General features: G+C 49.7%; 9 protein-coding genes, 3 non-coding genes and 1 pseudogene across 27 annotated transcripts; 7 read left to right on the forward strand and 6 right to left on the reverse strand.

The window, feature by feature from the left end:
- Positions 1-15,621: 15,621 nt before the first annotated feature.
- On the reverse strand, positions 15,622-61,643 carry COL5A3 (collagen type V alpha 3 chain). 6 transcript variants are annotated; one of them, XM_053911492.1, is made up of 69 exons: positions 61,526-61,643; positions 57,433-57,594; positions 57,149-57,338; positions 56,920-57,076; positions 56,091-56,195; positions 55,662-55,814; positions 53,782-53,895; positions 53,534-53,680; positions 52,343-52,390; positions 52,228-52,269; positions 51,851-51,913; positions 51,292-51,366; positions 51,128-51,211; positions 50,867-50,923; positions 50,724-50,777; positions 50,486-50,539; positions 49,860-49,913; positions 49,725-49,778; positions 49,480-49,533; positions 49,078-49,122; positions 48,918-48,971; positions 48,696-48,740; positions 48,486-48,539; positions 48,305-48,349; positions 47,299-47,352; positions 47,152-47,196; positions 46,956-47,009; positions 45,204-45,248; positions 45,043-45,096; positions 44,790-44,897; positions 44,295-44,348; positions 31,512-31,565; positions 30,648-30,692; positions 30,375-30,428; positions 30,208-30,252; positions 29,828-29,881; positions 29,674-29,727; positions 29,527-29,580; positions 29,296-29,403; positions 29,034-29,123; positions 28,726-28,779; positions 27,886-27,993; positions 27,676-27,783; positions 27,539-27,592; positions 26,926-26,979; positions 26,172-26,279; positions 26,042-26,095; positions 25,804-25,857; positions 25,640-25,693; positions 25,481-25,534; positions 24,840-24,947; positions 24,147-24,200; positions 23,854-23,907; positions 23,519-23,572; positions 23,330-23,383; positions 23,029-23,136; positions 22,805-22,858; positions 22,292-22,345; positions 22,010-22,117; positions 21,702-21,755; positions 21,586-21,621; positions 21,090-21,143; positions 20,308-20,524; positions 20,113-20,225; positions 18,526-18,594; positions 16,674-16,913; positions 16,470-16,582; positions 16,089-16,280; positions 15,622-15,987 (listed from the first exon to the last, which is right to left on the reverse strand). In XM_053911492.1, the coding sequence occupies exons 1-69, from the start codon at positions 61,611-61,613 to the stop codon at positions 15,888-15,890; spliced, it is 5,508 nt and encodes a 1,835-aa protein (XP_053767467.1). In that variant the 5' UTR covers positions 61,614-61,643; the 3' UTR covers positions 15,622-15,887. The 6 variants fall into 6 exon arrangements, with proteins under 6 accessions (XP_053767467.1, XP_053767468.1, XP_024412828.2 ...); XM_053911493.1 differs by having other exon boundaries at positions 57,433-57,591; positions 61,526-61,613; XM_045192540.2 differs by lacking the exon at positions 15,622-15,987 and having other exon boundaries at positions 16,208-16,280; positions 16,424-16,582.
- RDH8 (retinol dehydrogenase 8) lies at positions 61,554-72,523 on the forward strand. Of its 4 annotated transcripts, XM_045192545.3 has the most exons (8): positions 61,554-61,635; positions 63,343-63,535; positions 65,900-66,061; positions 66,666-66,845; positions 67,836-67,929; positions 68,161-68,344; positions 70,631-70,707; positions 70,894-72,523. In XM_045192545.3, exons 2-7 carry the CDS (start codon positions 63,427-63,429, stop codon positions 70,673-70,675), a joined length of 774 nt encoding a protein of 257 aa, XP_045048480.2. In that variant the 5' UTR covers positions 61,554-61,635; positions 63,343-63,426; the 3' UTR covers positions 70,676-70,707; positions 70,894-72,523. The 4 variants fall into 4 exon arrangements, with proteins under 4 accessions (XP_045048480.2, XP_024412557.2, XP_053767469.1 ...); XM_024556789.3 differs by lacking the exons at positions 70,631-70,707; positions 70,894-72,523 and adding an exon at positions 68,434-68,928; XM_053911494.1 differs by lacking the exons at positions 65,900-66,061; positions 70,631-70,707; positions 70,894-72,523 and adding an exon at positions 68,434-68,928.
- Positions 72,524-76,891: 4,368 nt separating this feature from the next.
- Positions 76,892-103,461, forward strand: LOC112301356 (complement C3-like). Of its 3 annotated transcripts, XM_024556786.4 has the most exons (41): positions 76,892-77,021; positions 77,162-77,369; positions 77,844-78,018; positions 78,180-78,250; positions 78,345-78,433; positions 78,508-78,590; positions 78,822-78,909; positions 79,679-79,781; positions 79,887-80,007; positions 80,273-80,388; positions 81,035-81,175; positions 81,259-81,468; positions 81,675-81,884; positions 82,177-82,338; positions 82,599-82,728; positions 83,793-83,873; positions 85,185-85,382; positions 85,563-85,674; positions 85,938-86,026; positions 86,122-86,261; positions 86,648-86,854; positions 87,497-87,548; positions 87,721-87,807; positions 87,957-88,160; positions 89,376-89,451; positions 89,695-89,863; positions 93,845-93,940; positions 94,107-94,260; positions 95,096-95,274; positions 95,430-95,588; positions 96,716-96,775; positions 97,703-97,793; positions 99,105-99,150; positions 100,182-100,269; positions 100,554-100,640; positions 100,868-100,973; positions 101,410-101,499; positions 101,741-101,827; positions 101,913-102,002; positions 102,097-102,232; positions 102,866-103,461. In XM_024556786.4, the coding sequence occupies exons 1-41, from the start codon at positions 76,951-76,953 to the stop codon at positions 102,996-102,998; spliced, it is 4,995 nt and encodes a 1,664-aa protein (XP_024412554.2). In that variant the 5' UTR covers positions 76,892-76,950; the 3' UTR covers positions 102,999-103,461. The 3 variants fall into 3 exon arrangements, 2 of the variants coding, with proteins under 2 accessions (XP_024412554.2, XP_053767985.1); XM_053912010.2 differs by lacking the exon at positions 76,892-77,021 and having other exon boundaries at positions 77,236-77,369; positions 77,878-78,018; XR_008425216.1 differs by lacking the exons at positions 100,868-100,973; positions 101,410-101,499; positions 101,741-101,827; ... (1 more) ...; positions 102,097-102,232; positions 102,866-103,461 and having other exon boundaries at positions 99,105-99,200.
- Positions 103,462-108,469: 5,008 nt separating this feature from the next.
- On the forward strand, positions 108,470-109,021 carry LOC112301400 (translationally-controlled tumor protein-like; annotated as a pseudogene).
- Positions 109,022-114,497: 5,476 nt separating this feature from the next.
- Positions 114,498-118,957, forward strand: SHFL (shiftless antiviral inhibitor of ribosomal frameshifting). 2 transcript variants are annotated; one of them, XM_053911077.1, is made up of 8 exons: positions 114,498-114,890; positions 115,211-115,483; positions 115,666-115,715; positions 117,085-117,123; positions 117,257-117,406; positions 117,863-117,966; positions 118,063-118,217; positions 118,731-118,957. In XM_053911077.1, exons 1-8 carry the CDS (start codon positions 114,509-114,511, stop codon positions 118,955-118,957), a joined length of 1,380 nt encoding a protein of 459 aa, XP_053767052.1. In that variant the 5' UTR covers positions 114,498-114,508. The 2 variants fall into 2 exon arrangements, with proteins under 2 accessions (XP_053767052.1, XP_024412785.2); XM_024557017.3 differs by having other exon boundaries at positions 114,732-114,890; positions 115,360-115,483.
- A 126-nt stretch (positions 118,958-119,083) lies between these two features.
- On the reverse strand, positions 119,084-125,551 carry ANGPTL6 (angiopoietin like 6). Of its 4 annotated transcripts, XM_053911074.2 has the most exons (7): positions 125,260-125,301; positions 124,231-124,343; positions 121,803-122,385; positions 120,976-121,150; positions 120,245-120,432; positions 119,898-120,168; positions 119,246-119,436 (listed from the first exon to the last, which is right to left on the reverse strand). In XM_053911074.2, exons 3-7 carry the CDS (start codon positions 122,376-122,378, stop codon positions 119,246-119,248), a joined length of 1,401 nt encoding a protein of 466 aa, XP_053767049.1. In that variant the 5' UTR covers positions 122,379-122,385; positions 124,231-124,343; positions 125,260-125,301. The 4 variants fall into 4 exon arrangements, with proteins under 4 accessions (XP_053767051.1, XP_053767049.1, XP_053767050.1 ...); XM_053911076.1 differs by lacking the exons at positions 119,246-119,436; positions 125,260-125,301 and adding an exon at positions 119,084-119,222 and having other exon boundaries at positions 124,231-124,448; XM_053911075.2 differs by lacking the exon at positions 124,231-124,343 and having other exon boundaries at positions 125,260-125,551.
- Positions 125,552-126,566: 1,015 nt separating this feature from the next.
- P2RY11 (purinergic receptor P2Y11) lies at positions 126,567-133,419 on the forward strand. Of its 2 annotated transcripts, XM_024557032.3 has the most exons (14): positions 126,567-126,647; positions 126,735-126,905; positions 127,620-127,721; positions 127,918-127,968; positions 128,076-128,246; positions 128,806-128,882; positions 129,071-129,178; positions 129,283-129,406; positions 129,489-129,567; positions 129,687-129,816; positions 129,891-130,054; positions 130,137-130,195; positions 131,130-131,148; positions 132,132-133,419. In XM_024557032.3, exons 1-14 carry the CDS (start codon positions 126,630-126,632, stop codon positions 133,232-133,234), a joined length of 2,376 nt encoding a protein of 791 aa, XP_024412800.2. In that variant the 5' UTR covers positions 126,567-126,629; the 3' UTR covers positions 133,235-133,419. The 2 variants fall into 2 exon arrangements, with proteins under 2 accessions (XP_024412800.2, XP_045048443.1); XM_045192508.3 differs by lacking the exons at positions 126,567-126,647; positions 126,735-126,905; positions 127,620-127,721; ... (8 more) ...; positions 130,137-130,195; positions 131,130-131,148 and adding an exon at positions 130,549-130,859.
- LOC112301599 (small nucleolar RNA SNORD105) lies at positions 127,764-127,848 on the forward strand. Its single transcript, XR_002974501.1, has one exon. It is a non-coding gene; the product is annotated as a small nucleolar RNA SNORD105 (small nucleolar RNA).
- On the forward strand, positions 128,920-128,999 carry LOC112301601 (small nucleolar RNA U105B). Its single transcript, XR_002974503.1, has one exon. It is a non-coding gene; the product is annotated as a small nucleolar RNA U105B (small nucleolar RNA).
- Positions 133,420-133,498: 79 nt separating the features above from the next.
- Positions 133,499-137,828, reverse strand: EIF3G (eukaryotic translation initiation factor 3 subunit G). The gene is made up of 11 exons (XM_024557031.2): positions 137,719-137,828; positions 137,535-137,581; positions 136,928-137,011; positions 136,732-136,820; positions 136,532-136,591; positions 135,619-135,723; positions 135,350-135,539; positions 134,356-134,463; positions 134,091-134,227; positions 133,906-134,012; positions 133,499-133,627 (listed from the first exon to the last, which is right to left on the reverse strand). The coding sequence occupies exons 1-11, from the start codon at positions 137,736-137,738 to the stop codon at positions 133,612-133,614; spliced, it is 963 nt and encodes a 320-aa protein (XP_024412799.1). The 5' UTR covers positions 137,739-137,828; the 3' UTR covers positions 133,499-133,611.
- Positions 137,829-147,185: 9,357 nt separating this feature from the next.
- On the reverse strand, positions 147,186-188,071 carry DNMT1 (DNA methyltransferase 1). The gene is made up of 40 exons (XM_024557039.3): positions 187,919-188,071; positions 182,317-182,353; positions 181,675-181,782; positions 181,261-181,480; positions 180,562-180,637; positions 178,975-179,053; positions 176,144-176,178; positions 175,658-175,742; positions 174,171-174,202; positions 173,063-173,147; positions 168,962-168,996; positions 168,186-168,267; positions 166,622-166,656; positions 166,245-166,290; positions 166,072-166,152; positions 165,886-165,995; positions 163,147-163,265; positions 162,755-162,847; positions 162,145-162,296; positions 161,792-161,979; positions 161,522-161,705; positions 160,182-160,279; positions 159,820-159,967; positions 158,680-158,795; positions 158,267-158,471; positions 158,058-158,191; positions 156,467-156,640; positions 156,088-156,309; positions 154,923-155,115; positions 154,033-154,117; positions 153,774-153,902; positions 153,354-153,636; positions 152,888-153,029; positions 151,367-151,533; positions 150,828-151,005; positions 149,951-150,146; positions 149,441-149,604; positions 149,100-149,216; positions 148,005-148,095; positions 147,186-147,543 (listed from the first exon to the last, which is right to left on the reverse strand). The coding sequence occupies exons 1-40, from the start codon at positions 187,996-187,998 to the stop codon at positions 147,509-147,511; spliced, it is 4,839 nt and encodes a 1,612-aa protein (XP_024412807.1). The 5' UTR covers positions 187,999-188,071; the 3' UTR covers positions 147,186-147,508.
- LOC112301603 (small nucleolar RNA U13) lies at positions 170,226-170,329 on the reverse strand. The gene has a single exon (XR_002974504.2). It is a non-coding gene; the product is annotated as a small nucleolar RNA U13 (small nucleolar RNA).
- A 16,480-nt stretch (positions 188,072-204,551) lies between the features above and the next one.
- Positions 204,552-211,997, reverse strand: S1PR2 (sphingosine-1-phosphate receptor 2). Its single transcript, XM_053911811.1, has 2 exons — positions 211,672-211,997; positions 204,552-207,069 (listed from the first exon to the last, which is right to left on the reverse strand). Exon 2 carries the CDS (start codon positions 207,025-207,027, stop codon positions 205,969-205,971), a length of 1,059 nt encoding a protein of 352 aa, XP_053767786.1. The 5' UTR covers positions 207,028-207,069; positions 211,672-211,997; the 3' UTR covers positions 204,552-205,968.
- Positions 211,998-214,898: the final 2,901 nt, after the last annotated feature.

The following is a 214,898-nucleotide window of genomic DNA, read 5'->3' on the forward strand; positions in this document are numbered from 1 at the left end:
GGACACAAAACAGAAGCTGAGCCAGGAAAGGCATCTCATCCATCCCCCTACCTCCTCTTTCCAAACGGGAGCTGGTCCTTTGCTGACTCCTCAGGCCAAGCCTGCAGTAGGCACGTGGTAGGGGAGGCACGTTGTTTGGTGCGACCCTCAAGCTCTTGACCAAGAGTGGGCTGTGGTCAACACTGACATGGGGGAGGGCCCTGCCTGTCCCTTTCCTACAGAGTGGTGTCCTTGTTAGTGCTGCTTCAAGACTGTGAACAATGTCCTCCTTGGGGGTCCAGTCACTGAGACAGTCATTGCCATGGTCAAGCTATGGCTTGTGTTGTGTGATTGGCATTGGTCAGTATGCTCTTAGGCACATTCTCCACCTGCTTTCTCTGTATCCAGGAGACAGTCCCTGAAAACTGCATTTTCCTGCATTTTCCAGGTCCCCGTGACCCCCTCAAACTATATTTCCCAGGCTCCCTTGCATCTGGCTAGGTTCAGCCAATGGGAGACCAGTAGGAAGATTGGCAGGTGGGAAGAAGCCAGAGTGTATCTCCCTCTCTCCCCACTTTAGGTGTCTCTAGGAGCAGCTGTTGTATCTCCTCTGTGCTCTCCACCCCACTGACAGAATCCATCATTTGTTTGGCTCCTGTCAGGCGGCCGCAGGCCCTGGACTCTGGTGACCGCCTCCTCCCTTTGCTGCTTCAGCCCTGGGTAAGATGGTGATTTACTAATCTAGAGTCGATTCATCTTCTGCCATTTGCTCTTAAAGTTTAGCTCATACCTCTGTTTAAATCCACATATTAAGTTTTTGCTATTGAACTACCTGATGTGAGCTTTATTCTTCTGACCAGGCCCTGGCCAATACATTCAGTGTTGTGGTCATGCTCACAGCTGTGGTCAGTGGCAATCTCAGTGTCCTGGACATGCTGTGGTCGCTGCCCTGTTGGACTGTGATCGGTGCTTCCATCAGCATCTGGTTCTCCTGGGGTCAGCATTGTGGTCACTGTTGCCTCCACTGGTCATTCCTGGTTGTGCTGTGGTCGGTGTGGTGATCAGTTTCTTGGCTGTGCTCTGCTCAGTCACAATCACTGTCTTGATCAGGTCCTGACCGTGCTTTGGACAGTTGCCTGGCCATACTATGGTTAAAATTATGATCAGGTCACACTGTGGTCAGGGGAAGGGATGGGGGGGGGGAGAGAGAGAGAGAGGAACATTGATGTGAGAGAGAAATGTCAATCAGTTGCCTCTTGTATGTACACCGCATCCCGACCAGGGACCTAACCCACAGCCCAGGCATGTGCCCTGACCAGGAAGCAAGCCTGCCACCTTTTGATTTACAGGATGATGCTCCAACCAACTGAACCACACCAGCCAGGGCTGGTGATGTATTTTTTAAGTCAGTGGTGCCCGGATGGTGATTCCCCACCTTCCTGTGAAAAATAGAGGCAGAAGGTCCTAAGAGGGGCCAATTCAGAAGAGATGTTTAGGATGTAGCAAGTCATCCTATAGGCTTAAATTAGAGTCCCACCTGCCAGCCTTCCAGCAGTTTTTGTAAGCACCAAGTTCCCTGATTTGGGTCCTTGTTTCCTACAGCTAAACCCTGATTGATAGGTGTCTGGAATATTCATTCTCTTGACCTGTCTGGACAGAACCTCTTCATTCATGATGCCCTAATACCCCAGGTTATGCGCGATGACCCCATTTCTCTTCAGTGACGACCATCAAGCTCCCACTAAGAACTCAACACAAGGCTAGTCCTCTCCATGCATTATTTCCTTGAATTCTTACAATGACCCCATGAGGTAGGAATTATTATTCCGATTTAAGAACAGAAAGTTTGAACCTCAGAGAGGTTAGGTAACTTGACTAAGGTTACCCAGCTATAAACAGGAGACATGGGATTCAAACCCAGTCCCATCGAACTCAAAGCCAATGTGTTGATCTTTGTGGTATTATATTGGGTTATTTGTTATGCATTTTTCCTTCCCCATCACATCCATGTAGGCAACTGAGGGTCCTGCTGGGGACCCCTGGGAAAGAGAGTAGAATCCATGCCTCAGAGTTGTCCCACCTGAGGGTGAGAGAGGTGGGTGTTTATGGTCCAGGTCCTATGTGTTATTGGGGGAGGGCAGCTTCTGGGGACGTGAGCTCCTTGGCGTTTCTGGCCTGGCCGGTGTGTGAGCTGAGACAGCCCCGAGGCTGGAAGAACAGTGCACAGGAACATGTGAAGGCTGAAGGGATTCAGGAGGGGCGCCAACAGCATCTGCCTCGAGCCCATTTTTCAGATGGAAAAACTGAGGCATAGAAAACTTAAGATGCTTGATGAAGGCCACAGAGAGGGAACAGCAGAGCTAAGGCCATAATCTGGTTTGTGTCTGACTCCAGGTGCCTGGCTCTTTATGCTGTGGTTGCAGGGGAATACCTGGGCGAGAGCTTCTAGTGCTCACGAAGCATCAAGGAGGCCTGACCCTGCCCAGGTGAGTTGAGCATCACCTTCACCCCTCCACAGCCCTGATACCATTTATTCCAGTGCTCTCCAGGTCCAGGCCTTCCAATCCCCACTCCCCCCATCCACTGCCAAGTACTCACACAGAGTGGAGCACAACCCCCTTTCAATGCCCAGGAAAAGGCTCCTGAGGGAAGCCTGAATTTAACCTTCAACTTGGAGTTCCCCTTGTACTGTCCCCACCATTCAGCCCTGTTCTTTCCTTCTCTGGGTCATTTCTCGCTGTGGAACCGCAGCCACCCCTGAGACTTCCTTGCCTCCAGGCATCTCACACACATGCGTGCTGAATTACCCAGCTGTGGAGGCGGGAACTTGTCCTCCAGTTGCCCAGGCCAACTGGGAACTGACACTCAATCACACAACGTGGGCACATGTCATCCAGGGACACCATGCCTGGATACATGCCTGGATACATGGTCCAGGCACACCATCACACCCACCTAACACAAACACACACATAGCACACAGCCAGATACACACCCCAGGCACAGGGCATGCACAGAAACATATACCCACCCTCAAGTGGTGAAGAATATCAAAGGTGAACTGGCCACAGTTACTCAAGAACCAGCATTTGCAAATACAGTGACCCAACCACACACAGACCCTCCCTGACACAGAAAATACACAAACTCCACAATTCAGGCACACAGCTCACACACAGAGATCCCAAGTGCAAACATGTAGATCACACAGCAGACACCCATAAACCCACAATATAGTCACACAGACAACACACAATATAAGCACATAGTTCACACACAAGGAGAGCCAGAAAACAGACAGGTCGTTAACACAAGCACAGATGCATAGACAGTCACACAAAACAGGCAGGCAGTTCATAGGCAAACACACAGACCCACAACATAAGTACATAGTTTGAACAAAAACATCCACAGTTCAGACAGACTCACAAACACAAACATACTACAGGCAGACAGTTCGCACACAGAGATCCACAGAAATCCATGGCATGACACTGTCTGACCTGTGAACTCCAGGCCAGGGCAGCGTGGGAATGAGGCTGTGAGAAGAGGCGAGGTGGACAGGATGACTCAGGGGGCCTCTCTGGGGGAGGAGGAGGAGAGAAGGAGCAGGGCTGGGCAGGCATCCAGCACATGTGATTCCCATTACAGGCTTGGGAATTGAGGGATGATCTGGCGGGACAAGCAGACCGAGTATTGCCTTCCAGCCCTGCCAAGCCAGGAAGGAGCAAGTCCCCAGTCCAAGGTTACAGGGCCGGAACTTGGCTCAGAACTGCAGTAGCTCCTACCAGGAGTGGTCTACCCTGAGCCAGGCCTGAATAGGGCTCATTTCAACCCCTGCAACAGCCCTGGGAAGGGTTTTACAGGAAAGGAAAGTGAGGAGCTTAGAGAGGTTAAGTCATTTGCCTGAGGTCACACAGCTAGGAAGTGGTGGGCCAGGCTGGGCTGGGCTGCGATCCCATGTCTCTGTGGCCAGCCACAAGGTAGATGCAAGCGCTCCTCCATTCATCCACCAGTTGAGACCAGGTGCTCCCTCCAGGCCTGGCAGGCACTCAGTTTGTGGCTGTGAACAAGGCAGCCTCTGTCCTCAAGTCACAGAAAGTGAAGAATGCATGCACAGATGGACAGGGTTTTCTGAGTGTCACTGGGGGGCCCTGGTCTAGCCTGGGGGGTCAGGGTCAGGGAATGACACTGCAGCTGAAACCTGAGGGATGAGTAAGAGCTGGCAGGATATGGTGGACAGGGAGAAGAATGGACGCAAAGGCCCTGAGGCCATGAGGAGCAGGAGGCTGGGTCTCCTTCTGAGGTACGGTGACAAATGAGGCCAGAGCTGCCAGATGGATGGATTAGACTTTCTCTTGGGGCCCACAAGGGAGCCTCAGGAGAGCAGTGAGAGGAAAGGGACACGGCGAGGTTTGACACTCAGCATGAAGATCCTCCTTGGGACCGTGACCCAGAGTTTCCATTCGTACATATTACACACTCCAGAGATGGCCATCGTGTGCACGGCACACCTGCTGGGGAGCGTGAGCAGGAGCAAACTGGGAAACACCGAGAAGTTCAGGAGCAGGAGAACGAATAACTATGCTGAAGCAAGAATTTAAAAAGTAATTAAAGCCCTGGCCAAGTTGTTCTGTTGGTGAGAGCATCGTCCCATACACCAAAAGGTTGAGGTTTTGATTCCTGATCATGACACATACCTAGGCTGAGGGTTCGACCCCCAGTTGGGATGCATACAGTAGGTAGCTGATTGATGTTTCTCTCCCACATTGATGTTTCTCTCTCTCTCCCTCTCTCTCTCTCTAAAATCAATAAATGCACTCTTGGGTGAGGGCTAAAAAAAAAGACAGGACTAGCAATACTTGTGTCTACATGGGAAAGATACAAAAAAACCCAGTTGAGTAACAAAGCAAATTGCAAAAGAAAATGCTCAGCATTGTACCAGTTACAGTTTAAAAACTTGCCAAGTCATGTTGTGTTACCATCCATGGATACAGACCGCGTGTGCTGAAAACATGGAGAAATCGTCCAAGCGGAAGCTCCCAAGGGAAGGGAAAATAGGGAATTAGTGTTAATGGGGACAGTTTCAGTTGGGGAAGATGAAAAAGTTCTGGAGACAGATGCTGGGGATGGTCACACAATAATGTGACTGTACTTAATGGCTCTGAACTAGACAAAAATGGTTAAATGGTAAATTTTATCTTGTGTATATTTTACCACAATTTTAAAAAATTGTTACATTCTGTACACTCATCTATCTACCATCAGTGGGGAAAGGAGAGGGACACAATGGCAGAAATGTATGCAGGGGGCATCAACTGTGTGCACAATACTTTTATTTCTTAGGCTGAGTGGCGTGCACACAGTGGTCATTATAAAGTTCTTGCTATATTTGTTTTTTTTAATAATAGCAACACTTTGATAGCATTTACTACTTAGCTGACATTGTTCTAAGTGTTTGATCTAATTTAATTAATTTAACCCGCACACAACCTGTTGCTATAGGTGCTGTTATTCATCCCACTTCACAGCTTCGAAGACTGAGGCTCAGAGGGTTGAAGGTCACATCTGTCATAGTAGAGGGCTAAAACGTGGACCAAGTGGCTTAGCTCTGACCATTACACCACATTGCCTCCACACACATTTTCTATTTCATCCATCGATTTTGTCACACTAGGAATGTATCCAAGAAGAGCCCATGTCTTGGAAAGGTCATGGAAAAGGGGCATGAGGAATTTTCTGGGGTCCTAGAAACAGTCTACTTCTTGCTTAGGGTGTGTAGACAATTGTCAAAACCACCCAACAGAACACTTGAGATCAGTGCATTTTATCATATAGTATGTACCTCAGTGAAAACAAATTTGTAGAAAGAACATACCCAATCCAGCAATCCCACTTCTGGAGATTATATATATATAATCTCCAAAAGAATTGAAAGCAGGGTCATAGCAGCATTATTCACAGTAGCCAAAACCTGGAAGCAACCTTAGTGTCCTGGGTGACCGGATAAACAAATGGAGTAGATCTACAGAATGGAATGTTATTCAGTCTTAAAAGGGAGGGAAATTCTGACACATGCTACAAAATGGATGTCGCTTGAGGACATTATGCTAAGTGAAATAGGTCAATCACTAAAAGACAAATACTGTGTATATAATTCCACTTATAGGAGGTCCCTGGAGGAGCCAAAGTCACAGAAACAGGAAGTAGATGGTGGGTGCCTGGGGCTGAGGGAGGGGGAGGAGGGAGTTAGTGTTCAATGGGAACAGAGGTTCAATTTTTCAGGATAAAAAAGTTCTGGAGATCGGTTGCATAGCAATGTGGGTATACTTAATACCACTGAACTGAACACTGAAAAATGGTTAAGATGGCCCTGGCTGGTGTGGCTCAGTGGATTGAGTGCCAGCCTGCAAACCAAAGGTTCAGCAGTTTAATTCCCAGTCAGAGCACAGGCCTGGGTTGCAGGCCAGGTCCCCAGTAGAGGGCACACAAGAGGCAAGCACATATTGGTGTTTCTCTCCTTTTCTTTCTCTTTCCTTTCCCCCTCTCTAAAAATAAATAAATAATCTAAAAAAAATGGTAAGGATGGTAAATTTTATGTTACATGGTATTTTTTACCATAAAAATGTAATAAAATAAAGTAAGAAATAGACCAAGCATGTATGGGGGGTATGAAGGAGATGAGACCAGCTTCAAGGGAGAATCGGCTAGCCTCTCCAGGTCGCTCTATCTTGTTCTGCTCAGCTTCCCCCAGCTCCCCAGTACCTCCGCTCTTACCTCCCAGGTCCAGGCCCATCTTCTCAAAAGGAAGCTCTGGTGTATGGGACACTCAGGACGCAAGGCCACACATCCACCCTTGCAGGGACAGGGCCCTTGTGAACCTGTGTGGCACTTTCCTGGGCATGGCTGTGTGAGACAGCACAAGGCTCCCTCCCTCTCTCTGTGTGAGCAGCTGCTTGCAGGATGCCTTCCTGGAGGAGGCTCTTTGTCCTCCTCATTGCCTTATTGTTTTCCACAGTACGACCTGACAGATCACCTATGTATTTGTTACTGCCTGTCAGCCCCACTGGAGGGTCCATTCCACCAGGGCAGGGATTGTTGTTTTGTTCACTGCTGGATCCCCAGAGCCTGCAACAGCACCTGGCACATAGCAGGTGCTCAACCAATTTTCGTTGAATGAATGAACAAATGTGTGGAGATGGGGTGGGTATCTCGGAGATGTCCATAATGGAGTTTGCCTGGGTCTGTGTATGGAGCTTATGTGTCGGTGGCACATCTCGGGGCGGCGCTATGTGTGACAGTGGGGTTCTTCCTGCACATGTGGCTCCATTACTGCATGTGAGTTTGTGAACACAGTTGAGTGTGTGTATATGTGGGGGGTTGGTGTGCTTTGGGTGTGTGTCCAGGCACAAATGGGTGTGTGCAACTGTGTGTGAGGCCTGCTATTTGTGTCAACATGTATGATCTGGCTGAGGGTGCAGCGTTGTGTATAACATGAGTCTGGCCCTAGGATTTTGCTTGTGGGTCCTGGATGTGACCTGCAGCTATGGCAGGGGGAGGAGGGAAGCAAGTAACAAGATGAGGGGCTAATTCCGTGCATGTCACTGTGTATCTCTGAGGATGAGTGTGTATGTGAAATCCGCTACTCCACCCATCCCCCACAACCATTTCTGTATGAAGCCACAGATGCCCCCAAACTGGCTGCTTTGCCCAGCCCCCTGCTCAGAACAGTGGATGCAATTGCTCTGGAAGTACAAGCAGTGATTAATTATGGCCGCTGGATATGCAGATGAGCTGGGGGCTTTCCCAGCAGCCGCCTGGGTGCTGGCAATGCTGCTGAGTAAATACACAGAGCTGAGCCAGCTGAGCCTGGGAGACCCAGAAGTTCCTCCCTACACCTTTGTCAATTACCCTTTAATTTAGCAATGCTTAATTTCTAATTATTTAATGAGTTTTTAGCTAATTAAACCATTCTTATTACACTATTAATTATCCCTCCCCTCCAAAATACCTGCACTGGGGTGGGGTTGGAATTGCAAAGGCCGATGCCAGTCAACCCACATGCAAACCCTGGGCTGTATATTAAATGTTTTTTTTTTTAAAGGATGGGGAAAAAAATCCCTCAAAGGAGACGATGGGTTATTGTTTAGCAAAATTTCTAGCTCTAGACTCTGAGCAAGGTACTCCACCTCTTTGTCCCTCAGTTCCCTTATCTGCAACATGGGAATTGTAACAGAACCTTCTTTAAGGTTTTGATGAGGAACAAATAAATTCATCCAGGGAAAACATTTGATGAACAGTGTTTGGCATATGGATTATGTGGGCGTGAAGATACAGTCTGTGAGGAGGATTAAGTGAATGGTTCTTCATAAAAAGTTAAGATAAATTTGATCAGAGTATAGACAGCCTTAGAGAAAGGGGGTGAAGAGGTTAGGCAAGGAGAGATATCAGGGAGGGAGAGACGGGGGAGGGCAGCAGGAGGAAATCCAGACTTGGGGAGAGCACACGTCCAGTGACAAATTCACAGCAGTGGGCACTTTTGGGGATAAGGATATTCAATATTAAATTTTAACTTGTTGATTCTCCTGCAATGAGACCTCCTGGTTCACACACACACTCACATGCCGACCTTCAGTAAAAGTTAGATTTATTCACTGTATTAGTCAGGATAATTAATGTTAGCTGCTGTGATAAGCAACCCTTAAAAATCTCAAGGGTTTAAAACAACTTATTTCTTGGTCACATCTGATGGGGGTATCCTTTGTAGCATTCCTCCAAGCAATAACTCGGGGAACCAGGCCCTTTTCTAATTGCACATGTGACACCTCCATCTTACACATGCAATCTCCAAAGTCACCATGGAGTGGGGAGAAAGCTCATGGAGGACTACGTAGGAGGTTTTATGGCTACCCACGTCCCATGAGCCAAGACTCAGTCACATGGTCCCAATCTAACTGCAAGGGAAACTGGAAAATGTGTTCTCAGATTTGCCCAGAAGGAGGAAAATAACACAGCTTTGCTGTTACCATATGCATTGAGTTAAAGATGTTTGGGAGAGGAACTAAAAGGAAAGCAGGTCCAAGTCTACATTTGGGTCATTAGAAGAGAACATGGGGTGAAGAAATCAGCAAAAGCAACAAATCAGGAACAGAAATGACCAAGAGAAACACCATCCCCTCAGGAGCCCTCATTGGTATTTGAGGGTCTCTGGGCTCTTCACTGCGTGTGGCACACTTCCTCGACTCCACACGGTTCTTCCCGACATCCTTCACGTCTCTGCTCAAATGTCACCTCCTCAGTAAAGCCTCTCCTCACCACCCTATTTTAAATATCCTCCCACCCCATTGCCCTCTAGCCACATAACTTTTTTGATTTTCCTTCACAACAAGCACTACTACCTAAAGTGACATTTATATAGTATTTTTTAGAGTTTATTTTTTATTTTTTAATATATTTTATTGATTATGCTATTACAGTTGTCCCATTTCTCCCCACTTCACTTCATCCTGCCCACACCCTCCCTCCCACATTCCCCCCTATAGTTCATGTCCATGGGTCATACATATAAGTTCTTTGGCTTTTACATTTCCTATACTATTCTTACCGTCCCCCTGTCTATTTTCTACCTACCATTTATGCTACTTATTCTCTGTACCTTTCCCCCCTCTCTCCCCCTCCCACTCCCCTGTTGATAACACTCCATGTGATCTCCATTTCTGTGGTTCTATTCCTGTTCTAGTTGTTTGCTTAGTTTGCTTTTGTTTTTGTTTTAGGTGTGCTTATTAATAACTGTGAGTTTGCTGTCATTTTTACTGTTCATATTTTTTATCTTCTTTTTCTTAGAAAAATCCCTTTAACATTTCATATAATAAGGGCTTGTTGATGATGAACTCCTTTAACTTGACCTTATCTGAGAAGCACTTTATCTGCCCTTCCATTCTAAATAAAAGCTTTGCTGGATAGAGCAATCTTGGATGTAGGTCCTTGCCTTTCATGACTTGGAATACTTCTTGCCAGCCCCTTCTTGCCTATAAGGTCTCTTTTGAGAAATCAGCTGCTAGTCTTATGGGGACTCCTTTGTAGGTAACTGTGTCCTTTTCTCTTGCTGCTTTTAAGATTGTCTCCTTATCTTTAATCTTGGGTGCTGTAATTATGATGTGCCTTGGTGTGTTCCTCCTTGGGTCCAGCTTCTTTGGGACTCTCTGAGCCTCCTGGGCTTCCTGGAAGTCTATTTCCTTTGACAGATTGGGGAAGTTCTCCTTCATTATCTGTTCAAATAAGTTTTCAATTTCTTGTTCTTCCTCTTCTCCTTCTGGAACCCCTATAATTGAGATGTTGGAATGTTTAAAGTTGTCCTGGAGGTTCCTAAGCCTCTGCTCATTTTTTTGAATTCTCGTTTCTTCATTCTTTTCTGGTTGGATGTTTCTTTCTTCCTTCTGGTCCACAGTGTTGATTTGAGTTCTAGGTTCCTTCGCATCACTATTGGTTCCCTGTACATTTTCCTTTGTTTCTCTTAGCATAGCCTCCATTTTTTCATCTAATTTGCGACCAAATTCAACCAAGTCTGTGAGCTTCCTGATTGCCAGTGTTTTGAACTGAGCATCTGATAGGTTGGCTGGCTATCTCTTTCTCGCTTAGTTTTATTTTTTCTGGGGCTTTGATCTATTCTTTCATTTGGGCCATGTTTTTTGTCTTGGTGTGTCTGTTACATAAAGGGGCGGAGCCTTAGGTATTCACCAGGGCGGGATAATGCTGGTAGCTGCACTGTGACACTATTTTGGGGAGGGGCCCGAAAGGGAGCAATGGTGCTTGCTCTACTCTCTGCCAGTTTTCAGTCTCTCCCTCCGCCACCCACAAACAAATTGGGCCCTTCTGGTGCTGATTCCCAAGTGGGTGGGTTAGTGCATGTTCTAGAGCCCGGTGGGTCTCTCCAACAAACTCTCCCGTGAGGCTGGGAGTTTCTCCCCCTGCTGCCTCAACCACCACAGGTGGTTTCAATCAGTGGTTTGAGGCTTTATTTCCCCACCCTGGAACTCTGGGTTGCGTGGTCTGTCGCCCAGTCCACCAGCTGCTGCCTCGCAGGCCAGCTGCAGCTTTGCCCACCCTGCTCCACAATCCACCACCTCTCTGGGTCTGCCAGCCACCGCTTTGCAGTGAGTCCTCTCTGCCCGGCTGCCTGTCTCTGCCCCTCCTACCCATCTGGATGAATGTTTCTTCTTTATCTCCTTAGTTGTCGGACTTCCATACAGTTTGATTTTCTGTCAGTTCTGGTTGGTTTTTGTTTTTAAATTGTTGTTGTCCTTCTTTTGGTTATGCGAGGAGGCACAGTGTGTCTACCTACACCTCCATCTTGGCCAGCAGTCTCAACATTTACATAGTATTATCATCTCCCTCAGGAGTAAGATTCAGAGGGCAGACAGACCATCACTCTTCTATCTCCAGTATCTGGAACAGTGCCTGGCACCGAGTAAACACTCAATAGAATGAAACAAATGAATAAGTGAGTGAATGAGTGAACTCATCAATCCACCTCCAGACATCAACATGCTTCATGGTGCTAAGACTCTTAGTGACATTTACTGAATAAGGGAATCCAAGACAAATATTCAGGTGGCCTTAAGGAGCCTGGTGACAGGAGCAAGAGGGTAAGCTCTGCATTTAGGGGAAGCACTCACCCCAAACAACAACCTCTATGCACCCAACCCCACCTGATCCAACTCAACACATATGCCCTCCATCACTACTACCTCAACTCAACAACCTCCATCAACTGATGAATGGGTATATCTAGACAATGAAATATTCAACAATAAAATGAATAAAGGATACCATATGAAAACTCAGGGACTTCTGGCCAAGATGGAAGCATAGGTAGATACACTTTGCCTCCTCGCACAACCAAAAGAAGGACAACAACAATTTTAAAAACAAAAAATGACCAGAACTGCCAGAAAATTGAACTTTATGGAAGTCTGATTACCAAGGAGTTAAAGAAGAATCATTCATCCAGACTGGTAGGAGGGGTGGAGACGGGCAGCCAGGGTGGAGAGGACCTGGTAGCTGGCGGACCAGGTGGTCCCACATTTGCATGCAGATAAACCAGGAGAAACAAATGGGGAGCAAGACAGACCGCACAACTCAGGGTTCCAGCACAGGAGAAATAAAGCCTCAAAACTTCTTACTGTAAAAACCTGTGGTGGTTGTAGCAGTGGGAGAAATACCCAGCCTCATAAGAGAGTTCATTGGAGAGACCCACAGGGTCCTAGAATGTACACAAACCCTCCCACATGGAAATCAGCACCAGAAGGGTCCAATGTGCTTCTGGGTAGCAGGGGAAGTGACTGAAAGCCAGCCGAGAGCCAAGCAAGCAGCATTGTTCCCTTTCAGACCCCTCCCTCACATACAGCACCACAACAAAGCAACGTGGGTTGCCTGGCCCTAAAACTCTGCCCCTTCCTACAGTAACATGCATGCTGAGACAAAAAAAAATATGGCCCAAATGAAAAAACAGATCAAAGCTCCAAAAATAGACTAAGTGATGAAGACATAGGCAACCTATCAGATGCAGAGTTCAAAACACTGGTAATCAGGATGCTCACAGAAATGGTTGAGTATGGTTGCAAAATAGAGGAAGAAGTGAAGGCTATGCAAAGTGAAATAAAGGAAAATGTCCTGGGAACCAACAATGAATGGGAAGGAAACTGGGACTCAATGGTTTGGACCAGAAGGAAGAAATAAACATTCAACCAGAAAAGAATGAAGAATCAAGAATTCAAAAAATGAGCAGAGGTTTAGGAACCTCTAGGACAATTTTAAACGTTCCAACATCTGAATCATAGAGTTGCCAGAAGGAGAAGGGGAAGAGCAAGAAATTGAAAACTTATTTGAACAAATAATGAAGGAGAACTTCCCTAATCTGGCAAAGGAAAGAGATTTCCAGGAAGTCCAGGAAGCTGAGAGTCCCAAAGAAGTTGCACCCAAGGAAGCACACACCAAGGCACATCATAATTACATTACTCAAGATTAAAGATAAGGAGAGAATCTTAAAAGCAGCAAGAGAATAGGAGACAATTACCTACAAAGGAGTCCCCACTAGACTATCAGCTAATTTCTCAACAGAAAACTTGCAGACAAGAAGGGGCTGGAAAGAAGTATTCCAAGTCATGAAAGGCAAGGACCTACATCCAAGATTACTGTATCCAGCAAGCTATCATTTAGAGTGGGAGGGCATATAAAGTGCTTCTCAGCACTTATGGTCAAGTTAAAGGAGTTCATCATCAACAAGCCCTTATTATATGAAATGTTGAAGGAACTCATCTAAGAAAAAGAAGATGATCAATGATCAAAAATATGAACAGTAAAATGACAACAAACTCACAACTATTAACAACTGAACCTAAAAAAACAAAAATAGACTAAGCAAACAACTAGAACAGGAACAGAATCACAGAAATGGAGATCACATGGGGAGTTATCAGTGGGGAGGGTGAGGGAGAAGAAAGGGGGGAAAGGTACAGGGAATAAGAAGCATAAATGGTAGGTAGAAAATAGACAGGGGGAGGTTAAGAATAGTATGGGAAATGGAGAAGCCAAAGAACTTATACGTATGACCCATGGATATGAACTAAGGTGGGGAATGCTGGTGGAAGGGAGTGCAGGGTGGAGGAAAACAAAGGGGAGAAAAAAATGGGACAACTGTAATAGTATAATCAATAAAATATACTAAAAACAAAGAGCCCTGGCTGGTGTGGCTCAGTGGACTGAGTGCCAACCTGTGAACCAAAGGGTCATTGGTTCAGTTCCCAGTTGGGGCACATGCCTGGGTTGCAGGCCAGGTCCCCATTGCAGGGCACATGAGAGGCAACTACACAGTGCTATTTCTCTCCCTCTCTTTCTCCCTCCTTTCCCCTTCTCTAAAAACAAATTTAAAAATCTTTTAAAGTTTTTTTCTAAAAGAAAATAAAATTCAGATCTACTGGAAAGAATGAAGATCACCAAAACTGGTAAATATATGGAAAAATACTTTTTAAAAAAGGAATAAAGTATTGATGCATACTACAGAATGAACCTTGAAACTGTTATGCTAACTGAAAGAAGCCATACACAAAGGGCCATATATTGTAAGACTCCATTTATATGAAATGTCCAAAATAAGCAAATTCATAGAGACAGAAAGGTTAGTGGTTTTCCTACTGCTGAGAGGTTGAGGGGCATAGAGAGTGACTGCAAATGGATATGGGATTTCTTTTGATGTGATGAAAATGTTCTAAAATTTATTGTGGTGGTGATTGCACAAGTTGGCAAATGTACTAAAAACCATTTAATTGTATAATTCAAATGAGTGAATTATATGGTATTGAATTATACCTCAATAAATCTATTTTAAAAAATACCTCAACCTGCCCTGGCTGATATGGCTCAGTGGATTGAATTCTGGCCTGTGAACAGAGGGGTTGCCAGTTTGATTCCCAGTCTAGCGAACATGCCTGGGGTGCAGGTCAGGTCCCCAGTAGGGGATGTTTCTCTCCCTCTCTTCCTTTCTCCCTTTCCCTCACTAAAAATGAATAAATAAAATCTTTTTTTAAAAGAAAACACCTTTCTTTTATTTTTAACACTTTTAAAAAATTTTACTTATTTTTTTTTAGAGAGGGTAAGGGAGGGAGAGAAACATCAATGTGTGGTTGCCTCACACGTGCCCCCTATTGGGGACCTGGTCCACAGCCCAGGCATGTGCTCTGACTGGGAATCGAACCATGACCCTTTGGTTTGCAGCCCATGCTCAATCTACTGAGCTACACCAGCCAGGGTTAAAATCTTTTTAAAAAAAAAAAACAAAAAAAACCCTCAACATCGAACCCCCAGTTCAAGCCGCCTTAAACCCAACTCTCATCTTAACTGATCCCATCTTGACTTACCAAACTGACAATTCCCACCGCCTGTTCATAGCAACCACAGCTTACCTCTACCGAGTTCATCCTACATCACAAATCAACCCTAATTCAATTGAACCCAACATCTAATTCCAAACCCTTAACTCAATCCATTCATTGTCCAACCTCCAACTCAACAGATCCCATCATTAATTCACAACCCCAAACTCACTCCAAACCAACCTCCAATTCAACTCATCTTCAACCTGCAAGTATCTTCAATGAAATTCACCCAACCCCGAACTGCCAACCCCAAACTCACTTCAAGGCTCAACTCCTAATTCAATTCTCTTCATCTCCAACTCATCCCCTGACTTGCCACCCAGACCTTTGACATCTGGCCATTTCATCTCAAATCAAAACCACATCTATGGCATCTCTTGATGTATCCCTTCAGCTCAGCTATTGTCTCCAGTAGTAATCAAGATCAACATGGAGATCTGCTCTTCCTTTCTTCCTTCCTTCCTTCCTTCCTTCCTTCCCTCCTTCCTTCCTTCCCTCCTTCCTTCCTTCCTTTCTTCCCTCCTTCCCTCCTCTCTCAGAGATCTGCCTATTTTCAACCCATTACAAGTGGGTTCCCCCAGCCTGTTAAGTCAACTTCACCAAACAGCACACTTAATTACAATAGATGAAGACAATACCTCAGGTGAGACCTAAGCACCAGACCCTAAGAAAGATACAGTCAGCACAAGATGAAGGACACAGACCAGGACACAGTTCACTGGTTTATTCTCAGACTTGAGATGCCAATTATGCCCTGGAGTGGGGAGGGGGTCATGCTAGAATCTCTTTCGTCATGTCCCAGCCTTCTGTAAGGAGGAAGCAGATTAAATATACAACAGAGGGGATTTTCCCTTTTAATACAGACCCAGATATAAATAGGGCAGCACCATTAGGATCCTGATTTACCCCATATCTTGGCCCCCAAACCACCTGGCATGGTAAGGTGCATGAGGGGAGATATGAGGGGGCCAGTATTCAGAGCTGGGCTGAAGCAGCCAAAGGAACACACAGCTCAGTCCAGGGAAGTCCCAACTCCCTCTGCAGTCTGACTTCAGTTCCTTCACTCTGAACCCACCTGAAATAGGAATGAGTGAAGGGGTCTCAGCCTGGGATCAGGAGATGTCCAGTGCTTAACTATTGGGAAGGGTAGCACCAAAGGCTGTTGGGGGCACTGACTGAGGAAGGGAAGGCAGGCGTGGGGAGCAGTCATCAGCTGTGAATGAGTTCATTGCTTGGGCGACCATGGGTGGGCAGGTGCAGATTGAATGGGCATGGAGGGGAAAAAGAGGCAGACTACATTCGTTCCAGCAGGGGTGTGGTTCCAGCAGGGAGGACGGACTCTTGGGTCCATGGAGTCCCGCCAGTCCCCTGGGATGGAGAAGGAACACTGTTGGACCATGCTGAGCAGACTTTCCCCTGGCTCCTCAGTCACAGGAGATGATAAATAGGGTGGCTTCAAAGCCTCAGCACCAAATGTGCCCCATCTGGGGCTCCCTCATGGTCCCACCCACCCTCAAGACTTCTCAGCTGCTAAAGCAGACAGGGCCCAGTTCAAACCCAAACTTCTGGTTCGTCTGGCCAAAGTCGGTGGCCGCCATGTCCCACAGGGGCAGAAACCCCGCTCGGGAAGAGCTGAACTCCAAGAGGGTCTTCGCCTGTCCCTTCCGGAGCTGACCATGGAAGACACCGATGGGGAGTTAGGGGGAGGGCAGCTGAGGCCTCCCCTCCCTGCTCTGGTCAGCCCTTGCCCCTCCACCTTACCCGACAGCCATCGTAGGGGACAGTGATGGTGGCTGCTGCTGTCTGGTTGAAGGACAGTTCCTCTCCATTGGTCCCAAGGAAGCGAAGGGAGCGGCCATGGTCGCCAGCAGCTTCATCCAGCCAGGCAGCAGTGTTCTGGCAGGAGTAGGTAAAGCTCTGGTGGGCTGTGGCACTCAGCAACTTCAGGAAGGTCAACTGTACCACGTTCACCGGGGACCCATCAGCATCCACGTAGAAGAACTGGGGGTTGGACAGAGCGGGAGGTGAGGGGCCTCATCCAGCCATCCGTGGTTCTCTTGTGAGCCCTCAGGCACGTGTGGCTACCAAGCACTTAAAATGTGCCTGATGAGACTGACAAACTTTTTTGAAACTTTACTTGTTTAATTTTAATTTTTTATTTAATTATTTAATTCAAATTTTTTACTTACACTCTCACTTAACTTAATCTCCAGCCAGTTATCAGAAAACTTAGGTTTGGAACAAATTGAGTATGTGAACCTGCTTTTCCAACTGCAGGTTTTATGAAATCTAAGTATTTTCAATGAAATTAGCTTCTAGATTTAGTCCTGTAAATGTACCAGACTCTGAAAAACTTGTATGGAAAAAATGTAAAAAGTAACCTTTACATTGCTATGATGACATTTTGGACCTATCGGGTTAAATAAAGTATATTATTAACATAGTACTGGCTTGAGACGGTGTGCTCGGTAATGCATCCTCGGCTTTGTCCCCTTTCCTGTCTCATTTCCACATTCCCCGACTCATAGTTTCTGGACTCACCTCCTAGATAAACTACTTACATTTGAATCTTTGTCTCAGGGTCTCTGCAGGGAATCCAAACCAAGATACTCCCTTACATTATAGTATAGCTTTATTTGTTTCCTTAGTCTGTCTGTTTCCTTGGTTATATTCCCAGTAGAATATCAGCTTCGTGAAGTCAAGAACTGTGTTTAACTTGCTGCTATGTTTCCAGTGCTTAGCACATACGTATATGTTTCATAAATAAGCTCCAAATGGAACCCAAGATCCCCCGCTCCTTAAACTCGATCTTCTCATTTATGTATCTCAGAATCTCACCAGATGCCAGTTTCCCAAGCCAGGAACCTGGGCATCATGCCTGTCTCCTCCCTCCCCTCCATCTCATCAATTACTACGTCCTATTAACTTGCCCTCATTGATATTTTTCCAAGTCGTTCTTTCCTGTCTATCCCCACAGCACCAGCTCCAGCCTGGACAACCCCCTCACTCTCCTGGGTCAGCACATCCATCTCTCCCTGGTTTCCCAGCCTCCAGTCTCACCACCAGCAGCAGCAGCGGCAGCGGCAGCCCCAGAGGCATTTTTCTGGCATAGAGATTTGATCTGGGCCCCTCCCTCACTCAAACACTGGCCACAGCTCTCTATTGCCTTCGGGTCTTTCTGGAGAGCCTGGCCTAGCTTTCACCTACCTCCCCAGCCTCTTCTCTAACTACATTCCCCCTTTTACTCTCTAGAGCAGAGAGAGTGGCTTTTTCTTCTTTAAATTCACCATACCCTCTCTTGACTCTAAGCCTTTGCAACTGATGTTCCCTCTTTCTACAACACTTTTTTTGTCTTCTTGAACTTGCTAACCCAACTCACTCTTTCAGCCTCAGCTAAGCTGGGACTTCTACCAGGTCCTTCCAGCACTGCTTCTGGATTTCCACCATGCCTCCTGCTTCCCCCATCACACGCCTGACACAGCCCCACTCACCCTCTCTTCCCCAGTCAGCAGACTTGTCCTGTTCAGCTCACCCCTCAAAGCCCCTCTCCCAACCTTTCCAATGGTCCTCACAGCTTTTCATACCATCTGCCACTTCACCTTCAGCAACTCACCTTCTTCCCTCGACGGAATGTGCTATACCAGCTTCCCGGTTTTTCCCTGGACCAGGAAGCCAGTTTCACCTGCAGAGAGAGGGAGGGTCAGTAGCAGATGCCCACCAGGTCCTTTCTGCATTTACCTCCCATCAATGAAGGCTGCAGGTTGTAAACATCCGGGACACTCAGGCTGTCGTCTGGCCAGGGCCGTGTGCTTGACTGGTACACAGGCAGGCCCAAGGGGTGGGGCCCAGCCCTCTGAGGCAGCCCTCAACTGGTGACTGACAAAAGTTGGTGGATAAAATGCCCAGCTTCCTTTCTGCCCAGGTGGGACAACTTCTAGGTGCTTGCTCCACACTGTCTCCCAGAAGTCCTCAGGGGAACAGAGCCTTGGGTGCCCAATGGTGACATTTTAACAATACTAGCTGCCTCCCTCAATCCTTCTCACGTCCCCCTCTCCCCTCCTGGTGTCTCCTGGGATTACCTCCTAAATAAATAACTTGCCCAAAATCTGGGGAACACAAACATAGAACCTTCCTCACTTCCCTTCCCAGCTTCTCTTGCACAGGAGGAAGGTGAGCTGGTGAGGCACCAGGCCTCAGATGTCAGCAGCTGCTTAGAGATCAAGTTCTGCATCCAGCCCCCATGTATGAGGGGGTCTGAGTACTCACTAAACCAGGGCTCTGACAGTTAAAAATAATACTAGTGTATCAGAAGAATATTCTTATGCATTTCTCCAGGCCCGGTACTGGCCATGTATGTTGCCTACAGTCAAGACATTAGCACATAGTCAGTGTTTAGTCAGTGTTTCCTGGTACATACATTGGCACCGCAACTGCACAACCAGCCTAGAGGCAGACACATGCTTGAGCCCATTTCACAGATTAAAACACTGAGGTGACAGACCTGGATTCCAACCTAGCTGGTCCAGAGCTGGTGCTGCTCACCCACTGCCCTCCACTGCTAAGCCTGGGGCTTTGCGTGAGACTGTTAGTCTCAGGGCTTCCTGCTGGAGAACCCCAGGACTTCTGGGGGCCAGGTGACCTCACTTCTCAGCATGCAGCCTGGAGCTCAGTGAGCCCACCAGGCCTATAAGAGAGTAAGCAAATCAGGAGGTGGGTGTCTGGGGGGTTAAGGGCTGGGACTCCGGAGGCAGACTGCCAGTGGGTAATCTCATCACCTCTCTGTGCCTCAGTTTCCCTGTCTGGGGGATGACAGACCACATCTGGTGGTTAGGCCTCAGTAAGTTAATGCACCTAAGTTACTGGAACGGGCCTGGCACGTGTAGGCACTACTTAAAGGTTCGCCACCATTCATGATTTCTGTAGTAGTTCTTCTTGCCTGTCCTCCTCCAAGAAGGCAACCTCCATAAGCGCAGAGAATTTTTTTTTTATTCTTGGCTGTAACCCCAGCACTTGGCACACAGTAGATACTCAATAAATGTTGGTTGAAGGAAGGATGAGGTCCCGGACAAAGCCAGGGGCGTGTGTTGGGGTCAGGGAAGGCGGGAACAGCCTTTCCTGGGGCGGGCAGGGTGGGGGAGGCGATGGGATGGTGTCCAGAGCCCCGTTTCTCCTCCCACCAATGCCCCCCAGAGGCACTCACGGTCTCAAACTTTTTGTCCGGGTAGAGGCAGGTCTCTCCTCCTGCCGTGAAGTTGCAGAAAACCCTGAGCGCGTCTCGCGCGCAGCCCTGGTTGGGGTCAATCCAGTATTCCCCTGCCGCAGAGCCAGGCAGGGCGGGTGAGAGGGGCGGAACCCGACGGCTCCCCACCCCCCCGGGGGAGGGGCAGAACCTCACCATCTGGCAGGTGCGGGTGGTTGCGGTGTAGTTCTCCGCACACAAGACCCGGGCGCTCAGCGGTGCCGGCAGGGCGCCGCAGCTGGTCCAGCTCCATGCTCAGCGACATGAGAGAGGCCAGTACCTCCTCCAGGCCGCCCTCCGGGGCCTCCAGCACTCCCTGGCGGGGGACAGAGCGCCGGCGCCGGCGCAGCCCATGCAGCTCCGCAGGGGGACCCTGAGCAGAGAGACCAGGGTGGAAGAGACGGCGAGAGAGCCAGGCAGAAATGACAGAGATGTGGGAGGCAGAGAGAGAGGGGTGGAAAGATGAGAATGGGGAGGGAGAAGTACACACAGAAACAGAGACAGGGATAGGGACAGGGCGAGATGGAGACAGAGAGACACACAGGAAGGAGACAGACAGAAAGACCCAGGGACAGGGAGAGAGACGTACAAAGATGGTAAAAGAGAGTGAACCACAGGGTCAGACAAAGAAAGCAGAGAGAGAAAAAAAAGATAAAATAGTGGAACCAATGTTGGAGACAGAGACAGAGAAAGGCCAGGCGAGTCAGAAGAGGTGGAGAGAGAGACAGGGAGGGACAGACGAGGTGGAGAAGACACAGTGAGAGACGGCCGGTCAGCGCCCCAAGGATGTCCCCCACTATCCCCACCCCCCACAACCCAGGCCCCTCTTTGGCCTTCAAGGCCCCTGCATCCCCTGAACAGCTGGTGTGTGCCCCACCTGGTTCTGTGTGCTGGGGGACCCTGTGGGAGCACTTCAACCTTAGGCCTGGGGAACTTACCGGGGGACCTGGGGGACCTGGGGGGCCTGTGTCTCCACGGGGGCCGAGGGATCCCTGTAGGGAGAAGTCAGTTGGGGGTGGACTCTGTCTATGGAGACCCTTCCCTACCGACACATGCACGCACACGCAAACACACGGAGCGAGGGGGGGGGGATGTGATTTTCAGCACCAAGCATAAAACACACATCTTTCCATATTTTAACATCTCTGAAATCAGCATCTTAACATCTTTGGCAAGTCATAGTTTACTGGGAAGAACTGTTTTCTTTCACAGCAGTTTATAAAGTAATGGTGCATCTTACAACTGATGGCGTCTTAGGTTTGAGGAAATACAATGGTAGGTGTTGGGTAACCGTTTGCTGAATGTGTGACTACATGACTAAATAAGTGAATAAATGCAAAGGCATCCAGGGTTCAGTGTGATGCAGGGCGTGGAGGGGGGGTGGCAGGGTAGGGAGCTGAAATGTGGGAGCCCAAGAGAATAGGGAAGACTCACCGGCACCCCCTTTGAGCCCTTCTGTCCCAGAGGGCCCTGCAGGGTAGAGACAGAGAGAATGGAGCCCTGGCTGGCTCTCCATGGCGACCCCCACCTCACAGACCCTTCATACTCACCGCCACGCCTGGGGGCCCAGGGTGGCCTGAAGGACCAATAGGACCAGGGGGACCCTGGGGAAAGGACATCAGGGTTGTTATTGATGGGGTTCATCTCTATGGTCCAGAAAAGCCTCCAGTCCCCTCAAGACACAACCTCCAGCCTTCAAGCCCCCAGAGAGAGCCCCCCGTTTTCCCTAGACAAACCCTTTCCATTCCAGACCCGGGCTTCCCTAACCTCTACAGTGTGCAAACCAGCCCATCACTGCCTCCCCACCCACCCCTCCTTCAAACCCATGCTTCCCACATGGAGCGGGGCACACACTCACGGGCTCTCCCTTGGGGCCAGGAGGGCCCTGCACGCCTGGCAGCCCCTGATCCCCTTTCTCACCGGCCTCCCCAGGGGGGCCTATGAGGCCAATTAATCCGATGTGGCCCTGGAGGACAAAAGAGGCATGTGTGGGGGAAGAAAGGAGGTGCTGGGAGGCTTTCCTCCTAGAGCCTTGGGGCAGTGCATTTGGGAGTAAAGGAGACCCCAGTCTCCCAGCCCTCTGCCAGGGAGGAAAGGGAGGTCAGTGAGGGAGGGAAATAATGGAAGGAGGTCTCCTCACCTTTTCCCCCTTGAGGCCAGCCTCTCCCTTCAGCCCTGGGAGGCCAGAGGGCCCCTGGAAGCAGAGGGAGAGTCAGTCGGTGAGACTCAGACATAAAATCTCCAGGTCCACATGAGTGACCGGGAGGTGGTCAAATGGGAAATTTCCCAGGTTTCGAAGGGGAATTACCAAGGATACTATCATGGGGATGGTCAGGAGAGAGGGGGTGGCTGGAGAATGGCTAATACGAATACTCAGTGGTGAGGATCAGTGTGGTGGTCAGTGTAGACTATCAAGACTGGGGGTCAGGTTGGCCTGTCAAGAGGGCCACTGTGGTCAGTGCAGACCATCAACAAGGAGGGTCGGTGTGCCTGGCCAGTTCGGACCGCCAAGACGAGTGGTCAGAATAGATAACGTAGGCGGTCAGGAGAGACTTTCAGATAGTCAGTGAGAGGTCAGCCAGACCATCAGCACCAGGGTCACGCCACGTGGGGCTTTCAATGCCAGGGCCTCAGGGACAAGGAAGTCTCTTACCATGGGGCCAGGAGGACCCATCTGTCCAGGAGGTCCCAGGAGGCCTGGTTCACCCTGGGATGCAACAGAACATTGGGGGGCTGCACCCTGCCAGAACCCAGTGTGGCTGCCCTGCCCCCTACCAGGATCAGCCCCTCCCAAATGCAATGAGGAATTATAAAGTGTGAGCACACAGGGAGGGCCTGATCCCACCCCCACCCCACCCCTATTCCCGCCCCACTCACCACAGGGCCAGGGATCCCTCGAAGACCCTCAGGCCCGACACGCCCAGGAGGCCCTCGAGCCCCCACAGGACCTGTCCTCCCTATGGGCCCATCAGGACCTGGCTCCCCCTAAAGTGGAGAGGGGGAAGGGATGGGGCCGGGAGTCAGGGCACACCTGCCTCCTGACCCCCTAACCAAGAACTTTCAGGGAGGGGGAGAAAATTGGCACACCAGTGTGGTCACAGGGCCCCACCCCATTCTGACGACCCAGCTGTTGGCTGAGGGGTCAGGGCAGGGACCCCTCCTTGGACAAGGCACTCACCTTGGCACCTTTCTCCCCTTCTCTACCTTCTCGTCCCATGTGGCCAGGAGGACCCTGAGAAGGGGGAGACAGTTAAGGGGGCCCTTTGGGAATGAGTGGGAGGTTGTATGAGTGGGGGCCTGTGGGGGTGAGTGGGACAAGGTTGGAGCCAGGGCAGCCAGGACAGCCTGGAGGCAGGTCATCACTCACCCTCTTGCCAGGGGGCCCAGGGGGGCCAGGTTCCCCAGAAGCCCCAGGCGGGCCCTGTGGAGATTACAACAGCACCAGTGTAGAGTCAGCCAGCATTGGTTGACCATGACCGTGTCAGGAGGCCTCTGACCCAAAGACAGCCTCACCCAGACATCACCCCAGCACCAGCCATCACCTGCCCCTCCCTCAAGCTGCTCACATTCATAGTGAGGCCCCAGAGAGACACCCACAGAGGCCCTGGGTACCTCATTAACCCATGCCTCCGGCCCCCCAATTCACCCACTCATCAGCCCCCACCCCCTCCCAGCACCGCCATCCTCTGTTTCCTCACTCACCGGTCCTCCAACATCACCAGGGTCTCCTTTCTCCCCTGGAAAACCATCTAGACCCTGCAGCAGTAGGGGACAGAATTGGGAGGGAACATGGGGGCACATGAGAATTTGGGGGTGAGGCTGGGAGGATAATGAAGGTTATTTGTTCCAATGACCTTACCCAGGTGTATAGGGGTAGGGAGATTGGGACCCTAGGTCTGTGGGAGGTGGGGTGGGGGCGGTGCCTATGGGGGTAAGTGGAGTGGAGAATTAAAAAATATGATGGGCTTGGTGGGGGAGGGAGGGCTCACACCCACCGAAACTCCAGGGTCCCCAGGGGGTCCGGGATCTCCTGGGAGCCCTGTGGGGCCCTGGAACACAGAAGGATGAACAATCACATCTCGGAACTGTTGCACATTCATTCATTCAGTTAACAGATAGATGTTGCGCAGGCACAGTTCCGGTTCCTGGTTACATGATGAACAAAACACAAAATTCCCATCCTGGTAGAGAACATTCTAGTGTTCAGTGAGTGCAGATGCTGAGCTAAGAACCTTGCATGCATCACCTCACTGTCCTCCCAGCAGCCTCCCAGCTCTGGACTCACAGATAGGACTGACCCAGAGGGACACTGCAGTGGCGGGGTAGTCCCACAGACTGAAGCTCCTCACTGCCCTGCCACCCCAACCCGAGCCCCTCCACTATGGCAAGAGGGCCTCAATCTCTGCCCAATGGCAAACCCCACATCAGCACCAATCTCGACCTTGTCATTCCCAACATAGTTAGAACGATCCCATGTGGAAGCAAGGTTCACCCCCACAATGACGTATAACCACTGTATTTCCACGTTGATTCATGCATTCAATCAATCATTCTCTCATTCGGCCATGTTCGGGTTGCTCACGGAATCAGCACACTGGAGGACGGGACACTGGCTGGAAGTTGGGGAGCAGGTTTGAGTAGACACGAGTGCCTCCCCCATCTCTGACCCCACCTTCCCCAGGACTCACCACATTCCCTTTGGCTCCATCCTCCCCAGGGGGGCCCTTCTTGCCTGGGGGCCCTGCAGCCCCAGATGGGCCTGAGTCCCCCTTTTCACCAACTTCTCCCTTGGGCCCCTTTGCAGAAACAGAAGTCAGAAGTCAGAAGAGCCTGGACTCTCCAGGGGTCAAGGGTAGCATACCTGGATTTAGGAATCTGGGTGGTCTGGGACTTTCCTGGGGTCAGGGGTTAGAGTAGCCTAGACTGCCCAAGGGTAAGAAGTCAAAGGTATCTAGAACTTATAAGAGTCAGGGGTCAGGATGGTCCATTTGCCTAGAGGTCATGGGCAAGGTGGGTCGAGCCCATGTGCCACCCTTGAGTGAATTGGAAAAGGGGCCCCCTGTGGGCACCTGATTCCCAGCTCAGGGCTCATGTTGGATCTGAGCCCCATCTACCCACTCGGTTCCACACCCTTGTGCAGTGTGCAACCTGGAGAACTGCATGTAGCACTGACACTTTCTAAGGCTCTGTCATCAAAATGACCCAGGATGTCCATAGGTTCTGGGTCAGCAGATGACCTAGGACTACCCAGAGGTCAAGGTGGCCTGAGATGCCCAGAGGCAAGGGGTTCACTGAAATGGGTACGGGGGTTCAGGACACAGTCACTCACAAGGATGCCTGGGGCTCCTGTGGGTCCTGGGTCTCCAGCCTCCCCTGGCTCACCCTACAGGAGGCAAAGTGGGGTCAGGGGAAGTAGAGGTTCAATCCTGGCAGACAAGAAGAACAGCCACCCCCCAGCCACCCTGTGTGGTCTGCAGCACTCTCTCACCTTCTCGCCCACAGCTCCTGGCTGACCAACTCCTCCAGGTGGCCCTGGGGAGCCCTGAAGAGACAGCAAGGGGCAGAGGGGGGAATGTGGGATCCCAACCTCCCCTTCTTGGCAAATACATGTCCCTGCCTCTGAAGCCCTTCCCCCAGCCTCAGAATCCTCACCTCTGATCCACTAGGGCCAGGGGGACCCCGAGGACCTGGAGCTCCAGGGGGACCCTGTGGAATAGTCAGAATAACATCAAGTGACCTCATGCCCCCCCTCAAACACTTCCCTTGATGCTTATGACTCACATGATCCTTAAAATGACAATGTGCCCTGTGGTCCCCCCATGTCAATCTAATGGTCACCCTCACCCTGCCACTCCTCTCTCCCTTCCATCTTCTCCCCTGTTGTCCATACCATGGACCCCACGTCTCCAACCTCCCCTTTTTCTCCAGGAGGGCCTGGCAGTCCCTGTGGAACAAAGAGGCAAGATTAATGCAAAGGGTGAGGGGAGCCAGAGGCTGTACCCCCAAACTCAGACACCTACCTGAAGGCCAGGGGGGCCAATTACCCCCAAGAAGCCTCTCACTCCATCATCTCCTTTCTGCCCAAAGAGGCCTGGGGGTCCCCGGCGTCCCTGAGCCCCGTCTGCTCCCTGGGAGAAGGAGAGGGCCAGGCAAAATTAGGGTCCATGTCAATGGTTGGAAATAGGCTCCGGGTCAAAGTCAAGACTGAGGTTGATGGTTGGAGTCAAGGTTAGGATTAAGTTTATGGAGAGTCAGGGTTAGGTTTGGAGTTGGGGGGTTGGGTTAAGTGTCAGAGCTTGGTAATGAAGTCAAGGGTTGAGTCAAAGTTTTGAGATGGACATTGCGTCGTAAGTCAGGTTCAGATGAAAGTCAAGGTCATGAGCAGGGTTCAGATGGGGCTGAGATGGAATTTAGGGTTGGGCTTGAGGTTGGGGCCAAGGCCAGATTCACAGTTTGAACTCAGGTTTTGGGTCAGCACTGGAGGTGGGTCAGGGTTGGGGTCATGGTGGGAGTGGGCCAGGATCTGGCTAACACAGGAACTGAAGATTAGGACTGAACTGGGAGTGAGGTTAAGGTCATAAGCAGGGTTGAGATTAGGGGTAAAATGGGGTTCAGGGTAGGGGCTGAGGTTTAGATTGAGTCAGGGTTCACACTGGGTGTCAGCATGGAGGAGTAGATAGGGTTGGAATTGAGTCCGGGACTGAATTGAGGTGTAGGACACTGCCCCTTCCCACTGGGGATCTAGGGGATGGTCAAAAAGCCAGGAGCACCTACCGGGGAACCTGGGTGTCCCACAGGACCCCGTATCCCTGTTGGTCCAGGTGGGCCCTGGAGGAGCAAACAGAGTTGAAAAACCCCTCAAGTTCAAGATGGGGGGCTGGCACTAGAGATGTCAATCACTGTCCCCTACCCACTCCTCCCACCAGCAAGCCACAACTGCACGATGCCCCCCAACCTTGTCTTCCTAGTCACCAACTGACAGGATCAGACATGGACATCTGTCCTAAGCTTGGCCCAGCAGGAGTTTTCCCCAGAAGTCCCACCAGCACCCAGGGACCAATGCTGGGGCTGGGCCTAAAGTCCCACAGAGGGGCTGGAGATGCGATGCCTCAGAGTCATACAGTCACAGCAGAGAGAACAAGGTGCCACCAAGACAAGGGAGAGGAGAGAGTGACTGGCTCAGTGCCCTCCCTGGTCTCCTGGGGCCCCAGCAACTCTGTTGGCCCCTTCATTTCAGGTATTTGAGTGGTTTCTATCACTAGCAGGTGTCAAGATTGGGCCCAGGAAGGCAGGAAGCTCCATGACTTTTCCCCGTGACCGACCGCCCATCCTCCACATCCCTCTCCCCTCCCTGAGAGCCCACCCCCCAGTGGAGGCCCCCACTCACCGCATCCCCCTTATCACCTTTGCTCCCTTTGTGACCAGGGGTGCCCACCTCCCCCTGGAAAGGAAACAGGATGAGGGAGGACCCTGGCCCCCCTACCCGCACCCTTCCCCAGCCCCTTCCTCTTCATGAACACTCACCTTGTACCCTTCCTCCCCAGAAGGCCCTACAGCTCCAGGGGGCCCTGGAAGCCCCAGGGGCCCTGGGATCCCATCTTGGCCAGTGGGACCAGGGGGACCACGTTCACCCTGATGAGGAAGTAGAAGGAGGGATGTCAGGGACTAGGGCAGGAATGGGGTCTTGGTATGTGGAGGGCCTGGTGTGTGGAATAAGGTGGGCAGAGCACTTACCGGGGACCCCTTCTCTCCTGCAGGGCCAACAGGGCCTGGGCTTCCACTTTGGCCAGGAAGCCCAATGCCTCCTGCTGGGCCCAGAGGACCACGCTCCCCAGGGGAGCCCTGAAAACAGGGGTGAGGGGTCAGGAAAGAGAGCAATAGTTGTAATTCCCATTTCTACAGTTTTCAAGCTGCCAGGCATGGAGTTCATGTGATTACCAGCACATATCCAGCACAACCCTGCCTGCCCTCACTTCCTCCCACTTTCACTGTGGCTCACTCCTCTCCAGCCACATGGGTCTCCTTGCTGTTTCCTCCAATAAGCCAGGCAAGGTCCCACCTCAGGGCCTTTGCACGTGGTCCCTCTACCTGGAATGCGGCTCCTCCAGACATTCACACGACTCCTTCCATACCTCCTCAGGTCTCAACTCAAATGCCGCTTTCTCAGGAGGCCTTCGCTGACCAGCCTGTTTCACCTACTCTTCTGCCCCCCTCTCTCTGCACTGCTTGTTTTGGGACATTCATCACTGCTGATTTCTCATCTCCCCAACCAGAATGTGACCTCCAAGAGAAAGGAGGTTTTATATGTTTTTGTCTGTCACCCGGATAAGCCTGTGTCAGAGGGATCATCTCATCGAGTTCAGCAATAACCTGTGAGAGGGGCTATGATACAGATGAGGAAACTGAGGCCCACCAAGTGACATAACTGCCCAGTGAGTGAGTGACAGAACTGAATGTGACCCAGGCCTATTTGACTCCCAAAATAGTGGACTTAATAAAGACAATGCCCAGCCTCCCAGACCCCCCAAGATCCCTCCACCCTGCTCCCCACCCAGCAGAAGGGGTTGCACTCACATTGGCCCCGATGGGGCCCGGGGGGCCTCTGTCACCCTTCAAACCGGTAGGTCCCTGAAGGAGGAGACAATTCAGTCAAGAGTCTCCCACAGGTGGCCCAGGTGCTGTCTGCACTTTGGGGGGCTCACAGTTCCCACCTGCTTCTGGGCACTGAGGTTCAGGGGTCAGTCTCTTCCAGGTCATTCCTTTACTTCCATGGTTGTCCCCACCCAGGATGCTGCCACCATGTCCCTGCCCTGAGGCCCCCATTCCCTCCTCTGCTTCACAGCCCAGCCAGGAAGACACAAGAGGGCCCAAAGGATACTCACAGGGTCCCCTGGAGCTCCTTTGGGGCCAGGGAAGCCCCTAGGTCCAGGTGGTCCTTCCTTTCCAAGGGGTCCTGTTGGCCCCAGGTCCCCCTGCAGGAGTGCAGAGGAGGAAGGTCAGGCTCCAGGGAAGGGTTGTCTCCCCCAAATCTGTAAGTCTGGGCCCCTCCCCTATGGGGCTAATTCTGAGCCTTCAGGTGGCTTGGGGCCATTGAGGACCCCATGGGGCCACTCTGCCAAGACTCCCCACAGGACAGGGTCTTACCTTGGCCCCCTCGCTGCCCTCCAGTCCTGGAAGACCTTGTTCACCAGGAGGTCCAGGAGGGCCTGGGGGCCCCCGCTCACCTAGAGGTCCTGCTTCTCCTGTCTTTCCCTGGAGAGGAAGAAGACCCATCTTGAACAGAGGTGGTATGGGGGGGGGGGTCTGAGATCCACTCCCCCCCAAATATCCCCCAACTGGTACAAAACTGGGGGAGCTTATAGAGTTCACTCTGACCTGAGGACCCACAACACCAGCTGGACCAGGTGGGCCTGTTTGACCTTGGAAGCCCTGGAGAGAAAAATTAAAAGGAGATGTCACATGGGGTGAGGGGAGAGGAGAAATGGAGAACCTAATGGGGTAAAAGATCAAGGGGTCACTCACCAAGTCTCCTCTCTGTCCAGGGTGCCCAGGTCGCCCATCTTTCCCCTGGGGGCCCTGAGGGACAAGGTGGGAGAGAGTCAATGTACAAATAAGGAGCCTCTTCATTCCCCAGCTCCCCTCCCACCCACCGCCCAATCGGGGTGAGCTCACTTACAGGGGGACCCTTTGGCCCAGGGAATCCAGGGGGCCCCTGTAGCCCTGGGAGGCCCTGAAATGGAACCAGAAGTCATTACTCAACCCTCCTGCCTGGCCCCCCAAACCCCACATAATGACAAGAGCTTGCACATATTGATCACCTTCTGCATACTATGCACAGGGCCTCACATACAGAGGTCATTTCATTCATCACTGAGGCCCAGAGAAGTTAAGTGATTTGCCCAAGATCACACAGCAGATAAGTGGCTGAGGTAGGATTTTAACTCATGGCTCTGACTTCAGAGGTTGTGCTGTTTCCACTGTGTTATGTCTCCTTACTTCCTGGATTTGTCTCCTACCCAGAAACACACACACATACATACACATACACACACTCACCTTTTCTCCAGGGATCCCGGGGGCTCCATCCTGGCCTACATCACCCTAGGACAGAGTGAATGAGATTCAGGCTGCAGAACACACTCAACTGGGAGGAGCTGGTGGGGACTTGGTGAACCTGGGTAGAGGGCCTGCCTGGGGTGCTTGAGCACCCACCTACCCCATACCTTGGGGCCTGGTTGCCCTGTGGCACCTGGTTGTCCCCTCTCTCCACGGGAGCCCTGAATAGAAAAGAAATGAGGATTAGAAATGAGAGGGTGGAGGAGCCTAGGATATGAGATCAAATCCTCTGGGTCCCCTCCCTCTGAGACTCCCCCTCTTTTCCCACCAGGGACACAGTCATAACTCAAATCCTCTTCCTTGCTCACTCCCCAGCTCTCCTCTTGCAGCGCCCCCCAACCAAGACCCTGTGGGGTGGGAGAAGCTCTCTGTTTTCTTACTTGTGGTCCCCGCTCTCCCTCCAGACCAGGCTGCCCTGCCTTCCCCTGGAAAACAAATCAGATGAGAGGGAAGCAGAAGAGATTTATGTGCAAACACACAACACAAACACACAGAGGCTCCCCGTCACAGACCTAGAAAGATATCTGCCACATCTATTCACAAGCCTTTCACTCACACACACACACAACCACACAAAGATCACAGACATATCTGATTGCACCCGTAGGATCCACACATACAAGCATGTTCACCCATGTGGACACCTATTTATCATAGCTACACAGTAGACACACATGACTGCATGCCATCATGACATGCTCAGGCTGACACATGGAGCTCATCATGAAATATGTTCCTGGAACACACATATACTCAATGCACACATATCCGCTCAGGTGCATATACAGTGTCCATCCACACAGCAACAATGCACACAGAGCAAAGAACTGCGTGCATGCATACACAGTCACCCAGTATGCACAGAAATGCACACACATGTGTATCATATCCTTTCACACGTGTGTGCATGCCCCTCACACACATTTATGTCACAGTCACACAATGTACACACAGGCTCATGCTCTCTGTTCACTCAGTCGCAGGTCCACAGGCTGCAGCACCCAGACCCCATCTAATCCGCACTGAGAGGCACATGGGACATGCATGCTCACATGTACACATGTACACCTGTGCTGTAATGCCAGGTGGGGTCACCTCTGTGTGCCCTGCATTTCACATGGGAAGGAGCATGCACACAAGTGCTTCCAACATAGACAGTTACCCAGGGCCCATCCACCACCATGCATGGCCACAGGTGTTGACCCCAGGCATGCCCTTCCCTCCCCCTGCCCATCATGACTCACCCGCTTTCCTTTCTCTCCTAATGGTCCCAGGGAACCAGGAAGGCCAGTAGATCCCTGAGTAGAGAGAATCAGAGAGAAGAGATGGGGTGAGGAGTGTGGGTGGTGAGCAACACTGACCCCTCACCCTATTCAACCACCCACTTTTTTAGGCCATTTCAGGCCACTGACTCCAGAAGCTTCTTTGGTCCAACCAGCCCCAGCCTCCTCCAGAGCAGTCCTCTGCCCTCCTCTCCCCTTACTCTCCCTGCTTGCTCACTCCACTCCAGTCACACTGGCTTGCTCGGTGCCGCTCAGAGGACACCAATAGTCTCCTGCCCCAAGGCTTTCACACTGGCTGCTCCCTTTGCCTAAGATGCTCTTTTCTCAGGTCCCCACAGAGCTAGCTACTCCTCACCATTTACATATCATTCAGACATCAGCTTGGCTTTCTGCCACCTTCCTGACCACCACATCCTCTGAGTCACTCTCTGTCAATCACATCACCCCATTTTGTTTTCCCTTATTCACTTGCTTATTTATTCCACATCTGTTTTCCCCACTAGGACATAGGGCTCTGGTCTTATTCCTCACTGTCTGGCATGTAGTGGGTGCTTCCTCAATGTTCATTAACTAACCCACTCTAGTCCCTCCTGCTCTGCCCATCTTGGAGGCATCCTCCCTCCACCTAAAGGAAGGCATCACAGGCTCTGATATCCCCTCCACCCCTCACTGTGTTTTGAATCCCAGATCCACAATTCTGTGGCCCTGGAAAAATGGCTTAGTCCTTCTGAGAATCAGTCTCCTTGTTTGTAGCCAACAGTTATCTCCCTCATAAGGTTTTGGTGAGGCTTAAATAGAATAAAGTGTAGAAAGAGTTTTACACAGTGCACGGCACATAGTAAGTGCTCAAGAAATGTGAGCTGTCACTGTTATTTCTGATTATTACTATCTGCTGTGGACTGAATAGTTCTCATCAAAACTCATATGCTGAAGCTCTAATCCCCAGTACAAAACCCCAGTGTGATGGTGTTTGGGTTTTTTTTTTGTTTGTTGTTGTTGTTGTCCTCACCTGAGGATATGTTTATTGATTTGAGAGACAGGATGGGGGGAGAGAAAGGGGGGGGGAGATATCAATGTGAGAGAGAAACATCAATTTGTTGCCTCCCATACCTGCCCTGATGGGGAATGGAACCCACAACCTAAGTATGTGCCCTGACCAGGAATCGAACCCACAACATTTAACATACGCTCCAACCAACTGAGCCACCTGGTCAGGGCAGTGTGATGGTATTTGGAGGTGAATTCTTTGGAAGGTGGGTAATTATGTAGCAGGGTGCAGCCAGGGCACCCCCAAAGAGGGATTTGTAACAGGGTCCAGAACTTGGGGTGCCCAGGAAATATTAAAAATATATAGATGTCCTCACCCCCACAAGTCTGAACTGGGGGATGGGACACAGGGAGCAGGACCATTGAGAGTTATTTTGCATATCAACAGTTCTGCAAATAACAGCAAAAAAATGGTTATTTAACATATCTATAATGGCTAGTTAGTTTCATAGACATGTTAAGTAGCTGTGGCCATGCTTTTGAGCCAGGGAGATGGGAGTGACTTCAACCCAGGTTGTAACTGGGAGGAGCTCCCCTTAGTTGCAGCGCCTGTGTGAGAGCTTGCAGTTGGTTTGCTCCATGTCACAGGACCACACCTGCCTGGACTTACTATGGCAGCCTAGAAAAGCTGGAGTAATATGGGAATGCTGGTAGGTGTAGCCAATTGCAGGAGGAGTCAGAAATGGGGATGCAGAGGAAGATTCGAGCCAGAATTTAAACCCAGGCATGGCAGCCATGCGGCAAACCACAGAGGGTTTGGGGGCTCCCTTAACCATGGGGCTTAGGAAGCAGGAAAGTAAGATGTAGTAGCCATGCAGAGCTCTCTCTTAGCAGTTTGGAAGAGTGCAGGAGAGATATTGCAGAAAGGAAAGGGGTGAAAGGACTCTTGCTGGTGGGCCATGAGGAGGTGCCACATGGGTTTGGATTAAGAGCTAGCGATTGCAGCAACACAGCTGATGGTGCCGGGAACCACGGGAGGCCTGCCAGCCGAGCACAGGTTACTGGGAAGGACCAGGGGCTACCTGAGCCACAGACTTCTATTTTTTTTTCCCTGAGATACAGTTCCCCTAACTGGGCAAAGGGGGGAAGGAAGGACTGTGTATGTTTGTGGGTGGTTTAAGGGACTTTGGCACTTTAATGAAGACATTAAGTCATTACTCTAGATCTGTATAACTTTTGAATAAATGGTTCCTTTCCTTTTCTCTGGCACTGAGAGCCATAATTCCAATGCCTAAGGGTGGCAGGCAAGGCAAATCTAGTACAGAGGGACCCTAAGGGAGAAAGGGCTCCATTTGGTAACAGTATCTTGTCCCCCACCATGGGTCCCTTCTGTAACAGTTCGGTCATGTCAGTGGAGCCCTCATGAATGGGATTAGACTGGATCTCTCTCTCTCTCTCCCTTTCTCTCTCTCTCTCCAACTCTTCCCCACCCTCCCCCAAAATAAGTGTCATCTACAAATGAGGAAGTGCCCTCACCAGAACCCAACCATGCGGGCATTCTGATCCCAGACAGCCACCCTCCAGAACTATGCAAAATAAATTTCTGTTGTTTAAGCCACTCAGTCTAAGATATTTTTGTTATACAGCAGCCTGAGCTAACTAAGACACTGACCTCACCTTAACAGACACACCACACCTCCTGCAATGCATTGCTTGATGCCCAAGACACACTGACCAGCCTTGGCTTGGTGTCTTTGCTTTAACGTCCATGAAGTTCTCCCACAGACTGAGTTCTATTCTTAGCTATGGTGCCATGAGTTTATTACCAAACCTAATCATGCCGGTCGCCTTTGCTATTGGAGTCCTGGGACTTAATGAACATTTACAAAAACTGATGAGATGTAGAAAGGAAGAGAAAGATGTCTATCAAGCCTAAGTTAAGATCCAGGATGGTGGAGGAGTATGTGGAAGCTACACTAACCTCCCCCCAGGACTAGTCTGGAATTACAACTAAGTTGTAGAGAAATCACCCAGAATAACCAGCTGAGCAAGCACTAGCTGGAGAGAAGCCTTATAACCAAGGACAGACAGAAGAAACAACCTCACCACAACCAGACTGGTAGGGAGTGAGGAGGAGGCAGGAGAAGGCTGGCTGGGCTCTAACAGGCAGCAGCTGAAGTCCCAGAAGGATATTTCAGTGGCCAGGGGGTTCCCCTGAGAAGCGTGGGGTCTAAACGCCAAGCTGAACTTCCCAGCCTACAGCACCAGAGCCAGAAAGAACCCAGATAACATTTGGCTGTGAAAAGCAGCAGGGTCTTTGTCTGCCAGGGAGAAACAGGCTGGAGATGCAGAGAGCCTCTTAAAGGGGCAATGCACAAAATTTAATTTGTAGCCACATATGCTGGGCTCCGGCAGAGGGAAAGCAGATTGGACCACAGACATTTGAGGAGAGTCTGGGGCAGGTGGCTCTGGGGAGACAACTGAAGGAACAGCTACCAGGGTCCCTGTGCTGAGTCATCCCCCGTACTGCAGGGGCCATCTCTCTCGGGCAGAGCGCTGGCCTCCGAGTGGCGTCAGCCTTAGGAGAAGCAACACCTCCGCCTGCAGGAATTACTCTGCCCTGCCCTGTGGTGCTTAAGCCCAGATGCTGATCACAGCTTGATTAGATTAACAGCTGATCAGTTTAATGGCTGATTAGTTTAAGATCTAAGGTAGAAAATACAAAGCAGCAGCCAAAATGGGAAGACAAGGAAACAGACCACAAATGAAAGAACAGGAGAATTCTCCAGAATAGAATAAATGGAGGCAAGCAATTATCAGATAGTTTAGAGTAATGATTATAAGCATACTCAACAGCATGAAAAAAGACATAGAAAAATATTAAAAAGGACTAGTCAGAAATAAAGAATGCAATATCTGAGGTAAATAATACACTGGCAGGAATAAACAGTAGGTTAGATGAGGCAGTAGATAGAATCAGTGTTTTGGAAGACAAGGTAGGAAAAAACACCCAGGTAGAGCAACAAAAAGAAAATGGAATTTTTAAAAATGAGGAGAGCTTAAGAAACATTTTGGACAACATGAAATGTAACAACATCCACATCATGGGAATACCAGAGGGAGAAGAGAGTGAGCAAGGGATCAAGAACCTATTTGAAGAAATAATGTCAGAAAACTTCCCTAACCTGGTGAAGGAAAAAGTCACACAAGTCCAGGAAGCTCAGAGAGTCCCAAACAAGTTGGACCCACAGAGGCCTACACCCAGACACATCATAATTAAAAGGACAAGGCTTAAAGACAAGGAGAGAATCGTAAAAGCCACAAGAGAAAAGCAGGTAATTACTTACAAGGGAGCACCAATTAGACTGGCATCTGATTACTCAACAGAAACACTTCAGGCCAGAAGTGAGTGGTGTGAAATATTCAAGGTGATGAAAAGCAAGGATGTACAACCAAGGCTACTTTACCCAGAGAGGCTATCATTTAAAATTGAAGGAGAAATAAGGAGCTTGCCAGACAAGAAAAAGCTAAAGGAGTTTGTTAACACCAAACCAGTACTGCAACAAATGCTGAAGGGCTTGCTTTAAGAAGAAGAAGAAGAGAAAGAAAAAGAAAGAAAAAAAAAAAAAAAAACAGAGGAAAGCAGTCTAACAATAAAATGGCACTACACATGTATCTATCAATAAATGCCTTAAGTATAAAAGGCTTAAATGCTCCAAGCAAGACATAGGGTAGCTGAATGAATAAGAAAACAAGACCCATATATATGCTGCCTCCAAGAGCCCATCTCAGATCAGAAGATACACACAGACTAAAGTAAAGGGTTGGAAAAAGATATTTTATGCAAATGGAAAAAAAAAGAGTTGGGGTAGAAGTACTTATGTCTGACAAAATAGACTTTAAAATCAAAGCTATAGTAACAGACAAAAAAGGACACTACCCAATGATAAGAGAACAATCCAACAAGAGGATATAACATTTATGCATCCAACATAGGAGCACCTAAATATGTAAAGCAAATCATGATGGACATAAAAGGAGAGATCGACAGAAATACAACCATAATTGAGGATTTTAACACCCCATTGACTACAATGGATAGATCTTCCAGGCAGAAAATCAACACGGAAACAGAGGTCTTAAACAACACACTAGATCAAATGGATTTAATTGATATCTTCAGAGCATTTCACCCCAAAGCCGCAGAATATTCATACTTTTCAAGTGCACGTGGAATGTTTTCTAAGATAGAACTTGTGTTGGGACATAAAGCAAGTCTCAATAAATTTTTTTTCCAAGACATTTGTTTATTTTATTTATTTTTTAAATATATTTATTGATTATGCTACTACAGTTGTCCCATTCCCCCCACACAGACTCCACTCCATCCTGCCCACCCCCTCCCTCCCACATTCCCCCCCTATAGTTCACGTCCATGGGTCATACTTATAAGTTCTTTGGATTCTACATTTCCTACACTATTCTTACCCTCGCCCTGTCTATTTTCCACCTATCATCTATGCTACTTATTCTCTGTACCTTTCCCCGCCTCTCCCCCTCCCACTCCCCTATTGACACCCCTCCATGTGATCTCCATCTCTATGGTTCTGTTCCTGTTCTAGTTGTTTGCCTAGTTTGCTCTTGTTTTTGCTTTAGGTGTGGTCATTAATAACTGTGAGTTTGCTGTCATTTTTACTGTTCCTATTTTTGATCTTCTTTTTCTTAGGTAACTCCCTTTAACATTTCATATAATAAGGGCTTGGTGATGATGAACTCCTTTAACTTGACCTTATCTGAGAAGCACTTTATCTTCCCTTCCATTCTAAATGATAGCTTTGCTGGATACAGTAATCTTGGATGTAGGTCCTTGCGTTTAATCTTGGGTAATGTAATTATGATGTGCCTTGGTGTGTTCCTCCTTGAGTCCAGCTTCTTGGGGACTCTCTGAGCTTCCTGGACTTCCTGGAAGTCTATTTCCTTTGCCAGATCAGGGAAGTTCTCCTTCATTATCTGTTCAAATAAATTTTCAATTTTTTGTTCTTCCTCTTCTCCTTCTGGCACCCCTATAATTCAGATGTTGGAACGTTTCAAGATGACCTGGAGGTTCCTAAGCCTCTCCTCATTTTTCTGAGTTCTTGTTTCTTCATTCTTTTCTGGTTGGAAGTTTTTTTCTTCCTTCTGGTCCACACCGTTGATTTGAGTCCCAGTTTCCTTCGCATCACTATTGGTTCCCTGTATATTTTCCTTTGTTTCTCTTAGCATAGGCTTCATTTTTTCATCTGGTTTTCGAACAGATTCAACCAATTCTGTGAGTATCTTGATAACCAGTGTTTTGAACTGTGCATCCGATAGGTTGGCTATCTCTTCGTCGCTTAGCTGTATTTTTTCTGGAGCTTTGAAGTGTTCTGTCATTTGGGCCATTTTTTTTTTTTTTGTCTTGGCGCGTCTGTTACTTTAAGGGGCGGAGCCTTAGGTGTTCCCAGGGGCAGGGTAATGCTGGTTGCTGCGCTGTACGTGGGGCAGGGGCTGAGAGGGAGCAATGGCACCCGCTTCACTCTCCTCCGGATTTCAATCTTTCACTCTGATACCCACAATCAAACTGGGCCCCTCTGGTGCTGGTTTCCGAGTGGGTGGGCCTGTGCACACTCTAGGCCCCTGTGGGTCTCTCCAACGACCTCTCCCGTGAGACTGGGAGTCTCTCCTGCTGCCGCCCCAACCCCCACGGGTGTTTTCAATCAGAAGTTTGAGGCTTTATTTCCCCGAGCTGGAGCCCTGGGTTGCGCGGTCTGCTGCGGTCCCCGCCATTCGTCTGGCTTATCTGTGAGCAAATGTGGGGCTGCAGGATGCTACCCACCGCTCTGCCTGCCCCGCTCTCCGCCACTCTGAGTCGGGCCCTCTCGGTTTATCTGCGCGAATGTGGGGCCACAGGGTCTGCTAGTGCTCGGACTGCCTGCGCCATTCATCCCACACTCCACCAGTCTCGGTCCTGCCACACACTCCACCAGTCTCGATCCTGCCACAGCCACGTGAGTCCTCTCCACCCCGGTGCCCGTCTCCGCCCCTCCTACCGGTCTGGATGAATGTTTATTTTTTATTTCCTTGGTGTCGGACCCCCTTGCCGTTCAATTCTCTGTCAGTTCTGGTTGTGCGAGGAGGCACAGTGTGTCTACCTACACTGCCATCTTAGTTCTCTCCAAGTCTCAATAAATTTAAGAAGATTGAAATCATATCAAGCATCTTCTCTGACCACAATGCTATGAAACTAGAAATCAATCACAAGAAGACCACTGAAAAACATGTGAAGACATGGCAGCTAAATAACATGTTATTACACAATGAATGGGTCAACAATTAGATCAAGGAAAAATCAAAAGGTGCCTTGAAACAAGTGAAAATGAGGACACAATGAAACAAAATCTCTGGGGCACAGGGAAAGCAGTCCAAAGAGGGAAATTCATAGCATTACAGGCCTATCTCACACACAAAAAAGCTCAAATAAACAACCTAACTTCACATTTAAAGGAACTTGAAAAAGAACAACAAAGCCCAAAGTGAGCAGAAGGAAGGAAATACAGATCAGAACAGAAATAAGTGAAATAGAGTCTTAAAAAATGATACAAAAGATCAATGAATCCAAGAGCTGGTTCTTTGAAAACATAAATAAAAATTGACATGCTTTTAACCAGACTCGTCAAGAAAAAAGAGAGAGGACACAAATAAATAAAATCAGAAATGAAAGAGGAGAAATAACTGACACCAAAGAAATACAAAGGATTGTATGAAAATATTATGAACAATTATATGCCAACAAACTAGACAACCTGGATGAAATGGATAAATTCCTAGAAACATACAATCTCCCAAAAATAAATCAGAGAATCTGAAGAAACAGATTACACCTAATGAAATTGAAGTAGTAATCAAAAAACTCCAAAAAAATGCTCTGGCCTGTGTGGCTCAGTGGATTGAGCACCAGACTGCCAGCCAAAGAGTCATCTAATAGATTCCCAGTCAGGGCACATGCCTGGGTTGCAGGCCAGATCTCCAGAAGGGGGCACTCAAGTGGCAACCACACACTGATGTTTCTCTCTCTTTCTCCCTCCCTTTCCCTCTCTAAAAATAAATAAATAAAATCTTTAAAAAAAAAAAAACCCTCCCAACCAACAAAAGTCCTGGGCCAGATGGCTTTTTACCAGGAGAATTTTACCAAACATTCCGAGAAGAACTAACATCTCTCCTCAAACTATTTCATAAAATTCAAGAAGAGGGAAGGCTTCCAAACTCATTTTACGAGGCCAGCATTATCCTAATTCCAAAACCAGAAAAAGACACTACAAAGAAAGAAAATTATAGGCCAATATCCCTGATGAACATAGATGCTAAAATCCTCAACAAAATATTAGCAAACCAAATACAGCAATACATCAAAAAGATCATACACCATGATCAAGTGGGATTTGTTCCAGGAATGTAAGGTTGATCCAACATTCATAAATCAATAAATGTGATTCACCACATAAACAAAATAAAAGACAAAAACCATATGATCATATTAATAGATGCAGACAAAGCTTTTGACAAAATCCAACACCTATTTATGATCTCTCAGTAAAGTGGGAATAGAGGGAACATACCAAATATAATAAAGGCCATATATGACAAACCCACTGCCAGCACCGTACTCAATGGGCAAAAACTACAAGTGTTCTCCTTAAGATCGGGAACAAGACAGGGATGTGCACTTTCACCGCTCTTATTCAGCATAGTACTGGAAGCCCTAGCCACGGCAATCAAACAAGAAGAAGAAATAAAATGCATCCAATTTGGAAAGAAAGAAGTAAAACTGTCTTTATTTGCAGATGGCATGATGCTGTACATAGAGAACCCCAAAGATTCCACCAAGACTCTACTAGAACTGATAAATGAATTCAGCAAAGTAGCAAGATACAAAATTAATATCCAGAAATCAGTTGCATTTTTATATGCCAACAATGAACTAACAGAAAAGGAAATTAAGAAAACAATCCCATTCACAATTGCTTCAAAAAGAATAAAATACCTAGGAATAAACATAACCAAGGATATAAAATACTTGGAAAATTATAAGACATTGAAGAAAGAAATTGAAGAAGATACAAATCAGTGGAAGCACATACTATGTTCATGGATAGGAAGAATTAACATCATTAAAATGTTCATACTACCCAAAGCAATCTATAGATTCAATGAAATTCCTATCAAGATTCCAATGATATCTTCCACAAAACTAGAATAAATATTTCAAAAATTTATATGGAACCACAAAAAGCCCCACATAGCAACAGTGGTCCTGAGAAAGAAGAACGAAGTTGGAGAACTTCCTAATATCAAACAATACTACCAGGCCATAGTAATCAAAACATCCTGGTACTGGCATAAAAACAGACACATAGGTCAATGGAACAGAATAGAGAGCCCAGAAATAAACCCATACCTTTATAGTCAATTAATACTTGACAAATTAAGCAAGCACATACAATGGGCTAAAGACAGTTTATTCAATAAATGGTGTTGTGAAAATTGGACAGATATGTAAATAAAAATGAAACTAGACCACCTTCTTACATCACACACAAGAATAAATTCAAAATAGATCAAAGACTTAAATGTTAGACCCAACACCATAAAATTCCTAAAGGAAAACATAGACAACAAAATCTCAGATATTGCTCACAGAAATTTTTTATCACATATATCTCCCCAGGTAAGGGAAACAAAAGAAAAGATAAACAAATAGGACTACGTTGAACTAAAAAGTTTTTGCACAGCAAAGGAAAACATCAACAAAATAAAAAGACAACCTACATAATGGGAGAACATATTCACTGATACATTTGATAAGGAGTTAATATCCAAAATTTATAAAGTACTTACAAAACTCAACACCAAAAATCAAATAAACCCATTAAAAAATGGGCAAAGCCCAAATGAAAGAACAGATCAAAACTCCAGAAAAAATACAACAAAGCAACGAAGAGATAGCCAGCCTATCAGATGTACAGTTCAAAACACTGGCAATCAGGAAGCTCACAGACTTGGTTGAATTTGGTCACAAATTAGATGAAAAAATGAAGGCTATGCTAAGAGAAACAAAGGAAAATGTACAGGGAACCAATAGTGATGCGAAGGAACCTAGAACTCAAATCAACACTGTGGACCAGAAGGAAGAAAGAAACATCCAACCAGAAAAGAATGAAGCAACAAGAATTCAAAAAAATGAGCAGAGGCTTAGGAACCTCCAGGACAACTTTAAACATTCCAACATCTCAATTATAGGGGTACCAGAAGGAGAAGAGGAAGAACAAAAAATTGAAAACTTATTTGAACAGATAATGAAGGAGAACTTCCCCAATCTGTCAAAGGAAATACACTTCCAGGAAGTCCAGGAAGCTCAGAGAGTCCCCAAGAAGCTGGACCCAAGGAGGAACACACCGAGGCACATCATAATTACATTACCCAAGATTAAAGATAAGAAGAGAATCTTAAAAGCAGCAAGAGAAAAGGACAGAGTTACCTACAAAGGAGTTCCCAAAGACTGTCAGCTGATTTCTCAAAAGAGACCTTACAGGCAAGAAGGGGCTGGCAAGAAGTATTCCAAGTCATGAAAGGCAAGGACCTACATCCAAGATGACTATCCAGCAAAGCTTTTATTTAGAATGGAAGGGCAGATAAAGTGCTTCTCAGATAAGGTCAAGTTAAAGGAGTTCATCATCAACAAGCCCTTATTATATGAAATGTTAAAGGGATTTATCTAAGAAAAAGAAGATAAAAAATATGAACAGTAAAATGACAGCAAACTCACAGTTATTAACAAGACACCTAAAACAAAAACAAAAGCAAACTAAGCAAACAACTAGAACAGGAACAGAACCACAGAAGTGGAGATCACATGGAGGGTTATCAACAAGGGAGTGGGAGGGGGAGAGAGGGGGGAAAGGTACAGAGAATAAGTAGCATAAATGGTAGGTAGAAAATAGACAGGGGGAGGGTAAGAATAGTATAGGAAATGTAGAATCCAAAGAACTTATATGTATGACCCATGGACATGAACTATAGGGGGGAATGTGGGAGGGAGGGGTGTGCAGGATGGAGTGGAGTGAAGGGGGGGAGTGGGACAACTGTAATAGCATAATCAATAAAATATTTTTTAATGGGTTAAGTACCTGAATATACATTTCTCCAAAGAGGACATACAGAGGTCAATAAACATGAAAATATGCTCAACATCACTAATCATCAGAGAAATGCAAATTAAAACCACCATGAGATACCATCTCACATCTGTCAGAATGGCTATCATCAATAAATCAACAAATAAAAAGTGCTGGCAAGGATGTGGAGAAAGGGAAACCCTTTTGCACTGTTGATGGGAATGCAGACTGGTGCAGCCACTGTGGAAAGCAGTGTGGAGATATCTCAAAAAATTAAAAATGGATCTGCCTTTTGACCCAGTGATCCCACTTCTGGGAATATATCCAAAGGAACACAAAACACTAGTTTGAAAGAACATACGCACCCCTATGTCCATTGAGGCATTATTTACAATCACTAAGATATGGAAGCAGCCCAAGTGTCCATCAGTGGATGAGTGGACAAAACAACTATGGAACATTTACACGATGGAATTCTACTCAGCTGTAAGAAAGACAAAAATTTTACCCTTTGTGACAGTATGAATGGACCTGGAGAACATTATGCAAAGTGAAATAAACCAGTCAGAGAAAGACAGATATCATATGACAGATTTCACTCATATGTGAAATTTAGTAACAAACTGAACTAACAAGCAAAACAGAGGCAGACTCATAGATGGAAAGCAGATGACAGCTAGTTGGGGGAGGAGGTTTGGGGGTGGAGGGATTGAGCAAAAAGGAAAAAGGACTCACGGACATGGACAACAGTGTGGTGATTGCTGGGGAGTGGGGGGTATAAGGGGACTAAATGGTAATGGAAAAAATACAATAAAGATTAATTTTTTAAAAAGCCTAAGTTAAATGGAAAGTATTGAATATAAAAGGACGGCACAAAAAAAAATTGCTGTCAAATTAGACATGGGCAAGACAACTGTGCCAGACTGAGAGGGCAAAACCATGGATCTCCGGGAGGATTCTACACTAAGATATCTCCCCAAATGCCTTTCAGCTTCTGCTCCAATTTACGTAAACAAAAACTATAAATCATTAGTGATGCATGTGGGTGTAGCTTTGGCAGGAAGACATGTCTAATCAGTAGCCTCATCCATCAAAACACTGGCAAGCCACACACATTTTTATATAAGTACATAAGTTATAACTAATTCAAGATATGTAAGATAGGTATTTTTATGATTCTTCTCCTCACTGGCTATGTTTGAACCAATTTAAATCACATAAAATAAGAAGAATCCTACAATTTTATTGTCATAAAAATCATCATTATTATAATCAAATGGATGAAACAGATACTACTGGTATCTCCATTGTGCAACTGAAAAAATGGGCTCAAGAGACTTGCCCAGGGTGACTTAGCAAGTAGGGGGTGACTCGCCCAGGATCACATAGTGGCTAGTGGGTGGGTGTTTGAGCCCACATCTGTCTGTTGCCAAAGCCCGTATCTTGTGCTGTTTATCAGTGACCCATGGGGTGAATAGCTCACCCCCCAGACCACAGCCCAGATCTCCAGAGGTTAATCAGTCTCTGAGCCCTGCCCTTGCTCACCTTCATCCCCCTAGCTTCTTACCTTAGGGCCTGGACGTCCTGGGTAACCTGGGAGACCTGGCACCCCAAGTTTACCCTGCAGAGAGATTATGGAACAAAGGTCAGCAATTGCAACCTGGATGTCAGAGGGGAAAGGGCAAGGCCACTGGAGCGTGGAGGAAGGAGCAGCAGGGTGAGATTCAGGCAAACGTGGCTTCAGGTCCTGGCTCCTGCCTGGTAGGGGCCTGTCCTCAGGCAGCTCATTCAACCATTCCCAAAATCTCAGTTTCCTTGTCTGTAAAATGGGGATTAAAATACCCATTGCACATGGTTGTAATGGAAATAAAAGTCAGATAATGTGCATGGAATTGCTCCGTAATGCTGAGCTGAGGAATTAAAGGAAATCACTAGGAGGGTCGCAGTCTCCTGAGGTTGGAGAAAGAAAGGCAAAGGGCAGAAGGCAAAAGGCCAAAGATACTGTAACCACAGGATGAGAAGCTGGAGAGTAGACTGGAGGGGGTGATTAAGGTCTACTCACCTTCTCCCCAGCTGATCCTGGGGGCCCCTCCTCACCAGGTAGCCCCTCCTGCCCTTTAAGCCCTTCAGGGCCATCCTCTCCCCGGGGACCTGGGGGTCCAGGGGGTCCCTGGAATAGAAAAGAGAGGCCCTGATGTCAGTCCCTTTTTCACTATTGCTCCCTTCAGCCTTCTGTCTTAACCCCAACTCACCCCTGCCCTGTCTTCCCCAAGTCCCCCAAACCCACAAGACCCATTAGCTGGAGATCATCTTACCCAATCGCCTTTAAGCCCCCCATCACCCTTGAAGCCTGGGAAGCCATCCTCTCCCTGGATGGGAGAGAGTACAGAGGTCAGAGGTCAGGGTTTCAGGGAAGGGACGCAGGCAGAGCACCATTATTATGGCTCCCCTACCAAGGAATCCTCTCCCTTCTCACCTTCTCGCCTTTCTCCCCCTGAAGGCCCCGGTTGCCAGAGGTACCCTGAAAAATTAAAAAAAAGCTCTCAAGTCCTTCCCCTGTTTAAGAAGGGCCCCAAACTCAGTCCCCTGCCACAAAACAGCCAGGACAGTCCCAAGAGGATGTTGGACTGGAGTGGAGTGGGGACAGCCTCAGAGGGAATGATCTTCCCCAAAGCCCACTAGCATGGTGTGCAAGAAGCTGCCTCTCTCCCGCCCCTTCCCCCTGGCAGCTTTCCAAGGTCATCTGTGTGGGGATGTGCAGGGAAGGCCAAATTTCCAAGTTCCAAATTCCCGTCTCATGGGGACACTGTGTCCACATTTCCTTCTGGCAGGGGAAGGAGGATGAACATTCCAGGCCCCAGCCTCACTCTAAAGCAAAGGAATGTTCCCCATTTTACTGGCTACAGTGTGACTCTGTGCCTGGCAACAAGACAAGTCTGTGCTTGGCTACAGTGAGTTGCTCAGTGCAAGCCCAGATGCTGCTCACACCAGACTCTGGGCTTGGGCCCCAAGGAAAGCTGCACTTGGCTACAGTGTAACTGAGCTCAGAGACTAAAATGAATTACACTAGGATACTGTCTAACTATGTGTTTTGACAATAGCATGACTGTCTCCAGCCACAGGGAGACACAATGTAACTGAGCACAGTGACTACAAAGAAACTGGATAGTCTCCTATGTGTTTTGGCAATAGCATGACCTCCAGGCACAGGGTAATTCACTTGACCACAATGTAACTGAGCTTGGTTGGCAACAACTGTTTTCTGGCCTTGGCTACAATGTAACTGGACTCAGGGATAACAACTGTTTCAACTATATATAACTATGCCTGGCTATAATGTAACTATATACAACTATGCCTTTAGCCACCCACTGTACTCTGGCCTGCCATAATACAGCCTCCTCCCTGGTTACAGTGTAACTAAGCTTCTGTACAATGCAAAAAATGTGAAGAGTGAAACTTGGCCACCACCAAACCTTTTTCTTAGACCACAAGTAACAGTACCTGTACTTGGCTACAATGTAACTAGACTTAGCTACCAAATAGATGTGAATTCTGTTGCCCCTGCCCTTGGTCAACAGTGCACTTCTATTTAGCCACAGTGTGGCCCTCAGCTTGTCCCCACACTGTTGTGCTTGTAGATTGCGTGACTATGGGCTTGAGCTTTTTTTTTTTAGTATTTTATGTATTTATGTATTTATTTATTTAATTTTTTAGAGAGGGGGAAAGGAAGGAGAAAGAGAGGGAGAGAAACATAAATGTGTGGTTGCCTCTCACGTGGCCCCCACTGGGGTCCTGGCCCACAACCCAGGCATGTGCTCTGCCTGGAAATCAAACTGGTAACCCTTTGGTTCACAGCCCATGCTCAATCCACTGAGCTACACCAGCCAAAGCTGGGCTTGAGCTTTAAAACAACCTTCTGCTCCACTACAGTGTGCTGACCTGGGCTTGGATGTGACATAGGTGCTACAGTGAACAGGGCTTGGCTTCAAATGGACCCAGCTGTTCTCAACTACAAGGTGATGACTACACCATAAGTCTGTCCTTTGGCTGTTCAGCTCCAAGGTAACACACATACTTTGTGTCGCCGCTCAGACCCAAACCCCACTGCCAGTACACTGGCAGACTGATCCCTCTCATCGCGCATGCATATGTTTCTAAAGGAGCAGCCTCCCTGAAACCAATGCTAATGAGTCACCCCTACTTGCAGGCCCCAAGTATCACCTACCTTCACACCCCGAGGTCCAGGATATCCCCGAGGGCCTGCCGACCCTGGTGAACCCTAAGATGAAGACAAGATTAGTGCCATCCTATCTTCTCCCCTCCTATTCTCCATGCCCTCATCTCTCTCCTCATTAGCCCCTGACCCTTGGTGCTGCCTGCCACCTCTTGTCCCCAATGCAGCCTCTCTCCTGCTCACTTACCTGAGCTCCTTTCTCTCCTGTGGGGCCCTCATGGCCTGGATGACCCTGGGGGAAAAATAGTCTAAATTGTCAGAGACCTACAGTTACCACCCCAATTCCCAAGCTTCCCCTTTCTTCTTCCTCCCTCTTTCAGCATCCAGGTCTTACTGGAGGGCCATCAGATCCTGTGAGGCCTGGAATTCCTGGGTGTCCAGGGAGACCCTGAAAGATAATGAACAGCAGGAAGAAACAGAGGGTCTCAGAGCCTGGCATCCCACCAGGAACAGCCCTACTCAGACATGCAGCTGCATCGAGGTTCCAGAACAAGCAGATCCCCGGGGTCAGGAAACCTCACCCCAGCTCTGTCCAGACTTGCTCTGTGACCCTGGCTAAGCCCCCTCCCCTCCCGGAGCCTCAGAAATCCTCTGCCTCTGTGCGGGTGGAGACAAGGGGTAGAAAAATGGTGTGAGAGACGTGTTGAAGTTGGGACTCCCTAAGCACACCCCTTTCTTTAGAAGTGCCTCCCACCCACAGCTTCATCTGAAGAGGGATAGGCCTCAGCAAACATGAGGTGGCCCCCTATATCCTGCCAACAGTTAACAGGTCACACTCCCTATGTCCTGCAAACAGAGGCAGGTAACTTGGCCCAGCTAAGCCAATCAGATTCTCTCCTGCAATTTATCTGATAGAAACTAGGATCAGCTGAATTGGGGTAAAGAAACCATAAGGTCACGAGGAACTGTGGGCTGAAATGGTAACAAAGCAGCTCAAGGTCATGTGGAAAGGAAAGCTGGGTAAGCACACACTAAATATGAATAGAAAGAAGCCTGACTGCCAGGGGAGATGGGAACAGGCACAGAGGGGAAAAGCTGAACCGTAGGACCCCAGAGAGAAGGGCTTTCCTGGCCCAGGAGTCCTGGTAATATTTTCTGTGACTAGCTTGTGAGGGCCCTCCCGTATCCTGACAATATCCCCTTATGTGATCTGGCTTTGGTGGCTTTCAATTTCTCCCAACCTACCCTTACCCAACAAGGACACTTTGTTTGGGGAATGTTGCAATTTATCATTATCCAGAGCTAACCAAAGGGGCCCTGATGGGAAGATTTTCCTGCAGACAGAATTGAAACAAGACATCTTTGGGGGGACAGGGTGCACAGATAGAGCTGCAACTCACCTTCTCCCCAGGAATGCCAATGGGTCCCTGGGGGCCAGGGATTCCCTGGGGACATAAAAAAGGGGGGTCAAAGGAAGGCATGAGAAAGGGGTGGTGAGTGCTGCAGTTGGGGAAGCTGGGGGTGGTCTATGACCTCGGCTGACCATCACCATCCCATGTTATTGAGAAATATAGCTCAAACCTGGGACCCAGGATTTCCCTGCTGTCCTGGGGGGCCTGGTTCTCCTGGAGGACCCTGTGGAGAAAGTGGGGGCTTCATGAAGCTGGGAGGGATCATGGTGTTGAGGTGTCAGTGAAGCTGACATGGGGCAGGTCATAGAAGGAGACAAGGATGTGGATGGTCATGGGGTCGGAGTGTCAGAGAGCATCAGGGTCAGGGTAGAACACGTACCACATTCCCTTTGGCACCTGGAGCACCATCAATGCCAACTGCACCCTGAGGGAGGAGAAACTGTGAGACCAGGCGGACACACGCACAGGAGCCTGCGTCTGAGATGCTGTGAGGTGCAGGTGGAAAGGTGGGCGCACAGAAAAGCAACTAGGCAGCAGCAGTGGACATGCACAGGAAGGTGAGAAGACAGGCAGGGATGTGGAGAGACAGCGACATTCTCACCGGGCTTCCCAGGGGGCCAGGGGAGCCTCTAGGGCCAATCAGTCCTCGGGGACCCTGCAAGGAAATAGGGACGTTATTCCCTCCTCACTGCTCTGAGGCTCCATGAGTCCTGACTTCCCGTCCCCTGCACCGGGCAAGGAAGGAACCCCCTGACACTCACCGGCTCCCCCGCCTGTCCAGTGGGCCCTGGAGGTCCCTCTGCTCCCTGGGAGAAAACGTCATCAGTTGGGGAGGGGGGAGGTAGGACCCTTGAAGAACCCCCTTTCCTCACTTGGGCAGCCAGGGGATGCCAGGGTCAGGGCACACATCAGGGTCCAGCTGACTGAGCCTGTGTGATTCGATTCAAACCCCGACCCCAAACCCAGACCACCTATCCTGAGTCTCACCCCTAACCCCAGCACTAGCCCTCAGCTCTCCGTCTGCCTCTCTGAGCTTCACTGGGGCCTCCTGGCCTCCAGTGCAGACCCTCGCCCCTCATCTTGTCCCCTGAGTACTCTACTCCTCTCTGACTCTCACTCTGGCTTCCAGCCCAAACCGTCTCCTAACTTACTTCTAAACTTACCTTCTCACCATCTTCTCCTGGAGGACCAGGCTGCCCCATATGGCCAAAGCCACCCTGGGATGGGGAGCAGAAGGGAGGTCAGTGTGGAAAGGTGAGGATGGAGACGGGAAGGGAGATGGGACCTGAAGAGTGAGGACTCAGACACAGGAAAGGAGGCTCTGATGCCAGGGGCGGGGATGGCAGGGGTGGGGCTCATGAATATTGGGAGGGGGCTCTGGCAGGAGGGAGGGGTCTCACACACTCACCCTTTGACCCTTCTCACCAGGCAGCCCTGGAAGGCCATCGAAGCCCCTATCACCCTGCACAAAGGGACAGCAGTTGAGCTTTAAATCCTTGACCCTGGCATTTCCTCAAGTTTCAGTCCTGGCCCCATCACCTACCTTAGGTCCTGTGTCTCCTGGGAGGCCCCGAGCCCCATCCGCTCCAGAGCGTCCCTGTGGGGGAGGGGACATCATCAAGGCAGCTACTGCCATTTATTGAGCCCCTTCCTCATGCAGAGTCCTGTGCTGGGAGCTTCCGTTTGTATTATTAGTTTAACCTCCCAAATATACCTCAAACCCCTCCATCACTCTTCATAACCATTGCCTCTTCTCTAGTCCAAGTCACCATCCTCACAAAAGTTAAGAACCCTCATCTTCTATCTCCATTAACTGTCCCACTGTGCGTTTCTCATGGCACATGAACCTCTCTGGAATCACCTAGTTCCTTTCCCCCGAGGTGCCAGGCTTGTCCTCTTGCACATGCTGTTCCTCCTAGTGGAATGCCCTTCCTCTCCCCTTTACCTGGCTCTGCCTCAGATCTCAGCTCAAGCCTCATTTCCTCAGGCAAGTCTTCCCTGACTCTGTGACCTGGCCAGGTTCTTTGGTCCCACATTCAGTGGAGCCACCCTGGGTCCTCTACCCTTATCCCACCAATGGCACCGACAGACCCTGAGAGCAGATAGCTGAGGCTCATATTGGGTGTTGAGCAATGGATAAGAGATGACCCAAGGGCCTAGGACACTCACCATCTTGCCCTGTCGGCCAGGGGGCCCAACGGGTCCCTGAAGGCCTCGGGGACCCTAGAAGAGAATGGCAAGAGGAATACGAAGGAGGAAGGACTTATTCTAAATCATTACATGCAAGGGCAGTAATTACAAGGGTATCCCCAGCCCCTCTGTCATCTTCCCCAACTTGCATTTCACCCTTTGGCCCTTGGGGAAGACCCTTGCCCAGAAATCCTGTCCCCACCCCCACTGATCTCACCTGCGGTCCCATTTCTCCCATCTCTCCTTTCAGACCTGGATACCCAGGGAGACCCTTGGGAGAAGAGATGGGGTAGTGTGATTAGAGTAGGTTTCCCCTCTCCATCGATGTGTCTCCCTCCTCCACGCAGCCTCTTTACTCACCACGGGGCCTGGGCGCCCAGTGAGCCCTACTGGGCCAGGGGGGCCTTTCATAGAGAGCTGGAAAGACAGAGGGCAGCAGAGCCTCAGATCTCCCACAAGACTCCAACACCCCCACCCGCCAGAGGGATCCTCAGGAGACAAATATCTACCCATCTCCTGACTAGCCCTTCATTACCCCCCGTCTCTGCCATTTTGTCAATGTCCTCCCATTACCACCCCCCCCCCCCCCCCGCATCGGTCCCCTAGTGGTCCTCCACACACCTGAGCCTGTTGCAGTATTGCCTGAGCCTGTGCCTGCTGGAAGGAGACTGGGGGTCCTTTGAAGGAGCCGCTTGCATACTGGAACTAGCAGGCAACTGGTAGTGAGGGAGGCCCCAAGCAGAGGCTCCACCCCCCAAGGCTGTGCCACCCTATCTCCTCCTTACCGGCATCATGATCACCGTGCCCGGCAGGCCCCGGACCCCGTCGATGCCAGGGATGCCTGGGAGGCCAGCAGGACCCTGAGGGAGGGCAACACACAGAGAGGCAGAGAGGGAGGGGGGGTGGAGGTGAGAGGTAGAGAGGGAGGAGGAGAAGTGGAGAGGGGGAGGCAGGGAGAAAGGGAAAGAGAGTAGGCGAGACAGAGAGATGGAGGGAGGCAGTCAGAAAAAGTGGCGGAGGCAGAGCACAGAGAGAGAGACAGAAAGACAAACAGAAGAGAGATGTAGAAACAGAGACACAGGGAGAAAAACAGATGAAAGATACTCAGAGACAGAGACAGACACAGGGAGAAATGCAGGAGACAGGCCCCCAGAGACAGAAGAGGAGCCAGAGCCGGCGTGACGGCTCCCAGATGGGGAGAGAGAGGAGCAGGAGGGTCAGCCCCAGCCCAGGCTGCTGTCCCCAGGCCTAGCCTCTCAGCCCCATGTTCAGACATCCAGGCTCCCAGCCTCAGCCCCACAGCCTGATTCCCCAAGGTGGATATACCCTAGGGGATCCTCTTACCGGTGGACCAGGGTCCCCAAGGAATCCTGGGGGTCCAGGAGGGCCTGAGGGGCCGACCACCCCCTGTTGAGGGCAGAGGAACAGAGGTCATGAGAAGTGCAATGTGTGAACCAGGCTGACTTCTGACCCACCGCTGACCCTGACCCCATGCTGACCTCCCCACCCCACCACTGAGCCATTCCTGGCCCCCTAACACTATACTAACTCCCATCCATCGCCTTTACACTCCAGTCTCTACTTTGACATCCTTTGAGTTTCAAATGTCCAATAGTCTTCAAATGGCTTGGCAACATTGCATCCCAAATCCTCACCCCAGGGGCTCAAAGACCCCAACTGGAAGAGAAAGACAGGAAGAGGGGAATGTAGCCATGACTCACCCGGGGTCCTGGGGCTCCTGGAGGTCCCTCAAACTGCTGTCCCTGCAGGAGAAATGAGTGTGACCCCCATTGTAGCTCAGATGCCACCACTTTCTCCCAGCCCCAGGCCCCTCACCTCTTCAATCACTGCAGGTTCTCCTTTCGCTCCCTTCTCTCCAGCGCCCTGGGGCAGGGGGTGGAGAGAAAAGAGATGTGAGCCCTGGAACTCAGCCAAAGGATTCCCAGCTAACCAACCTCACACTCATCACACACACTTGTGTGCATGTGTGCAAAACCAATGTGTTTTGAGCAGCTCAGCTTCCAGCTGCTAGCTAGCCATGCTGTGTCAAGGTGAAGGGCACACACCCTAGAGCCTGTTGTGAGGTCCTAATCCTGGAGCTGTCTCTCACTAGCTGAGAGATGGTCAGCAGCTTATTCAACTTCTATGGCATCCCCTGCAAAGTCTGTAGGTGAATAATGACTGTATGTATCCCATGAAAATATGAATAAGATAAAACAATGTTTGGCACATTACAGGCACTCAGGATATGTTAATAAGAATTTTTCACCTCCACCCTGTCCAACACCAAGGCTAGGACCTGGGTCCCCTTCTCTGTCTGTGTTATTTTCCTAGGCAATTTCATCTAATTTTTGGCTTAAAATAGCATCTTTGTTAATCAGTCCCAAGTCTTTATCTCCAGCCTAGAGCATGTCTCTTGAATTCCAGAATCTTCTAACCAACCACCCACTTAACATCTCCATTTGGATGCCAAACAAGCATTGCCAATTTATCACATGTGAAGTGAGATCCTTGGCACCTGCTCCTCCCTCAGGCTTCCCCATCTCAGTCAACGGTCCCATCAGGAATCTACCCAGTCATCCTTACATCTTTCTCCACCTCCAGCAGCAAGACCGAAATGGAGCACAGCGCAAATCTGTCCACTTGTTTCTATCCCCACCTCCACTGCCCTCCTCCAGGCCACCGCCCTCTGCAGCTGAGACTACCGGTTTCCCTGCTGCCCCTCTGGCTCCCCCTATGGTCCATAGGCTGTTCGGCAGCCAAAAGGAGCTTTCCAAGCTCAGACTCTGATCTCGCTCCATCTCCAGTGGCTTCCCCTCATGCTTATACTAAATGTTGAATGAATCACCCCACCCAGGGAGCCGTCTATTAGCACAGTGCCTGTCACAGCGCAGTGTCTGTCGATAAATATTTGTCAACTGGGTTGGGGTGGTGGGAAGCCATTCTAGGAAAGATAAAAAGGAGGCAAGAGAGAGAACGTGACCATGTGTGGCTCCCCCTGTGCCTAACCCACCCACCCAGACTCACAGGAAAGATCTGGAACTGAGCTCGTGATGACTGTTCTGCTGCCCGGAAGTCAGGGCCCGCCGTGGGGCCACCTCCTTCTTCATCTTCTCTGGCTAACTCAGTCTCCAGGGTCCCCAGTTCAGTTCCATTGTCAGGGTCCAGGCCTTCCTGAGGGCATGAGGACAGACCAAGGTTTGCTCCTGACCTCATCATCTGTCGCCACCACTGCCCAGGGACCTTCCCTTCCAGCCCTTTAAGTCCCCACTGACCTCTAGGGTGGTGGTGTTGCGGACATTAGTCACAGTAGTGGTGACAACGAGGGGTGTGGGAGTTGGAGGCAGAGTTGGAGCTGCTGTCTCCATCTTGGGGGTGTCAGTGGAGGTCTGGAGAAGGGACAGACAGTATCAGGTTTAAGGTCAGACCAGTCAAGACGAAAAGGAGGCAAAGGAGAAGATAGGCCCTGCCCCACCCATCCTTAGCACTCAGTCTAGGGAAGGGGACATTGGAAGATTCCCAGAAACCAAGAGGAGTGTGGGGTAGGGGGCTGGCCACTGGAGGCAACGGAGTGCGGGCTGGACCAGGACAGCCAGCAGGGGGAGCCTTCATGTGTGGAGGAGAAGTAGGTCTGAGCCAGGTCTGGGAAGCATGGAAGACAGAGCTGGGATGGCTCCAGAGTCCAAAGGTCAGGTTCAAGGTACAGCACTCAGGGCCAGACTCTCAGAAACCTATCCCACATGTCCTCTCCAAATCAAGCTCCACAGTCAGCCAGCCAGGTCACAATAAGTGAGAGAGTGGCAGCTCCTCCTGGCCTGGACAGCAGCAGAGGAACTGGGTCAGGTCAAGGGCAGGTAGGAGGCAGTGGGGGCCTAGGTAAGGGGCTGGGGCTGAGGAAGGGGCTGAGGAGGGGCAGGCTACTCATGGTGTCCCTGCTCTGGGCCTGAGTAATAACCTCTTTCTCTGCACTAATACTGAGAGCAGATGTAGTACAACCAGTGACCCTACCCTAAACAAGGACCACAGCCAATGGCCTTCACCAAGGAACACCAAGGATCCCTGCCTGGTGACCCACCAGCTAATGACCCCCATCAATGACCCCTGACTGGTGGTCCCCATCCAGACACCTAAGCAGTGATCCCCAACAATAAGCTACATCATTGCCCCCCCCACAGTTATTCCTATAACCAGTGACCCATCAGTGTACCCTTCAGTTAGTGACCCACCAACAGCGGCAGCCAGTCACTCTTCCACTCAGTGAGCTCTTCAGTCAACAACCCCAAGCAGTGTCACCCCCACAACAAGCACTAACCGGTGACCCCCCAATTAATAAGCCCCACCAGCGATCCCTAATCAATTATTCCCCAGCCAGCGGTTCTCCAACAATGAACACCCATAAGGGAGCCTGGCCAGTGCTTCCCAAACAGTGACCCCCAACATCAAATAGCAAGACCACTCACCGATGACCCATCCATGAGTCCCCAAAGAAAAACCCACTGGGGACTCCCAAACCAATTACCTCATCCATGACCCCGTGAAAGTCACTCCTCCAACTAGTGCCTTCCAGCCAGTAATCCCTCGTGGACAACCTCCTCAAGTAATGACCCCCAGCAATGGCCCCACACCCACTACCCCTAAACTAGTGACCCCCATAATACCATCAGTGACCTCCAATGGGGACACCCCCCAACATCGACCTCAAGTAATACCTCTCTCCCTATAGCGACCCTCACAATCAGCGATCTCTATCAGAGAGGTCAGATAGTGCCCCCCATTTCAATTAATGACCCCCCAATAAATAACCCTCAATGGCCCCAACCAGTCAACCCCAAGCAATAGCACACTAACCAAGAAACCCATCATTCACCCCAGCTGCCCTCGCACAGCACCCTCATCACGAGCCCTTTAACAATAAGGTCCTCATCTGGGTGTGCCCCTCCAACGAGCCCCCCAGAACTTGGGGGCAGAGGCGGAAGAGCTCTTAAGACTAGACTTCCTGCCCATCCCCCAGTCATCAGGCAGCTAAAAGAAATCAGAAGTCAAGGGTTGGACACTAGGAGCAGAGTCCTTCAACGAAGTGCCAGTCGTCAGTGAGAATCAGAGACCAGAAGTCGGGCAGTCAAAGATCAAAGGTGAGAGGACACAGGTCCCTTACCTGGTTCTCCAGGGAATCAAGAGATGGAGCCAGGGTCAAGGTCTCCTTGTTCTTCTTCTTCCTGCCCTTCCCCTTACGACCACGGCCTTTTTTCTTCCCCTTTCCTTTCCTCTTCCGTTGAGGGGGAGGGGTTTCTGGCTCACTCTGGGGGACCTGGGAAGAGGCACTCAGTCAGGTCCAGAGGCCCTCTGTGGAGTCTTCATCACTCAGGTCACCTGGGACTACATTGGCATGTGGCCCATTGATCCTATGTTTTGAAGCCAAAGCTCACTCAGCCTTATGACATTGGGTCAAGGTCACTCATTCCTAGGATCTGTGTGAGGACAGGAGTCACTCAGGCCCAAGGATGGAGCTCAGAATTCACTCATTCCTGAGACGTGGAGCCAGCGGTGACTCAGCCTGTGACCTCAGGACATGCCTCTCACTCACCCCGGTGGCTGTGGGGTCCAGGTAATCACAGCCAGGAAGGTACTGCTCACAGGCCTGGAAGGCAGCCTGAGGATCTGGGCTTATCAGCAGCTCCTGAATGTCCCCCTAGAGAGAGGGTGGAAGACGGCAAAGGGAGCCACAGACTGACTCTGACCCCCATTCCAAGCACCAAGGCCTGGTGCTTCTTCACCTAGAGAGTCCTAAATATAAGGAAGAGGTGGCCCCACCACAGCCCCGTGGCGGAGGGTGGGGGGGTCTGCCCCTTAAAACTGAGAGGAGAAAGATTCTATCAGGGTCGCAGCAAATCACAACCGCAAACCACGCCCCCCAACATCTATGCCATCAGAGGCTCTTAGACACATGGTGACACCTACTACGTGCCAGGTCGTCTTCAAAGTACTGAGGAGAAGGGGGACAACAGATGGATGAGGCCACTGGCCTCCTGGAGGTGACACAGTCATCAGCTGCAGCCACCACACCAAACCAGACCTGTTCCACAGCCAGCACCACCGTGCCATGCCTGCCAGCTCCCAGCATCATAACCCCTTGCACACAGTCACACACCACCACCACGAGCGCAGTCCTGCACCACAACCTTATCCTCTCGCCGCAAGCCACGTACGTGCCATTGCACAGGATCTTTTTGTGGCTCTGGAGTCTCACGGTCCCACACCACACAGATGCACCATGATTCCTGGGGCCCCTCCTCCCAGCTCCCTGGCAGTAAGCAGGACACCCCTCTTCTCCAATCTCTTTTCCAGAGGCCAGGCCGTGTATAAAACTTCCACCTGCCCTCTGCCTTAGCTTTCCTGATCACTGAACCCCCTACCTCGAAATTCTCCTCCCCGAGATCCTGGGTCCCCAGCACAATGAGTCCACCTGTGCTGATGAATCGAGGCCCCTGACCCAACACAGGGGGCTGAGGTTCACAGTCAGCCACCAGGGTCACCATACTGCCATCCACACTGATTGCCACACGGTGCCATCTACAGGAAGAAGTCTCAATGAGGGGTGTTTCTCACCCACGACTCTTAGGACCCTCACCCTCCCTTACTCACCTGCCATCCATGAGGTTGACCTGCTGGGGGAGGGGTCTAAAGGTCCCACCTAGGAGGCCCAGAGCTGGCCCCAGCACCAGGCCCAACTGCTGGGCACCACCCTCATCATAAATGGATAGAAGGACAGACTGGTTGGCTGGTTGGGCCCGAAGAGTGATCAGCACAGAGAAGTTCTCAGGAAAGTGTCCATCTGATAAGGGGGTCAGAGAGAAAGGGGCAACTCAGGTGACCTGGGACTGACCCATGCTCCCAGGATGCCCGCAGCCCTTCCCACACTGACCTACCTGGAAAGAGTTCCCACGTGGGGGCGCCTAGTGTGCTGGTCTTGCCCACTCTGAATGCCCGGTCACCCTCTGGAGCCCTCTGGGGGCAGAAGCCAGGCACCTCAGGGACCCCAGCCTGGCCCCCCCGCACGCCCAGCACCTTCAGCACATCCACAGGGTCTGCTACAGAAAGAAGCCGGGGTGCAAGGCAGTTAAGACAAGCTCAGGACTCCATGTGAGTGGCTCAGGTTTGGAGACTCAGCTCCCCCAACACACACACTGTTTGTGGGTCAGGGAGAGGGAGCAGGTCGGGACCCTCACCCCCCTCACCACCCCACAGCTGTTCCGGCCTCATTAGCCTGTTGACTCCTGTTTTGTTGTGTTTTTTCCCCTTGGTTTTGGTGAGAGAAAAATACACTGACCTAGTTCTGGGATGAATAAAAGCTTCCTGGCCTGAGCCCCAGAGCCAGACCATCCCCCTCTCCGCACTCCCCCACACCAACTCCCTGGGGCTGCTTCTCAGGCCTGAAGCCCCCTGCCAGGGGGAACACACTTAGAGAGGACCCCCCTCTCCTTGTGTACCTTCCCCCATCTCCTCCCTCTGACCTCTTCCTTTGACCACCGTGCCCTGAACTGTTCCTTCTGACCACCCCCTCTCCTGACTGCTTCCTTCTGACTTCCACTCTGGCCACCGTCACCCATGATCTCCTCCCTGTGACTACTGCCACTTATATCTCCCCCTCTGACCACTCTTTCTTGAGCCATCCCCCTGACCTCCTCTGCCTGCCCCAGTCTCCCCCATCTGACCTGTGACATCCCCATTTTATCTCCCTCTTTGGTTTCTCTATGACCACCTCTCTCTGATAACCTCCTGATCTCTGACCTACTCCCTCTCATCCCAGCAAAGGAAGGGATTGGTCTGGCCCAACCAGATCCTAATCCAAGCAGTCCTACCAGCCCCACCCCGCACAGCCCAGGCTGGCCAGCACTAAGTGGAACCACATGGCTTGGGCAGGGGTGGGTGGGGACTACCCCTGGTCCCAAAGCCCCTGCCTGATCTCCCCTCTTCTCCACCACCCTCCCCCCAGCAGACGTCCCACTGACCCCCTGACCCAGCCTCTTGGCAGGCGCTATATTCTACTGATCTACCCATGACTTCACCCTGGGGGCGGCTCTGCTGACCTCACTATTGGAAGTAGGGGTAGGGGGCCAGACTTGGGGGAGGTAGGGGCTTGGATGAGGAGCCCCATCCCAGCTCCTGCTGGGTCAGACTCTTCATTCCCCAGACTCTGTACGGCCCGTTTCAGCTTCAGCTCCCTCTTGCCCCCAGCCTCCTTCTGCTTTTTCTTTTCTTTCTTCCTTCTTTTCCCTGCCCCACCCTCTCTCTGCCCCACTTTCTGTCTCGGTCTTTCCAGGTCTCTCTCCACGTCCAGCTCTGAATCAGTCTCCCTCTCCCTCTTCCTCTCCCCCTTCTCCCTCTCTCTTGGTCTCTCTGTCTCTTGATATTTTATTTGTTCTCCAGTCTGCCTCTCTGAATGTCTCCATCTCAGTGCCTTTCTCTCTGTCTCTCTGTGAACTGCTCTCTCTATTCCTCCCTCTCTCTCTGCCCCCCCCCAACCCTGCCACCATCACCAACCCTATCTCTAATTGCCTGCTCTGTGGCTGGGCTGTCATTAAGAGGTATTTGGGTTACAGACCCTTGGGGCTAAGATCTGGGCTCCCAGGCTCTGCTGACCGCAAGGGTCACTCCCTCATGGAATGACCAGCCCAGCTGGCCCCCTCCAGGCTGGGACCCAGGGGAGGGCGCAGATCCATGACCCCACCCAGTGTGGCTCTCCCAGGCTCTCCCCTCATCCAGGCCTCAGTCTCTTCAGTGGGAAAAGTCTCCTATTGACCAAAAGCCCTCCCAGCTGTGGCAGCATAGCTCCGTTGGTTACAGCATTGTCCCAAGGTTGCAGGCTCAATTCTCAGTCAGGGCACACACAAGGACCAACCAATGAAGGCATAAATAAGTGGAAAAAGTCTCTCTCTCTCTCTCTCTCTCTCTCTCTCTCTCTCTCTCTCTCATCAATACATTTTTTAAAAAGTCCTTCCCATTATCTAACCCAAATGTCTTTTGCTTCAATCTTGCAGCCCTTCTTAAATGACCTTTCAAAAACTGACTTCCCTTTCTTTTTGTGGCTGGCTTCATGACAAGGAGACACACAAGAGGCATTGAGTCTTGCCTGCAGAGTCAGGAGCTGGGGGTTTGTCAAGGACCCAGCCCACCCTTCCCCCACAGACTCTCCCCTGTGGAGGTCAGGCCCCTGGAGACACTGGGTGAGGCCTAGGCTGTGGAGGGAGGCAGGCAGAGACCAGGCTGCAACCTGGCTGGGGCACCCCCAGAAGTGTAGGAGAGCACAGGTGTGAGTGTGTGTGCAAGCGTGTGCTGTGCTACTGCGCATGCGCATGAGACTGTGCATGTGTGTGACTCCAGATGAACCAGAGAATGTCTAGGAGTGTGACCTGTGGTGTGCCAACGTCTGTATTTGGCCAATAATGTACGGACTGGGTTCAGTTCTTTGACCTGTGCCATGTGTCCGTGTGAGCCAGGTGCTGTCACACGGTGCGATCACACAGGTGAGTTTGGGACTGTAATAGCTGAGACTGGAGCTGGGGCAAGGCGCTAATATGTGAACGCGTGGCCAAGTCAGCGAGTGGGGGGCTGGTTGGGAGTGTTGACGGTGCTGTATGAATGCCAGTGGAAGCATATGTGAGACTTTGAAAGCGTGGGAGGGTGACAGAAGCTGTGACCGTGTGGCGGGTGGCTGATGGGGCTGCCTGGGCGTGGGCACCGGTGTTTAACATTCCCGGTGTCCCAAGGGCTTGTATTCTGATTAATTGCCTGAGACTGAACGACTGTGTGGACGTGCGAGCGTGGGAATGGGGCATAGGCCAATCTGGGATTACCCACGTGAGCAGGCACCTCCCCGGACTTCAGAGAAAGTGAGAAAGTGATGTGTGTGCGTTGGGGGAGCTGAGCTTACCTGAAGGAGGGGTTTCCAAGAGGGCTTGGCCTGGGATCTCACAGACTAGGGAAGCCCTCTCGACCACCACTTGAGGGACCATGATCTTCCCAAACCCAAACCCCGGGTGCCCAGCACCCGGAACCCTGCGGGGCGGGCGCGGCATCCAGCCAGATGCGCGCAGCTGGGCGTGCGTCAGCGCTGACTCACCCGTCCGGCGGCCCCCGGGACCCTTGGGGGGGCTCCTGAGAAATTCCTCGGGAAAAACACCCCAGGCTCGCTCAGCTGGGGTGGGAAGCAATTTCTACTCTTGCCCCCGCCAGCCCTCCGCCCCGCCCCACCCCGCCCCCCGCCCCGCCCTGCCTCGCCCCTCACCGCGGCCCTCCCGAGGCCCTGTCCATGGTGCTGATCCCAGTTCTGGGGCGCATGGCGAGGGGGGAGGGGGGAGGAGGTTGGGGAGAGGAGATGGTCGCAAGACTATTGGGAGAAGAGGAGGAAGAGAGAGAGCAGAGTAAAGCCATTTGGGGAGACTCAAAGGTGAGCGTGAGTCTCCGACTAGCCCTCTCCCACACCGCGCCACTCACCGTCTTGTCCTCACTGGCAATTATTCACGTCCCCAAGTCACCCCGCCCCCCTCATAGGGTCGCCCAGAAACGCACTGTCATAAGGCGTAACACACACGCTTCTTCTCAAAATCCGCCCCCCCCACACACACAGAGACACACAGACACACACACAGACACACTTGCACTTCTACATCTGAAAACCACACACTCGTTCGGGGGTCAGCCTGTCACCCGTATCCGTGCAACCATGGCCAATTCTTACACTCAGGCACACACACGATTTTACTCCAAATGTCCAGACACACGTCACCGCACGCGCGCGCACACCTACAGCTGCACTCATCCCCTGCGCCCAGCAGTAGGACGCGGTCACGCTTCCCCGCCCCACCCCCGCTGTCACACCCACAACTCGCAGGAGCCAGACGCTCGCACCCGGCAGCACACGCAGCGCGGACTCTACCCCCGCTTTCCTGACTCCACCCTGCCTTTGGGGGCCTCACTGGATCCTGCACTCCGAGTCCTTTGTCCTCCCTCCCGGCTCACCGGCCTGTGTCCGGGGCAGAAGCTGCAGCAAGGCCAGGAGCAAGCAGAGGCCGGCCCGCGGCTGGCCTAGTCCCCGGCGGCTCCCCATCCCGGCGGCGCCAACAAGCAAGGTAGGGGACCACCGACCAGGGCGGCGGCGGGGAGTGGCGACTCCACGGGTTAGGCGCACGCACTCGCGGCCAGCTCCACTCGGGATCGACAGAAGACTGCTGGAGACCCCGCCCTGGCCTCGCCCTGCGCTCCAGCGCCGGGCCAGGCGGGCCTCTCGGGAAGGGGGCTGGCTGACAGCTGGTGGGGGGAGTTTGGGAAAGTTTGTGCTGAGCGCTGATTGGCCAGCTCGGGTGGAGCCCTGGGCCGGCGATGGGCCCTTCTTGCCCTACCCGATGCTGGAGGAGGGGGGTCACTCTCACCCAGCCTTAGAATTTGGGGTCTCAGTCTTACCACAAGCCCTTCTCTCCTAACAAGTTTCCTCAAAGGAGATCTTAGCCTCATTCAAACCGCAGCCTCCACCCGGGCCCCAGTATCAGGGGTACAGCTTCGTTCCAAACTCTTTCCGTGCCACCCAGGGCCCCTCAGTGGGACCGCAGCCTCCCACCCAGCCCCTGACGACCCGCCTTACCCCAATCGCTGAGCCCCACGGAAGAGGTACTGCCGCACCCCAGCACCTTCCCTTCTGGTCCCTAAATAAGGCTCTTCTTCCTACCTCAGACCTCACCCCAGATTCCGAAATGAAGTTCCCAGACTTGCCCCAAACCTTCATCTATCCACCCCAGTTCCGGAGCTGGACATCCGGCCCCAGCCCCAACCCTCAGCACAGACTCCCAAACACAGGTCTTGACTTCCCCCAAACTCTTAATCTTCAAATAAAAGGTCCCAACTCCATCCCTAGCCCTCTTCTCCCCAACTCAGTTCCCCAAACGGATCCTCTAGCCCCAATCCCAAATCCTCACGTGTGCCCCATTAGATGGGGGAGGTTCTAGGTTCTACCCCAAAGCAGGGCACTGCCACAAGGAGGAGCAGCTCCCTGCCACTTCTGGAAGGAGGCAGGGACCCCCTCATCCTACTGGGACCCCCCAGTGTGAAGAGGCCCCAGGGACTCAGGTGGAATCACTTGTGCAATAGAACAGGAGCAGACATGTGGGATCTGAGAAAGCTGCCACAGGGAGGAGCCCAAAGGGTGCATCCTGGGCCCCAACCCACCCCCTCACCACCCAGAAGGAGAAGCCAGCAGTGCCTCCCTCCCAGCCTCTGGCTCCTCAGACAAAGAGTCTCTGTGTCCCTGGGGAGGAGGGGGTGGGGCCCCATCTGGCCTGAGGTGGAGATGGGGGCTCCCATTGTGGAGGGAGCAGAGGGAATCTCCCCAAGCTGTTCCTCCTCCCTCCCCAGGGACATCTGAGGCTGAGACCTCTCCAGCTAAAAGATTCTCATAAAGTTTCTTCCCTGCTCTGCCTTTCTGGGAAGTTCCTGCTACATCTAACACTGTCTTCTGACATTTCTGTGCACATTTAAAGGGACCTTTCTGGGACCACACTCTCGGTTACTTTCTCTCTCTCTCCTCCAGTCAAAGATTCTTTGCCCAGAATAGAGACAGCTATCGAATGCCCCTGCTAATTCCCTGGGCTCCTTGAAACTATCCCCAGCCCCAAATAATTAACAGCCATAATAAAAATCCCCCAGTTATAAGTGTAGCAGTGAGAAGAAATTTTTGACAGATAAAAGAAAGGGGGTGTATTGGGGTTAAGGAATTCCCCCCATCCTAGCTACCTGTCCTGGGTCAGTTCAGAATCAGGGGCTCAAGGGGGCCTTTCACCCTGCAGGGGATCCGTTTTGAGGATGTTCAGGATGACAGGTGGCCGGAGTCAGGTGCTGGCCAGAGAGGTCACGCGTCCAGGGAGGGATGAATGAACATGGCCGATCCGCCCCGGACTGTGCTGATCTCAGGCTGCTCATCGGGAATTGGCCTGCAGCTCGCGGTGCAGCTAGCTCATGACCCCAGGCAACGCTACCAGGGTAAGGGGCCCAGGGCAGGACTGAGAGGGGCGGGCTGGGCATGGCTTCCAGGACCCTCAGCCACCTTGGCACTGTTTCTACCAGCGCTTCCCTTCCAGGTGTATTTGTGGACTTGGGGAGGACCCAGGACAAGTAGGGGCCCCTTCCCACCTCTCCTCGTGCGTGAATCATCCCCTCAGCCATTGAGTATTTCCTGAGCACCTACTGGGTGCTAGGCACTGTTCTATGTGCCGGAAATACATCCGTGAACAAAACAGACCAAATCTCTGCCTTGATTAGAGGTGTAGTGGGGGAGGGGAGGGAAGACAGACAATAAACAGATTTCAAATGTTTACATGTCTAGTGCTAACAAGTGCTAAGAAGCAAAATAAAGCAAGGGCAACATGGAGGGACAGTGATAGTTTTAGAAGGGCTGGTGAAGGAGGTTTCACTCAGGTATTCCCCAGGATTCCCCTCCTCCACACCTCCCCAGATTACTGCTGCAAGATAAGCCTCTTAAGTGAATCTGACCTTGGGGTTCTGGGGGTCCTATAGGCCTAGGGGCTTGGCCTTCTGCAATTCTGGAGTCAGTTGCCCCAGTCTTCACCCTACCCATGGAGACCTCTGACCCAGAGCAGGTTGGAGTCAAAGTGGGCAAAGGGCGGTTGCTTAAGAGGAGGCCACGGCGGGGGTTGGGGGGAGGAGGGCATTGTCCCAGTTGGCAGAGCTGCTTCTCCCGGCCCTACACCCTGAGTCTCAGACACATGCACAGCGTTGAATGGGACAGCCTGAGTGCCAGCATGCAGGAAAGGCACTGTGCTCTGTGTCTCTGTGGCAGACAGATGAGTGTGTGAAACCGCAAAACGGTGATGTTCACGGAGTGCTTACCATGTCCCAGGCTAAGTGCTTTGCATCTAGTTAGACACTTAATCCCCACATCACCCTTATGAGGAGGCTGCTCTCATTTGCCCATCTTAGAAGTGAGGAAATTTGGGGAGAAATTGCCAAAAGTTCTTGCTCAATGTCGCCCAGCTAGAAAATGGCAGAGCCTGGATTCAAACCCAGGCGGCCCAGCCCCTGGGCCCACATGTGTCACTATATTGTGTGTGGATGCATGTGGCCCCATTCATCTGTGCAGTACCCATGAATCACACAGGCCCACAGGCCATAAGCAAATGACCCCTAGGAGCACACGTGTGTAATTGTGGTGCATGTATGAGGGGGTACAAACATATATACAGGCGTGTGATCTCAGTATCTGATAAGCCCAGGTTCAAATCTCAGTTCTGTCATTAGCTAGGGTTAGGACACACCAGGACTGTCACACCGTTGGGCCTTAGCTGTTCATCTGTGTGATGGGGATAACTTTTTCTATCTGTCTGGTTACCATTGCTAAACAAATCGCCCTCAAAATCTGTGCTGTAAAACACTAGACTCATTTACCTCCCAGTTTGCAAAGGCCATGAATTCAGAAGGGTTCAGCTGGGTGGTTCTGACTCAGGGTCAAAGGCTAGAATTAGAACAGAGGAGGCTGGACCACGTCAGGGTTTGGACAAGCATCTCTCTCCCTTTCAGTAATCTCAGGGCATCTCCACGAGGTCTCCCTATCTGGGCTAGCTTGAGTTTCCCCCCAACACAGTGGCCTCAGGACAGCGGGGCTGCTACAGGGTGGCTGAAGTCATCGAGCGAGTGTTCCAGCAGCAAGCCAGAAAAAGCAGCACCTTTTCTGGTGTAATCACAGAAGCCACATATCACTTTCACCATATTTCATTATGGTGCACAGCAAGCCACAAGATTCAAAGAGGGAGAAAGAGATTTCATGTTTTGATGGGGGGGCAGCAAGGTTCTAGAAGAGCATGTGCAATGAAAAATCTCTGGAAAATAAGACAGTGACCTAGCCACAGAGTTCTTATAACAGTGTTTACAGTTTCTGGCACATAGTAGATGTTCAATAAGTTGGAACTTATGTTGATGATGTCGGTGTGTCTGTTCATACTTGCATGTGCACATAGCACGTAAGTCGACCCTAGGTGTACATGCATTTCTTTTCTCAAGACAATCTGTTTTGTGTTTATTCATTGTCTGACCTACTAGACTGTGAATTCCAGGAAGGCATGGACTTTTTCTTACTTTATGCAGTAGCTTCAGCACCTGGAATAGGGCATGGTGCGTGGTAGCTGCTCAGCAAACATGTGGGGTGGGTGGATGGATAAACATGTAAGGATGTATACACAAGTGTGCATTTGTGAGTGTGTGGTGAGTGTAGGTGTGTAAAGCTGTGGGTCTCCATCCTTCTGTGGTGGCACATGCAAGATCACAGAGATGTGCAAGTCCATATATGGGGGAAGGGAGCCAGGGCCTGCCCCAACTGCTTTCTGTCCCCAGTGGTGGCCACCATGAGAGATCTGGGGAAGAAGGGGACACTGGAGGCAGCTGCCGGGGAGGCTCTGGGTCAGACCCTCACTGTGGCTCAGCTGGACGTGTGCAGCGACGAGTCAGTAGCCCAGTGTCTCAGCTGCATCCGGGGAGGAGAAGTGGACGTGCTGGGTGAGAAGTCCCTGGGGTCACTCGCTCCACCCTGGCCTGAGCACAGATCCCCACCCCAGCAAGGCCCTCCAGTGTGTGGGCGCCAGCATCCTCTCACCCTGAACAGAAGGGGTAGACTAATTGGCCAAGAGTCCAAGGCGCCAATCAGTTTATTGGGGATACAAGAAATAAACTGAAACCTGGGGTTAGGGGGATTTTGTGGAAAACTTCTCACATATGGAGAAAATCATATGCGGTTGGGAAAATTACTTTGATGAGTCATTTGGGGAAGGGAGCATGATGAAGAAAAAACTCATGGTTCCTTAACAACCTTCTAAGGAGGGTGGTTGTTGCTGTTTTGCTGCAGTTTGGGGTCAGAGCTGAATTGCTCATGCATTAAAGGAGAGGTTGTTCCCAGTAGCCCTACCCCCCACCCAGGCCAAGGGTCCCCTGTAACAAATGTTGAATTATTTGTAAAGATCATCAAGGCTCCACACTGGTCCACCCAAGATACCCTTGAGATGACCCTGGATTTTGAGTGAGTGGGTGGAGTGATTCAGGGAGTGTCCCTGGAGGAATGACACTAGAGGGGACTTCGAAGTAACCCTCAGCACCTCCCCCTTAGTGAATAATGCTGGTGTGGGCCTGGTGGGGCCCCTGGAGGGGCTCAGCCTCGCTACCATGAAGAAGGTCTTTGACACCAACTTTTTCGGAGCTGTTCGTCTGGTCAAAGCTGTGCTTCCTGGCATGAAGAGAAGACGACAGGGCCACATTGTGGTGGTCAGCAGTGTCATGGGGCTGCAGGGTAAGCTCTGGACACCCACCCTGGGAATCCTCACAGTGTCTGACCCTCTCCAGCTAGATGGCAGCTAGGTTTTAGTTCGCGTTCCAAATGAGCCTGTGTTGAGAAGGATTCTGAAGCTCGGAAGGAAAAGTCCTGGGATAGACTAATTCTGCCTGCCACGGTGCAGGAGCAGGCAGCTGGGGACAGATGCTGCCAATGGCCATCCACAACCCAGCATCAACCCCACTTCTGAACACCCCCAAAACTCTCTCCCAACTATCCCCCAAAATAAAATTAGAAAAAAAAACATCAGAACTCCTTCTCCGCAGACTCTTCCTTGACAAACACTCACCACCAGGCCCCAGAGATGTCTAGATTTGGAATTCTGAAGTTCCTTAGCAAAGGGAGCAGTGATTGACTAGTGATGTCTGCCATGGGCCTACTGTGGAAGCCACCTACTTGCCATCCACACTCTTGGGTCTCTCCTCCTTGAACCCCTCAAGGCTCCCTTGCTCCCCCGGACATTCCCTCAGATCTGGCCCCCTCCCCCCGCTGCCCCCTAAGGAACCCACCCGATTTATTATCCTGCCACAGAGAAGGTGAATTTACTTTGCTCATCCCTCTGGCCCCTCACCCAACCACATTCACTGCTCAACAGGACTGATAAGGACCAGCTGAACAGGACTTCTCCTTAGGGGCCCTGGGGACCCCTAGACCCAAGTGGTCCCCAGAAGTTTAGTGGATGAAAGGAAGTAGGGGAGTTTCCTGGGCTGAGGGCAGATAGAGCACTGCGGGGAAGAAGGGGTCACCTGGCACCCCAAGACAACCTCATCCTAACCCCCTATGCTCCCATCACATAATACCATGCACTCAGCACGCTGGCCCCAGATAGCTCCTCATTCCAGTCCTCAAACCCCCTTTGTTCTGTCTCCAAAAGACCACCTCTCCCTCTGGACCCACAAACACATCACCCAGACCCCCAAAGGGTCCACCTTCCTCCAATTCTCTCAGGTGTCGTGTTCAATGACGTCTATGCAGCCTCCAAGTTTGCCCTGGAAGGGTTCTTCGAGAGTCTGGCTGTCCAGCTGCTCCAGTTCAACATCTTGTGAGGCGGGCAGTGGGCAGGGGTGGGGGAATGGAGACAGGGAGTGGGCAGTGGAGGTGGTGATGGGACAGACAAGGAAATGTGGGTAACGGGGGAGATGGGGGGAACAGGGAGAAGTGAAATAATGATGGGACAAATGGGGGGTTGAAAAGGAAAGAGGGATAGTAATGAGCAAAATGGGGCGTGAGTGTGCTGGGGCACCAGACCCTGTACCCCTGTCCCTGTTCCCAGCGTCTCCCTGGTGGAACCCGGCCCAGTGGCCACCGACTTTGAAGGGAAGCTCCTGGAGCAGGTGTCTGCAGCTGAGATTCCAGGCGCTGACCCTGACACCCTGCACTACTTTCAGGATCTCTACCTCCCAGCTTCCAGGGAGCTCTTTCGCTCTATAGGGCAGAGCCCACAGGACGTGGCCCAGGTGAGTGGGGGCCCAGAGCCCCAAGACATGGCTTAGGTATGTAGCAGGCTCCTCCCCACAGAACTCAGTCTCAGGGCTCCACCCCACAGGTTATTGTCAAGGTCGTCAGCTCGGCCAGCCCACCCTTACGCAGGCAGACCAACGCCCGCTACTGTCCCCTGACTGCGCTCAAAGCCGCGGACCCCTCGGGCAGCCTGTACGTGCGAAGCGCCCACAGCCTGCTCTTTCGCTGGCCACGCCTCCTCAGCCTGGGCCTCCGCTGCCTGGCTTGCGGCTGCCTCTGCACTCGGGTTTGGCCCCAGTGAACCTCACCCACCCATTCCCACTGCCGAACAGCCAGACCTCTTCAGTCCACACCCAGACCAGAGGTCACACAGACCATTCGTTCATTCATTCATTCATTCATTCATTCAGCAAATGCTGCCTGACCCGCTCTGTACCTGGGCGTTGCTCAGCCTCCAGGCACAGGCCCCTCAGTGGTCAGCACGGGGGCAGAGAGGAGGAAGGGGCATTGCCATGGACATTGAAAGGCGAGACAGACGGTCCCTTGGACCTGGGAATACAGGAATGATCCAAACACCTCCATCCACCCCCCCACACACACATGCATAGAGCTGGGCTGACTGGTGGTCTCCAGACCTCTCCGGTCACACACGCTCTGTCGCAACACGTGTGTGTGCACACACCAGCAACATGCACCCATTTTTCATAAAATGTAGATTTGTAACCACTAACAGTAGCTACATCAAATACTTCATAAAGCTCAATTTCTTATGTCTAAATAAAAAAATTAAAAAGCAATAGGGTCCACCTCACACCCATTAGAATGGCTACTATCAACAACAACAAAAACAGAAAATAACAAGTGTTGGCAAGGATATAGAGAAATCGGAACCTTGTGCATTGTCGGTGAGAATGTAAAACAGTGTCACATCTATGAAAAACATGATGGCAGTTCCTGGAAAAGTGACACGGACTTGCGATATGATACAGCAATTCATTTCAGGGTATCATCCAAAAGAGTTAAAACCAGAATCTCCAAGAGATACTTGCACATCCATGTTCATAGCAGCACGTTCAAAACAGCCACTCAAGTGTCCATCAGTGCGTGAACGGATGAACAAAACGTGGCCCATCCGGACAGGAAAGTATTATTCAAACTTAAAAAGAAAGGAAGTTCTCACACATGCTACACCATGGATGAACCTTGAGGACATTGTGCTCAGTGAAATAAGCCCATCACAAAAAGGCAAATACTGTGTGATTCCATTTATATGAGTGTCCCTAGAGGAGGAAAATTCATAGAGATATAAAGTAGAATGGTGGGGGCCAGGGGCTGGAGGGAGGGCTATGAGGAGAGAGTGTTTAATGGGAAAGAAGTTCAACTTTGCAAGAATTCTGAAGATAAATGGTGATGACAGTTACATGACAATGGGAATGTACTCAACACTAATGAATTGGACATTTAAAAGTGTTAAGATGGTGCCCTAGTTGGTGCGGCTCAGTGGATTGAGTGCCGGCCTGCAAACCAAAGGGTCGGTGGTTCAACTCCCAGTCAGGGCACATGCCTGGGTTTTGGGCCAGGTCTCCAGTGGAAGGCACGAGAGAAGCAACCACACATTGATGTTGCTCTCCCTCTCTTTCTGCCTCCCTTCCCCTCCCTCTAAAAATAAATAAATAAATATCTTTTTAAAAAATGTTAAGATGGTAAACTTTGTGTTATGTATATTTTTACCACAACTAAAGTCATTTAAAAATTGCCCTGGCTGGTGTGGCTCAGTGGTTGAGTGCCAGCCTGTGAATCAAAGGGTCTCAGGTTCAATTCCCAGTCAGGGCACATGCCTGGAATGTGGGCCAGGTCTCTAATGGGGGATGCATGAGAGGCAACCGCACACTAATTTTTCTCTCTCTCTCTTTCTCCCTCCCTTCCCCTCTGTCTATAAATAAATGAAATCTTTAAAAAATAATAAATAACAGGGGTCCCACCTGAGCCCTTAACACATTGTCCCCAAGTTTCTTGGCCCTCCTCTGGAGAATTCAGAAGCAAATAGACTCTGGGTGTAACTGCTGGCTCCGCCTTCTCACTGGGTGAGGCTGGGCAGGTGACTCCCCCGGTCTCATTTTCCATGAAGCAGAGTTAGCGATGACAGTGCTGAAACAACAGGAAAAGTCCCCTGCGCTGCTACACTCCATCTGGGGTTTTTGTTCTGGTTCAGGCTCAACTACCACCTTGGAATGTCAGTCCTCAGGCAAAGTTTTTTTTTGTTTTTCATGTTCACTTTGCAGCCTTATAAGATGGAGACACTCAGAACCTCCCCAGCTCATAAATGAAGAAGCCAAGGTTGTCGGGACAGAGACAAGGGGTAGGAATCAAGTCTAAGGCTGTCCAACTCGGTTTTTGCTGGTCTTCGGGGGTCTCCAGTGACCTAGTAAAATGAAAACTGAGTCTGGGGCCCTTGAAGAGATTTGTTTGAGACATAATTGGGGCTACTTAGTATGTTTTGTCAAATTAATCCTCCCCTCCCTTTCCCTTTATTGGATTTCTGCAGTGAAATTGGGACACCTTCAAAAGAACATATGAACGTAGATGATAGTCGCCGTCGTGACAGCCACATGAAGTTGTGAACACGCCAACCCCCAGTGAACCGTGCACTTTAAAATGGCAAATTGCATGGCTCGTGAACAACAGCTCAATTTAGAAATTAAGTTAATGTTTTAAAAGAACATATGAAGCACACATATGCAGGTCTTTGCGTTCCCCCAGGAGACCCACCCAAGGGTCACATGAACCACGTTCCTCCACCTTTGGCTTCCAGTTGTGTTGGGTTCTGCCAACGGGAGGCATCGGTGGGAGATCAGCTGTGGCAGGAGAAAGGCCCAAGTATTTACCCCCCTGAGATGCTGCCCTGCAGCCCTACTTTGTCCCTTTTCATTTTCCAAAACTGATGATTTCATGAGCCCCCAGTGTCCACCCGATAAATGCTTTCACAGCTTAAATCACCCCGAGTCAGTGTCTGACGCATTTAAGGAAGAACCACCCCTGATACACATGGTAATTATGAAAGTAAATGCAGTGGGGGACCTGTTGTTAAATCTAGCTGGATGCTATTGCTGTGTTCTTGTTTACCACGGAGACCAACAGAGATTGGCAGAAGTTCAAAGGGTATTCAGGACACTCAAACACTTGCCTCTTCATTTCAACCCTCACACCCCACACCCCTGGCTTCCTCATCTCAACAAAGACAAGTCCGTTCCTCTACAGGGGTGTCCAACCTGCAGCCGCAGGCCACATGCGGCTCCGGATGGCTATGAATGCAACTCTACACAAAATCATAAATTTACTTAAAACATGATGAGACTTTTTTGTGTGTGATTACATGTCTCAGTGTATTTAATGTGTCGCCCAAAACAACTCTTCTTCTTCCAGTGGGGCACAGAGATGCCAAAAGATTGGACACCCCTGCTAGAGGCTCAGGCCAAAAATCTTGGAGTCATCTCTAGGGCCTCTCCGTCACACCTCACAGTCAACACATCAGGAGATCTTGTTCACTTGACCCGCAAAATATATTCAGAACCAACCACTTCACCACGCCTCCTTGGCCTCCGCACTGGTCCAGAGACCGTCATTTCTCACTTAGAGAATTGCACCAGTCCCCATCCCCTCCTCCCTCCTGCATTTGTCCCCCACAATCCAGTCTCCACGTAACAGCCCAGAGGATCCTTAAAAAGCATCGTTTGAGTGCATAAAATGTTCACAATTTTTTTAAAATAATTAAAAGATAATTTAAAAACAATTCTATTCTCAACTGCCCAATTCCTGATCCCCCACCCCCACCTGTTATAGCTTGCTGGAGTTACCCATCCAGATTTTCTTTCTCATTGTGCAAGAAAAAAACTGATGAATGGATAAACTGGGGTATATGCACACAGCAAAGGAATGTCATTCATCCTTAAAAAGAAAGGACATTCTGACCCCTGCTACAACACGGATGAACTTGAGGACGTCACTCTCGGTGAGAGAAGCCGGACACGGGGAAAAACACTGTGATCCCACTCACAGGAGGCCCTTGGAGGAGTCAGATCCACAGAGACAGGAAGTAGATGGTGGAGCCAGGGGCTGGGGGAGGGGAGGGGAGTCAGTGTTCAATGGGGACAGAGGTTCAGTTGGGAAGGTGAGAAAGTTCTGGGGACACGGACGGTGGTGGTGGCTACACAACAGTGTGAATGGACTTAATGCTGCCGAACTGTATGTTCAGAAACGGTTAAAATGAGAGATTTTATGTAGTGTATAGTTTATCACAATTTTTTAAATAAATATTTTAATGGAAAACCTAAATACATACTTTTTTACTTTTTCACAAAAAGCGGCACGCCATGCATACCAGTGTGAACTTCAGTCCTTTCCCTGAGTACTACGTCTCGGGAGTTTTTCACATCAGTCCTGGCAGTCACCTGCAGTCTTCTGCAAAGCTGCAACATATTCCGTCGTGTAGATAACGATAATTCGTGCAACTGGTCCTGTCCTCATGAATTTTGGCTTTCAAAGGACATGCCCAAAATGGTTCTACTGAAACAGAAAGATAATGTTACTTCCCTTTTCAAAACTCTCCGATGGCTTCCCCTCTGACTGAGATTCAAATCACCAACTGTCAGGTCCCCTACATGGTCTCGTCCCTGAACATCTGTCTCAAGTCATCTGCCACTCTCTCCCCTTCACCCTCTTCACTCCAGGAACAGCGACCTCCGTGCTGTTCCTTACACACCCCATGCACACTCAGCGCCTTCGCACTTGCTGTGCCCCCGGCCGAGCATGCTTTCCCCAGATAGCCACATGGCTCCCTGCTTCACCTCCTCTAGTGCTCACATGTCGCCATCCCAGAGAGGTCCTCCCTGATCACCACAAGATAGTACCTTGTCACTCTGTCCTCTTAAACTGCTTTATTTCTCGTCACTGACATACACCACAGTTGTACACTACAATCTGCTTCTTGTCCATCTCCACCCACTAGAATGTCAGCTTCAGAGGGAGGAGATTGTTGTCTGCCTGCTCAGCGCGTCCCCAGCCCCTACAACAGTAGGTGGCTCATGACAGCCACCCCAACATCTGATAAGTGAATGAATGGGTGCGTAAATTAATGCATTAAAATGAGACTCTCCTTGACCTAATAAGAAGGATTTAAGGATCTCTTTCTGCTCCTCACACCACCATGCTCCATCTTCCTCCCAGGTCTTTGCACAGGCTTCTCTCCCCAACAAACAAAACTGTGTCTTCTCTCCTACCCCTAACTCTTCACGGGATTACTCTTATGCCACTAAGACTTCCAGGTCTCAGCATAAATATGACTTCCTTCCACTTCCCTCAGGAAGCCTTCCTTGACTCCCCAGGCGAGTTGGGTTTGGTTTGGAGGCTCCTCTGCGCCTTCACTCCTGCTTATTATCCCTTTGATCAGGCGGTGAGCCCTGGTGGGCAGATATCACTGTAATTCCACGTTTAGGCCAGTTCCTGAAGCCTTTGGGAAAACAAGTGGGGTGATCAGAAGCCCTCGGGAATCCAGAAATGACCAGAGGAGCCTGAGCTGGGACTGGAAGTGACTAAGCTGGGCACCTCCAAGCTAAGAGGCTCTTTACCCCTCCTACCTGAGCCAGAAAGGGCATTCTCTGAGCCTCAGTTTCCTCGTCTGTAAAATAGAGGCGTTGCTGGAGAGAAAGTCCCTACTAGGTGCCAGAACTTAGTAACTGTTTCAAAAGTGACGGCCTTTCGAGTTATTCCTTGCCTCCTGAGTCCAGCCCCGCCTTTCCCGGGAAGCCTGGGCTGGAAGCCCTGGAGGAGGAGGAGAAAGAGGAGGAGGAGAGAACAGAGGCCATGCAGCCCTGCAAGGCCGTTCCTCCCGCCCAGCCTTGGCCTCGGCCTTCTCGCTACCAACCCGGGGTTACAGGCTCAGGAAAGCTGGCGGAATCTGAGTGGCAGTACCATCTGCTCTGGGCGTGCGGCCAAGGTCCCGGCCCTGCGCCAGGCATTCAGGCGGGAGGAGGCCTAGCAGCTACTCCGCTGGCGTTCTGAGGCTGGCTGGCGCCCTCTCGTGGCCAAGCGAGAGAGTGGCTTTGACCAGTAGCGGCCAGAGTAGACTGGGTGGAGCTCGCAGCTACTGTTCCCCACCTCTTACCCTCCTCCTGCTCCCTCTAAGCCCGGGTTCAGGAGCTCAGCTCCATCGCTTAACTGTTGTGTAACCCTGGGAAAGTGACTTAACCCCCCTGTGCCTCAGTTTTCCAGCTGCAAAATTTGTATCAGGACACTTCACCTTCTAGTGCCTGGATTTTTTCATCAGCAAAATGGGTCCGTGGGCTATTAAATTGCTGAGAGGATTAAAAGAGACCGTCCTGGTGGGCGTGGCTACAGTAAAAGTCCACAGCAAACGGGTTTGGGTCCTGTTTACTGCTGTGTTCCCAGCGCCTACAACATAGGTTCCCAATGTACAATAACTGAACAAATGCTTATGATTCTTCTTTGGGGGTTACCTGGGGTTGGGGTGGGGTACCAGGGACAGATGCGTGAGATGTGAGTTCCTGCTATCACACATCCACCCAGTTCCCATTTTTGCCATCCATTCGTTCATTGGATGGCAAGGGCACATCCCCAAAAGATGGCCCCCACCACCGTTTGCTTTCAACGTGTTTCCTGTCTCCTTTGCTATTCATCAGCACCCGAGGGCAGTTCTTCCCTTCCTGGGGCTACCCCAAGCCAAACGGAAACTCAAGGGAGTCACGGGCCTGAGCATGCTCCACAAACGGCTCAGAGGTGCCTACCTGGCAAAGATCTCCACTCAGAAGACAGGATGCCAGCACTGCCAGAGGGAGCCCAGCCTGGGGACGAAAGTGGGAGGGACTGAGGATAGAGCCTCTGCACCTCTTGCCTTTGGGCAGCACCCTGTCCTGGACACCTGGGAGCTCCCGGGACAGAGGAGGGGCATGTGAACACCTGGTGTGGGACAAAGAAGTGCAGGGGAGAGCTCACTCCAGCCAAGGGAGAGCTGAACAGAACAGGTAGACATTCCCTGAGAGCCTGGGACAGCAGCCGAACACACCAAATGAACACCAAAATTCTAGAATCTTCTAAACTAGGTGTCACCTGCAGTCCAGGCCTTAATTTGATTATGTTGATTCTTTGCTTCATAAGAGATTGTTTATCATAGACTAAAATGTATTATCCATCTTCCCAGTTCATCTGCATGCCACAGGACAAGAAGCTCACCCTCCTGGGGCCCCAGTACCTTATCTTTATAGTGGCTGCTAAATTCTTACTTCAGCGTGGCTCAACAAGTGGTCACAGAGCATGTAAAACAGCATCTGGCATGTGGTAGGTGCTCAATAAACACCTGAGGAATAAACGACTAGATGCTACCTGCCCCCTTTGTTTCTAGCACACCTGGGTTTCCAGTGCTCTGCAAAGAGTATGGAAAGTCAGTACGTGCTGAACCTAATTCACAGAAGGCTGAGGTTTAAGAGAAAATGTACCTGGGAACATGAGTAATTTTTGTTGCTGTGCTCTCCACACAGGTAGAGATATTGTATCTATTGTGGTCACTGCTGCATCCCCAGCATGGGGATAGGGCTGGGCTCCTAGTAAAGACTAAATGAATCTTTGTTGGGTAGGGGTATATCATCATTGTTTGGGGAGACCTGGGGCCTTCCAATAGGCAAGACTCCCCAAGCTAGTGGTATCGACCTCACAGAAGAAAGAAAAAACAGACCAACTTGTCTGCAACCTCGCCTGCTTCTAAGAAGCAGAAACCACGGAGTGGGTTCAACAACTTAATGAGCACATTAAACAGCCAGAGAGAATTATTTCAGAACAGAGAAAGCTTTCTTCCAGGAATGCCTCCAGCATGATGTGTTTTCGTCCCTGGTTTAATATGTATAATTTGCCTTTGGAAAAGGAGCCCAGAGAGCTTGGCATGATGTAGGGACAATGAACAATGGCCACAGTTGACCAAGCATAATCATCTCCTGCAAGGAAGGAGAAAACCACGCAGCATGTGCTGGGTGCAGGAAGATCAAGAGCAAAGGGGCCTGACCCAAACATTTCTCAGGTCCTGATGCAGCGGGGCCTGGGGCCAGACGGCCCCATGGCTGCTTGGGCTCTGGTTGGGAAATGCATGCCTTGTGCCAACGCTGCTTCCAGAGCTCTCGCCAGTTTCACCAGCGCAGAGGGGGAGGCTCTTGTTTCCTCCTGCTCCTTCGGGCCAATCCCCACCAAGCCCCCAGTCCAGTGCCCTGGTCCACAAGACTCAGGCTCCTTGATGTGCAAGGGGAGAGCTTCAGCATAGGACCCCATGGTTCATGGAAAGGACACCACGCCCCTACAGCTCTGGCCTCCAGGTGGGGAGCTGGAACAATTCTCAATGCAACTAGCCCCAGTCCCCCAGGACAGGCCTGGCTGACAAGGGAGGAGCAGCCCTCTCCACTCCCATTGGGTTCATGGGGACTCCCTCCCCATGCCTGTTTAGATATTAACTCAGCCAGGACAGGCCAAAGCAAACACGCCAGAGCTGGGGTGGACAAAAGAACAGCAACTGTGACCAGTGGCCCCACACCTCCCTCCAGCTGCCATGGACGTGCCCTGGTCCCTGGGCTTGATTCTGCTCCTCTTGGGGGTCCCCCTCACCCACGCTGAGCCACTGTGAGTGTGGGGGGCTAAGGGAAGCTGCTGAGTGCCTGCACACCTGTCGTCGTCATGACGCCCTGAGTAGGACCCTGTCTGTCTCTGCTGTTGCCTCCCCCACTGGAGTCCCCTGCACCCCTGTGTTTGTCTACTGGCAGGTATGTCCTGGTGACCCCCCGAGTCCTGCGGGTCAGCAGCCCAGAGAACATCCACGTGCAGGCTCACTCGGACTCCAGCCAGCAGCTCAGCGAGACTCTTCAGGTGACCCTCACTGTGTGGGACTTCCCCATGAAGAAGACGATGGTGGCTAAGAGCCAGCTCACGCTCTCGCTGGAAAATCACTTCATGAATCAGACATCCGTGATGGTAGGTGACAGGCCAGGAGGGGTGGCCACCAAGGGAGGCAGGCTCTGGGCCAGCAGCAAGAGCAGAGAGGGGAAGACTCTAGAGGAACTTCCTACAGGAGACACCAGGGAACACATGCAGGACTTGGATATGCCTAGTGCTCCTGCAGTGTTCTGTCCATTTAGAAATCCAAAATCTCCTCAGTCTGGGCTTCAAGAAGGGCCGTGATTAGCCCAAAGGCTACCTCTGTGCTGATTAACAAAAGGCGCCCTCTGCTGGTGGCTTGGAAAGCTGAGCATGGACTGCACTGCATCTCCACTTGGCTGAAGGTCCTTGTGCAGGAGCCAACTGCACAGCCACACAGGGCAACCTAGCTCCCAAAGGCAGAGACAGAGGGCCCCCATTCCATTGCTTCTCCCAAGATCCACCCCAGGGCTTTGCTCCAAGGAATGGAAACCCCAGGAGGGTCTGAGCGGGGGCGGGATCTCTCCCCAGATTCCTGAGAGCCTGGTGTACCCCCCACGTCCAGGGCAGCAGTATGTCATCATCCAGGTAGCCTGGACCCCCACCTCCACATCTTCGTTCATGGAGAAGCTGGTGCTGGTGGCTCCCCATGCTGGCTACATCTTCATCCAGACAGACAAGACCATCTACACCCCTGAGCACTTCGGTACAGCCTCTGGGCATTTGGCCTGGGGCAGGCGTTGACTCACCCCGAGCCTCCCCCAGTACCCAACATACTCCACCTGCCAAGATCTCCCCGCTGCCCTGGACCATGGAGACCACCCCCTCTCCAAACTCCATCCAATTCAGTCCCATCTTCTCCCCCAGTTCAGTACCGGGTATTCACTCTGAACCACGGGATGGATCCTGTGACCAGGACATTCACTCTGGACATCAAGGTGGCCTCTCCTGTTAGCAGGGTGGGTCTCGGACACTGGGTTTGTGTCACATGCTGCAGGCCTGCGGGCATAACCCACCTACCTGTCCCTGCAGAACCCAGAAGGGATCACTGTGACCAGCCAGGACCTGATAGCCAAGGAAGGTTTCTTCTCAAGCTCTTTCCACCTTCCAGAGCTCATCAGGTGCCCTGCTGGGAGTTCTGGGATAGAGGGAGGGAGGGTCTCCTCAGCCTCCATCTCTAACTTTCTGGCCTCAGTTTTGGGACCTGGAGCATCGAAGCCAGTTACCACAGTGCGGCCAAACATAAGTTCAAGGCAGCCTTTGAGGTGAAGGAATATGGTGAGCACAGTGTGACGAGGAAGGTGAGGTGGGACACGCCAGAAACAGGGCTGGAGATGCAAAGAAGGTCTTGTGGCACACCTACTGCATGCAGGGCCTGAGCTGGCTGCTAGTGAACAGGACCATGTGTTCCCATTCTTGGGGGTTGCTAGAGTCAGCAGGGAAGGAGCAGGATGGGCGGGGGGAGGACAGTGACCTTTGGGGGGTATCCACTGCCTTTCCTCCACCCAGTGCTCCCATCTTTTGAAGTCCGGCTGATCCCAAAAAAGAACTTTTTCTACATCAATGATGAAGCTCTGAATGTGGAAATCAAGGCCTGGTAAGTCCCCACGCCCTTAGTCTGGCCACAGGGCCAAAGACACCAAGAAACTGAAGGGTAGAGAGAAGCAGGCCACTTCTATAGCACGTAGGGTATAAAGAAGGCACCCTTTGACACCCAGGAGATAGCCTTGGTCACCACGTCTGCCCCCGTGAGGCTGTGCAGTCCATCCCTTCAGGCTTCCGGGGTTGTCCAGGCCACCTGGTCTACCTAATGGCCTGTGCCACCCCTTCCTGGTCTCGACCATCTCTGAAGGCCCACAAGGTTGCACTGGCACCTCGGGCACGTGTGAGGTTGGCCAGATCATCTCTGCAGCACTAGGAAATTGCAAATGCCACACTCTCTGCCTTATGGGATTTACAGACCACCTCCACAGGCCATGCTGTCCACCTAAGGTTGAAAGGGCCGTGCCTGGCACTTCTTAACATGATACAGACCATTCCTGAAGCTGTGCCGTGCTGCACAGACACCTCATGGGCTGGCCAGGCTGCCACGTGGCTCCACATGGCTGTCCAAGCCAACGTTACCATCTCCTGAGGCTGTACAAGCCACATCTACAACCCCGCAAGGCTTTATGTGATGTATTTGCCACCTTCCAGGATTTTGTGGGTCACCAGTGAAACTGCCTAAGTTTCCAGGGGCCACCTCTGCCCCTCCCCAAGTCCCATGGCCATCGTTGCAGCCCTGTGAGATCACATGGGCCATCTCTGCAGCCACATGAGGCTGGGTGGGTGCTTCAGAGCTAGCGGGACGGCTGTCTCTCCCCCAGGTATGTATTCAACAAGCCGGTGGACGGGCATGCCCTGGCCATCTTCGGAGTGAAGCAGGATTCCCGCTGGATCTCCATTCAAAGCTCCCTGAAGAAGGTGGAGGTGACTAAGCTTGGACCCCTCCCGACCACACTACCTCCCTTCCCCCAACCCTCCATTACCTCCCCAGGAAACCACCTTCTCTTCTCTCTCCTGCCCTGAGAGCAGATCTCTAAAGGTCAAGGCCATGTCTCCCTCCAGAGGGACGTGCTGATGTCTGCGTTCCAAGGTCCAGAAGAGAACTTCATAGGGGCCTCAATCTTTGTCAACGTCACCGTGTTCTCCTCAGGTGCCACCCTCACCCAGGCCCGCAGCTGAGGTCAGGACACTGTGTTCTTTCCCAGCCCAGGCATTCTGCCTGTGTGACCTCGGGCCACCTCCTGCCTCAGTCCTCATCAGAGAAATGGGAAAGCACCAGAAGGGCTGGCAGGAGCTGAAATTGCATTACTGTCTTTCCCTGTCATCACCAAGATGGGCCTCCCACACCAGCAGCCCTGCCACTGCCCCCAGATTGAACCTCCCCTGCAGACCTCATGGTCCCTCTGTCTCCACAGGGGGTGAGATGGTCCAGGCTGAGTCCTCGGGGATGAAGATCGTCCGGACCCCATACAACATCAATTTCATCAAGACACCTCAGTATTTCAAGCCGGGGATGCCCTTCCACTTTAGGGTCAGGGTCAGGGTCCACTCCACCCAAGGACTCAGGGGCCCCACCCTCAAACAGCCCTCCCCAAGGAAATAAAAACCCCACTGGACTCATCTGCCCCCTACAACTCATCTTTCTGAGAACTGAGTCCATGCTGCTCCCCAGATCAATCCCAAGGTTTTAAGTCATAACCCAGGTTTACAGCGATGGCTCCAGAATTTCTCTGTGGGGGTTTAGGAGTCACAGTCAGGCTGGAACGTGGTGCTCAGAGGTTTAACTTGAGGCTACATTTGCACAGCAACCATGCTGTTTTATACTTTCATTTGGGGTGGCTTTGCAATGTCTGATGAGTACTGCTTTAGTACCAACCCTACTCAGCATTTTCCCCGAGCCCTCCATGTCTCCTCCTACCTTCTCCACCCCGGTTCCCCACCCACCCTCCCCATGGGCCCACCAACACCCAGGGCCACGGCCTATGGCTGTGCACTGCAACTGTGCAGGGGGCGCCATCCCTAAAGACTCTGACATGAACGGGGTCTCTGCTGGTGTCCAGTGCACACCTTGCTCGGCCGCCCAGGGCGGTCCTATCCGGGTTGCATTCCCCGTGCCCACTTCTCAAGCCAGGCCACCCGCAGGCCTGTCCTTTATCTCACCCCACATTCCACCCCAGGTCCTTGTCTCAAACCCGGACGGGTCCCCAGCCTCCAAAGTCTCCGTTCGCTACCAAGACCAAAAACTGTGCACCTCAGACAGTGGGGTGGCCACTCTGATCATCAACACGGATGCAAATATGAAGGAGCTCCCTATTTCGGTACCAGCCCAATGGGGCAGAAGTGCTGGTGGGGTTGTGTAAACTGAACGGGTCGAGAGTCAGTGGCTCATCGACCTCCCCAGGTGAAAACGGATGAAGATCTTCGGCCAGAGGATCAGGCAGAAGCGAGGATGACGGCTTGGCCTTACTCAACTCAGGATGGGTCGGGGAACTTCTTGCACATTGACGTGAAGATGTTCGGTGCCGAAGTCGGCAACAACATCCAGCTGAGCCTCAACACCAGGCATCAGAACCCCGCAGCCAAGGAGCAGATCACTCACTTCACCATCCTGGTGAGGGACGAGGAACAGGACTTGAGTCAAGGAATTTTTTCCCTGGAACAGTCTTGGCTAGCTGAGTTGGAGGAACTGTGAAAAATGGTGTGAAGGTGGAAATCACCTGGGGTGGGCTCAGGCCAAGGAACGGAAGTAAGAGGGCTGAGGACCTCTCTTGTGGCCTGGCCTTACCCTTCTCATCCTTGGCTTCCCTGGTTTCCAAGGTCCTGAGTAAGGGTCGGATCGTGGCTGCCAAACAGCAGTTACAACATCAGGGGAGTGTCTTCACGTCAGCCACTATCGATGTGACTTCAGAGATGCTGCCCTCCTTCCGCATCCTGGCCTTTTATTTACTGCCCAGAGGAACAGGCCAGGACCCTGAACTGGTGGCCGATTCCATATGGATTGATGTGAATGACAGGTGCATGGGGACGGTGAGTGAAACTCCTTGAAGTTGTACATATCCAACTTCATATCCAAGGGCATATCCAAGTTCAAGGGCTCCCAGCCTGGGGGCAGGCAAGTGTAAGAGGCAGAAATGTGGCTTTAAAAGCTCCACCTAGGACGTGGCGATGAGGCAAGTAAATGTGCAGAGTTGGGAATGGCCTGATGGAGTTCCCTAATGCGCCCTCAGAGCCATGGAGGGTGTGACCGAAAGTGGACTTGGAGGAGCCCCTTGGAAGTCTATGAGCCCCTTTTCTGACATATCTTTTTTTCCTGGCTCAGCTGAAGGTTGGCTTAAATAACGAAGAATACTTCGATTATTTGGAGCCCAACAACCAGGTGGAAATAAAGGTGACAGGTGATGCAGAGGCCACAGTGGGGCTGGTGGCCGTGGACAAGGCTGTCTATGTCATGAACAGCAAACACAATCTCACACAGAAGAAGGTGAGAACATGCGGATTTGGGGTCAAAAAGTTGCCTGGATATTCCAGCTGGAGCTTCATCTTCTTCAGCTGTAACATGGGCAGCACTGATGGTCGCCAGGACGCAAGGAGCTAGCGCACAGCGTAGAGATGGGCAGGTGGTAAGGGCTCGATGGGCGATAGTCTGAGAATCACCATTTGAGCCAGCAGTGACAGTGCACTACTGTGCCTTCCCTGAGGAGTCCCACAGGCACCAAGCCCAGGTTCCTCTCTTGCCGCCAGGTCTGGGATGTGGTGGAGGAGCACGACATTGGCTGCACAGCGGGCAGCGGGAAAGACAGACTTGCTGTGTTCAAGGATGCTGGATTGGACCTGAAGATAAGCTCAGGGATGGACACCCTAGCAAGCACCGGTACAGGCAGGGGCGGGAAGGGGACAGCGGGGGAGGCATGGAGGCAGTGCTTTCTAGTGGTTAAGAGCATGAGGTTTGGCATCAAACAGATGGACTGAAACGCAGGGTCTTAATGCTCACCACGGGTCAGTGGCACTTCCTCTCGGAGTCTCAGTCTCTCTGCACACAAAATGGGGGTAATAATAAAAGTAATTCACTCTGTGTTAGTGAAGATACAGGTTTGGCCACATGTGTCAAAATAAAATTAGCAGTAGCTTAAGTAAGAAGTTTATGGGCCTGACTGGGCAGCTCAGTGGGTTAGAGTGTTGTCCCAATGCACCAATGTTGCGGGTTTGATCCCCAGTTGGGACACATACAGGCATCAACCAGTGAATGCATAAGTAAGTGGAATAACACGTCTCTCTCTCTGCCCCCATTCCTCTGTCTAAATCAATTTAAAAATTTAAAATAAGATAGTTTATTTCTCACTCAGTAAGAATCCAGAGGCCATTCTGGGACTCAGGGTCCCTCTAGCTTACTCTTCTGTGTATACACCTCATCAGGACCTCATTCCAGGAGGCAGGAGGAAGGGAAAGGGAAGGAGAAGCCGGGAAATGGGAAATACGTCTCTTACATCTTATTGGCCAGAACGCAGTCACATGGTTCCACCTTGGTGCAAGAGAAGCTGGGAAATGGATTCATCATTCTGAGTAATATGTAAAGATGGAAGTTTACTTGCCACAGATGAGGGGAGGAGAATGGATACTGAGGACAACTAGGAGTGTGTAACAGTTTCTATTTACCACAAGTTAGCCCTGTGCTCAGTACTTCTAAATGCACGATCCCTTTGATAGAACTGTGACTGTGCTCATTTTACATAGCTGGGGAAAGTACCGCCCAGAGAGGTTATAACTTGTTAAAGACCACATAGCTTTTAAGTGGTGAGGCTTGACTATGGGATACCCATGGAATAAAATGAGATGATACACACAAAGCACTGGGCATATGGCGGCACTCAGTAAATATCATCAGGGCTGTTGGTAATGATCTTGACAGTTGTCTTCATTCTTCCCTCTAACCCCTAGACTGGCAGTGCCCACAGAGCCCCTCTCCCAGTCGCCGCCGCCGCCACTCCCTGAAGAGCCTGGAGACCAAGAGGAATGCAGGTGGGAGCTAAAGCTCAATGTGCTTCTTTGTATTCATCAGCACCTAAGATAGAAAACTGAAACCATTCTAGGTACTGGAAGCAGGGAGGAAGGGACTTAATCCTAGGAGTTTTGTGCTTTCCAAATTATTTGATGGGCTATAGGAGTGGAAGTTTGAAGGCTGCTTGTAGGGACTCAGGATCACCCCACTGCTATTCTTGCAAGGTGTGAAATCTCAGGAAATGTCTGCCAGTATTTCTCCTGAGGCTGGTGGGTAAGCAGTGGAACATGGAATTTTTCCCATGAAAAACACACAAACTGAGGCCCACTCATTAGCTCCCACTGTTGTGGGGCACACGGTCTCGGTTTCAATTCCACCTCCAAATCTTACACAAGAGCATCTCAGGTGCAGAATCCAATCCCATCCAGAGCTCCTGCAGCAAGAGAGTCTGGGAAATGTAGTTTTTAGATGTCAGGCCTCTGTGGTATAGGAGGAAATGTAGACAAAAGGAGAAAAGGTCTCTGAGTGCCAAAGGATAGTATCTAGCTCTGAGCCTGGAGTTCAAGGAAGACGGGAGGCCCCACTGGTTGGTGTTAGAAGCATGCATTCTATGGATACTAGACGTGTCCATCTCTTTGAGCTAAGGAGTTGGTGGATCTAAATAAAGGGGAAATAAGTAAAATCTAATAAAAATTTAGGTAAAACCCTAACTCTAATTTCAATATCTTCTGGAGAAAAGTTTATAATATGAACTGCTGTTTTATTTGTGGTAGTGATCAGTTATATCATTTAACTATAGACATTCTAATCATGTTATATGGTGGACAATAAGATTTTATATTGCTGTAATTTTATCTTTAAGTGCATTCCTTTAGTTTGCTAATTTAGAAGCATCCAATTTGACATCATGCTTTAAAGCAAGCTTTATGTTTTTAAAAATACATAATGAGATTTGGGAGTCACAGTGGCATCTTTTATAACTAAACATGGCGTTACCAGTCCCTGTCAAAAAGAAAAAGGACAAGGAGGAGGAGGGAGGGGCAGGGGAGGGGAAGCAACAGCAGCTCAGATTCTAGTCCCAGCTCTGCTGCTTGTGAGCTGTGTGACCCTAGACCAGTGACTCAACCTCCCTGTCACTCAGCTTCTTGATCAGAACTCACCATGTGGGTTCAGTGAAGTGTTGGGAGGAAGATACAGACAATGTGTTTGGACCAGCATCTGCCAGGGTTATGGCCAAACAGAGGCCAAGTGTACATGGCGTCAAGGTGGCTGGCTCCCAGCTCCCTCAGATCCTGCTCCCTCCCTCCTCAGCCTCTAACTCTGGCCCACAGTGAGCAAGTTCAACACGGAGCTGGAGCAGAAGTGCTGTGAGGCTGGGCTCCGGGAGAACCCGGTGGGGCTGTCCTGTGAGGAGAGGACCCGGCATGTGCGCCATGGGCCAGCCTGTGTCACTGCTTTCCTGAGCTGCTGTCATCTGTCTGAGACCCTGACTCGGGAGGCCCGGGAGCGTCAGCTGGTGCTGGGGACAAGTGAGTGGGGCCTGGCAGGAGGCATGGGGGTGGGGGCCTCCATCAAAAGGCATGGAGTGCCATGGAACAGGTCGAGGAGAGATTTGGGCCATGGGAAAATGGGGTGCCCTTCTGAGGAGCCTGCTGGGCCAACCAAGGGAGAAATGCAAAGGAATCCCAACCTGTGTCTGCTCCTTGCAGCGGATGAAGATGAGGACTTTGAAGACATCTTCCAGGAGGACCTGCCTGTCCGGACCTTGTTCCCTGAAAGCTGGCTCTGGAGGACATTTACTCTGCCAAAGAGTGCAGTGGGGTAGGGTCCCCACCCCCGTGCCGACATCTTGCCCCTGGCCCTTGCATGAATCAGTCAGTGGACGACCACTGAGCACAGTCCTACGATAGGAGCCTCCCTGGATGGAAACACAGATCCCAGTGGCTCCCCCAAAATGATGACCCTCTGCTGGTGATGCCTCTCACGGGCTGATCCGCTAACCCCTCCGAGTGGTCGTAACTGCTGGATGGAGGCTCTGTCCCGAAGCACCAGCTCAGTGATGCCCCCTGCCCTGCCCCTTCCAGGAGCACCTCCCACCACAACATCCGTGTGAATGTGCCAGACTCCATGACCACGTGGCAGTTTGTGGCCATCAGCATCAAGGCTGGAAAAGGTGAGCCCCACAAGCCCCATGCTGAGAGAACGGGAAAACGTCCAGCCCAGGACAGTGGGCTTCTGCTAAACTTCAACGAGATCTCCTGGTTCTAGGTCTCTGTGTCTCCAAACCCTTTGAGCTGACAGTTAGGAAGTCATTCTTTGTGGATCTTAAGCTGCCCTTCTCCGTGATCAGGAATGAGCAAGTCCAGATCCAAGCTGTGCTGTATAATCTCATGACCCGCCAGGTCAAGGTGAACCCTCCAGCTCTCCCCCTCGGGCCAAAACATCTGTCACTGGGTCATGGGGTGTGTCAGTATTTGAAAGAGCCAACCAAGTGGTGGCCTTTTAAAAAACTTCTAAGGTATTTTCTTATGTAAACCTCACAGCAACCCCAGCAGGTGGGTGCCATTGTTGTTCTTCAGAGACGGGGAGACAGAGGCACAGAGTGGTCAGGGGCTTCCTGAGATCACACAGCAGCAGCAGAGGGGCTTGAACCCAGGCAGGGTCTTTGCCATCGACCACTGTGCTGGGCTGTCACCTACTCAGGATTCTCAGGGCGGGGGCAGGAGGGGACTGTGACTCTAGGCTCCTGGGCCATTCATGCATCAGGACCCCCCAATGGCCCACCCTGCCCCAGGTCCGCGTGGAGTTCCCCCACAAGGAGCCACTGTGCAGCGCATCCAAGCCCGGAGCCCCGTACCGCCAGGTGGTCGTAGTGCCAGCCACCTCCTCCGAGATGGTGTCTTTTGTGCTTCTCCCACTCGAGATAGGCAAAGTGGACGTGGAGGTCAAGGTCATGGGCAATGGGGTCCAGGATCACATAAGGAAGACACTCCTGGTCAAGGTAATGGACGCCCCCACACCTTGCTTCTAGTGCAGACAGCAGACCTTCCCTATGTGATCATGAGGGGCAGGTGGGCCCAGGATCAACCAGCAGGCCTCCCAGGTGGAAGTGAGGTGAGAGGCTAGATTTGGAAGTTCAGTCACAGAGCCCCCACTTCACAACTTTGGACTCAAATCCTGTCTCTGTTGTGTGATCCTGGGCAACTCACTTAACTTCTCTGAGCCCCCATTTTCTCACTTACAGAATGCGGGTAATCATCATGCCCACGAATAATCACAGAGCTGAGAAAATTACACACAATCCATGTGTGACCCATCAGTAGTACTTGGTTTTCTTAACAAAACACAGTTAGCCCCTACAGTATAGTATTTTAAGAATATTAACTCATTGAACCCTCAAAATAACCCTAGGATGTAGGAACTATTATTCTCGCCCTTGTATGGATGAGAAAACTGAGGGACAGACAGGTTAAGTAATTTGCACAAGATCACACAGCTAGGAAGCAGAAGAGCTGGGATTTGAACTTAGGTACCAGGGCTCCAATGTCTGTGCTCTCATTAGCTAAGCAATGCTTCCTTTTATTGTCATTGTGATTATCATTATCACTGTTGTTTTAACTTGTTTCCTCATTGCCTCCCACAGGCAGGGGGGAATATAGAAAAAATATCCTACAGCATCGTCCTGAATCCCCAAGGTTTGTGGGGTCTGCAGGGGCATGTGGGATCCTGGGGACACGCCAGGGCAGAGGGAAGGGTTAAAATGAGGGTCTCAGGCCAGGTGGGCAGTCCAAGCTCCTCCTGGGCTCTGTGCCTTCTGACCTCCCCAGCCCCAGAATCCGCTTGTCACAGAAGGTTGTGTCGGCTCAGGTCAGACCCAGATGGAGCTGGTGCCACGACAAGACCTTCTGGACAAGATGCCCAATACAGAAGCAGAAGTGTTTGTCAGCGTCCAAGGTGCTTAGGGCACAGCTGGCGCCTGGGGGCAGGGGGAGGAGGAAGCGGGTCCTCCAGGGCACAGCAGCAGGGGGGGCTGGGAGTGTCCTTGTGATCAGAAAGCCACGGTGGCTCAGGCCATTCCCAGGGTGACCCTGCCCACCTGACAGGTGACATCCTTGGTGAGACAATCCTGGGCAGCCTGACTTCCAAAGAAACACACGAGCTGCTGAGTCTCCCGACTGGCTGCCCCGAGCAGACGCTGAGCCGCTTGACACCTGCAATCATCCTGACCCGCTACTTAGATGCTACGGGCCAGTGGGGCAAGGTTGGGGTGGAGCACAGGGACCAAGTGATGAAGAACATTGTCAGCGGTGAGCACTGTGCCATCCTGTGACCTGCATGAGGGTGTCCGGGTCTCTCTGGGAGGGTGACTGAGGTACCTCTGGGTTTGGGGGAGGCCCCATTACCCTCCCAGACAATGACACCCAACTCTGGCTCCTCTCCCAGAGGACAAGCTGATACCAATCCACAGGTGACCCCCAAACAGTGACCCCAAATAGTCAGCCCAGTTCAAAAGGGTCAGCTCTTGAACTCTGACCCTCTCCCAGATGACAGCATGACACAAAGTCTCCCAGGTGACCCCCAACAATGGCCCTCAGGTTATTTCTTCACCCAGACCCCCTTCCCAGGTTATAATCTGACAATATACACACTGGTTTACCCCCAAGCAACAACCCTGAAGGTTCTGTTACAGGCACACCCTGCCCCAGGTTGCACCCGTCAGTGCCAAGTCCTGGGTCAACCCTCGGGAACCCCCAAGCAGAAAGCTCCAGAATAATCCCAGGCACTGGCTTCCCCCCACCCAGTTACACCTGAATGCTGACACCTCCCCAGGTGACATCCAAAACCCCAGGTAACAACCGGAGGTGAATGACCCTAGTTACACCCAGAGCCCTCAAGTTGATTTGGACATTGACTCCCCTCTCCCTGGTTGCTCTCAGACACCAACTCTCCATTCAGATGCTCTCAACAGTAATCCCAGGGACACCCAGACACCATCACCCCTGATGTTACACTCAGGGAACCCTCCAGGAACCTTCAGATAACACCCAAAGAACAACGCTGAGAATACACCTGATAGGTGTCCCCACCAGACTACACCAGGACCACTCTTCAAGGCAACACAGACATGCTGACACCCCTAATTTCCAGCCCAAAAAGATCCCCGAGAAAATGCCCAGCTAGTGGCCCCCCAGGGGACACCCTTTCCTGGGTTTCACCTTCCGAGATCCCTCTGAGCAGCAAGTCCCAGTCTCACCCTTCCCCAGATGGGTGGTTTCCCAGGTGTCTCCTGGATGCAACTGCATGCTGCTCTCGTGGTCATGGCTGGCTGTGACCTTCGCTTACACCCGGGCCCCACAGCTCCCAGTTTATACAGTTTATAAGTCCCCTCCTCCAGGTTGTACATAAATGGAATGCACCCCCAAGTCATCCCCACACCCTGCCCCTCCAGACTATGCCTGATAACTTCCCAGCACACCCCAACACCCAATCTCCCTGCAAGACCTCACCTTGTGCTTCCCCAGGATATACCCGGATGCTGACCCACCGGAGCCCAGACGGTACCTACCACATCCACAAGGGAAAGCCAGGAAGCACCTGGTAAGAACACGGGGCCAGCCTGGGGCTTGATGACCCCAGGAGCATCCACGCTGTGGGGTCTGGGGACAGGCAGCCTGTGGGGCAGACAGCCTGCGGGCCAGCAGCATTCCACACAAGTGAGGGGTCAGTCAGTCTGAAGCAGTGTGGTCCCTGGGGTAGGCCTGCATAATGCAGATGCCCCTGTCTTAGAACCCCCTCACTGCCGTTCCCAGTAATCACTTTCCCCCTCGCCCTCCCCAACAGGCTCACTAGCTATGTGTTCCGCGTTTACGTGCTGGCCTACTCCATCACAACCACCAGTGTGATCGACCTGCAGTCTCTCTGTGGTATTGCCAAGTGGGTCATCAGCCAGAGGCAGGCAGAGGATGGCCACTTCTTGGAGGAGGGCCCGGTGATCATGGCATCCATGCAGGTGCCCACGCCCCCACCCCCTCCTGAGTTGTTCAAACAAAACCCAGGGCTCTGCAGCACTGATAGGGAATTTCAGGCCCCTGGCCTGTTCTCAGGTAGAATGAGAAAAGGAAACAGCCGAGGCCCAGCAGCCAGCCTTGTCTCCCCTTGCTCCCTTGAACTCTTTTACAATGTGAAGGAGGCTGGGTACATCTAGGACCCCATCTCTCCCTTACCCTCAACTCAAGCAGTCATCCATCCGGCCCCCTTCTCACTGGGCCCAAGTCTTCCCTGTCCCCCAGCCAACACACCCATCTCTCCCAAGTGCTCCTCCACACGAGTCTTGAGAAACAGCTTCCAAACAGACTGGGAGTCCTCTCCAGCTCAACACCTTCTGTGGCTCAAGCTGCCTACAACACTGTCTCTCTACAATAGTCCTCTCTTCTGCATCTCTTCCCAAGCCTTACCCCTCACTACTGGCTCATGGGTCCCTCCTATTCACTTCCGTGTCTTTGCTCATGCTGCCCTCTCTGCATGGAATACCCACACCTCATCCTTTTTTTTCTTTGTCTAGCCAAACTGTTATCATATTAGATTTAGCTCGAACATTGCCTCCTCCAGGATGTCCCCCCTGAATACCAGGTTTGTGCCTGTCTCTATCATTGCACCTATCACATCATTCATTCATTTATTCATCCAACAATTCAACAAATATTTATCCAACAACTGCTGTGTGCCAGGTCTTGTGATAAGCAGAGGGGAAGACAGGGCTTAAAAAAAAACGAAAAAGAAAAAAAGACATTTGGACCTTTATAGCCCCTGCCTCGAAGAACTCACAAGCTCGGGGCAGGGAGAGGAAGGCAGAAGTTCACCAAACAATTATAGCTATTGATTGTTTAAGTCACAGTTGGCTGTGTTCCATGGGAGATAAATACCTGGAGAGAGTATTTAATAGGGTCCATGCTTGGACCTGGAGGTGGCAGGGGAAGCCTGCAAAAGGAAGTGGCAATACACAGACTAAAGCTCTGTGACACCTCGGCCTCCAAGTCCTCCAGAAGCTCTACCAGGAGCCAGGCCTGTTTACAAGGGTGGCCACAGGAGCTGCGTGGCCTGGTGGCCACACCACACTAGCCCCCTAAAAGAGGATGGACCACTGGACCTTTCTCCTGTGTGTCCCTCAGTGAGTGTCCACCCCAAAGTGTCTGTCAGTTTTCTGGGCACTAAGGTTTTCTGCTGTCAACGGACCCAACTCCTAATACCAATGAATAAACATTTGTATATAGTTACACAGGAAAAAAAGAAGTAACAATAAAGAGGAAGCTTGAAGAAGGAATAAGAGTAGGTGAGGGGAAGAATTGGGAGGGAGCTGCAAGCAAAGAGAACAGCATGTGCAAAGGGCCTGTGGCTCTGGCATGTGGCTCTGGCATGTTTGAGGAGAGAGAAAAGAGACCATTGCCACCAGAGCCTGAGAGGGGGAACAGATGTCATGTCCTAGGGCCTACAGACCCTTGGGGGCCTCAGTGAAGATTTAAAACAGTCTAGTCAGGGTTTTCTTTTTCTATGCTGTGAGTCCTTCCAGGGAGGGAAGCAGATCTAGTTCATTGTAGTTGGCAAATGTTTTCTGAATAAAACTCTGGATGAATGAGTGAATCCAGCAAAGTCAGATTGCACCCCCAAAGGAAGGGAGGACTTAAAGAGTCGGGAGGACTGTGTGAGTGAGAACCTGACATGGTACAGGCAGGTGATGCAGAAAGGACTTACAAACACAGGTTTCACATGCTCGCAGGTCGGAGCTTCTTTCCTCCAATGAACATTTATCAGGCACCTACAATGTGCCAGGCACTCCTTTAAGTGCTGGTGACCCTGGGCCATCCTCATGGGGCAGGCAGGTTAGTGAGGGACAGACAGGCAATAAGCATAATGTAGACAAAAATGACACTGGCATGTTAAAGGTGACATCGGGCAAAATGCAGGAAAAGGAGGATCAAGGTTGTGGAGGGACTCCACCCGCAGGCACCCGCTCACCCCCCACCCCGGCTGCCACGGATGAGAATAAATCTACCAAGACCTGATCTGCTTAGGGAGGAAAGGTGGCCGATCTCTCAAAGGAGAAGGGCCAAGACCCTTTTCCTTTATTGGGTTCACTTTGCACAGGAATACAGGTAAAGCTCATCAATCGTTGTCAGGCAGTAAGGATCAAACAATAGATAACAAAGAACTCTGAGGGCTTATTCTGAGTCAGGGTCAATTAGCTAAAGGGCTATAAGACTTTGGGAAACAAACTCATTTCAGGCTTGAACCCTTATCATTTAAATTGAGGGTATTAGCAAAGCAGGTTTCACAGGATTTTTGCATTCTTTCTTAGGCCTGATCTCCGGGGAATCCACCCTTTCCAGCACAGGACTGCACCACCCTCTGTCATTGTTTCAGGCTTAAGTCAGGCAGGTGACGTAAGGCAGCCAAGAGATTAGGAGACTTCTTGCAGACAGAATGAGGACTCAGGCTATGTCAAAGCTGAGGGGCAAGGGTCCGTCACCCCCTTTTTCTATGGCCCCCCAAGTCCTTCCCTGTGGGCTTCTTTGTGACCATACCTATCTTAGGTCATCGCTCCCTTGAGGAATCTTACCTGTCATTGGCTAACTGGTCAGGCTCAGGGCCAAGCAGGGTAAAGTAAAGTGGGCAGGGGCAGCGCTCCTGCCAGGGAGATAAGCTTTGTCTCCTTAATGGCTTATGGTCCCAAGGTCTCTGACTCAGCCTTAGCCATGGGGGTTTACAGCTTCTGAAACCAGGCAGGGCGGTTCCCAACACAAGGTGATGTGGGTATAATTTTGGAAGGCTTCATGAGGAGGTGATATTTGTACAAAGACCTGGGGAGGTGAGGGAACAAGTCATGTGACTAACTAGGGAAAGAGGTTTCCAAGCACAGGGAAGAGCATGTGCAAAGTCCCCGAGACTGGGCTGTGCCCAATTTGTTGGAGGAACAGTGAGGAGGTCACTGTGGCTGGAACAGAGTCAGGAGGGCACAGAGGTGAGGACAGGAAGATGCTGGGACAGATTGCACAGGGCCTGGAGGCTGCAGGAAGGACTTGAATTTTTCCTGAGTGAGGTGGAAGCCATGGAGGGTTCTGAGCGGAGGAGGAACATAGCTGGATTCAAGAGTCCCCAGGTTTTGTTGGCTTCTGTGGGAAGAAGAGACTGTGGGGGTATATCAGTGTCCTAGGGTTGATGTAACAAAGTGCCACAAACTAGGTGTCTTAAAACAACAGAAATTTGTTTATTCTCACAGTTCTGGAGACTAGAAGTCCAAAATCAAGGTGTGGAGGCAGAGCTATGTGCCTTCTGAAGTCTTAGGGAAGAATCTTTCCTTGCCTCTTCTAGCTTGGTGGCTCCTGGAAATCCTTGGCATTCCTTGACTTGTGGCTACATCATTCCCATCTCTGTCTCCATCTTCAAATGTGCTTCCTTCTGTATGTCTTTGTATGGCCTTCTTATAAGAACACTAGTCATTAGGTTCAGTATGACCTCTTAACTTAACTAATTACATCTGCAAAGACTCTATTTCCAAATAAGGTTATATTCTAAGGTGTTGGGTAGACATGAATTTGGGGGGGAGCAGGAGACATCATTCAACCCAGCACTGGGGTTGAGGATGGAAGTCAAGAAACTAAAGAGGAGTTTGAACCCTAAGCCAGTCATTTACTAGCAATGGGGAAACTCTGCATCACTGACCCTCAGTTTTCTTATCAGTAAAATGGAGCTGCTTCAAGAATGCTCTGAGATAGCACAGCAAGCTTGGCACAGCACTCTCTATGGCTGTTCACTCTTATTAGTAAGGCAGATCCCACACAGTCAAATCTCTCTCTCTCTCTGTCTCTCTCTCCTGCTTTCAGCATCATCCAGCCCAGAGTTGAGCACCTGCGAGCTTTGCAAGGTCAGGCAGGAAAGGTTGGGGAAGGTGTCTGCAAGATGCTAAGGGGTCATGAGCGTGGTTCTGCATCCACAGGGTGGCTACCAAGGCTCCGAGGCCGACGTATCCCTCACAGCTCTTGTTTTGATTGCACTGGATGAAGGAAAGGAGTTGTGCCACCATGAGATACCGGTAAGACCCAAAAAGGAGGGCAATATCTGCAGGGCGCCATATCCCCTGCACCCAGAGGTCTCCCCCACCCTCATATCCCTCTCAGTCCACCCCCTTCTTCTAACTCCCAGACCCCTTTCCTCTCGATCATCTAGCCCCCTCTAGCCTCCTCTCTCTCGCCCTCCAGGATTTGATGGCCAGCATGGAGAGAGCACGTGGCTTTCTGGAGAGACGCCTCCCCAACATTCAGAAAACCTTTGCCGTAGCCATAGCCTCCTATGCTCTGGCTCTCACCAACAGCTCCCAAGCCAATGACCGCCTGGACAGCTTTGCCAGCCACAGTGAGTGTGGGGCCGCCTCTTCAGCAGCTATGTGTTAACTGCAGTCATGGGGGTGGTGGGAGGGAGATCCAGCAATGTATGACTCATTGTTTAGTGTTTACTGAGCACCTATGGCGTGCCCACCCTTGAGCTCAGGCCCTGAGAAACCAAGGTGAACAAGACTGATATGGTCGCCACCCTCAAAGTCCCCCCCACCCCCGTCCCTGGGGGAATCAGGCAGAAGACAAACAAATCAATGGAGAACTACAAACTGAGATGTGTTGAGAAGAAAAATGCAAAGTGGATGGGAGAGATGACAGTGGGAAAGGAGTGTGGACTGAGGGGCCTAGGACAGCCTCTGTGAAAAGGGGACCCCCTCGGCTGGAATGAAAGATGAGAAGGCCCACCTCTGTGAAAGGCCAAGGACATGTCAAATTGAGGGAATGGCACATGCAAAAGCCCTGAGGTGGGAAAGTGCTTGGTGTGGTCGAGGATGGAGAGGTCATTAAATGTGGGGCATTGAAAGGGATCTGCCTCTTATGGCCTGCTCTGCCTCACCCCAAGGGCCCTATTCCCTCCCTTCCACTCCCCAAGTCAAGAGGAATGGAGTTAGGAGAACTCCCTCTCTGTGGGACTAGAAGGACCTGGAGAAGCTTCTTGGAAACCCAGTTTCCCCGTTTTTAAATAGTTAGAGTCTGTCTCAGAGTGGTTCTGAAAATAAAAATGTTCATATGCTTCCTCAAAGAGTTTCGCATAAAGTAAAGATGTGAAAAACCGGGCCAGACGACAAAAGGAGAGGACAGATTTAGGTAGGTGGGCTCAGATCTGGGAGACAAGGTGGGCATGCATCTTCTAGGTAAAAACTACTGGCCAGTAAAGGACAAAGACAGGGTCAGGACTTCCCTGTATACCATTGAGGCCACGGCCTATGCGCTGATGCAGAAGCTGGAGCTGGGTTTGCATAATGAGACGCAAGCCATCGCCAAGTGGCTGCTGGAGAAGCGGGAGCTGGGAGGAGGCTTCAAGTCCACCCAGGTGCTCGAGGCCTCGGAAGGGTGGAGTTTCGGGGGAGGGGGCGGTAGCCCTGATGCAGTCCGGGACAGCTGGCGCTGTCCGTGGTGCTGACCCGTCGCCCAGGGTCCCGGGGGCGCTGTCCCTGGTGCTGATCCGAACCCCGTCCCAACACCCAGACCACAGTGGTGGCCATCGAGGCCCTCACCCGCTTTTGCGAAGCTGTCCCCTTCGAAGGTGTCCAGGATCTCCACGTCCACATCAGCGCTCCCAGGAGATCCTTGAGTGTGAAGTGGGTTATCAATCAAAACAACGCTTACCAGCAGCGGTCAGCAAAGGTAAGGCACTCAGGGGCAGACGGGAAGTCCACACAGAGGTGATACTGGGATGGGGCCAAGAATCACGTCCCTGCCAACCTCTTCCCTGAGATTATCTCACACCACTAGCTATGCTGTCTATGCATTAATTCATTTGTTCTACAAACATGTTCTGAGCGCCTACTGTGTGTCAAGCATTCTCCTGAGCATGGGGGTACATTATGAAATATCTGTGGTCCCTGCTCTCATGGAACTTAAGTCTAGAAAGACAGTCAGATAATCAACATATTCTACTTTAAGCTTATAAAAACAGGAAAAATAAATGAACGTTTGAAGGTGAAAACAACCTGGGTGTGGGGAGTAAGGTCATCTCCACGACCTTACTCCATGAAGGGGATGCTATTTAGCCTCACTCATTTGATGTATCTTTATTGAGCACTTACTGTGTACCAGGCATTGTTCTAGGTGCTAGGAATATGACCATGAAAAAGACAACAGAATCCCTGTCGAATTTTATATTTTGGTGAAGAAAACAGACAATAAGGAGATGTGAATAAGTAGAATATGTAGTGGGTTAAATGGTGGCAAGAGCTATTGGGGGGGATTAAGCAGTAAAGGGGATGGGGACATCAAGGAGTGAAATTTTAAATAGGATGGGCTGGAATGGTCTCACCAATAAGTGGCATTTGGGCAAAGACCTTAAGGAAAGAAAGGAGTGACCCTTGTGGATATCTAGGCAGAGGAAAGAGTGGGCACAAAGAGCATGAGGCAGGAGTTTTCCAAGAATAGCAGTGAGGTTTAATTAGAAGTGATGTGATTGAATGTGAATTTGTAAAATTTTGCTCTGGCTCCTGAGGGAAGAACATATGAGGGAAACAAGAGTAGATGCAGAGGTGCCAGGGAGAAGCATTGTGCAGGGGGCTTTCTCCCACGGGGAACTCTGGAGACACTGCCAAGTGTCAGATTGGAGAGGTACACATCAGGACACAGCCTGGGTTGGCAGTTGTAGTGGTTTGTGATGGAGTAGACACCACAAATCCTCTATCAGGCAGGAAAAGTAAAATTATCTTTCCTCCCCACCCACCACTGCAATGAGCCATGTTTTGCTGTTTCCTTTGCCCTCAAATCCTCTTCTCCCTTCCTTTCAGTTCTCTGCTCAAGACGACTTAGAGATCAAAGCCAGCGGCAGAGGGAGAGGAACCATCTCGGTAGGTCAGGTGTCCCATCCCTGAGATCATTAGCTGGAGCCCAGGGTCCCCTTAGTTGGTCCCATAGTTGCTAGAGACAAGTTTAGACTCCAAGACAATATTGAAATCAGGAAAAAAATAAAATCTACTATTTAGGGCACTACTATTTGCTATGAGCCAAACTAAAGACACTGCAACTCCCACCCCCACCCCAGGGGAAGTTGGTAAAAAAATATGGACTCCATGGAACAGGTGGGGAAATAGAGCCTGAGAAAGTTTTCACTGTGGCAAGAGTCAAAGAAGGTAGAGGTCAAAGGTCACTGGACCTCTCTGCCCTTCCCATGCTGAGTGCCTGGAGGGGTGTCTCCTTCCTTATCCCCCCAAGGGAAGAGTCTCCCTCCAGGGTGCTTCCCAATCCTCAGAGGCTAACTCCACCCTTCCTCCACTATCTGAGCCAGCAACTCCATTGCCCTGGGCCCCATGCCCTGAGCCAATGAGAACAGCCCTCTTGTGCACCAATTTTAGGGCAGCCTGTCCTCAGGTTTCCAGCAATGGAGTTATGGTTGAATTCTGGTCATTGTGTGACTTTGGGCATGTCACACTTTTCCTTGAGCCTCAGTTAAATTTAAATTCATTAAAATTAAACATGACTTAAAATTCACTCCCTCAGTCACACCAGCCACATTTCACAGGCTCAATAGCCATATGTGGCAAATGGCTCCCACACAGACAGGACACACCGAGACCATTGCCATCACTGCAGAAGACTCTAGTACACAGAGCTGGTCTAGGCTTCATGGAGTTTTCTGGTCACTGCACTCAGTAACTGAGGGGGCAGACTTGGCTGTGAATTCCCCACAGGGGCAGCGACCTGGGCAGGCAAGGACTGGCCCGAGAAGGAAAGGGAATGGGTGTGAATGGGCTCTGACACCTTCCCTGCCCTGGCAGATTCTGACCATGTACTACAGATTCCCAGAGACCGGGGAGGCCACCTGCAACCTGTATCACCTGAATGCTACTCTTCGAAGTGCCCTGAAAGGTAAGCCTGGACCCAAGGATGCCCAACCCTTCGTTTTTGTTTTTTATTTTAGCTATGTTTCAATAAATACATTTATTGCTTTATTCAGACATTCAATAAATATTTATTGAGCATTTGCTATAGGCCATGCCCTGTCTCCTGGCCCTGGGAACATAGGCATAAACAAGAAAAATATCTCCTCTTCTCCTGAAGCCCCATTCTCATAGGGAGAGACAAACAATGATACAACCATAAAAATATATTATTTCTCTACTGTTATATATTTATAACATAAATGACATTGTAAAAATAAGTATATGGTATAATAGCAGTTGATGATAAGTACCATACAAAATAAAGCAGGAAAAAAATGATATAGCCTTGGAGGTGATCCAGAAGAAGCTCTCTACGGAGGTGGCATTTGAGCTGAGACAGGAAAGAACTCTGAGGGTGAACCGTGGAGGATCAAAGGGAAAAATATTCCAAACAGGCAGAGCAGCAAGTGCAAAGGCACCTGAGGCAATAATGAGCTCACCTGGTTTGAGGAACAGCAAGGAGGTCAGTGTGGCTACAGAGAAGCAACGGGTAGAGTTTTAGGAGAAAAAGGTGGAGAGGTGACAGAGGCAGATGGTCCAGGTACTTGTTGGCCACAGTACCACTTGTGTTACTGTACCACTTGCTGGCACTTCAGTTTGGGGTCAGAGTGTAGTGGGAGCCATAGAGACTTCTGAGCAGAGGAGGGATGTGACCTAGCATGGGTTTGGGGAGGCTCTCTCTGGTGGCTGTGGGGGACACAGACTGTAGAGGGCAAGAGTGGGAACTAGGAGACGAAGGGGGAGGAGGCTGCACTAGTTCAACAGGACACGATGGGGAGGATGTGGCTCTGGTTAGAAATGGTGCGATTCTAGAGTTCCCAGTCTGGGGGACCAAGAAGGAGGATGCTCCTTCTTGGGGGGACTCTGTCAGTGGGAGCTCACTGTAGGCGTAGGAGGAAAAAGTCTCCCCAGGACCAGGACTTTCAGGGACCAAAAGTGACCAAGGCTTTGGTTTGGGCCCCATTTCTTGACATATAATAATAATAATAATAATACACGGTTATAAATCACTGATCAGATGCTGTGTTAAATGCTTTATTTGTACTAACTCACTTAATCCTTACAACACCCTGGTGGGTTGGGAATATTATGATCCCATTTATAGAATCGGAAACCAAAGCACAGAGAGGTTAAGCAACTTGCCCTAAGTCACAAAGCAGAGTCAGAATTTGAACCCAGAAAGCTAGCTCCAAAGGCTGTTTTGCTCAACCTCTAAACTTCTGCCTTTTCTCTGCAGAAAATAAAAAGGGGGGAGAGACTTTCCAACTCCGGATGGAAGCAAGGTCAGGGCACCATGATCTTGGACTAGGCGGGAGGAAGGCCTCACTTCCTGGTATCCAGACTCCTGTGTACTGAGTGGAGGGTGGGAACCATCTAAGCCTGCCCCTCCATGCTTTCCCCTTCATCTTACCTCCCATCCTGCCCTCCCCTGCCCACCCCCATTCTGTCCCTCCCCTGCCCTTCCATGCTTGTCTACCATCCTGCCCCAATCCTGCTGCGTCCTGGGATGACTGCCTCCACCACGGTGAACATGCCCCAGACACCCAGAGCTGGCTCCCAGCCCCACGGCTCTTCCTCATCCTCATCCTTCATTGTTTCTAGACACCCCAGCCCAACCCAGTCCTGCTCTCTCCCAAATGCCCTCTCCCAGGTCTGCCCCAAATGAAAAGCATGTACAGAGGGCCTACTGAGTGTCGGGCTCTCTTCTAAGAGCTGGAGGCACAGATGTGAACAAGGCAGCCGCTCCCTGCCTGGTGGAGTTCACAGCATATCAGGGGAGACAGACAATAACAAAATAATCACCCAGAATCAATGTAAAGTGACAACTATGACTGAATGTGGCAAAAAAAAAAAAAAAAAAAAGGTCCAAGAAGCTACAGGAGGGCAAATTAAAGAATGCTCTAGTCTTGGAACAGGACAAGGCTTACCACAGGGAGTGACTCACCAGCTGAGATCCCAAAGATCAAAGGATGTTTCAGGGCAAAGAGGGAGAAATGAGGATTCCAGGCTGAGAAAACAGCATGTGCAAAAGTCCAGTGGCAAGAGAGAGACTGACACTTAAGAGCAATCAAATGAAGGCTGGAGTGGAAGAAGGTGAAGTGAAAGGGCGAGACAAGGCGTTTGGTAAAAGTTGCTAAACAAGGATATGGCATATCAGATTCCTGTTTGTTCAAGCTGTCTGCTTTGCGGGGCAGAGGAGTGATGGGGATTCCCAGGAGGAGGCCGGTGCACTGGTCCAGGCGAGATATGATGGCAGTGGGAGCATGGGAGAGGGGGAGGCAGGAGGAAGAGACTGGAGCTCTGAAATTCCCAGGTTCCAGGGCGATCGAGAGGCCACAATGACCATCATGGAGGTTTCGCTGCTCACTGGTTTCTACCCCAACCATGACGACCTCAAACAGGTAATGTAGGTCCCACTTCCCACTGCTGAGCCCTGGCCACACCCCACACTCCCAGTGCTGACACGGGGCAGAATCTATCCCTTGTCAGTGCCCCACGGTCACTTCTGGTGTCTCTCTGCCTAAACCCAGCTAGTCCTTGCCCTGATTGTGCCTCGGCTTCCCCAGCACTGGGGTTGATTGGGCAAAGACAGGGAGTTCTGAGTATTACTTCACACTGACTCAAGTTCCTAGGGCTGCGGGCCTTGGGGGCCTCTGCTAACCTGCAGTCTCCCCCTGTGCCCCAGCTCACAAGTGACGTGGAGATGTACGCTTTCCAGTACGAGACCAATACGAGATCCAGCGACAGCAGCGTGGTCCTCTACCTGGAGAAGGTGAGGAGGGCCGGTGTCCACCAGAGGCTTGTGGGCAGCCCAGTGGGAAGAGAGCCTATGGTCAGCAAGGTCCTTCTGGGTGGTGTTGCCAGAGGTCATGCCCCATCTGAGGTCAGCGCCTTGGTCGTCAAGGCCGCACGTGTGATCAGTGCTTATGACCAAGGCCCCATGGTCAGTTTCCCATGGCCAGTGGCCCTGGTCAGCTCAAACAGGACTCCCTCCCCCAGCTCTCCCACAGTGAAAACACGGTGCTGGGCTTCCGGGTCCACAAGATGCTGCAGGCGGAGTTCCTGCAGGCCGCCCAAGTCACCATCTATGACTACTATGAGCCTTGTGAGCTGGGGTTTCTGGGGTGGAAGCATGTCCCGCAATGAGGAGAGGACTGCGAAGGGCAAGGCCAAAGGGGAGGGTAGAGGAGCCGGGCAAGGAAGGTGAAATAGGCCATGACTGAGAAGAGCCTGGGCATGGGGGTGGGGGAAGGAGGGTGCTGAAAGGACCCTGAAAGCATATAGTGACAGTGAGTGTGGCCTTCCTAGATGGTCAAAGGGGTAGGGGGTTAGAAAGGATTGGGTATGGCCTGCTGGGCATGGGCTAGGCAAGAAGGGGAGGGATTTTCAAGGGGGAGGGACCTAGTGAGGGAGGGCTGGGCCAGGCCAGGTGGGGCGGGTTCTGTGGGGTGGCGCTTCGGGCAGACGAAAATTTGGGAGTGGGCCTGGCGGGCACTTGGCCCACAGGACCGCCAGCCCAAGGCACTCTCCTGCTCTCGCAGCTCGGAGGTGCAGCTCCTTCTACAACCTGCCCACAGAGCGATCTCACCTGCGGAAGATCTGCCACAAAGACGCCTGCAGATGTGCCGAAGGTGAGGCCATGGAGACGTGAGGGCCAGGGCTGCCAGGCTAGGGGTCCAAGGAGTCTTTTGTCACCTCCTGAGTGCTGGCTGGGCTGAGTGTAGACAGAGGGAGACCCAGCGAGATAGGAATATAGAGACAGACAGAAGTTGGAGAAAGGCCAGACCCAGGGACCTGGGACCGGATGGGGGTCTGAGGGAAGGAAGCCCCTTCCCCAGTGCAGCCAGAGCAGCTGGCACCCTCACCCTCCAGAACTGTGCCCAACCCTGAGGAAAAACAGCAACCGACTAAGGCAGGAAGAGCTCCAGGAGGCGGCTTGTGAGGCAGGCGTGGACTTTGGTGAGTTTCGGGTATGGCAGGAGGCAGGAGGAGGCCCACCTGCCGGCCAGCCACCAACACAAGCCCCTCTGTCCCCCTTCCCCAGTGTACAAGGCCAGGCTGGCGAACGTGGAGGCCTCTGCCTCCAACCCCTACGTCTACTACAACATGCAACTCCAAGCCATCATCAAGAGTGGTAAGTCCCAGGCGGTGTGGGTCCCTACTCTGGGGGCCCATTGTGGGGGAGGGCCAGGCCTGGGCATGTCCCCTCACCCGGTCTCCTCCTCCAGGCACGGACGCTGTCATGCCAAACACCATGAAGAAATTTGTCATCCACGCCACCTGCATTGATTCTCTGGACCTGCAAGAACAAGAGTCATACCTCATCATGGGCCAGGCATCAGACCTGTGGAGAGTCAAGTTGGAGTGCGTGGGGCCCCCTGCTGCCCTGGGCACTTGGGCCTGGGCCCCCTTCCTACCACAGCCCAGTCCCGGGTGTCAAGATCGATACGGCAGCTGGCAGCAGGAGACTTGGGTTTTGCAGCCGCACTGAATGGCGGCGCAGGCTGTGCGCTGCACAGCTCCGGGAAGCACCGCGCTCGCAGAGGCGTTGTAGATGTATATGTAGATTTGGTTTTCCAACAGAGGGTAGTAGAGTCAGAAGAAGGGGAGCCTTTTTTAATCCCCAGATAAATGGACTAATGCAGGGGTGTTCAACCTTTTGGTGTCTCTGGGCCACACTGGAAGAAGAGTTGTCTTGGGCCACACATTAAATACACAAACACTAACAAAAACAAAAACACCTCATAATGTTTTAAGTAAATTTATGATGTTGTGTTGGGACACATTCTAAGCCATCCTGGGCCACATGCGGCCTGCAGGCTGCGGGTTGGACACCCCTGGCCTAGAGGCTTGGGGATCCAAGATGGTTCTGTGGAGTAGACACCACAGACTGAGGATCTGAGAGGCTGCCAACCAGGGCAGACGGGAAGGCAGGGAAGTCTCCATGCCTCTGGGGGCACCAGGCTCTCCTCACCCTCCTTCCTTCCCTCGCCACAGTTATACCTACGTCCTGGGCAAGGAGACATTCCTCATGCATTGGCCAGTGCAAGGAGACACGGAAAAGAAGGAATTACTGGACCAGCTGGAGGGATTTTCAGAATACGTGAGCACCCATGGCTGCGAGTCTTGAGACCCTGAGGCATCTGTGGCTGTCAGGGTTGTCTCCAAGCAGGCCCAGGCCACTGGGCTTAACCTCAGATGAAGAGTGTGGAATACCATACCCAAGCTCCAGACATCTGTTCCTGTTCCGACGTTCAGCGGGGCCCTGCACAGCCTGCCCTGGAACTGCCTGCACCTGCCCCCTCCTTCTCTCCTACTCCATTCCAATCACACTGGCCTTCTTTGTGTCTTTTCAATGCCCAAGTCAACTCCTACCTCAGGACCTTTGCACTCACAGTTCCCTCTACCAGGTACCTCCGTCCTCCAGATATCTGCATAACAAACCCTTCCCTTATTTGGAGGAGGTGTTTAAATGTCACCTCCTCAAAGATACTTGATTTAATCATATATCTAAAATAGACCCCCTCCCATCACTCTTTCTTTCCTTATTCTGTTTTATTTCCTCAATAACACTTATAAAGATATTGTATATGATATCTATTAGTTTGGTTGTTAAATGAGTGTTTCCCCTGCCCAACAATGTCAGCTCCTGAAGACCGGGGCTGTATCTGTCTTGCTCATGGCAATATTCCCAGTTCCTACTGCAAGGGAGCAGGTATACAGTAGATGCTTCAGAAATTATTGTGAATGAATAAATTGATGAATGAGTTTAGTGTCCACCCTGTACCTGATGGAAGCTTGACAGGCTACCCCAAGCAATTGAGGAGCCAAGACAGGGGCAGGAGAAGATGAATGAGTTTCATCAGTGTGGGCAGGGGTGGGAGTGGGGGATCCTGACAAGCCAAGGGAGCAGCCCATGCGGGCCCAGGGACACACACCCCAGGAGTGCTGGAGGGACTGCAAGACATCCAGGGTGGTTTGAACTTGGAGTATGAAAGAGGGAGAGGGTGAGAGGGAGGAAGAGAAAGATGGGACTGGGGAGGCTGCGAGGAAGGCTGACTTCATAAAGGGCTCTGAATAACAAGCCAAAGGGCTTGGTTATTATCAAGGGCAGTGGGGAGCCGTGGAAAGCTTTTGAGCAGCAGAGGAATTGATCATTCCTGTGGTAGAAGGCGCAGCTGGCTGATGGGTGGAAACTGAGATGATGGCCAAAAACCTGAGGAGGAAGCTGGAGCTGTGGAGCTCACCTCTCTGAGTTTTGGTTTCCTTGTCTTTAACATTACTTCCTTCAGACAGTTGTTAGTGCCTAGCACATACTAAGTGCTCAATAAACATTCACTAGCCTTAGTATCAGTGAGGCAGATAAAAGTCCATGGGGAGGGAGTAGAATTGCTACAATACACACAACAGTCAGAAGGAAATCAGGTCACAACAACCTCTGCTGAAAAACCTCCTAGGCTCCCATTGCTCTCACACTCCAGCCTTCAAGGCCCTGTACTGTGGCCCTGTCACTTCCCTGACCCCTTGTCCCTCTACTCTGCCTCACTCCACTCCAGCCACAGTGGCCTCCATGGTCCCCGGAAACTCCAAGCTGTTTTTTGCCTCTGGGCCTTTGCTCAAGCTGTTCCCTCTGCCCACTTCCCAACACTGTTTTTGCCTATCCTTCGAATCTCTGCTCAAAGAGGCCTCCTTTATCTAGCCACCCTGGCTAGATGAAATTGGACCCTTCCCCCAAAGTTATCTCTCCCTGTAGCCTCCTTGTTCCCTTCAGAGTAAACATCACAGTGCATAATGTAGGTTCTTTACCTGCACCTTTGCTGTCCTTCTCCCCTGGGCCAGGAGCCCCAGGAGAGCAGGGAAGCTGTCTGTCTTAGTGACGCAGCTCCTTTGGGTCCTGGTGCACAGTACATGCTCATTTTGCTGAATGAATGATTGAATAAATAAGAGTAAAAGAGAGGTTGAGAGAGAAGGAAGGGAGAAGGGGGAAAAAGGAGGGAGAGATAAAAAGAAAGAGAGGAATGGAGGGAAAAAGAAGAGAAGGATGGAGGAAGGAAGGAAGAGAAGGGGGGAAGGGAGGGAGGCTCATGACCTGTTTTTGTACAGCCCTCAAGCCAAGAATGTTTTTCACATTTTTCAAGGGTTAAAAAGGAGGAGGAGGAGAATGTGCAACAAAAACTGTTCGCAACCTGAAAATGTACAATATTTCTTATCTGGGCTTCACGGCGGGGGGGGGGGGGGGGGCGGGGGGGGGCGAGTGCCTACCTCTGAGTTACTGCATTAGTTATCTATTGCTATCCAACAAATTGCCCTAAAACTTAGAGGTTTAAAGCAATAAATACTTATTATCATTCAGTTTCTGCAAGTTAGGAATCCCCAGGGAGCAGCTTAGCTGCATAATTTGGGCTCAGGGAATCTCTCATGAGGTGACAATCAAGATGTCAGCTGAGGCTGCTGTCATCTGAAGTCCTGGCGGGCTGAAGGAGCCACCTCCGCAGTAGCTCACGTACATGGCTGGCAGGTCGGTTGTGGTTGTTAAGGGGAGGACTCAGTGCCTTGCCACGTGCACCTCTCCACAGGGCAGCTCGGATTTCATCACGATGTGGCAGCTGGCTTTCCCCAGAGCAAGTGTTCCAAGAGGAAGAGCAAGGAGGAAACCAGGATGTCTTGTTATGACCTAGCTTCATACAGCACACAACGTCATCTCCAAAATACCCTATTGGTCAAAGGAGCCAGCACTATGCAGAGTAGGCAAGGACTACGCTGGGCATGACTACCAGCAGGTGGGATCATCGGGGCAATCTTGGAGGCTGCCAACCACAGATAGTAAGTGACAGAGCTCGGGGTCTGAACCCAAGCAATCTGGCTGCAGAGTCTATGCACTCACTACCATGTACATATGTCCCTCCATGGCAAAAGGTGGGGACACTTTTATTTTTTTTTAAATGTGACAACTCAATTGTTTTTTTTTAAGATTTTACTTATTTCTTTTTAGAGAAAGGGGAGGGGAGGGGAGGGAGAAAGAGAGGGAGAGAAACATCAATGTGTGGTTGACTCTCATATGGCCACCATTGGGGGGACCTGGCCTGCAACCCAGGCATGTGCCCTCAGTGGGAATTGAACCAGTGACCCTTTGGTTCGCAGCCCATGCTCAATCCACTGAGCTACACCAGCCAGGGCGGGGACACTTTTTAAATAGGTCTTATTGTTATATTAGTTTTAGATTTACAGAAAAACTGGGAAAATAGTACAAAGAACTCTTATATACTCTTGCAAATTTCCCTTATTATTTTTTCCTTTTAAAATTGTTTTATTTTTCAGTTTAAGTTGGCATACAATGTTATATTAGTTTCAGATGTACACCCCAGTGATTAGACATTATGTAACTTACTAAGTGATCACCCCAATAAATCCAATGCCCGTGTGACACCATGTATAGTTATTAGAATATTACTATGATCCCTATGCTGCACTTTACATCCCCGTGACTATCTTGTAACGCCAATTGCTACTTCTTAATCCTTTCATCTTTTTCACCTACCCCCCAACCCTTACCCATCTGGCAACCATCAAAATGTTCTCTGTATCTGAGTCTGTTTCTGTTCTGTTTGTTTAATTTTTTAGATTCAATTGTTGATAGATATGGATTTATTGCCATTTCATTGTTCATGTTTTTAATCTTTTTCTTCTTCTTCTTAAAGAAGACCCTTTAACATTTCCTGTAATAGTGGTCTGGTGGGGATGAACTCCTTTAACTTTTTCTCACTTGGAAATCTCTTTGCCTATCCTTCGATTCTAAATAATAGCTTTGCTCAGTACAGTAATCTTAATGTTAGGTCTTACTTTTCCACATTTTGAATATTTCTTGCCAATCCCTCCTGGCCTGCAAAGTTTCTATTGATAAATCAGCTGAAAGTCTTATGGGAGCTTCCTTATTGGTAGCTAACTTCTTTTCTCTTGCTGCTTTCAAGATTCTCTCTTTGGCCCTGACCAGTGTGGCTCAGTTGGTTGGATGTAGTCCCGCAAAGTTAAAGGTCGCTCGTTCAATTCCAGGTCGGGGCACGTGCCTGGGTTGCAGGTTCAGTCCTGGTCAGGGTGCACAAGAGAGGCAACCGATCTCTGTGGTTGTGGTTCCCCTACTATTAACACCTCCCATTATTATAATACATTTGTTTTACTTAATAAACCAATACTGATACATTATTATTTCCTGAAGTCCACAGTTATCACCTAATGTCTTTTTCCAAGACTTTACCCAGGGTACCATATCACATTTAGTTGTCATGTCTCCTTAGGCTCCCTGTGGCCGGGACAATTTATTAGACTTCTCCTTGTTTTGATGCCCCTGAGAGTTTTGAGAAGTACTGTTCAGGAATATTGTAGGATGTCCCTTTGCTGGAATGTATCTGACGTTTTCTTATGATTAGACATGTGGGGTCACAGGTTTGGGGAAGGAATGTCACAGAAATAAAGTGCCCCTCCCATCATATTACATCAAAGGCATTTATGATCGACATTATGACGACTGGTGTTGTCATACATAACCAGCTGACTGAGGTGGTGTTTGCCGGGTTTCTCTGCTCTGAGACTACTGTCCCCACGCCCTTTTCCATACTGTGCTCCCTGGAAGGAAGTTGATCTGTGCAGTCCGTTCTAAAGGATGGAGTATCTACATGAATCATTTAAAACTCTTCTGCAGGGGAGGTTCGTCTCTTCCCCCTCATTTATTATTTTATTCAATTCTTTATTTACATCAGTAAGGACTCATGGATATTTACTCGGCTTATAATCCAGATTCTACTTGATTCTGTTGCTGAAATCATTCCCATGTGGGCACTGGGAGCTCTTTCAGTTGGCTCCTAGTGGGTAAATGTAAACTTTCATGTGTATTACTAACTTAGATCTTAATAGGATTGGCAGTTTATACTTCCACTCTGCCATAGATTAAGGACTTTATTTTTTAATGACATGACATTCGTTTTGTTTCTTTTATAAGTTCAGGTTAAACATTGCAATAATCTGATGCAGAAAATTCAGCTTCTCAAGTCAAAGGAAAGGGGGGGTCAGAGAAAAATGTAATAAATATTAACTTACTTAAGAAAAGAAGATGCCCTGGCTGGTGTGACTCAGTGGACTGAGTGCCAGCCTATAAACTAAACGGTCACTGGTTCAATTCCCAGCCAGGGCACATGCCTGGGTTGTGGGCCAGGTTCCCAGTAGGGGGCGCTTGAGAGGCAACCACACATTAATGTTTCTCTCCTTCTCTTTCTCCCTCCTTTCCCTTCTCTAAAAATAAATAAATACGATCTTAAAAAAAGAAAAAAAGAAATTACCCAATCTCAACAACAGAATGTGGGACTAAAAGGTCTAACATTCCTGTCATCAGAGTCCCAGAAAGACAGGAGAAAAGAGCGTAACACAGAAAAAATATTTCAAAAAATAATGGCTGAAAACCCCACAAATACAACACAAGCAACACAAACCTATAGATTCAAGAAGTTCGGCAAACCCCACGCAGAATAAAGTCAAAGAAATCCATGCCTGGACCCATCATAATCAAAAGCTTTCCTGCTGGATCCCCCTGACAGCAGCTTGGGCTGCACCATGCTCCCTCCAAGCTGTGGACTTCTGCCAAGCCAGTGCCACTGTTGTCTCCTTCCAGCCACCATCAGGATCATCTACCAGGACCTCATCAGCCACAATATGTCCTCCATCTATAAGATCCGGGAGATCGAAGATGGACTGTGCCTGGAGATGGAACAGAGGGTAACACTGATGACTCACTCATTGGTGGAAATGCCTCCACGCTCAGGGCAAAGGTACCAAATGTACAGTAATCACTTATATTGAGATTGTCGTGAACCATCAATGGCAAGAAAATGGCTTCACAAAGGAAGCCTGTAGGAAGTACATCAAAGATGACATGAAATCAATCACAGGGAAACTTGAAGAACTGAAACCAGAAAGAGTAAAGCCTTTTATGACAGGGGCTGCAGAACAAATCCAGCACATCCTCGCTACTTTCAAAAGTACCTGTTCTTTATTGGTGAAAACATAAATCCAGATGGCACGGTTGTTCTGCTGGGCTACCATGAGGATGGAGTGGCCCCATGTAAGATTTTCCTTAAGGATGGTTTAGAAGTAGAAAAACATTAAGAACTTTGACAGTTTGGATCTGTGACCTGTCATCATAACTGGCTGCCGCTTTTCATCCACACACCATCACTAGGACAAATGAGACTGATGGTATCTTAAGCCCTTCATTTATTTTGACCTTGATTTATTTGGAGTGGAGGCATTGTTTTTAAGAAAAACATGTTGTGGAGGTTGTCCAAAAATAAAATGCATTTCAACACAACTGCTGAAAACTAAAGACAAAGAAAAACTGCTGAAATCAGCCAAGGAGGGACCAGCCATTGCACACAAAGAATGATCTCGAGGACAGCAGAGTTCTCATCAGGAAACACGCAGGGTGGAAGGCAGTGGAACAATATTTTTCAGGTTCTGAAAGAAAAGAACTGTCAACCTAAAATTCTATATGCAGTGAAAATATCCTTCAGGAATGAAGGTTAAATAAGGACATTCTCAAAGAATAACCAAGAAAATTTGTTGCTAGCAAACCTGCTCTAAAAAAAATGATTAAAGGAAGTTCTTCAAATGGAAGGAAAATAATACCAGAAAGAAAGTTAAAACTTCAGGAACAAAGACCAAGAGAAATGATAAATTTCTGGTTAAATATAATAGACTCTCTCTCTCTCCCCCTTAAGTTCTTTAAAATATTTGATGGCTGAAACCCAAAATTAAAACAATGACTGATGTTCAATGTATGTGGATGTTGCCCATGTGACAACCCCAACATAAAGGGGGGGGGACTAAATAGTGGCTTCGCATTCCATCCAAAGTGGTAAAATATAAATGTTAATTCTAAGTAGACCAGGAAAACTGCAGTATGTATATTGTGATCCCTAGAGCTACCATTAAAGAGAGAGATCGTAGCCCTAGCCAGTGTGGCGTAGTAGATTGGGTGCCAGCCTGCAAACTGAAAGGTTGCTGGTTTGATTCCCCGTCGAGGCACATGCCTGGGTTGCCAGCCAAGTCCCTGGTTGGGGGTGTGTGAGAGGCAACCAATCTAGGTTTCTCTTGCACATCAATGTTTCCCCCTCTCTTTCTCCCTCCCATCCACTCTCTCTAAAATAAATAAAGAAAATCTTTAAAAAAAAATTTCAGCTTGAAGGAATATTGCCATCAGCTGGCCTGAGTTCGAGTTCTGGCTATGCCACTTACCAGCTGGGTGTCCTGCATGGTTTGCTTAAGTGCTCTGAAATTTGGGTTCTTCATTTGCGAAAGAGACAGTGGCACCTAAGAAGAATACTTAAGAATGACTTGATAGGCTGGAGCCCAGAGGACACCCCACAGAGTGCCTGGCACCCAGCAAGGCCTGGACACACTAAGAGTACTTTTGCTACTATGATTTCTCCACTCACCAGGTCCATCTGAGCCCCAGACAAGTTACTCAACTTCTGCACGTAATGCCTTCCTGGAAATGTGTTCAAAGCTAATTTCGCAAAACGCAAACAACAGATTTCTGTGTTGTAAAGGATTTCTATTTACTGAGGACTACACAAATTATGAAATCCCAAATTCCTTCTTACCAGTTAAGTGTCATTGCCAAAGATGTATTTCCAGGGTTTCACACATGTTGTTTAAAAAAAAAAATTGGAGTGCCCTGACCAGGTGGCTCAGCTGATTACACACCAGAAGGTCACGGGTTTGATTCCTGGTCAGGGCACATGCCTGGGTTGTGGATTCAATCCCTGGTCAGGGCACATATGGGAGGCAACCGATTGACATTTTTCTCTCATATGCATCTTCTCTCTCTCTTCCCCTTCCTCTCTCTCTCTCCCGTCCTCTCTCTCTCAAATCGATTTTAAAAGATTGAATTTATCTTACTGTGTATATTTTAGTTCTAATTACAAAAGTGATGAAAGTTCGTTGCCAAAACTAACTCAGTTGCTGGAGAAATGTGCAATGTGAAAAGTAAAGGTGCCACGGAGGCCCACGTACAGAAAGGCCCACAGACGGTTTTGTGTGGCCAGGGAGGGACAGTGCCCCCAGCGTCGGCAAGGTCCCAGATGCCCCAGCATCAGAATACAGGAAATGAAAGAAATGGTTAATTCAGCATGCTTAATACTTTAGTAGGCCTTGCCAAGTTGCCCTCTCCAAAGGTTCTAACAAGGGACGCCCTCTCCAACAGTGTCAAGATTTCCCTACTTCCAATTCTGGGCATTCCCAAATGTCTTCATTTGGTTAAACTGAGGGGAAGTCTGACTAGATTGCAAAAAGCATACACATGCTTCAACTGTGTCCACCTCCTCTATAATTAAACATATGGTCACCAGCTTAAACCTCAAAGGGCCCAGCTGAGGGTCAAGATTTGCGGCTTTTGGCCCAAGCTTCACTTGCCTCCACTATCCCCTCTTCTCACCAGCCACATTGACTTTCCACTTCCTGCAATGGACCAAGCCCTTTCCCACCTCAGGACCTTTGCACACGCTGCTCCCTCTGCCCTGAACCTCTTCACTTAGATAACTCCTATTCACCCCATGAGCAGATTCTTGCAATCAGAAAAACAAAACAACCAAAAAAAACCCTGTTCTCCCATTTATAACACTACTGCCCACTTCATAGGGTTGCTATGAGGATCAAGTGAGATATATATTTTAAAACACATAGCACAGTGTTTCAGAAAGTGTTAGGATTCAGCTCAAGAGGCACCTTCCCAATGAAGTCCTCCCCGACCACCCTAACCAGGTCAGGTTCCCATGTGTTATCCTTTCTCATGGTTCTCTCCATTGCAGGAGGGGGGCGGGGGGATGGGTGAGGGGAGGAAGTGAAATATACCATAAATATAATTAAACAATTACCTGCAATATCATCTGCTTCATGTTTCTCTTTCTATTAAGGCTATGACTCTGGAAGGGCAGAGATGCTGCCCAGCACCACACCTGTGCCATAGGAAACACCTGATACATACATATCTGTCAAATTAATGAATGGATTAAATGAGCTCCAATTTGACTCAGTCATTGTTTTCAGCACATCCATTTTCTCCCTTTCCACACCTTTTTATAAAGACAAAGGATAAAATGCAGTAATGCTCACACCAGTGCACAGCCAGCCACATCTAGCCCTCCCCCTACAAAAAAATAAAATAAAATAAAATAAAACAAAACAAAAAAAAACAAAAAAAAAACTTCAAACAGAGCTGTTGGTGGGTAGGCAGCGCCCCCATGTGATCGCTGAGAATGTTTGCTTTTCTGTTAATGTACAATGCTAACATTCAATACTCTAGTTAGATATTCTGTTTGTCCTTCCAGATCAACTCTCCCTCTTCTCCCCTAACTCTGTGCCCTGAGAGGCTGACGACATGGCCGGCTCCCTGCTCTCCTTGCCTTCTGGTGCAGCCACTGAGAGGCTCCAGCAGAAGATGGGAGTGTGGGAGGAGAGAGGGCAGGGTCTTTATTCTCCTGTGCTTGGTCTTAGGCTGGATCCAGTGACTCAGTTTGAAAGTTCAGAAGGAGGCAGAAGTGATACAATGTGACTTCCCAGGCTAGGTCATGAAAAGATACAACTTCCACCCCCTTCCCTTCTCTTGAATCACTTGCTCTGGAGAAGCCTGCTGCCAAGATGGGAGTATACTCAGGCATTTCAAGGAGGGAGAAATTGAGGCATTCCACCAACCAGCGCCCACCTGCCAGCCATGTGAGTGAGCCACCCAGGAAGCAGATCACCCAGCCCCAATCAGACCCTCAGGTGACTGCAGCCCCCACAGACATCTTGACAGCAACCCTGTGAGACCCTGAGCCGGAAAAGCCCAGCAAAGCCGCTCCTGGATTCCTGACCCACAAAAACTATCTGAAACAATAAGTTTGGAGACAATTTGTTATGCAGCGATAGAGAACTTCTACAACTGCTAACAGCAGTCCCATGCTCCCACCTTGGGCCCTTTGTACTTGCTGTTGGCTCTGTCTGGGATTCTCTTCACCCACCTCCTTCAGGTCTACCCTTGGAGGTTACTGCCCATCGCCCCCTCTGACGCCCTTATTTCCATCTCCCTACCTCAGTTCATGTTTCTTCCAGCACTTCTTTCCAGTGTGTGTTTGTGTGTTTGTGTGTGTATATATAAAATTTCTTGTCTGTCTCCCCTACTAGAATGCCAGCTCTCCGGGGGCAGGGTCCTAGTTTTGTTCGATGCTCTATCCACAGTACCTGGAAGAGTGCCTGGCGCAGAGTAAGCACTCACTATGGCGGCCACTATTAGGAGAATCTAGCAGTCCTGACTCTTGTCATAGTTGGATCAGTCTCCCACTTGTTTCCTGCCCAGTTGGTGCCCACCCTGGCCAGGGGGTGGGACATAGCTGTGACCCCCCCTTCCACTGGGTAAGGAGTAATTGGCAACTATTAGGGGAAAGCCCCTGCACATCTCCCCACTTCCCTCAAGACAAAATCCCAGGTCCGCTTGGAGCCTCCAGACCCCCATCCCTGCCTGAAAGTTCACCGTTCAGCCACAGAGAGCCATGAACTGTTTGCATTCACTGATGGAGTCATCTCCACACACACACAGACAAAGCTTTGGGAGTCAAGTAGAAAACATTAGAACACCTATTTTTTAAATCTCCATTTTTTGTTTGCTAAAGAATATATTTATGTAATAAATATATTATTATAAAATAATCTGCAGAATCTATTGGTATAACTGTATTTGTATGTCGTTTATAAAGGAATATCCATCTGGGGGTAGAGCTTCAACATTTTTACTGATAGGGGTGCACAATTGGGAAAAAAATTGAGTCATTTGTTCTAATGTAATTTTGCCCCCCTGAGGACATCTGGCAACGTCCGGAAACGTTTCCGGTTGTCAACCACTGGGGGAGGGGCGCCACTGGCATCTAGAGGGGGTACAGCAAGGATGTTGCTCAGCGTCCTACAGCGCACAGCACAAAGAACTCTCCAACCCAAAATGTCGGCAGTGAGGAGGTTGAGAAGGCCTGGCCCGAAGCACCAGACTCTCTCTTGATTCTGGGGTCTTTGCACCAGCTGTTTCCTCCTCCCCACTCTTATCATTCGCCTAGCTAAAACCTCAAACGTCAAGCGGTCCCCTCCTCCAAGAAGCCATCCCTGCTGCCTATGGGCTGGGTCAGAGCCCCTTCTAAGGACCCCTCCAGCCCCCAGTGCCGACAGGGCTAGAACTGTCGTGCCGTGTTTTTACAAGCACCTCCCCAAAGCCCCAAAGCCAGTCCCTTCGGACTGACAACGAGGGGGAGGGGGGGCGGTGACTAGTTCGCCTCCTAGTTCGCATGCCAGGAGCTACCAAACCTTCTACCCGGGGTCTCGAATTCTGGCAAATACCCACGCAAGCACACAAACCCACACACGCCTACAGTGTAGTCACTCTTATCATCCCCATTTTACAGAGGGGTACACTGAGGTTCAGAGAGGGAATCTGGCCAGATAAAAGACTCAGAGAGAGGTGGGGCCCTGGTCCTACTTAGCGCCTGATTCCTGGGGGAGGGGAGACAGAGAGGAACCAGGGGAACGCTAGCTTGCGGGGGCCAGCAGCAGGAGACTCGCCGCGGCCTTTCCATGCAGCCCCGCCCCACGAGGGACGTGAAGACGCGGACCCCGCGCAGCGTGGGGACATGTGACCGACTGCAGAGGCCGCACCGCCTCCTCCACCCAAGGTCTGCGCGCTCCGCCGCAGGGTGCAGACCCCAGGAGCCCTCCTGGGTTTGGGGCGCAAGAGCAGGGGTGGAGCCGGGGCGGAGCCAGTGGACAGCCCCCCACCCACCCATCGAAAGCGAAAGAGGGGCCAGGAAGGAAAGGCGGAGCTGGTCCGGAGCCCCGCCCCCTGCCCTGCGCGCCGCTGGACCGGCGGGCGCGCCCAAGTACGGGGGGCGCCGGGCGCGCAGTGCGGACCCTCTCGGGTACCTGCGCGGCCGCCACCATGTCTCAAGAAGGTGTGGAGGTAGGAGATGACTACGACTGGGCTGGGGGCCCGCGAGAGATGCCAGGGAGGGGCAGGGGCCGTGAAGGGGGCTTCGCAGTTCCTGGGTGCTCCATCCGTAGCTCAGACCTTTCCCTGGTTGGCGCTTGTACCCCTCTCAGGAAGGAGAGCAACTGCCACCTCCCCCTGAGCCAAATGCGGCCTCCTCGACGAAAAGCGGGGGCTGCAGTGTCAAGGGTCAGAGGCCAGGGGTTACCTGGCCGGCCTCCTCCCGAGCCTGGGACGCTCGCCCCAGTCCACACCCTTTCCCAAAGCCCGGTGGGGACTTTGGCTTTTTCCAGGAAATGCCTTGGAGGGATGGACATGGGAGGTGCTGAGGCCAAAACCGAGGGTCACGTTCGGGCCGAGAGGAGAAAGACTAGAGATGGGGGAGGGGCGGTCGCTCTTCCCCTTACACCTTCGGAGCCCACCTGTCCCTTCCATACCCCAGCTGGAGAAGAGTGTCAGGCGCCTCCGGGAGAAGTTTCATGGGAAGGTCTCCTCCAAGAAGGCGGGGACTCTGATGAGGAAATTTGGCAGCGACCACACCGGAGTGGGCCGCTCCATCGTGTATGGTGAGCGGGCAGGCGGGCTGGGGTTCTGGTTCTGGTGGGGGTTCCGTGCGAGGGGAGCGTGGTCGGTGAGGTAGGGAGAAAGGCGTTTAGATCCTCTCTTGGTCTGTATTGGGGCTCTGGGAACCTGAAATTCCCACAAGATCCTTCAAGGGCCCTTCACTTACACTTACTCTCCCCACCAGGGGTAAAGCAGAAAGATGGACAGGAACTGAGTAATGACCTGGATGCCCAGGTAAACTGCCCCCCTCTCCCCAAAGGACAAGGTAACTGGGGAGGGAAAACAGTGGGAACCCAGCCCATCCATCCGTAGTGAGCCCCCTCAGTGCACTGCCAGTCCACAACTTATGGTCCAGCCACATTTACTTCTTCACTTCTCAGCCAGGAGCTTGCAAACAGTTCATTACATGCCAATGGTATTAAATGGGGGAGAGAGACATGAAACTAACCAGTGACACGAGCCAGGATTAATGTCATCATAGAGGAGCTCTGGAGGTCAGAGAAAGCTTCCTAGAGGATGTGTTGCCAACTCTCTGGAGAAGAGTGATCCCTGGGAATGGAAGGGTCAGAAAGGGTCTTCTAGAGGAGAGAATGGTGTGAGCGAAGGAGCACAGTCTGGGATGAGCAGGAGATGAGGAAGAGAGAGGGGCAGGGAAGCTCAAGTGCTGGATGGGTGGGTGGATGGATGGATGAAAGGCTTCGAGACACAGGAACATCATGGCCACATTGCCCTCTGCATGGCTCTGGTGGCTGATGCACCGTGGATTTTGCCTTCTTGAAAGACCCAGCATTGAGTTGTTAAAGAGTATAATAAAATATGTATTATACTCTTTACATTTCTGCATTTGCATATATACGTATAAGGAGTATGGTAAAACAATAGCAGAGTAGCATTGATGGAGCGCTTCCCTTGCAGCAGGACTCCAGGAATTTTACCTGTTGACTCATTTCATTGCCACAGTGGCCCCATGAAACAGGCCGTATTATTTATTGCCTCATTTTATGGACAAGGAAACCGAGACACAGAACGAGGAAGTCACTGGCCAGGATTATGCAGTATGCGGGAGGCCACTGGGACTTGATCCCCAGCCACACAGAGTCAGAGTCTGGGTTCTGAGATACCCCTCATTAGGAACCCGGGGGTGGGGGAGGTGGCTTGGCCACATTCCCACAGCTGGAAGTAATGCGGGGGCAGGGGGGGCCTCGAACTTGCTTCTGTCTGAACCCAGAGCTGGAACACGTAGCCTAAAGCAGAATGATCTCAGAGAAGCAATGTTCCAATGCCAACAAGTATATGACATTTGCAGGCAGGATGGAAGTATGAGGTCCAGACCTGCCTCACCACACTCACTGAAGGTGATCTCAGGCAAGCCCTCCCCCAGGTCTGGGCCTCAGTTTCCCCATCTCAGCTGTGGGGATAACAAGTGAGCCCACCTCTCAGGACTGCTGTAAGGGTAAGTGAGTAAGCGAGTGCCACTCAGTCAGCTCCCTGTGAGTTAGGAACACTCTACTCTTATATGGGGCCAAGATCCCTCCCCCAATAAATAAGGTGAAAAGAGGCCTGAGCTGAATCCTCAGCCTCTGCCCCTGGTGTCTCCACCCAGGACCCACCAGAGGACATGAAGCAGGACCAGGACATCCAGGTGAGTCCAAGACATGGGAATGGGGAGGAAGAGCAGGGGGAGAGGTATGTCTGTCGGAGAGTAGAGCTGACATGTGTTTATTTGGGGGGAAGAGGGGTACCACACTGTAATACCCACCTGTCCAATTCCCCAGGCAGTGGCCACCTCCCTTCTGCCGCTGACAGAAGCCAACCTGCGCATGTTCCAACGTGCCCAGGAAGATCTCATCCCTGCCGTGGACCGGCAGTTTGCCTGCTCCTCCTGTGACCATGTCTGGTGGCGCCGTGTGCCTCAGCGGAAGGAGGTGATAACTCAACCCCTGGCCTCGATTCTCCTGACTGCCCTAAACTCCACTCCCAATCCCCATCCTCAGTGTCTGAAGCTCTGATTTAAGAACATCAGCCTCTGGGAGCTCAACCTCAATCTCAGACCCCAGCTCCCACCCTGAGCTGGATGTCTGACCTTTAACTTGAGGAGCTCACCCCTTACCCAAGAGCTTGACTTTGACTCCACAGTTTGACAGCTACCTCAGAAATCAAACCTGACCCTAAAACCACAACCCCAAATCTGACTTCTGGACCTGCTGACCATTGGTGGGATGGTGGTACATGCTTAAGAACCAGCACTTGCAGCATGGGAGGGACCCCAGATTTGTAGTGTTTACCTATTTCCATGGTGTAAATATTCCCACTGTGGCCAATAATCAAGCTACCAGAGCTCCCCTTTGACAGGGAGCCTGTTCCCTTTTCCACACCCGCAGGTGTCCCGGTGTAGGAAATGCCGGAAGCGCTATGAGCCAGTGCCCTGTGACAAGATGTGGGGTGTGGCTGAGTTCCACTGTCCAAAGTGCCGGCACAACTTTCGGTGAGGCACCCCTTACCCCTGCCCTCCCTGCCCTGGCCCCACCCCAGCCCAGCCTCACCCTCACCCTCGGACCCTTATGGCCCTGCCTGCCCCCAGGGGCTGGGCACAGATGGGGTCCCCGTCCCCTTGCTATGGATGTGGCTTTCCCGTGTATCCGACACGGATCCTCCCTCCACGCTGGGACCGGGACACAGGGCACCGCAGCACCCACACCCACTCCTGCTCAGCTGCTGACTGCTACAACCGGCGAGGTAAGGGCCTGGTATGTGCCCTGTGGCCTCCCCTGTCTCTGGGCCGTCTGTTTGGCCTTGATTCAGCAACTTCTGAGATCTTAAGTACCAAGGTCTCAGTCCCTGTGGCCACTCCCCATGGCATCGGCCCCTCCTTCCATGTCTTCTATGTCCCACCCCAGTCTCTGTGGCCTTCAACACTACCTCCCATGGCATCAGCCACCTTCCGTGGTCTTGCCCATGAGGCTCTGTAATTTTCCTCCAGTGGCCCATACTCCAGTGTCCCATGGTCTCTGCCTCTGTGGTCTCTGTATTCTTGGTTCCTGTTTTGTCTCCTGGAGTCTCAGGTGATGCCCATGTCCCTGGGTCTCCTGTGGCTTTGACACCTGTATCTTTCAACTCTGAACTTCTTATAGCTCTGAGTCTGTGGCCTCAGCTCCTCCCCTTCCCAGATCCCCCACAGCCTCAGACCCCTTGCCCCCAGAGTCTCATGTGACCTCAAGCCTGTGGGTCTCAGAACCCCTCCCTTCCCAGAACCCCACGTGCCTGGGACATCCTGTGCACACCCCAAGAGCCGGAAGCAAAACCACCTGCCCAAAGTCCTGCACCCCAGCAACCCCCACATCAGCAGTGGCTCCACTGTGGCCACCTGCCTGAGCCAGGGGGGCCTCCTAGAACACCTGGACAACCTCATCCTGGAGGACCTGAAGGAAGAAGAGGAGGAGGAGGAAGAGGAGGAGGATGGCGGGCACGGGGAGTGACCCTTGCCAGGTGTAGATACAAACCAGACACAGTGTGTGGATATTTTGTGTTGTTATAAAATATGAGCTCAAACCGAGATCTAAGTGCCCTTGGGGGGAGCCACCTGGGTCGGAGATATTGGCAGGGGGATTCCTGGGTCCTGCTTTCAGGGTCCTGGGGAGCAGATCCACAGTGGGAAGGTCTGTGGGACATGGGTCACACTGAACCATGAAGGAGGTGTGGCCAGGACAACTTGGGCTCCTGGTGACAAACATCCCCTGGAACCTGGGGGACAGATGGAGAGGTGATCACAGCCTCAGGGGCCGGATCAGCATGGCAGCCTTCTTGAGAGAGTAAGCCCCTCCACGAAACTCAGCCCAATAGACACCGTCCTGGTAGCGGTTGCGGTAGTGGCCACCACGGTGCCACACACCATTGAGGTTGGAGTGGGCACAGGCATGGTACCACCAGCCTCCCCGATGGTACAGGGCACAGTTACCTAAGGGGAGAGAGAGTCTGTGTCCTCTTACCAGAATAAAAGCATCTACCAGTATCTCACTAGTGCAAGGCTTTAGCCAGGCATCCCCTGGCTCTCCACTTTCTTCAAAGTAATGGCCTTAATTCCTTCCCTATCCCCTTACCAAAGTATAAGTCACATTTTTCCTACCCTTTCTGCAACCTAAGATCTGTACTCGGGAAAAAAATCTCCACTTCCTTTCTAGAGTAAGAGTCTTAGCTCACAGAGTCCCCCATGCATCCCACCAGAACAAGAGTCCTGACACTTACTGCCTCATCAGAGAATGAATCTGAGCTCCCCAGCCCTTCACCGAGATAAAAGTCCTATGCCCTGTTCTCTTGCATACCCTGATCCTTACCAGAGAGAAATCTTACCACCTTCCATTCTCTCACTAGAAGTCTCACCTCCCCACCCCACCCCCCACCAGAATAAGAGCTCCTTACCAGAATAGGAGTCTCGGTCCCTATCCACGGTGCTGAAAGGCTTGTCGCTGTGCCAGGAAAGAGAGTCTCCAGCATCTCCATGGTACTGGCCAAGCCGTAGGCGGTAGTGGTCCCTCTCGGGCTCCAGGGAGAAACCATCGTAGTGGGCACGGGCACCACGGCCCCCCCAATCCTCCAGGAGCACCAGTAGCTCATGGTCCCCATGGCTGGTCAGCTGATGTACCGGTTCAAGGCCTAGCCAGTATTCCCCATCAGGCTGCCCAAAGCCCACCTGGCGGGGCAGGAAAATTAGAAAGTTAGAAGCAGGTCCCCTCCACCCAGCCCTGCCCCTACTTAGCTGTGCCCACCTTGTAGTGCTGCCAGGTAGTGAAGAAGTTAACTGAGCCATCTTGCCGCCTCTGAATCACAGTCCAGCCTCCACCCTCCAGCTGTTGCTCACACCAGGCGGACACCATATGCCGGCCCAGTCGCAGCTCATACACTCCACTCTGCCCATGGCCTCCTTGGTGCGCCTCTGCACAATCTTGCCATGGGCCTGTGGGCACAGATGTATGGGGTAAGTACAGCCTGGACCAACTAACCCCTTAATTAGAGTAAGAGTCCTAGTTTTCACTGGTTCCCCTCACCAGAATAGCAGTTCTGCCTCTCCCATTCTCATCAAAATTAAGTACCCCAGTACCCATTGTCTTGGAAGTCACTCTTCTCTCACTATAGTACATGTGGATCCTGGAGTTTTTAAATCCTGGTTATGTGGTCTCACCAGAATAAAAGTCCTGAACATGGCACTCTGAACCAGCTGAAATTCTCACCAAAGTAGCAGTCTTAAATTCCCTGGTCCCCCATCAAAATAAAAGTACCTCCTCTCCTATTTTTATACCATAGTAAAAATTTTGGCCTTTATCAGAGTAAAAGCCATAGTCCCTTGTTCCATCACCAAATTAAAAGCATTACTTCCTCCAGTCCTCTCACTGTGAGAGGAATAAGCCATTAAAATCCTGATTCCAATTTCTCTCTGCTCATGCTACACTGGAAGTTCCCTGGCTCTTCACACCCCCCAACAGCCCTGCCCTCATCTTACCCATTGGCTTGGTAGGGAGAGCAGGGTGCCCTGCAGACATGGGAGAGGCCAGGGGACCCTGCTGTCTCAGGGTCTGGTCTCTCTGGGACTCTGGGGCTGGGTCTAAGCTGCTGGTGTCATTGGTGCTACCCACCAGACTGACTGGAACCACAGGCACCGGGGGCGGTGGCAGGACCTGGGTGACCAAGAGAATCAGATGTGATTGCATTAACCATCACCCCAGGCCACTCTGGGCTGCTCAATCTCTCAGCACCTAGATGGGCAGGAGATCAGGCAGGGGCATGGATTGATCCTACCCAAAAGCCTAACTCTAGCTGTCAGGAGCAGACAGAGCTGAGCTTAAATTCCTACTCTGATGTGCACAACTTAACCAATCTGTGCCTCCAACTCCTTTAAAGTAGGAATAATGATATGAAGGGCTCCAACAATGAGTATTAGCTTATTGAGTGCTCCTAACAACCCTGTAAGGTAGAGACTGTCCCTGAGTAACACGGTCCAGAATTCGGAATACTATGCAGGAGTTAGAAACAGTAATGCAGGGTCTATATCGTATATCGCATAGCACTTCCATAACATGGGTCTTTGGTCTTTATCCACATAATATGCTGGATTACGAGATTCTAATAATATTCATATGAAGTGGGTAAGTAACGATTTTACGTAGCCACCGTTGAGTTTTCACCCAAATGAATTATAGGAGAGGCAGGAATCTAGGTTTCGGAACTTTTTGGATTTTGGAATACAGATAAGAGACCGTGGGGTTGCAGGAGGCCCATCTTACACACAATGCACACAAGCTGCGATTCTGGGGGTACAACGGAGGTTACCTGCTGTTGCCCGCCCGCGCCGCCCGGACACAGGCGCTCCAGACGGGCAATAAGGCTACTCTGACGGCTAACTAGCTGTGACAGCTCGCGGAACTTGACATCCAGCTGATGAAAGCTGATGGCTGCACGTTGTGCCTCGGCCGACGCGTTGAGCACGCGCTCCCCAAGCAGTTCCAGCGCCGCAGAGGGCTCCGCCCTCGGACCTGGCCCCGCCCCCGGGCCCGCTTCGTGTTGCAGCTGCGTCCGCAGCTGGCCAAGGCGCGTGCTTAAGCTGCGGCTCTCCTTGCGCAGCGCGCGCACCTCGCCCGCCACTGCGCCATCAGCCGCCGCCAGCCGCTGAAGTTCCTGCAGCAGCTCCTCGTGGCGGCCCACACGCACGCGCAGCGCTGCAACCTCGCTGGCGTTCACGGCATCCCGCGCTGGGCGCGCCGCAGTTGGTCCGCTCCAACACACTGCGCCTGTGAACTTCTGCTGGGGTAGCACGAAGGTGTAGGTGCAGCGCGGGGCGCCCGCTCGTGCCCACGAAACGCCCAGCAGAAGCAGCAGCTGCAGCGTGTGCAGGCCGGGTGCCCACATGGCGGACCTGCGGGCAGAGGACGAACGGGAGGGAGAGGAGGGCCGGGAAACACAGACTAGACTTCCGACTCTCAGGCTGAACCAAACCCAGCTGCGCTCAATGCGCGTGTTTACAACTGTGTGGCTCCAGGTCCACACACGCCCACCAATATACCTTCCCCCACCCCCAAGCCTGGAGGCAACCAGTGGGATCCCGCCCAGGCCTCTCTACTGAGTTCCAGGCACCCTGCGGGACAGAATCCACTCAACAAGCCTTCACTGAGTGCCTACTGTATGCCGGCCTCATTTCTAGGCGTTGGGAAGATGGTCAGAAACAAAATTCCTGCCCTGGTGGACAAGGAACAAAATAAAGTATGAGATTAATAAAATATTTTAGATGCTGCTAGAAGAGACACGGGGATCTATGCAGCAGCAATTCGAGAGGAGAGGAAGACCTCCTGGAGGACGTAACATTTGACAAAAGACCTGAAAGGGATGAAGGAAGAAGCCATGAGGATGTCTGGGGGTGAGAAGAGCAACTCTTGCAGGGGAACAACATGTGTAGCATGAGGCTACATCATGCCATCATGCTGATGTATTTAAAAAACAAAACAAAGCAAAAACAAAAACACCTCGGGAGGCTGGAGCAGAAGCAGGGGAAGTGTGGGTGGGAGGGGGTGAGGCAGTGTGAGGGGCGAGTCTCAGTCCAGTAGTGGACGGGCCATCTCCCATGTCCCCAGATCAAAACACATAACCCACCCAACACCCACATGCCCCAGGTCTGCTGTGTCCCCCAGGTGTTACCCAACTTATACAGGTGACTTCCAAGTGTCCTCACTCAAGGATGTGTACTCGTGGCCACCTACACCCGACCCTGTAGGATCCACACACGGGCTCCCACTGCCTTCATGACTTGGGGTCACCGCCTCACCGAGGAGCACACACACACCTCCCATATGCACTTGCTGACACTCAAAACACTTAGCACGTGTCCACATATCGCCCCCATCTGCACCAAGTCCCACTATGCCCTAACCCACACGTCCTGGTGGCCACACAGGCGTGGTCTTTATCATCACACACATCTCCTCTTTCACACATTCGACAAACACTCCTTGGGTGCCTATTGTGTGCCAGGAGCTGTTCCAGGCGATGAGGACACAGCCATGAACAACAGAGACAAAACCCTGCCTTTGTACAGTTGACATCCTGGTTGGGACAATGGATGGCAGATAGGTTAGGGTGATACGTGCTAGGAGAAACCTTAAGCAGGGAAAGGAATGGGAATCCTGGGCTGGGAGGGGCATTTTAAATAGAGGGTTCAGGCCTCCATTTAAACAGAAGATGACACTTGAGTGAGGCCCTGAAGGAAAAGAAAGAAGGGGAAGGACACTCAGGCAGAGGGAATAGCAAGTGAAAAAGCCCTGAGGTGGGAGCTTGCTTGATATGTCCAAGGAATAGCCGAGAGGCCTGTGAGGCTGGAACAGTGAGTGAAAGGAGGTAAGGGTAGGAAGGTGAGGCGAAAAAGTGTGCAAGACCCTGAGAGTCTCAAGGAGGACTTGAGACTCTGGTTCATGTGGGAGCCAGGAGGGGTTCTGAGCTGGAAAAAGACACATTCATGACTGAACTCACACATCACACAGGAGCTCCCAAGGGCAGAGTAAAGTCCTCTCCTTGCCCCAAAGACACCAGGCCCCCCACAACAGCAATGTACTACATCCCCTGGAGCTAGAGTATGTAACATCCACTGCCTTCCAGGATCTCAGTCTGAGGTAAGGAGGAAGCCTGGGAAGCCCCCCAGACAAGCAGAAGCCCAGGTATGTCAATAGACAGAATCAGCCTCCACTTGCCCTCTCACCCTCTGCCCTCTCACCTCTCACCACCAAGATGCTGAGTCCAGTGAGGAGGCCCGTAGCAGGTACAGAAGTCAGAGGAAAAGCCAAGGGTCTAGTCCAGCAGGGGCCTCTGAGCTGGGGAAGGGAAAAGCTGGTGGGAGAGCAGGAGGGAGGAGATTTGGTAATCCCCCACCCCGCTGAATCCCCGGAGCCTGGGACTAGAGCTGTGATGCCGAGCCCAGGAGCTCCAACTGTAAATATTTAGCCTTTCCCATATGAGAACTGAGGCCAAATTGCCAGACACCCCTGCCCAGGCCACCAGAACCTGATAACACAGGTCAGTGCCCTGGACATTCCCCCCATAGCAGAGCACAGAGCGTGGGAGGCTGCAGGCCCCAGGAAGCCAGGGAGGTCCAGTGTCAGACCCAGACATATGCACACGTACAGAAAAGGACAATCGCCAACATCACCAGTGGCACCTGCTCTGTGTCAGCCACGACTCTAAGCTCTTTACACCTCTTATCTCTTATAATCCTTGAAACCCTAGCTGGCTTCTGTGTGTAGCCTCACTTTGCAGCAGGAAAAACTGAGCCTCAGAGAGGGCAAGTGACTTGCTCATGGTGCCACAGCCCAGAAGAGTCCGCAGTGGGATTTGGCCCAGGTAGCTTGTGCAAAACTCGCATGTGTATATACTGTGACAGTCACACACACCCATGTGCACACAACAATACAGCAAAGACACACAGACACCCAACAACACATGCAAATCGCTGCACAAAGCAGCAAAGATACACAGATGGGATCTGTGTGTGTGTGTTTGCCTGGCATGTGCATACACAGATTCCTTTGGCCAAAGACACAGCTGGAAACACAACTCAGATTCAGGCAGCAGTTGTGTTCAAAATATGGTCACACACAGACATACATCACGACTTAAAGGAAAACACAGCGAGACCCTGACACCCGCCCCCCCACCATCCATACAGTCATTTTTCAGGGGTACAAAGAGACCCATGCAGAGCCCCAGAGCACAGGTCTGAGGTCTCCAACCTGTGCAAAGTCCTTACCCGCCAACCAGCAGACCAGCAGCCTTCTTCCCCACTTCCTACCGTCCTGAACTCGTAATCCAAGTGGACTCTCAGGCTGTAAGAGGAAATGGTCCTCCCAGATCTGAGAGAGGCTGCCAGGCTGGGCCCCTTGGCCCCCCCACCCACAGCCCACTCTGGCTTCCCTTATTGGCGGCAGAGAGAAAAAAACCTAAGTTACAGAGAGGCTGACAGAAGGGAGAGAGAGTCTGAGAGAGAGAAGGGGAGAGACATGGGAGAAATGGGGAGAGACAGGGAGTCAGAAGAGACAGGATGTGAGAGAAGGGGATAGGGAGAGAGAGAAGAGAAAGATGGAAACAGAGGTTATGAAAGAGACAACCTACAGCAGAAACAAAGTTGGGGGAGAGGAAGACGGATAGGGAGGAGAAGACAGAGTGAAGGAAGAATTGGGGAGGGGGAGACAGACAAAGAGGGGAGGCAGTTGGAGGAGGGGAAGCAAATGGGACAGGGAGATTTTGGGGGTTGTCCCTTCCCCCACCCCAAGGTTCTGGGGAAGAAGCCAGAGGCCTGAGGCCAAGACTGGGGCTTTGAGCGGAAACCAGGAGGGGATGAATTTTTCAGCATGGCCCACATCACCCTGAGTTTCCAGAAGGTGATGTGGAGTTTCCATGCTCAGCCTGACCACAGTCAGGGCCCCCTGGGGAGGACAGCTGGCCCTCAGGAGCTAGGGGCCCAAATGAGTAAACCCGGGGCTCACGTGAGTAACCGGCCACGGTGCTTCCCCCTTTTCTGGTTGCTCCCCAAATGTCTGGCACCAGTGTGCCACACACTATGCATACATCTTCTCTCTTTATTCACAGGTCGGGCCAGGGATTAAAGGACTGTCATACTCACTTTAGGGGTGTGGAAATTGGCTCTCAAAAATCGCACCTGGTGGAAATGGTCGAGGCGGGATTCGAACCCCACTTCATTTCTCAGAGCTGTCACAAGCTACCTAAGAAGCGCAGATCGAGCCCGTTTCCATAGAAACAGGCACCTGGTGTCTCTATTGCAATAGAGGCAATGGTTTCTTAAAGTTTTTATGTATTGGCTTCAGAGACAGACATCGATTTGTGGTTTCACCCATTTATGCGTTCATTGGTTGTGCTCCACCGGGGATCGAACCCTCAATCTTGGAGTTTTGGGGCGACGATCCAAATGACTGAGTGACTAAGGCCTGATTTTTTTTCCCCTCCCCCACCCCCACGCCGCCCATCGTTGTCTCGGGCTTTTGCCCAACTGGTGACGTCACTGCGCAGCGACGCCTCTTGCGAGCGCCTCTCCGGTGCCGGAAGTGAGCGCAAAGACGCCGGAAGCGGCCGGCAGAAGGGGCTCGTGCACTAGACGGCGGCATGCGGCAGTCGGGGCGGGTGAGGTTCGGTGGCCGGGAGGCGGGCGGTGCGGGCTGGTGGCCGGTGGGGGCCGCAGAGCTCACCGCTCGCCTCTCACCCTCGTAGTCCCGGTACCAGAAGCGCGCGCGCGCCCAGGCTCAACAGCGTAACCTCGAGGCCTATGCCGCTCAGCCGCATTCGTTCGTGTTCGCCCGCGGCCGCGCGGGTCGCGGCGTGCGGCAGCTCAGCCTGGACCTGCGACGGGTCATGGAGCCTCTCACCGCCACCCGCCTACAGGTCTGCACCCCCACCAACCCACCTCTACCTGCCTTGCCTGGGTCGCGTCTTAGAGGCTGCGGGGTTGGCTCCAACTATGCGGGGCCTCATTCTACTTGGTTAGAGAAAACGCCTCTCGGAGCTTTGCGGGGCAGCAGCGAGGGCGCGCGGAAGAATGCATTCAGCTTAGGGCTTGGCAGGGTGCCTGAGACTGGTGATTAAGAGGGGACACGAATCGGCAAAGCTGGGTTGGAAACTTGGCCTCAAAGTTTCCTCAAAGGCCTAGAGCGGGGTTGTCAAACTCATTTTCACCGGGGGTCACATCAGCCTTGCGGTTGCCTTCAAAGGGCCGAAATAATTTTAGGACTGTATAAATGTAACTGCTCCTTAACTGTTAAGGAGTTGAAATTACATTCAGCACTTTGAAGGCAACCGCGAGGCCGATGTGGCCCCTGGTGAAAATGAGTTTGACATCCCTGGTAGAGCAAGTTAGGTAACTTCGCTGGGCTTCAGTTTTGCTTCGTCTGCAAAACGGGGCGACACATACAGTAGACAGGGAACAAAAACAGTAGTAGAATTAAAGTCTGATTGGCCCTAGAGATCAAGAGCATTCTGCTACCCTCTCACCCACTTTTCCGAAAGGGTAGATGCAAGAAAGGGCATAGCAGTTTAAATTTAGAACCTTTGCTCAAAAAGGGGGTGTCTTTAATCATTTCTTTTCCTTTATAATACCAGATACGAAAAAAAAATTCCCTGAAGGATTGTGTGGCAGTGGCTGGGCCTCTTGGGGTCACCCATTTCCTGATACTGAGCAAAACGGAGACTAATATCTACTTTGTGAGTGGATGCCTGCACCCATCTTCCCTGCACCCTCCTCCTCCCCCAACTCTCTTGATGAACCCATGTGCCTCTGAGCTGCCATGATTCTGGCTTCAAAGTAAACGCTCTGAAGAGATGGGAGGGACAAAGATTCTCGCTCCCCCTGCTCCCTATATGGACGCCTCAACCCTCATTTTGATCTTTTCTTCTATAGAAGCTGATGCGCCTCCCAGGAGGCCCCACTTTGACCTTCCGGGTCAATAAGGTAAGGCTGGGAGGTAGTGTGAGGACCATGTGGGGTAGGAGCTGGGTTTGAGAATGGCACCAGCCATGTGTGGTGGGTGGTCACCCACTCCTCACCCTGCCCTGCAGTACACACTGGTTCGTGACGTGGTCTCCTCGCTGCGCCGCCACCGCATGCACGAGCAGCAGTTCACCCACCCTCCCCTCCTGGTGCTCAACAGCTTCGGCCCCCATGGCATGCACGTGAAGCTTATGGCCACTATGTTCCAGAACCTGTTCCCCTCCATCAACGTACACCAGGTGGGCAGGGCCTAGTGTGGTGGCAGGTGTGGGTGGACGGGGCAGGTAGCAGGTGCCACACAGGCCCTGGGGTTCATGGCTCAGTCCTTACTTCCAAGCACTGGGGCCAAGAGTTCCAGCTCCCAAGGTCACATCTCTCTCACGTGTGTATTGTGGGGCAAGAGGCTCCGCGTGAGCTGCCTTCCCATCTGGCAGGGAGATTGTGCCCTTGGTGCTTCACTGAGTGCTGGTTCGAGCAGTGCAGTTTACGTTGTCATGGCCCCAACCTAGGAGGGACGCTGAGGCTGACAAGTGAAGTTGATAGTCTGAGGTTAGGTATAAGGCAACAGCTCCTAATTTCTGGAACCAGCAGGTCCCACATTCGGCTTGTTAGATGTGATCGTCAGGGAGTCCAGAGTGGGTGGCCTTGGTGGGTGCTGGAACCAGGATTTCTAGCCATCAGTCCATGGACACCACTTGTAGCCCCATTGGTCCTTTCAGGGCTTGGCTTGGGCGCCAGCATATAGTGAAGCCTGAAGGCAGCTGACACGGTGCTGTGCCTTCGTCCTCTCCTTTCCAGGTGAATCTGAATACCATCAAGCGCTGCCTTCTCATCAGCTACAACCCTGACTCCCAGGATCTGGATTTCCGCCACTAGTGAGTAGGGAGGATGGGCTGGGCTGGGGGGGCTCCTGTGTGTGCAGCTGATGACATTGCTGCTGCTGAGACTCAGTGATTGCCCAGTCTCAAAGTAAACGCCCTGATGCACCATGAAAAGGGGAGAAGGTAGGGCCAGCCTCTGACCCTGTGGTCCCCAACCCCCTCACTCACTCTGGCCCCTGCAGCAGCATCAAAGTCGTGCCTGTGGGCGCAAGTCGTGGGATGAAGAAGCTTCTCCAAGAAAAGTTCCCCAACATGAGCCGCCTGCAGGACATCAGCGAGCTTCTGGCCACGTGAGGAAGGGGCAGGGTGGGAGGCTACCACAGTCCAAGGGGTCCCAGAAGTGTCCCAGGAGCCTGGGACCCCCTGCTGAGCTATGTGTCCCTCCCTGGTACAGGGGTGCGGGGCTGTCAGAGAGTGAGGCAGAGCCCGATGGCGAACACAACATCACGGAGCTGCCCCAAGCTATCGCGGGGCGTGGCAACATGCGGGCCCAGCAGAGTGCTGTGAGGCTTACCGAGGTGAGGCCCAGTGGCTGAGGTGACTTCCTCTGGCATCCCTTAGCCCTAAGGAAGGACTGATTCTTCCCTCATGTCCCTCCAGATCGGACCTCGGATGACACTGCAGCTTATCAAGATCCAGGAGGGCGTTGGGGAGGGGAATGTGCTCTTCCATAGTTTTGGTGAGGACAGGGCTAGCATGCTTGGGGTTGGGGTCTGAGGCCCTTCCAAAGTGGGTTGTTGGGTGCACTGGGCACGCTCGGATCTTGGTGAAAATCTTAATGAATCATCTCTCCTTAAGTGCACAAGACAGAGGAGGAACTACAGGCCATACTGGCAGCCAAGGAGGAGAAGCTGCGGCTCAAGGCCCAGAGACAGGACCAGCAGGCCCAGAATGTCCAGCGTAAGCAGGAACGGCGAGAGGCCCACAGGTGTGTGGTCAGTGGGTAAAGTGGGTCCCTGGTGCAGGCTGCTGCACCGATCAACATCCCCATCAACGTTCTAGGAGGAAGAGCCTGGCAGGCATGAAGCGGGCCCGGGCAAAAGCCAATGGAGATAGTGATGCTGAGGACCCTGGGGTCCCCCCAGAGGCAGAGGTGACCAGCCAGCAGGAGGAGGAGGATGAAGCTGAGTATTTCCGCCAGGCAGTGGGCGAAGAGCCTGACGAAGGTGTGGGGCAGGGATTGGTGCAGCCAGGTACTGTGAACCTGTCTCTGTGCCCTGGTGACCCTAACACAGTCTCTCCTCACAGACATGTTCCCAAAGGCCCAGCAGCGACGGCCCACCAGGCCTCCAAGCAAGAAGCGGCGGGTAAAGCAGCGGAGGCCAGACAGTGGCAGTGACCAGAGGCCTCTAAAGACCAAGGGCAGGCCCTGGGGGGCCCAGGCCAAACTGGGGCCTCAAGGGGCTGTTCAGGACTGTGGCCGAGGCCGAGCAAAGCCACCTAAGAGAGTGGCCTGAAGCTGAGTCTGAGCAGCTGATGGAATGCCCCAGATTGGGGCCCCTGAGATGCTGCCCTGGGCTCTGGCCTGGGTGCCCAGGTGCAGCCCTCAGTTTCCTTTCATAAAGGAGTTGGTTCCCCAACCTCCACTTTAATAAACACTGATTTCCCATGAGTCAGAGGCTGCGTTTGTAATAGGGGCCTGGGGGCAGAGGGCCCAGCAAGGCTAGTGGGCCCTGGGAGTTCGCCTGGACATGTAGAATCCTAGGGCAGAGCTCAAGGTTTGATCCCAGTCTTTGGTGCCTCTGGGTCCTGGGCCCCTCCCTAACCTCTCAGACTGAAGGCTCCCTCCAGCAGGGAGGCCAGACTTGGAGGGTGCCATGAGGAAGGAAATGGGCAGAAGGGTGGTTGTCGCCTGATTGAACCTGATTTGTTCTGCTCTGAGCTGTAGGTGGAGCTGCTGGGGGAGGGACTGTGATACATTGTGGGTAGCATACTCAGGCCGAGCAAGGGACATGGCGGCCACCACCTCAGGTGAGGAGTGCGTGCAGCAGGGCTCTTGGGCTAGGCACACATCCAGGGCTCTGGACCCTGTGTAACCCAGCCTAGGACTTGGGGTGGGGGTTGGGGGGTAGTGGCAGGAGGATGGTTTAAGAATCATTTCCGAAAGGTAGCTTCCTCCCAGAGCCCTGGTGCCGAGAGCTGGGACAGGACGGCAGAAGTAACAGCAACAGTGGTGAGGGAGGGTCTGGGCACATAGTACAATGTGGCCGGCCTGCTGGGGAAGCAGCATTCATTTCTTAGAAAGCTGAGGTTGAGCGGGGTGTACAGGGATTAACTGCAGGGCCAGCTCTCCCCACACTAGTCGCATGTGCTGTTGTGGACACTGGGGAACCTCAAGCCGGCACTCCCGGCCTTCAAAAGGGGCCTTTTCCTGGGGACTTGACTTAAACAGCAATCAAATGGAGATAGAGGCTGTTTTGAGAAAAAAGGGAAGTGGGCTAAGAGGTGCAGTGGCAATGTTAGGGTGGTCAGAGCCAGAGGTGGGGGAGACAGCCTATGATTCAGGCAAAAAAAACAGCCAGTGCAAAGTCCCGGAAGTAGGGTGCTTAGGAACAGCCAGGAAGTGGACTGTAGGAGTCACAGAAAGCGGGGGAGGATGAAAGCAAGTGGGAGCGATGAGGCAACCCCTGGCTTTCCCCTCTGATAGGGAGCCCTAGAGCAGGCTGAGCCAAGTGATTGAACCTTAGGTGCTCACCAGCACCCTCTAGAGGCCATGGGGGAACACGTGAGAAGGGGAGCTAGGAAGGCAGGGCCTAGGCAACCACTGGTACATGGGAGATTATGCGGGCTGGACACCAGTGGTGCTAAAGGGGTGACAGATTCTGAAGGTGGGGACTTGCTGATGGATTGGAGTTGGGAGAGTATAGTGGGGTCTGAGACTGTCAGGTTCCTGTTCCTTCACCCCAGGCCTGATGGCTTAGTTGTCACTGTCAGGTTACATGGATCCTGCAAGGGAAACAATCCTCCCTGGTTCTTGCCCCAGCTGGTTCTTGAGGGTGCAGGACCCCAAGGAAGCCCAGTGTACTCCAGGCTTCTGGCATTTATGGGCCTGATTCCCTCTAAAAAGGAGCTGAAGCTGATGCCCCTCCTGGGAGAGGACAGGACTCAGCAAAAATCCACATACAAAGGGATTGTGCAGGCCTGGCGCACACGTGCTCAGGACTGACGCCACAGTGTCCTGCTGCTCTAAGTGGGAGCCACGTTGTGGGACAGGCCTCACTTGGCAATGCCCTTGGTCCATAGGTGCCCCACCCTGCCCAGCCAACATCTTAGCAGCTGCCGACGAAATCCTCAGTAACTTCCAGGAAGTCTTTCTGTGGCCCATGCTGGTGACCGAGTTCCTGGTGGCCGTAGCCGGCAACAGCCTGGCCCTCTACCGCTTCAGCACACAGGAGCAGCGTCCGTGGTCCCCAGCTGTGGTCTTCTCCGCCCAGCTGGCTGTCAGTGATCTCCTCTATGCCCTGACACTGCCCCCACTGGCTGCCTACTTCTACCCACCGAAACACTGGCGCTATGGGGAAGCTGCGTGCCGCCTGGAGCGTTTCCTCTTTACCTGCAACTTGCTGGGCAGCATCACCTTCATCACTTGCATCAGCCTCAATCGTTACCTGGGTGTCGTCCACCCCTTCTTCACTCGCTCTCACCTGCAGCCCAAGCACGCCTGGATTGTAAGTGCCACTGGCTGGGTGCTGGTGGCCCTGCTGGCTGCTCCCACACTCAGCTTTTCTCACCTGACAACACCACAGCAGGAAGGTAACTGCACTGTGGCCAGGCCTGAGGCCTGCATCAAGTGCCTGGGGACTACAGGTGACAACCAGCTTGAGGCCTACACAGCCTACAGCCTGGTGCTGGGGGTACTGGGCTGTGGCCTGCCACTGCTGCTCACCCTGGCAGCCTACAGCGCCCTTGGACGAGCCGTGCTGCGCAGCCATGGCATGACAGCAGCCGAAAAGAAGCACGTGGCAGTACTGGTAGCGAGTGGTGTGGCACTCTATGCTAGCTCCTATGTGCCCTACTTTGTCACACGGGTCATCAACATTTTTGCTCGGCAGCGCTGGAGAGCCCGCTGCCCAGCCTTTGTGGATGTGGCCCAGGCTGTGGAGGCATTAGACCTGGGGTCCTATGTAGGCCACCAGGTGACACGGGGTCTCGTGCCTCTGGCCATCTGCATCCACCCGCTGCTCTACATGGCTGTAGTACCCAGTGTGGGCTGCCACCACCAGTGCTGCTTTGGCTGCAGGCAGGGCCGGGCCCCAGAGAATGCTGAGAGCTGCGGCCAAGCCCTGCCCCTCTCCGCCCCAGCCACTAAAACCTCAGGGCCCCACTACCCTGAGCTGAGCCCGTGACCTAGCCTATCTTGAACCTCTTTCCGACCACAAGGCACTGGGACCCAGCAGCAGGATGAGGATGATAACACAGCAGGCCCCAAACCACCTCCCCAAAGAAAGGCCTGTCACAGGAGCAGTGAGCACCCAGGCCAGAGCCACAAGAACTTCCACCCACAGCACCAACCATGAGCAGGGCCAGAGAGCAAACCCATGCAGGGGGTGGGCTGACCCCACCTACCACAAAGTGGGTGACATTCACATATAAACAAGGTGCACAAAGGGTGACTGAAGCCTTTTTATTGCCCTCTCGGAGTCCCCTGCTTTGTGAGGCTGCCTTCTGTTGCAGCAGGGTCCTAAAGCCGGGGGGCCGGACAGCAGCAGCAGGGACTACTGGCTTAGTTTGTGGATGGCCTAGAGAGGGAGACAGCAGTGATGAGGAGAGGCAAGTGTCCGGGCTTCAGACCCCAAAGGGAATCCCAAGACATCCCCGCCCACACATAAAATGAGCCTGGGTTGGGGTGGGGCATGGGGCAGGATACGAGCAGAGCCAGACCAGCAGTGACCAGCCTGGCCCTGGATGGCAGGGGTCCCTCCTCGAGATAAAAGGACAATTATTCATCTGGTATGGGGCCACTGTCAGCCCCAAGTGTCAGCCACAGCACAGTGATGGGGCAGGGGAGGGATCTTACTTGGCCCATTCGACGTTGAGGATGAGGTGGTCATAGCCAAAGCCAGACACCCCGGCAATGGCACGGGCAGCATCCTCACGGCGATGGAAGCTGATGAAGGCAAAGCCCTGGGAAAGGGGAGGAAGGGGGCATTCAGGGCAAAGCCACACAGATAACCCCTCCCTGACCATGGCCACCACACCCACCTTGGACTGGCCAGTGGTCTTATCCTTCGCCAAGTAGATACGGGATATAGAGCCAAAGGGCCTGAAGAGCTCTTGCAGGTCTGTCTCACGGGTGTCCTCTGACAGGTTGGTGACACGGATGGTGGCATTGTCATCAGCTAGGCACCAGACACGGAGAAGCAGCTGTGAGGTGCCGGGCCAGCTTGGGCCCGAGCAACAGGATCAGCACTGGGTGCTAGGAGGTGCCTGCCCACAGGCCAGCATCAGGGTGCCCTCACTGCCTCACCTCTGCGGTTGGGCTGCATGGACTCCCCTCGGCGGCTGGCCCCATCTCGCAGGCTCGGTGGCACGTACTTCCCTGTCTTGTTCTGGGCTGCCTGCACAGGCTCCAACTCTGGAGACCAAAAGCAACTGGGTCAGGCCTCACCCTAACACAGCAGAGGGACGGTGCAACCCAGGATGCTGGTGTTTCCAGCTCTGACCCAGCCCAGGCACTATCTGTGAAAGCCACAGGCACCCAGCTGGTCCCTCAGAGACCTGGTGGCCATGATGACATAAGGGCCACATTCAGGAAGCTAGCAGTACACAGAGCAAGAAGCCACAGGTGTTGACACAGTCTGAGGTGCCCACAGGGCTGAGAGCTAGAGGAACTCTGCCCAGCCAACACAGGAACACAGGCACGTGAGGTAGGGACAGTCCCCTGGTCCCACACACATGGCAGTTAACAATGAGACTGCGCACAAGGGTGAAATTTAGAGTTGTGTGAAGTCAGATTTAGAGTTGTGTGAACTCACACTCACCAGCAGCAAATCACACTGAAGGACATGGACTGTGGACAGTCACTTGTGTGAGTCTACTCGGAGGGGTGTGTGCGCATGCACAGCAACATGCACAGGGCAGCAACCGTGTCCACGCGGACAGACACAGCACACTGATGTCAGGACCACAAAATCAGCAGAATCACAGCGGGCGAGTCTCACATATAGGGGCCCACCGCCTCCCAACCACACACGGTGTAGTTCACACACAGGCGTGCACACGAGCGGTTCTCAGACCCCAACAAGGGACAGGTGGCATTCACCAGCAATCACAGCACCCACCTGGCCAATCTCTCTCACACACACAAACAAGGACTGTAGCCACAGCCTTTGCGGTGCTGATGCTGCAGTGTGCAAGATGGTAACTGTGATGGGGCCCGTGCACACAAAGCAGGTGATAACCTAGGACTCTCAGTGGCACCCCCTCCATGACCAGCCAGCCACACCCCCAGGCCCCAGCACCTCCAGGCAGTTTCTCCTTCTCGCCAGTGGACAGGCCCAGCTGCTCAGCCAGCTCCTTCTGCATGGGCCCTAGCGTGTCCTTGTAGGGGCAGCGTGTGGTCCAGTGGTCACCCTTGCAGATGCGGCAGGAAACAATCTTCTGGCCCTTGAGCTTGTTCATCGGGTCCTCCTCCTCCTGGCAGTTCAGATCCTGGCAGGGCAGGTGGAAGCAGCTCAGAGAGGGACAGCTTCCACATCCCACCCCCACCCTGCCCTACTGCCATACTTACCTCCTTGCTGGTGATAAAAGTCATGGACACATCATCACTGACTGTGGTGGTAGCCACATTGGGCCCTGGTGGGTCAAACTCTGAGTTCCCAAACTTCTTCCAGTTCTGGGCTCCAGGGAGAGTGGGCAACAGGTCAGGGCAGGGGCAGGTAAGCCCCCCCTCTGCAGCCCAGACCTACACTAGCCCCTTCCAGGATGTCCTGGCCTTAAATCCCACTCTCCACCCTCTCCAAATGCCCCCCACCCCCTGCTATAGCAGTAACAACGACAGCTCCCGTTTCCTGACTGCACACCAGGCCCTAGCTTCATGCCGGCTCCAGGAGGCTGGGCAGCTCTCAGCCCCGTGTTCTAGATGAGAGAACAGAGGCTCGGCGGGGAAGCAGCTGTATGGCCAACAAGACCAGCTTCCACCAGGGAGCAACGCTCGAAAGTGTGCAGGGGTCACCCAGACCCTAAGGGGCCTCGGACTAGTTAAACAACCTGAGCCTCAGCTTCTTGCCCTTGAAAAGTGGGGATGACAAATGCTCCCTACCATCCTGTGCTGTTATGGGGATCAATTGAGAAAACTCCTACAAAGCATATGGCATGGGGTCTGGCAAAAAATATGCAAATAGCTGTGCCGAGCCTACTTATTGCTATCACTCTTGTGCTGTGACCACCTCTGGGGAGCGCTCAGCTATGTTCCTCATGGTAGAAGAGCCAAGAAGAATAAGAAACAATCTCATCCACTCCAGCACTCCAGACTTTTGGGGACCCCAACAGTGTAAACACCCTCAGCTGTCCTTCAACAAAATAGGTAAACCAGTTAAACCCCGCTTCTGAAAATAAAGGCACTGGGAAAAAGAATTCTTAATTCTTCTGAATCAGCCCTCTGGACTCCCCCCGGCCCCAAGAAAAGGGAAGCAGGGTCTCACCTTCCTCCTTGCAACAGCCTTTGAGGCCTTACGGGTCTCAATTCTGAAGGTGCGGACAATCTGTGCACGGGAGAGGGGAGGACAGGTTTGGGTTTCCCGTGCGTCAGGCTGCTGGGCCCAGGGGATCTTCCTCACCAACCCACCCAACACATACCACCCCCTCCACGTCCAACTGCCCCCACCTCCTTGCCCAGCCTCACCTTGAACTTCTTGCCATCCTCATCTATCTTATATTCAGTCACTGTCTTGATGTTTCCATTGATGACCTCCTTGGGAGGCGGAAGTGGAGCTGGGAGAGGGGTAGAGGTGAGAGGAACTGAGTCACATGTAATGGGGACAGGAGGGAATATGGCTAGGAAGAGGTGGCCCAGGGACAGAGTGGAGGTTGTCACTCACCTCCTGGCAGTAGCTCAGGCTCCGGGCTGGTGTCGCCAGTGGCCAAAGGGATCCCCTTGAGGAGCTCGCTGGTGACACATTTGTCTGTCAGAGGGAGTGTAGGGAGAGGGGTGAGGTGGAGGAGCAGGAGTTCCTAAGCTGAAATGAAGGGACCTTTGGGATGGCGTCACGCCAGGAGCTGAGAGAGGCAGGCCCAAGGCCAGAGGACTGGACAGGAAGTGCCCTAGAGCAGCCGTGAGGGGACACCTGAAGTGCCTGTAATAACCCCGAGCAATGGCAAGGATAGGGGTGGCTTGGCATGAAGACAAGCGTTAGGCCATCAGGGCATCCGGGAGCTGGCACGAACGCAGGAGGCAGACTACTACAACGTCCTCCCCGGAGTAGGGGTCGGCTGTGAGAACTGGGGCGGAGGCATGGGAGAAAGGGGCTGACCAGTGAACATATGGAAATGGCGACTGCCTGGCCCAGGTGAGGATGGAGGGGGGAAGAGGCTAGCCGGGAGAGAAATGAGGGTCGGACGGCTTCTCCAAGGTGGTGGGCTGGCGCAGGCGACAGTGACCGGGCTGGGGACTGGCAGCGGTGACCCGGGGAGAGCCGGTGTACTCACCGTCCTCTCCCTCTTCCTCCACCTGGTCGGCCCAGCTGGGCTTTGAACTGAGACAAGTTTGTGGAGGAAAAGCGTTGAGTCAGCGAGACCCTGCTTCCGCCCCCTCGGCGCACCCAGGCCCATAATCCCCCCCAGGACGCCCCCAAATCGCCCCCAGAGCCCCTCCCCCAAGCCCTCGACTTACTCAAAGTCTCCAGTGGGCATCGCAAAACCTTCTCCACGCAGCCAAAGCCTCGCCAGAGACCGGAAGTAAGGGAAGACTGAGACTTCCGGTTCCGTGGCCAACACCAGCCCCATCCGGCGCCCGCAGCGCCCCCTGCAGCCGGAGATGTCCCCTGTGTAAGTGGCTGGGCCCTGGTACCCAAGAGTCGCACCTCAGGGCCCACCCCAGTACATTAAAAAAAATTTATTTTCACCCGAGACAAGAAAAAAACTAAAGAAATTTATCACCACCAAACCAGCATTACAAAAAAATGTTAAAGGAACTTCTTTAGGAAGAAGAAAAAAAGATTAGAAATGTTAATAATGAAATGGCAATAGCTCTGGCTGGGGTGGCCTGCAAACCAAGACTCGTGGGTTCGGTTCCCTCTCCCTTCTCCTCTCTCTATGAATGAATGAATGAATGAATATCTTTCAAAAAATAAAATGGCAATAGCCCTGGCTGGTGCGGCTCAGTGGATTGAGTGCTGGCCTGCGAACCACAGTCGCCAGTCCAATTCCCAGTCTAGGTAGAGCACATACCTGAATTGCAGGCAAGATCCCCACAAGGGGGCGCATGAGAGGCAACGACACAGGGATGTTTCTCTTTCTCTCTCCCTTTCCCCCTCTAAAAATAAATAAATCTTTTTTAAAAACGGTAATAAACACCCTGTCTGTTGTGCCTCAGTGAGCTGGATGTTGACTGCAAACCAAAAGGTCGCACACAGTTAGATTTTCAGTCAGGGCACAGGCTTGGGTTGCACGGCAGGTCCCTGGTTGGGGGTGTGCAAGAGGCAACCGATAGATGTTTCTCTCACACATCGATGATTCTCTCCCCCCCCGCCCCATTTCTACCTTCCTCTTTCTCTAAAATCATCAAATAATATCCTTGGGTGATGATTTTTTTAGAAAGACACGGGATGGCTGAGTGGATAACAAAACAAGACCGTTACACATGCTGTCTACAAGAGACTCACTTCAGATTGCAAGACACACACAGCCTGAAAATAAAGGGATGCAAAAAGATACTTCATGCAAGTGGAAACACAACAAAAAGCTGGGGTAGCAATAGTTATACCACACAAAATAGACTTTAAAACAAAAGCTATAACAAGACACAAAGAGAGACCCAGAAATCCCACTTCTGGGTATTTATCTGAAGAAACCCAAAACACTAATTCAAAAAGATACGTGCACCCTTATATTCACTACAGCACTGTTTACAATAGCCAAGATATGGAAGCAACCTAAATGTCTGTCAAAAGACAAATGACAAATGGATAAAATGACAAATGTGCATATATATATACACACACACACGATGGAATATTACTCAGCCATAAAAGAGAGTGAAATCTTGCCATTTGCAACAACATGGATGAACCTAGAGCATATTATGGAAACAAGTCAGATTTCACTTATCTGTGAAACCTAAAAAACAAAACAAATGAACAAACAAAACAGAAGCAAACTCATAGATACAGAGAACAGACTGGTGGTTGCCAGATGGCAGGGAGGTTGTGGGAATGTGTTAAAAGGAGCAAGGGATTAAGATGTGCAAATTGCCCGTTATAAAGACAATCACAGAGATGTCAAGTACATCATAGGGAATATAGTCGATAATATTGCAATAACTATGTATGGTGTAAGATGGGTACTAGACTTATTGGGGAGATCACCTTCATAAGTTATATGAATGTCTGATCACTACATTGTACACCTGAAACTAATATAATATTGTATGGCAACTGTAACTTAAAAAATAAAAAAATATTTTAAAAAGTTTTAAAGCATTGCCAGTTCTATTCCCAGTCCAGGCACATGACTGGGTTGCAGGCCACGTCCCCAGTAGGAGGCACGCAAGAGGCAACCACACATTGATGTTTCACTCCCCCTCTTTCTCCCTCCCTTCCCCTCTCTCTAAAAATAAATAAATAAAATCTTTCTTAAAAATGTTAATTGTCGGTCCTGGCTGGGGTAGCTCAGTGGATTGAGTGCAGGCCTTCGGAACAGAAGGTCACCGGATCCATTCCCAGTCTAGGCACATGCCTGGGTTGCAGGCCGGGTCCCTAGTGTGTGTGTTGGGGGGGGGGGGCACGTGAGAAGCAACCTCACAATGATGTTTCTCTCCCTCTCTTTTCTCCTTCCCTTCTTCTCTCTCTAAAAATAAATAAAATCTTTAAAAAAAAAAAGAAAGTTAATCGTCAGCCTGACCAGTGTGGCTCATTTGGTTGGGTGTTGTCCCACAAAGTGAAACGTCACCGATTCAATTCCTGGTCAGGGCACATGACTGGGTTGTGGATTCGCTCCCCAGTCAGGGTGCATACAAGAGGCAACAATCAATGTTTCTCTCCCTCTCTTGCTACCTCCATTCCCCATCTCTAATAAATAAATAAATAAATAAAATTTAAAAATTGTCAATTATACCTTAATAATAATTATAAAATAATTAATAATAACAATAAAGCCCACTCATTGAGCACTTGCTGTATGCCAGGGGCCGTGAGGAGGAAACTATTGCTTCCATTTTGCAGATGAAATAAATCAAGGCTGGTTACTTCCTCGTCTGGAAAGAACTTTTGTGGTTCAGATGATGAAGATGGCAAGCGGCACTCTCAACCACTCTCACTTCTTTCCTCCATAACCTTCTTGACTCTCTTGATATGATATTTTCCATTTATCTGTTTATTGTCCAGTTCTCCCTTCAGAGCATGCATTCTCAATGTGAGTGGTTTGGCCCCCAAGGAGGCCAAAATTAATTATTGGGGGGGGCAAAAAACTCTCAAACATTACAGTGGCTTGTGACCTTCTAAAGTCACCCCTCCCAAATAAAATACTATTACTAAGTATTCAATTTCCACAATTAGGGAGTAATTGAATGTAATTAGATTGAAATTGATTGATTTAAATTTTAAAATAATCCATTTTTTCCTTTAGAGGGGCAGTAATGAAAAAAAGTTTGAGAAACACTGCTCTAGAATGTCAACTGCAGAACGCAAACATTTGCCTGTTTTGTTCCCCTGTGGGTCCCAGCACCCACGGGGCACCTGCATGTAGTAAGTGTTCAATTAAGGACCATTTGGGGCAGGGCAGGAACCAGATTATAAAGGACTTTTTAAACCAGACCGAAGAGTGTAGGCTCTTTACCCTGTAGGCTGTGGTGTGGGTGAGGTCACTGACATGTTTTCAGTGGTAACTCCATGTGACCCGAGTTTCTTGGGAGAAAGATTATTCTAGAAGCCTGAAGAAGGAATAGTGGAAAGGGATAAATTAGCAAGAGACCTGGAGGGAAACTGGGAAAGTGAATGAAAGAAACGGTGTTCTGGAAATAAGGATGAAAGTATAAAGTTTGTACAAAGGACCAATAAACATTTGTGCACTTATTCAAATTTACTCTAAGAAATGCAAAATCAAAATGACATAACACTTGGGCAAAACTTTAAAAACGGGATATTACCCAGTGGTAACAAAGATGTAGGGAAACAGACACACACATTGTTAGTGTGTGCAATTATGCAAACTTTTTGGATTGAAATTTGACATCTACTAAAACTTACACTGCACAGATGTATCTTCCTTTGAGCCAACTGGTAACTCAACCTGTGGTAAAAACTTGTGAATGTTTGCAAAGATGTGAGAACAAAATATCCACGCAGTGTTGTTCATGAGAGCAAAACCGGGAACCGCCAGTGTGTCTATTCACGGGGGCTGCTTCAAGTGAAAGTATACTCTGCCATAATCTATGAGATGCTACACAGTCTTTCAGGGAGTACATCCATTTGTGCTCACATTAAAAAAAAAAAACTCCACCCCTGGCTGGTGTGGCTCAATGGATTGAGTGCTGGCCTGCAAATCAGGGGGTCGCCAGTTCGATTCCCAGTCAGAGCACATGCCTGGGTTACGAGCTGGGTCCCCAGTTGGGGGCGTGCAAGAGGCAACCACACATCCAGTTTCTCTCCCTCTTTTTCTCTCTCCCTTCCCCTGTCTCTAAATATGAATAAATAAAATCTTTTTAAAAATGTAAAATAACAAAAAATCTCCAATTTGAGAAGAGGAAGCAAGATGTAAAATGGCATATGTTATAGGAATCAATTTGTGTAAATCTTTAATAGCACATTGATATGTTGGTATATGCAAATTATTTTCAGAAGAGAAATATCAAACTGTTCCTGACTCATGCTTTGAGAGGAAAGCATCAAGGGAGAAAAGCTTATTTTTTGGACTTTTCTGCTATATTTAATTTTTTTACCATGTGTAATATTACTCTGATTTCAACATAAATATAAAATTATTTACTTTATAGACTTCAGATATTAATATGTAGCATGTAGTTACCTAATATATGTGAGATGTAACATATAAATATATTGCACTAGGTTTTGCATGTCTGCTAACTTGCATTCCCTCTCCTAGAACTGCCCTAAGGAAATACACAGGCAAGTGCATTAAGTTGTAAGAAAGGGTCCAGCACAGTTTGGTTTAAACGATTGGAAAACTGAAAACTATGCAGCCATCCTGAGTAAGGAGTTAGCTAAAATGTTGCCTCGTCCGTGCAAGCACCAGCCCAGGGGACATTAGCCACCACTCAACATGGATGCTTCTGGGTGTTTCAATTTGGCTTCATCTTGACTTCCTTTTTGGTATTTTTCTGTATGGAATACTTTTTCTGCAACATCAAGTATATAATATTTTTATAAAAAGTCAGGTATTACCCAAGGCTAAGTAAAAGAGGGCCTGAGGGAGCATAGGGCAGTGGGGAGAACCCCAGGCAAGGATGAGCGGGGGAAAAAGGCCCTGAGCCCCTCCTCAGGTTCTTCCTGGTGGCACCACATTCTTCCCACATCCAGCTTCTTCACAGGACAGAGCAAAACCAGCCTGGTGGTGCACGTGAGGCGGTATGCAGTCCCCTGGAAACTCCGCAGCAGCTTCAGGGCTATAACTCAAGACATGGAGTCCACCTCTTGGCATTCTCCGTAAGAAATGGAAACGCGTGTCCACAAAAAGCTGTGTTAGAATACACACACGAATATTCATAGCAGCTTTCCCCAGGAACGACTTGCATCAGCTTGCCAGAGCTGCCATAAGACGCCACTACAGATTGGGTGACTGAAACAACAGAAATTTATTTTCTTGCAGTTTTGGAGGCTGGAAGTCCAAGATCAAGGTGTCAGCAGGGTTGGTTCCTTTTGAGATTTCTTTCCTTGGCTCATCGATGGCTGTTTTCTCCGTGTCTTCACATGGTCCTTACAAGTACACCAGTCATACTGGATTAATGACTTCATTTTATCTCAGTGCCTTCTGTAAAGATTCCATCTCCAAATACACTCACATTCTGAGGTCCTGGGGGTTAGAGCTTCAACATATGAATTTGGTGGGGGGGGGGGCCCACAACCAACCCATAACACAACTCAAAAGCCCATCAACAGATGAAGGGACAAACAATAAACTGTGGTCCATCTGTACAGTGGAATACTATATGGCAATAAAGAAGGGGGAAACTGATACACGCAATGACATGAATACAGGACACAAAGGCTAGACAGCATATGGTTCCATTTGTGGGAAATTCTCAAATAAGCAAAACTAACCTAGAGTAGCAGAAATCAGAACTGTGCTGATCTCTTAGTGGGCAGGGCACCAGGCATCCTTCCAGGGTGACAGGAATTTTATACATTTTGGTTTTGCTGGTTTGTGACACAGGCAAATGCACTTTTAAAAAGAATCCAACTGCACCTATAAGATCTGTGCACTTTCCTGTTGGAGGGGAACGAAGCAAGGTTCAGAATCATTTATCCCAATTCTGTTTTAATTATTTGTATTTAATTATTTCTCACTCTTAAAAATCACCTCATTTGTTGTGGGGTTTGTCTGCCTGCCTTGTTCTTGAGGCAGGTGTGGGTCTGTCTCACTGCTCTGCGTCCAGCCCCAGAACCGGGACTAGAGTAGACCTAGTACTGGATTAGTGTTTGTCTGATACTGTCTACTGTGGACCCTGAGAAAGAAGATACTTACTAAGAAGGGCTCCTTGTGGCTAACTGGGCTTAAATATTATGTATTTATTTTTTAAAGATTTCATTTATTTACTTTAGAGAGAGGGGAAAGGAAGAGAAAAAGAGGGACGGAAACATGTGCGAGAGAAACGGTTGCCTCTCACATGCCAAATTTTCAAAAACAGAGCCTAGCAGCGGTTTCTACACAGTTCCTTCTCACGCAAACTGCATTTTGGGGAGAAGCCTGTACTAAACTACCTGCCTCTGCACTAACTGCCCACACTGCGCTCCTGCCATCCCAGTCAGCTCTTACAAGAGCTCCTGGAATCCTACTTTGATCAATAGGACTAAAGCTTCCCCATCCAATTGGACCAGCGCTGTTATAGCTCCCATCAACATCCACCAATCAGAGCAGCTCATTTCTGACCAGTCAGGACAGTGCCACTTGGATCAATCAAACTGCGAAGTTTGGGAGTCCTCATTTGCACCAGGATGGACCAATCAAGGACCAGGAGCGTGGACTCCTGCCTATGTACGCCAGCTCCCCTCTGCTCTGTGAGCGCACTTTCCCTTTTTTAACTTAACACTGAGCTTCCCTGGCTGAGGTGAAACACTGATGAGCAGAGCAGAGCAGACCAGTGCAGAGCAGTGCAGACTGGCAGGGAGCAGAGTGGACCAGCAGGGTGCAGAGCTGCCTACCCAGAGGGGGGCCTGGCCCCCAGGGCTGTGTCTCCACCAGGCTGTGTCGCAATTGAGTTGATTTTCACCGAATAAAGTTTTCTTTTTCAGCACACCCCAATTTGGGGGTTCCCATTGGCCGTGAATTGGTGCCAATGATGATCGGTTGCCACTATGTAAGTTTTCTATTAGTAGTAGCAGACGGCTGCATGTGAATGTACACAAAACCCACTGGCACATTACACATGCGCATGAGGACGGTCACTCTGACAAGGACAGGGTGTTAGAGAGGCTTCCTCATGATACAGAAAGGAGACAAGCGCTGGCCTGAATTCTGGTTGTTTGCAATTCATCGTTCTTTTTCTATAGCTGGCTTTTCTCTAAAAGCTCCAAACACACTTGAGGGAGAAAAGCAGGTTGCTGAGAAATATGTGCAGTAGAATAGCATTTATTTATTATTTTTAAAGACACAGAATACAACATTTATGGACACACACAAAGCTGGTAACTGCCAGAAACCATGGGCAGGAAGGAGACACAGCCACATTCTCTCAGTGGCTGTGTGTGGGAGGCGAGGATGGGGACCTGGGAGGCAAGCAAAGGGGTTTCAGCCATGCCTTGAAAGTTACTTCATTAAAAAACAACCTGCTGCTATGGGAACTGGTATGGCAGTTCCTCAAAAAATTAAACACAGAAATTCCACATGATCCAGCAATCCCACTTCTGGACATATAACCAAAGGAACTGAAAGTAGTGATGTGACAGGTGTTTGCACCCGTGTTCATGGCAGCGTGCTTCATAATAACCACAAGGAGAAGCAACACAGTGGTGGGTGACTGGATAAACAAAATGCACTGCATTCATATAATGGAATATTACTTAGTCTTAAAAAGGAAATTCACACGCTACCACATGGATGAACCCCGAGGACACTATGCTCATGAAATAAGCCCGTCACAAAAAGGACTAATACTGTATGACTCCAATTACATGAGGTCCCTGGGGGAGTCAGATTCATAGAGACAGAAAGTAGATGGTGGCTGTCAGGGCCTGGGGGGGTCAGTGTTTCGTGGGGACAGTTTCAGTTTTGCAGATGGAAAGAATTCTGCAAATGGATGGCAGAGACAGTTGTGAAACAATGTGAATATACTCAATGCCATTGAACTGTACACTTAAAAACAGTTAAGATGGTAGATTTTGTTATGATTTTTATCAGTGTTCAAAAAATTAACACATAAACATATATAATACACAAATCCAAAGCATAGTGAGATACTAATTTGCACCTATTAGGATTTAAAAAAAAAAACAAACTAGTTACTTTTTTAAGATTTTATTTATTTATTTGTAGAGAGAGGGGAAAGGAAGGAGAAAGAGGGTGAGAAATCAGTGTGTGGTTGCCTCTTGCATGCCCCCTACTGGGGACCTGGCCTGCAACCCAGGCATGTGCCCTGACTGGGAATCAAACCTGTGACCCTTTGGTTCACAAGCAGGTGCTCAATCCACTGAACCACATCAGCCAGGGCCCCATTAGGGTTTTTTTTTTTGAGATGTTATTTACTTACTTTTAGAGAGAGGGTAAGGGATGGAGAAAGAAAGGGAGAGAAACATCAGTGTACGAGAGATAATGGCCCCAGTATGTGCCTTGACTGGGAATCAAACTGGCAACCTTTCAGTTCACAGGCCGGCGCTCAACCCACTGAGCCACACCAGCCAGGGCAGGATGATTATTTTTTTTAAAAAAAGCAAAATAATAAGTGTTAGAGAGGATGTATAGAAATTGGAATCATCATACATCGCTGATGGGATTATAAAATAGTACAGTCATTTTGGAAAAGTTTGACAGTTCCTCAAAAAGTTAAACAGTAATACTATGTTTAAAATTTTATACTCAGTAGTCTCAGAACCTCTTGAGATAGTTCCCTGAAGATGATGGAAGAAAATGTACAGAATGTTCAGTGCAGTGCTGTTTGTTTGCAGCAAAAAAAAAAAAAAAAAAAAAAGGCGAACACCTAACTACCTATAAGGAACTTAGTGAAGTTTGCATTTGAATTATATTTAGTCCTATAGTCTTATGACTGAAACACCTGGGACTCGCTGAGTAGGAAGTTACAGTCGGGAGTGCCCCCGAGGATACCATTTATGAAAATACACGTACAGGTGGTGGAGCAGGTGGCACTTAACATCTTAATGGTGGTTCTCTGGGTCATGAGGGCTGGAGACTGATGTTTGTCTGCTTGTGCTTTGACGACATTTTATAGCAAGTCCTTTCCCAAAAGAGAAACCACAAAGTTTTGTTCGTCTTAGAATTCAGTAGGGTTGGGTTAGGCTGAAAGCACAGAAAGCCCACCTAGTAGATTCTTAAACAAATAAGGGGTTTGTCTGGGGGTGGCAGGCCAGGGCTCTTGACTCCTCTCTTCTTGCTCCACCATCAACTGCAAGGGGCCTCTGACCTCATGGTCACAAGATGGCTGCTGCATTGCCAGGCATCACAGCCCACTCCAAAGAAGGCCTACAAGGCCATGAGTTAGGCCAACTAAGACTATTCCTTTAAAAGACCTTCCTGGAAGCTACACTAGCAAGTTCCACTTGCGCCTCATTGGCCAGAACTGAGTCGCACAAGTTAACCCCCACCCCTAATATGCACATGGGACACATGAAGTGACCTAACTTCACACCAATGCCTCTTGTGTGATCACCATCAGCACTGAAGAGCCCATTCTCACCCAGCCTCAGCTGAGAGACAGCCAGAAGCCCCTTGTAAATCATGAGTCACCAGCCAAGGTGATTTATAGGAGAGATTTATTTGAAGAAATATTACAACATATAAAAACTACATAAAGTTTTAATTTCCACTCATACAGTGGTAGATCTGATATAATGCATAATAAAAAACTTTTAAAATTCAGAATGCACAAAGTACTGCACAATTTGATCACTAAGTCATTTGTTGATAAGCAAACCTTACAGAACAGCTGCATGTCAGCCAAGGCCACAAACACCGTGTACAACACATTTGAACTGACAGATCTCAACATGTTAAAAATACAACATCAGTGCACATTGGGGATCCCTGGTGCCAGACACAAGGGCGACGGGAGGGTGATACTAGTCCTTGATAGTTTTCTCCTCCTTGATTTTAACTGAAGGGAGAGAAAATGGAAAGTCACTGTAGGGAATATATACAACATCACCCTACAACAGGCAAGCACAGCAAATACACAAAATCAGAACTACCTGAATGCCTAGGCATCAGTATTAATGGCTGACTGTAAAAGAACCTGTAGCAGCTCTGAACGAACATTCAGGAAGACTGAGCGCTGCTCGAAGGTGTCCCCTAGGAAGTTTCCAAACTGCCTGTGTTAGAGGCTGAGGCAGGCCCACCTGAGTCGGGCTCACCCAGAGGGACAGGGGAAAGTGCCCAGAGACCCAACTGCTCACTATGTGCAGGGTACCGATTCTGAGCACCAGCCATGCGTGACTCATCCCATCTCACAGTTGCCCAGAGAGAAGTGAGGCCACTAGGGAGGGTGTGTGACTTGCCCAAGTCCCCGACCCTAGAGTTACACCCTGGCTGCCCCCAGCCTGCCCACATCCACCATACCTGAGGCACTCTCTTGAGCTTTGGCCAACAAACAGTGCTTGATCTCCAAGCCAATGGCTTTGGCCAGGGGCGGTGGCACGGCGTTACCCACCTGCAGGAAGGAAGTAAGGAGGGTGATGCCTACTTTGGCACAGCTGGGGTCGGCACCAGCCTCTGCCCAGTGAGGACACTGGGCCCCTGGTCTCATGCTCACATGAGCCTTTTCACCATGATGACCCTCTGACCTGCCAATCAGCTCTTCCTCCCACCCCAAACTCCAACATGTCAAGAACCACCCACAGAAAAGGGAACCTTTAAGGGGCTTTAAAGCCCTGGCTGGTGTGGCTCAGTGCATTGAATGCTGGCCTGAGAACGAAAGGGTCACTGGTTCAATTCCCAGTCAGGGCACATGCCTTGGTTATGGGTCAGGTCCCCAGCAGGGGGGCACACGAGAGGCAACCACACATTCATTGATATTTCTCTCCTCTTTCTCCCTCCCATACCCTCTCTCCAAAACTGAATTTTTTTTTTTTTAAAGGACTTTAGAAAAAGATCCAGATGTGAAAGCCACCATGCTTCATTTCTAGCTGAGCGGGTGCTTTTGGAGAATAGGACTGGGGTACAGGGTGAAAGAGGCGTTTTCCCCTATAACCCCTAGGCACCATTGGCTTTTTAAGCTGTGTGTGCATTACTTGGGTGGAAATACATTCATTCAAGAAGCCAACCTAACCCCCTAGCAATCAGAGAGGAACTGCTGGTTCATTTCAACCCTTAGCAATAGTGAATTTTCCCCACTATGTATTTAGTCTGCTCCCTCTCTGAAGTTCATTGCATTAAAACTTTCCTTTGGGGTAAATCCACCTCAGAGCTGTGACCAGCAACACACATGCTTAGCGACTCAGTCTGACCCATAAGTACTCTGAGCCCAGGGACAGGGACCGTCCTTCCTGGCTGTCCCCGTGCTGGGAGTGCTGAGGCCAATCTGCGTCCCTGTGGGAGCTGTGCTCCCCACTGAACCACTCTTTACCCTGTTCATGGGTGAGAGGGGGCCCCTTCCCACCAGCCCCTCCTCAAGGCCAGAGGAGAAGCAAGCTGACTCTGTTCCACTGCACTGACCTGACGGTGCTTGTCCAGGATATTGCCAAACAGCCTGTAAGTGTCCGGGAAGCCCTGGGAGCGGGCACACTCCCGCACGCTCACGACACGGTGCTGTTCAGGATGAAGCACACGACCCTGCAGGCGAGAGGCATGGTGGGGCAGGGCACAAGACCTGCCATTGTGGGCAGGGTGGAAAACTGTGCCGTGGAGAAGTCCAGCCTTAGGCCTCAGCCAGTGAACCTGTCTCCATCAGCACTGAGGCAGGTGGTAAGGAGTGCCAGCTCCTGACAGGCTACCCCCACCTGCTAAGCCTGTGCCTTGATCCCCTTCCCAGGCCTGACCAGGGTCCTCCATCCTACCTGCTTGCCCATGGGCTCAGGGTTGGTGACAGTCGTGCTGAAGAAGCCGTCCCACTCAAGCCGTCCGTAGAGGCCAGCCCAGTGGTTGTGCCTGTTGCCGGTGTGGGGCAAGCACCAGGGGATGAGGGTGTTGAACTGTCTGGCCGTGGAGTCACAGGCTTTGCCTGATTGAAGAGAGGGTTGCAATGAGGCTGACGTTATGGAATAGGAAGAAAAGCCCAGGAAGGTACCTGTGCCACTCGGAGCCCATCCAGGAACACAGCAGTCAACAGTCTCCGCTCCCTGGGCACAATTTTACCAGGGGGACACCCAGGCTTAGCATGTGTGCCGTGCCCAGAACCACTGGCTTAGTGAGCGGCAGCACCCAGGAGGTCCTGCTGGGGAACCCCATATAACAGCACCTTTTCACCCGAGCCAACCAACTGCTGTGGGGCAACCAGGACCTGAGGGGCCAGGGCTTCACAATAAACTTGAAGGAAGCTACCTCCAGGGCACACACAGGGGTCCTACCTTCCGCACAGGAGCAGACCCCTCGGAGCGCCCCGGTGCTGCTGCACCCATTCTTCTTGTCGTGGTGGGTGTACCGCAGCTTCCTGGCCATGGTGCCATCAGAGAGTCGCACCTCGATGTTCGGCAGGTCGCGCCAGTCTGAGCCCGGTGCCAGAGGGATGTGCCGCATGCGGGCAGCCACCAAGGCGCTCATGTCCTGAAGGAGTGTGGCAAGGCCCAGCTGTGACCCAGCCCAGGGAGCATCTGAGGTGGGCTGGGCACCACTGCTCTAGGCTCTGGGGACACCACAGCAATCAGGAACCCCCAAAGGGCTCATCTCCCATTCGGGCAGATGAGTTACCCAAATGGACAGCTTGGACAGGGCCCACACGTGAGCCCTGAAGATAGAGCAGGGATGAGGAATAATGTGGGGGGAACAGGTGAAGTAACAGCTTCCGGATAAGCATGGAGAGGGTGCTTGAACTGAGCGCTACCATACAAAGCGCAGCAGCAGCTGGGGGCACAAAAGGCCAGGTTTGGCATGTTTGGGACAACACGCAGAGAGGAGTGGCAACAGAGGTCAACCAGAGGGGCAGTGACCAGACACACCACTCCAGGCCTACTCCACAAAAAGCAACAGCTCTAGTCGAGGCTTTACGTGACTACGTGCTGCCATAGGGGGCATGGGCAGTGGGGGCAAGAAGAGAAGCAGGAAGCAGTGAGGCTGCAGGCCAGTCGAGATGACAGTGGTTTGGGTTAGGGGCCAAGAGCAGAAAGGCAGCTGGAGTGGGGCTGGGGTCAGATCCTGCTTCCCACCCCAAACCTTGGCTGGGCTCCCCCAGGTCTATTGTTCCTAGGAGGCAGCTTGAAGGAGGGCCCCTCTGTTGGGCAATGTTACCTTACAGATGTGGTCCCTGAGGATGGGCTGGTACTGCGAGCCCCGGAGCTGCCTCTGGAACCAGGACTGAGGCTCCCCGTTGTACGAGATCTCCTGGGCCGAAGCTCCGTTCCGGATCTCAGGAAGGTCAGACATCGTGTCGCGCACAGTGATGGTTCGGAATGGACCTGAGCTCAGCCTGCAACAGAGTGTGGCAGACAGTTGACACTTCTGGGGACGCATACTGCCACTGTTCCTCCAGGCACTATTGCCATCCCGACTGCTGGCACTGCCCTCTTTAGAGAGGGGACATCCCATCTCAGAGGTCAAAGGGCTGCCTGAGGTCACATGGGCAGCATTCTTCTTAGACTCCACCCGGGAAGGAGAGAGGCTCTAGTTGGGCTTTGCTCATGACTACAGCCAGGTACCTGGCCCCTGCTTTGTACACAGTGCTTACTCGGGGGTCAGAACATGACAGTGGAGGTGGCAGAGTCCAACGCTGAACTTCCCTGGGTGACACTCACAAACACCATGACACAGGGAGAGCGGGGGGCTCCTACCTGGTTATGTTGCTAACAAACTTCTTGTCGTCCACCACGACGCTCAGCTGGCAAGCCCGGGGCGCAAACACGTGCAGTGGCTCTGGGAATAGGGGGAGCTTCTCCCCAGGTGCTGCAGCCAGGATAATGGCTCGCCTCCGTGTCTGGGCCACACCATACTGACCAGCCTGTGCACAGGACAGCCATACACACAGGTCAACTGGCACTCCAAGTGGCTGAACCAAAGTCTGGGATCAGTGATACCCCACTTTCTGGAGCAGCTGGCTGGAGCACAGCTCACCCAGAAAACTCAAAATTAACCCATCGGGTTTACTCCTGACAAGAAGTGAGACCAGCTCTGGCTGGGTAGCTCAGCTGTTTAGAGTATCATCCCAATACGCCAAGGTTGTGGGTTTAGTCCCGCCAAGGCACACACAAGAATCAACCAATGAATGTCTAAGTAAGTAGAACAACAAATCAATGCTTCTCTCTCCCTCTCCCTCAATCACTTCCTTCCTCTCCCCCGCACCTCAATCAAATCAATTAAGGAAAAAAAAAAAAAAAAGAGACCAGATGAAAACCTAAGATTCCAGGTGGTGGCTACCGGAGAGGATGGAGTAAATTCCACTGGGGACCCAGCCAGCTCTTTATAGAGCACTGCAGGGACTTCTGGTCACAGCACTTGAGGAGGAGAGGGTAGAGGAGACTGCACAGAGCCCAGCCACCTACCTGGCAGCCCGTGGTCACAGGGACAGAGAACATGGCTGCCAACCAGGCTTGACCCGTGAGCCTGGACACCCCAGAGAACTGGGGAGAGCCATGTGACTGGTACCCACTCACTCACGGCTCTCCAGCCAACCTCCCCTCCCATTTTGACAGTCATCTCAGTGTTAGTTATTCTCAGCATTAGTTATGCCAACAACGACTAAAAGGATATACACAGAGAGGCTGCCTTCAGGTAAGGCATGCTCCCGATGGGTCATCCCAAATTGCAACTCCTGCGGTCATAGCCATTGGTAGCCACCTGGAATGTGACTTTTGCCCTCTCTAGGTGTCTGTACGCACATGCATTCACCCAGAGGAAACACTCATGTTTTACCCCATTGACAGTTTGGTCTGTGTGCACTTCTGCCGACCTGGCCACACCCACCCCGCCGTGGGGATCTAAGGCTGCCTAGAGCATCATACTTGGCCACCACCGTTCCCTATCAAGGAAGTGAGCTACAAACGAAACAGCCAAGAGCCCCCCTGAATGCAGCCCCTCCTCAGGCACACAAGAAGACCCTAAGAGGTGGATGTGTTGGGACACCGGCTCCAAGCTTTCAGATCGAAAGGCTGCAGGCTTCCCAGTGGTAGGTGGGGGCCCCGGCGGCTATCTCCCTGCCCTCGGCAGCACAGCTGGTTGTCACTCTCAGGCCTGGCCCTTTGAGCCTTATTTTCAGACGGAGACACTCCACTGCAGTCAGTCCAGGGAGCAGTGACCCGCCTCCTGACCACATCCACCCCCGCCCCAACCCGTGCCCCATTCCCTGGGGGCCCCACCTGCAACACGCCGAAGGTGCACTGATAGCCCATGCGGACCAGGCAGCGGAGAGTGAGCTTTAGGACCATGGAGCGCTTGAAGGAGACGAAGTTCCTGACATTCTCCAGGAGGAAGTACCTCGGCCGGTAGTAGTCACAGTAGCTGTGGGAGGCACGAGAGTCACCATTTGGACTGAGAGAAAAAAAGACCTGCTCTATCAAAAGCCACTCCCAAATGGTCAATGTCTGGCTGCCTAGAAACAGACCCTCCCAATTCTTAAGGTCACTCTCTCCTCAGCAGAAAGTGAGCCATTAGCTCCTGAAGGCAAAGACCAGGCGCTTCACCTCAGCACATGGCCACCAGCAGCTGGGAAAGATAAAGCAGTGACTATTCGCCCAGGCACACCCTCAGTCCCACAGCCCCAGGGCTGGCTGTGGGGTCAGCCACAGGCAGCACTGAACACAGAGGGGCCTCTGCCCCGTTTACCTGAGGAAAGAGACCACCAGAGAGTTCTTGAACTTGGAGTAGGTACGAGAATTGAAGCGGTTCATGCCACTGAAGCCTTGGCATGGTGGCCCGCCACACAGCATCTCCACATCTCCCTTCTGAGGCAGCTTCTGGCCGCGGGAGTTGGTCACCTCCCCGGCCATGACCAGCTTCAGCAGGACATTGCAGTCCTCCGTGAACACGGTGGACCCAGGGTTGTTCAGCCGGAATGCCTGGGCCGCAGGGTCCCACATCTCAACGGCCCATAGCGTTTCTGAGATGCCTGGCAGAAAGAGACAAAAGGGCCTTAAACAACCTGGAATGAGTCAGAAAGGTGACCAGAGCCAGAAAACTCTCCAGGCAGAATGTGCCGGGTCTGGTTTTATTAGCTGTGCAGAGAAAGAACCTCCTGGCCTTTACCTGCTTGGTGGAATCCTTCCGATAATCCCCCACAGCCAGAAAATACATCCAGGGTCCGCAGTTTTCGCAGCTGAATTTCTGCCTTGGGTTCACTTGGCTCACATGGCTGAGACTTTACCCTGGCTTTCCCTGGAGGACACAAGCCACAAATTAGACCAGAGTATTGACTTGCTTCGAACACCTTATTGATTCAGAGACATTAAGTAGCCTGAGTTATAGAAGACGGACTTGAAAAGAACCCTAGGGGATAATGACATACCTTTTCCCTTCCCTTTCCCTTTGTTTCCAGGGCTACGGGCATGGTTGGGAGGATCTTCAAAGCTTTTGCTTTTAGCATTATAGGCCTGGGAAGGGAAGAACCACAATAGTCTGGCAGAAAAACACATTGGTCTTCTATAACAAATTAATTTGATAAAGATCTACTTAATTTCTCCCTGAATATTGCCATAAGCAAATAGCCACCAACAAGAGTACTCTGATTTTACTACACTGGAAAATCTTTTAAATTGTATTAATACAAATATTTCACATGGTCTACACTGACATTCCTGCTTTGATAAGTGCCTGGACTACTCATTCTAAAAACAGGCAGAAGTGTTACACCAAGACACCAGTCTGATGAGGCTATCTATCCACACCGAAACCTGGGGAAACGTGGGAACGTGTTATTTCAAGTGAGCCGACACAGAGGCCACGCGCAGGCAATTTAAAAGTGATCAGTTTAGTTAACAGACTCCTGGATCTTCTCTCAGGGCCAACTGCAGTGTGTAGCCCTGGCCGGAGGCAGACAGCTGGCTGAAGGGACAAGGGGCAGGACTGTGTCTCCCCGGGGAAGAGGTCTCCCTCCCTAACTCACACTAAGGCACTGGTCAAGCTAGCAGAGGTGGCCTAATAGTCTTCAAATGAATTTTAGTTGCATTAGGACACTGATATTATCATTGTACTTTTTAAGAAACGAAGAGTAGGAGCATTTGAGACCTTCCCAGCAATTGCTGTCTTACAAAAAGGAAACAAAAAGAAAAAGCCAAAAGTATTAAGTTCCAGCTTTGAATGTCGTAAATTTGTACTCTGTATAATAATTAAAGTGCTTTCTTGGGGGCTGGGAGTTTGACCCGAAGCCTTTCCCTCCGGCAAGCCCAGGGCAACAACCTCAAGAAAGTAGAAGCGGTCTGGGCCGCCTGCGGAGAAGTCCTGCAGGCACTCAGGCAGGTCCTCCCCGTACTCCACAGTGCAGCGGCCCTGCACGGCGCTGAAGTCCACCACCGCCTCCTCATCGCTCCAGTAAAGCAGGTTGATGTCTGCATGGTAACTTGCTGGAGTAGACTTATGTGTGTTCTCTGGCCTGCAAGCAGGAGAGTCTGTTAGCAATTCAGTGAGTTAAGTGGTACCACCCAGCTGGGGGTGCTGTGGGACTCCATGGGAAAAGACCATGGCTCCCAGTTAGGTCAGCTTGATCACTATCCTCCTTAGTTGCCATTAGACACTACAAACAGTGGGATTCTTGGAAACAAATGCTCCTTCCATAGATGTTTACACAGCTTGATGCTGCAGAGAAGCAACCATAATGCGTAACTGAACATTAAACCTTAACGTAGTTCAGTATGTTGAATGATTCGCTTCCTCTTCATGCCTCCACTGCAGCCCAAACAGGCTAGACTGGCCCTGTGTCAAGACTGGCTGGCCGCCTCCTGTTAAGAAGCATGTCTAGAGCTTCTTTTTCTCATCTGTACCAGCTAGACTTCTCCTTTCTTTCCCATTCTTGCAAATTATTATTTTAAGGACTTCAGAAAGTGTTTGATATACATTAGCCAAGTGAAGCTATGTTACAGCTACCTGTATGGCTTAGTTTCAGGTTAGCTCCTAACTACTACCAGTTACTAGGGTTCCAGAAAAAGACCCAGTGCACCCAAGACTGAGAAAGTGTAGGCGGAGAGAAACCCCAGCAACAGAAAGGAGGGCCCAGGAAAATCAGCAGGAAGATGAGTGCTGGGAGGGGCAAGGGGGCGGAGGTGGAACGAAGAGGTTGTAAAAGAACAAAGTTCTCTGGGGCTGCCTCAGGCACAGAGGCTGGCACATTCCACCTCTGGGATTTCCTTGGAAAGAACCCGCAGCTATAAAATAAGGACGAAAAGCAAGGCTATGAAATAGAATTCCATCATTGTCAGCACTCAGATAATCAGAAACACCTGGAAAAAACAGCTACCTCTATCTGACTCTTAGAACACCACTGTGTGTGCTATGTTACAACCCCATTTCAGGCAGAACTTTATAGAAGAGCCTGCTGCCTCCTGGAAAAGCAGAGGCCATCACTGACCTGTAGAACTTGTTCAGTCTTATCTTAATGTCTGTCTCATTGGGCTTGCCGTTGTTCTTCTTGACACAGAAGATCTCTTTGATGCGGCCAATTCGGTATGGCTCAGGGGCGTCCAGGTTGCTGCCTTTGATGTAGTCCGAGTACTTCCGGTAGTGTTCTGGATACAGATCTTCATCCACAGGCTCCTTCCGTGGGCGTTTCACAGGACTGGACATCTTGATGCTGCAAGAGAAGCAAAAATTACATGTAACTGAACATTAAACTTTAAAAAGTAGGTAGTTCAGTATGACTGACCAGTGACAATGGCTCACAGGCAACAGCCTGGTACAACGGCCAACCCAAGGGTCCTGGCCCTGACCTGGGCAAAGGTGTCACTCACTTGAATGTGAAGGCCTCAGGGAGGAGGTACACGCCGTCACCCACTCGATACTGGACACCATCCTTGGAGGCTGAGCCATAGAAAAGCCGGCCATCTATGTCCTCAACCTGCTCCACGACCCTGGGAATTTCCTTTTGCCTCATTTCAGCCAGACGGGCACAGCTTGCACAGAATCTGAAGCAGTAAAGGACAAAAGACAACAGGCCCTGAGGTGGCAGGTAATGACTGTAGTAAGAAGCCATTGGCTTAACTCAGAGACTCTGGTGACCAAGAGAAAATTTCTACAGATGTTTGAAGGAAGTGTCTTTCCTGTACTTTATGTTCATTTTTTTTTTTTTTAGATCTCATGTAGTTTTTAGAGAGGAATTGGGAGGGAGAAAGTGAGGGACAGAAACATCAACTGGTTGCCTCCCTCACACCCCCAAAATGACACCCTAGCCCTCAACCCAGGCATGTGCCCTGATTGGGAATCAAACTGCTGACCCTTCCAGCGACCCGTTGGCATGCAGGACAGCACCCAACCCACTGAGCCACACCAGCCAGGGCTGTGTTCATACACTGAAAGCACTTACTTAGGGTCAAAGCCCAGAGATATATAAACACAGAAAAATGTCAAACCTATCCCACTTTTAAATACAATATTTGCTATAAAAACCCTAAGACATTAACAAGTAGAATCTAGAATATGGTGAAAAATACACCAGGAGCAAGAATACAAAGGGTGGTTCAATCAGGAACTCAAAATATCAGAGCAGGCTCATACCATTATCTATATAAAGGTTATAGGTACTTGGTGAAGTTCAACATTATTCCTTAAAGGAGACTGGGAGTCCGACTTAAAAATGGAGATCAGCCCTGGCTGGTGTGGCTCAATGGATCGAGTGCCAGCCTATGAAGCAAGGGGTAGCTGGTTGGATTCCCAGTCAGGGCACATGCCTGGGCTGTGGGCCATGTTCCCAGTAGGGGGCACGCAAAAGGCAACCACAGCTGATGTTTCTCTCCTCTTTCTCCCTCTCTAAAAATAAAATAGAGTCAAGAGGCAGCACCAGGCCAACTAGAGAAACACCAGAAGCGTCTAAGTGAGCCCTCCTAGGCTTCGCCCCATCAGCTTCACTGTTGCTCTAGAGGTATGGGGCGACTTTCAGTCAAAACAAGGCAGGTACAGAGGTTAGGAAGGAAGGCATGGGGCACTAAGCATTCAAAAAAGCAAGACTCCCTAAAAGCAGTCACCCCCCAGTGAGAGTAAAATGGAATCAAAGATCTCACTTAAAAGATACCTAAGAAATGAAAGAACACACGAAATCTGTGGTACAGAGACTGAAGAACATGCAAAAAGGCTGAAAATGCAAAGATAAATCCTGCTCCTGGACACTAGCGTTTCTCATAAAGGTAACTCCATGCCCGGGTACCATATACCTAAAGCCATTGAAACAAAGCCAGGCCAGCTTGGGGTAACAAGGAAAACGATTGGATGGTGTTTGGGAAGGAAACCCAGCAGATGGAAGCATGTGAAAAGCTAGAGTGATTCACACAGAGGCATGGTGTCCTCTCCAAGGAGGTGACAACACCAGGGCCCGGGGCTAGCACTCACTTGTACTTGTTGTCCTCCGTCGGCTGAGTTTTTGGAGGGGACTCAAACCTTGCATAGTCTTGATCGTACCACAGCTGGTAGAAATAGGTCTTCCCATTGTCCTCTGCCATCAGGGCCTCAGGATCCATGCCTCCCTTTGGGGACAGAGATGCTGTGTCAGGCATGACCCCACACAGTGAGAGGGGCACACGAGGGCGCTGGGCACTCACCTCCATGGCCCAGTTTTGTGACGGAGCTTTGTAGACGACTGTCACCTTGCTGTGAATGTATGACAGCTGCATGTCCTCACATTCGTCTACCAGGAACAGCTCCAGGGGGTCTGACGTAGCCCCGAGGACTGTGTCTATGCCAGCACAGAACCAGTGGGCATGAAACATCTGCCCTTGGATGCTGTCCTCCCACAATGCCGTGACCCTGGAGCCGGAAGAGCAGAAGGCAAGAAAGTCCTAACTTCACCAGCAGATCTGCTTTGAGTTTACTGGGGGAACTTGGAGGGTTTGGGTTTGTTTGTTTTGTTTCAGTGTAGAACAAAGAGCTGCTGCTGCTATTCTTGCAAACAGGCATCTCCTACTTGTTCAAGAGAAAGTGTGTGCTGAAGTCAAGCAAAGGGAAAGATACAAACCTTGCTAAGTACAGTGGTTTCGAGGAGTCATCTGGAATAACAGAGACGCAGTCCCCCACTTCCAGGGTTTCTGAGTCAATGCACACCTTCTTATAGTAAGTCTTCTTGCCCTCAGTCTGAAAACAAACAGAGCTTATTTCAGCTGGAGAAGGGTTTAAAGGTCTGTGCTAGGCTTGACCAGCATGTTGTTAATATAAAGGCATAACCCATACTGATTTTGTCAAGTCATGAGCTATACTGGCCTGACTCCTGTAGAGAACACCCATCTGCCTCTATTGTCAGCTCTGCCCTTGCCAGTCAGCAGCAAACCAGGTTCCAGTATTCGATGTTAACAGCACCAGTCCCATCTCTTCACCATGGTCCTAAAACCACATCCCATCCCCGACTCCTCTCTCAGCCTCACAGGCCTCTTTCTTTTTCTCCCACAAGGAAAACTGGTTCCCATGTCAGAGCCTCTGCCCTGGTTCTTCACCAGATCTCTATGGGGCAGCTCCTCTCCCACCTTCTGGGTCCCAGCTCAGAGGTCACCTCCTTGGGAAAGCCTCACGGCCCCAGCCCCCTTCCAGCTCTCCACCTGCCCAGTAGCACGTGTATCTGTCCTCCTGGAGCATCAGCACCACAGGGCAGGGGTGTCTGCCTGAAGCAACACCTGGAAGAGAGTGGCCTCACGCCTGCCGAGTGAACTGGCTGTATCTTTGACTTATGGACACCAAGGGAGCAGCGTTGAGGACATTGGCTTTCCAGCTTTGGTAATGGAGCTGAGCCTTACCTGTGGAGCTGACCAGAGTGACCAGGAGGCAATCTGCTAGTGCCCCAAAGACACCCATTCCCAGGCCAGAGAGGTTAACACCTCTCTTCAAAACAAGCTGTGAAGGGGAAGCAGCCCGACACCCTTAGAACTGTGTCAAATACCCACTTTGGGACTCTAATGACTCTTAAGTCTTTGGCACACAAACACCACCACATTTTTGCTGGGTGACTGTGGGCCTAGGCCTGGGCCTCGCAGCTGGCTCTGCTCCTCTCATGAGGCAAGAGAGAGAGGATACAGGCTGCTTGAGAGGCCTGGAGGCAAGACAGGAGGACACAACTCGCTTCTCAGAGGGTGGCAGAAAGACTACGGACAGCCTGCTCCAGGGTTACCTTAACGGCTTCTCCAATCCAAGAGATTCGGTTCTTGTTCTGTTTCTTTTTCTTCCCCTGATGCATTTTTTTGGGTGAAGGCATCTCTGGGATATTGTCATCCACTTCCTCATCATCGTCTGCCTCCTTCATGGCCATGTTGGGACACCTACAAAATCACTTGTATAAGCAAGGTCCCTTTTACCACCTTTTAAAACCGACTGGGACTGTTTTAGTCAGATAACAGGGACTGGCCTGGGACACCGCTAGATAAAACACTCCTGCCTGCTCTGCACATTTCAACGTAGCCAAGCCACACAGAGAGCACCAGCCATCAGCAGGCACTGTCCTCTGCAACCAGCACAAAGGTCAGCCGGGCCTACCTCCTCTCTTGGCAGGCCTGTTTGCTCCGTCCGCTACCACCGAATTTAACCATATCCTTACAGGCTTTACACTTTCCACACTCGGGCTGCTGACAAACCTGAAAGATAGTGATAAAGTAAATCAAATGGCCATTAGTAACAACTGATAACCAGGTTTTTGGGGAATTACAATTTTAGAAGCTGTATGTCTAGCCTCATGAGACACACGGGAAATGAGAGTCAGGAACAAGGTACCCTTCCTACCCTCCAGATCAGCGAAGGTTACTGCGGTGGTGAAACAGGTGTGGGGAAACCAGCACTGCTCAAAGGGTTTACATTAGTAACACCACTCTGGAGAGCAGTTTTCTAGATCAAAGTGAAGTATCTAACCCACACCCCAGCAATTCTACTTCTAAATAGAGGCAGTCACAGAAGTCTCATTCAAGGATGCTGCCTGCAGCACGATTTATAATATCAAAAGTGGCCCATCACCGAGGGGTAAGTTGGGATGTCAGGTAATGAAGTACTAATGGAATAGTCAGAATGAATTAACTAGATCTACCGATATCAACACGTAACATGGTTACAAAAATACCAGTTCTATATATTTAAAGACATTTTTAAAGCTTAGATACACATGTGCTAGATGATAAAAAGTAAAATCAAAACAAGAATGGTGAGCACATGCAAATTCCCGTTAAGGGCTGCGTCTGAAGACAACAGGAAAAGCTCCAACTCCAGCGGACACTGTGAACACAGGGTGGTTATGAAGGCAGCTGCTGTATTTTTGTATCTAAGTTTTCATCAAAAATAAGTCAAATAGATACCAAAATATATTTGATCTCTGGGTCATAGAAGATTTGGGGGATTAATTCCTCCAGAGTGAAGTTAAAAAAAAAACAAAAAACCTCCAAAATCACAAAGAGAGGTCTTTTAAGGCCTCAAATCTGAGTTGGACAGAGTCCCCACTTTTCTGGGAAAGTTACAGCCTAAGACAAGGCAAGCTCCCAGGAGGCTCTGCTCCCTTGGAGGAAGCAGCGATTCTGTGGGGCAGTCACGCCCTCTGCCCTCAGGCTGGGCCTTCAGACACAGTGAGACACAGGCAGAGCAAACGCCACTGGGGAAGCTAGGCTTCTTGGTTAGTGACAGTAGCATTAACAGCAAGGTGTCTGAGCCCACCAATTTCTACAGCTGTCTTATTAATCTGTTTTGTCTGTGAGGCATTCAATTCTCCCCAGATCACCAACTTTCTCCCAGCTTATGTTTTAGGGCTCACACGTGAACAGTGAGCATCTCAAGCCAGAAAGAGAAGGGAGTGATTCGCTTAGATTACACGGGGAGCTCATCCCAGGTGAGGTTACCTCACAGACACCACACCGCCGGCGTTTGAAGGCATTCTCCTTGTCTTCTCTGTCATCCTTTTCAATTTGCTCTGCAAAGAAAGTGTCAAAGATCTGATAGACCAGCTTGGTGGTGGTAGCTTTAGTAGGGCCTTTGTCCTTTTCCTTGGTGGAATGACTGATGGTCTGACGTCTCTCTGCTCGTCTAGGAGAGAGATTCCCATCATGTTAGCGTGACATTCTGCCTTCTCTGCTCTCAGGTCTTCGATTTTACCCCTGCTCCGTCCTTACCTTTTTCCCAGGGTGACCCCAGCCAACTTGATCAGGTCTCTCATGCAGGGGGTCAGGAAGATGGGCTGCTCATCACTGTCCCCAGCTGCATCATAACTCTCTACTTGTTCCACCACAAACTGAGCATGTCGAAGGAGAGAATCCTCAGTGAACCGATTCAGGTTGAGCACCGAAGGAGGAACAGTGGTCTTTAAGGAAAAAAACAACACCAGAAGTTTCTTAGACTTAGGCCAAACTGTTCTAATTGAACTTAAAAAGTTTCCACTAATTTTAGACATGAGCTTTTCAGCAATACCTATATTGCATGTAAATAGGTGTGAATGCCACATTAGAAAGAACTTAAAACTTTGTACCTCAATCTTATTGATCAGGTCTTCATAGGTTGAGTCAGGGTTGTTCTGCAGGAACTCAACAACTATCTTACTTATGTAGATCTTCTCCTGCATTACGCTGAACACCGGGGCATACTCTGGGCTGGGGTCCATCAGGATGTATTCAGCAAAGGCTGGAGTGAACAGAAGATGTTTTTAGACAGCGGTTTGAACCTGATGGCAGCTATGGTGGCCAAAGGGCAGAGTCTATGAAGCTTATGAGGAGTCTAAGTCATTCCATACCCAAGTGTCAAAAGCGTAAAGTGCACAGTTATCTCATTCAGAAGCGGCCTATTTGGACTGACTAGAGATCTTGTTGAGGGGCTTTCATTTAGCTCATCTCTGATTTTTGAAATTTAGTCTGGGTTTGACTTGCAAGAATATGACCTACTCGTATAACTGAAGGGTCAATTCCAAGGCCAGCTGTAACTAATACAAGAGGCCATCCCAGAACCCCATGTGGTCACCACAAGGTTCGTGGTGTTCACATGAGCTTACTGAGAGGTCCCGAAGCCCAATCAAGCCCCAGGGAAGACAGAAGCAAAGGCTCCTTTCATAACCCAGAACAGTCCACAGTTGGCCACATACTTACAGGTGCTAAAGCCAATGAGAGCCTTTTCACCTCCATCAAAGCCAGTGATCCACCATTCATTGATGGGGCCAAGGTTTTTGCCATTAACACCACCTAAGAGATGGAAAAGAAGAAAACCAATTTCTTGAAAGGAAAGGGACACAGAGCTATGACTCACATCAAAGTCTCAGCTGGACCAAGTGGCACTTGAAGTGCCCACCTGAGCTGACACCCCTTACAGCAAGCCAGGCAGTCCTCATCAGACATCAGAGCGCACATCCTTAGAGCTGTTCACAGCACAGTCTCAAGCCCTATCTTTAAGGGGCAGGAGTTCCAGCTGAATATTACTTTAGGGGTGGGTTATTTGTTTTTAAAATATCTGTCTCAAAAATAAGCTGGGATGTTCCACTTACCTTCAAGAGATGGGTCATCGTCATATATTGGTTTTGCTGAACCAGAAAAGAAGAGTTCAACATTCTTCTCAATGAGGCCAGTGTCGATTGGGCACAGGTGACCACGTTTACAGTACACACTAGACAGGCAACAAAGAGCACGTTAACCAGCTAACCAGTGAAGGCAAGTCACAGCACAGAGTCGAGTTCGGACACAAGGTGACAGGACTACGTGCAATTCCTGGACTCTTATATTTCTGGTCACCAGACCACTAGATCAGTACAGTGTTTTCTCACCCAAACAGCTTCCACCTGTGCATCAAGACTACAGTGTCTGCAAAGGCAACATCAAAAGATCAGTGAGACAGTAGAATGGCAAGCAGTCTCACGAGAGAGCAAGTCGCTACATCTTCCCTTGGCATGTTGCTAATAGAGAAATACCAGCTCTTAAACTCATTCTACTCACAGCTGTGCAACCGTCACCTCTACCTAGCTCCAAGAGTTTCATTGCAAACAAACAACAAAAAAACCCTCCTACTCATTAAGCAGTCACTCCCTATTCTGTCCTCAACCCCAGCAACCACAGATCTGCTTTCTGTTTCTATGGGTTTACCTTTTCAAAATAGATGGTTAGTTTTGTGTTATGTGAGTTTCACCTCAAAAAGTTTAGTAAAATAAAGCATATTATATAATAGCTTCTGCCTTCTTCTAGGTAAAGCTCAGGTTTAAGGGCATCATGGTTCCACCATCCAGAGACAATCCTTGACATATGGGAGGGTGTTCCTCATTAAGCAGGATGCCACACTTAAGAACAACATGAATCACAGGTTCATCTTATGGACCTGCTCATGCTGGTCTCAAAACCACTGTCCTGCACAAGAGATGCCAGGCCATCCCTCAGAGTCCTCAGTCGGGCCAAGCAGGGACCTCTGCAGGTTTCCTGAGACCATCTGTCCCCACTTTCCCAGTCTAGGGCCTTGGAAGCCAGAAATCCTCATCTTGGAATATCACAAAACTTTTTAAAAAACGAAAATGGGCACCTTGAACTGAGCTCCCCTACTACGTGCCAGGCATGGTAACAGACATGGGTCACAGCCCTGCTCTTGAGACTTGGAGTCCAGTGGGAAAGATGGACATGTATCAAGGGGGGGCACCAGCTGCAAGCCCACAGAAGATGCAGATCCAGGGCCCAGCCAACTGGGCTGTCCCTGGGCTCTCTCAGTAAAAGTGGCATCAAGGAGAAATTCCCAGTCCCAGGTAGGGGCAGGACTGATGGGTTCACGGGCTGAACCCCATCTGAGACCTGCTTCCACGCACCCTATTCGGCCCAAGTACCAGAGGTAAACAGTGTCCCCTACTAACCAGGGCAGTCTGGCTCTGACAGCCTGATGCTAAAAGGCACGTTATTTCTGGGAAGTTTGTCCTTACTGCTACCTCCCTACCCTATAGGGGTGAGTCTACAGCAGACCCCGACTTAGAGAGGAAGCCAAGACAACAGCCCTGACATCATTGACCACAGCAGGCCCTCTCCAAGCCTCTGCCTGAGGAGTGCTACAGGGAGGCCGGAGGGCACGGACACTGGCTATACCAACACAGCATGTTTGGTTGTGCCATCAGGCAGAGGTTTGGGACACGTGCTAGGGGTTGCTGGTAGATGAACAGCACCCCAAAACGAAACAAAATCCTGACTGTGGCGGAGAAGGGGATAAAACCAACCCACCACAGGGAGTGTGAAAAGTGCTACAGAAGAAATACACTGGGGTCTTGTCTCAGGACACAACACCCCCAACCTGCTGGGGGCAAGGATGTCAGAAAGGGATGCCCAGAAGTGGTGTACACCTGAGGCTTACAACAGGTATTACTGAGGTGATCCACGTGCCCCTACAACACCTCCCCAGGGAGAGAAACGGCATGTGCCTAGGCCTAAAAGGAGATGTGGGCTGGTCCTAGAGCCAAGCCATTTACCAAGAAAACAAGGCAAAGCCTTTGCTTCTGCATGAAGCCACTGCACCTCCAGCAAGAGGGAGCAAACTAAATGAAAGGTGCTGAAGAGCATGAGGACTCTGTTCACTCAAGGGTTCATTTGAGCCTTGCCAAAGATACAGTCCAGATACCATGGACCGCCACTCAAAAATATGGAGTCAATGCCACAGCCTGCAAAACCCTGTATGATCTAGCCCTCCCCGGGGCACCCTGCTCCCTGACTACATTTCCCGACTACTCACCCCACCCCCTCCCTACCCCAGCCCCACCAGTCTCGTCAGTGAGTCTCCCACAGCTGACACACGCCCACCTCTGGGCCCCTGTCCCTGCCATTCCCTCCTCCTGGGATGTCTTTCCCTAGCTATCCCCTCAGCTTGTTCTCTTTATGCCACTGAATCTTTGCTCAAGTCATCTCCCCACCATTCTATTCTAAACACAACTTCTTTCTCCTAGCCACGCTCCGCTTTCCATGCTTTTTACACGTCATAGTTGTTACCACCTGACAGACATAACAGTACCTAGCAAAGCTGGCCCTCATTGGAATGAATAACCTCCAGGATGTGTACAGACTGAAGATTTAACATGTAAAGTTTTAATAACTCCCACCCAAAAAAACACCAATCTCCTGCAAAGATCTACTATACTTCCACCGGCTTTGTGGCCTTTACCCATCAAGTGTTAGCAGCATAAGAAATTCGCAGGTAAAGTGCTAGAGATACTAAGCACTCAGGCATCTTTAGGGAAGTGCCCTGTCACAATGAAGGAGCGTATCAGTACCTGAAGCATGTCAGTTTGTGTTGGGGAAGAGCCTCATAACTCTCAAAGCCAGATTCATTGGCATCGAAGATGGACAGTCTCTCATTTGTCAACAACTGTGGCTCATCCACCTGAGAGACATTGGACCATTAAGCAGAGGCACATGAGCCAAGGAAATAGAAGGCTAAAGATAGAGCTGGAACTTACCGCATCAATGGGATGATGTTCATACTTCAGTTCGGGGTCATCCAGATACTGTCCACACTGAATGCACCTCTGAAAATGGGTCTGTGGGGGCACGACACAACGGCGCTCAGAGCCGGCGCCAAGCAACCCCGTTAGTGCTGCGCCACCGCTTTTATCCCCAGACGCGCGTTTACCTTGGAATACATTACTGTTTTGGTTCGAGCCATTTTTTTCTCAGTTCTGGGAACAAAACACAAGATAGTTTCTTTTTTCAGTCCTTTCAGAACATGTCGGAATCCACTGACAAAGTCGAATCTAGCCCACCCGACACAGATGAGTACCAGGTACTGCATAAGGGGCAAGGTGCTAGGTCACAGGTGTCTCTTTAGCACATGCAGGGGACCTGCCTCACTGAGAAGAAGTGGAGCATCTTGGCCCTGTGCTCACAGACCGGATCAGATTCAAAGCTAAGGCTGGTCTGGCAATTAAAAAAAAAAAAAAACTTTTTCTTTCTAGAACAATTATTTTAACATTATCACCTCTATGTATAAAGACAAAAATAAGTTCTTACGGTTCTTTGGATGTAGTTTTGCGTCTCTTTTCCTCCTAAATGGAAAAAACAAAATTGGAGTGAAGGGTAAAAAAGTATTTTATATGTGCATAATGCTTCAGAGATAAGAATTTTATATATATGGTTATCACAAAACCTAGTCAGAGGTAGAAAAGAAGGCAAAGAACCAGAGACCCAAACCATCTCCAGTGTGTAAAGTCTTATCATCAAAATTCTTACAACCAAAGACTTCCTTAAAAGACTCATAAGAGACCAATGGGGGAAAAAAATCCCTTAGCTTTCCTATATAAGCAGTACCTCAAGTACATAACTGATGAGGCCCTAACTCCAATCGTGACTGTAGGTGAAGGGGCTTTAAAGAAAGTGACTAAAGTTACATGAGGTCGTAAGGGCTGGTTTCTAATCCAACAAGACTGCTGCCCTTATAAGGGGAGAGCCAGAGCTCACTCTCCCTCTGTGCTCACACAGGGAAAGGCCACACGAGGGCTCACTGCGAAGGTGACTGTCAGCAAGCTGGGAAGAAAGACTTCACCAGTCACTAACTCGGCCAGCATTTTGATCTTAGACATCCAGTCTCCAGAACTGAAAAAATATATGTTTATACCAACCAGATTGTGGCATTTTGTTATGGCGGCTCAAACAGACTAATACAAGGGGAAACATTTCTAGAATTATTTTGGTTAAGTGAAGGAATGATAGAACTAGACTATCACCACTTGCAACTTCTGAACATAATGGAATTAAGCAATGCTTGTTGAAAACATTTGGTGGAAAACTGAGGGGGACTTTATAATGGACAGATCAAGCAGACAGCACCTGAGCCCAGTAATTAATCTGAACTCCACAAAAAGACGACTGTGCCTTCTAGTGTGATGGAACATCCCAGGAAGTGCTCTGGAAACAACAACAGACCTGCATCTGGTCAAGCCTCTGGACCTACCATTAGTCTGCAGGAGACAGTGCTAGAGCGAGGTTATGAAACGCAAGACGAGCGTAAATGGCAAAAGCCAGAATCCAGATACTCTACAGATATTCAGGATGTGTACAGACTGAAGATTTCCACATGTTACAAGTAAAAGGAGAGGGGTAGAATTATGGGGAGACATTTAGGACAAATAACCAAGTATATTGTGTAGACCTTGTTTGCATATTGCTTCAAATAGACAAACTGTAAAAGCACAATGGAGAAAGTCAAGGAAGTTTGTGAACAAAGACTGGATCTCGTTATTATGTTAGGATGATGGGATTGTGGTGATGTTTGAAAAGAGTCCCTTCCTTTTACAAGTAGCTCTTCTGTAAATGTTTTAGTAATGTATCTGGGATTTGTTCATCATGGGGGTAAAGGGACGGTAAGGAGAGTGAGTGGGGCTTGGCTAAAACATGGCCACACAAGTCAATAATTGTTGAAAGCTGATGAGAATGTGAGGGTCTGCTAACCTACTCTGCCTAGTTTGGGGTATGTTTTAATGTTTCCATAACACAAACGCAATTTTTAAAAGTCATTTCAATATTCTAGCGCATGGGATGTATGAAATACGGTAAAATTTTAAGAACTAAGCCTTACCCTTTCATCCTCATCTTTTTCATCAGAAACTTGTGGTTTTACTCTTTCAGGCTCTTTTTCTTCAGGTCTCCTTTTGCCAGCTCTGTTAACAAAATATGCCATATAGCTCAGAAAAACTAACCATATCGCCAACTCGCATTTAAAAACAAACTAATGACTCCCTATCAAAAAGCAAAATATTCAGCCCTGACTGGTGGGGCTCAGTAGGTTCAGTGTCATCCCACAAACCAAAAGGTCGCCTGGTTCGATTCCTGGTCAGGGCACATGCCTGGGTTGTGGGCCAGGTCCCCCATTGGGGGCGTGAGAGAGGCAACCAATCAATGTTTCTCTCCCTTTCCTTCTCCCTCCCTTCCCCTCTCTAAAATAAAAATCTTTAAAAAAAAACTATTCAGAATATATGTGGGAAACAAGATTCTTTCTTCTCATCCAAAAAAGAAAGCCCCACATCACGGTGGCTCTAAAGGCATGTTGCTAACTCACAATCCTGAAACAGGGCTTTCAGAAGCCCCATGTGACCCTCTCAGATGTGGGGGGGCTTGATGAGAGGTCCTGGAAGCTAAGGGACACACAGACTGCAGTGACAGGAGTGCCACAGGCTAAGAGGTAAGAGGGCTCAGTTTGGTTTCTTATCCAACCCTGCCCCGATTGATCCAATCTTCCAATAGCATCAGCAATTCCCTGTAAACCTCTGCATAGTCACAGGTCTCTAGAACACTTATTTTAGTAATTAAAATTACACAAAGCACAGCGCAAAAGTGCAAGCATTAAACACTTACAGATCTTTGGGTTGACTCCTGTGCCTCTTTTCATCCTGAGAGGGAAGAAGCAGAAATGGAGAGATAAAGGGGAAAAAATTAGCCTCTGAGAAAGAGCTAGACCAAACCCGGAGTATCAGTTAGTGGCTGCAGCACTGCAGAACTAGAGAACAAGAGGATCTCAGCAGATACACAGGGTAGAGATGAGGCTTCAGGTTTTTAACTCAGCTCCCTATCCCCTTCAAACAAGGGTTGATCAAATAATTGCAACTATTTCTGGAAAAGCCTGAAAACAAACATTTTCAGATTTGCAAGCCACATGTCACAACTACTCAATTCTGCCTCTATAGCACAAAAGCAACCAGAGACAATATGTAAATGAAAAGGCATGGCTACGGTCCAATAAAGATTTATACAAAAATACAGGGCCAGATTTAGCCTGGAGGCCATAGTTTGCCACTGTCCCAGTGAAGGAGACATTATAGCAATTTTGCTTATGTTGGCCAAAATGCCTATAGCTCCATCTGTCATCTGGTCAGGACTGAAGACAAGTATTGAGATAGTGGGGGTCAAGGGTGGGGACTTAGAATTTACTATGGAAAATTAAGAAATAAAAATAAGAATTCTGCCTGGCTGGGGAGGTCAGTTGGTTAGAGCATCGTCCCAATACTCTAAGGTTATAGGTTTGATCCCAGGTCAGGGCACGTACAATAAGCAACCAATGAATACATAAATAAATGGAAAAACAAATCAACATTTCTCTCTCTCACTCTCTCCCTCCCTCCTTTCTCTCTCTAAAAATAAGTAAACAAACAAATAATTGATTTAAAAAAATAAAATTCCAAACTGTTAGCAATTCCTTGCTCTATGTGGACAATCAAGCATCTTCTGAGCTTGCAGACAAAAAAGTACCTTTCTGATAATAAAGTTCATCTTCATAAAGCAACAAATCTATGAAGGGATCTATTAAAATAGAAGAGTCAACATCTAGAAGGCCAAGTGCCAGCTGTGTAATCCAAATCACCTGCCAGTCTGTCTGAGAAGAACGGGTGGTCTGACAACACCACCAAAATCTCTCTAGGAAGGTAACCAATGTCTGGACAGAAAAGGTGACAGACAATAAGATGTTAGAGCAAGCTGGTGGGAACACCAAGAGAGTCATCTGCCACAGGACAAGAAGAGATGCCCACAGCCAACAAGGCTGGGAGTCAGAATGCTCACGGCGGAGTGATATGTGACTTCAGGCTCACGTATTACTCTCTAGATTTCTTTTTTTTTTTTTTCATGTCAGACGGGTAATATGCCGATGTCGTAACAAGGCTTGTGGGAGGCACACGTCACACAACAGCGTGAACACCCAATCATCACGCTTATGAACTACAAAAGGATCAGCTCTCTAGATTTCAACAGACAGAAGCCCATGGAGACACTCCAGGGCTTCTCCTAGTCCAGCCTCTCTCTGTCAGACAGGGACAAAACTGCTTAAAGAGCTTGTGACTCCTGTGGTGTGTCCCCAGCAGATTTATCTCCCTCTCCGAGAATTATGGTAGCAGGGCAGCACTGTGGACATAATCTTGCTACCTCGTATTTTAATGCAGGCCCGGCCTTGTCTCAATGTATTATGTTTAAACCTTAGAACATGTTTACTTAGCTGACCTGGAGGTAAGCAGGCTGGTGGGGACGGGGGGGGGGGGGGGGGGGGGGGGGAGGGGACTAGACTCAGAACTCGGGAGACTGATTGTTAAAGCAGCACACGCCTGGGCTGACACACGCCTGGGCTTCTCAGCAGAGAGGACCATAAGAGCAGCTGGTTCAAGACATCACAGTCAAGGCACACACAGGCCCTCTCCACCATTATGGGTAAACAGACAACTGAACTGAACGCACACCACACATCAGGCACTGACATGCAGGGACAACCACCAGCCCCTACAAGTGGCGTTAGATAATTTGCCCAGAGTCACCTCACAGGTAGGTCGTGCTGGATTTGAACCCAGAGCCCTACCCCATGAAATTTCTCCCAACCAAATGGGAATACAAAATAAAGTAACTTCCGGTCAAGATGGCAGCATAGGCAGACATGGCTTGGCCTCTTCACACAACCACATCAAAATCACAACTAAAATATAGAACAACTATCACTCAAGAACCATCAGAATTCGAGTTGAATGGAAGTCTGACAACTATGGAATTAAAGAAACCACATCCATCCACATTGGTAGGAGTGGCGAAGACTCAGAACAGGCTGGTCCCACACTCACCATGTGGTGAATAAGAATTCAGGAGGGTTATTTCCGGAGTGGAGTCCCAGACCCATACCAGGCCCCCCCATCCCAGGATTCCAGTGCCAGGAAGATAAGTCCCCACAACTTCTGGCTGCAAAAACCAACAAAGATTGTGTTGGAAGAAACTTCTGGAGGCCCAAGCAGTTCCTCAGGGGTAGCAGTTTGAAAGACACCAGTGATATACAGGGAGAAACTGGAGTGTCTGGCATCCGGGCACACAGAGGATATTGTCCCTTTGCTGAGCCCTCCCCCAACAGAGCTGGTAGACTGCTACCAAATCTGAGACTCCACATCAACCTGGCTAACACTTTTAGACCAGCCCTGGAGATCCCCAGAGATTCTGCCCCTCCCAACTTAAGGGGCCCACCCTTATGAATAGCTGGTCTCAAGGCTCAAGCTTCACAACTTCTGTATTAGAATATGGAAGATTAGCCAGATTAGAATAACAGTTTGGCTTGGCCTGGGAATCTCCAAGCCCAATGCAAATAGCAGCCAACACAGATTGCTTTGTAGCTCAGGCAGGGTGCCCCCAGCAAAACATAGGTGGAGGCTGACCTTGGCCTGCTCCACCTGGGAAACCCCAGGGCCACAGCACCCAATGGACAGCTACAGACCATGTTGGAGCACCACCACCTGGCCCTGCACAGGTGGCCCTCAATGAGGGCAGAAGTTGGTGGTCAGTGGTCACAGCCAATTCTTGCAACTGACTGGCCTGGGTAAATCCCTCCCATTGATTTGCCAACGGCAATAAGGCTCAACTACAAGAGGAGGGTGTACTCAGCCCAGATGGAGGCCACATCTCAAGTACCCAGCTTGGGTGATAGGGGAGGCTGTGCCACTGGACCCTGCAGGACACCTAGTACATCAGATCACACTACCAAGACACGGAGTCAGAGCAGCTCTACCTGATACATAGAAACAAACACAGGGGGGCTGCCAAAATGAGGAGGCAAAGAAAGAACAAATCAAAACTCCAGAAAAAAAGGCTAAATGAAATGGAGATAAACAATCTATCAGACACAAAGTTCAAAACACTTTATAAGGATGCTCAAGGAACTCAGTAAGGACCTCAGCAGCATTAAAAAAATGCAGTCAGAAACAAAGGATTCACTAATGAAATAAAGAACAATTTACAGGGAAACAACAGTAGAATGGATGAAACCGAGAATCAAACCAATAATTTGGAATGTAAGGCAGCAAAAAACCACACAGAACAAGATGAATTAAAAAAAAAAAAAAATGAGGATAGTGTAAGCAGCCTCTGGGACAACTTCAAGAGGTCCAACATTCACATCCTAGGGGGGCCAGGAGGAGAAGAGAAAGAGCAAGAAATTGGAAATCTACCTGAAAAGATAGTGAAAGAAAACTTCCCTAACTTGGTGAAGGAAATAGACGTGCAAGCCCAGGAAGCACAGAGAGTCCCAAACAAGATGGATGCAAAGAGGCCCACTCCAAGACACACTGTAATTAAAATGCCAAAGGTTAAAGATAAAGAGAGAATCTTAAAAGCAGCAAGAGAAAAGAAGTTAGTTACCAGAAGGTTGCCAGATGGGAGGGTGGAGCAGAAGAATGGGTGAAGAGGTGAGGGGATTAAGAAGTACAAATAGGCAGTTACAGAATAGCCATGGGGATATAAAGTAAAGCATAGGAAACGGAGTAGCCACAGAACTTATCCACTCGACCCATGGACATGAACAATGGTGGGGGTATTTTCTGAGGGAGTGGGGCATACTGGGTGGAGGTGGGCAAAAAGGAGAAAACAATCAGAACAACTGTGATACCATAAATAATAAAATATAATTTTAAAAAATTAAAGTAACAAAGACTCAGTCATTACTTTCTCATCTCCTTCATCCATTTCAGCCTGAATGCCTGGACTTGCTTCTCTGTCAGACTCCTCCTTAGATCTCTGTTTAGGTGTTCTGTCACAAAACAAAAGCAAGACACACACCCCCGTCAGCTCAGGGAGCCTGACACCCTTGCAAGCAGCCCAATGAGGGCCTATGCACTGTCTCCTCCCTGCATTCGAGCATGGGTCACCTTTCCTATCTGAAGGGCAAGTCTTCACTGCAGGGCCCCGAAGGGCCAATGATCATCTCAGAATTATGATCTCAGAAATGCCATCAACACTTTATACAAATGTTGATGAGGGAGATGCCAGTAGTTTAAAACAAAAAAACAGACACCAGGACTCCACTGATTTCTTGTGACCTGATGGGAACCCTACCTGCAGTGCAAGTGTCTAGCCCGAGGCCACCCCTGTGTAGGTAAGCAAGAGCTGGTGTCATCTGCATCACCGACCGAGGAAAGCCAACTGCACGCATGAGATCTTCACCTCCCCCTCTGCCAGGGCCCTGCCACTCAGTTTGGGTGTTCTTCCCACCTCCACCTGGGCTTAGCCTCAGTCTCAACATTTGCTTCAGCCAAATGGATGGCAAAAGCAGCTTGAAAAGGTGTTGCTTTTCTATTCTGCCCTCACGGTCTGCTGCTGCCGTGAGATTGTGCCCACGTTAACCAAATCGTGGGGCAGTAGCAGGTCAACCCTGTCATCCCTGGCCAAGATCAGCCAACAGCCACCAAGCTGTAGACTCGTGAACTCAATAAATGGTTAACTGTCTTAAGCCACGAGCTTTGGGGCTATTTGTTACACAGCGTTTTCATAGCTATGGGTAATAGACATAATACAGCTGCTTATTCAGTGCCCTTAAAACACCACTGGAAAATTGCTTGCTGTGTGATTACTGCTGAGGAAGGGCCTGGGGCCAAGGTCAGCTGAATCTGAACTGACCTCAGCCTTCACTGTGGTAGTCTGATCTTCCACAAATTGAACTCACCCACATTCTGCAAGAATAATTAATGCACCTAATGGTCTGTCCAATCTATTATTTTTACCAAAACAGTAAGTTTCACAATATAAAGTACAAAGGCATGTTTACTATACTTACAGTTCTTTGGTTTGACTTCTGAGTCTCTTTTCCTAAGTGTAGGGAAAAAAAAAGACTAGTTAGTTTTCCCCCATTTGGTCCTAATCTTTCTATTAAAATGGTCTATGAAAATAAAATATCTAAACTGATCCTACTGGGATGAGTAGGGATGGGTGGGAGTAAAAACTGTCTACCTTCAAGACAGCAAAATTTTTTGGTGGGGTGAGTAGGCAGGAAATTAAAGACACTCTTAGAGAACAGGTCCTGCAGTTCAAGTATTTACCCCCAAGCCCCTGTCACCTGCCATGAACATTGACAACCTCATAGACAGTAATTTTATATCAAAACTAGGAATCTGTAATGAAGAATAAAGCAGTGTGACCCAGTCTAGATAAGAGTTCTCTCTCAAACATGGATAACATTGTTTGGAGTCCCGGTTTAAAGAGCTAAGCACATCTCTCAGAAAACTGCTCAAGTCAAATGCAGCCTCAGAAACTCCTCACATTATAAAGAGACCACAAAGGTCAATGGTGTTATGAGAAAAAACATGTTGAGAACCTTCCTACTGCAAGAAGAGATGCTGGGAGTCTGACCACGAGTAAGCAACTTCAGTCTTGCCCAAAGCTCCTTCTTTGGAGGGTGAATGAGCCAGCCCACTAAAACTGCCCCTTCTAAAAGGCACTTGACCAAATGTGTCCCAACTGTAACTGCTGTCTTATTTGAACTAGTATCAGGGTAGGGAATGTAATTAAAGACTAGCTTCAAGTACCAAATGGTTCAGGAATCGGCATCCACCTTAGATGACCTTCCATTAGAGCCAAATAACAGACACCCATTCTTTAACAGGGTCCCAATAAAGGCACTCACTAGCCATTCAAATTTGTAAGAAACTTCTAATCCATGTCTTCACATGAAAACCAAAACAGGACCCCTTATTGCTCCATCACCTATGATTACCCAATGTTGGCCCTCTGTCCCATGGTAAAGTTTCCAGTATTGAACCCCCATTCCATCTCCCACCCCCTCCTCAAGGGGGTTCAGGTGGTACATTTGTGCTTTCATAGAACCTTAAACTCTGATTCTACCAAGTAGCTGGAGATCCACTAGCCTGATCTCAATTAAGAATGTAACTTTATATCTAAATGATGCTGTAGAATTTTAGTACCTCACATGCTTGAAAATGAAATTTGCATAGACTTCTTGGGTGAGAGAGGCAGGTGGGTAAGGGGACAGACTGATTGAAGCCCTGTGATGGACTGATGGGAGAGCAAAGGTCCAACTGACCCCAGGCCCACCATTGATGTGCTTCACAGCGGCAGTATAACCCACCTTCCACATAGGGAACCACCAGAAAAATGAATCTGAAAAGCGTTTTAGCCAAAGTCATGGTCATTCTGGTCATTAATGAAAGTTATTCTGATCCCATGCACTCTCCACCCCCTTCCTAGAGCCAAATGGGGACTCAGATTAAGGTACAAGTGACAAACTTGGAGGTGACCATGCTTTACTTTTTCATCGCTTTCTTCTTCCTCTTCCATGTGTGTTCCTGGTTTGACTCTTTCTGGTTCTTCTGCAGAAAGTGGTCTGGCAACTCTGTCAAGCAAAACAATATAGCCGGAGGGTGACTTTCAGACTCCTCCCCTGGAAACAGTTTCCATAAGGTCCTCCTTATTACTCCAACATGAGATCTTTATCTCAGGGGCCCTAAAAGGAACCTGCTACCCTAACATTTAATATTTCAATGACCTGTAGATCTGGTTCTGATAACAACTGCCAGGCGTCCTCCATTCATTCTCTGTTAATGAGAATTCTACCTGAATTAAAAAGGTTGATCTGACCCCAAACTCAGCATCCTTAAGCTATCTACAGTCACTGCAATTCTTTTAAGAGTTCTAAAGGACTATCAAGTTCTTTTTCAAACATTTCTGAAACATCATTACAGTAATCAGAATTATAGCTTGCACAGAACAAAAAGGTATAGTAATTATTCTTACAGTTCTCTGGATGTAACTCGACGTCTCTTTTCCTCCTATGTGGAGAGAAAGGAAGAAAAGAAAAAGACAAAACTATTCATTTCAAAAGAAGATCAAAACCAAAAACGTAAGTTGAAGTATTAAGTAAATACATTTGATATGATTAAAAAGAGGATGGGACTGGGGGTGTCTAGGTTTGGGGGAGAAGATCTGGGCAACCACCAGCCTGGTACTAATGCCTCACCCCCTCAAAACAAAAAGGCGCAGGAGTTGCCCCAGGGTATGTCTACACACTATACATTGCCTGGAGTGGCTGCATAAAAGATCGGAGACCTTTCACCTTGTGTCAGAAGTCTTTACTATTAGAAAAAAACAAAATGGTAATCAGGGTTCACATCATCAAGTGACAACAACCTAATTTGGACACCAGCTCTTCTTAGGTGAATACTCTAGTACATTAGTTCCCCCTAAGTTGATATTATCTGCTATCTGAGGATAGCTGTATTTACGTATTTAAAAGAGATAAGAATATACGGTGATGAAACGGATTTGATTCTGATTTGAGGTGGAGGTTACAAAAACTCACACATGTATGCAAGTGACTATACACACATACATATGAAAACTGGTGAAACCTGAATAAAGCCTGTAGACTGTACCAGTGTCAATTTCTCAGTTTGGCTATTGCGTTAGTTATGTGAGATCTTACCACTGGGGAGAAGTTGGGTAAATTACACAGAACTTCTCTGTACTATGTGAAACACAAATAGTAAACAATCAGAACATATACATACATACATCCATATATAAAATTCTGCCCCGGACTGCTTTCAGACTCAAGCTGCAACGTCAACTCCTCCCTGGGTCTCCAGCCTGTAAGCTTGTCCTGTGTATTTCAGACCTGCCAGCTTCATAACTCACGTGAACCAATTATTTAAAATGAATCATACACATCCTACTGGTTCTGTTTCTCTAGAGAATCTGAATATAGATTTTTATATTGATATACTATACTATTACTATACTATATATACACATATATATACAGGGTCTGGCAGAAGTAATGCCAAATTGACTGTAGTTGGTAGGGTAATAATATGGGTATATTAATTTATAGTTTTAATCTGAACATTTCACCTAAAATGTCATATGGTGTGCCTGAGTGTGATATTGTTATGTTTCAGAATTACATGCTTATGATTTTGTAATAAAAGACTCTAATAAAAAAGGGGTGTTATTTGGGCCAGACCCTGCATGTTACCCGAAACACCACAGAATAGACACTGAATAATGCTTGCCTCTAAGAAACGCAGGCAAGAGCTTCAAGGTGGGGGGATAGGAAGGAGATCCATGCACTGTACATCGTTTAGTACTACGGGAAAGTTTCACCAGGTGCACCCAGTATATGTTTTTAAAACATAATAAATTCCAAGACTTTAAACGGACTCAGTAAGACAGTCGATACTACTACTTATTTGACCAATGCCATCTGATAACACTTAGTCCAGTTTGGTAAACTAAGTCTTATTCTAACGTATTGGAATAAACACTCTCTTTACAAGTGTTCATCCAGGAAGCCCTCAAGGCCTCGAGCACTCTGCCAGTGCACCGGCTTGTCGTGTGTTTCTCTAGAAGCCTGATGAACAGGCTACGTAAGCTCTCCAAAAGGTTAAAGTACAAAACTACTGCATTTATAAAAACAGAGTTAATAACATTATAAGATCTGACTTGCTTTCACCTGTAAAAATTCTTCCTAGGGGGCAAGAGACTGGGCCACATGATTGCACAAGTTGTTTCCCCTGTGCCTCAGTTTCCCACTTCAGTGTAGTCTGACTAAACCTAACTACAGATATCTGAATAAAGATCATGAGCAGTGACATTTCCAAGAATAAAGGGATACGAAAACTAGTGAGTCCTACAACAGAATCTCAAGCCTACCGCAATACTAATGGTAGCCCAATGGCCCCTGAGTGACCCCTTAGCCCAGTGTTTCTCACCCAGGGTTATTCTGCCCCAAGGGGTATCTGGCATATCTGAAGATGACTTTGTTGTCACAATTGGAAAGGGAGAGGGGCAACGCTACTGGCATCTAGTGGGTAGAGGTCCAGGATGCTGCTAAATACTCTATAGTGCATGAAACTGCCCCCATAGCACAGGATCACCCAGACCCCAAAAATCAATAATGCCATGTTTGAGAAACCTTGCCCTAGAACAAATCATGGACACTCATCTTCACTACGTAGCAGTTAGGCATTTTCTACACGAACATAAACCTACAAAGATTTCCCCTCAACTTTCAGAGCTAATCCTATGGCAAAACTGAAATGAGAATCAGTGTGTGACCATCTGGTATTTCATAGGTTTGGCCTTCCTTCAGTCCCGGGACAGTACCAAAGACTGACATTTTGTGTATCAAAGGTCTTCAGCAAGCCAGCAGTTTTCCAGCCTCAAAAGTCCAAGCAGCACTATCACGCTACGTGTACCAATGGTAGAACTGTCTGCTTTTACAGAGAAATTAGATGTGGGAAAGGTACTTATCTAACATCACAAGCAAATGCTTTCAGCATGTCACATCTGCTGGTCTGATTGTCAGAACTCGTCAGCTACAGGCAGGAAAGAAGGGAGAAGACGAAACAGGCTCCGACTTCATGGGGCTGCCTCGCAAGTGGCAGGGCCTGCTGAGCGCTCAGGTCTAACCGTGACAAACTTCTACTGCCTTGGGTCCAGGGATACTAATACCTCAGTTGCTTTAAGTCTATCTTAAAGCAAGATAGACCAAATATACAGTTGCAATTATCAGCACATGTACCCCAAAAAGGCAAAGTAAAGAAACTGTAAAGAGCCAGGCTTACCTGGTCTTTTTCTTCTTCATCGACAGAATCATCCAGTTTGGCTCTTTCAGGGTCATCCTCAGGTTTCCGTTTGGCAGGGCTATTGAACACAGCAAGGCCAACTGTTAGCTCAGCCAGACCCTCGCCCCCAGTGGGTGTGGAACGACTTACACGCCCCCCACCCTTGTAAAGGCAGATTCAGGGCATGGATGCCCTCTTCCCTCCAAGGAGAAGCCTCATTGGCAGGGTGTTGAAAGAGGCTTCGAGTTTAATATTTCTTTAAGTGATAGGCTTAGAATATCACCCCTTTGCAAACCCTAATAAATCATGATTCTAGACGTTGATCATCAGATGCCGGTATCAAAGAATAGACATTACAAGCTTCCAGTGGAAGGCTACAGAACCGTCTATAAAGGAGTCTCAAAAAACAAATCTGGAATCTGATCAACCTCTAGACGTCGTTAAGTACCAGGTTATAGGAAATGGAAATAAGGGAACACATTAACCACCATAAGGATGCAGTCAGCCAGATCGAGGAACTCTGTTGGACTTAATTTTTTTCAAATGACCTATTTTTTTCAAATAGCAAGAAAATAAAGAGGAATCTATAACTTGAAAGGCTTAAGGAACAAATCAACCAAACACTTTTGTTTGCTACACATGGAAAAATGTGAACACTGGCTATGTGTCTGATAGTAAGCAATTATACTTTACAAGGCATAAAAATAACATGCTATCCTTTGTCTTTTAAAAAGAGGACTGTTTACTAAATGTTAGCAATTATAGCAAAATATGAATTTAAAATCTGTCATAGAACGAGACCTCATTGCCTAGAAATGTACTGGAATATCCACGGACAAGATGACACATCTGGGATCTGTGTCAGTAGTCCAGCTGGGGGAACAGGGGAGTATATGGAGTTGTGGTCCACTTGGGGTAGTATCACTGGAGCACATGGGGGTGCAGATGAAGTGACGGCCAGGAGCAGTCAACTGGTAACACTAGGTGATGGGTTATTGGGGGGTTCATTTTACTATCCCTACCAAGTTTTTGAAGTTTCCTATAGTAAAAATAGATGAGGTATTCAGAAATGCTGTTCACACAGGGATATAAAATAGAGCATAGGGAATACAGCCAATAATATTGTAATAACTATGTATGGTGCCAGGGTACTAGAAATATCAGAGGAACACTTTTTAAAAACATTTTTATTTATTTATTCTTTAGAGAGAGGGAAAGGGAGGAGAAAGAGGGAGAGAAACATCAATGTGTGGTTGCCTCTCACATGCCCCTTACTGGGGACCTGGCCCACAACCCAGGCATGAGCCCTGACTGGGAATTGAACTGGCGACCGTTTGGTTCACAGCCCACACTCAATCCACTGAGCTACACCAGCCAGGGCAGAGGGAACATTTTATAAAGTTTATGAGTGTCTAACCACTATGCTGTATACCTGAAACTAAAACAAAATAATAGTGATTGTAAAAAAAGAAAAACCTATGCAATGTGGAAAAAAAATGTTAAATTGTATCCTACTAATTCCATACATGTTTTACCAAAAGCAGTTGGCCCCTAGGAAAGGCAGCTGTCAATTCAGTATATACTGACCCCCTTGTGAAATGAGAGGTGATGGTGGTCTGCCTGGTAGTTTGCCTTGTAATCCTGGGGCTAGGTGAGACTTCAGCTGTTTAAAGAAAAAAAAGCCACTATGAATAAAAAAAAGTTCACAGCCAAGGTGCAGTTCTTCAGCATCACCAAGTTAATGCAGACCATTAAGTGTCCTTCCCCTCTCATTCTAATCAACAACTGTCTTGATAAAGTTGGCAATTAGCACCTACCTGCCGGTTTGCCCAACCACTTTACACAAGCTCTTATATGAGGGGCCAACCCCTGACTAGGACAAGGAAACAACCATCAAAATGGGAAGTGGCTGAGAGGTGGACCTGGTTCAAGTCCATGATCTTTTGTTTGTAAAGATTCCAGAAGAGTTACTTTGATTACACGCTGGGAAGGAGTCTAAGGATAAATGTTTAGCTTAAAAAGTATCAGTAGCTCATCTTATCTTATACCTCCTAACTCATAAACTTAAGCCATGTTTTGGGACCTAAGGCTCTAGATTTGGTCAAAGACAAAATTTAGATTAGTATACACCTAAGCTAGTTAGGAAGTATACTTACTAGTTAGAGATACACACAAGAAACTAATCAGGAAGTAGTGCCCAGGAGGACCTATGGCTCCAAGTCTGACTGTCCCCTTCCTTATGTGGTAACAGTCTCCATCAAGGTCAAATGAGTCAAGGGCTCTTACACTTTGTCTCTCCATCAGACTTGCTTCTCCTGGGCGTGCAAGGTTTGGACATGGGTTTGGGCGACTTGTTTTCCTCTGCCATTCTCACTCTGCGGTTTTCACCACTCGAATGGCTCCCGTTTTCTAGACATCCATTCACTTCCCGACTGAAAGCATGTGCTCCGTTCTCCAAGGACAAATCTTTATTTAAAAGGGATTTGACTTTAGCCAGGTAGCCCTCCTACAGCAGGAAAGGATAATTTAAGTAGCAGTGAATGTAAACAAGTGGCAGTAAGAGAATAAGGAAACACATGCATTTCCTTTATAACTATCAGGTAACAGGGAGAGCTGGGGATTATTCCGCCTCTCTGGTCACAGACAAGCTACACAACAGGAGACATTTTCTAGATGTCAGGATACTGAAAACTGACTTACCTCTGATAATTCTTCTTTATGTAATTTCGTTTCCAAATCACATAACTGATTCTTTATTTCTGTTTGCAGAAACTCGTGCAAGAGATTCAATTTCTCCTTCACACACTCCTAAGGGAAAGACATAGGTTTAGAAGTCCCCAAACTCCCAAGGTACTAACTAATGGACTAATACACAAATAATCATGCTGCCTGGTCAGGTAACAATGACCGAATGGCAGGCAATGCTGACTGCAAAAAAACAAAAAAAACCACAAGTTAAGTACTCACTAGACGGTTTGCTGATGTTTCCATTAAGATTATATCACACCATCTCCAGAGTGGTGAAAAATGGAAAGATCAGAGGCAAGACAGAGTCACATACAATTTATTAGAACAAAACTGGGCTTTTGCAAACTGTGCCCAGGACAAGTGATAGTTCAGAGTCTAGGTCTGGAAGCTTGATTGGGAAACTTGTCAACGAATTACCGAAGTCAGCTACTATTAGCAGCATATTAACGCACCACATTAAACAAAACTACTTCCAGTTATCTCAAAATTTTATGGGAGGGAAGAAAAACAGTTCCACTTAAACTTTTTACAAGCTACAGAGTATCTGTCAAGTAGTCACATTTGGCAATAAAAATTTTTTAACGTGGAGATTACCTTTTCTGTTAAGCTATCTCTTTCCAAATCTTTGAGCCTGGGGGGGAAATAAAAGAAAAAAACTTGTTACGAAAGTTTACCTCTAAGAATCAGTACCACAGTTTTAAAGAACTTTGGAAGTAAATTTAATATATGTGAGTGTTAGAAAAAAAATACAGTGCCACCTCCCCCCCATCTAGAATGCCTATTGTAATGCCTATACATGAAGTCATTTGTGATTGAAAGGAGGTTCCTTTTGGGGGGCAGTTTTTCTGATGGTAAGAGATGATGCAGAAGTTCTTTAACAATACAGGGGTGGGGGAAAGTAAATGCACAGCTGTAAACCTACCTTTGCCCACCAATATATATAATTTAAAAAGGTACTGGGATAGGAAGCCAGTCACAGAGTTGGGTTCCTTCTGTAAATGAAGTGACCTATAGGAGGTCTTCCCCCACCTGGATCTGAGAAGAGCCAATACAAAGGTATACCACAGTGTGGTTGGCGTCAGAATGAGTGGAGCAGGGCCACAGAACGCTGTGGGGAACAGGCGACTAACATTCCTAAAAGCTGGGGTCGGGGATGGCAGTATTCGCATGAGGAACGTATGAAACAGGGGAATTAAGGCAGCAAGGGTGCCCACACACAGGGGAGGTGCATGAAGCTAGAAGACTTGGCAGGTACCTGCCCCAAAAGCTAATCTTTGTAATGTTTGTATGAAATCATTCAGAAGGACAGAACTGTCATGAGTTTGGCTGGGGAAAAATCATGGTCTGATTTATTATTTAAGACTAGTATCTTGCCTCTTTTGGGGGAAGTGAGAAGAAAAAGGAAGGAGAGTAGATGACACTGAGGAAAGGGAGGTGAGTGAAGAGGCTGTCCCTAAGCCTGTGTGCTGACTATCGGCGGTGGGGCAGCAGCTCTAACCTGCTGGGTTGGCGCAGTCAGTGGAGTGGGAGCACACTGGGCAGAAACCAGGCCTCCACCATCTCTGGATTCACCTACTCAGCATCCACAGACTAGGTACTCAGTTGTCACTAGCTCAAAGGCCGGGAACAAAGCTTTTCGAGAAGGCAAGTATTAGCAGCAAAGCCAGGAGTATGAGCAACAGGCTTTGCCAGACCAATATCACCGTGGCTGTTCCAAGTGCATGTGGACCCTGCTTCTAGCTTTGATCACCACTCACATTTGTGGGTACCTACTATATGCTAGGCCATGTTCCAGGCAATGAGCTGGATGATTGGACAGAGGCATTGCCAGGTAGGGACCTCCCAACTTGGGTGGTCAAGAAAAGCCTTTCTGTAGAAAACACTCAGCAGACTGCAGATACAGTAGTAGTACAGATGACCCTTAAACACCATGGGTATGAAATAAACAGGTCCACTTATCCTGGATTTTCTTCAATAAATAATACTGTTAAGTGTATTTTCTCTTCATTTTGATTTTTAAAAAGTTTTATTTTATTCTCATTCAAGAGACAGGGGAAAGGAGAGAGCGCGAAACATCGATCCAAGAGAGAAACACCAGTTGGCTGCCTCCTGCACATGCCCCAACCAGGAATCGAACCGGCAACCCTTTGGTTCCGGGATGATGCTCCAATCAACTGAGTCATGCTGGCCAGGGCTGATTTTCATAACTTTCTTTCTCTAGCTTCTTTTACTGTATACATTAATAATACATGTAACATAGAACATGTGTTAATCAACAATTTATGTTATCCATAAGGCTCTGGTTAACATTCGGCTATTAGTTAAGTTTGGGGGGGAGTCAAAAGTTATAAATTTTTGACTGTGCAGAGGTTCAGCACCCCTAACCTCCAAGTTGTTCAAGGGTCAACTATATATCACATCCAGAAGCTGAGAAAGACATTCAGCTTAGAGCCAGCAAGAGAAAAGGAACTTCAGTCTTACACAAGGAAAAAGAGTGGGAAACTCTACCTAAAGAGTGGGAAACATTCTCCCCTAAAGCCTCCAGAAAGGAATATAGGCTGCTGACACTTTGGTTTTTATCTGTTGACTCATTCCAGATTTCTGACCTACAGAACTATTAAGATAATGAATGTATTTATTGTTTTATTTAAGCCACTGGAATTGTGGCAATTTGTTACGGTAGCAATTAAAAATGAATACAATATCAGAAATTCAGAACTTTTTGGTGGGAGAAAAAGGAGTCCATGAGTTTCAGAAGTGATGTTTTGGTGAACAGCAGCTATCCAAATGGCTATCCAGCAGCTAGAAATTAGAACTGGCTCTCCAGAGATGCATCAAAATTAGAGGTATCTATCTCCAGTGGGCACCCCAACTGCTGAAAGTAGAAGTCCCACACCAGAAGAGAGAAAAGTCCAAGAATGAATGAAAGAAAGAAAGAAAGGGAAAGGGGTAAATCAGGGAAGAAAGAGGCTCCCTGATAGGAGAGAGCAACACAAAAGCCAAAGATAAAAAGCAATATACTGAGTTGAAAGAAGAGAGAAAGCCACCTCAAGCCTAAAGAAGAGAATGCCTAAACAAGAGTAGGAGTGGACCGCTGGCACAAAAGCTAAGGCAGTAGTAGAAAAAGCAAGTCCAGACCATTCTACAAGAAACCAGGCAAAGACAAAATTTGGAATAAGCAGGCATATAGCTCATCTCTACACTATATAATGCTATATTACTTCCTGCCTCAGTATAAGATCTACACATTAGTACTTAAATTATGCTCCCCTGGTGAAAATGAAATATACAGCTGACCACGTGATATAAACACTAGGTTTCTGTGCAGAAGAGGTACCTTCACCCCATTTTACAAACAAAACACCAAGAGGTTAGCCACAGAGCTGGCAAGTGGCAGGGTGGGATTTGAACCCCAGTGGCCTGCACCTCTAGAATCTTACTGCAGGGGAGAACTAGAAAAGGTAAGGCAGTTTTTTTCCCTATACCATTACCTACTCAGCAGGAGCCATGGAACTAGTAAGGAACTTCAAGACCTGGCTTAATCTAATCACAGATTGACTAGCAGATAAGAAAGCTATTATAATTACAAAGGCTAATCAGAGCTGTGCAAAGGTTGCTAGAATATGTGTAAACCCAGGCTTCATTAGAGGGGAAAGTTTGGCATGCAAGCATGAGTTCACTGCACACCAAGCTGCAGATACAAGGAATAAAGAAAACATGCTCAGACAACAAATCACCAACTACACATGCTGCCTGGCAATGCTGAGGTGCACTAACAGAATTCTACACCCTTCTCCAGTGCGGGGGAAGGAGGCTGTCTTTCTGAGTGCAATCTTAAGGATGAAGGGGTAAGTGGAGCCCAGCCTCACTTTGTTCACTCTGCATAGCCTCAGGTCCTGAGAACCTAAAAGAAGGCCTGCATGGTTTCCGAGAAGAGCACAAGATGACTCAGGCAAGTGGAGAGGGATTCCGGACTTCAGGCCAAGTATATCAGGCAGTGGGGGTGAGTGGGAGGGGCAGGAAAACCACTGGATCCAACTTCTGTTGTAACAGGATCACTTTCCACTTTCAGAAAACAGACCTGAGTGGCAACAGGAAGACAAGTGGAAGACATCACTTTTTCTTCCTGTTGGTGGTGGAAAATGATGGTGGCTTGGGCTGAGAAAAAAATCAAGTGGAAAAATGTGGCTTGTCCTGAAAGGCATGCTTTTTGAGAAGACTTAACAGTAAATAATACTTCAATAAAGAAGTCAGTTAAAGACCAAACATTGAAAATACTTTCTACTACTGGGCAGGTCATTACATATGTAATGGAATTAACTAATGCGCATTTTAAAAGAAGGTGCTATCTAAACACAAGTTAGCAAAAGTGACAGAAATGCACAAGTAAGGACCAGGCCTAAACTTTGCTACTAGAGTATTCTAATGGACTTAAGGTTGCTGTCATATAGTAGATTACTCACCTCCAATTTTTGTAAATCAAGAAGAGTTATACTTGCATTTACAAATCGAAGTTTAAGGGAATGTAGAAGGCCATGTTTATGTGTGTATTTTGCACACTAAATTCAAAGTGTAAGGAAAGCTGTTGAGAGGACAGCATAAGCTGACCATTGCAATGTCTATCACATGGTCTAAAGCAGAAGTCTGAAACTCCATACCTGCAGTAAGCAATTCTACTTCAAAGTAATAAGGAACCTAGAGTAAATGGCAGATTGTTAACACTCACCTGACATTCAAATTCAGACAAAGACAGTGGTGTGGTCCAATAAAACCCCTGAGCCAGTAAGATTAGCCAATACAAGGTTAACGTGTGGGCCTTTATGGGTCAGGCATATTCTTATTTACTCCAATACCACTTTTCCATGCACATTAATAACCCTAGCCTACAGCTGTAGCTTGCTTGGGACACTTGCCCAAGGTCAGTAACAAGCCAGCGGAGGTAAAGTTATCACCATCAGAGTAAAGAAGGCCAGGCCCCAATGTCTGTGTATTGGGTCAACATCATGAAGCCAGACTTTCATAGTTCCATTTCCATTTGAAGTCATGTTATATCTTGGTAGGGAACAGAGACTCTTCAACAATACACCCCCTCTAACTGCTTAAAAGACAGTTGGAACTTTAAACACCTGCTAAGGAGACCCTGATATCCCCAACACACACACTCTCCACCCCCAAAGGCCCAAAGCAGACCTGGCCAGGCACAACCACAGCAAACAACCACGGGGAAGTGGCAAAGTCGGGTTCACTTCCGACTGGAAGTATTCTGGCCTGATCAAGGGTCCTGTGACTAATGCTCCAAGTGAGGGGTGCAAGTTTTCAAGAGTGAAATTGGTGCCCTTCACAAACACGAAGCGGAGACCTGACGGTCTACCCATGTGCACAGAATTGCTATAGCCATCCCTGACATTAGCCACTGCACCTCACTACCCCCACCCCCAGGCACGTGCTGGAAACTACAGCCAGTTTTCCCTAGCAAGGCTTCCTTGATTCCAAGACTCATAGGAGCAGATTTACTAAAAAGCCCATTCAGTCTTCATGCTGCCTGAGCTCTGGCCCTCGTGCATGGTAACAGTTTCTTCCAGAATACTACTTCCCCAGCAGCTGGAGATGGAGCTCTCCAAAAACGACAGGAGTCGCAAACCTGAGCTGGCTACGCCCGGGCCCTGACCGGCGACGTTTGTCTCCGGTGGTCTCCATCGGGATGTTGGTGTGGGAACGCCAAGAAGGGTCCCCTGAAACACCCTCAGGGACCAGGCACCCCTACGCACCCCCCCCCCCCCCCCCGCCCGCAGCATGCACCGGAAGTGGAGGCCAAAGTGCCTGGTTGAGGGGTGTCCCGAGGCCGAGGGCTGCCCACTTCCTGTGCAACCAGCAGGAGGTAGGAGCCAAGCCTGTGGCTGTTCTAGGAAAGGGACCCCCGAAGCAAACTCTGAGCTTGCCCAACTTTGAGGTTAGGGGAGATCCCAAGTTTCTAGTCAGGAGGGACTGTTAGGGGCCTTGGCCCATTTTGGCGCCAAACAGCCCTGGACGCGCGCGACCGGAAGTCCCACCCTGTCCGCGCCAACAGCTGCCGCGCTATCCCACGCATGCGCGCCCGTCTGTCAGCGGCAGCCAAGGGCTACCCAGAGGAGAAGCAAACCCTCCATCCCCAGTGCCATGCCACCCCACTGAGCTCGCGGTCCTCAGCGGCACCTACCGCCTGCGGACATCGTCGGGCAGTGAGATGGCCCGGGAGGCCAGCGCGGGCACCCGGGCCGGGGCGGTGCGGGCAGGCATCTCAGAAGCTGCAGCAGAGGTGTCGGCAGCACAGGCAGCTCTGGCTTTTCGCGCGGAAACCGACAGGGAGGGGCTGCGAGCCGAGGTGGCGCGTACCACCCTGGCCTGGGCACGGGGGAAGTCGGGATGTACCATACTGAAAGAGACTGTACCAGGTGCAGGCAGACTGAGTGGAGCCTGCTGTGCGCGGGGAATGCGCATGCGAGAAGCTGGTGCGCACCCCTGCCTGAGGCAATGGGCTTGTCCAAGATCCACCGTTTGCTCCAGGCTTTGCCTGAAACAGTCATTCATTCATTCTTTACAGCGTGCTGGAGATAAAAAAAGGGAGGATCCTCGCGGGATTCAGGCTTGCTGGCTTTAAATTTAAGTTCTCAGTTCCAATCCCACCGCCACCTATTCTCTCACTAAAAGGACCTTGGGCAGGTCATTTGAACCCAGACTTAAGTTTCCTCATCTGTAAAAAGGGGCTAATAGCACCTACTCCAAAAAAAATCACCATGATGCATAAAATATGTAACTAGCACCAAGGATATCATAGTTTAGGGAGGCCCGGGCCACTTCTACAGTCTGTGTTTAAAAAAGCACCAGAACTTGGGGAAAGGACAGTCTTTAACAAATGCCATTGGGAAAATTGAATATCCATGAGTAAATGAACGAAGTTGGACCCTTACCTTACACCATATATAAAATCAACTCAGCCCTGACTGGTGTGGTTCAGTTAGTTGGGTGTCATAGGTCACCGGTTCAAATCCTGGTTGGGGCACATGCCTCGGTTGGGTTTTGGTCTCGGGGCACAAACCTGGACTGGAGTCCTGTCTCTGGTCGGGGTGTGTACTGAGAGGCAATCGATCGAAGTTTCTCGCACCAATGTTCCTCTTCCTATCTTTCTCCCTCTCCCTTCCCCTCAAAATAAAATCTTTAAACAAATTAACTCAAGCCCCTGCTGGTGTGGTTCAGTGGATTGAGCACTGGCCTGCAAACCAAGAGGTAGCCAGTTCAATTCCCAGTTAGGGCACATGCCTGGGATGTGGGCCAGGTCCCCAGGATTGGGCCTGCAAGAGGCAACCAATGGATGTAACTCTCACACATGAAAGTTTCTCTCCCTCCCTTCCCTTCTCTCTAAAAGTAAATAAAATCTTTTTAAAAAATAAAATTAACTCAAAATGGATTAAAGACTAAGTGTAAGGCCCAAAATTATAGAACTACTAGAAGAAAATGTGGGGGGACAGCGTCATGACACTGGACTTGGCAATGATTTCTTGGATAGGACACTAAAAGCACAAACAGTAAAAACTAAGATAGACAAATGGGACTACATCAAACTTAACAGCAAAGGAATCAATCAACAAAGTGAAAAGGCAACCAATAGAATGTAAGAAAATATTTGCAAACCATATATGCCATAAGGAGTTAACATCCGGAATATATAAAGAGCTCGTACAACTCAAACATAACCTGATTTAAAAATGGGCAAAGAATTTGAATACCCATTTCAAATCCTTTTGAAATAGATACACAAATGACCAACAGGCACACGAAAAGATGTTCAACATCACTAATCAAGGAAATGCAAATCAAAACCACCATGAGATATCTCACACACAATAGGGTGACCATTATCCAAAAAAACAATATGAAGTATGACAAAGATGTGGAGATTGGAACCCATGTGCTGTTGGTGGGAATGTAAAATTGTGCAGCAGCTATAGAAAATTGTGGAAGTTCCTCAAAAAAATAAAAATAAAACTACCATATGATCCAGCCATCCTACTTCTGGGTATATATTCAGAAGAAGTGAAAACAGGATCTCAAAGAGATATTTGCATACCCAGCTTGATTGCTGTGGCATTATTCACTGTAGCTCAGAGTTGGAAGCAACCCAAATGTCCACTGACAGACAGATGAGTGGATAAAGAAAACGTGGCATGTACATACAAGAAATATTAGTCAGCCTTAAAATAAGGAAATCCTGCCTTTTGAAACAATCTGGATAAACCTTGAAGTCATTATGGTAAGTGAAATAAGCCAGTCTCAAAAGGCAAATACTGTATGATTCCACTTATTGGAGGTATCTAAGGTAGTCAGACTCTTAAGAGAAAGAACTATTGTGGTCACCAGGGGCTAGTGGAGTGGGGGGAAAGGGAAGTTGTTCAATAGAAACAGTTTCAATTTTACAAGATGAAAAAGTGCTCAAGATCTGTTGCACCACCAAGTGCGTGTAGTTAACAATACTGTACTGTATACTTCAAAATGATTAAGATGCTAAACACTGTGTTTTACAATAAAACAAAAACAAACAAACAACAATGAGGTAAGGCTAAGGGTTTTTATTTTTTTAAGAATACTTTATCTGTCATAACAACAACAATAAAAGCACCAGAACAGCATTAAAAATTATGGTATAGTTTTATATTTTTGTATTACAAAATGTACAAGTGAATGTGTTTGTAAACACATGCATAAATCTAGTTTCCCCAACAGCTTGTGGGGAGGGGTCAGCCTGGCCAGAAGTGGACTTCAGACCCTCTGGTTGCTATGGGTTACCCGCACATGGCCAGTTGCAGGAGAACTGAAACAGTAGGACTAAAGTTAACAGCTATTAACTTAATATTTAATCAGTACTTATATACTGTACCAGGCTCTTTAAAGGAGTTATTTAAGTCTTAAGCATTAAGGGAGATATCAGGACCCCATTTCCTGTGGCCTATGATATATTTACAAAGGAGCCTGACTCACTTCTGTCCAGGTGGCTCAATTGGAGCATTGTCCCATACACAAAAATGTTGTGGATTTGATTCCCAGTCAGGGTACTTTACTAGGTTGTGGGTTCAATCCCCAGTCAGGGCATGTACAGGAGGTAACTGACCAATGTCTCTCCCTCTCTCCCTCTCTCCCTCTCTCCCAACCCCTCTTAAAAACAAACAAACAAACAAACAAACATCTCCAGGTGAGTTCTAAAACAAAGAGCCGGGCTCAGAGGCTGCTTACCCAAGATCATAACTCAGGGACCACAGTAAGCAGCAGACACCATGAATCCAGGTGTCTTTAGCTCCTGCGTCTGAATGTAAAACAGCAGTGACCCTAGGGTTGACCTGCTATCAGGCCCTGAGATGCCAAAGGGACAACACTGGGGGAACTGGACTAAGGAGAGGGGCAGAAAGAGGGTAACAGATAGAAGACAGTCTGGCCAGAGGGAGAGTCAAGCCCCATAGACCTGTCAGAAGCCAGCATCTGGGCCCCTAACCTACCTTAGGAAAAGGTGTGCTCATAGGACAGAGAAGGGAGGGTAAACAGGAAAGCAGACCTGATGTTCGGGGGCCTCAGCTCACAGGAGAGCACTGTATTTATTGGAGGCTCCCCCTCAGGTGGATTATCTATAATCCTTTTGCCAAGGGATAATTGACCCATTTTACAGAAGGAGCAAAGGTTTTGGCAAGTTGGTGCTGAAGCTGGGCTTCCAGCCCAAATGGACCTGCTCTCAAGTTGCTCCGAGGCAAAAAGCCAGGCATTTAATTCCTCTTTTCCCTCACATGTAACACATGTGGAATCCATTAGTTCTTCCTCTGAAACATAACCCAGGTCTTTCTGCTTATTTATCTGCCACCACCTCAGCCCAGACTGCCATCATCACTCACCTGGGCTATCGTAGCAGCCTCCTCTCTGATGCTGCAGACCACTGTGTCCACAGAGCTTTACAATTAAAAAAAAAAAAAAAAAAAATCAGAACATGACATTTTCTTCTTCCCCACTAACTAAAACTCCCATTGCCCTTGAACTAAAATCTAAGTATTTTATTCCATTCACAGGGTCCTGCCTGGAGGCGGCTCATTCTCCCTCTCACTGAGTTCCAACTTTGCTGACCCTCTTTGAGTCTCTCAAGGTCTTCTGTGCCCCAGGGCCTTTGCCTCTGCTGTCACTTCTGCCTAGGCCACTCTCCTGGGAGATTCACGCAGCTCAAAGTTTGCTGCTACCCAGAGGCTTTCCCCTGACCCGCTGGAAGCAACCCCTTACCACTACCCCCAGTCACTCCATCCTATTAGCCTGTTTCTTCATCACATTCACTGTCAGAGATTCTCTTCTTCACATCTGTTGCAGTCTATCTGTTCCACTAGACCAGAGCAGGGATCAGCAAATTTTTCTATGAAGAATCAAATATTAAATATTTCAGATTTTGTGGGCCCTATGTCTCTGTTGCAACTATTCAATGGTGCTATTATAGCCTGAAAACAGCCATAGACAATACATCAACGAATAGGTGTGGCTGTTCTCCAATAAAACTATTTACCAAAACAGATGGTGGGCCAGATTTAACCCATGGGCCTTAGAATGCTGATCCCTGCAAAGCCTATGAGCCCCGGAGGGCAAACACCTGGTCTGCCTCCTTCACAGCTGACACTCCAAGGGCTCACTCCATAGGAATCCAAATATCAGTCAAATTAATATATAGGACATGGGAGGTAGCACATGGGAGGTTGACTGATGCAGAGTAAAGGCAAATGTTGGTAGGTATAAAGCTGTTTTCTCCTTCACAACAATGTAGTTTCCAATTCACAAACAGGGAAACTTAGGCCCAAATCAACTCAGATTGCAAAAGTCAGGTTTGTTATTAAAAGTCAGGTCTCTAGTCCCTAAGTCACTGGCTTCACTCCAGAGATTTTAGTGGTTTTCTAGTGGTCACCTGACCATTAAAAATGTCAGCTAAATAGATGGGAAAGGATATTCGTTGTTTCAAGAGCCTCCACAGTGACTGGTAGGACTCCCAGAGACCCCCCTCCCCCACTTACTAATGGGTTCATCCCTTTAGCTAAGGGACTGGGACGAAAAAACCAGTTCAGGCCCTAGTCAGGTGGCTCAGTTGGTTGGAATGTTGTCCTGTGTACCAAAAGGCTGCAGGTTCAATCTCTGGTCAGGCCACAAACCTAGGTTGTGGGTTCAATCCCAGCCTGGACTCATATGGGAGATAAGCGATCAATGTTTCTTTCTCACATATCTCTCACTCACTCTCACACTCACTCTCCCCTCCCTCCCTCTCTCTAAAAAAAAAAAAAAAAAAATTAATAAGTATATTCTCGAGTGAGGCTTTTTAAAATTTTTCTTTAAAAAACAAACAAACCCTGGCTGGTGTAGCTCAGTGGATTGAGTGCAGGCCTGCGAACCAAAGGGTTGCTGGTTTGATTCCCAGTCAGGGCACATGCCTGGGTTGCGAGCCAGGTCCCCAGTGGGAGGCATGCAAGAAGCAACCACACATTGATGTTTCTCTCCCTCTTTCTCCTTCCCTTCCTCTCTTTAAAAGCAAATAAATAAAAATCTTTAAAATAAACAAATAAATAATTTAAAAAAAAAAACAAACAAAAACCAGGTTCAGCCCCTGTGGGCATTCACTCCACCTCCACCTGTTGATAGTCTTCACAAAACCCTCACGAGAAAAGACTTGTCAGGCCCAAGCTCCCTGCTTCCCAGGCCACATTCCAGCCTCCAGTTGTAGGGCCACACTCCAGAGGCCAGGAGAGGGAACACTTCACGAAGGCTGGAGAGCCATACTCCACAGAGGCCAGCCCACGGAAGATCGAAGATCCGGGTAGCCCAAAGTGCCAGGGCTCGTGGAGGGGTGGTCACGAGTCCTCACCATGGTCATTCAGAAGGTCAGTGCTGAGTCATGCCATATGCTGGGGAATTAGTCATAGCCCCTGAGGTCTCTCCCCTGGTGAAAGGCCCAGCAGAGGCATGCAGAGGCAGCAACCCTCAAGGGTTTCATGGGGCACTTTGCCCCCTTCACCTCAGACAGGAGGCCAGGCAGGAGAAGCACCAGTGCTTCAGAGAGAGTGCAGGCCCTGCAGCTCTCTCTCTGGTCTCAATGACCAGGAGTCAGTCTGGGGAAACCAACATTGAAATGTGCTGGGCAGTCCTGTCTGCAACTAGCAGGGCTCTTGAGCAGGCCGATGGCCTTCTGTTTGAGATCCAGGAGGCTTGCTGCCAAGCCCGGGGGGCTTTTCCTTTAAACAGTCGTTGAGTCAGTCAGCTGATCTGTACTGGCCCAGGTCATCCTCACTTCTCTCCTGGACACTGCCCAGCCTCTTTCCTGGGCTGCCACTCAACCCTCTCCCACCTATTATCTACATGGCAGTGGGAGGGATTTCTCAGAATCCTAATCTGATCCTATCATCTCCTCCCTAGCCATTCGACATACCTGAATGGCTTCTCAGTGCTTTTAGGGTAAACCCAACCCCTACGCACCTAGCCCTGCCCACATCAGCTTTTGCCACTCACTCCTTTGCTCACTCCAGCTGAAGTACATACATCCTGGATATATCTATCCCCTTCCTGCCTAAGACCCACGGTAGCTAGCCTCTAAGGGGGCCCTTGACATTCCTCACCTCTCAGCATTCACATCCTTGTGGAGTTCTTTCCCACAGAATCAAGGCTGGTCTGTGTGGCCAAGAGAATACAGTAGAAGCAAAGTTATATGACTTCTGAGACGAGGTCAGAGAAGCCATCACAACACCAGCTTGTTCTAGTGAAGGAAGCCACCCACCATGTTGTAAGGATGCTCAAGTAGCCCTATAGGGAGGCCCATGGGAAGAGGAACCAATTCCTCAGTCTGACGAATGAGTGAGTCCCTTTGGAAGTGGCTCCTCCAGTCCCAGCCAAGCCTTCAGATGACTGTAACCCCAGCCAGTATTTGTATCCTCTTAAGAGGTCTCAAGCTAAAGCTACTCAGTTTTGCTGCTTCCAAATCCCCAACCCACAGAAACCCTGAGGAATAATACATGGGTATTGTTCTAAGCTGCTGGACTTTGGGCTTTTTGTTATGCAGTCACAGATACTTTTAGCAAGGTTTCTGCACTTGCTGTTCCCATAGCCTGGAAAGTCCTGCTGCTCTGCGTTCCACTTCTCCTACCTGGAGCATCTCTAACCATTCTCCCTATTTGGTGTCAACCATCACCTCCTTCAAGGGGCCTTTCCTTTCCTCTTCAGCCCTACCAGGTATCTGATAGACTCTTAGAACTACAGCTCTCTGGTTCAGAGCCTTTACTTAAGCTGGCAATCACATATTTTGGGGTGATGGTTTATGTCAGCCATATCCCCACATATGCCCAGCAAAGTGCCCAAGATATGTTGGCATGCAATTAAGATTTAGGGAGTATTTAAGGATTAGGGTAGGATGCCTGTTACTCCTACATTAAAAGCTGAGTCTGCCAATATCCTTCAAAAAACAAATACACACCCCCTTTTATTCAGCTATTCACTTCCAAGAATTTCTCTTAAGATCCACTCACCCACATTTGCAAAATGAGAAGTAGACACAGCTATTCACTCAAAAAAGGAAGAAACCTAGTTCTCCATCAGTGATGATTAGCTAAGAAATTCTGTTCCATTTGTACGGTGACGGACCCCAAAACAACAAAAGCTGAAAGGGCATTTTCCCACATAACATCATAGAGATTGTTTTCTATCTCTAAGTGAAAATAAAATACAGATGTAGAACAGAATGCATAGTGTTCTGTTTATGTAAAAAAGGGAGGGGACAATTATGTGTATTTACTTGTCTATACATAAAACCTTGGGAAAGAAACATAACTTCCTAGAGATAAGGAACGTTAACTAGCAGGGTGGAAGCAGTGGGCAGGAAGAATTTTTCTGAATATCTTTTTGCCCTTTTGAATGCCGGAACACGTGGCTACGTTATTTATGTCAAACAAAAACAACTGGCAGAGCAGTTGTGAGGAAAGGGTAGTCTTTTCAATAAATGGTGCTGGGTCAATTGGATGGCCATATGGAAGAACATGAACTTTGATCCCTACCTCAAACCACATAGAAAATTAGTTCCAAACATCTTGTAGATCTACATGGGAAAGCAAAGTCAAGAATGCTTTTAAAATAAGACATCTATGTTCTGCATCTCTGCTTTTGGGGTAGGCAAGTGTTTAACAGGACACAAAGCACAGAAACATGTTAAGTTATATTAAAATGAACTTGTTTGTTAAAGGTACCCCTTAAAGACAAGCCACACATATATGCCGATCAAGGACTCATATCTATAATATATAGAGAACTTTTTCAAATTAATAAACAGACAGACAAATCCCTCTTTTAAGCAGACAAAAAAATTGAACAGGCATTTCACAAAAGAAGATATCCAAATGGCCAACACTCATATGGAAAGCTGTTCAACTTCATTAGTCATCAGAGAAATGCAAAATGAAACCTCAAGGTAATATCAGCTCCCACCCACACCAGGATGGCTTATAATGAAAAAAGGAAAATTGTCAAGTGGTAGCAATACCAGAACTCGGTGTTGCTGGGGGAGGCCAAAATGGTACAGTCACTTTGGAAAACAATTTGACTTTATTCACTGAAGCTAAATATACGCCTGCCCTATAACCCAGCAACTCCACTCCTGGAATGCGTGCTCTGGAATGCATGCTCATATCCACCAAATGACGTGTACAAAAAACGTTCAGAGCAGCTGTATTCATGATAGTGAAACACCTTAAGGCCATGTAAATGTCGAACACCAACAGAAAAGATGACAGTCATTTGTACAGTGGAATACGATACACTGGGGTCATAAACTTTTCCTTTAAAGGGTCAGATAGTAAATATTTTAGAATTTGTGGGCCATGCTCTCGGTCACAACAACTCAACTCTGCTGTTGTAGTGTGAAAGCAGCCACGGGTGATTTTGTAAATGAGTGGGCATGGCTGAGTTCCAATAAAACTTTATTGACACTGAAATTTGAGTTTTATGCTATTTTCACGCATCACAAATGTTTGGTTTTTATTTTTTTTCCCAACCCATTAAAAATATAAAAACCATTCTTAGCCAGAAACAGGCTGTGGGGTGAATTTGGCCCACGGGCCTTAGTTTGCAGAACCTTGATATTTAGCATCAGGAGTGAGCATTGAAGAACTAAAGACAAATCTACATGCAACACTACAGAACACATCTCAAAAACATTAGGCTGTGTGAAAAAAGCCAGGCATAAACGAGCACATTATCCCTTGATTTTGCTTATATGCATCACCAGGGCTTCCCTTCTCCATTCCTTCCAAGACATATGTGCATGGCCCACCTTGCCTCCATCAGCCCACCGAACCCACATATCAGCCTGCCTAGTCCTATAGCCACCAGCCATTGCAGCCAAGAGGCCCTAGAGAAAAACTGCAGTGAGACCTGGATGACAGTCACCCACCTTCTGGGACAAGAAGTAAAAAGCACAACAGCATCGGCTCCTGAACTGCAAAGAAAGTCGTCCACACCACACAGAGGAGGGATGAGAACTGGGCCTGCCCTGACCCTTAAATCAGAGAGACTTCACGTGAAGTACCGCCTACCTGGAAATAACCACTAATTAACTACAACCGCCTCTCCAAAGGTAATCACCAAGTTATTCAAACTCCCTGGCAAAGAGTTTGGGAGAGTCTCTAGAAGTTTCTTCACTCTTTCAGCTGCGGCCTAGGGCTCCTGACCCAGCTGACCAGATGGAAGGAGCCAGAGGGGCACAGGTTGTTCCTCAAGCTGAGCATCATTGACATTTGGAGCCAAATAACCCTTTGTCATAGGGGACTGCCCTGTGATTTCAGGGCAATTAGCAACGTGTCTGACCTCTATCCACTGGATGCCAGTAGCGCTCCTACCCCTAGGTGGGACAACCAAAAATGTCTCCGTAATTGTCAAATGGCTCCTGGGAGTGTGGAATCATCCTAATGAGAATGACTGATTTAGCCTCAAGGAAATGACAAAGCAACGACCTTGTCCTATAGTTCCTCCAGGCACTATCTTACAGTCCTAAAACAGCTCTCCAAACAGCATTTTGAAAAATGCAAATCATGCGTGGTTCACATCAGGAGTGGTACAGAATAAAAATACAGAGTCCTGGGCTCTGGAATTGGATTCTCTGGGCCCTGGTAGAGCCCAGAAAGCTGTTACTTTTTCACAACCTCCCCACCTGGGAAAGTTTAAGAAGCAGTTTCCCCCAGCTTTGTTGAAGTATAATGAGTAAATAGAAATCGCACATATTTAAGGTGTACTACATGATGATTCAACGTACATATACGTTGTGAAGTGATTGCCACAATCCAGCTAATTAACACATCCCTCACCTCAGTAACCATTTTTGATGTGTAGTGAGAACACTCTGTTTTAGCAAATTCCAATTTTTAAAGAGTTTATTTATTTTTAGAGAGAGAGGGAAGGGAGAGAGATAGAGAGGGAGAGACACATCAATGTGTGGTTGCCTCTCGTGTGCCCCCTATTGGGGACCTGGCCTGTAACCCAGGCATGTGCCATGACTGGGAATTGAACCAGTGACCATTTGGTTCATGGGCCAGCGCTCAGTCCACTGAGCCACACCAGCCAGAGCGCAAATTCCAATTATGCAATACAGTATTATTAACTGTAATCACCATGTTGTACATTAGATCCTCAGAAATTATAACTGAAAGTTTTTACCCTTTGACCAACATCTCCCCAATTCCCCCATACCCCAGCCCCTGGCAACCACTATTCTAGTCCATGTTTCTGCAATTCAATTTTTTTAGACCCCACATATAAATGAGATCAGATCATACGACATTTGTCTTTTTGAGTCGGGCTTATTTCACTTAGCATGTTGTCAGCCGGGTTCACCCACACAGTTACAAATGGCAGGATTTTCTCTATTGTGGCTAAATAATATTCCAGTGTGTGTGTGTGTCACATTTTCTTTATTCATTTACCTATTGACAGACACGTAGGTTGTTTCCATGTCTTGGCTGCCATGGATAATGCTGCAACGAACACGGGAGCGCAGATATCTCTTCAAGATACTCTCTTCATTTTCTCTGGACGTGTATCCAGAAGTGGGATTGCTGGATCATACGGTAGTTCTATTTTTAATCTTTTGCGGAACCCATTCTGTTTTCCATAATGGAAATGTTCTAACATTGTATTATATATTTATTTTCATAGACTGTCTAGAATGTGAGATCTCTGAGGGTAGGAATAAAACAGGGCATTCAATATGTATTTTGAGAGGTTTGGATTCCTTTTTAACAAGCTTATTGAAGTAAAATTTACATACCACAAAAATTTCATATATTTTAACATAAAAATCAATGGCTTTTAGTAAATTTGCCAGGTCGTGCAACTATCACCACAATCCAGGATTAGAATATTTTCATCACCCCGATAAAAGTCCTCATGCCTGTTTCCAGTTAACCCCAGCTCCTACCTCCAGCCCCAGGCAACCACTAATCTATGGTTTGCCTCTGTAGATTTGTCTCTTATGGCCACGTTACGTAATGGAATCATGCAATACATGATCTTTTGTGTCTGGCTCCTCTCACTGAGTGTAACTGAGTTTTATCCACGTTATCGCGTGTGTGACTATTCATTTTCATTGCTGAATTTTATTCCATTGTATGGATGAACCGCACTTGTTTATCCATTCACCAGTTGATGGAGGTTTGAGTTGTTTCCACTTTAGGGCTGTTGGGAAGAATGCTGCTTGAGCATTCACATATGTCTGCGTGTGGACCTGCACGTTCATTGCTCCTGGGTACGTCCCTGGAGTCAAATTTCTGGGTCATGTGGTAAGCTTGTGTTTGCCTTTTTAAGAAACTGCCAAACTGTTTGCCAAAGTGGAAGTACCGTTTTGCATTCAGGTTGGGATTGTTAATACATCCATTTTACAGATGATGAAACCAGCTGAGACTTGTTAGGTGACTTGCCTGAAAGTCTACTTGGGTTATCAAGTGTTAATATAAGATTTGAATCTATTTTTTTCCTTTACTTTAGAGAATGCACTCACCATTTATACCACAATTGTCACTAGAGATGAATCACATCCACCCATCATTTCCCCTTTTTGACAGATTTAACTAACCCTGGACAAGACACTTAGGGAAAGGTGATGAACGTTGGATGTCTGAATTTGGGGAAAGTACCTTTGCTTTGCAGACAGATGAGAAAACTGGTAGGACGTGAGGATGGGGAGAAAGATTAGAAACTCTTTGAAGACTGCTCATGCAGCGATGCGTCCAGGCAATGGTTAGTTGTTCGTGGACGATCATACCATCAGGGAACAGTTGGATGGGGAATTTACAAGTGCGGGATCAGACTGATGGCATCTGAGCCCCTGATTAGTCTTAGTCATCAGTAAAACAGAGAAACAGCCAGATATCATATTCTCCTACTGGAAGTTTCCAGCACCACCTATGAAGAGTTGAAGCCAAAACTATCAATCTTAAATGGGACTGGGGAAGAGGAACATGACCTAAGGGGATGCCATCAATTAATACCACGTTAGGAAACTCTCCAGGGCAAACACCCTGGTTTCTTCAACAAATGAATTACTAAACTTCAGTCAAACAAGGTTAAATAGGTAATTCAATCTACTGTTTAACAAGGAAAGCTTAAGATATTCACTAAATGCCATGTCAGGACCCTATTTGCATTCTAATTCAGATAAATAAAATGTTAAAAAAAGAAAACAGTGGTTAGATGATTTATAGGAGGTTAACATACAAGAGTAAGATCAGAATGAGAATTTGAAGGAAAGTTGATTCCAATAAACAAGTTGAGAGGACAGAAATGCAAGAAAATGTGTGATAAATATACTGGATTATGAACAAATGTATTTTTATACAGATTGCATAAAAATAGATACACCTATAAAAACAAACATATAGGGAAATTTTAACACTGACTGATACTTTTAATAAATGGTGTTGTGGCTAAGTTGAAGAAAAGTGTTGCTTTCTTTTGAAGATAAAAAGTGGCTTATCTACAATGAAATCATGTGATGTCCTCCAATTTTCTGAAAGATATCTGGTGAGTAATAACTGATTCAGACAAGAATGGATGATAAAGGAGTAAAAGTTTGATAAGTAACAGGCTATTTACAGAGTCTCAAAATACCCCCCCCACAAGATAGTTAATAATTACGAGGAAAATTGTAACTTTAATGTGAAGAAACTGGCAGACACCACCAAATGATCTAAGTTAACATCGTTAGTAATGAGACTAATTGAGAAAAATACATTACTTCTGTGTTATTTCTGTAAAAAAAAAAAAAAAAAAATGCATAGCCTGAATGGAATCATGAGGAAACATCAGACAAACCAAACCCAAGTTGAAGGACATTCTACCAAGTAACTGACCTATATTTTTCAAAAATGCCAAGGTCACGAAAGATAAAGGTTCAGAAACTGTTCTGATTGAAAGAGACTGAAAAGATAACTGAACGTAACAAATGGTCTGGGATTTCCTCCTGCAATTAGAAAGGTCGGTGATGAGACAATTGGTAAAATCTGAGTAAGGTTTGTAGATTTCCCGATTTTGATAGTTTTACTGAGGTTATAGAGGAAAGTGCCTTGTTCTTAGGAAACAGAAAGTATTTAGGTGGATGGACGACAGATATGATAGATAGATACACAGATAGATTTAAGTGGATGGATGGATTGGAGGGACAGATGGACAGAAAGGAGCCTGGATGCTAATAAATAGGCATCTGTCCTTCTTACCCAGGACCAATTTCCTCTGAAACCCTTTTATATGAGAAATCCATTTCTCTCTCTTTTTTTTAATTCCCAAGCCTCAGAGTCCATTTGTTTGATGTGCATGGATGAAGTCTTCAGCCAAGGGTCAGGCATGCATTTCTCTTTCTTAAGTTACTAATATTTTGTGTCCTCTGTCATTTGCAGCTGAGACTAATCTCGATATCATTATTAAAAGAAATATTCCAGAAATCATGAAGTGAAATAAGGAAGCTGCCATGTCACTCATCATCATAATGATGATGGTGAGACACGAATTTTTGTTGAATTGGCGGCATATGCCAAGAGAGTTCAGCCGCCCAGAGGCTACAGAAACCAGAAATTCACAGTGTAAAATTGTTAATGGCCACATGTGGCTATTTGCATTTGAATTAAAGTTAAAATTTACCATATCTAGCCATGTATAATGCGCACTTTTTTGCCCAAATTTCTGAGGGAAAAATAAGGATGTGCATTATACATGGGTATAACAATTACATGCCATGAGGATAATAATCCCATGTATAAAGTGCACAAAAATGTAGGTGCACATTATACAGGGGAGTGCATCGTACATGGCAAAGTACAGTGTGGTTCCTGCATCACGCTAGTCATATTTCAAGTGCTAAACTGCCCACAAGTGTGCAGGGCAGATATGGCATAGTTCCATCAATGCAGGAAGTTCTGCTGAGATTACGGAGTCTAGAACTTTTTTTAGACTATGGCCCCAAGACGATGCCTGGAAGTGTTTGGTGAGAAACATGCATTGCTGGGGTCACTTCAGACCCACTCAATCAGAATTTCTCATGGCAGAGCCTAGGAATCTGCATTTTTTCTTTAAAACAAAGTTTTTATTTACTTTTAGAGAGGAGGAGGGAAAAAGAGAGGAAAACATCAATATGTGGTTGCCTCTCATGCACCTGCTTCTGGGGAGCTGGCCTGCAACCCAGGCATGTGCCCTGACTGGGAATTGAACTGGCAACCCTTTGGTTCACAGGCTTGTACTCAATCTACTGAGCCACACCAGCGAGGGCAGAATCTACATTTTAATAGGTTCTTCCAGATGCTTCTGGTGCTTTCTAATACCCCACAGCTTCATTAGGGGAAGAGGAAGTGAAAATCATCTTGCATCCCTTTAAGTTGGTCCCTTCCATTCTAGGCCCCAATATTGGAGATATCAGTAAAGTAGATCTTCAGGATATTGAAGAGGATCAGACGTCATTGCGATCGTCAATCAAGACTGCCTGGGTTCAAATCCTGACACTTCCGCTCACATGCTGCGTGACCTTGGGCAGTTCACTTGACCTCTCTGTAACTCAGTTTCCTCACCTGTTAAGAGTGCTGATGCGGGGTGGGGTGGAGGGATGGGGAGAAAAGGCATACAACTGTAATTGAATAACAATAAAAATTAAAAAAAAAAAAAGAAGAGTGCTTAAGCTAGTGCCTAAGTACCCCAAAACTGTTGCTTCCACTATTTTTTCTTCACAGCACTGAACACTTACTGAAATGACCATCATTTGCTTTTACTTTCATTCATTTCACAAACACTTATTGAGTACCTACTATGTGCTGGTCACCGTTCTGGGACCAAGCAGTGAAGACAGACACCAACCCCTACGGTCATGGGACTAGCATTCTAAAGGGGAAGATAGAAAATAATCAGGGTAAAGCAAAATGTGTTCCATGTTAAAGAGTAGCAAGACAAGCAGATAGGAAAAGAAACTCGTGCATGGCAAAGCCAGAGGCCTCACCTGGGTTGTGATATTTAAATATAGATCTGAAGGAGGAGGGAAGAGTCACAAGGATGTCTGGGGGAAGATCATTCCAGGCAGAGGAAACAGCAGGTGCAAAGGTCCTGTGGTGAGAATATGCCAAGTGCTGTTTAACATGCTAGATACAGTGGTGAATAACAAGGATGCAATCCTATCTTCAAGTTTTTCTTGTTTTAAAGGGGGAAGACAGATAAACTGTTATATAATACACTGCCAGGTGATAAACAGGCAAAGAGCTAGACAGAGAGGGAAGAGGGTGATCAGGGCAGGCTTCTACAAGGAGGTGGCATTTTAGCAAAAGCCTGGAGGAGAGGGAAGAAGCACATGGGTATTTGGGAGAAATTTATTGATTCTTGCCTGGCCCAGGCCTCTCCCTCCCAATCTCAGCAAGAGCTCAGGTTTCCAGTTGTCTCTGCACTGCTGGAGGAAGGGGAATTCCGATGGGGGTGCAGGCCTTTCAGCCTCCAACTTCTGTCTACCTCACTCCCCTCTCACTGGCTGCCTTAGTATTTGTGCTGGTGTTGCTGGGTGAGGTTTCAGCTTGGAGCTCTGTACTCCCAATCAAAGCTCAGATCTTCAAAGGAGCCACCGGACCCTGTGCCTCACTGCGTTCCATCGTGGCTTCTCCCTGTCCTGGGTGGGGTTGGCTGGGACTGGCAGACCACATTTCCATGGCAAAGAGGGTGTTGAGGATACTTTCTCTGGCCCACTGGTAGAGTTGGCAGGATCTCACATCAGCCCATTTGAGTTCAGATCTAGACAGGTGCTACCCCAACTTCTGTGTGACCCTGAGCAGCTCACTTAACTTCTCTGAACCCACATCTCCATAAAAGGAGTTCAAAGTAACTCCCGTTTCCTTTCTTTGTGCCTAGAAAGTGCTTAGTCAGTGATTGCTCTGAGGAATACAGAACTCTGAAGGGCCATCTGGACCTGGGGTCCCCAAGATTATCTCTCCAGCTCCCAGGGAGGAGCATGTATTTGGGATGGGGAAGGGGGCCCCACCACCCACCAAATCTTTCTTTGAAGGAAAGCAAGGAGGACCCAGACAACTGCCCTGGGGAAATGCCAGCGTTGGTCCCATTTCCTCAGAAGCCACTGCAGCCCTGGTCTGGGCAGGGCTAGGGTGGGAGCCCAGAATGGAAAGGCTGACAAAAGGTGGTGAGCTGCCTGGGCAGCAGCTACCCTCCATCCCTTTCACCCCCAGCCACAGGGCGCTAATGGGGGAAAGGCTACCACCTTAAACCTGAAAAGACACAGGCAACAGAAAGAGAAATTGAACCGTTTATTGGCCTGGGTCTTGTCTCAGACATTGGAGGGGCATCTGGGGAGCTGAATGAGGGGAGACAAGCCCCCAACCGGCTCCTTGCCCCCACCGAAGACCCTCCCAGCCTTTGCATTCACAAAAAATCATTTTGAGGCGTAATGTTTCCTTCCCCAAGGTGAGCGGCAGCCCAGTTCTCAAGTGGGGAAATGAGCCAGCGATTACGAAGGGGTCTGTCTGGGGCCAGACCCCTCTTTGGCAGCTTCAACACAGACGTAAGGAGACAGAACAGCATCCATTCTGGGGAAACATGGTGGGGACAGAGGGTCACAGGCACCACATACACCAACACAGACACACACACAGACACTGACAGACACACATAAATATACATTTGTACCGCAGTGATTCTTCTATCTATCCACAGGATTTCGCAAAGTCCTTATGGGGCAGGTTAGGGGAGAGCCCCCACAAATGTCCTCAGCACCTCCACTCCCCGCTCCATCCAATATACCTTGAAGGGAGGCACAGCGGGCTCAAGGCTGCCCTGCCTTAGGAGATCTGGCACCTCAGCTGGAGCTGGAGGAGGAAGTAGACTGTGGGTGGTTGTTTTTGGGGGGTGGAAGGGTCCTCAGCTAAGAGCTCTGCCAGACATTCTCAAGTTCTCCTCTATGCCCTTGAGAGACCCAGAGGCCTCCTCAGTACCCCACCACCCCGGCCCCAGACAGGTTTTTCTAGCCCTTGGTGATTTCTCTGTGCCCCCAGACAGTGCAACTGGCCCATGAGGTCTGAAAATGGGGTTCAGCTCCCTCCCCCTCCAGCCCATGGTTTCCTGGCATCTCGTGGAGTAAGAGGAAAGGGAAGAAGTGGCCAAAGTGTCAGCTGGTGAAATTTGGGGAAGCTGTGGATTTGTGCCCAGGGAGCTGTTAGCTGGGGCTGCCCTGATGGTCAGGGAGGAGGCCTCCAGCCCCTCGGGACAGCGGTTCCAGGAAAGTGGCCTGAAGTTGCCAGGAGAAGATGACAAGGGGGGTGAATTCAGAGAAGAGTCTGGCACAGGGTGGAGGGTCAGTCATGCAATAAAATCCTTTGTACCATGGTGTAAATTGCTCCTGCCCTGAGCTCTGCTTGAGTGCCTGCCTGCTGTCACCCGGGTCCTTTCCAGGTCTCCCAGACCTCGACACAGTCCAGTTCTGAAGGGGTTATGCCAGTCACTGCTCTGGCCTCCAGGACCCTCCTGCAGCTCTGCCTTCCAACTGGTCAATGCCTCAACTAACCATCCCAGGTATGAAAGATTTTCAGTATCAACCCAGGTCTGCTGAGGTGGCCGTCTTGCTTGGCAGTCCCACATCTCTGTCTGAAGTCACCCGGCACCTCTCCACGGCGCCCTCTGCCATGGCCTGGTTGTCAGCCCATTTGTCCCTCAAACCACCGTGTTGCCCTCCAGAACTGTGGGCGACGTGGGCATGTGGGTGCCCCTCTCCAGTGAACTATAGCTGCGTAGGGGCAGGAGCCGGTGGCCTGGGGCCCCAACCCGCCGTCCTTGCACCCCTGCCGCCCTCCGGCAGCACTGCAGTGGCCGTAGTACCTCCCACCGCAGGTCCCGGCTGCGCCACGTGTAGATGACAGGGTTGAGCAGCGAGTTGAGGGTTGCAAAAGCAAAAAAGTAATGGGCCTTGTAGAGGATGGGGCAGGAGTGCACAGGACAGGCATAGTCTAGGAGGAGGATGCTAAAAGCAGGCAGCCAGCAAACAATGAAGACACCTAGTACGATGGTGACCGTCTTGAGCAGGGCCAGTGTCTGTGGGCCGGCCACATCGGCATGACTGGAGCGGACCACGCAGTAGATGCGGACATACAGAGCCACGATGGCCAATAAGATGACAGAGAAGATGGTTACCACACAGAGCACGTAGTGCTTGGCGTAGAGCGGCAGAACGGTGGAGCAGGTCTCTAGGTGGCCCAGGCAGTTCCAGCCAAGGATGGGCAGGCCACCCAGAACCAGTGAGATGAGCCACGAGGCCCCAATGAGCAGCAGCATGCGGCAGCTCTTGTCGCTGCCGTAGAGCTTGACCTTGGCAATGGCCACATGCCGCTCAATGGCGATGGCCAGGAGGCTGAAGACAGAGGCGGACAGTGTGATGAAAGCTGAGCCCTCACGGGCAAACCACTGTACAGGTGTCAGATGCAACGTGACAGAGCCCGAGAGCAAGGTATTGGCTATAAAGGCCACACCTGCCAGCAGGTCCGAGGCGGCCAGGTTGCCCAGGAACAGGTACATGGCTGAGTGGAACTTGCTGTTCCGGGCGACTGCGACAAGCACCAGCAGATTCTCCACCACGATGGCACAGCACAGGATGATGATGAGAGCTGAGGCCACCTGCCGGGAGAGTGTCTCCTGTATGACTAGTGTCTCCTTGGTATAATTGTAGTGCTCCTGGACCTTGGTGATGCTTAGGTACTCCGAGTACAGGTTGCCCATGGTGGGGCTCAGTGGCCAGCCGGGGCCATGGAGCTGTCAGAGCTGCAGAGATAAGAGACAGACAGACAGACAGGTCAGTGCTGTGGCTGTTGCCTGGGCTCTGACTTTGGGTCGAGTCCCAGCCCATCACTCCTCACTGAATGGCCACATGAAGTCAAAATTTTCACGATTCCTTGCTTTACAGATGGGAAACCTGGAGACATCAATTGACTAACTTTCCCAACGTCTCAAAGTTAGTAAGTGACACATCCAAAGAGACCTGCTCCAAAGCCTCTATAACGTCTAGGCTATAGAAGCTCCCCCAAATGAATGGTATGAAGGACACAAAGCACTCAGAAGCCTTGTCCACCTACCCAGAGAGCAAGCTGTAGGCAGGAACTAGAGGGCTTGCCTTGGGCTTCATGCCACCTGCCAGCCTGGGTCGGAGAGATGCTTGATGCTGCTAGCACTACATTACCACCCACTGCCCTAGATTTTAGGCTGGGTGTAAGCCTTGAGGCCATGGGTGCTCCCCAGATAAAGTCTCGGGGAGACACCAGGACAGCCTTGAGGTTCCAGCAGCTCAGAGGTCACATCATCTTAAAGGACATAGGCCTTGAAGGCAATCCTGGGTTCAACCCCACTCCACCTCTGACATGCTGTGGGATCTTGACCAAGTCAATCAATGACTCAGTGTCCTCATCTGTGTAATGGGGAGAAGAAAGCCCACTTCATAGGGGTGATAAGAAAATCCTGTTGATTGATGCCTGAGGTACCCATAGCACATAGCAAGCACTCAGTAAAGATTATTAGCTCCCCTTTCCCTGCCACACACTGCTTGGGACTAGGTGCCCTCCACCCAGTCTTTTGGGAGAGGATGTTGACTAAGCCAGCCAGGCAAGATTCCCAACAGCCTGTTCTCATCAGCAACATCTAGCCCTGCCCTTAGACAGAGGATCCAGAGGGGTAGGCAGGGCGCTAGCAACCCACCCCCCACACCCCTGCCAGGATGAAATCCAGATGTGAGGCCCCTAGAACAAACAGGGTGGAGTCCTTGCTCCCCAGTCACATCCGCTGTGGGGAAGGCTGGAAGGAGGTGATGGGATAGGGGAGCCACGGGAGACCAGTCTGGGAGGTCTTGGCTGGGAAGATGAGGCAGCTGAAGTCCTGTGAGAGGTGAGGGGGCGTACAGCCCTGCCAGGAGGGGGGCAGCAGTATTTGTTTCCATGAAAGCCAGGAAGAGGGGCAGAGAGGATGATGCAAGGCGAGGCCAAAATCATGGCCTTCCTCCAGCTTGGGCGGGGGCTGTCTCAGAGGAGCTGCAGCAGTGTCTGCCTTTCATGAGGGGAGCCTGTTAGCTAAATGAGGGTGGGGGATGGAGCACAGGAAAAGCCCTCCCCAGGTCCCTGGAAATGCGTTTGGCAAGGCCTGGCAAGAACCACATGTGAATCAGGAGCCCAGATCCAGGAAAGGCTGGTTAGGCCGGTTCCTAGTGAGCCCTGGAGTGATGGGGGACTTCTGGGGTCGCTCGGCCAACTCTGTCTGGACCGTCAGAGGAGTGCCCTGGACCATGGCCTAATAGAGAGGCAGCTGCTCCCCTTGGGCAAAGGGACATCCGTCCTAGTTAGGGAACAGTGAAAGGCTTGTGTGCTTCCCCGGGGAATGCCGCCCTGCCCAGATCTCCACACAGAGAGGCCCCTTGTTCCTGTGCAGGACAGGGCCTCGGGCGCCCTGATGCCCTCTGCAGCCAGACAGGAGCCGGCTTGGCTCTACCAGACCTACTGTTGGGCCAGAAACAGCCCGCACCCTGACTGGCTTATTTTCAATCCCAGGGCATTGAGCTATTCAATTATTGGCCTGAGCTTTCCATCCTCAGCATCGGACTGGCCAGGTCTGGAGCGCTCTACAGCTAGCACTACCGATCTGGTCCTTTCCGGGAGACTGGAGCTCACTTCTTTCTGAGGAGAGTTAAAGCTGTGTGAATGTCCCTGGGGAGAGTTTGAACTGCGGTCTGACCGCCGGGTCACCCCGACCAGACGCCCCCAAGCTGCCCTGGCCTACTAGGCCCTTCCTGGAGTTTAAAATTGAGAATCAAGGCCCTGTCACAAGGCCTGGGAAGCACCCTTGCTGGTGAGGCCAGAAGCCCAGGGCATGTCCCATGGCCACCCCCTCCTTCCATGGAGTGGAGCTAACACCCTCTCCAGTCTGGTGGCCAAGAGAACGATGTATGGCCACTTCCTGAAGAAATAAGAAATGGGTTCAGCCTTGAACCCCAGGAACAGACCAAAAAGTCTGTCTTCTTCCCTAAGGGGGAAGACTGGGGCACCGCACCCTCACTTGGAGGCTGTCCAGGCATCCTCAGGAGGGATGGTTCTCCTAGTTAGAAAAGGGGAAACTGAGGCCCATACTATCTCATCTTCCCAACTAGGATTTTGCTAAATAAAGCAGGAGCTTATGGAAGGTTGGTGCTTTCCAGAAAGAGGAAGCCAGCTGGGGTTGGGTCTGGCAGATGCATGCCTTGCCTGCTTCTCTTCCCTGTGTCAGGTTCCCAGGCTTGGCTGCACACAGGGCCTGTCTCCAGCTCGCCTTTAGCAAGGCAGCCCTGACTCCCTCCCAGAGGCTCAGTAATCGGTCACTGGGCTCAAAACCAGGGAATGGCCAGGCCTGAAACCAGAGCGAGAGGGACAAGCGACAGGGTTTGGAGGGAAGAGAAACAGATCAAGATTGTTCAGGGTGAGATTAGAAGGGAGGAAGGTGGGAGGAAGCTCAGAGGCTTCCAGGAGCCCCTCCCTCAAGTTCCATAGAGGCAGGCCCTGTGGTTAAGTGCACCCTGGTTACTTATTGATCCCATGCCTCTTGCCCTAGGACAGTACCCCACCCTTTCTTATGGTTTCTCTTCCGTGGTCAAGGCCCCCAACCCCCAATACCGCCATTCTCCATACAGCAGCCAGGGGGAGCCATTTAATTTAGAGCGCCTATGTATCACTCAGCTCCAAATTCTTCCATGGCTCCCAACTGCCCCAAATGGCCTGGCCCCTGCCCAGTTAGCCTCTTTCCACTCTCTCCCAGGGTCATTCCACTCCAGACACGCTGACCTCCTACCAGCCAACCACTCCTCAGAGCCTTTGCTCCTGCTAGTCCTCCACCTGACACGCTCTTCCCCCCAAAACCTTGAACGACTGTCTCATCTTTCAAGTTTCGGTTTTAAGGTCACTTGCTCTGACCACCAGCCTATTAAAACTACCTTCACCGGGCGCTTTCTGTCACAGCACCCTTCTTTGTTACTTCACAGCACTTGGCAATTTGGAAAAGTAACACTGTATAATAATTTCAAGTTTTCTGTCTGGCTTCCACAGCAGAATGCAAGTGTCAGCGACCATGTCCGTTTGCCCCTTTGCAATGATAGTGAGCATACAGAAGGTACTCAGAAAACATGTGGGATGGGTGAATGGATGTATGGATGTATAGATGAATGAAAGGAACAAAAAACGCAACGAAAAACGAATAAGGCGCCAGTGGGCCCTGGAGGGTGGAGGCTCCTAAATTCAGCCCAGCCCCAAACAACAGCAAAGGAGGTTGGAGACGCCCCTGATTGCAGGCGGTCCTCCTTACCGGGAGGGCAGGCGAAGCCTCGGAGACAACGACAGGACCCGCCCCCGTCCTCGAGCCACAGTCTCTGCCTCCTTATCTGGCCGTGGAATGCACGGTATCCACACTCCAGGCCCCTGGGGCCACACCTTCTCTCTCTCACGGTCGCCACACGCGCGGGACCTCCACATCTACAATTAGGGTTAGGGGACTCCTCTCCGTCTCGCCAGGGGCCCCGCATCTATATTCGCAGAGGACTTGGGGAGTGTGGTGGGGGAGATCCTAGGCTCAGCCGCACTGCCAATGCTGCACCCGCGTCGCGCCACGAGGGAGAGCGTGGGCTCAGCGCGTGGCGCCTGGAGCGTCTGACTAGAACAGAGTTGGGGGAGAGGGTGGAAATCCCCGAGTGAGTCAACTGGTGCCGGAGGAGGGGGCGAGGTCCTGAAGCACTTCTGGGCCCGGGCCCGAGCGGGGCCGGTGCCACGCGCGCCTGCACTCATGTCCCATACCCGGGCCCCAGGGGAAAGATGAGGCGCCAGAGTCACACAGTCACGTTCCCTTTCCGTCCAGAACAAAGCCACGTCCCCTCGGAGGAACTGAAGACTACTCGAAGAAACTGAGGCAGAGAGCCAGATGTGTAGATGGTGAGCGAGTGTCTTCCTCGGGAGACCCGCCCCTTGGGCTTGGAGGATCTGCGGCGTACAGCACCTTTTGCCCCGCCGGAGTCAGCCAAGAGGGGCGCCCTACCCGCCTCCTACACACTCCCCAAACTCCCCGGGCAAGCTGTCCTGACTTCCAGTCTCCGGTCAAAGAGCTCGGATTCCGCCTTTTCGCCACTAACTTCCTGCCGCTGGGTAAGGCAGGGAGTGCAGTCTGGGGGTTCGCGGTCGAGGCCGTGCGGACCGCCCGGACTAGTGGGGAGGGCCCACGACGACCACTCCCTCGGCGCAGCAGGAGCACGGCGGCGCGTGCGCGCCGCGGTGAGCCCCTGATCCCCGGCCGGGCCCCTTGGCTGGGATCCCGCGACCCAAGAGGACCGGGCCGCCTTTTTGCCTCCCCCTCGCCAAGCAAGCTCACCTGGTTAGGCGGGCCCGGGTCCCTGCCCTGGCCGGAGGGGCTTTGGCGTCTTCGTCCCCGGGACGGCCGCGGCTGGGGCTGAGGCTGCCCGCCGGGCTCGGCTGCGTCCCGGGGCTGGGGACCTGGATGAAGCAGGGGGCGGGGAGAGGCACCGCCTCGGGCCCCCACTCGCCCCGCCCTCCTCCCCTCCCCTTTCCGGCGGTAGCTGCAATGAATTCCAGATGTGAGCTGCGAGCCCAAAGCGCGCTTGGGCCGTTGGGGGTGGTGAGCGGGTCCCTTTGTCCGCGCCGCTCCCCCACCCCCCGGCCCACTCCCGCCTTGTTCCTCCCAGCCCCCTCCCGTGAGAACCTGCTGGAGCGTGACGTCACTCAGCCCCGTGACTTTACGTTGCTCCTGGCCAGGTGGCCTGAACCTGAAACAACTGTCTCCAAGTACAGGTGTACTCTTGGCCCATCTCTGAGACCTTGGAATTGGAGGACAGCATGGGATCCCCTTTATTTATTCAACAAGGAGCCATGCAGCACCTACTATGTGTCAACGCAGTAAATAGGCATTAAGTGCCTATTGTGCATTCATTTAAAAAAGCATCAAGTTCCTATCAAGTGCCACGCCCTGTCTCAAATACAGAACTGTTTTCAGCGGTGATAGGATCTCATAATTCAGGCAATGCCTTCTCTCCCGTAGAAGAGGGATGCAACCAACAGCCTACCCTGCCTTTGTCCATGGTGGTCCTGCCCTTGCTGCCAGTTGACCAGCAAGCCCAGGTTGGGCCCTGCCTGGCAAATTGGGGCCAATACCTTATCTGGTTCTTTTCTTTTTCTTGTTGAGAGAGAGACAGAAACATTGATTTGTTCCGTTTATTTATAAATTCATTGTTTGATTCTTGTATGTGCCCTGACCAGAATCAAACCCACTATATTGGCATATCTGGACCCATGCTCTAACCAACTATGCTACCTGGCCAGGGCTCGTTGGTTGATTCTTGTATGTGCCTTGACCAGAGATGGAACCCGAAACTTTGGTGTGCTGGGACAATGCTCTAACCAACTGAACACCCTGCCAGGCTATCTGTCTGTCTCTTATTTACTCCTCTTTCCCTCAGTCAGCCTTTTAGGAGAGTACTGTTTGTGAAAATGCATGTATAATCTGTTTATATGTTCATTCACCAAATACACTGAACATCTGGAATGTACTGGACACTACTCTAAAGGATAGAGACAAATCAAGGAACGAAACAGGCAAAACTCCCTGTCCCCTGTGGAGCTGATGTTCTACTAGGTGTGCACAGAATATCCAGAATATTGCAAGAAGAAGAAATTGGGAAATTTCCTGGAAGAGGAACTTAAAGATGGAGACAGGGCATGGGACAGAGGCTGCTTTCACTGTACAAATCCTTTTGACTATTGTAACATGTGCATATTATTGTAACACCTTGTTTTTAAGATTTTATTTATTCATTTTTTAGAAAGAGGGTGAGAGATGGAGAAAGAGAGGGAGAGAAACATGGATGTGTGAGAGATACATGGATCAGTTGTCTCTGGCCTGTCCTCAGCTGGGGACCTGGCCTAGGACCCAGGCATGTGCCCTGACTGGGAATCAAACCGGTGACCTTTTGGTTCATGGGCCAGTGCTCAGTCCACGGAACCACACCAGCCAGGGTTTATTGTAACATCTGTAATCATTCCAACAATAAATTAAATTTAAAAAATTAAGCCTACTTGATGCCCAGACAGTGCAATAAAAGGAAGGGGAAGGATAGGCGCACTCTTCTGCATGTGTATTATACTTCAAAAAAGCAAAATGATGAAAAGATACCTACATTCCCACGTTTATTGCAGCATTATTCACAATAGCCAAGACACGGAAACAACCTGTGTCCCCCATTGGGTGAATGGATAAAGAAAGTGTGAAATATGTATATAGATATATATGTCCATATACATAATTTTCCACTTATAATTCCACGTATGTAAAATATGCAGGGCCTGGAAGAAGTAATGCCTGTTTGAGTGTGGTTAGTAGGGTAATAATATGGGTGTAATCATTTATAGCTTTAATTTGAACATTTCACCTAAAATGTCATATGGTGTGTTTGAGTGTGATATTGTGTTACAGAACTACATGCTTATGATTTTGTAATAAAACAGGGGTGTTATTTGTGCTCGACCCTGTATATAATGGAATATTATACAGCTTTTAAAAAGGAGGAAATCCTGTCATTTGCAACATGGGTGGACCTTGAGGGCATTATGCTAAGTGAAAATAAACCACAGAGAAAGACAAATAATGCATGGTATCACTTATATATGGAATCTAAAAAATAAAGTTAAACTCACAGAAACAGAGAGTAGGAAAGTGGTTGGCAGGGCCTGGAGTGGAGGAAATAGGGAGAGGTTGGTAAAAGGATACAAACTTTCAGCAATTAGATAAATAAGGTTTGAGAATCTGATGTGAAACATGGTGACTATAGTTGCTAATACTGTATGATATAATTGAAATTTGCTGGGATTAGAACTTAAATGTTCACACACACACACACCCCATACACAAAAACACAGATAAATATGTGAAGTGATGGGTGTGTCAATTAACTCAATGGGGGAATTTTTCAGAATGTATTCATGTATCAAATCACTATGATATGTGCTTTAAATATCTTAGAGTTTTATATGTCAATGATATCAATAAAGCTGAAATTTTAAAAATTAAAGCTTCCTGATACTCAGACAGTGCAACCAATAAGAAAGAGGTAGGTGTACCTGGCTGGTGTGGCTCAGTGGATTGATTGCTGGCCTGAGAACCAAAAGGTCCCCGATTGGATTCCCAGTCAGGGCACACGCCTGGGTTTCGGGCCAGCTCCCCAGTAGCGGGTGCATGAGAGGCAACCACACATTGCTGTTTCCCTCTCTTTCTCCCTCCATTCCCCCTCTAAAAAATACATAAATAAAAATCTTTTTTTAAAAAAAGAGGTATGTGTACTCTTCTGAATGCATACTCTGCCTCATAAAGAGTGCTGAAAAGCAAAATGATAAAGGAAATTAAAATGGACCCGTTAATGTATATTACAAAATTAAAATGGGTAGTCTTGCTTTTTTAAATCCTCACTCAAGGATATGTTTATTGATTTTAGAGAGAGAGAGAAACATCGATGTGAAAAAGAAACGTTGATTGGTTACCTCCAGTACATGCCCTGACCAGGAATCAAACCCACAGTCTAGGTATGTGCC

Source organism: Desmodus rotundus, chromosome 9, assembly GCF_022682495.2.
Source record: "Desmodus rotundus isolate HL8 chromosome 9, HLdesRot8A.1, whole genome shotgun sequence".
NCBI classification, from domain to species: domain Eukaryota; kingdom Metazoa; phylum Chordata; class Mammalia; order Chiroptera; family Phyllostomidae; genus Desmodus; species Desmodus rotundus.

What these genes read in the sequence shown, in the direction of transcription:
- COL5A3 (XM_053911492.1), bottom strand. Translation starts at nt 61,613, where the DNA reads ATGGGGAGCCGCCGGGGACTAGGCCAGCCGCGGGCCGGCCTCTGCTTG. An exon ending in TCTGCCCCGGACACAGGCCG is followed by an intron (nt 57,595 to 61,525) that starts GTGAGCCGGGAG and finishes TTCTTTCTGTAG; the next exon opens with CAGACCCTGTGGATGTGCTG. An exon ending in CTGGGCCCCCAGGCGTGGCG is followed by an intron (nt 21,622 to 21,701) that starts GTGAGTATGAAG and finishes TCTACCCTGCAG; the next exon opens with GGCCCTCTGGGACAGAAGGG.
- RDH8 (XM_024556789.3), top strand. Translation starts at nt 63,427, where the DNA reads ATGAACATGGCCGATCCGCCCCGGACTGTGCTGATCTCAGGCTGCTCA. An exon ending in CCCCAGGCAACGCTACCAGG is followed by an intron (nt 63,536 to 65,899) that starts GTAAGGGGCCCA and finishes TTCTGTCCCCAG; the next exon opens with TGGTGGCCACCATGAGAGAT. An exon ending in CAGTGTCATGGGGCTGCAGG is followed by an intron (nt 66,846 to 67,835) that starts GTAAGCTCTGGA and finishes CAATTCTCTCAG; the next exon opens with GTGTCGTGTTCAATGACGTC.
- LOC112301356 (XM_024556786.4), top strand. Translation starts at nt 76,951, where the DNA reads ATGGACGTGCCCTGGTCCCTGGGCTTGATTCTGCTCCTCTTGGGGGTC. An exon ending in CATTCACTCTGGACATCAAG is followed by an intron (nt 78,251 to 78,344) that starts GTGGCCTCTCCT and finishes CTGTCCCTGCAG; the next exon opens with AACCCAGAAGGGATCACTGT. An exon ending in CAGCATCAAGGCTGGAAAAG is followed by an intron (nt 86,027 to 86,121) that starts GTGAGCCCCACA and finishes TCCTGGTTCTAG; the next exon opens with GTCTCTGTGTCTCCAAACCC.
- SHFL (XM_053911077.1), top strand. Translation starts at nt 114,509, where the DNA reads ATGCAGCCCCGCCCCACGAGGGACGTGAAGACGCGGACCCCGCGCAGC. An exon ending in AGCAGGACCAGGACATCCAG is followed by an intron (nt 117,124 to 117,256) that starts GTGAGTCCAAGA and finishes CCAATTCCCCAG; the next exon opens with GCAGTGGCCACCTCCCTTCT. An exon ending in AAGTGCCGGCACAACTTTCG is followed by an intron (nt 117,967 to 118,062) that starts GTGAGGCACCCC and finishes GCCTGCCCCCAG; the next exon opens with GGGCTGGGCACAGATGGGGT.
- ANGPTL6 (XM_053911075.2), bottom strand. Translation starts at nt 122,378, where the DNA reads ATGTGGGCACCCGGCCTGCACACGCTGCAGCTGCTGCTTCTGCTGGGC. An exon ending in GCGCGGGCGGGCAACAGCAG is followed by an intron (nt 121,151 to 121,802) that starts GTAACCTCCGTT and finishes TTGGTCACCCAG; the next exon opens with GTCCTGCCACCGCCCCCGGT. An exon ending in TCTCCCTACCAAGCCAATGG is followed by an intron (nt 120,433 to 120,975) that starts GTAAGATGAGGG and finishes CTGTGCCCACAG; the next exon opens with GCCCATGGCAAGATTGTGCA.
- P2RY11 (XM_024557032.3), top strand. An exon ending in GATCTGGATTTCCGCCACTA is followed by an intron (nt 128,883 to 129,070) that starts GTGAGTAGGGAG and finishes TGGCCCCTGCAG; the next exon opens with CAGCATCAAAGTCGTGCCTG. An exon ending in TGTGCTCTTCCATAGTTTTG is followed by an intron (nt 129,568 to 129,686) that starts GTGAGGACAGGG and finishes TCTCTCCTTAAG; the next exon opens with TGCACAAGACAGAGGAGGAA.
- EIF3G (XM_024557031.2), bottom strand. Translation starts at nt 137,738, where the DNA reads ATGCCCACTGGAGACTTTGA. An exon ending in GGAGGAAGAGGGAGAGGACG is followed by an intron (nt 137,012 to 137,534) that starts GTGAGTACACCG and finishes TCCCTCTGACAG; the next exon opens with ACAAATGTGTCACCAGCGAG. An exon ending in AGGCTGTTGCAAGGAGGAAG is followed by an intron (nt 135,724 to 136,531) that starts GTGAGACCCTGC and finishes CCTGGAGCCCAG; the next exon opens with AACTGGAAGAAGTTTGGGAA.
- DNMT1 (XM_024557039.3), bottom strand. Translation starts at nt 187,998, where the DNA reads ATGCCTGCCCGCACCGCCCCGGCCCGGGTGCCCGCGCTGGCCTCCCGG. An exon ending in AAAACTACATCCAAAGAACC is followed by an intron (nt 166,291 to 166,621) that starts GTAAGAACTTAT and finishes TTTTGTTCCCAG; the next exon opens with AACTGAGAAAAAAATGGCTC. An exon ending in ACGGAGGACAACAAGTACAA is followed by an intron (nt 156,641 to 158,057) that starts GTGAGTGCTAGC and finishes TTACTGCTTCAG; the next exon opens with ATTCTGTGCAAGCTGTGCCC.
- S1PR2 (XM_053911811.1), bottom strand. Translation starts at nt 207,027, where the DNA reads ATGGGCAACCTGTACTCGGAGTACCTAAGCATCACCAAGGTCCAGGAG.